The 241311-nt window shown below is 42.0% G+C and overlaps 11 protein-coding genes, 1 long non-coding RNA gene and 3 pseudogenes across 22 annotated transcripts in view; 10 read left to right on the forward strand and 5 right to left on the reverse strand.

Moving 5' to 3' along the window:
* LOC115137286 (double C2-like domain-containing protein beta) overlaps positions 1-25123 on the forward strand; it is a 46737-nt gene extending 21614 nt beyond the window's left edge. Inside the window, exons 6-11 of the mRNA XM_029673514.2 lie at positions 5481-5607; positions 5850-5906; positions 6302-6426; positions 20145-20226; positions 20971-21067; positions 23590-25123. Coding sequence (XP_029529374.1) covers positions 5481-5607; positions 5850-5906; positions 6302-6426; positions 20145-20226; positions 20971-21067; positions 23590-23729 — 628 coding nt within the window. The 3' untranslated portion in view covers positions 23730-25123. The remainder of the gene's footprint in view (positions 1-5480; positions 5608-5849; positions 5907-6301; positions 6427-20144; positions 20227-20970; positions 21068-23589) is intronic.
* A 6599-nt stretch (positions 25124-31722) lies between these two features.
* LOC115137532 (plasma protease C1 inhibitor-like) lies at positions 31723-35141 on the reverse strand. The gene is made up of 6 exons (XM_065024097.1): positions 34920-35141; positions 34753-34760; positions 33731-33907; positions 32405-32544; positions 32143-32301; positions 31723-31968 (listed from the first exon to the last, which is right to left on the reverse strand). The coding sequence occupies exons 1-6, from the start codon at positions 35105-35107 to the stop codon at positions 31723-31725; spliced, it is 918 nt and encodes a 305-aa protein (XP_064880169.1). The 5' UTR covers positions 35108-35141.
* A 15151-nt stretch (positions 35142-50292) lies between these two features.
* LOC115137287 (plasma protease C1 inhibitor-like) lies at positions 50293-55045 on the reverse strand. Its single transcript, XM_029673517.2, has 10 exons — positions 54874-55045; positions 54469-54516; positions 53787-54075; positions 53002-53325; positions 52622-52837; positions 52233-52376; positions 51880-52083; positions 51589-51728; positions 51263-51485; positions 50293-50854 (listed from the first exon to the last, which is right to left on the reverse strand). The coding sequence occupies exons 2-10, from the start codon at positions 54514-54516 to the stop codon at positions 50607-50609; spliced, it is 1836 nt and encodes a 611-aa protein (XP_029529377.2). The 5' UTR covers positions 54874-55045; the 3' UTR covers positions 50293-50606.
* A 3976-nt stretch (positions 55046-59021) lies between these two features.
* Positions 59022-62097, forward strand: LOC115137289 (transmembrane protein 134-like). Of its 2 annotated transcripts, none has more exons than XM_029673521.2 (8): positions 59022-59189; positions 59834-60097; positions 60184-60251; positions 60415-60474; positions 60624-60700; positions 61140-61184; positions 61297-61350; positions 61734-62097. In XM_029673521.2, the coding sequence occupies exons 2-8, from the start codon at positions 59885-59887 to the stop codon at positions 61814-61816; spliced, it is 600 nt and encodes a 199-aa protein (XP_029529381.2). In that variant the 5' UTR covers positions 59022-59189; positions 59834-59884; the 3' UTR covers positions 61817-62097. The 2 variants fall into 2 exon arrangements, with proteins under 2 accessions (XP_029529381.2, XP_029529380.2); XM_029673520.2 differs by having other exon boundaries at positions 59023-59189; positions 60388-60474.
* Positions 62098-62522: 425 nt separating this feature from the next.
* On the forward strand, positions 62523-69697 carry LOC115137288 (AH receptor-interacting protein-like). Its single transcript, XM_029673518.2, has 7 exons — positions 62523-62688; positions 65383-65565; positions 65783-65971; positions 66430-66606; positions 66847-66988; positions 67799-68031; positions 68422-69697. The coding sequence occupies exons 1-7, from the start codon at positions 62590-62592 to the stop codon at positions 68425-68427; spliced, it is 1029 nt and encodes a 342-aa protein (XP_029529378.1). The 5' UTR covers positions 62523-62589; the 3' UTR covers positions 68428-69697.
* Positions 69698-71460: 1763 nt separating this feature from the next.
* LOC115137291 (cyclin-dependent kinase 2-associated protein 2-like) lies at positions 71461-78220 on the reverse strand. 2 transcript variants are annotated; one of them, XM_029673528.2, is made up of 5 exons: positions 78153-78220; positions 77207-77364; positions 74432-74520; positions 73955-74075; positions 71461-72866 (listed from the first exon to the last, which is right to left on the reverse strand). In XM_029673528.2, the coding sequence occupies exons 2-5, from the start codon at positions 77259-77261 to the stop codon at positions 72799-72801; spliced, it is 333 nt and encodes a 110-aa protein (XP_029529388.1). In that variant the 5' UTR covers positions 77262-77364; positions 78153-78220; the 3' UTR covers positions 71461-72798. The 2 variants fall into 2 exon arrangements, with proteins under 2 accessions (XP_029529388.1, XP_029529387.1); XM_029673527.2 differs by lacking the exon at positions 78153-78220 and adding an exon at positions 78057-78146.
* Positions 78221-78603: 383 nt separating this feature from the next.
* Positions 78604-90907, forward strand: LOC115137290 (butyrophilin subfamily 3 member A1-like). 4 transcript variants are annotated; one of them, XM_065024725.1, is made up of 20 exons: positions 78604-78862; positions 79896-79958; positions 80087-80440; positions 81027-81191; positions 83040-83174; positions 83350-83439; positions 83603-83644; positions 83747-83776; positions 84547-84567; positions 84671-84730; positions 84976-85041; positions 85299-85364; positions 85609-85674; positions 85932-85997; positions 86242-86307; positions 86565-86630; positions 86809-86835; positions 87461-87639; positions 89029-89115; positions 90635-90907. In XM_065024725.1, exons 1-20 carry the CDS (start codon positions 78823-78825, stop codon positions 90890-90892), a joined length of 1947 nt encoding a protein of 648 aa, XP_064880797.1. In that variant the 5' UTR covers positions 78604-78822; the 3' UTR covers positions 90893-90907. The 4 variants fall into 4 exon arrangements, with proteins under 4 accessions (XP_064880797.1, XP_064880798.1, XP_029529384.1 ...); XM_065024726.1 differs by having other exon boundaries at positions 78606-78862; positions 87470-87639; XM_029673524.2 differs by lacking the exons at positions 89029-89115; positions 90635-90907 and adding an exon at positions 87733-88747 and having other exon boundaries at positions 78612-78862.
* Positions 90908-105114: 14207 nt separating this feature from the next.
* On the forward strand, positions 105115-135508 carry LOC115137533 (butyrophilin subfamily 1 member A1-like; annotated as a pseudogene).
* Positions 119294-123176, forward strand: LOC135574070 (E3 ubiquitin-protein ligase TRIM39-like; annotated as a pseudogene).
* A 103-nt stretch (positions 135509-135611) lies between the features above and the next one.
* On the forward strand, positions 135612-137001 carry LOC135573891 (butyrophilin subfamily 2 member A2-like; annotated as a pseudogene).
* A 6191-nt stretch (positions 137002-143192) lies between these two features.
* On the forward strand, positions 143193-167109 carry LOC115137292 (butyrophilin subfamily 1 member A1-like). 5 transcript variants are annotated; one of them, XM_029673532.2, is made up of 13 exons: positions 143193-143379; positions 152594-152656; positions 152953-153300; positions 155296-155460; positions 155562-155696; positions 159008-159103; positions 159408-159452; positions 161103-161132; positions 161235-161255; positions 161553-161603; positions 161807-161833; positions 161945-162108; positions 162606-167109. In XM_029673532.2, exons 1-13 carry the CDS (start codon positions 143337-143339, stop codon positions 162684-162686), a joined length of 1269 nt encoding a protein of 422 aa, XP_029529392.2. In that variant the 5' UTR covers positions 143193-143336; the 3' UTR covers positions 162687-167109. The 5 variants fall into 5 exon arrangements, with proteins under 5 accessions (XP_029529392.2, XP_029529390.2, XP_064880800.1 ...); XM_029673530.2 differs by lacking the exon at positions 162606-167109 and having other exon boundaries at positions 161945-162599; XM_065024728.1 differs by lacking the exons at positions 161235-161255; positions 162606-167109 and having other exon boundaries at positions 161945-162599.
* On the forward strand, positions 143386-147810 carry LOC135574017 (uncharacterized). Of its 2 annotated transcripts, none has more exons than XR_010465131.1 (3): positions 143386-146567; positions 147258-147578; positions 147730-147810. It is a non-coding gene; the product is annotated as an uncharacterized LOC135574017 (long non-coding RNA). The 2 variants fall into 2 exon arrangements; XR_010465132.1 differs by having other exon boundaries at positions 147258-147393; positions 147499-147786.
* Positions 147821-148963, reverse strand: LOC135574071 (piggyBac transposable element-derived protein 4-like). The gene is made up of 2 exons (XM_065024944.1): positions 148073-148963; positions 147821-147924 (listed from the first exon to the last, which is right to left on the reverse strand). The coding sequence occupies exons 1-2, from the start codon at positions 148944-148946 to the stop codon at positions 147821-147823; spliced, it is 978 nt and encodes a 325-aa protein (XP_064881016.1). The 5' UTR covers positions 148947-148963.
* Positions 167110-173846: 6737 nt separating the features above from the next.
* LOC115137701 (butyrophilin subfamily 3 member A1-like) lies at positions 173847-189445 on the forward strand. Its single transcript, XM_029674029.2, has 12 exons — positions 173847-174029; positions 179426-179488; positions 179648-179995; positions 180587-180748; positions 180938-181069; positions 181904-181999; positions 182775-182819; positions 182931-182960; positions 183065-183085; positions 183368-183421; positions 183594-183635; positions 186560-189445. Exons 1-12 carry the CDS (start codon positions 174020-174022, stop codon positions 187051-187053), a joined length of 1497 nt encoding a protein of 498 aa, XP_029529889.1. The 5' UTR covers positions 173847-174019; the 3' UTR covers positions 187054-189445.
* A 30634-nt stretch (positions 189446-220079) lies between these two features.
* On the reverse strand, positions 220080-225999 carry LOC115137702 (G-protein coupled receptor 83-like). The gene is given in 5 exon segments (XM_029674030.2): positions 220080-223674; positions 224157-224290; positions 225013-225138; positions 225501-225962; positions 225964-225999. Coding segments are annotated over 5 exon segments (1461 nt in total). The 3' UTR covers positions 220080-222971.
* Positions 226000-241311: the final 15312 nt, after the last annotated feature.

Consider the following 241311-nt stretch of genomic DNA (forward strand, 5'->3'; position numbering starts at 1 on the left):
AGATCTGTACCCAGGGTAAACTTGACCCCGGAGCTTCCTGCTGTCAGTCAATGGAGAGCTCCATAGCGGTGTAGGGAAAGTATGTCGGCTCTGTGTGACAAAATCACGGCTACCGTCAACACCTTGCCATAGCCCAGACAAGACCGACAGAGTGCCAGTCTGATGGCAGAACTTTTCCACCTCTCTGTCTCTCGACGGTAGAACCTCAAAGATACAAACCTCAGAGTTACAGTCAACTGAACAGGCTAAATCAAACCAGTCCAGTACACATATTAAATGAAGAATAAAAATGAACTTTATGGTGTCTGGCTAAATGATTCGAAAACACATGTAACTACTCAATAAATATTTTCTATAACGCTTTGATGCACCGTGAAGTTACAGACAATTCAGTTCAGACCTCCATCGAACATGTTCGTATCACGGAGGTCCTACTGTATCTCTCTACACTGAGTATGCAAAACATTGCTCTTTCCATGACATAGACTTATGACATAAACTTACCAGGTGAATCCAGGTGACAGCTTTGATCCCATATTGATGTTACGTGTTAAATCCACTTCAAATCAGTGTAGATGAAGGGGAAGAGACCGGTTAAAGAAGGATGTTTAAGCCTTAAGACAATTGAGACATGTAATTGTGCCAGGATGAATGGGCAAGACAAAGTATTTAAGTGCTGTTGAACGGGGTTTGGTAGCAGGTGCCGGGCGCACCGGTTTGTGTCAAGAACTGCTGGGGTTTTCACGCTCAAGAATGGCCCACCACCCAAAGGACATCCAGCCAACTTGACACAACTGTGGGAAGCTTGAGAGTCAACATGGGCCAGAATCCCTGTGGAACAATTTCGACACCTTGTAGAGTCTATGCCCCGACGAATTGAGGTTGTTCCGAGGGTAAGGGAAGGGGGGGTCCAACTCAATATTAGGAAGGTGTTCCTAATGTTTGGTATACTTAGTGTATCTCTACCTGTCTCTCTCCACTACTTCTTCACGACTGCTGAGGTGCAATGCAGACATACCACCATCATGTCATATAGAATGACACATACAATGGTTACTGATCCGTTATATAAGAATTGGTCAAATGCATGTTCCTGTGACCCTGCTGTATATCTGCATCCCATATGGCACCCTATTCCCTATATGGTGCACTACTTTTGACCAGAGCCCTATGCATTATATAAGTTGTAGGGTGCCATTTTGGATGCAGTGCATGCCTCACACTGATTAGGATGTAGAGAACACGGTTGGGGTGAAATTGTGGGAGTATCATGAAGACCCTTCTGGTCCTGACTCGCACACACACACGCACGGCAGGTATGACTAACACGCTGGAACCAACAGGAACCACTGTCACAGGGGGGATAAAAAGAGAGAGAGGGAGAGAGAGAGAGAGAGAGCACAATTACCCAGGCGACAGCCCAGAGGGATATGCAGGAAGGTGAGAGAACATCTGAGAGCAGTAGAGTAGTAGTAGTTGAAAGAGTAAACACGACCAGCCTTGTGAAATGACTAGCATGCCGCAGTTGTCATAGTTACATGAGAAAAAACTCAAGGCCATTCTCAGTTCTTAATAAAACATCTCAAGTGCACTATAGAGGCACAAACGTACTCTCAAATGTTGTTTTTTTGCAGACCATATTTCTTCAACACAAGATTTGCTTAATGCCGGCTTATTCTACTCCTCACTTCAAAACTAAGGTTCCGATCAGAGCTGTTCCGCAACACACAGAGACATGTCTATCTGTCTGTCTGCTGCAGTGGCGGTCAGTGCCGTTTATGATGAGGGAGGACAATTGTTTTTTCATTAGGCCTTATTTCTATTATAGCATTTTGGATGGCTGTCATTCATATTCCATTCACCCAGTTCAATGTAACAGCAATAGGTTTAGACTGCTACGTGATACTCAAATTTTTCCTATACCCATCATGGGGTTGTTACAACCTAGCCTATGAATGAACGTTTACAACGTAGATGCACACAGGTCGAGAGAAAATGTTGAGGTGACAGACAGTGACACATGGACAGACAGCAACACATTCAATACACCCCTGATCACGTGTAAACACAGTTCACTTTCATAGCAGCCACGTTGTATTCCTTCTCTCATCTATGCGCTCTCCTCCTCTCACCTTTTCACTTCATTTGTGGACTTCAATGCACAACACATCAACAGTATGTGACCAGGCAAAAAAACAAAAAAAACAACAAGCCAAGCCAAACCATATCCAAACCACACATCATTGTCACCATATTAACTAAAGTAACATCCTAGTCAACATAGCTAACAGAACTGCGTTAGTAAACCCCCTACAATTATGCAGTAATGTTACAGTCACTAAGCAGTAGAGCAGTTATACCAGTAGGCCCCGGTGGAAATAAATGAGTAAAACCAAAAGCTTTTACCTTGATATGGAAGAGTTCTAATGTTGTGTTGGATAGTCATAGCCAGCTATCTAACATGGCATCCCTGTGTTTGAGCTGGGTGTTTTGAGTAGGCCAAACTAGCTAGCTGCATTCACTAGCTAAGTGAAACTGAAAAAACACATTTGAAATCTCTCTCTTTCTCTTGCTTCTCCTTCATTTTTGAAGAAATTGCTTTGTTCACTCACCACATTTTATGGACTGCAGTGCTAGCTAGCTGTAGCTTATGCTTTCAGCACTAGATTCATTCACTGATGCTTTGATTGGGTGGACAACATGTCAATTAATGCTCCAAGAGCTCTGACAGGTTGACGCATGTCCTCTGGAAGTTGTCATAATTGCTGTGTAAGTCTATGAAAGGGGGTGAGAACCAAGAGCCTCCCAGGTTTTGTAATGAAGTCAATATACCAAGAGGAGGAAGGAAGTTAGCTGTCCTCCGGCTACACCATGGTGTTACCCTACAGAGTGCTGTTGAGGCTACTGTAGAGATGTCATTGCAAAACAGTGTGTCTAATAAATTATTTGTTGACGTAAATATATTTAGTATAGGTTTATCTATAAAGGATAACTTTTCAATGTTTTACAATTGTTATTTGTATTGAATTCACTGAAGAGGATGGTCCTCCCCTTCCTCCTCTGAGGAGCCTCCACTGGTCTGCTGTCATTGAGGACAGACAGACAGACAGACAGACAGACAGACAGACAGACAGACAGACAGACAGACAGACAGACAGATAAAGCAGACAGACAGATGTACAGAGGCAGACATACCAACATGTACAGCACAGCATGCACAGACAGACAGACATGTACAGCATAGAGTATAGCTACAGGTAACTGCCAAAATTACTGATACACCAACATAATTTGTCTTAATAGGGCCACCACGAACCAGAACAGCTTCAATACACCTTGCCAAAGATTCTAAAAGTGTCTGGAACTCTACTGGAGGAATGCAACACCATTCTTCCACAATAAATGTAATAATTTGGGTTGCGATCTGGTCACATGACAATGGTATATGGTTGATATCATTTTCATGCTAATCAAACCATTCAATGGCCACTCCTGCCCTGTGGATGGGGAATTGTCATCCTATGGGAGCATAGCCATGGTAGCCAAAATAATGGCCTGCCCACCATTTTTACACATGAGCCTAAACATGACGGGATGTTAATTTCTTAATTACTTCAAATCAAACTTTATTTGTCATTTGCGCCGAATACAACAAGTGTACACCTTACCATGAATTGCTTACTTACAAGCCCTTAACTCTTCTTTAACTTCATTGTTGGTTAAGAATATATTTACCAAATAAACAAAAAAATTCTAAAAAATTAACACAATAAAATAACAATAATGATGCTATATACAGGGGGTACCAGTACCCAGTCAATGTGCGGGGGCACATAGATAGACAGCAAGTAACAGCAACCCCCTGGGGGCGGCCCGTCAGGAAGTCCAGGATCCAGTTGCAGAGGGAGGTGTTTAGTCCCAGGGTCCTTAGCTTAGTGATGAGCTTAGTGGGCACTGTGGTGTTGAACGCTGAGCTGTAGTTAATGAACAGCATTCTCAAATAGGTGTTCCTTTTGTCCAGGTAGGAAAGGGCAGTGTGAAGTGCGACAGAAATTGCATCATCTGTGGATCTGTTGGGGCAGTATTCGAATTGGAGTGGGTCTAGGGCGTCTGGGAGGATGCTTTTGATGTGAGCCATGACCAGCCTTTCAAAGCACTTAATGGCTACTGATGTGAGTGCTACGGCACGGTAATCATTTAGGCAGGTTACCTTCGCTTCCTTGGGCACAGGGACTGTTATGGTGGTAATACTCGGTTGAAAATGTCAGTGAATACACTTGCCAGTTTGTCTGCGCATGCTTTGAGTACATGTCCTGGTAATCCATCTGGCCCCACAGCTTTGTGAATGTTGACCTGTTAAAGGTCTTGCTCACATCGGCTACCGAGTGCGTTATCACAGTCCTCCAGAACAGCTGGTGCTTTCGTGCATGCTTCAGTGTTGCTTGCCTCAAAGCGAGCATAGGAGGTATTTAGCTCGTCTGGTAGGCTCGGTGCACTGTGCAGCTTGCATCTGGGTTTCCCTTTGTAGTCCGTAATAGTCTTCAAGCCCTGCCACATCCGATGAGCATCAGAGCCGGTGTAGTAGGATTCAATCTTAATCCTGTATTGACGCTTTGTTTGTTTGATGGTTCGTCTGAGGGCATGTCAGGATTTCTTATAAGCGTCCATATTAGTGTTCCGCTCCTTGAAACCGACAGCTTTAGCCTTTAGCTCGATGTGGATGTTGCCTGTAATCAATGGCTTCTGGTTGGGATTTGAATGTAAGGTCACTGTGGGGACGATGTCGTCGATGCACTTATTGATGAAGCCGATGACTGAGGTGATATACTCCTCAATACCATTTGTTGTATCCCGGAACATATTCCAGTCTATGCTAGCAAAACAGTCCTGTAGCGTAGCATCCGCGTCATCTGACCACTTCCGTATTGAGCGAGTCACTGATACTTCCTTCTTTAGTTTCTGCATGTAAGCAGCAATCAGGAGGATAGAATTATGGTCGGATTTGCCAAATGGAGGGTGGGGGAGAGCTTTGTATGCATTTCTGTGTGTGGAGTAAAGGTGGTCACTAGGAGCGCCGTTTCTGGATGAGCGTTTTGTGGTTTGCTTATGGCGTTATAGAGTTGGTTGAGTGCAGTCTTGGTGCCAGCATTGGTCTGTGGTGGTAAGTAGACAGCTATGAATGATATAGATGAGAACTCTCTTGTTAGAGAAGCACCTGATTTTAATATCCTTTGCATCCCTCATTTACTCAGGTATTTCCATTATATTGGCAGTTACTTGTAGATCAGTGGGGTTTCTTTCTGCAGCTTAGAGTCTCCACTGCTAGCTCTTGAGAGGATATGTTTCTATTGCTCACTGTCTGTCTGTCTGTCTGTCTGTCTGTCTGTCTGTCTGTCTGTCTGTCTGTCTGTCTGTCTGTCTGTCTGTCTGTCTGTCTGTCTGTCTGTCTGTCTGTCTGTCTGATTCCTGTCTGTGTGTAGGCTGTGTGTGTGCGACATGGACAGGCTCGGTCGTAACGAGTTTATCGGAGAGGTCCGTGTCGCCTTGAAGAAACTGAGCAAGGGCGAGAGCAAAAGATTCAAAATGGGTCTGGAGAGAATCACACAGGTATGTAGTGTGTGTGTGTGTGCATGCGAGAGAGAGAAAGAGAGAGTGTGTGCGTATGCATGTGTGTTTTTGTGTGTGTGTGTGTGTGCGTGTGCGTGTGAGGGAGTGATGTGTGTTTTTGTGTGCGTGTGAGTGAGTGAGTGAGTGTGTGTGCACATGTGCGTGTGTATGCGTCAGTTCGCCAATGGACTCTAATGATTTATAAACTGTGTATTGAATTCAATCTCCCTTCTCACACTCAGAACAAAGACATCAACAAAGAAACCGTGGAGCAAGGAACACCTGTGGCTGAGGAAGAGGTAAGAAGATTACCATCATTGTCATAAATAGTAGAGATTGTCATATAGATATAGTATTGGCCGTAGCAGGAGTAGTAACATTAGTTGTGCTACTACTATTACAGTAGTAATGGTGCCACTATGATAGCAGTAGTACTAATCCCACTGTTAGTGACAGTCCTGTCACTGATTTCCCAACATGCAATTCATCTTATTATTTTCATTCATTTTGTAACTTTTTTGTTCCATGAATTTTAAGTTACCCTATTTGTAGTATGTTTTTACTGCCTGTTTTACATGTGTTGGTCTTAATTCATGAACAGTCAGTCCATTGACATACATTAAGGGAACTATCAATACAGTTTAGTTCAAATTTGTAGTGGTGTCATGGCTAACTGTGTGTCCCCCTCCCCCAGCGTGGTCGTATCCTGGTGTCGCTGTGCTACAGTCCAGAAAAGAGCTGTCTACTGGTTGGCATCGTACGCTGTGCCCACCTCGCTGCTATGGACTCCAATGGGTACTCTGACCCCTTCGTCAAGATGTAAGTCTTGAGCTGCGCACACACACGCACTCACGCACACACACACACACACGCACGCACGCACGCACGCACGCACACACACACACACACACACGCACGCACGCACGCACGCACACACACACACACACACACACAAAGGACGGAATGAAGATGGGTTGATGGATGGAACGAATGGAGGAACGAATGGAGGAGAGGTTGTTGTGGTTGTCCCTTGTCATTTCACATTACTTGTTGTTATACATTAGTAGGTCCTGTGGTGTTCTGTTGCTAGATGCCAGTCAGCAGTCCTCCCTGTTGTGCCGGCTGGCACATATAGGGCAGCAACAAAGGCTCTCTAGCATTGCTGCAAAAAAGGAAGTGGAAGAGGGAGAAAGTAAGGAACTTGTTATGTCGGCCCTGCATTAAAGACCAAAATTGGTTAAAGAAAATTGTAATAACTAAAAAAAGTATACCAGTTTCATTTAAGGACCAAAAATGTACAGCCTTGCCATATAGATTGCAAAAATAGTTTCCATAAAACGATGGCAGATTCAAAACTTTTAGTATTTCAATTTAAATTATTAAACAAAATTATTGCAACCAATAGAATGTTATATATAGTATATACAGTGGGGCAAAAAAGTATTTAGTCAGCCACCAATTGTGCAAGTTCTCCCACTTAAAAAGATGAGAGAGGCCTGTAATTTTCATCATAGGTACACTTCAACTATGACGGGCAAAATTAGAGGATTTTTGTAGGATTTTTAATGAAGTTATTTGCAAATTATGGTGGAAAATAAGTATTTGGTCAATAACAAAAGTTTATCTCAATACTTTGTTATATACCCTTTGTTGGCAATGACAGAGGTCAAACGTTTTCTGTAAGTCTTCATAAGGTTTTCACACACTGTTGGGATCCTTGTCATGCTGAAAGACCCAGCCACGTTTCATCTTCAATGCCCTTGCTGATGGAAGGAGGTTTTCACTCAAAATCTCACAATACATGGCCCCATTCATTCTTTCTTTACACGGATCAGTCGTCCTGGTCCCTTTGCAGAACAACAGCCCCAAAGCATAATGTTTCCACCCCCATGCTTCATAGTAGGTATGGTGTTCTTTGGATGCAACTCAGCATTCGTTGTCCTCCAAACACGACGAGTTGAGTTTTTACCAAAAAGTTCTATTTTGGTTTCATCTGACCATATGACATTCTCCCAATCTTCTTCTGGATCATCCAAATGTTCTCTAGCAAACTTCAGACGGGCCTGGACATGTACTGGCTTAAGCAGGGGGACACATCTTGCACTGCAGGATTTGAGTCCCTGGCGGCGTAGTGTGTTACTGATGGTAGGCTTTGTTACTTTGGTCCCAGCTCTCTGCAGGTCATTCACTAGGTCCCCCCGTGTGGTTCTGGGATTTTTGCTCGCCGTCCTTGTGATCATTTTGACCCCACGGGGTGAGATCTTGCGTGGAGCCCCAGATCGAGGGAGATTATCAGTGGTCTTGTATGTTTTCCATTTCCTAATAATTGCTCCCACAGTTGATTTCTTCAAACCAAGCTGCTTACCTAGTGCAATTTTGTTTCTGGTGTCCTTTGACAGCTCTTTGGTCTTGGCCATAGTGGAGTTTGGAGTGTGCCTTTTTGAGGTTGTGGACAGGTGTCTTTTATACTGATAACAAGTTCAAACAGGTGCCATTAATACAGGTAACGAGTGGAGGACAGAGGAGCCTCTTAAAGACGAAGTTACAGGTCTGTGAGAGCCAGAAATCGTGCTTGTTTGTAGGTGACCAAATACTTATTTTCCACCAAATAAATTCATTACAAATCCTACAATGTGATTTTCTGGATTTTTATTTCTCATTTTGTCTGTCATTGTTGAAGTGTACATATGATGAAAATTACAGGCCTCTCTCATCTTTTTAAGTGGGAGAACTTGCACAATTGATGGCTGACTAAATACTGTATATATATATATATATATAGGGGATTGGAAATTATGCATACAATTACATTGATGGAAGCTAAAAATCTATATGTAATAATAAAGCTGATCTACCCCATAAAAATGTATATTTTTTTATTATAAGGCACATTATTAGATGAAGGGAAAGGCCGTAAGCTTACTTACTTACTAACTTTTTTGACCCCATGGGGAAATTTTGTTGCAGTGTCATGTAAATACAAAACAAAATTGACAATACAACTTTCATAACAGTTACATCCCAATAATTTTTTTTTTTTTTTTTTTTTTTTAAAGACTAGCCTGCTGGCCTCGATAGGAACATTAGCCCGAGCTATTTAGGAGGGATATCACACCTGGCACAAATGATTGTCGAGTTCACTCTTTCCTGCTGAGGGGGAGCTAGCTTGAAATCTCACCAGTGTTGCTATTGAATTGGATCCTTTTCTATAGCTCAACTGGTTTCTATGTTGTCAGGTGTGTTGATGAGGTAGAGGACCCTGGTTCAAACCCAGTCACAGGCAGCGTTATATGCTAAGCTAGCACACTGATGCTGGTTATATCTATTGTAACGACTACAAATATCCCATTGACAGTCTCTACCACAACCTTGTTGTAGTGCATGAGTCATGACACGTTGAAAGCTTATTTATGCTCCATACAAATTGATAGGGAGACTAACTGGCATAAATAAAGACATGTAACATAAATAAATAATCAACTGCTATTCCTCTCTCGAGTCTAAACCGTCACTAGTCAATGTTTGCCAATCTGGTCCTACAATACCCACTGGACTGCATATTTTCTCTTCCAGTTTGGGAAAATAGCACACCTGATTCAACTAATCAGCCACTCGTCAAGCCTTTGATTAAAATGTGCAGTCGTGGTGAGGTTTCCTAGGAGCACATTGGGAATCACTGTGCTGGCATTATGTAAGCTATAGCAGGATCGTTGTTATTCATATGACAACCTGCACTGTACATATACTGTCGGCATCATGTCTTGACAGAGCATTCGGGCTGAGCCGGAGTCCCAAGTGGCACCATATTTCCTATGGGCCCTTGTCAAAGGTAGCGCACTCTAGGGAATAGGGATGTCATTTGGGACGCTTCCTCGGTGTAAACAGATAATCATTATTGGTACACTTCACACCTGAATACGAAAATCCCCAACAGTCATTAGATTCAGTTTCCACTCCTACATGGTTTCATCAAAAAAACTGCCTTTTGTCTATTTGCTTGTAGTGTTGATTTTGATAAGATGGTGCTCTAAAGGGCATAATCTGTAACTTTTGATTGAAACAGAGTGGTATATCTACTCAGGATTTTATAATGTGTCCCTGCTGCGAGTTGAGAACCAACAAAATCAGATTCCCTCCCTCTCGCTAAGGTTGCGTCATCATCCCCTTCATTTGAGGTAGATGACTGATTGAATATTTGAATTAAATGTTTTTTTGGGGGGGGGATGTGTTAAAAAAGTCATGTTAAAACACCTAACACGTTACACATTCAATAATGACAGAGTGCATTTAAAACTTTGCCCACAATAAAACCTTTGGAGTACGTAATACAATTATTTTATTGATAGGGGGGGGACACACCAAAACCACACCAAAGACGTCATTCACGATAAGTAATCAAATAAAGACAACACTTCTAAAAGCCTATTTCACACAACATAGCCAGCTGAATTTGCAAGATAACTTTTCTTTCATTTAGATTTTGGCACAAATGTAAATGTGGCACTGACTCTCCCGTGGATTGATGTTTCAGCCTCGTCTCAATGAAGAGTTTGGCGTTCGACTATCCCACGTGCAGTTACAAGCCTGCTGGCAGCAAGGCAGATGAGCAATACCCACCGTCGTAGTACGGATGAAGCCTGAGCTGGAATGTGAAGCTAAATGAAGCTGGCTAGCTTTTTTGTATAATCACTGCGTCATAGTATACCCCTCTGATTCGTAGTATAGGGCTCTGGGGTTCCCCCTGCACTTGTTGGTAAACTGTGGTGAGGAGGGGTGGGACTTGAATGTAAATTATGTTGGGAATTCCCATGTTCAGGGGTGTATGAAATGTATGAATCCAAGATGAGATTGGAACAACGGTACAAAGAATAAGAAATGTATAATCAATCAAATGTTTTTATGAAGCCCTTTTTACATCAGCAGATGTCACAAAGTGATTATACAAAAATCGGAAAGAGAGAGAGATGTTGAGAGAGAGAGGTGCATTGGAGCGATATAGATATGTTTAATGCATCACCAGTCCACATATGAGGGATTGAGTTTATGGAATCACACAATATCTGTGACTGTATCTGGGAAGTCAGCGGGCCTAAGGATGGAGAGATGGTGTTAGTCGAGAGGAAAATAGGTTTATAAATGACGACACATATCCTCATTCTCATTCATGGCTCCCTCATATACATTCCTCCCCCATCCCTTTTGAGATGTAGGGAAATATGTAGGAAGTAGGAGCTCAATCTAAACCCCGAAAGATGAAGAGAAGAGGTTAGTCAATGGGACAAAGAGGTCTATCGCTAACTACATATAATCTCATTCACGACTCCCTGAAACTCATGCCACTCCTCCACCTTCCCCATTGAGATTATTGAGCTGTGAAGCAAACTTTTTTCAGTCAAGGCTAGATTCAGATAAAGAAACGGAGCAGGGAGGCTGTAAGCAGACCCGTGACAGACAGAGCGAGCTGCTTTTGGTGATTTGTTTTCTCTCCCTTTCCTCGTTTTTTTTCTCCACTTTTTGCTGTTCATTGATTTGTTCCTGCTCTTTTGAGCCGGAGCTGGGTGTCTTATCTGCCTCTCTATTTTGATGTATGGCGCAATAGAGTTCTGGAGCCAAGAGATTGTTTTTCTCTCATTTTCCCCGCTTTTTTATTTGATCTTTAATCTCTTTTTTTTATTTTTTATTTAAAATCTTTGACATGCAGTATCTGTTGTTTATTATGTCAGAACTCTCTCATTTTACAGTCACAAATCTTATTTTAGGCACTCTATTATTTGAGAGTTTCTCATATTTTTTGCTGTCTTTGACGTGCAGTTTAGTATCTGTGTTACGTTCGATGCACTCTCTTATTTCACAGTCACAAATCAAATTGTTTGTTTACGACACCCACTCCATGTGAGTAAGTAGTATTCTGTCTGAGTTGCGTTCAAGTCTCTTTTCTCTTCTAGTCTCTCATTTCTGTCTTTGAAACGCCTTGCGTCTGAGCTGCGATGGAGACGCTCTTCTTTCACAGTCTCAAATCTCTGACATTCAACACCTGCTGTTTAGTTAGTAGCCTATTATGTCTGAGCTGTGTTCGAGACGCAGTCTCTCTTCTGTTACTGTGGGGAGTTGTCCTGTGTGTTTGAAGTGTGTTCAGTCAAGCTGGCCGGTAGAATCAGAAGCAGCGGAGTGTTTCAACAGCGGCTGCTGTTATCGTTGTATTGCCTCAGAGCGAGGTGTTCTGTTTGATCCTATTTTGGCGAATTCCGTCGCGCTCGTCTCTGTTCTTTTGTTGTTCCTCAAAGAGAGTAACTATTTGCCTGTACTGTTAGTGATGGTGGTTTAAAGGCATACTCGAACCTGAGTATGTAGGGTAAGACTCAACACCGAGTGGAGGTGCAGCTGAAATGTACGGTTTACACAGGAGGGGAAAGGCGCAGCTCTCACTCAAGTAAAGAAAATATGTTTTAGGTTAAAAGCGTTTCATCATCATTTTCCCCTCATGGCAATGTGTAACTTTTAGTTAGAAGTGCTGCCCCTGCACTTGCAAACTGTGACCCTGACTAGTTGGCTATGTTTGAGAGCATCAATCTAGATATGACTGATTTACGAATTACAGTAGTTATTTAGGAGGCAAAAGTGATTTGTAGATCAGTCAGTCTGCTCAGGGAGTCAGTGATCAGCAACTGAGCAGAATTGATGCTCTGAAACAAACAAGAAGTGCATCCCAAATGGCACCCTATTCCCTAAACAGTGCACTACTTTTCACCAGGGCCCATATGGCTCGGGACAAAAGTAGTGCTTTAGGGAATAGAATGCTATTTGGGATGCGGACTGGGTGAATCTCACCTGTCAGACGTATTGTCACTGTCTGTAGGAGAGTAACTGCAGTGAGCGTGGATGCCTCTTTCTCAGTGTGTGTGTCACTGAACCTACTTTTATGGAAGCTATGAAGTTAAGATCCGCTTATGCCCCCAACATCCCAGAATGCATTGCTTCGGTCAGTATGACACACCTGCACAGCAGTAGTTGTCTGGAGTGTATCAATTAAATGTACTTATAAAGCCCTTTTTACATCAGCCGATGTCAGAAAGGTCTACAGAGAGAAACCCAGCCTAAAACCCAAACAGCAAGCAATGCAGATGTAGAAGCACGGTGGCTAGGAAAAACTCCCTAGAAAAGGTAGGAACCTAGGAAGAAACCTAGAGGAAGCAGGCTCCGAGGGGTGGCCGGTCCTCTTCTGGCTGTGCTGGGTGGAGATTAAAATAATGTATCTTTATTTTTTATTTAACTAGAATAGTCAGTTAAGAACAAATTCTTATTTACAATGAAGGCCTATACCGGCCAAAACCGGACGACGCTGGGCCAATTGTGCGCGATGCCCTATGGGACTCCCAATCATGTCCGGTTGTGATACAGCCTGGATTCAAACCAGGGTGCCTGCAGTGATGCCTCTAGCACTGAGATGCAGTGCCTTAGACCACTACGCCACTCGGGAGCCCTTTAATAACAGTACATGGCCAAGATGTTCAAACATTCATAGAAGACCAGCATGGTCAAATAATAATAATCACAGTGGTTGTAGAGGACGCAACAGGTCAGCCTCTCAGGAGTGAATGTCAGTTGGCTTTTCATAGCCGAGCGTTCAAAGTTCGAGACAGCAGGTCCGGGACACGGTAGCATGTCCGGTGAACAGGTCAGTGTTTCATAGCCACAGGCAGAACAATTGAAACTGGAGCAGCAGCACGAGCAGGTGGACTGGAAACAGAAAGGAGTCATCTGGCCAGGTAGTCTTGAGGCATGGTCCCAGGGCTCAGGTCCTCCGGGAGGGGAGGGAGAGAGAATTAGAGGGAGCATACTTAAATTCACACAGGACACAGGGTAAGACAGGAGAAATACTCCAGATATAACAGACTGACCCTCGTCCCCCGACAAACTATTGCAGCATAAATACTGGAGGCTGACGATATCCCCGGACAGGGCCAACCAGGCAGGATACAACCCCACCCACTTTGCCAAGGCACAGCCCCCACACCACTCGAGGGATATCTTCAAACCACCAACTTACTACCCTGAGACAAGGCTGAGTATAGCCCCTGAAGATCTCCCCCACGACACAAACCCGAGAGGGGCGTCAACCCGTACAGGAAGATCACGTCAGTGACTCAACCCACTCAAGTGACACACCCCTCCTGGGGACAGCATGGAAGAGCACCAGTAAGCCAGTGACTCAGCCACCGTAATAGGGTTAGAGGCAGAGAATCCCAGTGGAGAGAGGGGAACTGGCCAGGCAGAGACAGCAAAGGCGCTTCGTCGCTCCGGTGCCATTCCATTGACCTTCACACCCCTGGGCCAGACTACACTCAATCATAGGACCTACTAAAGAAATTAGTCTTCAATGAAGACTTAAAGGTTGAGACCGAGTCTGCGTCTCTCACATGGATAGGCAGACCATTCCATAAAAATGGAGCTGTATAGCAGAAAACCCTGCCTCCAGCTGTTTGCTTAGAAATTGTAGAGAGAGTAAGGAGGCCTGCGTCTTGTGACCGTAGCGTACGTGTAGGTATGTACGGCAGGACCAAATCAGAGAGATAGGTAGGAGCAAGCCCATATAATGCTTTGTAGGTTTGCAGTAAAACCTTGAAATCAGCCCTAGCCTTAACAGGAAGCCAGTGTAGAGAGGCTAGCACTGAACTAATGTGGTCCAATTGTTTGGAGTCAAGATTTGAGCAGTCGTGTTTAGCACTAACTGAAGTTTATTTAGTGCTTTATTCGGGTAGCCGGAAAGTAGAGCATTGCAGTAGTCTAATCTAGAAGTGACAAAAGCATGGATGAACTTTTCTGCACCATTTTTGGACAGAAAGTTCCTGATTTTGCAATGTTTCTACGATGGAAAACAGCTGTCCTTGAAACAGTCTTGATATGTTCGTCAAAAGAGAGATCAGGGTCCAGAATAACGCCGGGGTCCTTCACAGTTTTATTTGGGACGACTGTACAACCATCAATATTAAATTGTCAGATCCAACAGAAGATCTTTGTTTCTTGGGACCTAGAACTAGCATCTCTGTTATGTCCGAGTTTAAAAGCAAAACATTTGCCGCCATCCACTTCCTTATGTCTGAAACAGGCTTCAGGGAGGGCAATTTTGGGGCTTCACCATGTTGCATCGAAATGTACAGCTGTGTATCGTCTGCGTAGCAGTGAAAGTTAACATTATGTTTCCTGAATGACATCACCGAGAGTGAAAATATATAGTGAAAACAATAATGGTCCTAAAACGGTACCTTGAGGAACACTGAAACTCACAGGACAAACCGTCCACAGAGACAATCTGATATATTTTCAACAGATAAGATCTAAACCAGACCAAAACTTGTCCATGTAGACCAGTTTAGGTTTCCAATCTCTCCAAAACAATGTGGTGATCGATGGTGTCAAAAGCAGCACTAAGGTCTAGGAGCACAAAGGACAGATGCAGAGCCTTGGTCTGACGCCATTAAAAGGTCATTTGCCACCTTCACAAGTGCAGTCTCAGCGCTATGATGGGGTCTAAATCCTGGCTGAAGCGTTTTGTATACATTGCATACATTGCCGGACATGCCTACACGTACACTACGGTCACAAGATGTATACATTGTCTTCAGGAAGGCAGTGAGTTGCTGCTCTCAAAATTTGAGAGAAATGAATTTGAATTTGGCGCTCTGCAATTCAGCGGATGTTGACGAAAATGATCCGGCTAAAGGGATCGGTGCGCCAAGATCGGACCCCTTTTTTTTCCTTAAATTTTTGCCTAAAATGACATACCTCAGTCTAACTGCCTATAGCAAGGATATGCATATTCTTGCTACCATTTGAAAGGAAACACTTTGAAGTTTGTGGAAATGTGAAAGGAATATAGGATAATTTAACACATTAGATCTGGTAAAAGATAATACAAAGAAAAAAGTGAACTATTTAATGAGGATTTATTAACAAAGTCAATTAATCAGGCTTAAGCCATGTTTCAGTCAGGCCAATCACATCAAGATTATGAACAGCGATGACTTAATTGACTATAACTGCCTAGAAAGTGAGGGATCTAACATTAAGTAGCCCTATTTTGAGATGTTAGAGATCACAATCTTTCAATAATGACAGGGATGGAGGACGAACACAGCCATGTTTAGTTTTGCCCAACCTAGATCGAGGCACGGACTCGATCTAATGGGGATAGCTGAGCTGACTACACTGACTGTGCTAGTGGCAGACTCCACTAAGCTGGTCGGCTGGCCAACAGCCTGCATCCTATCTCAGTGTGGAGCAAGAGGAGTTAGAGCCCTGCATATGTTCATAGATAAGATGAAAGCACCCCTCCAGCTAGGATGGAGTCCAGGTCAGGGACTTAGCATGTGTGTATGTAAACTCAGCAAAAAAAAGAAACGTCCTCACTGTCAACTGGGTTTATTTTCAGCAAACTTAACATGTGTAAATATTTGTATGAACATAACAAGATTCAACAACTCAGCCATTAAACTGAATGGGATGGCCCTAGCCCTCACCCTCCGATCCAACAGGTCCCAGACTTGCTCAATGGGATTGAGATCCGGGCTCTTCACTGGTCATGGCAGAACATTGACATTCCTGTCTTGCAGGAAATCTCGCACAGAATGAGCAGTATGGCTGGTGGCATTGTCATGCTGGAGGGTCATGTCAGGATGAGCCTGCAGGAAGGGTACCACATGAGGGAGGAGGATGTCTTCCTTGTAACGCACAGCGTTGCGATTGCCTGCAATGGCAACAAGCACAGTCCGATGATGCTGTGACACACCGCCCCAGAACTTTTTGCCAGTCCTGTCTGGTCCAGCGATGGTGGGTTTGTGCCCATAGGCGACGTTGTTGCCGGTGATGTCTGGTGAGGACCTGTCTTACAAGCCCTCAGTCCAGCCTGTCTCAGCCTATTGCGGACAGTCTGCGCACTGATAGAGGGATTGTGCGTTCCTGGTGTAACTCGGGCAGTTGTTGTTGCCATCCTGTACCTGTCCCGCAGGTGTGATGTCCAGATTTATCGATCCTGTGTACGTGTTGTTACACGTGGTCTGCCACTGTGAGGACGATCAGCTGTCCGTCCTGTCTCCCTGTAGCGCTATCTTAGGCGTCTCACAGTGCGGACATTGCAATTTATTGCCCTGGCCACATCTGCAGTCCTCTTGCATCATTGCAGCATGCCTAAGGCACGTTCATGCAGATGAGCAGGGACTCTGGGCATCTTTCTTTTGGTGTTTTGAGTCAGTATAAAGGCCTCTTTAGTGTCCTAAATTTTCGTAACTGTGACCTTAATTGCCTACCATCTGTAAGCTGTTAATGTCTTAACGAACGTTCCACAGGTGCATGTTCATGAATGATTTATGGTTCATTGAACAAGCATGGGAAACAGTGTTTAAACCCTTTACAATGAAGAAGTTATATTACACTAAGCTGGAAGTTGATTTGTGTGCTGGCTGCAATTTGAGATGCAGCACAACTTATGGCTGCGGGTCTCCAACTCTGGTCCTGGAAAGCTATTGGGTGTGCAAGCTTTTGCTCCAACCCAGCACTAACACATCTACAACGAGGAAAGAGAACAAGAGACAGCATTGTCAAAATGATCAATGCATGACACTATTTCAGAGCAAAAACATTGTTAAGGGGGGATAGGGGAGACAAAAAAAAAATGCTAATCATCAATGAGCGAGTCTAAAGCTGGAGGCAAGAGAAAGACAAATGGCTTCTCGGAGTCAGACTCTTAATAACCTTCTCATTACAAAATGTCCAGGGGCCTTCAACCAGAGCCCCCCAAAAAAGACGAAGCAGAGCTGTGTGAAACAAGGATGTCAGTTTCAAACAAATCAACATTCGCTCCAAAAAAAACATTCCTTACCCCAGGATACATCAACTGTTGACTATACGGGAGAATAAAGAAAAGGGAGCACTATGTGTGATGTGGTAAGGTTGGACCCAGGTGCAGAGAAGAGACCAGGCAAGGAATCAGTGGTTTAAGGATAAAAAAAAACACTTTACTGAGAACAGGTAGCCGCAGGATCACAGTACACTTGAAAAGCAACAAACACTAAGTCTCAAACTCACTCAGGAAACAAACACACGAAGGACCACAGACAATACACCTCTTTTAACAGGGACACAATCATGAAATAACAAGACATACCCGAGTCCGATAAAAGTCTCTAGGGCGGTCTATGCCGCCCTCTGGTGCCAGGAGGAACCATGACACTCTGTTGCTGGGTAAATTGAATAGATATATTGATGAGAGAAACAACCAATAGTCTTACGTTTCGGCATGAATCGCCTTTGTTAGAGCCTTAAGTAGGAACAATGTGGTAGGCGCCTATATACCCTCACAGGGTAGGGTCCCACTCGTCATGTCATGTCAATCAAGCATGTCAATACTGTCAGTAGCATTAGCAACGACACAGGTTATTTTAACAAGAGTATGATCATCATTGATCCTGCACACCCAGTAGCTCATCCAAGATTTGATGGCTGGAGATCTTGGACTAGGAGGTTCCTGACTCCGGCACTCTTATAATAACCACAGATATGCATATGTATATTATGTTGCACTTAATTCTGTGCTGATTAACTTCTCATTACAAATGTCCAGGGGGCCTTTTCCTATCTTTCCGACATACGATTGGCTCCTATGGTTTGAGCCGCCTACTACTGGCCTTTACAATTCACTTAAGCATGTATCAAAATCACAATCACCCGCACAACCCCCTCAACCCTGTTTCGAGCGACCAAGAGGCTATTCCATCACTGCCTTGAAGATCAATATTGACCTCTGGGTCAGTTGCTCTAGGTGGGTTGCCTCCCTTTCCTCTATTTTCCCTCTCTTCTTGGATACAGATAAACAGAAATGTTAGAGCAACGTTCCATCAACATTTTAAAGACCAATATGAACCTCTTCAGTAGTGCTGGTGTGTTGCCTACTCGCCTTTCCTCTATTTTCCTCTCTCCGTTAATACAGATGAACTAAGATATTAGAGCGTTTAGTAATCGCTTCAAACCAGAGACCATGAAGGGACATTATATATTGGAAACAAGGGTTTCAGTTTCTCTACATGCCAAATGGCAGCATATTCCCTGTATAGTGCACCATGGCCCATAGGGTTCTGTTCAAAGGTAGTACACTATGTAGGGAATAGGATGCTATTTGGGATGCCGCCAGTCCCTCTGGTGCTGAGTGAGCAAACTGTCATCTCGGCCTGTGCTGTGTGGATGTGTGAGTCTCGAAACTGGGCGGTTTGTTTTGCTCCTTTCTCTCCCCGCTTTCCACCTGTCACTCTGTTTTTCTATCCTCTGTCTCTGTGTGAAATCGGCTGTTTTTCTCGTTTTTTCACTCTTCTGTCTCTCTCCCTCCATCCCTCTCTGCCTTCATTTTTCTCCTAGCTTGTATTTTCTCGAACCCAATTTCTTTCTCTCTTTCACTGCGTTGGTTGAGGACTCTCTTTCTCTATCTCAATCAATCAAATTCCAATTTGTTTTATGAAGTCCTTTTTACATCAAAAGTTGTCACAAAGTGCTTGTACAGATACTCAGCCGACAAACCCAAAGAGCAAGCAATGCAGATGTAGAAGCACAGTGGCTAGGAAAAACTCACCAGAAAAAGGCAGGAACCTAGGAGGAAACCTAGAGAGGAACCAGGCTCCGAGGGGTGGCCAGTCCTCTTCCATCTTTCTATATATTTCTTTCAATAAACCACCCTTTATCCCTCTTTTCCAACAAATCCAATTTGTTTGTTTCTTTCACTGGGTTGGTTGAGAACTCTCTGCTACGACCTCTTTCTCTCTCTCATCCCTCTCTCCCTCCCGCCTGTCTTGTTGATGTGAACAAACCCCAACCCTAGCAGCACATCTGTTGGCTTGTCATTGAGTATGTGTTATTGACGTTGTGCTGAAGGTGGGTGGCGTTGGAGAGTGAGATATCTCTCCCCCGCTAGAACATCATGACTTCGCTGCTTGAATTTATGCTGATGACTTCTCCAATAAAAACCAATGGCCTTCTGGGAAGCCGTCTGTCCCCCTCTTGGCTTGAGCTTTTGAGTCTCTGACTCTCTCATCACCGATTTCTCTCGCCCTCTCCCCAAAAAAATGAAATGAAAGTTTTCGGCTCTGAATTTGTTTCTCTTTTCTTTGTCTCTCTTTGTTCTATTTTCCTCCCTCGTTCTGGTGGGGTTTAATGTCATGCTGGGGCCGAAGACTAAATGGAAGATAATTTGCTTTGATGTTTCAGAAACAATAAAAGACCTGTGTCAGAAATATAGGGGAAAAGCGGCATTTTCAGTCGTCATGCTGTGTCAACTGTCCAATTAAGATTCCATATTTTTCTCATTCTCCTGCTCTCCCTTCATATCTCTCTCTCCCTCTCCCTCTCGATCTCGCTTTTGCTTGCTCTCTTTCTCCTCTGTGCTCTCCCTTGCCCTCTAACTCTCTCGCTGTGCCTCCTTCTCTTTCACACTCTCATCCCCTCCTTCCCTTTCTCTCGATATCTCCCTCGCTCTTTTCTCCCCCTCTCTCTCCCAGTGTGCTGCAGCCTGATATGGGGAAAAAGTCCAAGTACAAAACCACAGTGAAGAAGAAAACGCTCAATCCCGAGTTTAATGAGGTACTTCCACCCGCTCCAAGCACTACAAATCACTCTCCCTAATACATAAACCAATACCTGGCAAACTTCCAGTGAAGCAATATCTATCATTCTTCCCATAAACACATAAAGATGTAGGTTCTTAATTTTGGCCGTTTGCTACTGCAGGAAAATAATCCTTAGCAACAATAAACGTGAATTATTTGGTGGATTATAATTCATGAACATTTTTGTATGGGTTGAGACGTTGTTCGTTAGGGCAAATCAACTGTGACATTTCAAAGTGGAAATCACAAACTTTAGAAGCATTTTTAAAACTCAAATACACTACAAGTTTGCAGGAAAATCCTCAGCGATCAAATGTAGATCCTACATCTGTACCTGGCAACCCATTTCTCTGACTCACATGTAGCAACCAGATGAGCAAGATATATAATATATCATATTAATGTTGTTTGTTGAAGTTGAATTCTATGCCCTTGGAAGTGATGGAGAGCTATAGCTTACCCATTCTCATGCATTTGTGTAAGAATATTGTCCCATGCATTTAAATCCATAATTTGATTCCAGTACTTTATACAGTATGTGCAATAATTTGAATACATTTTCCATCTCCTTCAATACTACTTACCTACCTACCATACCATCAACGTGAATTTAAGTCAATGCATGTTTCACAATCAATATTAAACATCATCTGAATGACTTTCCACTAAGTGTCAGTACATGAATACCTTTCTCTCTTTCTACCTCTGTTCATTACAGGAGTTTGTGTATGAAGTTCCGCACGACCAGCTGGCGAAGAAAACCCTGGAGATCTCCGTATGGGACTACGATCTGGGGATGAGCAACGACTTCATAGGTAAGAGAAAGGGGGAGTGAGGGAAAGGAGGAGAGTTAGCGAGAGAGAAATATAGCTACAGAAAATAATGTAATAGAATTTGTGGGTGCGAGGAGGAAAGCAACGCGGGCCGCAGTGTGATGAGCAATGACGTCATAGGTAAAAGAGAGGGAGGGAGCGATGACATCATAGGTAAAAGAGAGGGAGGGAGCGATGACGTCATAGGTAAAAGAGAGGGAGGGAGCGATGACGTCATAGGTAAAAGAGAGGGAGGGAGCGATGACGTCATAGGTAAAAGAGAGGGAGGGAGCGAAGACGTCATAGGTAAAAGAGAGGGAGGGAGCGATGACATCATAGGTAAAAGAGAGGGAGGGAGCGATGACGTCATAAGTAAAAGAGAGGGAGGGAGCGATGACGTCATAGGTAAAAGAGAGGGAGGGAGCGATGACGTCATAGGTAAAAGAGAGGGAGGGAGTGAAAGGAGGAGAATAAATAGTGAAAGGATGGAAGAACTGAAAAGGGGAATGAAATGAAAATGAGCAGAAAAGAGGGAAAGGACTGCGGGGGCCGTATGTGAAGAAGCAAGAGCATTGGGAAATGAAAACGAGAGCGACAGAAAGTTGTCCTCAATCCCTCAACGGGGTGACACGTCAGATTCACACTGCTTTGTGAGGCACTAAACAGCTCTGGCCCGACGTGTAACGTATATCACAGGGAGAACCGGTGGGGAGGCAGCTGGGGCAGAATGGATTGTCTCCCAGGGAGCTCGAAGGCCTTGAGATCAATGTGTTTTACTCCAATCTGGAGGTTCCCTGTAGCAGGCTGAGTCTCTCTCTCTCTTTCTCCAACTCACCCTTTCTATTTATCTCAAACCCACTCTCTCTTTCACACTGACACCCACTCATTCTCCTTCATTCTCTCTCTCTCTCTCTCCCTCTCTCTCTCTCTCTCTTCCCCCCCCCTCTCTCTCTCTCTTTCTCTCTCTCCCTACATCTCTCTTTCTCTCTCTCAAGCTGGGGACATAACGTTTGTGAGTTATTACCCGTGCCAGAAGAAAAGAGGAAAAAGGCCATCGCTCTAACACACTGCTCTGGCTAACCTCTCCCATGACTGTTATCGTTATGGTGTAATGGCCAACATACACGATGGCCTAGATCTGTTATCACTGCGGAAAATGACTGTGATACTGGGAGAGACAGAGCGAGAGACAGAGAGAGAGACAGAGTGAGACAGGAGGAAGATGGGGAAGAGAAAGTGGGGAGTGACCGAGAGGAAAAAAGACGGATAGAGCAGAGGGAGAAGCAAATGTGCTGTCAAATACTCTCTGTAAAGGCCAGGAAGAATGATGGAGGAAGAAGATGAGAAGCCAGGGACAGAAAAATGAAAAAGAAATAGAGTAATTATGGAAGGCAGAGAGAGAGAGGAGGAGAGACGGAGAGAGAGTAGCAGTGTCCCCCCTGATTTGTAAGAGCAATTGATGGGTGGACTGGACCTCTCATTTTGCACAAAGACAGAGGTGTGGAGGAAGGAGGAGAATGGGGAGGAATAGAAGAGGAGGAAAAGAGAAAGGGAGTGGAACAGCCCCCATCAGGTTCTCCCTCATCCATCACGCCGGGTCACACAATCACCCTCCATTTGTCACCCACACCCCCCCGGGCTCATGAAGTATGGTATAGAAGGTCATTAGGTGGGCCTAGACAAACTGGGCAAACAGGTCAGGTGTGTGTACCACTGTGTGTGTGTGTCAGTGTTCATTGGTGGCAAAAATGAGAAGGGGTCATTAGGAAGGTACGTGAGACGACTATCCAAACACACTTGCTCTCTGAAACTTGGGCGCGAGGTGTGTTTGCGCACATACAATTACACACATCCTGCTGGACACGCGCTGGTTGAGTCAACGTTGTTTCCACATTATTTCTATGAAATTACGTTGAAGCATCGTGGAATAGATGTTGAATTAACGTCTGTGCCCAGTGGGATCTGTGTGTGTTCGTGTTACTGTACTTGTGAGGACTGTGTGTTGATGTGTATATGTCTGGTTCCGAGGGAGTGCGAGTTATGTAAGAGAACAGTATTAACCTGCCCCATACCTCTCACTGTATCTGAGTTTAATACCAAGGCTTAGTGGGGCCACACATGAGCTATTGAGCGTGTTTGAGGGGTTGTGAAAGCCGGCGTCTGTTAAATACTGTGTTAAAAACTTCACACTCCATCAACTATGCAATCACAGCCAGGAAAACCTCTACCCCCCGCAGTGATGACTCTGTATTTCTCTCTCTCCTTTTTCTTGCTGTTCTCTCTCCCCGTGTCTCTCTGTGTGATTCTCTTTGGGTCTGTCTGTATGTCTGTCTATCTGTCTGTCTGAATGTCTGTCGCCTAGTTGTTCATGTAAAATATATGTTTTTCTTGATGACTCACCTACCTGACTAAAGATTTCCTTTCTCTTTCTCTTCTCTCCTTCTTCCTCTCCCTTTGTTTCTCTTTTTATCTCTCTCTCTCTGTCTGTCTCTCTCCCTTCCACCTTCTCCCTCCCTCTCTCACAGGCGGAGTTGAACTGGGCATAAATGCCAAGGGAGTGAGGCTGAAACATTGGTTTGAGTGTCTCAAACACATCGGCAAGAAAGTTGAGTACTGGCACACGCTCACGCAGCAAGGAGCCCCTCCGGAGGCCCCCCCGCAGTGACTGACATACACACACACTTTATCGCAATTATTAAATGATAATCAGTGAATGGTGAAGAAATAAATCAATAATAATGTAATAAAGTAATAAGTGATAAAACATGCAATAATGATACGGATAATGATGATATAATAATAATATTAATTATAATACAAAATCACAATAGTAGGTAATTATCCCAATGTAGCTTTTTTTCTAAGTAAGTACATTTGTGAAAATGTCCCTCATTGAAATGTTTAATGTGAAGGTGCGAACAAATTTGACCTTAGCCCTCAATATTGTGAAGTCACTTGCATTTCAGTCATTCAGATGTACACATTAATAGTGTAGAATCTCTTACCTGCACTGTAACTACAATACTGGAACAGTCTGTAAGCACCTTTGCCCAACAAGGTCTTGTTACGAACGTTGTAGTCACCAGGTTGTTTCTACTCGGGATGCAGTTGAAAAAGGTGCCGAACGTCGGTTGAGATGACTGGCGTCTAGCAACGCTAATGCTAACTGCTATAACAGTCTTAGGAAGTATGGGAAACTGCATACTTGGCGTGTCTCTGAAAGTGGCTGCGGCGAATAAAGTGGGTGTAACATCAGCTCTCTCTTATTGGTTAGATGGTTTTGACTGAGCGGTGTTGTTTTTAGTTTCTTACCATGCAACTACCATACCGCAGGTGTTTGGAATTCAGTTTTGAAGCCAGAAGATGAGCGCAAATGGTATTTCACTGCTACAAATAATTTTATATTTTCAGTGAATAAAACTGACAACTTTGAATTTTTTATTAAAAGTACTAATGATGTGACTGTCAACCTGATGCTGGCTACACTAGGTAGCTACTTCACACGCCATTGCGGGACAAAAGTGCTTAGCAAGCGGAAGCGACAGACCCGGTATTGTTGCCGTTCATGCCGTCCCTATTGAGTAGGTTGTATCAAGGTGACATCTAGATAGTTATCAATATTAGTTATTTATTGTGTAGGCTGCTATCGCACTTGTAATAAAATAATGGGAGGGCAAAAAATTGCCACTTTAGCTACTGCTAGCAACACGGCTGCCCAGTGGGAAGCACCTCAGGTTGGCAGACACCTCGATACAACAACAACGCATAAGCACTGGCTTACACACTCCTCGTGCAGCCCAGTCAGCCACGCAAAACGGTCTTTAGCAGCAACAAATCTGCCCAATTGAATGATTTTCTTTCCATATACCCACTTGTGTTGATCAACCCACTTCTTTCGCCACGTCCACTTTCAGACACATTCCACATGTGTTGTTACCCACGACTGTTTCGAGCATTAACTACGCTAACAATACCAACAGCGCTAACAATGCTAACAGTACAAACAATGGTACCAGTGCTAACAGTACTAACAATGGTACCAGTGCCAACAGTACTAACAGTTCTAACAGCTACCAATAGTGCTAACAGTTCTAACAGCTCTAATAGTGCTAACAGTACTAACAGCTCTAATAGTGCTAACAGTACAAACAATGGTACCAGTACCAACAGCGCTACCAGTACTAATAGCCCTAATAGTGCTAACAGTACTAACAATGGTACCAGTACCAACAACGCTACCAGTACTAATAGCCCTAATAGTGCTAACAGTACTAACAATGGTACCAGTACCAACAGTTCTAACAGTACTAACAGCCCTAATAGTGCTAACAGTACCAGCAGCGCTAACAGTACTAACAGCCCTAATAGTGAGTATTAACAGCGCTAATTTAGCGTAATAGGTGTGAAAACAGTATTCACCAAAGTGCGTTAACAGTGTTAGCATGTGTTTACCCTCCTCTGCATCCCTGATTTCCTATACAAAGTACCCAAATGACAAGGACAAGTTGGGTAAGTCACCTGCTATAGATTTTTATAATGGTGGTTGTTGCTCTGATGCAAACTGGCACACCATGACGTTAAAGCACAAAAGGATCCATCTTGACGGTCTTTCTCTGTGTACTTGTCCGATGTCTGTAGGTGATGACAGTGGGTGTCTGTACCTCCCCTTATCCTCCTGTGTGTATTTGTATTTGTGTGTGAGCGAGTGTTCGTGTGTGCATACATTTTGCATACAAATACGTGTGTGCACGTGTGCTTTTGTGTGTTTGTCTGTAAGCGTGTCTCCAAATGTCTCCATCCATGAACCCCAAAGCATGGAGCTGTGAAGAAAGACTGAAAAAAAGAGACAAGACTCACTCCTACAGTACGACACTCACTCCTATGTTCCCTGGATGTCTCTCTGGTCTAACAAACTGATGTCCTGTCACATGTGCAAAAGTATGGCTGGCAGTCAAGTGAGTCACTTTTCCTTGGTGACAGTCACACAAGATAACCATCCGTCTGGATTATTCTCTAAACCCTGCTCTGTGCCCTTTGACCTTTGACTTTGAGTGACTTGAAAGCTACACAGAGAGATTTCTGCGGCACAGTCTCAAACAAACTATAGCCCCTACTCTAAAGAGTGGTTATCAGGGGTTATCAAATACCAACTACTGGGTGTGCGGGCTTTTGCTCCAGCTCCAGCCTAATGCAGTCTGGACGACAATAAGTGTCATCGGGTGTGTTCGTGCTGGAACAAAGACATGCACATCCCAGTAGCTCTCGAGGACATAGAGAGTTTCCTCCTTCTTTTCGGGGTGCCCTTACACTAAGGTTTTATTTATGAATGCCAGAATTTTTTCAATTTAATTTCATAATATTCAAATGTTCCATCATGGAGATGAAAAAAACTATTAGTGTGAGAAATATGGCAAAAACTCCAATTGTAGCAAAAGGAATAGGTTAATTTGAGATTGTATCACTTTACTCATCTATTCAAGTCTAAGTCGAGCATATCAAGCAGTGTCTAGGTCTAGGAGTTAGGGTTTGTTTAGGGAACTTTGAGAGAGAGACTACCCAGGCTGTTTTTATGACAGAGAACTGCCCATAGAGCTTAAAAGACTACCATGGGATGCCAGACTTGCAGGGATGGACAGCAGAGATTTCCCTGGAGGAAAGAGAGATTGGCTGTGATGAGTTATACTCAGCATGGCAACAATCCCTCCCTGAAGCTCTACCACTGGACTGTGTGGACAATCATGGACTGTTCTGCATGCAGGATCAACGGATACTGACAAGACGTGTCTGTGTGTGCATGCTTGCAAGCGTGTGTGCATTGTGTACATTTCTGTGTGTGTGTGTGTGTGTGTGTTCATGCATTGAATCTAAACACACTCATGGACACCTCACTCCCCCACCATCCCTCGCAACATCAAAAAACACTAGCATAAAGTAGACAGTGACTTCTCACCATGGATTCCTTCACCAGAGACAGACCTCGAGGGGTTAACCACATTAAGGACAGAGGCCCAACCCTGTGGCCCCTGGCTACAGTTTGGACACCTTATAGTTCCAACGTTGGTCCACTAAAGCACACTATTACCCTTTTCACACTACTGAGACAAACATAGCCAAGTCAAGCCAAGCTGTATCACACTGGCCTGGTTACCGATCTACTGTAGTTGCTGGAATGAAAAAAGGACAATGTGAAAATAAAATATCCTGGCCAGCACAGTATGGTTTGGGTTGGCCCTGTAGTGTGAATTAGACATCTCAGTCAGTCAAGAGTCTCCTGGACTTTTTCTTACTTTCTAATCGTTGTCTGGGATCTCTGTGTTCGTTATTCTGTACTTGGACAAAGGTGTGAATGAAGGCGTCACCGTGGATAGCAAAAAAACAACGACGATTCAGCACGGCTAGGGGTCAAATGTAGAGGGACTGTGACATGGATCATGGATCGTCAAAGCTAGGGAACTCTGAAACGACGAGGGAGAAGTTGACCTCGTCTAAGTCTAGTCTTTCACGGTCACCAAGATCGTACGTTGATTGACCTTGACAACGATGGCGTTGGAGTGGAGAGGGCGGAATCTGTTCTTCTCTATGCACACCATTGACGACACAGGAAGCCTCTCCACGCGCAGCAACAACAGTGAAATGAATAATCAAATGATAAACATCTCCGATGTCACTATGTGATAAGTTGTCAAAGATGCATTCAAGGTTTTTTATGTATGTAATACTGCATATGTATACAACGGGTGGGTCTAATCCTGAAAGATGATTGGTTAAAACCGCATTCCGGCCGGTGTCTATTCCACAAGTTACTTCGTATGTATGTACTTCCCTCTCATATTTCTCATCATGGGAAGCCAGGCTTGAAGTTCTGATGTAACAACGGGAGATGTTTCTTCTCTTGTTCAGGTGATCTGGTGGTTTATTTTCACTCAGATTCTCTCTATCTCTGCCTTTTATTTTGATATGTTGTCGGTCTAGCGAACTTGACTTTGTTCATCATGTGACAACAAAAAAAACGTATGCATCTTAACATTTTAATAAAGAAATGCATGTGTAACGATTGTCATATATATGCATATGTAACTAACATTGTAACTAACATTGAGCAATGCCAATGTCTTTCTGGTTGATATCTTTGACATGGTATCATCAATCAAATCTGTTACAGCTATCATCGCTGTTGTGTACTCGTTGGTTTGTAATTTACTGTTTGTAAGAAAAAAATAAGGGATTATTCAGGGTAACTTGCTCGATTTGATGCTTTTCTCGGTTCTGCCGTTGCTTTAAAACCTTTATCGTCATAGATATTGACATTGTCTTCCTTTAATGACATTAATGGAATGGGGAGACAAGGTGGAGGGGGAGGACTATTGTTACAGCATCCCCGTGTACTCACGGACATCCTGTACTGTCCATCTCTATGTGGAACATACGGTGTGATTGCCATTCTGTGGTGACTTTGTGGAACTACTTCTCAAAATAAACTGAACCCGTTTGAGTGGCTTACTGTGTATGTATGTTGTTGGACAGAAGAGTGATTTAAATGGCACATTTGTCCAAATAAGATTTCCATACCACGTGGAGAGATGTTACCTTTTATTCTTTGATAAGTCATGCATTTTGCGACAACCTACAGCGAGCCCTCGCAAGCATTTTGTTTAAAACACTTTGATTGTCATTCTACGAAGTTACAATGAATATGTCATTAGAACGAGTCTGTATCGATTTCAATTGTGATGAAACGTACTGATGATTAACCGTACGTTAATCGTCAAAAAGCACAATCTCTCAATTAAGTCATACTGTAAGCCTTATGATTAACAAGACTTGGTGTGATCATAACAACATACAGGAACTTAAGTCCTTTTGTTCACCTGACCTAGAATTCCTTACAATCAAATGCCGACCGCATTATCTACCAATAGAATTCTCTTCGATTATAATCACAGTCGTGTATATTCCCCCCCAAGCAGACACATCGACGGCCCTGAAAGAACTTCATTGGACTCTATGTAAACTGGAAACCACATATCCTGAGGCTGCATTTATTGTAGCTGGGGACTTTAACAAGGCTAATCTGAAAACAAGGCTCCCTAAATTTGATCAGCATATCAAATGCACGACCCAGGCTGGCAAAACCCTGGATCATTGTTATTCTAACTTCAGCGATGCATATAACGCCCTCCCCCGCCCTCCTTTCGGAAAATCTGACCACGACTCCATTTTGTTGCTCCCAGCCTATAGACAGACAATAAAACAGGAACCGCCCCTGCTCAGGTCTGTTCAACGCTGGTCCGACCAATCCGATTCCACGCTTCAAGATTGCGTCGATCTTGTACACTGGGATATGTTCCACATAGCGTCGGACAACAACATTGATGAATACGCTGATTCGGTGAGCGTGTTTATTAGCAAGTGCCTTGGTGATGTTGTACCCACAGCGACTATCAAAATCTTCCCCAACGAGAAACAGTGGATTGATGGCAGCATTCGCGCAAAACTGAAAGTGCGAACCACTGCTTTTAATCAGGGCAAGGAGATTTGAAACACGACCGAAGACAAACAGTGTAGCTATTCCCTCCGCAAGGCAATCAAACAAGCTAAGCGTCATTATAGAGACAAAGTAGAGTCGCAATTCAACAGCTCAGACATGAGAGATATGTGTCAGGGTCTACAGTCAATCACGGACTACAAAAAGAAAACCAGCCCCGTCACGGACCACGATGTCTTGCTCCCAGACAAACTAAACAACTTCTTTGCTCGCTTTGAGGACAATACAGTGCCACTGACACGGCCCGCGATCAAAACCTGTGGGCTCTCCTTCACCGCAGCCAACGTGAGTAAAACATTTAAACATGTTAACCCTCGCAAGGCTGCCGGCCCAGACGACATCCCTAGCCCCGTCCTCAGAGCATGCGCATACCAGCTGGTGGGTGTGTTTACGGACAATTTCAAACAATCCTTATCCCAGTCTGCTGTTCCCACATGCTTCTAGAGGGCCACCATTGTTCCTGTCCCCAAGAAAGCTAAGGTAACTGAGATAAATGACTATCGCCCCGTAGCACTCACCTCCGTCATCATGAAGTGCTTTGAGAGACTAGTCAAGGATCATATCACCTCCAACCTACATGTCACCCTAGACCGACTCCAATTTGCTTACCACCCCAATAGGTCCACAGACGACACAATCGCAACCACATTGCACACTGCCCTAACCCATCTGGACAAGAGGAATACCTATGTAAGAATGCTGTTCACCGACTACAGTTCAGGATTTAACACCATAATACCCTCCAAACTCGTCATTAAGCTCGAGACCCTGGTTCTGAACTCCGCCCTTTGCAACTGGGTTCTGGACTTCCTGACAGGCCGCCCCAGGTGGTGAGGGTAGGAAACAACATCTCCACCCCGCTGATACTCAACACTAGGGCCCTACAAGGGTGCGTTCTCAGCCCTCGCCTGTACTCCCTGTTCACCCATGACTGCGTGGCCATGCACACCTCCAACTCAATCATTACGTTTGCAGACAACGCTACAGTGGTATGCTTGATTACCAACAACGGCGAGACGGCCTACGGGGAGAAGGTGAGGGCCCTCGGAGTGTGGTGTAAAAAAAATAACCTCACACTCAACGTCAACAAAACAAAGGAGATGATCGTGGACTTCAGGAAACAGCAGAGGGAGCAGCCCCCTATCCACATCGACGGGACAGTAGTCGAGAAGGTGGAAAGTGTTAAGATCCTCGGCATACACATCACGGACAAACTGAAATGGTCCACCCACAAAGACAGCGTGGTGAAGGCGGCGCAACAGCACCTCTTCAACCTCAGGAGGCTGAAGAAATTTGGCTTGTCACCAAAACACTCAAACTTTTACAGATGCACAATCAAGAGCATCCTGTCGGGCTGTATCACCGCCTCGAACGGCAACTGCTCCGCCCACAACCGTAAGGATCTCCAGAGGGTAGTGACGTCTGCACAACGCGTCAACGGGGGCAAACTACCTGCCCTCCAGGACACCTACACCACCCGATGCCACAGGAAGGCCAAAAAGATCCTGAAGGACAACAACCACCCGAGCCACTGCCTGTTCACCCCGCTATCATCCAGAAGGTGAGGTCAGTACAGGTGCATTAAAGCAGGGACCGAGAGAATGAAAAACAGCTTCTATCTCAAGGCCATCAGACTGTTAAACAGCCATCACTAACATTGAGTGGCTGCTGCCAACATACTGACTCAAATCTCTAGCCACTTTAATATTGAAAAATTGGATGTAAAAAAAATAAATGTATCATGTTTACATACCCTACATTACTCATCTCATATGTATATACGGTACTCTATACCATCTACTGCATCTTGCCTATGCCGTTCGGCCATCGCTCATCCATGTATTTTTATGTACATATAATTATCTATTCCTTTACACTTGTTTGTATGAGGTAGTTGTTGTGAAATTGTTAGATTACTTGTTAGATTTTACTGCATGGTCGGAACTAGAAGCACAAGCATTTCGCTACACTCGCATTAACATCTGCTAACCATGTGTATGTGACAAATAAAATTTCATTTGATTTTAATATTATTGCAAATGTCCTTGTCCTTTGCAAACATGTCTTTTTCTATATGCATACTACTCTCACTCCCTCTCTCTTCCTCCTTCACTCACGGCTCGGTCACTCGGCCCACGAACAGTGGTGCCTTGGCCTGGTCGCTCCACAATATCATCAGGAAGGGCCTGGGCGCTGGGAAGGAAGAGAAAGAGAGGGAAGTGGCCCCACCAGCCTCCACACCTTGCTCCGTCAGGGAGAGGAAGGCCCAGTGGTGGGCGTCCGTCAGCAGCAACTCGTTGTCGGGGTAGAGGCCACACAGGTTGGCGCTGTCGAACAGCTCCGACAAACCTAAGGGAAGAAAGAGGTGGGGGATTAAGAGGAGGCGGACATGGAGAAGGAGAGTGAAGAGGGCCAGAAGGGAAAAGGGAAGGATAGAGGGAGATCGAAGAAAGGGAGGGAGAGAAGTGAGAGAGGCAAATCAAGAAAAGCCAGAGTTATATAAATTATTGGATTAAATGATTGGGAAAGTGACCTCGGTGGCCTGGGGAGACACCTGATTCATCTGCTCCACCATCTGGCTCACTGCCTTGTCCGTCATCTTCCCCTCCACCAATTGCAGGTCAGAGAGCTTGGCAGTGGGCGGGAGCAGGATGAACAGGCTACTTTCACCAGAGAGAGGGAACATCGCCACCTATGGGTGACGACAAGGTCAGACCGTTATGTAGATTGTGTGTGTGACTGCCTATAGTGTATCTATGCATGTAGGTGTGGGTGTGTGTAATCAAAATGGTTACCTGTGCCATCAGTGCTGGGACGTATTGCATAGCCAATTTGTATTTGGCACTGTAGAGGACAGGCACCAACACAGTATCACCATTCAGTTTCACAAATGGAAACATCTTGGATTTTGCATCAAATTTCATCTTCCATTGACCTCAAACAGATATGTTTTTAACCTGAGTGTAGGGGGTAGTATTTTGATGTTTGGATGAAAAACGTCCCCAAATGAAACTGCCTATTTCTCAGGCCCAGAAGCTAGAATATGCATATAATTGCCAGATTAGAATAGAAAACACTCCAAAGTTTCCTAAACTGTCAAAATACTGTCTGTGAGTATAACAGAACTGATATTGCAGTTCCAACTAGGAAGTGCTTCCAATTAGGAAGTGCCTCTTATTTTGAAACCTCCCTGATCCATTGCATGCCTTCCCTCCATTTAAAGGGATATCAACCAAATTCCTTTCTCTATGGCTTCCACATGGTTGGAACAGTCTTTAGACATAGTTTCAGCCTTTTATTCTGAAAAATGAGCGAGAATGGTCACATCGCGTCAGTGGATGGCTGTGTGTCCCTAGAGTTTTGCATGCGCCAACAGCTTGGAGCAGACATTTTCTCTCTCTCTCTCCTATTGAAAAAGCTACCGTCTGGTTGAAATATTATCAATTATTTATTGTAAAAACAACATGAGGATTGATTATAAAAAACGTTTGACAAGTTTCTACGAACTTTAAGGATACTTTTTGGAATTTGTCTGCCCCGTCTTTAGCGCTCGAGCCTGTGGATTACTGAAAAAGCACGAACCAAAAGGAGGTTTTTGGATATAAAAATAATCTTTATCGAACAAAAGGAACATTTATTGTGTAACTGGAAGTCTCGTGAGTGCAAACATCTGAAGATCATCAAAGGTAAGCGATTCATTTTATTGCTTTTTTGTTTTTCGTGACCAATCTACTTTGCTGCTAGCTGTTTGTAATGTTTTGTCTGCTGAGAGAGATGTCCTTCGTCAACACTTGGTTTGCTTTCGCTGTAAAGCATTTTTGAAATATGACACCGCCAGGTGGATTAACAACAAGCTAAGCTGTGTTTTTCTATATTGCACTTGTGATTTCATGAAAATTAAATATTTGTAGTAATTTATATTGAATTTGGAGCTCTGCAATTCAACGGATGTTGACGAAAATGATCCCGCTAACGGGATGGGTGCGCCAAGAAGTTAATCCACCACCTCCATATCTGCTAAGATAAGATGAAGTCTATCAGATAGATAGAGCATCGGTGCTTACCAAGAGCTTACTTTGAGCACACACAAACACACACACACACACACACACAATACTGACCATTGAAATACACAGCATTGAGGAGTACCAGTTCGGTGTGGGCAGGAACAGAGTCGACCAGCTCTTTTATTTTATTATTTCTCTGCTTCGCCACCCAACTGTTGATCATTTCCACGTTTACCTCACTACTATTGGTGAATTTGACTGGATCCGCATCGTAGAATTGCATGGATTGGACTCACTCAACTTCTTGTCTGAGGTGGGAGAGAGAGGGAATGTCAGAGAGATGGACAGACAGACACTGAGTTAATGGGTGTCTGCGACTCATGATTAAATTGACAATATACGACGAGAATTCAAAATTATAGCTGGAGAATAAATTATAATGAGTACTAATTGTGCTCTGGTAGTACTGGGGTTGTAATAGATCTGAGAGGCCATCTTCAGTGTGTCCTGATGAAGCGTCAGAGAGAGAGAGAGAGAGAGAGAGAGAGAGAGAGAGAGAGAATGATACAGTATAGAAAACACTCTAACGTTTCCAAAACTGTAAAGATATTGTCTGTGAGTATAACAGAACTGATGTTGCAGGCGAAAGCCTGAGAAAATCCAATCCGGAAGTGCCCCATATTTTGAAAGCGCTGCGTTCCAATGAGTCCCCATTGAGCTGTGAATGCCCTATCAATCAGCTTACGCTTTCTACGTATTCCCCAAGGTGTCTACAGCATCGGGACGTAGTTTTACACATTTATGTTGAAGAATAGCCGTAGGCGGCTACATTGCGTAAGTGGTCACATGATGGCTCCCAGGGTGACTCTCGCGTAAAATACAGAGGTAGCCATTACTCCAATCGGTCCTACTGAAAAATGAATTGTCCTGACGGATATATTATCGAATAGATATTAGAAAAACACCTTGAGGATTGATTATAAACAACGTTTGCCATGTTTCTGTCGATATTATGGAGCTAATTTGGAATATTTTTCGCCGTTTTCGTGACTGCAATTTCCAGGCGTGAAGAACAAATGGAGCTATTTCGCCTACAAAAATAATATTTTGGGAAAAAATGAACTTTGGCTATGTACCTGGGAGTCTCGTGAGTGAAAACATCCGAAGTTCATCAAAGAATTAACACAATAAGAGTTAATATCAAGAATGTTGCTTTATTTAAAAAAAAATTAAAAAGGAGAGATCTAGAGTATGAGTGCACTTGGACAACCCCTCCCCATGTTCCCTTTTAAAGAAACCTCACCCTCTCTTACCTAGTAACAAGTGGGTTAACACCACGCTGATACTGATTGGAGAGAAGAGCAGGTTTTTCATGGGCTGGGATTGGCTGAGGTAGGCATAAAGGTTCATGGAGAACTCATTGAGGGATTCTTCTAGTATGGCCTCCCATGACCTGCTGGTCTCGTCTTGACACGATTCCCAGGGGGTCATGAACCCAACGCAGGAGTAAGGAAGAATGGAAGGCACGGCTAAAAGGAATAACGAACTACTATGATAATTTCAACACATCAAGAGCGTAACAGTGTCTTGAGCATTGCAGGTGAGAGTCTAACATTTGGGCATTATGGCTATTCGGAACCAAATGATGTTACATTTGTTAATTACACCAATATAACAAACATGTGTGTGTATATACAGTTGAAGTCGGAAGTTTACATACACTTAGATTGGAGTCGGTAAAACTCGTTTTTCAACCACTCCACAAATGTTTTGTTAACAAACTATAGTTTTGGCAAGTCGGTTACGACATCTACTTTGTGCATGACACAATACATTTTTCCAACAATTGTTTACAGACAGATTATTTCACTTATAATTCACTGCATCACAATTCCAGTGGGTCAGAGGTTTACATACACTAAGTTGACTGTGCCTTTAAACAGCTTGGAAAATTCCAGAAAATTATGTCATGGCCTTAGAAGCTTCTAATAGGAAATGTATATAATTTGAGTCAATTGGAGGTGTACCTGTGGATGTATTGCAAGGCCTACCTTCAAACTCAGTTCCTCTTTGCTTGACATCATGGGAAAATCAAAATAAATCAGCAACAACAAAACAATTGTAGACCTCCACTAGTCTGGTTCATCCTTGGGAGCAATTTCCAAACGCCTGAAGGTACCACGTTCATCAGTACAAACAATAGTATGCAAGTACAACACCATGGGACCACACAGCCGGCATACCGCTCAGGAAGGAGACGTGTTCTGTGTTCTAGAGATGAACGTACTTTGGTGAGAAAAGTGCAATTCAATCCCAGAACAACAGCAAAGGACCTTGTGAAGATTCTGTAGGAAACGGGTACAAAAGTATCTATATCCACAGTAAAACGAGTCCTATGTCGACATAATCTGAAAGGCTGCTCAGCAAGGAAGAATCCACTGCTCCAAAACCGCCATAAAAATGACAGACTACGGTTTGCAACTGCACATGGGAACAAATTTAGTCCTTTTTGGAGAAATGTACTCTGGTCTGATGACACAAAAGTAGAACTGTTTGGCCATAATGACCATCATTATGTTTGGAGGAAAAAGGGGAAGGTTTGCCAGCCGACGAACACCATCCCAACCGTGAAGAACGGGGGTGGCAGCATCATCTTTTCGGGGTGCTTTGCACTTCACAAAATAGATGGCATAATAAGAAAGGAAAATTATGTGGATATATTGAAGCAATATCTCAAGACATCAGTCAGGAAATTAATGCTTGGTCGCAAATGTGTCTTCCAAATGGACAATGACCCCAAGCATACTTCCAAAGTTGTGACAAAATGGCTGAAGGACAACAAAGTCAAGGTATTAGAGTGGCCATCACAAAACCCTGACCTCAATCCTTTAGAAAATGTGTGAGCAGAACTGAAAAAGCGTGTGCGAGCAAGGAGGCCTACAAACCTGACTCAGTTAAACCAGCTCTGTCAGGAGGAATGGGCCAACATTCACCCAACTTATTGTGGGAAGCTTGTGAAAGGCTCCCTGAAACGTTTGACCCAAGTTAAACAATGTAAAGACAATATGTAACGGCCGTCGTCGGTGGAAGAAGGTGAGGACCAATGCGCAGCGTGGTACGAGTTCATCTTATTTAATGAAAACTGAATAACAAAACAACAATGAAAACAACCGAAACAGTTCTATCTGGTGCAGACACACAAAGACAGAAAACAAACACCCACGAAACACAGGTGGAAAAAGGCTACCTAAGTATGATTCTCAATCAGAGACAACTAACGACACCTGCCTCTGATTGAGAACCATACCAGGCCAAACTCAAAAACCAACATAGGAAAAAAAACAGACTCCCCACCCCAACTCACGCCCTGGCCATACTAAAACAAAGACAAAACAAAGGAACGAAGGTCAGAACGTGACAAAATACTAATTGAGTGTATGTAAACTTCCTACCCACTCGGAATGTGATGAAATATATCAAATCTGAAATTAATCATTCTCTCTACTATTATTCTGACATTTCACATTCCTAAAATAAAGTGATGATCCTAACTGACCTAAGACAGGGAATTCTTACTAGGCTTAAATGTCAGGAATTGTGAAAAATTGAGTTTAAATGTATTTAGCTAAGGTGTACGTAAACTTCCTACTTCAACTGTATAGGAAAAAGTTTGAGCGCATAATAGAAGGTTAGCTAAATGTACCTTCCACAATTAATGTAAATGTAAATTAGCTCAATTGTATTCAAGTTGCTGCGGTCTCTGCCCTCCTCAGCTGTCTCACAGTAGTACATGCCGGCATCCTCCATTTTGACCGCATAAAGTGTTATTGTCACATCTTTTTCAAAGGGGCCAAAAAGCCATTCTAGTCTGTCCACCATCCTCCATTTCTCCAGTGTTTGCAGGATTCAACTGCTTCCGTGTGCCGCTCCTCATCACTTTATCATATCTGTACCAATGGACCTGGTCATTGCTGCATGGTGGGCGTTCACAAGGTAAATTCACAGTGGACCCTTCGTTTACCTTGAGAATGTAGCTGCTGGACACTAGAGGGATAGACACCAAGATGAAAGACAGCACAACAGTAGAGTTGATTTCTGGAGCCAACCTCAAAATGCATGCAATGTTTGCTGACCTGCAGTTTGCTAAACTGCAAAAAAAATGGCCCTATATTTCACCAGTTTGAACAATTACAATCTATGAACAGAGTGAAATTCTGGGGCTGTATGTTTAAATCTACTAAATGCCTTACTCATTGTGATCTAAACCCTCTGCTCAAGTTGTCGTCCTGTTTTTTTCTCCTCAACATGGACTCAAAGACTCATTCCTAAGTATAAAAATGTAGGCACACTTTACACGGTGATTGAGTTTTAACTTGTACATTTTTTTTAAAGTCGGGTGTAGAAACCACAAGCCGAGAGTATCTATTTCAAGAAAAGCCTACATCACGTCACAGGCAGTTGTGATGAAAATAGGAGGTGGCAGTATGTGTCCTCACTATCAACCTGGATTATGTGCACTTTTTGACACTCCATATCATTCAGCTTGATCACACATTCATATTCCCCCTCGTTGGCTACACTGACAGGAGATGGATGTCATAAGGTGAACGCACCAATTTGTAAGTCGCTCTGGATAAGAGCATCTGCTAAATGACTTAAATGTAAATGTAAATGATGAGAGATTTCCAGAAAGAAGCCATCCGGGGAGAGCTTGAGTTGCTCTGAGGATTCTGGGTAGTCTGGAACCAGGGAGTCATTGTATTTCCAGGTGATCTTAGCCCCAGCAAAGCTTTGTTGTTTTTGGCCAGGGAGATATGGGATGACCAGGGTGGAGCCAGGTACACCATGCAGGACCCCAACCGAGGAAGAGAAAAGCTGGATCGAGAGACAGATGTACAACCAAACAAGAAGGTGGAGGCTGTAAGGTACATGAGGTGTCTGTGTTACATTAGCATTTGTCCTAAAAAAACAGGGATTAATATTACAATTCAAAATGGGCCAGTTTTCCCAGAACCAGATTTACGTCTACACTCCTGGGACCGAATTCAAAAAGTGTCTTAGAGTAGAACTGCTGATCTAGCGACAGGTCTGCCCTGTCCATATGATCATATTCAGTATGATCTAAAAGCTAAAGCCGAACAGCAATCCTACTCTTTGTAGAGGCAACGGACCCAGGACTAAAAAAGCATTTAACAGATATTCTCCATTTAGCATGCTTTTCAGACCAAGAGTGTGTTTAATCATTCTCCAGGAAAATGGCTCTTTGTGTTTACCTCAGCAAGTTTATTACTTATATAATTTGCTAGATGTTAGTTAGTGGAGCAGTGCAACTAAACAATGTAGACATAACAGTGCTAAAGTAGCTATTTAGAGTTGCTTTTAATGTTTCCAGTTTATCTCAGAGCTTCAGATAATAAAACTCATTTGTGTTTATTAGTTAGCAACGTTATTTGTTTGTTATTTCTACCACTTTTTTTTAAATTTATTTTTCTCCCAGTATTGTCTCATTGCAGCAAGAGGGCATGGTCGAGAGCCACGCGTCCTCCAAAACACAACCCAACCCAACCAAGCCGCACTGCTAATAGACACAACCCGGAAGCCAGCCGCACCAATGTGTCGGAGGAAACACAGAAAACCTGGCGACTTGGTCAGCGTGCACTGAGCCCGGCCCGCCACAGGAGTTGCTACTGTGTAACCCTCCGCCACGGCCAAACCCTCCCTAAGCCGGACGACGCTGGGCCAATTGTGTGGCGCCCCTTGGGCCTACCAATCGGCTGAGACAGAGCCTGGGCTCGAACCCAGAATCTCTGGTGGCACAGCTAGCACTGCCTTAGACCACTGCGCCACCCAGGAGGCCCTGAAAAGCTGTATTTTCAGTCGTCATGCTGTGTCAACTGTCCAATTAAGATTCCATATTTTCCTCATTCTCCTGCTCTCCCTTCATATCTCTCTCTCCCTCTCCCTCTCGATCTCGCTTTTGCTTGCTCTCTTTCTCCTCTGTGCTCTCCCTTGCCCTCTAACTCTCTCGCTGTGCCTCCTTCTCTTTCACACTCTCATCCCCTCCTTCCCTTTCTCTCGATATCTCCCTCGCTCTTTTCTCCCCCTCTCTCTCTCAGTGTGCTGCAGCCTGATATGGGGAAAAAGTCCAAGTTCAAAACCACAATGAAGAAGAAAATTCTCAATACCGAGTTTAATGAGGTACTTCCACCCACTCTGAGCAAAGTGGAAATCACAAACGTTAGAAGCATTTTTTAAACTCAAATACTCTACAAGTTTGTAAGAAAATCCTCAGCAACAAAATGGTGATCAAATGTAGATCCTACATCTGTACCTGGCAACCCATTTCTCTGACTCACATTTGGCAACCAGATGTGCAAGATATATAATATATCATATTAATGTTGTTTGTTGAAGTTGAATTCTATGCCCTTGGAAGTGATGGAGAGCTATAGCTTACCCATTCTCATGCATTTGTGTTAGAATATTTTCCCATGCATTTAAATCCATAATTTGATTCCAGTACCATCATTTGAATACATTTTCCATCTCCTTCAATACTGCATACCATCTACCTACCATAACATCAATGTGAATTTAAGTCAATACATGTTTCACATTCAATGTTAAACATAATCTGAATAAAATTCCGCTAAGTGTGAGTACATGAATACCTTTCTCTCTCTCTACCTCTGTTCATTACAGGAGTTTGTGTATGAAGTTCCGCACGACCAGCTGGTGAATAAAACCCTGGAGATCTCCGTATGGGACTACGATCTGGGGATGAGCAACGACTTCATAGGTAAGAGAAAGGGGGAGTGAGGGAAAGGAGGAGAGTTAGCGAGAGAGAAATATAGCTACAGAAAATAATGTAATAGAATTTGTGAGTGCGAGGAGGAAAGCAACGCGGGCCGCAGTGTGATGAGCAATGACGTCATAGGTAAAAGAGAGGGAGGGAGCGATGACGTCATACGTAAAAGAGAGGGAGGGAGCGATGACGTCATACGTAAAAGAAAGGGAGGGAGCGATGACGTCATAGGTAAATGAGAGGGAGGGAGCGAAGACATCATAGGTAAAAGAGAGGGAGGGAGCGATGACGTCATAGGTAAACCAGAGGGAGGGAGCGAAGACGTCATAGGTAAACCAGAGGGAGGGAGCGAAGACGTCATAGGTAAAAGAGAGGGAGGGAGCGAAGACGTCATAGGTAAAAGAGAGGGAGGGAGCGAAGACGTCATAGGTAAAAGAGAGGGAGGGAGCGATGACGTCATAGGTAAACTAGAGGGAGGGAGCGACGACGTCATAGGTAAAAGAGAGGGAGGGAGCGATGACGTCATAGGTAAAAGAGGGAGGGAGCGATGACGTCATAGGTAAACTAGAGGGAGGGAGCGACGACGTCATAGGTAAAAGAGAGGGAGGGAGCGATGACGTCATAGGTAAAAGAGAGGGAGGGAGCGATGACGTCATAGGTAAACTAGAGGGAGGGAGCGAAGACGTCATAGGGAAAAGAGAGGGAGGGAGCGATGACGTCATAGGTAAACTAGAGGGAGGGAGCGATGACGTCATAGGTAAAAGAGAGGGAGGGAGCGATGACGTCATAGGTAAACTAGAGGGAGGGAGCGAAGACGTCATAGGTAAAAGAGAGGGAGGGAGCGATGACGTCATAGGTAAACTAGAGGGAGGGAGCGAAGATGTCATAGGTAAAAGAGAGGGAGGGAGCGATGACGTCATAGGTAAACTAGAGGGAGGGAGCGAAGACGTCATAGGTAAAAGAGAGGGAGGGAGCGAAGACGTCATAGGTAAAAGAGAGGGAGGGAGCGATGACGTCATAGGTAAACTAGAGGGAGGGAGCGAAGACGTCATAGGTAAAAGAGAGGGAGGGAGCGAAGACGTCATAGGTAAACTAGAGGGAGGGAGCGAAGACGTCATAGGTAAAAGAGAGGGAGGGAGCGATGACGTCATAGGTAAACTAGAGGGAGGGAGAGAAGACGTCATAGGTAAAAGAGAGGGAGGGAGCGAAGACGTCATAGGTAAAAGAGAGGGAGGGAGCGAAGACGTCATAGGTAAAAGAGAGGGAGGGAGCGATGACGTCATAGGTAAAAGAGAGGGAGGGAGCGATGACGTCATAGGTAAAAGAGAGGGAGGGAGCGAAGACGTCATAGGTAAAAGAGAGGGAGGGAGCGAAGACGTCATAGGTAAAAGAGAGGGAGGGAGTGAAAGGAGGAGAATAAATAGTGAAAGGATGGAAGAACTGAAAAGTGGAATGAAATGAAAATGAGCAGAAAAGAGGGAAAGGACTGCGGGGGCCGTATGTGAAGAAGCAAGAGCATTGGGAAATGAAAACGAGAGCGACAGAAAGTTGTCCTCAATCCCTCAACGGGGTGACACGTCAGATTCACACTGCTTTGTGAGGCAGGGAGAACCGGTGGGGAGGCAGCTGGGGCAGAATGGAAGGCCTTGAGATCAATGCGTTTTACTCCAATCTGGAGGTTCCCTGTAACAGGCTGAGTCTCTCTCTCTCTTTCCGACTGTCTCTCTAGTGCCCTCGCTCTCTCTCCCTTGCTCTCTCCCTCTCTTTCTCCAACTCACCCTTTCTATTTATCTCAAGCCCACTCTCTCTTTCACACAGACATTCTCTCTCTCTCTCTCTCTCTCTCTCTCTCTCTCCCCCCTCTCTCTTTCTCCCTACATCTCTCTTTCTCTCTCTCAAGCTGGGGACATAACGTTTGTGAGTTATTACCCGCACCAGAAGAGAAGGGGAAAAAGGCCATCGCTCTAACACACTGCTCTGGCTAACCTCTCCCATGACTGTTATCGTTATGGTGTAATGGCCAACATACACGATGGCCTAGATCTGTTAGCACTGCGGAAAATGACTGTGATACTGGGAGAGACAGAGCGAGAGACAGAGAGAGAGACAGAGTGAGAAGGGAGGAAGATGGGGAAGAGAAAGTGGGGAGTGACCGAGAGGAAAAAAGACGGATAGAGCAGAGGGAGAAGCAAATGTGCTGTCAAATACTCTCTGTAAAGGCCAGGAAGAATGATGGAGGAAGAAGATGAGAGGCCAGGGACAGAAAAATGAAAAAGAAATAGAGTAATTATGGAAGGCAGAGAGCGAGGAGGAGAGACGGAGAGAGAGTAGCAGTGTCCCCCCTGATTTGTAAGAGCAATTGATGGGTGGACTGGACCTCTCATTTTGCACAAAGACAGAGGTGTGGAGGAAGGAGGAGAAGGGGAGGAATAGAAGAGGAGGAAAAGAGAAAGGGAGTGGAACAGCCCCCATCAGGTTCTCCCTCATCCATCACGCCGGGTCACACAATCGCCCTCCATTTGTCACCCACACCCCTCCGGGCTCAGGGAACATGGTATCGATCTGTTTGTTTGTTTGTGTGTGTGTGTGGGGGGGGGTCAGCAAAGGGAGAGGGGGGATTGGAAGGTCATTAGGCGGTACGTGAGTGGCCTAGGAAAACAGGGCAAATGTGTGTACCACTGTGTGTGTGTCTGTGTTTGTTGGTGGCAAAAATGAGAAGGGGTCATTGGGAAGGTACGTGAGACGACTATCCAAACATACTTGCTCTCTGAAACTTGGGCGCGAGGTGTGTTTGCGCACATACAATTACACACATCCTGCTGGGCACACGCTGGTTGAATCAACGTCGTTTCCACATTATTTCAATGAAATTACGTTGAAGCATCGTGGAATAGATGTTGAATTAACGTCTGTGCCCAGTGGGATCTGTGTGTGTTTGTGTTACTGTAATTGTGAGGACTGTGTGTTGATGTGTGTATGTCTGGTTCCGAGGGAGTGCGAGTTATGTAAGAGAACAGTATTAACCTGCCCCATACCTCTCACTGTATCTGAGTTTAATACCAGGCTTAGTGGGGCCACACATGAGCTATTGAGCGTGTTTGAGGGGTTGTGAAAGCCGACGTCTGTTAAATACTGTGTTAAAAACTTCACACTCCATCAACTATGCAATCACAGCCAGGAAAACCTCTACCCCCCGCAGTGATGACTCTGTATTTCTCTCTCTCCTTTTTCTTGCTGTTCTCTCTCCCCGTGTCTCTCTGTGTGATTCTCTTTGGGTCTGTCTAAATGTCTGTCGCCTAGTTGTTCATGTAAAATACATGTTTTTCTTGATGACTCACCTACCTGACTAAAGATTTCCTTTCTCTTTCTCTTCTCTCCTTCTTCCTCTCCCTCTGTTTCTCTTTTTATCTCTCTCTCTGTCTGTCTCTCTCTCCCTTCCACCTTCTCCCTCCCTCTCTCACAGGCAGAGTTGAACTGGGCATAAATGCCAAGGGAGTGATGCTGAAACATTGGTTTGAGTGTCTCAAACACATCGGCAAGAAAGTTGAGTACTGGCACACGCTCACGCAGCAAGGAGCCCCTCCGGAGGCCCCCCCGCAGTGACTGACATACACACACACACTCAATGAATGGTGAAATAATCAACTAATAAAGTGATAAAACATGCAATAATGATACGGATAATGATTATATAATAATAATAGTACTAATATTTATAATGCAAATCACAATAGTAGGTAATTATCCCAATGAAGCTTTTTTCTAAGTAAATACATTTGTGAAAATGTCCCTCATTGAAATGTTTAATGTGAAGGTGTGAACAAATTTGACCTTAGCCCTCAATATTGTGAAGTCACTTGCATTTCAGTCATTCAGATGTACACATTAATAGTGTAGAATCTCTTACCTGCACTGTAACTACAATACTGGAACAGTCTGTAAGCACCTTTGGGCCCATTGCCCAAAAAGGTCTTGTTACGAACGTTGTAGTCAACAGGTTGTTTCTACTAGGAATGTAGTTGAAAAAGGTGGGTAAGAGTGCCGAACGTCCGGTTGAGATGACTGGCGTCTAGCAACGCTAATGCTAACTGCTATAACAGTTCTAGGAAGTATGGGTAACTGCATACTTGGCGTGTCTCTGAAAGTGGCTGCGGCGAATAAAGTGGGTGGATCAACAGCGATGGGTGTAACATCAGCTCTCTGTTATTGGTTAGACGGTTTTGACTGGGCGGTGTTGTTTTTAGTGTCTTACCATGCAACTACCATACCGCAAGTGTTTGGACTTCAGTTTTGAAGCCAGAAGATGAGCGCAAATTGTATTTCACTGCTACAAATCATTTAATATTTTCAGTGAATAAAACTGACAAACTAGAATTTTTATTAAAAGTAATAATTATGGGTGTACTGTTGCCTGTATGTGTGTGCTTACTGTGACTGTCACCCTGATGCTGGCTACACTAGGTAGCTACTTCCCACGCCGTTGTGGGACAAAAGTGCTTAGCAGCGAAAGTGTCACGGCTGGCTGAAGGACTGGACCAAGGTGCAGCATGGTAAGCGTACATTTTTAACTCTATTTTAAAATGACGCCGACAAAAACGAAGAACAAAAAAAACAACCGTGAAGCTTTGGGCTATGTGCCCTGAACAACTACAAAGTTAACTTCCCACAAAACAGGTGGGGAAAAAGGGTACCTAAGAATGGTTCTCAATCAGAGACAACGATAGACAGCTGTCCCTAATTGAGAACCATACCAGGCCAAGACATAGAAATACAAAACATAGAAAAAAGGACATAGAATGCCCACCCTAGTCACACCCTGGCCTAACCAAGAAAGAGAATAAAAAACCTCTCTATGGCCAGGGAGTGACAGACAGACCCGGTGTTGTTGCCGTTCATGCCCTCCCTATCGAGTAGGTTGTATCAAGGTGACATCTAGATAGTTATCAATATTAGTTATTTATTGTGTAGGCTGCTATCCCACTTGAAATAAAATAAAGGGAGGGCAAACAATTGCCACTTTAGCTACTGCTAGTGACACGGCTGCCCAGTGGGAAGCACCTCAGGTTGGCAGACACCTCGATACAACAACAATGGCACATTAGTCATTCGCACTGGCTTACACACTCCTCGTGCAGCCCAGTCAGCCACGCAAAACGGTCTTTAGCACCAACAAATCTGCCCAATTTAATGATTTGCTTTCCATATACCCACTTGTGTTGATCAACCCACTTCTTTCGCCACGTCCACTTTCAGACACACTCCACATGTGTTGTTACCCACGACTCAGTTCGAGCATTAACTACGCTAACCAAACAAACAGCGCTAACAATGCTAACAGTACTAACAATGGTACCAGTACCAACAGCGCTCCCAGTACTAATAGCCCTAATAGTGCTAACAGTACTAACAATGGTACCAGTGCTAACAGTACTAACAATGGTACCAGTACCAACAGCGCTAACAGTACCAACAGCCCTAATAGTACTAACAGCGCTAATTTAGCGTAATAGGTGTGAAAACAGTATTCACCAAAGTGCGTTAACAGCGTTAGCATGTGTTTGCCCTCCTCTCTGCATCCTTGATTTACTATACAAAGTACCCAAATGACGAGGACAAGCTGGGTAAGTCACCTGCTATAGATTTTTATTATGGTGGTTGTCGCTCTGATGCAAACTGGCACACCATGACGTTAAAGCACAAAAGGATCCATCTGACGGTCTTTCTCTGTGTACTTGTCCGATGTCTGTAGGTGATGACAGTGGGTGTCTGTATCTCCCCTTATCCTCCTGTGTGTATGTGTCTTTGTGTGTGAGCGAGTGTTCGTGTGTGCATACATTTTGCATACAAATATGTGTGTGCACGTGTGTTTTTGTGTGTTTGTCTGTAAGCGTGTCTCCAAATGTCTCCATCCATGAACCCCAAAGCATGGAGCTGTGAAGAAAGACTGAAAAAAAGAGACAAGACTCACTCCTACAGTACGACACTCACTCCTATGTTCCCTGGATGTCTCCCTGGTCTAACAAACTGATGTCCTGTCACATGTGCAAAAGTATGGCTGGCAGTCAAGTGAGTCACTTTTCCTTGGTGACAGTCACACAAGATAACCATTCATCTGGATTATTTTCTAAACCCTGCTCTGTGCCCTTTGACCTTTGACTTTGAGTGACTTGAAAGCTACACAGAGAGATTTCTGCGGCACAGTCTCAAACAAACTATAGCCCCCTAGTCTAAAGAGTGGTTATCAGGGGTTATCAAATACTAACTACTGGGTGTGCAGGCTTTTGCTCCAGCTCCAGCCTAATGCAGTCTGGACGACAATAAGTGTCATCGTGTTCGTGCTGGAACAAAGGCATGCACATCCCAGTAGCTCTCGAGGATGTAGAGAGTTTCCTCCTTCTTTTCGGGGTGCCCTTACACTAAGGTTTTATTTATAAATGCCAGAATGTTTTCAATTTCGGTGAGTCTCTTATGACATTCAAATGTTCCATCATGGAGATAAAAAAAACTATTAGTGTGAGAAATATGGAAAAAACTACTCACCTATTCATGTCTAAGTCGAGCATATCAAGCAGTGTCTAGGTCTAGGAGTTAGGGTTTGTTTAGGGAACTATGTGAGAGAGACTACCCAGGCTGTTTTTATGACAGAGAACTGCCCATAGAGCTTAAAAGACTACCATGGGTTGCCAGACTTGCAGGGATGGACAGCAGAGATTTCCCTGGAGGAAAGAGAGATTGGCTGTGATGAATTATTCTCAGCATGGCAACAATCCCTCCCTGAGCTCTACCACTGGACTGTGTGGACAATCATGGACTGTTCTGCATGCAGGATCAAAGGATACTGACAAGACGTGTGTGTGTGTGTGTGCATGCTTGCAAGTGTGTGTGCATTGTGTACATGTCTTTGTGTGTGTGTGTGTTCATGCATTGAATCTAAACACACTCATGGACACCTCACTCCCCCACCATCCCTCGCAACAACAAAAAACACTGGCATAAAGTAGACAGTGACTTCTCACCATGGATTCCTTCACCAGAGACAGACCTCGAGGGGTTAACCACATTAAGGACAGAGGCCCAACCCTGTGGCCCCTGGCTACAGTTTGGACACCTTATAGTTCCAACGTTGGCCCACTAAAGCACACTATTACCCTTTTCACACTACTGAGACAAACATAGCAAAAAAACAACGACGATTCAGCATGGCTAGGGGTCAAATATAGAGGGACTGTGACATGGATCATGGATCGTCAAAGCTAGGGACTGAACTCTGAAACGACGAGTGAGATGTTGAGCTCGTCTAAGTCTTTCACGGTCACCAAGAACACACGTTGATTGACCTTGACAAATATGGCGGTGCAGTGGAGAGGGCAGAATCTGTTCTTCTCTATGCACACCATTGACATTTACATTACATTTAAGTCATTTCCAGAGCGCTCTTATCCAGAGCGACTTACAAATTGACGACACAGGAAGCCTCTCCACGCACAGCAACAACAGTGAAATGAATAATCAAATGATAAACATCTCCGATGTCACTATGTGATATGTTGTCAAAGATGCATTCAAGGTTTTTTATGTATGTAATACTGCATATGTATACAACGGTCGGGTCTAATCCTGAAAGATGATTGGTTAAAACCGCTTGAAGTTCTGATGTAACAGCGGGAGATGTTTCTTCTCTTGTTCAGGTGATCTGGTGGTTTATTTTCACTCAGATTCTCTCTATCTCTGCCTTTTATTTTGATATGTTGTTGGTCTAGCGAACTTGACTTTGTTCATCATGTGACAACAAAAAAACGTATGCATTTTAACATTCTAATATAAATTGCATGTGTAAAGATTGTCTTATACAGTGGGGAGAACAAGTATTTGATACACTGCAGATTTGACAGGTTTTCCTACTTACAAAGCATGTAGAGGTCTGTAGCTTTTATCATAGGTACACTTCAACGGTGAGAGACGGAATCTAAAACAAAAATCCAGAAAATCACATTGTATGATTTCTAAATAATTCATTTGCATTTTATTGCATGACATAAGTATTTGATACATCAGAAAAGCAGAACTTAATATTTGGTACAGAAACCTTTGTTTGCAAATACGGAGATCATACATTTCCTGTAGTTCTTGACCAGGTTTGCACACACTGCAGCAGGGATTTTTGCCCACTCCTCCATACAGACCTTCTCCAGATCCTTCAGGTTTCAGGGCTATCGCTGGGCAAAACGGACTTTCAGCTCCCTCCAAAGATTTTCTATTCGGTTCAGGTCTGGAGACTGGCTAGGCCACTCTAGGACCTTGAGATGCTTCTTACGGAGCCACTCCTTAGTTGCCCTGGCTGTGTGTTTCGAGTCGTTGTCATGCTGGAAGACCCAGCTATTACCCATCTTCAATGCTCTTACTGAGGGAAGGAGGTTGTTGGCCAAGATCTCGCGATACATGGCCCCATCCATCCTCCCCTCAATACGGTGCAGTCGTCCTGTCCCCTTTTTAGAAAAGCATCCCCAAAGAATGATGTTTCCACCTCCATGCTTCATGGTTGGGATTGTGTTCTTGGGGTTGTACTCATCCTTCTTCTTCCTCCAAACACGGCGAGTGGAGTTTAGACCAAAAAGCTCTATTTTTGTCTCATCAGACCACATGACCTTCTCCCATTCCTCCTCTGGATCATTCAGATGGCCATTGGAAAACTTCAGACGGGCCTGGACATGCGCTGGCTTGAGCAGGGGGACATTGCGTGCGCTGCAAGATTTTAATCCATCGCGGCGCAGTGTGTTACTAATGGTTTTCTTTGAGACTGTGGTCCCAGCTCTCTTCAGGTCATTGACCAGGTCCTGCTGTGTAGATCTGGGCTGATCCCTCACCTTCCTCATGATCATTGATGCCCCACATGGTGTGATCTTGCATGGAGCCCCAGACCGAGGGTGATTGACCGTCATCTTGAACTTCTTCCATTTTCGAATAATTGCGCCAACAGTTGTTGCCTTCTCACCAAGCTGCTTGCCTATTGTCCTATAGCCCATCCCAGGCTTGTGCGGGTCTACAATTTTATTCCTGATGTCCTTACACAGCTCTCTGGTCTTGGCCATTGTGGAGAGGTTGGAGTCTGTTTGAGTGTGTGGACAGGTGTCTTTTATACAGGTAACGAGTTCAAACAGGTGCAGTTAATACAGGTAATGAGTGGAGAACAGGAGGGATTCTATAAAAAAAACTAACAGGTCTGTGAGAGCCGGAATTGTTACTGGTTGGTATGTGATCAAATACTTATGTCATGCAATAAAATGCAAATTAATTACTTAAAAATCATACAATGTGATTTTCTGTATTTTTGTTTTAGATTCCGTCTCTCTCACAGTTGAAGTGTACCAATGATAAAAAGTACAGACCTCTCCATGCTTTGTAAGTGGGAAAACCTGCAAAATCGGCAGTGTATCAAATACGTGTTCTCCCCACTGTATATGCATATGTAACTAACATTGTAACTAAGATTACTCAATGCCAATTTCTTTATGGTTGATATCATTGATATGGTATCATCAATCAAATCTGGTACAGCTATCATCGCTGTTGCTTTAAAACCTTTATCGTCATAGATATTGACATTGTCTTCCTTTAATGACATTAATGGAATGGATAGACAGGGTGGAGGGGGAGGACTATTGTTACAGCATCCCCGTGTACTCACGGACATCCTGTACTGTCCATCTCTATGTGGAACATACGGTGTGATTGCCATTCTGTGGTGACTTTGTGGAACTACTTCTCAAAATAAACTGAACCCATTTGAGTGGCTTACTGTGTATGTTTTTGGACAGAAGAGGGATTTAAATGGCACATTTGTCCAAAAAAAGATTTACATACCACACGTGGAGAGATGTCACCTTTTATTCTTTGATAAGTCATGCATTTTGTGACAACCTACAGCGAGCCCTCGCAAGCATTTCTATTAAAACACTTTGATAGTCATTCTACGAAGTTACAATGAACATGTCATTAGAACGAGTCTGTATCGATTTATATTATATGATGAAACGTACTGATGATTAAATGTACAGTATCGTCAAAAAGCACAATCTCTCAATGAAGTAATACAGCTAATATTATTGCAAATGTCCTTGTCCTTTGCAAACATGGCTTTTTCTATATGCATGCTACTTTCGCTCCATCTCTCTCTTCCTCCTCCTCTCACGGCTCGGTCACTCGGCCCACGAACAGTGGGGCCTTGGCCTGGTCGCTCCACAGTATCATCAGGAAGGGCCTGAGGGCTGAGAAGGAAGAGAAGGAGCGGGAGAAAGAGAGGGAAGTGGCCGCACCAGCCTCCACACCTTGCTCCGTCAGGGAGAGGAAGGCCCGGTGGTGGGCGTCCGTCAGGAGCAACTCGTTGTCGGGGTAGAGGCCACACAGGTTGGCGCTGTCGAACAGCTCCGACAAACCTAAGGGAAGAAAGAGGTGGGGGATTAAGAGGAGGGGGACATGGAGAAGGAGAATGAAGAGTGAAGAGGGCCAGAAGGGAAAAGGGGAAGGATAGAGGGAGATCGAAGAAAGGGAGGGAAAGAAGTGAGAGAGGCAAATCAAAAAAAAAGCCAGAGTTATATAAATGATTTGAATTTGTTTTGTTGGTTTAGGTTGACTTAGAACGACCTGGGGAAATCCATTCCTGCATCTGGTCGTGCACATGTTTGTAGTAGCCAAGCACAAACACCTAGTTCAACCAATCAAGGGCTTGGTGATGAATTGAATCAGGTGGATACAACAAAAGGCAACAAAAGTGTTGCAGTCAGGCAGCAGGTAAGCTAAAAGACAGACAGATAGACATAGACATGACATCCATACAGACAGACCTATTTTCCTTAGCAGGGTGTTCATCTCGGTCCGGACGTCCAGTTTGATTTTGGGCAGAGTGACCTCGGTGGCCTGGGGAGACACCTGATTCATCTGCTCCACCATCTGGCTCACTGCCCTGTCCGTCATCTTCCCCTCCACCAATTGCAGGTCAGAGAGCTTGGCAGTGGGCGGGAGCAGGATGAACAGGCTACTTTCGCCAGAGAGAGGGAACATCGCCACCTATGGGTGACGACAAGGTCAGAACGTTATGTAGATTGTGTGTGTGACTGCCTATAGTGTATCTATGCATGTAGGTGTGGGAATATGTAATCAAAATGGTTACCTGTGCCATCAGTGCTGGGACGTATTGCATAGCCAATTTGTATTTGGCACTGTAGAGGACAGGCACCTTCACAGTATCACCATTCAGTTTCACAAATGGAGACTTCTTGGATTTTGCATCAAATTTCATCTTCCATTGACCTAAAACAGATATGTTTTCAATCCACAAACTCCAAATCCGCTAAGATAGGATGAAGTCTATCAGATAGATAGAGCATCGGTGCTTACCAAGAGCTTACTTTGATCACACACACCACACACACACACACACACACATACACACAATACTGACCATTGAAATACACAGCATTGAGGAGTACCAGTTCGGTGTGGGCAGGAACAGAGTTGACCAGCTCTTTTATTTTATTATTTGTCTGCTTCGCCACCCAACTGTTGATCATTTCCACGTTTACCTCACTACTATTGGTCAATTTGACTGGATCCGCACCATAGAACTGCATGGATTGGTTGGTAAAGGACTCACTCAACTTCATGTCTGAGGTGGGAGAGAGAGGGAATGTGGGAGAGTGAGTTAAGGGGTGTCGGCGACTCATGGTTAAATTGACAATGTACGATGAGAATTCGAAGTTATAGCTGGAGAATAAGTTATAATTATCATGAGTACTAATTGTGCTCTGGTAGTACTGGGGTTGTAATAGATCTGAGAGGCCATCTTCAGTGTGTCCTGAAGTTTCAGCTTCAGTTTCTTCATTTCGGAATGAACGCAGAAGAAGTCGAGAGACAGACAGAGAGCTGTCTCCATGTCTCTCCTTGTCTTGCCACGAGCACCTAATGAGAGAGAGAGAGAGAGAGGGGAGAGAGAGAGAGAGAGGAGAGAGAGAGAGAGGGAGAGATAGAATGATACAGTATGTATTTTACTTGGCGCCATATGAGTCTATTATTCACACAGTAAGAGTTTATATCAAGAATGTTGCTTTATTTTATTTTTTTAAACAGAGGTCTAGAGTATGAGTGCACTTGGACAACCCCTCCCCATGTTCCCTTTTAAAGAAACCCCACCCTCTCTTTCTTACCTAGTAACAGGTGGGTTAACACCCCGCTGATACTGATTGGAGAGAAGAGCAGGTTTGTCATGGGCTGCGATTGGCTGAGATGAGCATAAAGCTTCATGGAGAACTCATTGAGGGATTCTTCTAGTATGGCCTCCCACGACCTGCTGGTCTCGTCTTGACACGATTCCCAGGGGGTCATGAACCCAACGCAGGAGTAAGGAAGAACGGTGGGCACGGCTAAAAAAAATAAAATAAAAAAATGTCAAACTAATATTATAATTTATGGCTATCCGTAACCAATTGATGTTACATTTGTGAATTACACCAATTTAACAAACGTGTGTGTGTGTATATACATAGGAAAAAGTTTGAGCGCGTAATAGAAGGTTAGCTAAACGTACCTTCCACAATTAGCTCAATTGTATTCAAGTTGCTGCGGTCTCTGCCCTCCTCAGCTGTCTCACAGTAGTACATGCCGGCATCCTCCATTTTGACCGCATAAAGTGTTATTGTCACATCTTTTTCAAAGGGGCCAAAAAGCCATTCTAGTCTGTCACCATCCTCCATTTCTCCAGTGTCTGCAGGATTCAACTGCTTCCGTGTGCAGTTCCTCATCACTTTATCATATCTGTACCAATGGACCTGGTCATTGCTGGATGGTGGGCGTTCACAAGGTAAATTCACAGTGGACCCTTCGTTTACCTTGAGAATGTAGCTGCTGGACACTGGAGGAATAGACACCAAGATGAAAGACAGCACAACAGTAGAGTTGATTTCTGGAGCCAACCTCAAAATGAATGCAATGTTTGCTGACCTGAAAAGTTTGCTCAACTGCAACAAAAACAATTGCCCCATATTTCACCAGTTTTTAACAATTGCAATCTTTGAATAGAGTGAAATTCTGGGGCTGTATGTTTAAATTGACTAAATGCCTTACTCATTGTGATCTAAACCCTCTGCTCAAGTTGTCGTCCTGTTTCTCTCCTCAACATGGACTCAAAGATTCATTCCTAAGTATAAAAATGTATGCACACTTTACACAAATAATGCAAAGTGAATCACTTGTAACATGATTTTTTTTATAAAGTTGGGTGTAAAAACCACAAGCCGAGTGTCTATTTCAAGAAAGGCCTACATCACGTCACAGGCAGTTGTGATGAAAATAGGTGGCAGTATGTGTCCTCACCATCAACCTGGACTATGTGCACTTTTTGCCACTCTATATCATTCTGCTTGATCACACATTCATATTCCCCCTCGTTGGCTACACTGACAGGAGAGATTTCCAGAAAGAAGCCATCCGGGGAGAGCTTGAGTTGCTCTGAGGATTCTGGGTAGTCTGGAACCAGGGAGTCATTGTATTTCCAGGAGATCTTAGCCCCAGCAAAGCTTTGTTGTTTTTGGCCAGGGAGACATGGGATGACCAGGGTGGAGCCAGGTACACCATGCAGGACCCCAACCGAGGAAGAGAAAAGCTGGATCGAGAGACAGAAATGGGCAACCAAACAAGAAGGTGGAGGCTGTAAGGTACATGAGGTGTCTGTGCTACATTAGCATTTGTCCATTTGTCCTAAAAAAAATAGGGATTAATATTACAATTCAAAATGGGCCAGTTTTTCCAGAACCAGATTTACGCCTACACTCCTGGGCCCGAATTCAAAAAGTGTCTTAGAGTAGAACTGCTGATCTAGCGACAGGTCTGCCCTGTCCATATTATCATAGCATATGCATTATGATGTAAAACAGAAATCCTACTCTTTGTAACCCGGGAGTAAAAAGCATTTTCAACAGAGATTCTCTATTTAGCATGCTTTTCAGACCAAGAGTGTGTTTAATCATTCTCCAGGAAACTGGCTCTTTGTGTTTACCTCAAAGACGAGCAGGAGGGAGACGCACGACAGGACTGAAATCTTCATCTAGGGAAGATGAAGAAAGATAGAGGGGGAGAGAAGAGGTAGGAAGGGATGGCGGGACATAGCGGGCAAAGGGGCAGTGGAAATGGAAAAAATCAATAGAACACAAAAGCAAGCTTCGTTTGGCACATATTCACATATTCTTTCCTAATCCGGTGGGCCATTCACCCCTATGCCTTATTTCTCAGTGCAACAAGCAAAGTATTAGACATAGCATTTGCAGTTATAACAATATAGACAAACAATATCAGAAATATTATTTCTAGAGTAACTAACCATGACATCCTTATAACAGTAGGCCTATCATGATTGAGTCATCGGTAGATCTTTAGAAAGGCATCTAAAAAAAAGTGTACTCACACTGCAGGTCACTTGCAAATATTACAGCATCAGAAATAGGCTAAGGAGGACGATATATTTTCTCTACTGGGGGAAAAAAATGGTTCACGTCCTAATTGCGTGGGTTCATCTACTGCTTGTATTCAGCATGTGTGTGTCCTTCCCTTCCCTGCTCTCTCCAAAACGAATGACTTATCTGTTTATTGTTTGATTAGTGGTCTTGTGTGTTTGCACTTTGTACGGGTTGATGTACCCGAAAATCACATGGTTATTTGGCAAAAGCTCCCATACACACTGAACAAAAATATAAACGCATGTTTCACAAGCTGAAATAAAAGAAAATGAAATGTTCCATATGCAGAGGCTTATTTCTCTTAAATGTTTTGTAGAAATTTGTTTACATCCCTCTTAGTGAACATTTCTCCTTTGCCAAGATAATCCATCCACCTGACAGATGTGGCATATCAAGAGGCTGATTAAACAGCATGATCTTTACACAGGTGCACCTTGTGCTGGGGATAATAAAAGGACACTCTAAAATGTGCAGTTTTGTCACACAACACAATGCCACAGATGTCAAGTATTGATGTCCACCAGAGCTGTTGCCATAATTTTATTTGCATTTCTCTTTCATAAGCCACCTCCAATATTATTTAAACGATTTTGGCAGTACATCCAACCGGCCTCAACCGCAGACCGCACTTAGGTTGGAGTCATTAAAACTTGTTTTTCAACCACTCCACAAATTTCTTGTTAACAAACTAAAGTTTTGGCAAGTCGGTTAGGACATCTACTTTGTGAATGACACAAGTAATTTTTCCAACAATTAATTACTGACATATTATGTCAGTTATAATTCACTGTATCACAATTCCAGTGGGTCAGAAGTTTACATACACTAAGTTGACTAAGCCTTTAAACAGCTTGGAAAAGTCCAGAAAATGACGCCATGGCTTTAGAAGCTTCTGGCTAATTGACAACATATGAGTCAATTGGAGGTGTACCTGTGGATGTATTTCTAGGCCTACCTTCAAACTAAGTGCCTCTTTGCTTGACATCATTGGAAAATCAAACAAAAATGAGCCAAGACTTAAGACAAAATATTGCAGACCTCCTCAAGTCTGGTTCATCATTGGGAGCTATTTCCAAACACCTGAAGGTACCACGTTCATCTGTACAAACAATAGTTCGTAAGTATAAACACCATGGGACCACGCAGCCGTCATACCACTCTGGAACGAGAGGCGTTCTGTCTCCTAGAGATTAATGTGCTTTTGTGAGAAAAGTGCAATTCAATCCCAGAACAACAGCAAAGGACCTTGTGAAGATTCTGGACGAAACAGGTACAAAGTATCTATATCCACAGTAAAACGAGACCTATATCGACACAACCTGAAAGGCCACTCAGCAAGGAAGAGCCACTGCTCCAAAACCGCTGTAAAAAAACGACAGATTATGCTTTGCAACTGCACATGGGGACAAAGATCATACTTTTTAGAGAAATGTCCTCTGGTCTGATGAAACAAAAATAGAACTGTTTGGCTATAATGGCCATCGTTATGTTTGGAGGAAAAACGCTTGCAAGCCGAAGAACACCATCCCAACAGTGAAGCACGGGGTTGGCAGCATCATGTTTTGGGGGTGCTTTGCTGCAGGCGGGACTGGTGCACTTCACAAAATAGATGGCATCATGAGGCACGAAAATTATGTGGATATATTGAAGCAACATCTCAAGACATCAGTCAGGAAGTTAACGCTTGGTCGCAAATGGGTCTTCCAAATGGACAATGACCCCAAGCATACTTCCAAAGTTGTGGCAAAATGGCTCAAGGACAACAAAGCTAAGGTATTGGAGTGGCCATCACAAAGCCCTGACCACAAATCCTGTAGACAATGTGTTCAGAACTTAAAAAGCATGTGCTCTGTCAGGAGGACTGAGCCAAAATACACCCAACGTATTGTGGGAAGCTAGTGGAAGGCAATCCAAAACGTTTGACTCAAGTTAAACAATTTAAAGGCAATCCTACCAAATACTAATTGAGTGTGTGTAAACTTCTGACCCACTGGGAATGTGACGAAAGAAACAAAAGCTGAAATAAATCATTATCTCTACTTTTATTCTGACATTTCACATTCTTAAAATAAAGTGGTGATCCTAACTGACCTTAAACAGGGATTTTTTTACTGGGATTAAATGTCAGGAATTGTGAAAAACTGAGTTTGAACTTTTTAGTGATCCCTTCGCGCGCCAATCCCGTTAACGGGATTGATTTGACAACACCCAGTGAAATAGCAGAGCGCCAAATTCAAAAACAGAAATACTCAAAACAATAATTCATGAATCATACAAGTGTTTTACATCACATCGGTTTAAAGATTAACTTCTTGTTAATCCAGCCACAGTCAGAAATAACGATATAATTCATGCCTTACCTTTGAAGATCTTCTAATGTTGGCACTCATATGTCCATTAAACATCACAAATGGTCCTTTTGTTGTTTGATTCAGAAAATACACCGGTTCCAACTCGCGCAACATGACTACAAAGTATCTAATACCTGTGAACTTGATCCAAACATTTCAAACAACTTTCCTAATCCAACTTGAGGTATTTTTAAATGGAAATAATGAATCAAATTTAAGACGAGATAAACTGTGTTCAATACAGGACGAAAACAAAGTGGAGCGAGCTTTCAGGTCGCGCCCCCCAACCACATCAGTACACTAGACTCGACCCTCGTTTTGAACTGGGCTACTTCTTCATTACTCAAAATAAAAACATCAACCGATTTTTAAAGACTGTTGACATCCAGTGGAAGAGATAGGAACTGCAAGCAAGTGACTTAGAAATCTAGATCCACATAGAAATCCCATTGAAAAGAGAGTGACCTCAAAATAATTCCTGGATGGTTTGTCCTCTGGGTTTCGCCTGCCAAATAAGTTCTGTTTGACTCACAGACATAATGTTAACAGTTTTAGAAACTTTAGAGTGTTTTCTATCCAAATTTACCAATTATATGCATATCCTAGCTTCTGGGCCTGAGTAGGAGGCAGTTTACTTTGGGCACACTTTTCATCTTGACGTGAAAATAGTGCCCCGTAACCTTGTATTTGGATAAGGTGTATGTAAACTTCTGACTTCAACTGTATGTGGCGTCATGTGGGTGAGCGGCTTTCTGATGTGAACATTGTGAACAGAGTGCCCCGTGGTGGTGGGGTTATGGTATGGGCAGACATAAGCTACGGACATCGAATACAACTGCATTTTATCAATGATAACTTTAATGCACAGAGATACCGTGACGAGATCCATCCCAGCCCATTGTCGTTCATCCACCGCCATCGCCTCATGTGTCAGCATGATAATGCACGGCCCCATGTAGCAAGGATCTGTACAGCATTCCTTAAAGCTGAAAATTTCATTTCTAGAGTAACTTTCTAGTTCTTCCATGGCCTGCATACTCAACAGACATGTCACCCATTGAGCATGTTTGGGATGCTCTGGACCGACACGTACGACAGTGTGTTCCCGCCAACATCCAGCAACTTCGCACAGACATTGAAGAGGAATGGGACAACATTCCACAGGCCACAATCAACAGCCTGATCAACTCTATGCAAAGGAGATGCACGAGGCAAGTTGTTGTCACACCAAATACTGATCCACGCCCCTACCTTTTTTGAAGGTATCTATGACCATCAGATTCATATCTGTATTCCCAGTCATGTGAAATCCATAGACTAGGTCAAAATGAATTTATTTAAATTAACTGATTTCCTTATGTGAACTGTAACTCTGTAAAATCTGTGAAATTGTTTCATGTTGCATCTATTTTTTTGTTCAGTATATTTTTCCAGTATTATTACTGTTTATGATTTAAAGTTTATCTTCGTATTTTTTTGTATAGTTATGTATATTTATCTTGACTAGCATTGATAAAGTTATTATATTATTATTTTTTACAAATATGCATCAATCTAACATTTCCGTGTGCCGCTTGTTGTTATGCTATAAACATAACATGAACGAATGAAAATACACATTCATGTGTTATTTTGTGGATAATACTTTTTTTTACCCTAAGTTCATGATATATCGACATTGCAAGTCAGTGATCGATTAGTAGAGTCTTTTCATTTTGGGCGTATTAGAATCCCAATACTTTTCACTCAGTCATGTTCAATCCGGAACCGGATGCAAATACGAAGCCTAAAGTTTTGGGAAGTTTTTCCTGTCCGTATGCTGTGATTTGTATGACATATTGCAAACAAAAGCTTACAGTAAATAATGTAATTATTTGAAAGTGGAAAGTCAAAGTAAAATCGCCTGAAAAAGAGTAAGTTTTTGCCAGCCGTTAGCGGAGCAGTGCAACCAAACAATGTAGACAAAGCAACAGTGCTAAAGTAGCTATTAAAAGTTGCTTTTAAATGTTTCCAATAATTTATTTCAGAGCTTCAGATAATGTACGTTAACGACAAACGCATTTGTGATTATTAGTCAGCAACTTTTTTTGTTTATGTTATTTCTACCACTTATAACGTTTTTCAAACGAATAACGTTACTAGTAACGTATGCCGCTTAATGACCTTATATACGAAAAACGAGTTTGCAAATCACAGGGTTGGCGGGTACAGTGAATGGAGTTGTAAACAATTTGGTTTATCAAAGATTTACGCAAGATCTGTTTAGTTCAGATGAACGTTACAAATACGAATGGAAAAAAAAATCAAATAAATATCGCAGAATTTTCTATGTTGAAAACGACAGCCTAAACTTCAATGTGGCTAATCATTAATCCAAAGTCTGTATGATGTCTATTTCACACATGTCGAACAGATAACACAAGACGAATCCACTTAACCCATAACTTTAGTTTAGCCTAGATCAGAGCCCTATGTTGACGTCCACATATATGGCCCTTGAGTAGAAAATCTGCTTTTGTACATTGATTGTTTGCTGAATTTCCCCCTCAACCCACAGTGTATATCAACCAAAGCAGCAGCAAGGTGTGAGTACTGGCAACCGCCAGCTATGGCAACGCAGTTCAGTATCGATGATGCGTTTGTGCTGGAGGGAGAGGACGAAGGGGTGTCCGATGGAGAGAAAGAAGGATGGAAGGGCCGAGAGAAAGACAGAGAGGGGGGAGAGATGACGTTCGGTACCCTGTCCTTTGCCAAACCCCAGACTCACCCGGCCTCTGCTGTGGTTGGCTCCCCCGACCACAGCAGCAGTCTGAAGTACCAGGTGATGCCCCATCTTACACACACAAAGTGATACCAGGGTGTAATGTGTGGTGGTGACCTAACATTTTACTCTCTCTGCTCGCACAGAATCTGGAAAATGAAGAAGTCTTAGGCAGCAATGGCAATTCCTCTTTCAATAACTTATTCAAAATCAGGTGTGTCTTCATTGGCGTGTTGTGATTGCATCTGGTATTACCTAGATGAGGATGGCATACTCAAATGTTAATGTGTGTTCCTTGTTTTCTATGTTATCAATAAAGATGTACAACATTCCATTTTTTTCCCCCTCAGTGATCCTGCTACTCTGTCTTACTGCAGCTCCCAGTGGTCGTTCAGCACCTTGAGTTCTGTCACCCAGCTCTCTGCACAGTGCTGCGGGTATTTAATTACGCACACAAACAGTAATTCACAAGAAGGCATTTACACTGAACCATGCCCACAATAATGCATAAGATCAAGGATGTACTCTCACACCAACACTCTCAATCACCCACAACGACTGACAAAAACCCTGACGTTTTCCTCAGATGGACGTCTCATCCTCTGGTGAAGAAGAACAGAAGAGTGGTCCTCGCTTCATTCCTTCTCCTCGTCACTGGAGTCGGTAAGTCACACCGCCTCTGCTGAAAGAAATGACACCTCCCATGATTCTCCTGCAACAGTGTTTTTCACCAATCTATTTCTGGGGGAACGCGCAAGTTGTGCACACTTTTGTATCAGCCCAGCACTAACACACTTGATTCAACTAACCAAAGGTTTGCTGATACATTGAATTGTGTGTGTTATTACTAGGCTACAAAAAAAAATTGCGCGGAGCCCAGGAATGGGTTGGGGAACACTGCAGTCGAACATTTAGTTTGTGTACGGCGCTTTATATTTTATAGATATGTCTTGTTTTTTTTACCACCGATTGTCAGCCATTGTAATGTATTCATGGCCCCAAATATTTCCTCAGATTAATTCCTTATTGTCTTCTCATATCTGTTGTTAGTTATCATGAGATATTGCCTTTTCATTCAATTTCCATGTTTTCTTTCTCTCAGCTCTCATTTTCACTGGTGTCGTAATACAATTGAATCCGGATGCAGGTAAGAGACTCAGTTAATGTGGGGTGTGTTGTCACAAATCAGTGAAGATGTCTGTTGGTTGGTTGTCTTTTACTGTGGGCTTTGACAACTATATCTTTGACCTTTTCCACAGGGGTCTCAAGTGCCATTTTCTTCGTCCCTGGATTTCTTCTCTTCATTCCTGGGGGTATATAGCTACTTTACCTTGACTTGGTTGTGTTGTCCAATGTATTTTATGTTTCACACGTCTTTCATGCTTTTCTCCTGTCTTTTTAATCATAATGTCTGGACAGTGCATTTGGGAGGAATGTTAACTTAAACATTCCTGTAATGGTCTGTAGGAGTCCCCACTGTCACATACTTGTCACTGTATGTTGATACAAGTAATCTGCAGATTAAATAACGTACAGGCAACATGTGCATTACTATTTTCATTTGACCTTTATTTAACTAGGCAAGTCAGTTAAGAACACATTATTATTTTACAATGACGGCCTACTATACCTTCATATATTTACTACAGAAATTATTAAAACAGTGTGGTTATTGTTTTCTCTCCTTCTCCCTCAGTGTACCATGTGATTTACATCAGCTGTGCGGTTCGGGGAAGAAGAGGCTTCAAGTTCTTCTACTTGCCCTATTTTGAAAAATGACCTATTGCACTACACCTTTTTTTTGTCTAATTTCCAGAATCATACTTTTTTCAATTATGTAACAGAAAGATATTGTTCCATGGATGTTTTTTCTTATTTTGTAAAACCTTTTTACCCTGTCTTTATACTGACCACTACTACGGACTCAACCACTACTTTGTGCCTCAATAAGCTTCCTGCACATCCTGTATGGAAGAGAAGGGAGTCTGATTTGCCCTGTTTGTCATGTCTCATGAGTAAATAATGACTGTGAAACTACAATAAATGTTTTTTTTGTATATTACTTTTAGAAGGTCTCCATGAGTCTGTTTGTTAGTAGCGCTGGTGTTGCAGTAATGCAATGCGAATAGTATGGGCATTTTAGGATGGCTGTTATGCACTTGGTGCCAAACTTATCGATCAAGTATTAGGTATTTTTCTGATGTAGTTGTGGGGCAGCATATCCCAGATTTTAATGAATGGGATGAGTATTTGCACTTGTGTGTAGCTCATCAATTCTGAGTGCAAGAGTATCCAATAATCAGATTTTTGGCTACAATAAGCTTTTGAAAAGCATTATGTTCATATGTAGGAAAAATTTAACAACATCAATGTTGGAGAAGAGTGGTGAAAAATAATCCATGGACAATCACGTTCAACTGGTAGAAGGTAATCTAATCACAAAACTGCTTGAAGTCCCTAGCCGTCAGCAGTGACGTCAATGTATGTGTTGGTTTCTCTCGAGCTCCCGAAGATAGGCAATCGGCTGCTATTTGACACTCGGGGAAACAAGGATGGAGGAACTGGCTACCAAGCTACTCGCAGAAGGCATTCAGAAGAAAGTGATCAGTCCTGGCAAAGGAGATCTGTCAACGTTTCCCGATGGGACCAAGGTGAGTTATAAAATACTGCATTTAATCCGCGTTCAAAGAGTAGCTTTGTATGCGTATGGCTGGCTAAATTGGTTAGCATTATTAGCTAGCTGCTAACGTTAGCATGGAGCGTAATTATCGAGGTTTTACATGTTCAGAGGTGACGCATACATTACCTTATATTAGTTAATTCTGGTAGACAGAGTTATAGTTTGTTATTTACAGAAATTATCAGCTAACAAGTCATTGTTGGAGCAAAAACGATAATTGTCTTGGTGAAACTGTAAGAGGGCGGGGCTTTTACAGGATGGACACATTTTCATTGATGTTCGTCTCTTATTGGTCGGTAAACATTAGTTATACGTTTTAATTGGATATTCGGCATGATCGACAGTATTGTTGGATAATCAGTGTGAATTTATGCCTCTTTTCCTGTTGATAAAATCGCGAATTTCTTTTTATGTGGAGTTTTTTAATCTGTGAAAGACATGCATTATAAACCTTTCACCAGCTCACTCTTATCAGCATTTATTGTCCAACGTTTGTATATAATAATGTTCGGCCTGCTGGGAAGTGATTATGTAGAGACACATTTTACTGTTACAAAACAGAAAAAACCCCGTTTCATCAATACAATGCATGTCATGTACACTGAACAAAAAATGTCATGTTCATATAAGGAAATCCAGTCAATTGAAATACATGAATTTGGCCTGAATCTATGGATTTCACATGACTGGGAATATAGATTTGCGTATGTTGGGCACTGATAACATTACTTTATTTTTTATTTTTTTAAACCATTTAGTATTTGGTGTGACCACCATTTGCCTCATGCAGCACGACACATCTCCTTTGCATATAGGCTGTTGATTGTGGCCTGTGGAATATTGACCCACTCTTCAATGGCTGTGCGAAGTTGCTGGATATTGGTGGGAACTGGAAAACGCTGTCGTACACATCAATCCAGAGCATCCAAAACATGCTCAATGAGTGAAATGTCTGGTGAGTATGCAGGCCATGGAAGAACTGGGACATCGTGGACTACGGGAAAAGGCAGGGCGAACAGGCCCCCATTAACATTGACGGGGCTGTAGTGGAGTGGGTCACGAGTTTCAAATTCCTTCGTGTCCACATCACCAACAAACTATCATGGTCCAAACACACCAAGACAGTCGTGAAGAGGGCACGACAACACCTTTTCCTCAGGAGACTGAAAAGATTTGGCATGGGTCCCCAGATCCTCAATTTCTACAGCTGCACCATCGAGAGCATCCTGACCGGTTGCATCACGGCCTGGTATGGCAACTGCTCGGCATCTGACTGTAAGGCACTACAGAGGGTAGTGCGTACGGCCCAGTACATCACTGGGGCCACGCTACCTACCATCCAGGACCTATATACTAGGCGTGTCAGAGAAAAGCCCCAAAAATTGTCACCCAAGTCATACACTGTTCTCTCTGCTACCGCATGGCAAGCATCTAGGACCAAGAGGCTCCTTAACAGCTTCTACCCCCAAGCCATAAGACTGCTGAACAATTAATCAAATGGCAACCCGGACTAGTTGCATCTGTTGTATTCGGCGCATGTGACAAATAAAGTTTAATTTGATTTTCAACTTCCAGGAATTGTGTACAGATCCTTGGTACATGGGCCTGTACATTATCATGCTGAAACATGAGGTGAATGCGGTGGATGAATGGCATGACAATGGGCATCAGGATCTTGTCACTGTATCTCTGTGTATTCAAATTGCCATCAATAAAATGCAATTGTATTCAATGTCTGTAGCTTATGCCTGCCCCATACCATAACCCCACCACCACTATGGGCCCCTGTGTTCACATCGTTGACATCAGCAATCCGCTCGCCCACACGACAGCATACACGCTGTCTGCCATCTGCACGCTACAGTTGAAACTGGGATTCAGCTGCGAAGAGCTCGCTTCTCTAGCGTGCCAGTGGACATCGAAGGTGAGCATTTGCCCACTGAAGTCTGTTACGAAGCTGAACTGCAGTACGGTCAAGACCTTGGTGAGGACCACAAGCATGTAGATCCACTTGGTGAGGACATTTGTGCAGAAATTCATCGGTTGTGCAAACCCACAGTTTCATCAGCTGTCCGGATGGCTGGTCTCGGACGATCCCGCAGGTGAAGAAGCCAGATGTGGAGGTCCTTGGCTGGTGTGGTTACACGTGGTCTGCAGTTGAGGCCGGTTGGACGTACTTCCAAATTCTCTAAAACAACGTTGGAGGCGGCTTATGGTAGAGAAATTAACATTCAACTCTCTGGCAACAGCTCCAGAGGATATTCCTACAGTCAGCATGCCAATATCATGCTCACTCAGAACTTGACATCTTTGTCATTGTGTTGTGTGACAAAACTGCACATTTTAGTGTCCTTGTATTGTCCCCAGCACAAGGTGCACCTGTATAATGATCATGCTGTTTAATCAGCTCTTTGATATGCCACACCTCAGGGGGATGGATTATCTTGACAAAGGAGAAATGTTCACTAACAGGGATGTAAACACATTTGTACTTAACTTTTTAGAGAAAAACACTTTTTGTGCATATGGACAATTTCTGGGATCTTTTATTTCAGCTCATGAAACATGGGACACTTTACATGTTGCACTTTTGTTCAGTGTATTACATGATTTATCCACTTGTGTAATACCCGTTCTCCATTCTATCCCCTCAATTTTCCAACAGGTGATATTTCACTACCGCTCCAGCTTGTGCGATGGCACAGTGCTGGATGACTCCAGGACCATGGGGGGCCGGAGCAAGCCCATGGAACTCATCTTGGGGAAGAAGTTCAAGCTGGCCGTGTGGGAGCGAGTCATTGCCACCATGAGGGAGGGAGAGGTGGCAGATTTCACATGTGACGTCAAGGTGGGTCGCCCAACTTAACATGGTTGACTTGGATGGATTACAGACACATACAAATGTGTGGCAAAAACATTGACCGTTATGGAATTTGACAGTCAATATGTTTTGTTAATTGTTTTAGAGAACTGCGTTAATTGTACTTTCATAACCACCAGACCCTCAATTTGTCCCAGTGAATGTAATGTAACCATCCTCTTTCCTTCTCTTTCTCTCCCTGCAGCACACAGCCCTGTACCCGCTGGTGTCCCAGTCCCTGAGGAACATCAGTGCAGGGAAGGACCCCCTGGAGGGCCAGAGACACTGCTGTGGCATTGCTCAGATCCACTCACACCACTCCCTGGGCCACTGTGACCTCGACAAGCTCCAGGCCAACCCTCAGCCCCTGGTCTTCACCCTGGAGCTCATGGAGGTGAGGGGGGGGGGGCTTATTTTGTCTCCATGTGCTGAGTCTGGTTCCTCTCAAGGTTTCTATATTTCCATCCAGGGAATTTTCCTTTGCCACGGTGCTACTGCGTATTTCTTAGAGCAAAGCATCTTCCTTGCTTGGGGCATTAAGTAAATGGACATCTGTCTCACCTAGATGTTTAAATGAACTCTGACCTTCGACCACGACATCGAGGAGGATGGCACCCTTCCTTTCAACGTTTATGTCCTTGAGAGTTTTTCCTTTGCCACTGTGCTTCTGCTTGCTCTTTGGGGCTCGAAGCCTGGTTACTGTAAAAGCATTTTGTGACAACAGTTTTTGTTAAAAGCACAACATCAAAATGTTTTCTAACCCTTTTATCACCCAAGTAGCACTCATGCCTCTGTCAGTTCACTGCATAAATACATGTTGATGGAATAATACGACTGACGCCTCTCTCCCAGGTTTTGACGCCCGGCTCGTTCAGACTGGACATCTGGGCGATGACGGACGACGAGAAGCTGGAGGTGGTGCCTCAGATCCACGTGGAGGGTAACGCCCTGTACAAGAAGGGCGACGTGAAGGAGGCGGCTGAGAAGTACCACAACGCCATCGCCTGTCTAAAGAACCTGCAGATGAAGGTAAACTTTTCTGACTTCAAACCTGGTCCCCATGCTTTTTGGGGGTATTTTTATTTAATAGGGTAACATTTAGAGCACTTCAGACAAATGCTTTTCATTTAGTTGAGATAACTAGCCATTCTCATTTGACATGACAAGCAGATCTATGCATTCCCTGTCTATAGAACATTCCCTGTCTTAACCCCACTAAATAAGTGGCTAGTCTAACTCCTCCCAATCCTTGGCCCCTCCTCCAATTAGGAGCGTCCAGGTGATGAGGGGTGGATCAAGCTGGACCTCATGATCACGCCCCTGATGCTGAACTACTGCCAGTGTCAGCTGATCCAGGGTCAGTACTACGAGGTGCTGGACCACTGCTCCTCCATCCTCTCCAAATACGAGGGTGAGTCACAAACTTATGAATACATTCAAGGTGTAGCCCTGCCCTAGGATCAAGTGAATATGCTGAATTCACATAACAATAAGCTATGCTCTGAAAGCGAATGTTTAATTTGTTGCCGCACTGTCATTACTTAAGGCAATCCCTTTAAAAATAAACATTTGGGGGCCTCCCGGGTGGTGCAGTGGTTAGGGTGCTGATGGCACAGTGCCAGCTGTGCCATCAGAGTCCCTGGGTTCGCGCCCAGGGTCTGTCGTAACCGGCCGCGACCGGGAGGTCCGTGGGGCGACGCACAATTGGCCTAGCGTCGTCCGGGTTAGGGAGGTCTTGGTCGGTAGGGATATCCTTGTCTCATCGCGCACCAGCGACTCCTGTGGCGGGCCGGGCGCAGTGCGCGCTAACCAAGGTTGCCGGGTGCACGGTGTAGCCTCCGACACATTGGTGCGGCTGCCTTCCGGGTTGGATGCGCGCTGTCGAACCAGCCGTACTGCTTCTTAACACAGCGCGCATCCAACCCGGAAGGCAGCCGCACCAATGTGTCGGAGGCTACACCGTGCACCCGGCAACCTTCGTGGATACCACGAAATTGGGGAGAAAAAGGGGTAACATTTAAAAAATATATTTAAAAAAATTAAAAATAAACATTTGTTACTTTTGCTGTTCTGTTTTATCGGTCTACAGCAGGCTTGTTGCTAGTGAATGACAAGTCCTTTTGATCTGTTATTGCTTACTACCAGCTGCTCAACTGTGTGTAAACATTTGAACACACCCGTCTCTTTCCCATTGACACACTCTTGCCTCCCACCCCCACAGACAACGTGAAGGCCTTCTTCAAGCGGGCCAAGGCCCATGCGGCGGTGTGGAACGAGACGGAGGCGCGGGCCGACTTTGCCAAGGTGGTGGAGCTGGACCCGTCGCTGGGGCCCTCGGTGGCTAAGGAGCTGAGGGCCATGGAGGAGAGGATCCGCTCCAAGGAGAAGGAGGAGAAGGGCCGCTACAAGAGTCTGTTCAGCTACGACAGCAACGCCCCGGCCACCGCTACCACGGTGAGTAGCCGAGTACCTTCTAGAAGTTTCTCTTAGAATCTGGGCCCATATTAAAACAGCATCTTAGAGTAGGAGTGCTAACGTAGGATCAGGCCCCCCCCCCCCCGTCCATATAATCTATATTGATTTTAATCTAAAAGGCCAAACTAATCTATATCAGCAGTCCTACATGAACGCTATTTGAGTGCTTTTCCCAGATCTAGAATCAGATTACCCGGTGTGAGGAAAATATCTACCCTTTCTTTTACTAGTGAAATTAACAATCCATCTTTCTTTACACTAATTGATGTATTTTTAAATTGCCACTATTTCATCCCTTATTAGTGTTGAATTACTAATTATGTAATGTTGTACTTTTTGAATGTCTAAAACTGTTATGCCCTCTTTTAGGGTTGAATTAAGAAGATGTTTATTTTTGTTATAAAGAAGAGAGGAGGAGCATTTGTGGACACATTGCTGACACGTTTAGTTTTATCCACACATCAAAGCCATATTCAGTTTCCCCATGAAACATCACTTTCGGGATGCCCTCACAAAACCCACACGCCACTCGCATGGCACATATTCTCCATCTAGATTCACTTATCATTCGTAGAATGACATTACACACCCACACAAATGTATCCTCCACACCAACAGACTTTCAATGTTCAGCTTTCCCCCCTACTGCAAACAGCCATTTACATCACACACAGGAAAGCACAGGAATACGCAGGAGATCCTCCACTTCTGGCAGTATGACTGGGACATCAACTTCGGAGACAATCATAAGATATATGATATGTATGGACACTAGAGCAGTCTCCACCATATCCCTCTTGTTCACCCCTTTCTCATTTACCCTTATTAATGTTCTATATATGACTATCCAAGTTATTTACTCCTTATCTTCACTTGTATCTATTATTGTTATGTTATTATTACTGTATTACATTTCATTTGCTAATCTGTCTTTGGAGTCCTGTATATTTTAAGCTAGGACATTTTGTAATGGACGGTTTTGCCCTTAACTCAACCATCACCCCAACGCCACTTGCCTTTTGGTCAGTCGAACAGAGCTAATGATTTGCCCAAGTCATTGGCATCAGTGAGTGTAGTTGGGATAGTGGCCATCATTTTGGCCCCTAGCTCATTCCTGTGTTCAATGAACTGAAACGACTGTATAGACGAAGGCAATATAGATAGGTGAAAGCGGAGGCTTGATTTTAGACTATTCCTTCCAGGCCTCCAATAGTCACTGAAGGGTTAGATATGGTAATGAAACCGGGGCGATATCTCACTGGCAAGCATCAACTAGAAGGTCGAGAGCCTCTTCTGTAGGGCCCATTTTCATAGGCTTGCACATCAAACGAATGACACAGCTCGTCATATCAGCATTTAACTAATTTGTCCCTTGTATTTGTGAAAATTGCATCTAAGGGTCACCATGACTTGACTCAAGTGTCAGTTGTATGAAATGGGTGTTCTTATCTAGCCTGGTTGAAGCAGAGTAAATGCTACACTCAACATTGTTTTCATTGGTGAGCAGTGTTCAATCTGATTTAACCAGGCTACTTATCATGCCTTCTATATAATGTCTACGCCGGGACAGCCAGGAGTGCTTTTTGCAGCCGTCTTTTGCTGTTATGTTATGACTGAGAAGCCAAATAAAGAGGTGCAACTCTTACTCGTGTGTTTGTAGTGGTAACCACCCGTGACCCCATGCTTGCGTGTGAGCACGCTCACCCCCTTCATCAAGATCTCACACACACACACACACACAGTCCCTATAGAAAGTCTACATCCTCTTTTAAAATGTTCACCTTTTGTTGCTTTATAGCCTGGAATTAAAATTATTTTTTTTAAATCCACTGATCTTCAACATCCTTCCCCACAACTTCCAAGTGGAAATTGTGAACTGATAGCTTGGTTGGACAAGTGTCCACCTGCCTTGTACTAGCGATCCTAAATCACCTTCAAAATCACACACCAAATTAATTGGCCTCCACCTGTGTTAAATTGTAGTGATTCACATGATTTCAGGATACATTTTGTCGTTCCTCTGATGGGTGGTGAATTGCAAAGCAAACACCCAACCGTGAGCTTTCAAATGAACTCCGGGACAGAACAGAGGATGGATATAAAAAGATTTCAACGGCCTTGAATATCCCTTGGCGCACGGTCAAGACGATTATTAATAAATGAAAGGTGTATGGCACCACCAAGACCCTGCCTAGATCTGGCTGCCCTCCAATCTGGATGGCAGCGTAGCCTAGTGGTTAGAGCGTTGAACTAGTAACCGAAAGGTTGCAAGATCGAATCCCCGAGCTGACAAGGTACAAATATGTTGTTCTGCCCCTGAACAAGGCAGTTAACCCACTAGGCCGTCATTGAAAATAAGAATTTGTTCTTGCCTAGTTAATAAATAAGAGACTGATCAGCGAGGCTACCTAGAGTCCGATGGAAACTTTTAAAGAGCAACAGGCTTTTATGGCCAAGACTGGTCAGTGTGCATGTGACAATATCCCAAGCACCCCACAAATATGTCATGAAGGGTGGCAAGAAGGAAGCCATTACTCAAAGAAGCCCACCTTGAATCAGGTTTGAAGTATGCCAAAAAAACACTTGGGAAATTGAAGCTGTGGCAAAGGTTTTTGTGGTCTGACTAAAATGTCACTTTTAGGTCTAAATGCAGTGTTACATTTGTCGCAGACCAAACACATATGGTGGTGGCAGCATCATGTCATGGGGATGTTTCTCATCGTCAGGGACTTATCGGGACAGAACAGAAAATAAAAGCACAGAAAAGTCCTTGAGGAAAAACTGCTGCCCTCTGCCAGAAAGCTAAAACTGGGACCGAAGAATAAAAAGGTCAAGTCCTTAAGTGGCCCAGTCAGACCCCAATCCAATCAAAAATGTGTGGCATGACTAAGAGTTCTGTCCAACGCTCCCCAGAGAACTTGACAGAGCTTGTACAGTTTTGTAAAGAATGGCCAGACATTGTCAAATTTAGGTGTGCAAAGTTGGTAGAGACCTATTCCAACTGACTCACAGCTGTAATTGCTTCCAAAGGTGCTTCCATCAAGTTAACTCAGGGGTGGCGACTTAACCAATTATATTTTACGAAACACAAAATTCTTCCTTAAAAATGTGTGGAATATGGGGTGTAGATATGTGGGGAAAATCCTTATTTTAAATGCATGAAACTGAGGCACTGTCAACAAAATGTGAAATGTTCAAGGGCGTGTAGACTTTCTACAGGCACTACATCACAGGTGGCTGCTGAGGGGAGGACGGGTCATAATAATGGCTGGAACAGAGCAAACGACAGAGCAAGCATCAAACATGTTAATCATGTGTTTACCATCCCACGCATTGCACTCCAGACATTACCTCCCCAATTAAGGTGCCACCAACCTCCTGGTGCACTGCATACAAATGAAACACTCGTTTTTTTAATTGGAAAACTTTATTTTATTCAATTTTTGAAGTACAGAACTGCAAAAATTGGGTTTACAAAATTGCCATACTAACAAAACTGATTTCAGGTGTGTAGTGAGGTAATAGTTCATTGGGAGGAGGATGGAGCAGAAATGACAGTAGAAAATGTAAGCATTTCACGGTAAGGTCTACACTTGTTGTATTCAGCGCATGTGACAAAGTTTGATTTGATGTGTGTACTGTGTAGGGTGGTAGCATGTGGAACAGAGCACTGGGTATTTCAAGATGCTGGTAAGCCTTGTTCACATCAAATCCATTTTTTTTTGCATATCCGATTCAAAACTTATTTTTCCTGCAGTCTGAACAGTCAAATAGTACATGGAATAGGATATTTTAAGCCACCTTCGTAGGTGGTTTGAAGTCCGATACAAATCTGATTCCTGGCCATGCGACTTGTCTGATTGATTTGCCGTCAAGTGTTTTTATAAACGTATTTAGCATATCTTGTTGCTTGCTAGCTACACTTGACAGTTTGACAAGAATGTGCCAACTAACTAGCTTATTAATCGTTTACAAATAAGAGTGAATGTGCTAGAAAGAAACAGCTACCTAGTTAGTTGACTGCTGTGTCTAGCCAAACACTTGTTTTGAAAGTTGGAGTATCTTATCCTGAGGCTTTTAAAGTGTTCTTAAACTATGATTTTGAACATTCAAAGCAACTGGGAAATGTCCATTGCAGACATTGTCACCTTTGCTTGCTACATGACTTCTGAGTGATAGGAAGCACAAGCACAAACACCAATGCGCCCCCTCGTTACTATGACAACTAGCATAGCCATGTCAGTAAATGACTGCTGTCTGAACACACACATCTGATATGGTCACTTAACTTGCAGTGTGAACAAGGCTTAAATGTTTCTTACTGTAAAACAATGTGTAATTGAACCTTTGGTTGTTGAGTGGTGTCAGTATAGCAGCTAAGAGAAAGATTCAGAGTATCAAACTCATCAGATAAACATTCATTATGGCCTAGTTTTCCATAATCTATCAGAAATATTTTACATCACCATCACCCCCCCACTGAATTGGACAACCAGGATCAGACAATATTTACCAGGTCCTTGTGGTGCCTATGAAACCGATAAGTTACAGAATGTTCTGAGAGCAAACTGTCCCTACAACTGCAAAATGTGTTATACACTCTGAACACACCCCATAGGCGATGTGAGAGACTACATGGAAGAGGGAATGGAACAAGGGAAGGTTATAAGTTCAGTCAGGATAACGAAGACGTGACACATAGATGAGGCCTGTACAGAGACGAGGGACGGGGGATTCTGCAAAGGGTTATGTGCGAGCGCTCCTCTCCGTCTCTGCCAGACACTCCCTGACCAGCGCCCTCGTGTGAATGATACCTAGAAGACAGATCAACAACATCACAAGTTGGGATTTATAACTTTTACTTCATGTGTGGAGATTTCCACATTTAACCTGAATGTGAATTGAGATGCAGGTATTTCCAGGTAAACATATGGACTAAGTATTGGTATTAACTGTCACCTCATTGAAGTTGAAATGTGTTAAGGTTAGGGTTTAGGGTTGGGACGTCCCAAGGAGCCCAGATAACCATGTGAGTAGAGAACAAAATGGCCGTCGGGTGAGAAGCATAGGTGAAATGTTTGTTTCATTGAAAAGTATTTCCTTCAGTAATTATTCATAAGATAAACATTTTCCTTGGGATTACAAGCCTTGGTCAGTCCAGAAATCCCCATTCCATCTCAAATACTATGACTACCTTTCATCACCAAATAGTGGTTAATTCATTATTTTTGACGTGTCCTGCATTTGGGCAATTCCACGGTAACGGAATTACGACGAGATTCCGATATTTCACTTTAAAATGTATGCCAAACAAAAAACACTGATTTCAAAGTTTAACAAACCTTACAAAACGATGGTTTTTGTTTGGTATCCATGTTAAAGGGAATCCTATTCACAGCGTAATCCATTACCATGTAATTTCCCATTTTGATTTTGTGCATAACATTTACGTTTCATGAATTGAACATAATTTAGGCATCTTTGGATTTAAAAGGACAATGTCAGATTGGACTGGCTATTTTGCTAATTGAACTTGGTGGATTGAAACTGATGATTGATTGACTGGATGACTGAGCTTGTTGGTTTTATTGAATGCAGGAAGCCTTGGAACATACTATTTGGCTTATTTCAATTATTTAGGTGTGCTGCTGCTGCCATGCAATGTTGCTGATTGCTTTCACCCACTCACTGCCTTATGTTAATTTCTTATGGCTGTGTTTATGCCAATAATATTAATGTGCTTACTGTCTGCTTGCTGGGTATGTGCACTGTGGTTAGGGAAAAGGAAAGTAACCTCTATGGAGTACTGATAAACACCCTATGTCAATACAACCACAACCTTTGCTCCAAGCTTCGGGAGGATATTTGTGGCCTAGGTGTTTAGCGGGGCAGGCTGCAGTACCTCTCTTTAGCCTCTCCATGGCGCTCTTGCTCCCGGCGTAGGTGGGGCGGATCTCGCGACTCATCTCCTCGATGACTGACAGCAGCTCGCTGTAGGTTGAGCCCTGAGACACTTTCACTGGCTGTGTGAGAGAGCGCGAGAGAGAAAAGGGGGGGGGGGGGATACGAGACAAAGGTCATATGCTGGTAGAGAGCGAAACCAACTAGAACTCCGAATTGACCCTGAGCAAGATAAAATCATTTTATACTGAGTAGAGATACGGGGATAATTACCATGACGAATTGACAGAAATGCAAATAAACACACAATTAAATTGACCAGTAATGACCATCTGCTTTGTGTTTGTTGTTAGTGATACCTGGACCCTATTGATATAATACCCTGAATAACATCACATGATATTTAACATGACTTTCTAAAATAGCATAGGCACTAGTTAAAGCAGTTGGAGATGAGGATCAGGCTGTTCAGTCCTACCTGAACGAAGCCCATCGACGGCGGGCCGAAATCACTGAACGCCGGTCTGAAATTGGAGGAGGGGAGTGAGGGGGAAGGCACACTGGAGCCTAGGCAGAGGAAAGAGAGAATTCAGACGCACTGAAGCGCCCTATGACTGGTTAACATCTTTAAAATGGGAGGCAGGGGCAGAAAGGCTGGGTGGCATCGTGGTGCATTCATTCTCAGGTGAGAGGGATTGTTACATATTGGTTGGTAGTAAACTCAGCAAAAAAAGAAACGTCCACTCACTGTCAACTGCGTTTATTTTCAGCAAACTTAACATGTAAATATTTGTATGAAAATAACAAGATTCAACAACGGAGGCAAACTGAACAAGTTCCACAGACATGTGACTAACAGAAATGGAATAATGTGTCCCAGGACAATAGATCCGGGCTCTTCACTAGCCATGACAGTATTGCAGGAAATCACGCACAGAGCGAGCAGTATCGCTGGTGGCATTGTCATGCTGGAGGGTCATGTCAGGATGAGCCTGCCAGAAGGGTACCACATCTTCCCTGTAACACACAGAGATTGCCTGCAATGACAACAAGCTCAGTCCGATGATGCTGAGACACACCGTCCCAGACCACCTCGATCCCGCTCCAGAGAACAGGCCTCGGTGTAAAGCTCATTCCTTCGACGATAAACGTGAATCCGACCGGTTAGACAAAACTGCGACTCGTCAGTGAAGAGCACTTTTTGCCAGTCCTGTCTGGTCCAGCGACGGTGAGTTTGTGCCCATAGGCAACGTTGTTGCCGGTGATGTCTGGTGAGGACCTGCTTCCGGCCTCTCAGCCCATTGTGGACAGTCTGAGCACTGATGGAAGAATTGTGCGTTCCTGGTGTAACTCGGGCAGTTGTTGCCATCCTGTACCTGTCCCACAGGTGTCATGTTCGAATGTACCGATCCTATGCAGGTGTTGTTACACGTGGTCCGTCACTGCGAGGACCATCAGCTGTCCGTCCTGTCACCCTGTAGTGCTATCTTAGGCGTCTCACAGTACGGACATTGCAATTTATTGCACTGGCCACATCTGCAGTCCTCATGTCTCCTTGCATCATGCCTAAGGCACGTTCACGCAAATGAGCAGGGACCCTGGGCATCTTTCTTTGTGTTTTTCAGAGTCAGTAGAAAGGCCTCTAGTGTCCAAAGTCTTCATAACTGTGACCTTAATTGCCTTCCGTCTGTAATCTGTTAGTGTCTTAATGACCATTCCACAGGTGCATGTTCATTAATTGTTTATGGTTCATTAAACAAGCATGGGAAACAGTGTTTAAACCATTTACAATGAAGATCTGTGAAGGTATGTTTTTTTACAAATTATCTTTGAAAGACAGGGTCCTGAAAAAGGGACATTTCTTTTTTGCTGAGTTCATATGACACTCAGGTTTGCCGTTGATGTGCAGTGTGTTCCCTGGGCAGGTGCAGGTATAGGACCACTCGTCTTATCTATTGAATGGAATCCACTGCACTGTGGTAGGGTAGAGAGTTCAGTGAGATGGGTGGAGACCAAACCAAAGATGGTAGTGTAGAGGGTGCATCTATAGAAATATATTTTTATTTCACCTTTATTTAACCAGGTAGGCTAGTTGAGAACAAGTTCTCATTTGCAACTGCGACCTGGCCAAGATAAAGCATAGCAGTGTGAACAGACAACACAGAGTTACACATGGAGTAAACAATTAACAAGTCAATAATGGTGGAACAAACTCCCTCACGACGCCAGGACAGCGGAGTCAATCACCACCTTCCGGAGACACCTGAAACCCCACCTCTTTAAGGAATACCTAGGATAGGATAAAGTAATCCCTCACACCCCCCTTAAAAGATTTAGATGCACTACTGTTCCACTGGATGTCATAAGGTGAATGCACCAATTTGTATGTCGCTCTGGATAAGAGCGTCTGCTAAATGACTTAAATGTAAATGTAATAACACAGTAGAAAAAAAGAGTCTATATACATTGTGTGCAAAAGGCATGAGGAGGTAGGCGAATAATTACAATTTTGCAGATTAACACTGGAGTGATAAATGATCAGATGGTCATGTACAGGTAGAGATATTGGTGTGCAAAAGAGCAGAAAAGTAAATAAATACAATGTACAAATACAGTATAGGGATGAGGTAGGTAAAATTGGGTGGGCTATTTACCGATAGACTATGTACAGCTGCAGCGATCGGTTAGCTGCTCAGATAGCAGATGTTTGAAGTTGGTGAGGGAGATAAAAGTCTCCAACTTCAGAGCGATTTTTGCAATTTGTTCCAGTCACAGGCAGCAGAGAACTGGAACGAAAGGCGGCCAAATGAGGTGTTGGCTTTAGGGATGATCAGTGAGATACACCTGCTGGAGCGCGTGCTACGGGTGGGTGTTGCCATCGTGACCAGTGAACTGAGATGAGGCGGAGCTTTACCTAGCATGGACTTGTAGATGACCTGGAGCCAGTGGGTCTGGCGACGAATATGTAGCGAGGGCCAGCCGACTAGAGCATACAGGTCGCAGTGGTGGGTGGTATAAGGTGCTTTAGTGACAAAACGGATGGCACTGTGATAAACTGCATCCAGTTTGCTGAGTAGAGTGTTGGAAGCTATTTTGTAGATGACATCGCCGAAGTCGAGGATCGGTAGGATAGTCAGTTTTACTAGGGTAAGTTTGGCGGCGTGAGTGAAGGAGGCTTTGTTGCGGAATAGAAAGCCGACTCTAATATGAATTATAGTGGATACAAAATAACAGATTGACAGTCGGTAGAAACCTGGCGGGGTGTGGTTGGAGCCGGACGGGGCAGGGGCGATGGGTTTGTAGCTCATCGTGATGTCACTGCGGACCTCCCCGTACGACGATGCGCCGCTTCCGTCTGTCCCGTCGACCCGGTGCTGATACAGCTTTACTGGTGGGCTGGGCCCCTGGGAGCTAGGAAGAGAAAGTCGTGGTCTTATGTTCATGTATGACATTCATTAACTATACTGTCAGTCTAGCCTGGTCCAGAATAAACTGTGTGCTATGCAAGTATTGTTGAATGTTCTGTATGGCATGACAATGATTGAGGAATGCTGTTTAATTCATACAGATTTGGACCAGGCTGTCATGACGTTGTCAGTGGATTATTGACGTTTGCAAACAGACCCAGACCCAGACCTTAGGTTACCTAGCTAGCGAGTAATCCAACAACCCCAACTGGTTTCAAACATTTGACACAACAGTGCCCGTTTCCTCTCGCTACATCAGCTTAGCGGGCAACTTTTCACAGCAAGTCAGTACCTCATCTGGTCGTAGCCTATTGCACTAACTAACGTTGGCTAGGTAGCCAAGCTAACTTTAGCTCGCTAACAAGTTACCGGACCAAAGGTCGTAGAGATGACATCTTGCTTCATATAAAGTTAAATGAATAGAAACAAAACTGGTTATGGGGTGATCTAACTTGTAATTGAAATTACTTTGTTCACCACTGCGCATGTCATAGCTAGTTACTTAGCAAGGAAGCTAGCTAGTTACATTAACTAGCTGTTTGCTGACAGGTTCGCATTCGGTATGAAACAGGCTTGCTAGCTAACATTATCTAGCTAGGTGCACAACAAGGTACATAGTTATAACGTTCTAGTTACCGAATGAATTGGCGTTCCATATGTTTAAGTATCTAAGTTGCCATTCAAAATGTAATCGAAAACAAAACTCAAAGGGGAAAGGCTTTCGAAATGTACCTTTCTAGGGGAAGATTTTCAGCCAGGTCGAAAAAGCAGCTTCCTTTCTCCTGCTGAAAGGGGCGTGGCTGTTGATGCAAAGATAAATTGAATATTCATAAGGTGGCGCGTTGTCATTGGCTGAATGAGGCTGAAAAAAATCAAAGGCACTGTCTATTTATCAGCGTATTCCCTTCTATTTATTTAGAGTTTTCTCCATTGGTGTGTATTTTTTCATAATCTCTTTGGTATTCACAGTTTGAGTGTAAAGAAAAAAATCTGGAATGGGGATTATGTGATGGGGCACACCCCAATTATTTATTTCCCCTGTGGTTACATGATTTGATGGCTTTCCAGGTCGTCTTTTCACAGTCACCCTACACATATTATCAGATCTCACAACACCTGGATAAGGGTTTAACATTTCCGGAATCACATCAATATGGTATAGTAATCTTCTGAGATGCGTAGTGTCAAAATCACCTTTTGTTAACCCATGTTACTGCAAGAAACGGGAAAGTGAAAGCAAAATTAAATATATAGGGAGTGGGCAAGAAAAATGACTTTCGCGCTTACTAACTATTCGATTTGCTTTCTCATTTTATGGTAGAATTTAAAAGCACGGGATGTATGTTGGATGGTCATGAATCTATAGGATCATCGGAGGATCCCTAAAGTGAGGATACATTTGATGTTTACGACCTTTGGAAATCGAGGCACCATGCACTTAGGTACAAATCCATTTTCTATGACTTCTCTAGTAAAAGATTAGTTAACATTTAAATGAAAGGTTATCAGTTACCTCTTAATTGAAAAAAGTTATGCTTCTTCTATTCCCCCGTCTCACAACTCTTCACTTGCTTTTGTCTATTAAGAAATGTTATTTATGTAACATAAATGTAACATAAATGCCCCTTGGATTTGTGGCATTTGTTGTTTTCCTTTCACAGTAACAGGATAATTTGTTCGATTTATTCTCAATGTATTATTTCTAGTAATTACTATTAGGAATCGATTCTGTATTCTTCCAATCAACTTCGTTAAAATGACTACTGTGCGTGTACTTTCCTAAAATGGCTGCTAGTGCTAGTGTGGCTATTTAACCAATATACTGTAGCAGTAGTAAAAAGATAAAACCAATGTCTGAAAGTCCAAAGTTCAGCCTCACATGCTCCATCTGATCATTCACCTTCACGTGGTTGCCAATTAACCCAATAGCTACACTTCTGAGACAAAAGGCGGGATCTGATTTTACCATGAGTGTACAAAACATTAGGAACATCTGCTCTTTTCATGATAGACTGACCAAGGGAATCCAGGTGAAAGTTATGATATTTTATTGATGTCAGTATAGATGAAGTAAATGAGATTGATTTTTACACCTTGAGACATGGATTGTGTATGTGTGCCATTCAGAGGGTGAATGGGCAAGACAAAATATTTTAGGTGCCTTTGAACGGGGTATGGTAGTCGGTGCCAGCCGGTTTAAGTGTGTCAAGAACTGCAACGCTGCTGTTTTTTTCACGCTCAACCGTTTCCTGTATGTATGAAGAATGGTCCACCACCCAAAAGACATACAGCCAACTTGACACAACTGTGGGAAGCATTGGAGTCAACATGGGCATAATCATTATGACAATTTTTGTAACTTTATTGGTAAAGTATTTTGATTCTTTGTATGTACCTACAATGTTTCTCTCTCTCAGGCTACCAAACACCTAAATCGTGATAATGTCATTCTGATGTCCTTTATCTTTTATGCAGGGTTGTGTCTGAGGGTGCTGATACTGGCTACTCTCACAGTTCCCATCAGAGCAGTTCAACCTGGTGAGAATGTTTACACTGTTAATTTCATCAGTAACTCAAATAAATGGTTTCCTGGACACAAATTAATCTTAGTCTGGGATTAAAGTAATTTAATCCCCCCCCCTCCCCTCCCGTCTCTCATTCTTCAGCCCAGGAGACATTCACCTTAACTGTCCCTAATGGTCCAACCTCGACCCTGTCTGGCTCCTCTGTCTCTCTACTCTGTCAAGTTTCACCTCTCTTCAATGCTGAGCCATTGGAGGTGCGCTGGTATCGTTCCAGTAACATTCACAGTCCTGCCTTGTTGTACAAAGATCACAAGATCCAGGAGACCCCTGTGGACCCCCGGTACAGGGGCCGGGTGTCTCTAACTGGGGGGATGGAGAGAGGGAACGTTTCCCTGACACTGGAGAGGGTCACACTGGAAGACAGGGGGGAGTATGTGTGTCAAGTCAGCAGTGAACAGTGGTATGAAAAGGCCAGTGTCTTCCTCACAGTGAATGGTAAGGGTTATCTCTCAAATTGATGGTGAAACTGTGTATTGTGGTGTCACCCCCAAAGCACCTGATCCTAGATCAGCACTCATACTCTGATATACTTCTGAATAGAGGCCTAGTAGTCTTTGGTACCACCGAGTAAAAACAAAATAGCAGTTACATTTGCCACCTCTCAGTTTACAATTGCATTAGGGGTACAGCCACTACAAACTTCAGCTGACTTTAGCCTTATATAACCCCCCAGAAAATATATATGGAAGTCATAGGGGCATCCGTGTAATGTAAAATAATGGGCAAACCATCCTTTAAGTGATTTGAGTTGTTTGGCCATGACTTTTAGAAAAATGCATTGATGCCCCTATCACTCCCATTGCATTTGAGCTAGCAGTGGCTAAATTTAGCTGGAGTTTGAAATGGTTGTTTAAAAGAAAACCAAACCATAGAATACAGTTTCTCCTGACCCATAGACTACCTTGCGAAGAACCATCTAACAATACATTGTAAAATACATATCTTGCATTCTTCCAATTTATTCTGTCATTCAATCTGTGTCCTAATAGTTGTGGCGTATCCCCTTTCATCTGTCCATTAGTAACAGGTAGTGAACCAGTTCTCTCTGTTGCTGAAGCAAGAGGAGGAGGAGGTCAGGTGAACGTTACCTGTTCATCAGAGGGATGGTCACCACAACCTAAACTCACCTGGAGAAACAAAGAGGGGGCAGAGATCAGAAATGAACAAGAAGTACTCAACACTTCTGGTAATTACATTTGGGTACTTCCTCACACTGTCTCTGCTCTGCTGACACAAATGTTCTAGTACCTGTGGTTTGGGTTAAAAATCTGACCTGGGTTGTGGTGTACTTTCAGTTACACTACTTTGTGTAAGTTGATGGGTTCGGATTTCTGAACTTTGAATATTAATAATCATGCTAGAGAAATGTGGGGTTCCATAGTCTTGGGTCAGTTAAGAACAAATTCTTATTTATGATGACGGGCTAGGAACCGTGGATTAACTGCCTTGTTCAGGGACAGAACACAGATTTTTACCTTGTCAGCTCGGGGATCTAGCAACCTTTCGGTTACTGGCCCAACACTCTAACCACTAGGCTACCTACCACCCCCAAATAAACGTTTTAAAAAATGTAAAAAGCGGGACAACAGTCGACAACATCCGGTGAAGTTGGAGGGCGCGCAATTCAAATAAAAGTTGTAATATTAAACATTCATGAAAATACAAGTGTCTTACATCATTCAAAAGCTTAGAATCTTGTTAATCAAACTTTGTTTTCCGATTCATAATAGGCTTTACAGCGAAAGCATAGCATGTGATTGTCTGCTGATAGCACCCCACATGAACATATTTTTCAACCAGCACAGGCGTCACAAAATCACAAATAGCGATAAAATAAATCAGTTACTTTTGAAGATCTTCCTCTGTTTGCAATCCCAAGGGTCCCAGCTACACAATGAATGGTCATTTTGTTAAAGTCCTTCATTTTATCCTAAAAGGTCTGTTTAATTGGCGCCATTGATTTCAGTAATCTACTCGTTCAACATGCAGACAAAGGAATCCCAAAAGCTACAGGTAAACTTTGTCGAAACCAGTCAAACAACGTTTCTAATTAATCCTCAGATACTCTCATATCTAAATAAATGATATTTCATACGGAAAGTAGTATGTTAAATTGGGAAGGAAAATAACGAAGAGCACGCCCTCATTCACGCTCGCCAAAACACTACTTTTTTTTGGAGCTCTCTTCAGAAAAACTACAATTTCTTGTTCTTTTTTCAAAAAACAAGCCTGATGTCTTGCATAAAGACTGTTGACATCTAGTGGAAGCCATAGGTACTGCACTCTCGGAGACTGAAATACATATGAGCAATAGGTTTGCATTGGAAGAGCCTGGGAGCTAAAAACAGAAAAATGTTGGCTTTTCACCTGCTATATTAATTTCGTTATACTCACACACATTATTTTAACAGTTTTAGAAATGTCAAAGTGTTTTCTATCCAATGCTACTAATTACATGCATACCCTATCCCAGAGTTTAAGAACCTATTCTTATTAACAATGACGGCCTAGGAACAGTGGGTTAACAACATATTTTTACCTTGTCAGCTCAGGGATTTGATCAAGCAACCTTTCGGTTACTGGCCCAACGCTCTAACCACTAGGCTACCTGTCACCCCAAAATGGTAGATGATGTTAAGCTTGGAATGTACTGAGTACAGGGACAGATGATCATATGTTGGCAGGCACTGATAATGGTGGAGAGCTGTGCATTACTGAGGAAGGGGGTTGAGGTCAGTTCAGGTCACAATAAGGGAGAAGGAACAGTTTATTGCCCGTATCCCTTAACTTCCTGCCTAGCAATAAAAATGTAATGTTTAGAGAGAAGCAGGAGACTCCACCTAAATTGGGGTGTAATGCAGTATATTACCACTGGTGGAAATATGTTTTTCTCTGTTCAGATGTTCGATCCTTTGGGCTGAATCAACTTGGTTGGAGCTTTCATAGAGTCCGTCATTTTCTTACTCTTGATATTTAGAACCCAACAAAGTCAATGTGAATATTTTGATTTCCCCTCCCTATCTTTCTGTATCAGATCCCCATGGCTTGGTGAGTGTCAGTAGTTGGCTGCTGTATGCTTCCTCATACTCCGATTGGCTCGCCTGTACAGTCTCTCTGTCTGAGGAGGCGAAGAGAGAGGGCAGAATTCTGCCACATACAGCTGTACCTGGTGAGTTAGTCTCCTACACAAACATCCTACCAATGATCAGATCCCTCTCTCCCCACCCCACAGACACTAGTTTAGAGGAGGATGAACATGTTGAAGAGGTGTTTCACTTAATTTCACTGTAATGATGTTCTGTCTTGAGAGCTTTAGAGGCATTTGATCCATGTTATATGTGCAGGAGTCTACAAAGAGGCCTTCATTGTGACTCTGATCCTGTCTCTGGTCATCATCTGTGCTCTGTGCTCTGTCATCCTGTGCAAACGAAGAGGTATCTGGAATTCAGTCATATTAGTGTTTGTGATTTAATTATAAGAGCAAGTTATATCAGTAATAATGACCCTATAGAGAAATGATTTTGACAAAAGTCATTATTGAAACAATAATTTTAAAAAGTCAATATTGAAACAATAATATTTTTAAAAATCTTTTAGGGTCCATGTGGTCTTCATCCCAAAAGTCCAGAAACCGTTCAGGTAGTGTATTTCATCTGATAAATAAACTAAGAATGAAATTATGAGTTATGAGTTATGACGTAATTTTGACAATATTTTGACAAATGTGTCTCTATATTTCAGATCAAACTGAGCTGGGACAGAGGCCGGCAGGTAATTGTTTCATTTTGATATCTGGGTGAAGGCTTTCATAAGATACATGTAACTAACTTATTTTTGAGAAAACCTTTCCATTGAAACAAAGCCTGATATGCACATATCTCAATAGGATTTGACTGTACTTGTTCCACAATTGACCTTTTTACAGTAACTTTTACCTTTTCCATTCAATAGAGAAAAATAAAACTATTGCCGGGTTGTTCACTATCATGATGATAGAATTGTCTAACTTTGATAATCATTTAGTAGCCTAGTTTTGCATGAATTAAATATTTACGATTAGTAAATTGCAGGATAATGACCTAAATGCGCTCTGGTAGTGGCAGAAAGCAAAGAACACATACCGACTTCTGAAGAGATAGCAGCTGGTTTTGAAATTAATCTGGAAGGTATTAAGTAATAGGGGAAAACATGTCTTTACTCTCTAAAATGTGTCATGCCAAAAGTGCAGAAACAGTATCTCATCTGATCTGTGTGATATATAAACTAAGTGTGAGATGAGTTATGACAACATAAACCCTGATGGATTTCATGTTGACATGATTGTGCCTCTATGTTTCAAATCAAACTGAGCTCGGACAGGGGCCGGCAGGTAACTGTTTTATTCTGATCTCTCTGTGAAATGCTAATACGTGCTAATAACTTAGTTTTGAGGAAACATTCCATTGACACCAAGCATAATATGCACATATCTCAATAGGGATTGACTCTCCCTATTCCACAATTCACCTTTTTACAATAACTTTCACCTTTCCATTCAACAGAGACAGAACACCTAATTGAAGGTAATGTTCACTCATGATATACTGTATATGAGATTACATAACTTTAATAATGTAGTAAACTGACGAATACCAATATTACCTAAATGTGCTCCGTTATGGGCAGAAAACACAGTGCAGAACCCTACTGAACAGAGAGCAGCTGGTGAAGAATTCAATCTGAAAGGTAAAGTAACAGGATAAGAAATTGTAATTTCCTTCATAATTGTATAATTTGATGATCATTTGTCATTATCACAATTGGATTTGACTGTCCCAGTTCCACATTCACCTTTTTACAACCACTTTCACCTTTTCCATTCAACAGAGACAAAGAACCTAATTGAATGTAATGTTCACTCATGATATACTGTATATAAAATAATGTAGTAACCTAATGAATTTCAATATCACCTAAATGTGCTCCGTTAGGGGCAGAAAACACAGTGCAGACACCTACTGAACAGAGTGCAGCTGGAAAAGAATTCAATCTGGAAGGTAAAGTAATAGGATAACAAATATATGTCCCTTTTAATTGTATAATTTCATGATAATTTGACATAATCCCAATAGGATTTGACTGTCCCAGTTCCACATTCACCTTTTTAAAATAGCTTTCACCTTTTCCATTCAACAGAAGAAAAAAACCTAATTGAAATTAATGTTCACTCATGATATACTGTATATGATATAATCTAACTTTGATAATGTAGTAAACTGATGAATTTTTACATTACCTACATGTGCTCCGTTAGGGGCAGAAAACACAGTGCAGACACCTACTGACCAGAGAGCAGCTGGAAAAGATGTTCATCTGAAAGGTAAAGTAATAGGATAACAAATATATGTCCCTTTTAATTATATAATTTCATGATAATTTTACATAATCGCAATAGGATTTGACTGTCCCAGTTCCACATTCACCTTTTTCCAATAACTTTCACCTTTTCCATTCAATAGAGACAAAGAACCTAATTTGAATGTAATGTTCACTCATGATATTCTGTATATAAAATAATGTAGTAACCTAATGAATTTCAATATCACCTAAATGTGCTCCGTTAGCGGCAGAAAACACAGTGCAGACACCTACTGACCAGAGTGCAGCTGGAAATGGTGTTCATCTGGAAGGTAAAGTAATAGGATAACAAATATATGTCACTTTTAATTGTATAATTTGATGATCATTTGTCATTATCACAATAGGATTTGACTGTCCCAGTTCCACATTCACCTTTTTAAAATAGCTTTCACCTTTTCCATTCAACAGGAGCAAAAAACCTAATTAAATGTATTGTTCATTGATGATATTCTGTATATGATATAATATAACTTTGATAATGTAGTAAACTGATGAATTCTTACATTACCTACATGTGCTCTGTTAGGGGCAGAAAACACAGTGCAGACACCTACTGAACAGAGTGCAGCTGGAAATGGTGTTCATCTGGAAGGTAAAGTAATAGGAGAAGAAATATATTTCCCTTTTTAGTTGTATATTTTGATGATAATTTGACATAATCCCAATAGGATTTGACTGTCCCAGTTCCACATTCACCTTTTTAAAATAGCTTTCACCTTTTCCATTCAACAGGAGCAAAAAACCTAATTGAATGTATTGTTCATTGATGATATTCTGTATATAAAATAATGTTGTAACCTAATGAATTTCAATATCACCTAAATGTGCTCCGTTAGCGGCAGAAAACACAGTGCAGACACCTACTGACCAGAGTGCAGCTGGAAAAGGTGTTCATCCGGAAGGTAAAGTAATAGGATAACAAATATATGTCCCTTTTAATTGTATAATTTCATGATAATTTGACATAATCGCAATAGGATTTGACTGTCCCAGTTCCACATTCACCTTTTTCCAATAACTTTCACCTTTTCCATTCAACAGAAGAAAAAAAACTAATTGAAATTAATGTTCACTCATGATATACTGTATATGATATAATATAACGTTGATAATGTCGTAACCTGATGAATACCAATATTACCAACATGTGCTCCGTTAGGGGCAGAAAACACAGTGCTGACACCTACTGAACAGAGAGCAGCTGGTGAAGAACTTAATCTGAACGGTAAAGTTATACTGGGGGAGAAAATGCTTTACCCTCTATATTGTATAATTGAGTGTTTACATTGTTCATAAAACTAAGTCTGCTGACATGTTGGAGTGCGTTAAACAATTTATAATTTATATAATTTTTGGAAGAATTGTTATACAGGACACTCACAATTTACTTTTTTTAAATGCAGATTGGCACCAGGTGAAAGGATTCAAAGGTAAATAAAATCACAGTAGGACAGGAAAATTGTGTGTTCATTAGATTATTACGATATACAGGTAAGAGCCTAAAACAGGAAATAATCAGTGTCTTAATAGGGTGTTGGGCCTCCACCAGCTACCAGGACAGCTTCATTACGCATTGGCATAGATTCTATAAGTGTCTGGAGCTCTTGTTGATGGTTGAAAACGCTGTCTCAGGCACCGCTCCAGAATCACCCATTCGTGTTCAATTGAGTTGAGATCTGGTGACTGAGATGGCCATGGCATCTGCTTTACATTGTGTTCATGATCATCAAACCATTGTGACCACTCGTGCCCTGTGGGGGAAGTGTCATTCTGTAAGAGACTCCTCCCATCAGGATAGAAATGCTTCAGCATAGGTTGAAGGTGATCACTCAGAATGGATGTGTAGTTATTGGCATATACCTGTCCCTCTAAGGGGTTGAGTGGACCTAAACCATGCCAGGAAAAAGTACCCCACACCATAACAGATCCACCTGAAACCTAATTTCCTCAAGTGTTTCCTTTATTTTGGCAGTTACCTGTAGGTCCACATGATCTGAAATCCTCACCAATCCATCCCATCATATTGTGTGAATGAAAGAAATCTTGTCTTTCTATTTCCCCCAGAGAACATCATTCTGGATGAAAAGACTGCGCACCCTGCTATTAGATTCAATCAAGGAAAGCAGCGTGCTTGTTACATTGAAGAAAAAGATACAGAGAAACCCTCTAGAACGCATCTCCATGTGTTTTCTAAAGAGAGTTTCAGTTCAGGACAACACTATTGGGAAGTGAAGGTAAAGGAACAATCAACAGAAAAACTGTCATGGTATGTTGGTGTGGCCAGAGAAAATGTTGAGAGAAGACTTACTGTTCCTTTAACTCCACAGAATGGATTTTGGATTCTTTCTTATGATAAAGAAAAAGGTTTCCATGTCAATACCGACCCTCAACCACCAATAACTGTGGCAAAGCTCACTATTTTGGGAGTGTTTCTAGACTGTGACAGACACACTCTGTCTTTTTATAATGTTGATACAGAGTCACTTCTTTACACTTTTACTGATGTGAAGACATCCAACTACTTTCCTCTGTTCAGCCCGGGACGATGTGACAAAATCCCAATTAAAATAAATTGAATGCGTACCAAAACCCCTTTCACCCCAGTGAGCCAAGTCGAGCTGTACTGCGTTGGCCTGGTTAGTATAGGTTGGGTCAGCACGATAGTGTGAAAAGGGTCTGAGATGCAGGTGAAATTCATGTCAAATGAGACATGCATTATACACATTTTGTGTTATTCAGTGATACCAAGTTGAGTGTCTTTTTCCCAAAACGTTTTCAGACGCCACAAGATAAAGAGGGCACTAGTAATGGTTTCTTTTGGTAGGCAGTAACTCCGCCATGGTTTGTTGAACAAACCTTATGGGAAATGAATGGCGTTTTGGTTGGGTTTTTGGATAAATGTTGAAAATAAGGCCTGTGGTAAATGCAGGTTTAGGAGCTAATCTTCATCAGCTATTCAGAAAAAACACAAAGGCTTAATTCATAACATCTAATAGGAACGTTATCTCAGATCAAAATGTATAACATCTCCTAAGCCTGTGTTAACCTCAGATGTTATTTTCTGCATTTATCCCAAAACTCTATTCTTTCCCCCTAAGAATGGTTGAACGGACCAAAACTTACACATACAAATCTTTTAGGACTACAAGCTGGCGAGTTTTATAAAACTTTTACTTTTTTTCTAACTGTATAAAACTTTTACTTTTTTTCTAACTGTAGCTAGATTATGAATATATATATACTGTGAAGCTACTGTTGTGCAAGTTAGCAATATACTTTGCATCCTTGAATTCTGTTCAAATGTTGTCCCAATTAATAAATTACTGTAATCTGTTGATAAAATGTTGTTTTTGAATGTACTGAACAAAAATATAAATGTAACAATTTCAAAGATTTGACTTAGTTACAGTTAATTTAAGGAAATAAATCAATTGAAATACATTCATTAGGCCCTAATCTAGGTATTTAGGTCAGATACCTAGGGGCGTGATTCAGAAAATCTGTCAATATCTGGGGTGACCACCATTTGCCTCATGCAGCGCGACATATCTTCTTTGCATAGAGTTGATCAGACTGTTGATTGTGGCTTGTTGTCCCCCTCCTCTTCAATGGCACAATGGCAGTACAAAGTTGCTGGATATTGGCGGGAACTGGAACACGCTGTCGTCGATCCAGAGCATCCCAAACAGGCTCAATGGGTCACATGTCTGGTATGTAAACCATGGAAGAACTGGGACAAGATCCTGAGGCACATTGTAGTGCAATTCGTTCAATTCAGTACTATTCATCCCCCTCCATCACCTTGTTTCAGCATGATAATGCACGTCGTAAATATCTACACAATTCTTGGAAGCTGAAAATGTCCCACTTCTTCCATATCGCTTTGGATAAAAGCATCTGCTAAATGGCATACATATTACTCTAATATGCACAGCCAATATTGAACCTGACTTCAACTTTCCTCAAAATGCTATGCTGCAGGATAACACATACTCGAAAGTGCTTTTTAATATCTGTTAAAAAAAATACAAATATGTTATTCATTTTTCTCAGTTTTGTTTTTCCATGTTCCTCAAGTGTTTTCACACTTTTTTAATAGAAAATAAATATATTTGATTTTCTATGTTCACAACAATGCTTAAACCGTATCAGGGGACCACTTTTGAAATCTGGGAAAAATCTAAGAAACATAGATTGTTTACTGTAGTTATCCTTTATTTCCCTTTAATGCCCCTTTCATGCATGTTCAGCTGAAGGTAAGAACAGCTCCTGCTTTCTTTTGAGACCTTTTAAATCATAATCACACACCTCATGTGGCCTGGTCCATAGAAACTTTATCAAAACATATATGCCGATCACAACTAAAGTGACCAAATAACTTCTTAAAATAAGAACATTAATCCGCTTTACAACAGCATACATAAAACTCACGTGTTGCTTATAAGTTTGGGGAACATACTTTTCACCAAAAAACTGAGCCACCCAGTTATCACCTTTGCAAGGTGCTCCGTCATGCTGGAAAAGGCATTGTTCTTCTTCAAACTGTTCCTGGATGGTTGGGAGAAGTTGCTCTCTGAGGATGTGTTGGTACCATTCTTTATTCATGGCTGTGTTCTCAGGCAAAATTGTGAGTGAGCCCACTCCCTTGGCTGAGAGGCAACCCCACACACGAACGGTCTCAGGATGTTTTAATGTTGGAATGACACAGGACTGATGGTAGCGCTCACCTTGTCTTCTCCGGACAAGCTTTTTTCCGGATGCCCCAAACAATCGGAAAGGGGAATCATCAGAGAAAATGACTTTACCCATCAGCGGTCCAATACCTGTACCATTTGCAGAATATCAGTCTGTCCCTGATGTTTTTCCTGGAGAGAAGTGGCTTCTTTGCTGCCCTTCTTGACACCAGGCCATCCTCCAGAAGTCTTCGCCTCACTGTGCATGCAGATGCACTCACACCTGCCTTCTGCCATTCCTGAGCAAGCTCTGTACTGGTGGTGCCCTTATCTCGCAGCTGTATTAACTTTAGGAGATGGTCCTGGTGCTTGCTGGACTTTCTTGAGCGCCCTGAGGCCTTCTTCACAACAATTGACTCGCTCTCCTTGAAGTTCTTGATGACGCGATAAATGGTTGGTTTAGGTTGATTTAGGTGCAATCTTACTGGCAGCAATATCCTTGCCTGTGAAGCCCTTTTTGTGCAAAGCAATGATAACGACACGTGTTTCCTTGCAGGTAACCATGATTGACAGAGGAAGAACAATGATTCCAAGCACCACCCTCCTTTTGAAGCTTCCAGTCTGTTATTCGAACTCAATCAGCATGACAGAGATCTCCAGAATTGTCCTCGTCAACACTCAACCCTGTGTTAACGAGAGAATCACTGACATGATGTCAGCTGGTCCATTTGTGGCAGGGCTGAAACGCAGTGGAAATGTTTTTGGGGGATTCAGTTCATTTGCATGGCAACAAGGGGCTTTGACATTCATCTGATCACTCTTCATAACATTCTGGAGTATCTGCAAATTGGCATCATACAAACTGAGGCAGCAGACTTTGTGAAAATGTATATTTGTGTCATTCTCAAAACTTTTAGCGACAACTGTTGATGTTTCGAAGGTCTGCATCAGTGGCTTGTAGGCAATGAATGGAAGCCAGGAGATGCTAAATGAGTTTGTTAGTTAAAGGTCAATTACCGTGTGACTGGCAGTGATATGCTTGACAATCACAGGCTGACAAAATGTCATTATTGCCACAGCCCTAGTTGTGCATCAGTAGTAATCAGCAATGTATTATGCTCAAAAGCGGACAAAGAAGGTGTTCAGTTTGTCTGGAAGCAAGACGTCAGTGTCTGTGATGTGGCTGGTTTTCTTTTTGTAGTCCGTGATTGTCTGTTGTTGAATTGCGACTCCACTTTGTCTCTATAGTGACATTTCGCTTGTTTGATTTCCTTGTGGAGGGAATAACTACACTGTTGGTATTTGGCCATATTTCCAGTCAACTTTCCATGGTTAAATGTGGTGGTTCGTGCTTTCAGTTTTGCGCGAATGCCATCATCTATCCACGGTTTCTGGTTAGGGTAGGTTTTAATAGTCACATTGAGTTCAACATCTCCTATGCACTTCTTCATAAACTCTCTCACCGAATCAGCGTATAAATCAATATTTTTCTCTGAGGCTACCCGGAACATGTCCCAGTCCACGTGATCAAAACTATCTTGAAGCGTGGATTCCAATTGGTCAGATCAGTGTTGAATAGTCCTTGTCATGGGTACACCCTGTTTGAGTAACTGCCTATAGGAAGGAAAGAGCAGTGATTACTGCTGTGAGTCTTCTTGGGCAAGACGTATAAGAGCTTTGCACACCTGTATTGTGCAATATTTGACAATTCTTCAAGCTCTGTCAAGGTGTTGGGGCTCATGGCTAGATAGAACTTTTTAAGTCTTGCCATAGATTGTCAAGCAGATTTAAGTCGAAACTGTAACTTAGCCTCTCAGGAACATTCACTGTCTTCTTGACTTTCAAGTCAGCTCAGTTGGGAGAGTGGGAACGAAAAGCAGAGATGCAACATTTATTTGATGCCAACCGCCGTTAAACCTCATCGAATAAGAAGAAATTGGTTGACAGATTTTTTGAGTTATCTTAGATTAATTCTGACTATTTAGAGGAAGTGTATACTGGCTACCACGTCTCAAAATCGTTTTTATGGGAAGATACGAGGACACTCATTTGTTTCGAACATGCCTTAAGACATGGAAACCTAAGACATTCGAAGAGCGCTTTGTACACCAAAATGTCAGTCGGAACCCGTCCAGAACCACTCAATGTCGCCCAATTTTGTTCTTAACTGACTTGCCTAGTTAAATAAAGGTTAAATAAAGGTTAAATAAAAAAATGGGTTACATAACATCTAAGCGATATTAATGTCGAAACCAAATCATTTAATTTATTTTAGTTGATTTGGCCATTAATCAATCATGTTGATTTCTTCCCTTTTAAAGGGATAGTTCGTGATTTTGGCAATGAGGCCCTTTATCGACTTTCCCAGAGTCAGATGAACATGTGGATACCATTTTAATGTCTCCTTCCAGTATGAAGGAAGTTTGAGGTAGTTTTGCGATCTAATGCTAAGTAGCGTTAGGGCAACGACTGAAAGTGTACAGGAACAGCTAGATAAATGGCCTCATTGCCAAAATCCCAAACTTTCCCTTTAAGATAATTATTATATCTTCCTAGATCACACTACTTACACATCTTAATATTGGATGTCAATGAATAAAAGCATATTCTCTTCCCTCAGAGAACATTACTATGGATGAAAATACTGCTCACAGTGCTATTAGTGTGACTCGAGAAGGAAAGACAGCTCAGCACAGCAAAGAAAAAAAACAATGAAACAATGTTTAATGAGACCTAAGAGATAATGAGAACACCTACAGGTTTAAACTTATGAAAAAGGAAAGGGTTTACATGAGACAACATGTCCAACAATAGACTGTGCTCATCAATACACTGCATCATACAAGTTTCTTCCTGTGTTCAGCCCTGGACAACATGACCCACAACCAATAACAATGTTTAATGAGACCTAAGAGATGAGGGTTTAAACAGACAGAGACACATGTCCAACACGTGGTGAAGACAGAGATATAATTTTAGACCTGAGTTTTATCCAGTGATGCCCAGAGGTATATGGGTTGTCGTCTGAGGCACAAGGGTAATCAAAACATCTACAGTTGTTTAACTTGTTGGTACTTGTAGTGAGATTATTGATGTAAACTGTCATTTAACTGTAATAAAAGCTAGCAGTATCATATTTTCTTTAATTCTGTTGAAAGGTATTTAGATAATGATGTCCTCTTGTTAAAAATGTAATATGTTTAAATGAATTAATATCAAGACTACATGACTGACTGCAAAATAGTTTCCATTGACCATGGTGTCCTGCAAGCTGCCACAATACAGCTTTTGTTTCAGATTCCAATGCGACATCTCCTTGTGGTCTAGTTATTGCACTGTACCGCGTGCATTGCACAGCAGCATGTCCCAATCAAATGGAGAAAATAAGCTGGTTGTGCTCTCAGGACAGCTCTCCTTTCTAAAGCTCATACACATTTGCCTGTTGGATAATACAAGCAAAGTAATAGCCTCGACGGTTTTGAATTTGTTGTATGTTATTGATGTCATTTTTATCAATTACATAAAATAGTTGTGTTATGTAAGACAATTTGAAAAACAACAGAGGATAGGATTACTCAATACAATGACAAAATAGAAAAATCAAGACTCCTTTTAACCAACATGCAACATGTCTACGGGCTGCAGAATTGAGACCTGTCCTTAGCTAGTATGATCTAAGAAGCACAACTGTTACATTTTGTTGTAAAAAAATATATAATTTTTCATTCATTGTTAGCTATTGGTGATTAAAGTTTGTAATGGTTGTATAAAGAGAACTGAACCATGGATTACAGTTTCTCCTGGTCCATAGACTACTTTCAGGGAAAGGAACCATCTAACATCAAGTTGTAAAATAGTGAACTACTCCTTTAAGATGAATGCACTAACAATAAGTCACTCTGGATAAAAGCATCTGATAAATGACTAAACTGTCAATGTAGATGTACATGATTTGATATTCTACTGTTTGTCTGAGTTACGACAACGTACTGGGTTTAAATATATTATTTTTTAAACAAATAAATAATACTAACACAAAAAATGTACTTCTGACATTATGATTCAAATAATTTAAATGGAGGATACATACAATGCCGAGTGAAATTATTCACATTCTGCTGCATTAAAATTAAAAAAGGAATTAAATACACAACCTACTCCACATTTTCAAAGTGAAAGAAAATTATATAAACATTTCTAAATGAATATAAAAACTCAAACCAATAACATGTCTTGATTGTGTATGTCTTCATGCATACTTTGTGGAAGCATTCAGCTGTGAATCATTTAGAATACAATTCTACTCTGCACAACTCTTAGGGAAACATATATCCATTGTTTTTGTCAAAATTGCTCAAGATCAGTAAATTTGGTTGGGAGTCTTTGATGGTCAGCAATATTTAAACATTGATTTCTACGCAAATTTAAGTCAGGACTGAGACTTGACCGCTGAGGAACACTCAACACCTCTTGGAAAGTCACTATGGATGGTCTTTGGCATTAACCTTTGTGTAATTGTCCCGCTGAATAATACAACTATCCCAGGGTCAGGTTGTCACTGTTGCCTTTGGAGTGGATTTTGTAACACAGGCTTCCTTTTCACTGTGTTATACAGGCCAGTAATGTGGAGTAAATGGTGGCAGCATCATGTTATGGCTATGATTGTCACCGGCAGGGACTGGAGATGTTGTCATTCCCGACTTAATGCTTGACAATAAGAGACTAAGTTTGAATATTGCTGTTATCAATAATTCTCAACCAAATTGACTGAGCTTGAGGATTACATTTGTCATTATAGTAGACGCTCTTATCCAGAGCGACTAACAGGAGAAATTAGGGTTAAGTACCTTGCTGAAGGGCACATCGCTAGATTTTTCACCTGGTCGGCTTAGGATACGAACCAGCAACCTTTCGGGTTACTGGCCCAACTCCCAATTTTGACAAAAGCAATGGATATACTGTATTTTGCCCTAAGAGTTGTGCAAGGTTAGGAACACCTTATTCAAAATGATTCACAGATGTAATGGCTGCCTAAAGGGCTTCCACCAAGGATTAACTCTGGGTGTCAATACATTATCATTTTTCATTAATTAGGAACATTTTCTATAGTATTTCTTCACTTTGAAAATGTGGAGTAGGTTGTGTAAATGGGTAGGAAAACATCTAATTCAATCCCTTTTTACATTGAATTTTAAGGCCGAAAAATGTGAAGATTCTCAGTTGTAAATGTGTGTATTTTTTTCCCATGGTTTGTTGAACAAACCCTATTGGAAAATGAATGAAGTTTTGATATATTTTTGGAATAAACGTTGAAAATAGGGTCTGTGGTAAACACAGGCTTAGGAGCTAATCGTCATCAGCTAACGTCACTGATTTTTTTAAAGCATTTATGTAATCAGAAAAAACACAAAAGGCTAAATTCATAATGTTCCTATTAACTGTTGGATATTATCTCAGATCAAAATGTATAACATCCCCTAAGCCTGTGTTAACCTCAGATGCTATTTTGCATTTATCCTTAAACCCTATTCTTTCCCCCTAAGAATGGCTGAATGAACCAAAAACTTACTCAAACAAATCTTTTACGACTACAAATTGCAGAGTTTTATCAAATCAACCGAATATCTTTGACTTTTTTCTACCTGTAGCTAGATTATGAATGTATACTGTGAAGCTACTGTAATACAAGTTAGCAAGATCTTTTGCATTCTTCAGTTCTGTTAAAATGTTGTCCCAATTAATAAATTACTTTGTTGAACGTTTGAATGTACTGAGCAAAAATATAAAATGCAACAATTTAAGATTTTACTTAGTTACAGTTCATATAAGGAAATAGTCAATTGAAATACATTCATTGGGCCCTAATATATGGATTTCACATGACTGGAATATATATATGCATCTGTTAGTCAGATACCTTTAAAAAAGGTAGGGGCGTGTAAACCTGTCAATATCTGGTGTGACCACCATTTGCCTCACGCAGCGCGACACATCTCCTTTGCATAAAGTTGATCAGGCTGTTGATTGTGGCCTGTAGAATGTTGTCCCACTCCTCTTCAATGGCAGTGTGGAGTTTCTGGATATTGGCGGGAACTGGAACACATTGTCGTCGATCCAGACCATCCCAAACTTGCTCAATGGGTGACATGTCTGGTGAGTATCTAGGCCATGGAAGAACTGAGACAAGATCCTGAGGCGCATTGTGCCATTCATCCGCTGCCATCACCTTGTTTCAGCATGATCATGCACGTCGAAAGGATCTGTACACAATGGAAGCTGAAAATATCCCAGGTCTTCCATATCGCTTTGAATAAAAGCATCTGCTAAATGGCATACATATTACTCTAAAACATTTTAAGGATGGCCCAACCTCAGAGTCTCGCAGAGTTGCAAAGAAAAAGCCATATCTCAGACTGGCCAATAAAAATAAAAGATTAAAATGGGCAAAAGATTACAGACACTGGACAGAGGAACTCTGCCTAGAATGCCAGCATCCCGGAGTCGCCTCTTCACTGTTGACGTTAAGACTGGTATTTTGCGGGTACTATTTAATGAAGCTGCTAGTTGAGGACTTGCCATTAGAACACAGGTGTGGTGGTTGCTGATAATGGGCCTCTGTACGGCTATGTAGATATTCCATTAAAAATCATCCGTTTCCAGCTACAATAGTCATTTACAACATTAACAATGTCTACACTGTATTTCTGATCAATTTGATGTTATTTTAATGGACAAAAAAATTGCTTTTCTTTCTAAAACAAGGACATTTCTAAGTGACCCCAAACTTTTCAACAACAGTGTACGCATATTATTCATTTTCCTCGGTTTTGTTTTTTCATGTTCCCCAGTTTTTTCACACTTTTTTTAACAGGAAAAACAACAATTTGATTTCCTGTGTTCACAACCATGCTTAAACCATATCAGGGGACCACTTTTGAGGTCTGTGAAAAATCTAAGAAATTTAGATTGTTTAGTGTAGCTTTCCTTTAATTCCCCTTTAACACATGCATGCTCAGCTGAAGGCAAGAAACAGAGCCTTCTTTATTTTGACTTTTTCAATCATAATCACACACCTCATGTAGCCAAGCCAATAGGCCTATATGTTTTGATAAAGCTTCTATCACAACTAAAGTGACCAAATAACTTAATCAGCACATTAATCCGCTGTACAACAGGTGTAGAGACTAACTGGCATACATAAACTCGGCAAAAAAAAAGAAATGTCCTCTCACTGTCAACTGCGTTTATTTTCAGCAAACTCAACGTGTAAATATTTGAATGAACATAAGATTCAACAACTGAGACGTAAACTGAGCAAGTTCCACAGACGTGACTAACAGAAATGGAATAGTATGTCCCTGATCAAAGGGGGTGTGAAAATCAAAATTAACAGTCAGTATCTGGTGTGGCCACCAGCTGCATTAAGTACTGCAGTGCATCTCATGGACTGCACCAAATTTGCCAGTTCTTGCTGTAAAATGTTTCCCCACTCTTCCACCAAGGCACCTGCAAGTTCCCGGATCTTTCTGGGGGAAATGGCCCTAGCCCTCACTCTCTGATCCAACAGGTCCCAGACGTGCTCAATGGGATTGAGATCCGGGCTCTTTGATGGCCATGGCAGAACACTGACATTCCTGCCTTGCAGGAAATCATGCACAGAATGAGCAGTATGGCTGGTGGCATTGTCATGCTGGAGGGTCATGTCAAGATGAGCCTGCATGAAGTGTACCACATGAGGGAGGAGGATGTCTTCCCTGTAACACACAGCGTTGAGATTGCCTGCAATGACAACAAGCTCAGTCCGATGATGCTGTGACACACCGCCCCAGACCCTGATGGACCCTCCACCTCCAAATCGATCCCACTCCAGAGTACAGGCCTCGGTGTAATGCTCATTCCTTCGACGATAAACCCAAATCCGATCATCATCCCTGGTGAGACAAAATCGCAACTTGTCAGAGAAGAGCACTTTTTTCCAGTCTTGTCTGGTCCATCGACGGTGGGTTTGTGCCCATAGGCGACGTTGTTGCCTGTGATGTCTGGTGAGGACCTGCCTTACCACAGGCCTACAAGCCCTCAGTCCAGCCTCTCTCAGCCTATTGCGGAACGTATGAGCACTGATGGAGGGATTGTGCATTCCTGGTGTAACTCGGGCAGTTGTTGCCATCCTGTACCTGTCCCGCAGGTGTGATGTTCGGATGTACCGATCCTGTCCAGGTGTTGTTACACGAGGACGATCAGCTGTCTGTGCTGTCACCTTGTAGCGCTGTCTTAGGCGTCTCATGTTGCAATATATTGCCCTGGCCACATCTGCAGTCCTCATGCCTCCTTGCAGCATGCCTAAGGTACGTTCACGCAGATGAGCAGGGACCCTGGGCATCTTTCTTTTTGTGTTTTTCAGATTCAGAAGAAAGTTTTGATAACTGTGACCTTAGTTTCCTACCGTTTGTAAGGTATTAGTGTCTTAACGACCGTTCCACAGTTGCACGTTCATTAATTGTGTATGGTTCATTGAACAAGCATGTGAAACAGTGCTTAACCTTTACAATGAAGATCTGTGAAGTTATTTGTATTTTTACGAATTTGAGGGACAGGGACCTGAAAAAATGATATTTTTTGCTGAGTGTCTAAGCAAGACGTGAGTTTCAAGTTTGAGGAAGATCATTTTCACCATAAAAATTCAGCATTATAATTAAAGTGTCATTACACTGGCCCGGGGTAGGTTTATGACAGTCATAAATACCTTTTCCCTTTTTTCCTCTCTCTACCCTACTGATGTGTCTATTGAAAATCCCTTGGTTAACATAGAGATTCTGGGAACATCAGAAGGTTGGTGGAAATTAACCATATTTTGGTAATCCAACCAGTTGAACATATGCGTTGGTAGTTAACCTCTTGAAACTAGGGGGCACTATTTTTATTTTTGGAAAAATAACGTTCCCAAAGTAAACCGCCTATTTCTCAGGACCAAATGCTAGAATATGCATATAATTGACAGCTTAGGATAGAAAACACAAGTTTCCAAAACTGTAAAAATATTGTCTGTGAGTATAACAGAACTGATATTGCAGGCGAAATCCTGAGAAAAATCCAATCAGGAAGTGACTCTTATTTTGAAACCCCCGTCTTTCTATGCATCCCTATTGCCCATTGAATCTGCCCATATCAACCAAATTCCTTTTTCTGTGGCTTCCCTAAGTGTCTACGGCCTTTAGACGTAGTTTCATGCCTTTATTTTGAAGAATGAGCGTAAACGAGCATAAGCGGAATTTTTTTTTACCGTTGCGCTATGCTAATTAGTGTAGTTGATGACAATTCTCCCGGATCCGGGATGGGTAGTTCCCAGAGGTTAATGAATATGATGTCAATTAGGTTGTCATCTGAGACATTCTCATCAATGATAGGATGACATAAACGGTAGAGTGGAAAGTCTACACATTATCAGATTATCAGATTCACATGGAATTGTTGTGCAATTTAAATGTTTGAATATGAAATTATTTGTGAGGGGATGAAATGTGATTTAAGCTTCTAAAATGTGAGGATTGGGTTTTCATTAACCTGTTACTCCTACCCCCTACTTTTTCGAACATTCTGTTAAAAATCGCGCAACATTTCAGCGCCCTGCTACTCATGCCAGGAATATAGTATATGCATATGATTAGTATGTGTGGATAGAAAACACTCAGACGTTTATAAAACTGGTTAAATCACGGCTGTGACTATAACAGAACGTGCGTTTCATCGAAAAGCGCAGGAAAATCTGATCACTGAAAATGGGAAAATATATCCATGCGCCACTAGAACCCATTGTTGAATGTGGACCACATTAAATGGGGCCGAGGTTGCAATACCTTCAGCTTCCACACGATGTCAACAGTCTTGTCATTGCCTACGATTTGTTTCTTGGTCAAACGGACACGAGGCAGCGCATTTCTTCCGGTCTCCGACCGGATATTTTGGTTGAGATTTACCCGGACATTATTTCAAGATGTACAGCTATAGAATATACATCGCCTCGTGATCAATTTGATCGATTATTAACGTTTACTAATACCTAAAGTTGCATTACAAAAGTATTTCGAAGTGTTTTGTGAAAGTTTATCGTCGACTTTTTTAATTTAAAAAAATGACGTCGCGTTATAAAACAATGTTTTTTTCCTTGATTACAGTCTCCATAGATCGATATCTAGGCTATATATGGACCGATTTAAATGAAAAAAAGACCCAATAGTGATGTTTATGGGACATCTAGGAGTGCCAACAAAGAAGATTGTCAAAGGTAATGAATGTTTTATATTTTATTTGTGCGTTTTGTGTAGCGCCGACTATGCTAATTATTTTGTTTACGTCCCCTGCGGGTCTTTTGGGGTGTTACATGCTATCAGATAATAGCTTCTCATGCTTTCGCCGAAAAGCATTTTAAAAATCTGACTTGTTGGCTGGATTCACAACGAGTGTAGCTTTAATTCAGTACCCTGCATGTGTATTTTAATGAACGTTTGAGTTTTAACGAGTGCTATTAGCATTTAGCGTAGCGCATTTGCATTTCCAGATGTCTAGATGGGAAGCCTGCGTGTCGGGTAGGAGCAAGAGGTTTCATTAATGAATTAGGCCCGACTCAGTGGCCCGCCCAAGTGAAGAGACATTGGTTATAAACTATGAAACACGCCCTCCTCTCCCTTCCTATATAAAGCCTTGACGACAATATAACTTTCTGTTCCGAGGACGATAGGACGACGGTCCATACGTTGAAAAGGACTAACATGTCAACTACAGAACTAAGCCAACCTCAGCGTGAGCTTTGGTTGCGAATGGTATGAACTTTGAACTCTTATTCACTACAGAAGTGATCCCGCCTAGCCGTTGAGTTAGCCACAGCAGCTGCAAACACGGGCTAGGAAAGAACAGACAGAGTATATACCGTCTACCACCCAATGATGACACTACAACGTATCCCATTCACCACCAGAGACACTCTTCAAAGGACTCTGTTGGGCAACACGGCCTTCCATCTACCACCAACCTATTGAAGCGCAGCTCAGAGTAAATATTTATTGCATTTTCCTTTTCCAAATGGGCGGTAATTTAGAATGCATAAGATTCTGTATTTACGATAGAGACTGCCTATGGCCCGATAGAGACATCGCTTCTCCCTTTGTTCTTCAGTCTTCCCGCTCTTTCACTCAAACCCAGACCCCATTTCTTTGTGTAACCAGCTGTCATATCTGTTCCGTCCTCTTGGGACATTTTCCTTTATGACATCATTTGTAATCAAGGTATGATTAATTCTGTGTATATGTAATTCTGAGTGATTAGTTAAGTATTTAGTAAATAAATAATTATACCCAATTTTGTATTGCTGATTCAACTTGTTAGCCAGGGTTTGTGAAGATAACCACAAATTTACAACTTTTAGATGAGACTGAATTAAGGTGACGATTAATATTGACTGCTATTGATGTAAAATATTACTAGGTCTTTAAGAGTTCATTCGGAAGGTAACAGCTCTATAAATATTATTTTGTGGTGCCCCGACTTTCTAGTTAATTACATTTGCATGATTAGCTCAATCAGGTCATATTAATTACAGAGAAAGGATTTTATTGAATAGCATGTCATATCACTTAATCCGGCATAGCCAAAGACACGACAAAAGCATTACATGTATATTGGCATTTATGGTGACTTTTGAGAATAGTATTTGCCTGCTAATGGAACATTAGTGTGTATAGTGCCTTGTGCACATTACTGCGCTCATAATGTGAAGAAATAGCCTTATAGTTTATCAAAAATTTCAGCTAAACATTCTCATCTGTTGTGTCAGGCTCACAGCTAAAAACACTTTTTTTTAATGCTAGTGGTTGTATTAATTTGGCAACTAGCGCGTCCCACAACTGTCCCAGACTATGTTTGGAATATTTATTTATTGAATAGGACAACTTTTGTACTATGAGTTATAGTAGATTGACATAGGCCAGTGCTTTTGCTGTTTGTTAGGTGTACTCATCTTGTTGGCTGACGAAAAGTATATGTGGACAGTTTTTCCCCAAATCTTCAATGTGCGTTTCAGAATTGGATAAGCACTCGTGCAGTGAAGTCCGAGATGTGTCTGTCTTCACTTGTAGCCTGTGAGAAAGACCCGATCATGTGACAGAGCCATGGGAGTGAGAGGTGCTTCGGGAATGATCATTTTTATATTCAGCCCAAGGGCAGAACTGACTCTGGCCGCAAAAGGCATGGATTATTTTAGGGGTGATTACGGCCACACGAAGGGGATGCAGCCGGGAATCCCCTCCCATTTGGAATTAGAGACTAATGAAATGTGTACAAGCTGAGGAAAAAACAAAGCAGAGCTCATGCCTTTCATCATTAGAGTGGCATCATGCAGCCTTAGAATGTATTAAAAATCAAAACATATAGTCCAACATTTGTATCACAACTAAAGTTACATAAATAACTCTAATTAACACCTGTTTCTTTGTTAAGCGTTCAACACAGAATAGCCACATGTGCACTTCCTCAAATCATTTGGAGAAAATATAAATTCTATTTTATTCAGCTTTATTTAATTGTATTCTATATACTATAAAATCATGTAAAATAATGCCACGGAATTCTATGCAAATTTTGTCTACTAAATGAACTAGTGTTGCCCACAGCCATATGGCATAGCCAGGTCAGGGCCTAACATAAGGACAATTTAGAGTATGCTATTTTGTTATTCTGAAATAGTCTACATTTTCTTCATATCATGTTTCTTCAGACCTGTGTAAAATAAATAATAGATCTATTGTGATGGTGTAGGCTATAATAAATGTATTTCTTGGACATCTTAAAATGTAGATGATCCAAAAGTCTACTTGTTGGCAATGAGTGGAAGCCAAGAGATGCTAAATGTGTTTATGTTAATTAAATGTAAATTAGCGTGCGACTGGCAGATATTTGCTTGACAATCACAGGCTGACAAAATGTCATTACCGCCACAGCCTTAGTTGTGCATCAGTAGTAATCAAGGCCGAATACTGAACGTGCCTAGGGACCTTGACCTCTAGGGGGACCATTGATTTTTGTTACTAACTCTCACTCAGATATCATTAACATGGCATACAGTGCATTCGGAAAGTCTTCAGACACCTAGACATTTTCCAAATTACATTACAGTCTTATTCTACAAAGGATTAAATTGTACTTTTTCCCTCATCAGTCTACGCACAATACCCAATAATGACAAAGCAAAAACATTTTTTTCAAATGTATTAAAATTACAAAACTGAAATATCACATTTACATAAGTATTCAGACCCTTTACTCAGCACTTGGTTGAATCACCTTTGGCAGAAATTACAGTCTTGAGTCTTTTTGCTTCAAGCTGTACTTTGCTCCATTCATTTTTCCTCGATCCAGACCAGTCTACCAGTCCCTGCTGCTGAAAAACATTCCCACAGCATGAGGCTGCCACCACCATGCTTCATCGTAGGGATGGTGCCAGTTTCCTCCAGATGCGACACTTGGCATTCAGGCCAGAGAATCTTGATTCTCATGGTCTGAGAGTCCTTTGGTGCCTTTTGGCAAACTCCAAGCGGGCTGTCTTGTGCCTTTTACTGAGGGGTGGCTTCCGTTTGGCCACCCTACCATAAAGGCCTGATTGGTGAGTGCTGCAGAGATGGTGGTCCTCCTGAAAGGTTCTCCCTTCTCCACAGAGGAACTCTGAAGCGCTGATAGAATGACCATCAGGTTCTTGGTCACCACCCTGACCAAGGCCCTTTTCCCCCGATTGCTCAGTTTGGCCGGGCTGCCAGCTCTAGGAATAGTCTTGGTGGTTCCAGACTTCTTCCATTTAGAATGATGGAGGCCACTGTGTTTTTGGGAACATTCAATGCTGCAGAAATAGTTTTGTACTCTTCCCCAGATATGTGTCTCGACACAATCCTGTCTCTGAGCTCTATGGACAATTCCTTCAACCTCATGGCTTGGTTTTTTCTCTGACATGCACGGTCAAGTGTGGGACGTTATATAGACAAGTGTGTGCTTTTCCAAATAATGTCCAATCAATTGCATTGATCACAGGTGGACGCAATCAAGTTGTATAAACATCTCAAGGATGATAAATGGAAACAGGATGCGCTTGAGCTCAATTTCGAGTCATATAACAACGGGTCTGAATACTTATAATTACGTAAATCATTTCTGGTTTTAGATTTGTAATAAATGTTCAAAAATGTCTGTTTTCACTTTGTCATTATGGGGTATTGTGTGTAGTATGATGAGGATTTAAATATATATATATATTTTAGAATAAGGCTGTAACGTAACAAAATGTGGAAAAAGTCAATGGGTCTGAATACTTTCCGAATGCACTGCACTTTACCATTCAATGAATGGGTCCCCTTTCATAATGAGCACAAACTGTGGTAGAAAGCTAACTTGGAAATCAATAAACCAATAAATGTGAAGATAATGACTCACTTTAAAGGAGGGAGAGGACAGACTCCCTCTTTTTCTCACTGGTCTATTACCACTCTTGTCTACAATGTATAAGAATAATTAGTTGAATAATTATGTAAATATACTATGAAATTCAGATTCAGCTATTAATCTACCGGATTGCCAGAAGATCCCGTTCATTTTCAACCGCATAATAACAGGAAATGATGGTGGAGGGACCATGCAATCAGGATCACAAGCATTTAATAATGTTGTGTGATTACCACCCTTCCTGTTAACGTTGAATAAGAGTGTTCTTATTTGTCTCCCTCCACTTACAGAAAATCACATTATTTCACGTGATATCATGTGAAAACTTGCTTTTGAAACACTTCACGTTATCATGTTTTCACATGTGTAGTTTTATGTTATTACATACTGCTTTACATGGTATCACATTAACTTCACATCAGTCAGCTTCTATTACTATGGTTTTCTACAGTGCATGTTCTATGTAGGATCAGTGAAAGTCCGATGTTCATTGCTATATTGACCAACCTTTTTTTATGACTTGGCTTGATAACAAAAACAAAATAATAAAGCTAGACTATGTCTGAAAGTAAAAAATTCAGCCTCTCAATCATTATTCATTAGTCTCTGTAGCTGATCATAGGACTGTTTGATTTATTAATCCATTTAGCTGGGTAATGTAACAGTGTTGTCCTCATTAACAGGGGTTTGCCTCAGGGTACTGATACTGACTGCTTTCACCGTTACCATCTCAGCTCAGACACGAGAGTTATGTGGCAGGGTCTACAGTCAATCACGGACAACAAAAAGAAAACCATGCCTGTCGCGGACCACGATGTCTTGCTCCCAGACAAACTAAACAACTTCTTTGCTTGCCTTGAGGACAATACAGTGCCACCGACACGGCCCGCTACCAAAACCTGTGGGCTCTCTATCACTGCAGCCAAAGTGAGTAAAACATTTAAACGTGTTAACCCTCGTAAGGCTGCCGGCCCAGACGGCATCCCTAGCCGCGTCCTCAGAGCATGCGCAGACAGGCTGGCTGGTGTGTTTACAGACATATTCAATCAATTCTTATCCGTCTGCTGTTCCCACATGCTTCAAGAGGGCCGCCATCGTTCCTGTCCCCAAGAAAGCTAAGGTAACTGAGCTTAATGACTATCGCCCGGTAGCACTCACTTCCGTCATCATGAAGTGCTTTGAGACTAGTCAAGGACCATATCTCCTCCACCCTACCTGACACCCTAGACCCACTCCAATTTGCTTATCACCCCAATAGGTCCACAGACGAAGCAATCTCAATCACACTGCACACTGCCCTAACCCATCTGGACAAGAGGAATACCTATGTAAGAATGCTGTACATCGACTACAGCTCAGCATTTAACACCATAGTACCCTCCAAACTCGTCATTAAGCTCGAGACCCTGTGTCTCGACCCAGTCTTGTGAAACTGGGTCCTGGACTTCCTGAAGGGCCGCCCCCAAGTGGTGAGGATAGGAAACAACATCTGGGGCCCCACAAGGGTGCGCTCTCAGCCCTCTGCTGAAGCCATGACTGCGTGGCCATGCATGCCTCCAACTCAATCATCAAGTTTGCAGACGACACTACAGTGGTAGGCTTGATTTCCAGCAACGACGAGACGGCCTAAAGGGATGAGGTGAGGGCCCTTAAACTGTGGTGTCAGGAAAATATGTCAACATAACAAAGGAGATGATCGTGGACTTCAGGAAACAGCAGAGGGAGCAGCCCCCTATCCACATCGACGGGACAGTAGTGGAGAAGGTGGAAAGTTTTAAGTTCCTCGGTGTACACATCACGGACAAACTGAAATGGTCCACACACACAGACAGCGTGGTGAAGAAGGTGCAGCAGCGCCTCTTCAACCTCAGGAGGCTGAAGAAATTTGGCTTGTCACCAAAAACACTCACTAACTTTTATAGATGCACAATTGAGAGCATCCTGTCAGCCTGTATCACCGCCTGGTACGGCAACTGCTCCGCCCACAACCGTAAGGCTCTCCAGGGGGTAGTGAGGTCTGCACAACGCATCACCGGGGGCAAACTACCTGCCCTCCATGACACCTACACCACCCGATGTCACAGGAAGGCCAAAAAGATCATCAAGAACAACAACCACCCTAGCCACTGCCTGTTTACCCCGCTATCATCCAGAAGGCGAGGTCAGCACAGGTGCATCAAAGCTGGGACTGAGAGACTGAAAAACAGCTTCTATCTCAAGGCCATCAGACCGTTAAACAGCCATCGCTAACATTTTGTGGCTGCTGCCAACATACTGACTCATCTCTAGCCACTTTAATAATAAAACATTTGATGTGATAAATGCATCACTAGCCACTTTAAACAATGCCACTATATAATGGTTACATACCCTACATTACTCATCTCATATGTATATACTGTACTCTATACCATTTACTGCATCTTGCCTATGCCGTTCGGCCATCGCTCATCCATATATTTTTTATGTTCTTATTCATTCCTTAAACTTGTGTGTATAAGGTAATTGTTGTGAAATTGTTGATTTATTGTTAGATATTACTATAGTCGGAACTAGAAGCACAAACATTTCGCTACACTCGCATTAACATCTGCTAACCATGTGTATGTGACAAATAAAATTCGATTTGATTTCAGGTCAAAAACCTTGTGAGAATATTTACTCTGTTCATTACATTCGTTCCCATTTACCCCAAAAAACAATCTCTTGGTTATTAATAAAGATCTAAATAGGACTTGAATGAGTATTCTTCATCACATGTTCTTATTTCTTTCCTCCTATCGCCAGCACCAGAGGTCTTCACCTTGACGGTCCCTAAAGGTCCCATTTTGACCCGGTTGAATGCCTCTGTCACTCTACCTTGTGAACTCTCACCTCTCTTCAATGTTGAGCGATCGGAGGTGCGCTGGTACCGGTCCGAGAACTCCTACAGCCCTGCCTTGTTGTACAAGGACCACAAGATCCAGGAGACCCCTGTGGACCCCTGGTACAGGGGCAGGGTTTCTCTAACTGGGGGGCTGGAGAGAGGGAACGTGTCCCTGACACTGGAGAGGGAGAGGTGGAAGACAGAGGGAAGTATGTGTGCCATGTCATTAATGAAAGGTAGTATGAAAAGGCCAATGTGTATCTCTCAATGAATGGTAAGAGGCTTATGGCTGAAACAGTTTCAACATGATTTTACATCTGCAACACTGCACAGAACTCTACATAAAATATAGAACTCACAATAAGGTGGCAGTAATTTTTACAACTTTAAGAGGGCTGGTCACCACAACCTAAACTCACATGGGAAAAACAACCCAGTGAACCCAATGGTCACTCTGACAGAGCTCCAGAGTTTCTCTGCGAAGATGGGAGAACCTTCCAGAAGGACCACCATCTCTGCAGCACTCCACCAATCAGGCCTTTATGGTAGAGTGGCCAGATGGAAGCCACTCCTCAGTAAAAATCACTTGACAGCTCACTTTGTGTTTGCCAAAAGAAACCTCAAGACTCTCAGACCATGAGTAACAAGATTCTCTCGTCTGATGAAAACAAGATGGAACTCTTTGGCCTGAATGCCAAGGATCACGTCTAGAGGAAACCTGGCAACATCCCTACGGTGAAGCTTTGTGGTGGCAGCATCATGCTGTGGGGACGTTTTTCAGTGGCAGGGAGACTAGTCAGATTCGAGGGAATGCTAAACGGAGCATAGTTCAGAGATCTTTGATGAAAACCTGCTCCAGAGCGCTCAGGACCTCAGACTGGGGGCGAAGGTTCACATTCCAACAGGACAACGATACTAAGCACACAGCCAAGACAATGCATGAGTGACTTCGGGACAAGTTTCTGAATATCCTTTCGTGGCCCAGCCAGAGCCAAGACTTGAACCTGATCAAACATCTCTGGAGAGACCTGCAAATAGCTGTGCAGCAACGCTCCCCATCCAACCTGACAGAGCTTGAGAGGATCTGCAGAGAAGAATGGGAGAAACTCCCCAAATACAGGTGTGGCAAGCTTGTAGTGCCATGCCCAAGAAGACTGTTCTTCAACAAAGTGCAGAGTAAAGGGTCTGAATACTGATGTAAATGTGGTATTTTAGTTTTTGGTCTACTAACTAATTGTCTAATAACCTTTTTGCTTTGTCTTAGTCGGGTATTGTGTGCAGGTTTATGAGGGGAAAAACAATTTAATACATTTTAGAATAAGGCTGTAATGTAACAAAATGTGGAAAAAGTCAAGAAGTCTGACTACTTTCCAAATTTATAATATTTTTTTATTATAATTGTTTTATTATTTCTTTTTCCTGCTGATTCTTGGGCCCCCGACGGTATGCCCCGACATTAATATGCCCTGGTTTTCTGATCAACTCCCCTAGATTTTTTAAAGGTATCTGTGACCAACAGATGCATATCTGTATTCCAAGTCAAATCCATAGATTTTGGCCTTATTAATTAATTTACTCCAACTGACTGATTTCCTCACATGACCTGTTGCATGTTATGTTCATATGTTTGTTCAGTGTACAATAAAAGTGACTCCAAAATGACACTACATGATTTACCATTTGTCGAGTCACAAGCTTGATATAATCATTGCATGCTATTAATATGGGAGCAAATACTTAACTTCTTACTACATTAATACATATAAGTGAATTTGACCCAATACTTTTAGATTCCTCAAAATGGGGCGACAATGTACAGAAAGTGCTGTAATTTCTAAACGCTTCAACCAATATGAATGGCAATACACTCAAATTAAAGCTGACAGTCTGCACTTCAACCTCATATTCATTGTATCATTTGTCCCTGTTAGTCAAGGGCTAAAACAACAACAAACGTGTCACTTTCCCTTTTGAGCTCATGGTATAATAATAATGTTGTTACACAAAATGAAATATATTGAGGTAAAAATCACTTTAGCATGCAATAACAAAATAGAACTCAATTGATTGAACATACCATATGAATCTAGGACAATGCAGTCTATGCCTATTTACTTTACAATGCATTAAAAAAATATGTATCCTTCACTTGTTTGTAACAATTGCAAAGATTTTGTGAACTCTGTATTTGAGTTCAGTTGTGTTCTGAAGTTAGAGGTTACAGAGGTGATTTGTGGGAGGGAAAAACCTCATCTAAAGACTCACTTACCTGTTCTACGTGAGGTCTGGGTCAGTTGTTAACTTACGAGTGTTTTCAAGTGCAACTTAATTAAGCAACGATGGTTTTAGGAAACAGCTCAGATATATAACAATGCTCCTACAAGGGTTTTAACGATGAACTTAGACTCAACACTAGAACCGCCATAGGCTTGATTTTGTAATAAAACATCTGCCATTTTGAAAGCAATTTTCAACATTGCTCGGTTGTCAAAATGTTTAAATCACAAACAGAAAACTATATAGAAGCTGTTTACTTTTTCACACCGATTCCTAACTTAAGGAGCCAAGACAAATGCGCTGGCGTTGGTACCTAGGCGTTAATATGCCTCACTCCTCACTGAATGAATGCGGTCAATAGGTGAATCAGTAAGGATAGATTGTGCACGTGACTTTACAATTACATTTGAATGAACTGAATGATGAGGAGGGTGAAGAGGTTGATTGAATTTAGAACAATAGTGTAATGATGATGAAGAATTGTGAACACCAAGAAAGCAAGCAACCGCGCATCCTCCTCAGCATTGTGCACTAAATAACTAAACTAGCTAGTTTAAGGAAGAGAAGGGCATTGATCCTGCTCATCTAATTGGATAGAGTGAATCACTCTATTTCACTCAATCACTTCTAATCGCATGTTTCGGTCTGATCATTTAGATTGTTGCTGCCTCCTGTTAGCCTGCTACTATGATAAATCAAATCAGATGTATTCATAAATCCCTTCTTACATCAGGTGATATCTCAAAGTGCTGCACAGAAACCCAGCCTAAAACCCCAAACAGAAAGCAATGCAGGTGTAGAAGCACGGTGGCTAGGAAAAACTCCCTAGAAAGGCCAGAACCTAGGAAGAAACCTAGAGAGGAACCAGGCTATGAGGGGTGGCAAGGCCTCTTCTGGCTGTGCTGGGTGGAGATTATAACAGAACATGGCCAAGATGTTAAAATGTTCATAGATGACCAGCAGGGTCAAATAATAATAATCACAATGGATGTCGAGGGTGCAACAGGTCAGCACCTCAGGAGTAAATGTCAGTTGGCTTTTCATAGCCGATCATTCAGAGTATCTCTACCGCTCCTGCTGTCTCTAGAGAGTTGAAAACAGCAGGTCTGGGACAGGTAGCACGTCCGGTGAACAGGTCAGGGTTCCATAGCCGCAGGCAGAGCAGTTGAAACTGGAGCAGCAGCACGGCCAGGTGAACTGGGGACAGCAATGAGTCATCAGGCCTACTAGTCCTGAGGCATGGTCCTAGGGCTCAGGTACTCCGAGAGAGAGAAAGAAAGAAAGCAAGAAAGAAAGAGAGAATTAGAGAGAGCATACTTAAATTCACACAGGACACCAGATAAGACAGGAGAAGTACTCCAGATATAACAGACTGACCCTAACCCCCCAACACATAAACTACTGCAGCATAAATACTGGAGACTGAGACAGGAGGGGTCGGGAGACACTGTGGCCCCATCCGATTATACCCCCGAAAAGTGCCAAACAGGCAGGATATAACCCCACCCACTTTGCCAAAGCACAGCCCCCACACCACTAGAGGGATATCTTCAACCACCAACTTACCATCCTGAGACAAGGCCGAGTATAGCCCACAAAGATCTCCACCACGGCACAACCCAAGGGGGAGGCACCAACCCAGACAGGAAGATCGCGTCAGTGACACAACCCACTCAAGTGACGCACCCCTCCTAGGGACAGCAAGGAAGAGCACCAGTAAGCCAGTGACTCATCCCCTTTAATAAGGTTAGAATCCGAGTGGAGAGAGGGGAACCGGCCAGGCAGAGACAGCAAGGGCGGTTCGTTGCTCCAGTGCCTTTACGTTCACCTTCACACTCCTGGGCCAGACTACACTCAATCATAGGACCTACTGAAGCGATGAGTCTTCAACAAAGACTCAAAGGTTGAGACTGAGTCTGGGTCTCTCACATGGGTAGGCAGACCATTACATAAAAATGGAGCTCTATATGAGAAAGCCCTGTCTCCAGCTGTTTGCTTAGAAATTGTAGGGACAGTTAGGAGGCCTGTGTCTTGTGACCGCAGGACAAAATCAGAGAGATAGGTAGGAGCAAGCCCATGTAATGCTTTGTAAGTTAGCAGTAAAACCTTGAAATTAGCCCTTGCCTTAACAGGAAGCCAGTGTAGAGAGGCTAGCACTGGAGTAATATGATCAGATTTGTTGGTTCTGGTCAAGATTCTAGCAGCCGTGTTTAGCACTAACTGAAGTTTATTTAGTGCTTTATCCGAATACCCGGAAAGTAGAGCATTGCAATAGTCTAACCTAGAGGTGACAAAAGCATGGATACATTTTTCTGCAACATTTTTGGACAGAAAGGTTCTGATTTTTGCAATGCTACGTAGATGGAAAGAAGCTGTCCTTGAAACAGTCTTGATATGTTCGTCAAAAGAGACATCAGGGTCCAGTGTAACGCCGAGGTCCTTCACAGTTTTATTTGAGACAACTGTACAACCATCAAGATTAATTGTCAGATTCAAGAGAAGATCTCTTTGTTTCTTGGGACCTAGAACAAACATCTCTGTTTTCTCCGAGTTTAAAAGTAGAACATTTGCAGCCATCCACTTCCTTATGTCTGAAACACAGGCTTCCAGCGAGGGCAATTTTGGGGCTTCAACCATGTTTCATCGAAATGTACAGGTGTGTGTCATCCATATAGAAGTGAAGGTTAACATTATGTTTCCCGAATACCATCACCAAGAGGTAAAATATATAGTGAAAACAATAGTGGTCCTAAAACAGTACATTGAGGAACACCAATACTTAGTTGATTTGTCAGAGGACAAACCATCCACAGAGACAAACTGATATCTTTCCAACAGATACGATCTAAACCAGGCCAGAACTTTGGGGTTCCAATCTTTCCAAAAGAATGTGGTGATCGATGGTATCAAAAGCAGCACTAAGGTCTAGGAGCATGAGGACAGATGCAGAGCCTCGGTCTGACGCCATTAAAAAGGTAATTTACCACCTTGTGGGTGAGTCCCAGAAAGAGGGCCAATTATCTACAAATTCTATGTTTTGGGAGGGGCAGAAAACAATTTTCAACCAGCGATTGAGATGTGAGATTCTGCTGTAGAGCTCATCCCTCCCCCTAACTGGGAGGGGGCCAGAGACAATTACTTGATGCCGACACATCTTTCCAACTGATTTACATGCTGAAGCTATGTTGTGCTTGGTGACCTCTGACTGTTTCATCCTAACATCGTTGGTGCCGACGTGGATAACAATATCCCTATACTCTCTACACTCGCCAGTTTTAGCTTTAGCCAGCACCATCTTCAGATTAGCCTTAACGTCAGTAGCCCTACCCCCTAGTAAACAGTGTATGATCAATGGATGATTCATTTTAAGTCTAATACTGTGGGTAATGGAGTCGCCAATGTCTAGGATTTTCAATTTGTCAGAGCTAATGGTGGGAGGCTTCGGTGTCTCAGACCCCGTAACGGGAGGAGCAGAGATCAGAGAAGGCTCGGCCTCTGACCCGCTCCTTAATGGGGAGAACCGGTTTAAAGTTTGTCGGCTGAATGAGCGACACCGGTTGAGCATTCCTACAGCATTTCCCTCCAGAAGCCATGAGAAAGTTGTCCGGCTGCGGGGACTGTGCGAGGGGATTTATACTACTATCTGTACATACTGGTGGCACAGACGCTGTTTCATCCTTTCCTACACTGAAATTAACCTTGTCTAATGATTGCGTCTGATGCTGGGCTTGCAGCACAGCTATCCTCGCTGTAAGGCGATCGTTCTCCTGTATATTATGAGTACAGCGACTGCAATTAGAAGGCATCATGTTAATGTTTCTAGTTAGCTTCGGCTGGTGGAGGTCCTGACGAACCATGTCCAGATAAAGCGTCGGAGTGAAATAGTTGAATGAAAAAAAGTAATTAAATTAAAAAGTAAAAACCGTCAAGTTGTCAGGTAGCTAAGGATGTTTTCTAGCAAGTGATCAATGTGCAATAATATCAAACAAGTGAAGCGAGAGTAGGGAAAGATTAAAAGACTCTGACAGACTCTGACAGCAAACTTGTCTGCTTGCTGCAAGGACAGGACACACAGACAGAGTCACACACCTCAGCGTGCTGCTCCTAGCCTGCAGCTTTTTAGGTCTATAAGCCTTCAGAGAGAGATGAGATATTTTGCCAACATCTAGATAGGCATAAAAAACACTGAAGTTTTTTCCGATCACAAGTAACTATCAATATAAGGCTACGTTTACGAATATGAGCCATAATGACACAGTATATGAATCTGATACATAGGATAAAGAGGGCACCCGACAGCACGTTCTCTAATGCGTATTTAGAGGCTGAGAATACCAGTAATTTTAGTCTTATGAAACCAGGCACTGTGCAATTTTTATGCATCACAAAAATGTATCTATGTGTGAATCTCTCTCATAATAAATGGTTGTGTATGTTCTCTCTGTATCAGATCCTCAGGGCTTGTTGAGTTTCAGTAGTTGGCTGCTGTATTCTCCCTCAGACTCAGATTGGCTCTCCTGTACAATCTCTCTGTCTGAGGAAGAGAAGAGAGAGAGTAGAGTCCTTCCTCACAAACCTGGTAAGTGTGTCTTTTACACAAACAGCATATCAAATCAAATGTATTCATCACACACAGTTTACGGCAGGTATAAAAGGTGCAGTGAAAATCTGATGTGCTAGTTCCCTCAACAATGCAGTACATGAATCAATATTGAATAATAACAAGTAAAAGAGTAGTGTGAAATATCCACATACAGTGCCTGTCGAAAGACTACACCCCCTTGGATATCTTTACATTTTACTGTCTTACAAAGTGGGATTAGAGTGGATTTAAATTCCTTTTTTATGTCAATGATCGACAGAAAATACTTGAATGTTAAAGTGGAAGGAAAATGCTCTTGTTTTTTAAAAAGATGAATGAAAAATAAAACACTAATATACAATAACTTTATTAGATAAGTCTTCAGCCCCCTGAGTCAATCAATACATGTTAGAAACACATAGATGTAGATGTACATGATTTGATATTCTACTGTTTGTCTGAGTTATGACAACGTACTGGGTTTAAATATATTTCTTAATAATAATAATACTAATACATTTTTTAAAACTTCTGACAGTATGATTAGAATCATTTCAATGGAGGATACATTCAATGCCTAGTGAAAGTATTCACATTCTGCAGCCTTAAAATTAAATATAAATAGGAATTAAATATTTATTTTATTTTATTTATCCGTTATTTTACCAGGTAAATTGACTGCGAACACGTTCTCATTTGCAGCAATGACCTGGGGAATAGTTACAGGGGAGAGGAGGGAGATGAATGAGCCAATTGTAAACTGGGGATTATTAGGTGACAATGATGGTTTGAGGGCCAGATTGGGAATTTAGCCAGGACACCGGGGTTATCACCCCTACTCTTACAATAAGTGCCATGGGATCTTTAATGACCTCAAAGTCAGACTACTCCACATTTTAAAAGGGAAAGAAAATTATATAAACATTTCTAAATGAATAAAAAAACTCAAACCAATAACATGTCTTGATTGTGTATGTCTTCATAAATACTTGGTGGAAGCACCATTGACAGCCATCACAGCAGTGAATAATTTAGAATAAAATTATACTCAGCATAACTCTCAGGGAAACATATATCCTTCGTTTTAGTCAAAATTGCTCAAGCTCAGTAAATTTGGTTGGGAGTCATTGATGGACAGCAATATTTAAAAGTGGATTTTTAAGCAAATTTATGTCAGGACTGAGACTAGAAAATAAAAGAGCCGCACACTGTAGGACCTCAGATGCAAAAATGTAATTATCAACGTTTCGACAGCCAAGTCAGGGTATACAAACACTGCGGGATGACTCGTTTATATAGTGTCAAAAGACACAGGTGTCTGTAATCATGGCCAAGAATGGCCTAATATCATTGGTTAATTCTCAAATATTAAAATGGCATACAAAGAACAGCATACAAACAATAAATGGATAGCATATGATCATAAATTCATTTTAGACTACACAAGCTTACAAACAATTACAATGGCAAAGTCACAATAATCACAAGAATGGCTGCAGATCAAAGTCTACGTTGAGACCGAAGGGAGCAAGGGTCTTCAAGTTAAAGATCCAGGCAGCCTCTCGTTTTAACTATAAATTATCAAGGTCACCCCCTCTCCTAGGGAGGGCATATCGATAGATGTTTTAACTTGTCAGCTCAGGATTCGAACCAGCCACCTTTAGGGTTACTGGCCCAATGACCAATTTTGATAAAAACAATGGATATACTGTATTTTGCCCTAAGAGTTTTGCAAGGTTAGTAACTTCTTATTCAAAATGATTCACAGCTGTAATGGCTGCCTAAAGTCCTTCCACCAAGGATTAACTCTGGGTGTCAATACATTTTCCTTTTTCATTAATTAGGAACATTTTCTATAACTTTTCTTCACTTTAAAAATCTGGAGTAGGATGTGTAGATAGGTAGGAAAACATCTAATTCAATCACTTTGTACGTAGAATTTTAAGGCAGAAAAATGTGAAGACTGTTGTCATAAATACCTCTTCCCCCCTTTTTCCTCTCTCTACCCTATTGATGTGACATTTGCAAACCCCTTGGTTAACATAGAGATTCTGGGAACATCAGAAGGTGGGGGGAAATGAACTATATTCTGGTAATCCGACCAATTGAACGTATGCAGTGGTACTTAATGAATATGATGTCAGTTCGGTTGTCATCTGAGACATTCTCATCAATGATAAGATGACAAACTCTACAGTGGAAAGTCTACACATCAGAGTTATCGGATTCACATGGAATTGTTGTTCAATTTAAACGTTTGAATATGAAATTATTCGCGATGGGATGAAATGTGATTTTAGCTTCTAATATGTTAGAATTGGGTTTTCATAAGGTTAGGGCTCTGCTCAATCAGTGGCCTGCCCCTGTGAAGAGACATGGGTTATAAAACTTTTCAGACACACCCTTCTCGCTCAACTATATAAAGCCTTGACGAAAATGTAACCTCCTGTTCCGAGGATGTGAGGACTAACGGTGAGGACGACGGTCCGATGTCAGAATGGTTCAGATAATAACTACAGAACGAAGCCAACATCAGCGTGAGCTTTGGTTTCGAATGGTATGAACTTTGAACACTTTTTCACTACAGAAGTGATACCTCCTAGCCGTTGAGTTAGCAACAGCAGCTGCAAACGAGGGTCAGGAAGGAACAGACAGAGTATCCCATCTATCACACAACGACGTTACTACAACGTATCAAATTGACCACCAGAGACATTCTTCAAAGGGCAAAGGACTCGGTTTGGCAACACGGCCTTCCATCTACCATCAACCTACCGAAGTGCAGCTCAGAGTAAATATTTATTGCATTTTCCTTTTCCAAATGGGCGGTAATTTAGAATGCATAAAATACTGTATTTACGATAGCACAGCTTCTTCCTTTGGTCCTCAGTCTTCCTGCTCTTTCACTCAAACCCAGCCCTTTTCTTTTGTGTAACAAGCTGTCATATCTGTTCGTTTTCCTTTATGACGTAATTTGTAATCAAGGTATGATTAATTATATGTATGTGTAATTCTGTGTTTAGTTAAGTATTTAGTAAATAAATAATTAAACACAATTTTGTATTGCTGATTCAACTTGTAAGCCAGGGTTTGTGAAGAATGCACTACTTTCAGATGAGACTGAATTAATCGATTAATATTGACTGCTATTGATGTAAAATATTACTAGGTCTTTAAGAGTTTATTCGGAAGATAACATCTCTATAAATAATCTTTCGTGGTACCCCGACTCTCTAGTTAATTACATTTACATGATTAGCTCAATCAGGAAATATTAATTACGGAGAAAATCTTTTATAGAATAGCATGTCCTATTACTTAATCCGGCATAGCCAAAGACACGACACTGTGCAAGGGGTGTGTAGACTTTCACTATCGACTGTATATTTCCACAATGACCCCCGTTGTGTACGTTTTTATAGCAGTAATAAGCAGTTAAATAGATAAAAGATAAAAACTTATCCAACAGCCCGAGGTCCAAAGTTCAGTATAACACAGTCTAATTGTTCAAGGGTTCCTACACATTGGTTGTATGACCTACTGGTTTTAGCTTTGAGACACAATGTAGAATTAAATTAAATGACCATTGTCACATTTAGGGATGTGCAACATAGTGAAAATCGCACCCTGTGTTTAATGACACAATAGATTAAACTTCTAATACCTGCAATTTTGAAGATATTGTCATCACAGTGATGTTCTGATCTTTACGACAGGAGTGTGGCTGAGTTTGATACAGGCAGCTCTCACAGTCCTCATGGCAGCTCAAAGTCCTGGTGAGCATATCAACTGTTTGCTAGTTTCAAAAGCTCCTGTTTCTTTTGTTTAGTAACACTTATCCTCTTCATAATCCATAAAAAAACATGTATTTCTTATGAGCAATACAAAATGAATTGCAATGCACCACACAGGTACTAATAACTGCTCATCAACATCTATAACAATAGTCATAGAGGATTCAGACCAGGCTTTATAAAGCCTTGTGAAGCAATGTGTTATAATGCCCTAATGAATTGATTTGCACATCCTCTTACAAGCAATACATCTCCCTCCTACCCCAGCCATCTTCACCTTGTGGTTCCCTCATGTTCCGGTCTTGACGCAGTGGCACTCCTCTATCTCTATCCTCTCTTTAATGCGGAGAGATTGGAGGTGCACTGGTACTGGTCCGGTGACTTCAACTGACCTGCCTTACTGTAAACTCAGCAAAAAAGAAACGTCCTCACTGTCAACTGCGTTAATTTTCAGCAAACTTAACATGTGTAAATATTTGTATGAACATAAGATTCAACAACTGAGACTTAAACTGAACATGAAATAACATGGAATAATGTGTCCCTGAACAATGGAGGGGGGGGGGGGGGTCAAAAGCAACAGTCAGTGGCTGGTGTATTAAGTACTGCAGTGCATCTCCTTCTCATGGACTGCACCAGATTTTCCAGTTCTTGCTGTGAACTGTGACCCCACTCTTCCACCAAGGCACCTGCAAGTTCCCAGACATTTCTGGGGGGAATGGCCCTAGCCTTCACCCTCCGATCCAACAGGTCCCAGACATGCTCAATGGGATTGAGATCCGGGCTCCTCGCTAGCCATGGCAGAACACTGACGTTCCTGTCTTGCAGGAAATCAGGCACAGAATTAGCAGTATGGCTGGTGACATTGTCATGCTGGAGGGTCATGTCAGGATGAGCCTGCAGGAAGGGTACCACATGAAGGAGGAAGATGTCTTTCCTGTAACGCACAGCGTTGAGATTGCCTGCAATGACTATAAGCTCAGTCCGATGATGCTGTGACACACCGCCCCAGACCATTACGGACCCTCCACCTCCAAATTAATACCGCTCCAGAGTACAGGCCTCGGTGTAACGCTCATTCCTTCAACGATAAACGCGAATCCAACCATCACCGCTAGTGAGACAAATCCGTGACTCGTTAGTGAAGAGCACTTTTTCTCAGTCCTGTCTGGTAAAGCGACGTTGGGTTTGTGCCCATAGGCGATCTTGTTACCGGAGATGTCTGGTGAGGATCTGCCTTCCAACTGGCCTACAAGCCCTCAGTCCAGCCTCTCTCAGCCTATTGCAGACAGTCGGAGCACTATTTCTCATGGTCTGAGAGTCTTTTGGCAAACTCCAAGTATGCTGTTATGTGCCTTTTACTGAGGTGTGGCTTCCGTCTGGCCACTCTATCATAAAGGCCTGATTGGTGGAGTGCTGCAGAGATGGTTGTCCTTCTGGAAGGTTCTCCTATCTCCACAGAAGAGCTCTGTCAGAGGGACCATCGGGATCTCGGTCACCTCCCTCACCAAAGCCTTATCCCCCGATTGCTCAGTTTGGCTGACCGGCCAGCTCCAGGAAGAGTCTTGGTGGTTCCAAACTTCTTCCATTTAAGAATGATGGAGGCCACTGTGTTCTTGGGGACCCTTCCCCAGATCTGTGCCTTGAAACAATCCTGTCTAGGACCTCTATGGACAATTCCTTCTACCTCATGGCTTGCTTTTTGCTCGGACATGCACTGTCAACTGTGGAACCTCATATAGACAGTCCAAATCATATCCAATCAATTGAATTTATGACAGGTGGAGTCCAATCAAGTTGTAGAAACATCTCAAGGATGATCAATTTCCAAGATGGCGTAGCAGTCGGACGTGTGATTTGTCTTGTCCCGTCCTGTATAGTGTAAATATAGTTTTTCCTCGTTTTTTTCTGTATATATTTCGTACATATTTTAATCTCACTTTCCAACTACAGGCTGAATATACTCTCCTGCAACCCGCATCACCCAATGTGGTACGGATCTGCTTTTTCTATACTTTAGAACCGGAACCCTCATCAGAAGCTAGCCAGCTAACTAGCTACTAGCTAGTAGCTAGCCACTGCTAGCGGTCTTCAAAGCTAACTAGGACACCAGCGCGACATCAACCCAAAGCATATCAGACTGCTTTTTCTTTTTTCACATCTCCGGATTCCTACCGCAAGCTCTGAACCTTTACACCGGATCATCGCAACTAGCTAGCTGCAATCCGAGTGGCTACTCCTGGCTAACGTCTCTGTCCCAGAGCAAGCACCAGTTAGCCTTGAGCTAGTCTCGAGCTCGCCAAGGCTTTCGACTCTGTCAATCACCATATTCTTATCGGCAGACTCAATAGCCTCGGTTTTTCGGATGACTGCCTTGCCTGGTTCACCAATTACTTTGCAGACAGAGTTCAGTGTGTCAAATCGGAGGGCATGCTGTCCGGTCCTCTGGCAGTCTCTATGGGGGTGCCACAGGGTTCAATTCTCGGGCCGACTCTTTTCTCTGTATATATCAATGATGTTGCTCTTGCTGCGGGCGATTCCCTGATCCACCTCTACGCAGACGACACCATTCTATATACTTTCGGCCCGTCATTGGACACTGTGCTATCTAACCTCCAAACGAGCTTCAATGCCATACAGCACTCCTTCCGTTGCCTCCAACTGCTCTTAAACGCGAGTAAAACCAAATGCATGCTTTTCAACCGATCGCTGCCTGCACCCGCATGCCCGACTAGCATCACCACCCTGGATGGTTCCGACCTTGAATATGTGGACATCTATAAGTACCTAGGTGTCTGGCTAGACTGCAAACTCTCCTTCCAGACTCACATCAAACATCTCCAATCGAAAATCAAATCAAGAGTCGGCTTTCTATTCCGCAACAAAGCCTCCTTCACTCACGCCGCCAAGCTTACCGTAGTAAAACTGACTATCCTACCGATCCTCGACTTCGGCGATGTCATCTACAAAATGGCTTCCAACACTCTACTCAGCAAACTGGATGCAGTCTATCACAGTGCCATCCGTTTTGTCACCAAAGCACCTTATACCACCCACCACTGCGACTTGTATGCTCTAGTCGGCTGGCCCTCGCTACATATTCGTCGCCAGACCCACTGGCTCCAGGTCATCTACAAGTCCATGCTAGGTAAAGCTCCGCCTTATCTCAGTTCACTGGTCACGATGGCAACACCCATCCGTAGCACGCGCTCCAGCAGGTGTATCTCACTGATCATCCCTAAAGCCAACACCTCTTTTGGCCGCCTTTCGTTCCAGTACTCTGCTGCCTGTGACTGGAACGAACTGCAAAAATCGCTGAAGTTGGAGACTTTTATCTCCCTCACCAACTTCAAACATCAGCTATCCGAGCAGCTAACCGATCGCTGCAGCTGTACATAGTCTATTGGTAAATAAGCCCACCCATTTTCACCTACCTCATTCCCATACTGTTTTTATACTGTTTTTTTTTTTATTTACTTTTCTGCTCTTTTGCACACCAATATCTCTACCTGTACATGACCATCTGATCATTTATCACTCCAGTGTTAATCTGCAAAATTGTATTATTCGCCTACCTCCTCATGCCTTTTGCACACATTGTACATAGACTGCCCATTTTTTTTCTACTGTGTTATTGACTTGTTAATTGTTTACTCAATGTGTAACTCTGTGTTGTCTGTTCACACTGCTATGCTTTATCTTGGCCAGGTCGCAGTTGCAAATGAGAACTTGTTCTCAACTAGCCTACCTGGTTAAATAAAGGTGAAATAAAAAAATAAAATAAAAATGGAAACATGATGCACCTGAGCTTATGGAAATACGTTTAGAGTTTTTTAAATTTTTAATACATTTGCCAAAATGTCAGAAAACCTGTTTAAGCTTTATCATTATGGCGTATTGTGTGAAGAATTAGGGGGAAAAAGTATTTAATACATTTTAGGATAAGTCTGTAACGTAACTAAATGTGGAAAAAGGGAAGGGATCTGAATACTTTCCGAATGCGCTGTATATCATTAATTTATATGTACAAAGTTGATGTAGAAGCTAAGGATTCTCTTTAACTCGATTAGTAATTTATCATGCATTGAACATATAGATAGATCAATATGGTTGATTTATTATGAATACATAATATGTCAATAATCACATGTTTATCTCATGCAGAATGTGGTATGCAAACTGCCAAGGATACAACTACACAGAAGAAATGTGTCCCTAATGGTACATTTATATTGACATACCTTTTCATTATTATTATAATGTTTTTTTTAGATCTTATTCACCCCACAAGAACAGTCATTCAGGGTTATTAGCATTTATTGAAGAACACCCATAAGAAGAAAATATGATACAACCCTAAATTTATTTTCTGTTGATAATATTAATGGTTAAATGTTTCTCTGATGTGATTTGTTCATTTGCAGCATGGGGTGAAGTGAAGAGATTCAAAGGTAGGACACATTAACAAAGAACTAACATGGTATCATTACATGGCTGTACCTTCAAGTTACATCCATATCAGAAAACCATGTGAGTGAATGAATTCACCAAATCTTGTTCCCTTTTTTTGTGGACATCACTCTAGACCCAACGTCTGCTCACCCTAACCTAGACGTGTATGGAGGGAGAAGGTTTTTTGTAGGGACTCAAAAGTAACTGATGTTTCCACAGCTCTTAATGTCTTTAGTGAGGACAGATTCAGCTCCAGACAGTTAAACTGGGAAGTGAAGGTGAGGGAAGATTCAATTTTTAGCAAAGAGAAACGGTCATGGTATGTTATTGTTGCCACAGACATAGCCACTCTGACAAGGGCTCTTAACCCCTATTAATGGTTTTGGGTTTTTTACATATGAAATAGGAAAAGGTTATTATGTCCCTGATGATCCTCAAATACCAGAATTGGGAAATGAAAGCCCTTTATTTATTTCTAAGCCTACAAGAATCTGGAAAAGCATTTCTTACAACACTTGAAGTGTTCTTAGATTGTGAGATGATTTCCTTTTATGATGCTGAATCAAATGTACATCTTTACAGTTTGTTTAACGTTGTGTCATCTAACACATTCTTCGCTGTATTCAGCCCTGGGTTATGTGGCAAATGACTCTGGATGACAAAGGTGGAAATACATATTAAATCAAATACCATTGTAACACTATGAGACACTAACAGGAAATTAAACTGCGTCGACACATACTTTAAATGTATATTTATTACTTTTAGCAAGATCATTGATGTAAATCTGTAATAAATGTTTTGAATATCAACACTGTTGATTTCTGTATTGAGTATTGACATAACCTGATATTTAATTAATATATTAGTAATTTGAAAAACTCCTGTGCAACACCTCCACTCAGTGGTCTTTTCAGTGCATTGAACATACTGGACCAGGATGCCACACATGCAACAGACTGACATACCCTTACAATTGTGCATTGTGATAGAAAAAGTATGTATTCACCTTATTTGTTGATATGTAACAATTGTTTACTTAACAAACAGTAAGATATCTGTCTATAGCTGTGTTTTATGGTCTCCACTCTAGTACCCTGTCGCTCTTCTGGGTGTTGAGGACATGGGTTTTACTTGAGATAGCGTGAAGCTGACAATTGATTGATGTTGGTGATAAAAACCTAAGAGAGGGAGTTTACAGGAGAGGGAGACAGCTGGGGTTCAAACTGTAGAACCCAGTTCCTACATTTGAATATAAAAATAGATTTTATCAAACAAAACTATGCTACATTTTATCTCAGGGTCCCTCAGGATGACAAATCAGAGCAAGATTACTGAATGTTAGTACATTATTTACCTTCAGAGGTGAATGTATCAAACCAGTTGCAGTGAAAAGTGTTTTGTTGTTGTGCACTCTCTTCAAACAATAGCATGGTATTTGTATCACTGTAAAAGCTATTGTAAATTTGACACGAGTTAGATTAACAAGAATTTAAGCTTTTTGCCCATATAAGACATGTCTATGTCCTGGAAAGTTGGCTGTTACTTACATCATTCTAATCACATTAGTGGACGTTAGCAACAACCATCCCGGTTTAGGGACACCAATCCCGTAGAGGTTAATAGAAAATCCTAGTCAATGCACTCTGCCTGCAAGAAAAACTCTTTCATAGTTTGTTTTATTTCGGTGTGTTACATTGAAAGTGAAAACTCTAGAAAGTTGAGTGAAGCTCAATCTTGTGCCTCTCTGCGCGTGCTGATATTTGTTCTTCACACAGTATAGAGGGAACATTGGTCGTAATTCCATACACAATACCCAATATTGACAAACTAAAAACAGGTAAAAAACGGAAATATCACATTTACATAAGTATTCAGTGTTCAGACCCTTTACTCAGTACTTTGTTGAAGCACCTTTGGCAGCGATTACAGCCTTGAGTCTTCTTGGGTATGACGCTACAAGCTTGGCATGCCTTTATTTAGGAAGTGTCTCCCATTCTTCTCTGCAGATCCTGGCAAGCTCTGTCAGGTTGTATTAGGAGCGTCGCTGCACAGCTATTTTCAGGTCTCTCCAGAGATATTCAATCGGTTTCAAGTCTGGGCTCTGGCTGGGCCACTCAAGGACATTCAGAGACTTGTCCCGAAGCCACTCCTGAATTGTCTGTGTGCTTAGGGTTGTTGTCCTGTTGGATGGTGAACCTTCGCTCCAGTCTGAGGTCCTGAGCACCCTGCTGCCACCACCATGCTTTTCCTCCCGACATGACTCTTGACATTTAGGCCAAAGAGTTCAATCTTGGTTTCATCAGACCAGAGAATGTTGTTTCTCATGGTCTGAAAGTCGTTTACATGCCTTTTGGCAAACTCCAAGTGGGCTGTCATGTGCTTTTAACTGAGGAGTGGCTTCTGGGAAGAAGGCGCCGGGCGCAGAAGGCAAACATTTTACGTGCCCCCAATCGATTGTGTTTTTTTGTTCGTTTATCTGCATTGTTTGTTATTATTTTTTTACTAATTTTGTACATAAGGTTTCCGCTACCCTCTCTTATGAACGAAAATAACTTCTAGACATCAGGACTGCGATTACTCAGCACGGACTAGCATAATCCTTTTTCTTCTTTCACGACTCTGATGAACCCGATGTGGAGGATATACGGCTCCCTCGGGAACAGGCCCTGACCCCCCTGATTTGCGTGAAGAGGAGGCGGAGAAAGAGAGGCTGGAGAGCGGGCTGCCTTCTGAGAAGTAGGAGGCGATTGAATACTTCCCTCAATTCTGCTAGCAAACATGCAATCTTTGGACAATAAAATTGACGAGTTATGGGGAAGATTAAACTACCAACGGGACATTAAAAACGGTAACATCTTATGATTCACGGAGTTGTGGCTGAACGACGACAATATCAACATACAGCTGGCTGGTTTTACGATGTACCGGCAGGATAGAACAGCAGCGTCTGGTAAGACAAGGGGCGGCAGACTATGTATTTTTGTAAATAACAGCTGGTGCCTGAGGTAGAGTATCTCATGATAAGCTGTAGACCACACTACCTACCGAGAGAGTTCTCATCTGTATTCTTCGTAGCTGTTTACATACCACCTCAGCCAGAGTTTGGCACTAAGATAGCATTGAATGAGCTGTATTCCGCCGTAAGCAAACAAGAAAACGGTCACCCAGAGGCGGCGCTCCTAGTAGCCGGGGACTTTAATGCAGGGAAACTTAAATCAGTTTTACCAAATTTGTATCAGCATGTTAAATGAGCAACCAGAGGGAAAAGAACTGTAACACCTATATTCCACACACAGAGATGCATACAAAGCTCTCCATCATGCTCCGTTTGGCAAATCTGACCATAATTCCATCCTCCTGCTTACAAGCAAAAATTAAAGCAGGAAGCACCAGTGAAAAGATCAATAAAAAAGTAGTCAGATGAAGCAGATGCTAAGCTACAAGACTGTTTTGCTAGCACAGACTGGAATCTGTTCCGGGATTCCTCCAATGGCATTGAGGAGTACTCCACATCTGTCATTGGCTAAATCAATGTGCATCAATTATATCGTCCCCACAGTGACCGTATGTACATACCCCAACCAGAAACCATGGATTACAAAAGCATCCGCACTGAGCTAAAGGCTAGAGCTGCCGCTTTCAAGGAGCGGGACTCTAACCCGGAAGCTTATAAGAAATCCCACTATGCCCTCCGGCAAACCATCAAACAGGCGTTAATACAGGACTAAGGATGTGGCAGGGCTTGCAGGATGTGGCAGGGCTTGCAAACTATTACAGCCTACAAAGGAAGCACAGCCGAGAGCTGCCCAGTGACACAAGCCTACCAGACAAGCTAAACTACTTCTATGCTCGCTTCGAGGCAAATAACACTGAAACATGCATGAGAGCACCAGCTGTACTGAAAGACTGTGTGATCACGCTCTCCGAGGCCAATGTGAGTAAGACCTTTAGACAGGTCAACATTCACAAGGCCGCAGAGCCAGACAGATTACCAGGATGTGTACTGCGAGCATGCGCTGACCAACTAGCAATTGTCTTCACTGACATTTTCAACCTCTCCCTGTCCAAGTCTGTAATCCCAACATGTTTAAAGCAGACCACCATAATACCTGTGCCCAAGAACACTTAGGTAACCTGCCTAAATGACTACGGACCGGTAGCACTCTGTCGCCATGAAGTGCTTTGAAATGCTGGTCATGGCTCACATCAACACCATCATCCCAGAAACGCTAGACCCACTCCAATTTGCATACCGGCCTAACAGATACACAGATGACACATTCTCTATTGCACTCCACACTGCCCTTACCCACCTGGACAAATGGAAAACCTATGTGAGAATGCTATTCATTGACTACAGCTGCCCCCAGGTGGTAAGGGTAGGTAACAACACATTCCCCACGCTGATCCTCAACACAGGGGCCCCTTAGGGGTGCATGCTCAGCCCCCTCCTGTATTCCCTGTTCACTCATGACTGCATGGCCAGTCATGACTCCAACACCATCATTACATTTCCCGATGACACAACAGTGGTAGGCCTGATCACCGACAACAACGAGACGGCCTACATGGAGGAGGTCAGAGACCTGGTCAGAGCTGCAGTAGGCCTATAGGACAACAACCTCTCCCTCAACATGATCAATACAAAGGAAATTATTGTGGACTACAGGGGACCGAGCACGCCCCAATTCTCATCGACGGTGCTGCAGGTTGAGAGCTTCGATTTCCTTGGTGTCCACATCACCAACAAACTAACATGGTCCAAGCACACCAAGACAGTGGTGAAGCGGGCACGAAAAAACCTATTCTCTCTCAGGAGACTGAAAAGATGTGGCATGGGTCCTCAGATATGCAAAAATTTCTACAGCTGCACCATCGAGAGCATGACTGGTTGCATCACTGCCTGGTATGGAAAATGCTCGGCCTCTGACTGCAAGGCACTACAGTGGGTAGTGCGAATGGCCCAGTACATCACTGGGGCCAAGCTTCCTGCCACCCAGGACCTCTATATCAGGCGGTGTCAGAGGAAGGCCCTAAACATTGTCAAAGACTCCAGCCACCCTAGTCATAGACTGTTCTCTCTGCTACCGGCAAACGGTACCGAAGCACCAGGTCTAGGTCCAAGAGGCTTCTAAACAGCTTCTACCCCAAGCCATAAGACTACTGAACATCTAGTCAAATGGCTACCCATACTATTTGCATTGACCCCCCCCCCCACCTCATCTATGCATAGCCACGTTAATAACTCTACCTGCATGTACATACTACCTCAACTAACCGGTGCCCCCACACATGGACTCTTACCGGCAACCCCCTATTTTTTGTGTTATTTTTTACTGCTGGTCTTTAATTACTTGTTACATTTAACTCTTAATCTTATTCATATGTTTTTTTGAAACTGCACTGTTGGTTAGGGGTTCATAAGTAATCATTTCACTGTTGTATTTTGAGCATTTGACTAATACATTTTGATTTGTCTGGCCACTCTACCAGAAAGGCTTAATTGGTTGAGTGCTGAGTCAGGTGAGTCAGGTGCAGGAGAGCAGAGAGTTGTGAACAGGCGCACACTTTATTTAGGCAGAGGCAATAAAACAGACAGACGCCACTGCGTCAAAACCTCCAGTCAAAGGTAAAAAGTGCAAGGCGCGAAATAGTCAAAAAAAATAACTAGATGTTTAACAATTTAAACATCTTTCATGAAATACCACGGAAATACAGGGGGAAACCCAGCCTGGCGCATAACACGACAACATGTTCCCCCCCACACAAAGACATGGGGGGGAACAGAGGGATAAATACATGCAGTGTGATTAGGGAATGTAAACCAGGTGTGCAGGGAACAAGACAAAACAAATGGAACAATGAAAAAATGGATCCTACGATGGCTAAAAACCGCCGAACGACGCCCAACAAGGAGAGGAGACGACTTCGGGCGGAAGTCGTGACACCACTGTGTTCTTGTGGACCTTCAATGTTGCGGTTGTTTTGGTACCCTTCCTCAGACCTCAACACAATCCTGTCTCGGAGCTCTATGTACTATTCCTTTGACCTCTTCGTTTGGTTTTTACTCACATGCACTGTGAACTGTGGGACCTTGCATTGTACAAGCCTTACATGGATTTGCTCCTACCCATTTCTCTTCGATTTGGTCCTGCCATACATACCTACATGTACACTACGATCACAAGATGCAGGCCTCCTTATTGTCCCTAAAATCTCTAAGCAATCAGCTGGAGGCAGGGATTTCTCCTATAAAGCTCAATTTTTTATGTAATGATCTGCCTATCCATGTGAGAGACTCAGATTCGGCCTCGACCTTTGAGTATACCGAAGACTCATATCTTCAGTAGGTCCTATGTTTGAGTGTAGTCTGGCCCAGGGGTGCGAAGGTGAATGGCAAGGCACTGGAGCACCCCCTCGGGCTCTTGCGGTGGAGGAGATCTTCACGGGTTATACTCAGCCTTGTCTCAGGGTAGTAAGTTGGTGGTCTGTTGATATCCCTCTAGTTGTGTGGGGACTGTCCTTTGGCAAAGTGGGTGGAGTTATACCCTGCCTGGTTGGCCCTGTACGAGGGTATCGTAGGACATGACCACAGTGTCCCCTGAACCCCCCTTATCTCAGTCTCCAGTGTCTATGATGCAATAGTCTATATGCCGGGGGGCTAGGGTCAGTCTGTTATTTCTGGTGTAATTCTCCTGTCTTATATGGTGTCCTGTATGAATTTAAGTATGCTCCCTCTAATTCTCTCTCTCTCCCTCTTGGAGGACATGAGCCCTAGGACAGTGCCTCAGGACTTCCTGGCAGATGACTCCTGGCTGTCCAGAGTCCACCTGGTCGTGTTGCTGCTCTATTTCAACTGTTCTGCCTGCGGCTATGGAACCCTGACGTGCTACCTTGTCCCTCGACCTGCTGTTTTCGACTCTCTCTCTACCACACCTTTTGTCTCAACCTCTGAATGCTCAGCTATGAAAGCCAACTGACATTTACTCCTGACCTGTTGCATCCTCGACAACCACTGTTGACCCTGCTGGTCAACTATGAGCGTTTTAATGTGTTGAAGAACAATCTGGCTTTATTGGCCATGTAATAATCTCCACCCAGCACAGCCAGAAGACGACTGGCCACTCAGAGCCTGGTTCCTCTCTAGGTTTCTGCCTTTCTAGGGAGTTTTTACTAGCCACTGTGCTTCTGCATCTGCATTGCTTGCTGTTTGGGGTTTTAGGCTTAGTTTCTGTAAGCACTTTGTGACACCTGCTGATGTAAAAAGGGATGTATAAATACATTTGATTTAGTTAAGCGTTGAGTTAGATAACATAACACCTCAATTGTTAATTCAAACAATTTAATGTAACGTAGACGCTGGGAGTCTTGAAGCAGGTGGTAAGTTTAATATAACATGTAACAATGCAACGTAGGAGTAGAGTCTAGACAACAGAAACAATACTGCCTGGGGAAAACACCCAAGGGAGTGCCAGATAAAGGGGAGGTAATGAGTGAGGTAATGGACTCCAGGTGTGCCTAATGATGAATTTGTAAATGAAAGAGGAATTTAATAGTACAAATTAAAAGGAGTTTCCCATCTCCCCATTAAGAGTATTTCTGGAGCAGCACAGAAATGCCCTTATCCAGATGGTGTGACAAAGGCATTTCCTAACAGGCCTGATAACATTCTTTGTTGTTACTTGTAAGGTTAGAACCAACTTGCAGTACCTACAGCGGGCAGAGACGTGAGAAACCTTTTGTCGGCCAGCTCAGGGACAAGCTACACTATTCGCATCCCTCGTTAACAATCAAACTGCAGAATGACCGGTGTTGGGCATAGCTTTATAGTGCACCACGGAGAATGTGAAAGGTAAGTCCACGACCTTAAAAGGCAGGGAGTGGACAGACAGGAGAGGGAGAACTGAGTATTTTCTTTTCTATTATAATTTTGGGCTCCGAAGGAGAACTTTAATACACCGCGGTCATACGTTTTGCCACAGCATTCCAATTACCTACAGAAGGTTTTGATGTCACGACAGCTGGAAAAGCGAAGGAGAGGGACCATGCACTCAGGTACATACAAACTTCACTCTATGATTAACAACTCTGCCCTATTTAAAGAATGGGATTCTCACTTTCCTTTTTCTCTCCTCCCCTTGTGTCTTTTTAATTTTTTTTTTTACAAATGCATATTTTTCTGGATTGTCTCCTTATTACCGCTGGGGTTTTGATTAAGTCATAGAGCTGGTAATTTGATGTATTATTTATTCATAAAACAAACGTTGTACTGTTTGTTATACACTGTATGGATGGTATCAAATAAGCATGGTCAGTCAAGGCAATGGGTCTCCACAATGGGTCCCCTTCATGCTTCGTAGAAACTGTAGGCAGCTAACTTGTAAATCAGTTACCCTTGGTGGTGAAAGTGAACGCACAGATGATGTCATGCAAGTGGACAGGCTGTAGAGGCAAAAACCTACGTCTTATGCTTACTGGTCTATTCTGTCATTTACGAAGTGGAACTCAAAGTATCATTCAAATACATTGTGATATTCGGATTGTCTTGAATCTACAGGATTACCAGAAAATCCCAGGCGTTTTGGTTTTGCAATAACAGGAAATCAAAGGAGAGGAACTATGCACTCGGGTACAAATTAATTCCATTACACTGCATGAGTTGCAGCCTTCCTATATAAAATATATAGTAATATGATGGCTCTCTAGAATTGAGAGTTCACGTATCTGTAACGCTTCTCGTTGGTGGAAGGAGAGGAGGACCCAAATGCAGCGTGGTAAGTGTTCGTCATGTTTTAATTGAACAAACTGAACACTACACAAAATAATAACGAAGAGAAAATGAAACAGTTCTACCGGGCGAACAGACACTAAACAGAAATTAAACACCCACAACCAAAATGGGGGAAAACAGGCTACCTAAGTATGATTCTCAATCAGAGACAATGAACGACACCTGCCTCTGATTGAGAACCATACTTAGGTAGCCTGTTTTCCCACTCTTGTTTGTGGGTGGTTATTTTCTGTTTAGTGTATGTCACCTTGCCGAAATATTTCGTTTCTTCTATTTCACTTTGTGATTTTGTTTTGTGCGTTCAGTCAATAGATTATGACGGACACTTACCACGCTGCATATTGGTCCGATCCTTCTTACTCTTCCTCAGACGAAGAGGAGGACGAGAACCGTTACAGTATCATGAAAGAATGTTGTCCTACTCCCCTCTTTCCTTGTTTCAATCTTGTCATTATGATTGTTTTTGCTTTTTCCCAGTTTCAGGTTGGTTTCTGATCAAAGATCATGTGCGTAGAGATGGTGTTTAAATTAGTAGTTTATTAACCAATTTAACAAAATAAGGATTACGTTCGTACAGCATTTTATGTTTTGTTCAAGACTTTTAGTCCGTTTCAATCTCTACTGTGATCAGTGAAAGTCACATGATCGTTGCAACATTGTCCGGTAGTCATTTCATTGCCTTTTATGTGGGTTGAAGTTGGCATGTAAATGGCAATAAATACATAACACTGTCAGACACACTGTCCCTTTGTCTGAAATTCCAAAGTGCATAATGTAAATGCCCTGTTTTTTTAAAAGATATTTTCCCAACACACATGAAGCTGTGTTCACATGATCGTTTGATTGATTTATACATGTAGCTGGGTAATGTAACAGTGTTGTTGTCCTGTCTCTTCAACACAGGGGTATTTATGAGGGTGCTGATACTGTCAGTTGTCACTGATCCTATCCCAGCTCAAAACCCTGGTAAGAATGTTAACAAAGTATTTTTGAGTAAATAACTACTCTTCCTTGTCCAATGTAACAACACCGAGTGCATAAACAGGGCAAAGTGTATGATCATTCTTCACTGTACATTCTCCTTTCTGTTACCCATTACCCCAGAGGTCTTCACTTTGGTGGTCCCTCATGGTCCGATCTTGACCCGGATAAACGACCTCCATCTCCCTACCTTGTGAACTCTCACCTCTCTTCAGTGCAGAGCCGTTGGAGGTGCGTTGGTACCGGCCTGGTAACTTCAACCGACCTGCCTTGTTATACAAGGACCACAGCATCCAGGCATCTATGGACCCCCGTTACAGGAGCAGGGTGTCTCTAACTGGGGGGCTGGAGAGAGGGAACGTGTCCCTGACACTGGAGAGGGTCACACTGGAAGACAGGGGGGAGTATGTGTGCCATGTCAGCAGCGAACAGTGCCTCTTCCATCCTATCATCTCTTCCCTCTGCTCAAACCTTCTCCAACCTATCTCCTGATTCTGCCTCCTCAACCCTCCTCTCCTCCCTTTCTGCATCCTTTGACTCTCTATGTCCCCTATCCTCCAGGCCGGATCGGTCCTCCCCTCCCGCTCCGTGGCTCGACGACTCATTGCGAGCTCACAGAACAGGGCTCCGGGCAGCCGAGCGGAAATAGAGGAAAACTCGCCTCCCTGCGGACCTGGCATCCTTTCACTCCCTCCTCTCTACATTTTCCTCCTCTGTCTCTGCTGCTAAAGCCACTTTCTACCACTCTAAATTCCAAGCATCTGCCTCTAACCCTAGGAAGCTCTTTGCCACCTTCTCCTCCCTCTTGAATCCTCCTCCCCCTCCCCCCCCCTCCTCCATCTCTGCAGATGACTTCGTCAACCATTTTGAAACGAAGGTCGACGACATCCGATCCTCGTTTGCTAAGTCAAACGACACCGCTGGTTCTGCTCACACTGCCCTACCCTGTGCTCTGACCTCTTTCTCCCCTCTCTCTCCAGATGACATCTCGCGTCTTGTGACGGCCGGCCGCCCAACAACCTGCCCGCTTGACCCTATCCCCTCCTCTCTTCTCCAGACCATCTCCGGTGACCTTCTCCCTTACCTCACCTCGCTCATCAACTCATCCCTGACCGCTGGCTACGTCCCTCCCGTCTTCAAGAGAGCGAGAGTTGCACCCCTTCTGAAAAAACCTACACTCGATCCCTCCGATGTCAACAACTACAGACCAGTATCCCTTCTTTCTTTTCTCTCCAAAACTCTTGAACGTGCCGTCCTTGGCCAGCTCTCCCGCTATCTCTCTCAGAATGACCTTCTTGATCCAAATCAGTCAGGTTTCAAGACTAGTCATTCAACTGAGACTGCTCTTCTCTGTATCACGGAGGCGCTCCGCACTGCTAAAGCTAACTCTCTCTCCTCTGCTCTCATCCTTCTAGACCTATCGGCTGCCTTCGATACTGTGAACCATCAGATCCTCCTCTCCACCCTCTCCGAGTTGGGCATCTCCGGCGCGGCCCACGCTTGGATTGCGTCCTACCTGACAGGTCGCTCCTACCAGGTGGCGTGGCGAGAATCCGTCTCCTCACCACGTGCTCTCACCACTGGTGTCCCCAGGGCTCTGTTCTAGGCCCTCTCCTATTCTCGCTATACACCAAGTCACTTGGCTCTGTCATAACCTCACATGGTCTCTCCTATCATTGCTATGCAGACGACACACAATTAATCTTCTCCTTTCCCCCTTCTGACGACCAGGTGGCGAATCGCATCTCTGCATGTCTGGCAGACATATCAGTGTGGATGACGGATCATCACCTCAAGCTGAACCTCGGCAAGACGGAGCTGCTCTTCCTCCCGGGGAAGGACTGCCCGTTCCATGATCTCGCCATCACGGTTGACAACTCCATTGTGCCCTCCTCCCAGAGCGCTAAGAACCTTGGCGTGATCCTGGACAACACCCTGTCGTTCTCAAATAACATCAAGGCGGTGGCCCGTTCCTGTAGGTTCATGCTCTACAACATCCGCAGAGTACGACCCTGCCTCACACAGGAAGCGGCGCAGGTCCTAATCCAGGCACTTGTCATCTCCCGTCCGGATTACTGCAACTCGCTGTTGGCTGGGCTCCCTGCCTGTGCCATTAAACCCCTACAACTCATCCAGAACGCCGCAGCCCGTCTGGTGTTCAACCTTCCCAAGTTCTCTCACGTCACCCCGCTCCTCCGCTCTCTCCACTGGCTTCCAGTTGAAGCTCGCATCCGCTACAAGACCATGGTGCTTGCCTACGGAGCTGTGAGGGGAACGGCACCTCAGTACCTCCAGGCTCTGATCAGGCCCTACACCCAAACAAGGGCACTGCGTTCATCCACCTCTGGCCTGCTCGCCTCCCTACCACTGAGGAAGTACAGTTCCCGCTCAGCCCAGTCAAAACTGTTCGCTGCTCTGGCCCCCAATGGTGGAACAAACTCCCTCACGACGCCAGGACAGCGGAGTCAATCACCACCTTCCGGAGACACCTGAAACCCCACCTCTTTAAGGAATACCTAGGATAGGATAAAGTAATCCTTCTCACTCCCCCCTTAAAAGACCTAGATGCACTATTGTAAAGTGGCTGTTCCACTGGATGTCATAAGGTGAAAGCACCAATTTGTAAGTCGCTCTGGATAAGAGCGTCTGCTAAATGACTTAAATGTAAATGTATGAAAAGGCCAGTGTGTCCCTCATACTGATTGGTAAGGAGCAGAGGACTATGTTTCTGCAATGAATGAACCTGTAAACAAACATAACACGTGATGTAAACTTATTTAGGAGAGATACTGTGCTTTTGGTGGGAATCTAGTTCAGAATCAAACTACTATTGCTCCTGCTGTATTCTCCCTCGTACTCCGATTGTACAGGAGAGCCAATCTGAGAGCCAATCTCCCTGTCTGAGGAGGAGAGAGAGAGCAGAATACTGCCACAGATATGCCAGCCTGGTGAATGAGTGTCCTACAAACAGCATTCACACATTCAGATCCCACTTACTTCCCATCCCAGAAATGATCTGCTGTAAGAGGACTATGAACATACTGAAGATGTGTCTATCGTTCTATCTTTCCGCCTTATGAGCGCTTGTGAATTTGATTTTCCTGTGTGCAGAAGCCTGGAGAGAAGCATTTATTCCATATTTGGTCCTGTCTCTGCTCATCCTCTCTGCTCTCGCATCTGTGGTCATCATGCTGGGCAAACAATGAAGTATATACTGTAAATTGTTACTATCAATATTTATCAATAACTTTTTTTTTTATCTTAGAAAGCATATTCAACAATCATTGTTTTATTTTTAGAGTTTCTGGCATGGCTGTCATCACAAAAAAAAAAGGCAAAGGCAGCCTAGGTAATGTACATTGTTATGTGATCTGTGTGACATTCAATAAATAGAAATATGATGAGTATCTAATGAGATATCAGATATGTTGTGTCATCAAATAGGATGTGTGGTTTTTCTCTGCATTTCAGCAGAAGTTGAGCTCGAGCAGAGGCCAGGTAATGTTGTCATTCTTAATCCATTGTATTTGGTTGATATAACAGATACCGTTCATTTGACTAAGTCAAATGTTTGTGCAAATACACACACATCGCAAGTAAATATCACCGTTTTATACTGCCTTCCACCTTCTCCATTCAACCGATACAAGGCACCTAATTTGAAGGTAATCAATGAATGGCCATGATTATGATGTATAACATTCCTATGTTTGATAACCACGCTTCATATCCAAAAGTCTGCCTTGAGTCACTAATATTCTTATACATTTCAGTAGAATTACCTGAGTGTGTTCATGGTATTTGTGCTTGTAGAGGCAGGACACGTCGATGAGAAACAACCTGTTGAAAAAGTTAATCATCGAAAGTTAAGTCAAGTTTACTTGAATCTAATGTTCCTACCAATGTGAATCTAAATTGTATCATCTCAGTGTTTTCCATTGACTTCGTATTTGCTTTTATGCAGACTGGCTCCAGGTGAAAGGATTCAAAGGTAGGATTTTTTTTTACCAGATGTTTATTAGATGATAATTATTATTGTATTAGCCTAAATTGCGAGACTATCCCATGTCAACATTGTGTCTGAGTTCATGAAACCATATTCTCTTCCCTCAGAGAACGTCACCATGGATGTCCAGACTGCTTCCCTTGCTTTTAAAGTGAGTGAAAAAGGGGGGGGGGGAAAGGCTCAGTACAGCGCAGGAGAAGAGAAAGATTACTCAAACAGGCATCCCCATGTGTTGGGTAAAGAGCATTTTGACTCTGGACAGCACTACTGGGAAGTGAAGGTGGGGGGGGGGGTCATTTTACAAAAACGATGTCATGGTATATCGGTGTGGCCAGAGAAAATGCTGAGAGAACATTCTGTCATTCCTTTAACTCCTCAGTATGGTTTCTGGATTTTATTGTCTGAAAAAGGAAAAGGTTTCCATGTAAAAAAAACAACTAACCCTCCCAAAACAAGTAGCTGTGGCAGAATATCTTTCCATAGTAGGAGTGTTTCTAGACGGTGACAGACAGACTGTCTTTTTATCATGTTGAGACACAGTCACATCTCTACATGTTTGCTGATGTGGTATCAAATGACTTTCTCCCTGTGTTCAGCCCTGGAAAAAGTGATAAACGTGTTATGTTGAATAAATACCAAGAGATGAAGGTTAAAACACATCAAATGAGGCATACTGTACACAATGTGTTTTAAATTAGGCCAACACTACAGCTACGGTATGTTTAACATGAGGCAGACGTAGAAAAACCATGACTAGGGTATCATATTGACTGAAATGTTATTCAGGGATGCTCAGTTCAACACACACATACGATGCATTCGAAAAGTACTCAGACCACTTGGCTTTTTTCATATTTTGCTACTGAAATTGATTAAATTGTTTCCCTCCCTCATCAATGTACAGACAATGCCCCATGATGACGAAGCAAAAACAGGTTTTTGGACATTTTAGCATCAAAACATACATTTTTTAAACAAAAATATCACTTTTACATTTAGTATTCAGGCCCTTTACTCAGTACTTTGTTGAAGCACCTTTGGCAGCGATTAGAGTCGTCTTGGGTATGACGCTACAAGCTTGGGCTCCCAGTGCAAGAGGCTGCAACACATCAGGCCGGGATTGGGAGTCCCATAGGGCGGCGTACAATTGGCCCAGCATCGTCCGGGTTTTGCCGGGGTAGGCTGTCATTGTAAATAAGAATTTGTTCTTAATTAACTGATTTGCCTAGTTAAATAAATAGAAAAGCCTGCTACACCTCTATGTGGGGAGTTTCTCTCATTCATCTCTGCAGATCCTCTCTGTCAGGTTGGATGGGGAGCGTCACTGCACAGCTATTTTCATGTCTCTCCAGAGATGTTCGATCAGGTTCAAGTCCTGGCTTGGAAAGTATTCAGACCCCTTCACTTTTCCCAAATTGTATTATGTTACAGCCTTATTCTAAAACAGATTAAATGACCAACAAATCTCATCAATCTACACAGAATAACCCAGAATGACAAAGCAAAAACAGGTTGATATTTTTGAAAATGTATGGAAAAAAACAACAGAAATACCTTATTTACATAAGTATCATTTGCTATGAGACTCGAAATTGAGCTCAAGTGCATTCTGTTTCCATTGATCATCCATGAGATGTTTCTACAACTCGATTAGAGTCCACGTGTGGTAAATTCAATTGATCGGACAGGATTTGGAAAGGCACATACCTGTCTATATAAGGTCCCACAGTTGACAGGGCATGTCAGAGCAAAAACCAAGCCATGAGGTCGAAGGAAATGTCCGCAGAGCCCCGAGACAGCATTGTGTCGAGGCACAGATCTGGGGAGGCGTAGCAAAAAATGTCTGCTGCATCGAAGGTCCCCAAGAACACAGTGGCCTCCATCATTCTTAAATGGAAGAAGTTTGGAACCACCAAGACTCTTCCTAGAGCTGAGCAATCGGTGGAGAAAGGCCTTGGTCAGGGAGGTGACCTAGAAACCGATGGTCACTCTGACAGAGCTCCAACGTTCCTCTGTGGAGATGGGAGATCTTTACAGAAGGACAAACATCTCTGGAGCACTCCACCAATCAGGCCTTTATTGTAGAGTAGCCAGAAGGAAGCCACTCCTCAATAAAAAGCACATGACAGCCCACTTGGAGTTTGCCAAAAGGCACCTAAAGGACTCTCAGATCATGAGAAACAAGATTCTCTGGTCTGATGAAACCAAGATTGAATTCTTAGGCCTGAATGGCAAGCGTCATGTCTAGAGGAAACCTGGCACCATCCTTACAGTGAAGCATGGTGATGGCAGCATCATGCTGTGGGAATGTTTTTCAGCGGCAGGGACTAGGAGACTAGTCAAGATCGAGGGAAAGATGAACGGATCACAGTATAGAGAGATCCATGATGAAAACCTGCTCCAGAGTGCTCAGGACCTCAGACTGGGGGGAAAGTTTCACCTTCCAACAGGACAGTGATCCTTAGCACACAGCCGAGACAATGCAGGAGTAGCTTCGGGACAAGTCTCTGAATGTCCTTGAGTGGCCCAACGAGAGCCCAGACATGAACCCGATCGAACCTGACAGAGCTTGAGAGGATCTGCAGAGAAGAATGGAAGAAACTCCCCAAATACAGGTGTGCCAAGCTTGTAGAGTCATACCCAAGAAGACTAGATGCTGTAATCAGTAATACAATGTAATATTTCAGGGTGTTTTTCATAAATTAGCAAAAATTAAATAAATAAAAAACACCCAAAAAATGGAATTTGCTTTGTCATTCTGTCATCATTTCTTAGAATAAGGCTGAAACGTAACAAAATGTGAAAAAGGTAAAGGGGTCTAAATACTTTCCGAACGCACTGTACTACACCTTCTTTGATAAATATAGCACACCCAACACCCGCACCCTCTATTCTACCACTTCTCACAGAGATGAAACCAGGAATAATATAATCCAATTGAGGTTTAAACCATGTTGTATACCATCTAGTATACCATCACGTCTGGTAAAATATCTAAATAATGTATAATCATGTAATTCTTGTCCAATGGCTATCAAACTCCTTGCATTCCATTTAAGTGGTAATGCTGAGAAGCTGGTGTTTGGAGAATACGGGAGTTAGAAGTCGAGGGCTGGCGAACCGTGCCACTATATTCTCCAAACACCGATTTCGAGGGCATTATCACTTTTATACAACGGGTTACCAACATGTTATTTTGATGAATTTTTTTCATAGTATTTCATCCTTCCACAATATATAGTCCCCACACAAATCTAGGGTTGATACCCAAGCCGGCTGGTCATTCGGTTGCTGGAGACGTGACCCAGTCGTTCGAATGACAGCAAAGTAGACACATTTTCATCTGTTTAAGCTGTTCTAGTGACATTTTTTTGGATACATCCATAATAACCATCGTGTATGTGAGAGTCAAACCATAGGACAAACCGTTCGGGCGCTACAGACAATTTTGTGAAAAGATTGATTTTCAGGATGCGTCATGGTCTGACAAACACCAGTCTAGCTCTGTCACCTTTCACTGCAGATGCAGAAGTGCGACATAGGCCGGATGCGGTGGACGGAGACATATCCAATGGTAAAAAACACATATCTCTAGCTTAAACTGACAGATTTGTTAAGGGGCTTTTTAAATTATTATGCTAATTCGATTTTTGCGATAGCATGGACATCGACCAACGCTAAAGTGTCAAAGCATTACAGCTCTGAAGTTCACAAACAATGTTATTCAAATGAAAATGTATTGGCTAGATTTTTCAACTGTATGGCAGGGGTCTCCATGAGAGCTACTTTTTTTTAAACGTTGCGAGCTACATACTTCTCTTCTCTCCCATGCAACGCTTACCCAGGTCCTTAGTGGACAAGAGAAATTAGTGCACTGTATTTCCTTTCATTATATTATATTCCTTTCATGTTGCATGTTCTAAGTCCACGTCAATGTTTACGATAAAATACAAGGTTTCCATGTGGTTACGGACCCTTCAACACCACTAACTGTAAGAGAAGAGCTATAAGATCATCAAGGACAACAACCACCCGAGCCCCTGCCTGTTCACCCCGTTACCATCCAGAAGGCGAGGTCAGTACAGGTGCATCAAAGCTGGGATCGATAGACTGAAAAACAGCTTCTATCTCAAGTCCATCAGACTGATAAACAGTCACCAAATCAAATCAAATCAAATTTATTTATATAGCCCTTCGTACATCAGCTGATATCTCAAAGTGCTGTACAGAAACCCAGCCTAAAACCCCAAACAGCAAGCAATGCAGGTGTAAAAGCACGGTGGCTAGGAAAAACTCCCTAGAAAGGCCAAAACCTAGGAAGAAACCTAGAGAGGAACCAGGCTATGTGGGGTGGCCAGTCCTCTTCTGGCTGTGCCGGGTAGAGATTATAACAGAACATGGCCAAGATGTTCAAATGTTCATAAATGACCAGCATGGTCGAATAATAATAAGGCAGAACAGTTGAAACTGGAGCAGCAGCGCAGTCAGGTGGACTGGGGACAGCAAGGAGTCATCATGTCAGGTAGTCCTGGGGCACGGTCCTAGGGCTCAGGATCCCCGAGAGAGAGAAAGAAAGAGAGAATTAGAGAGAGCATATGTGGGGTGGCCAGTCCTCTTCTGGCTGTGCCGGGTGGAGATTATAACAGAACATGGCCAAGATGTTCAAATGTTCATAAATGACCAGCATGGTCGAATAATAGTAAGGCAGAACAGTTGAAACTGGAGCAGCAGCATAGCCAGGTGGACTGGGGACAGCAAGGAGTCATCATGTCAGGTAGTCCTGGGACATGGTCCTAGGGCTCAGGGTAGTTGAAACTGGAGCAGCAGCACGGCCAGGTGGACTGGGGACAGCAAGGAGTCATCATGTCAGGTAGTCCTGGGGCATGGTCCTAGGGCTCAGGTCCTCCGAGAGAGAGAAAGAAAGAGAGAAGGAGAGAATTAGAGAACGCACACTTAGATTCACACAGGACACTGAATAGGACAGGAGAAGTACTCCAGATATAACAAACTGACCCTAGCCCCCCGACACAAACTACTGCAGCATAAATACTGGAGGCTGAGACAGGAGGGGTCAGGGATGGCCCCATCCGAGGACACCCCGGACAGGGCCAAACAGGAAGGATATAACCCCACCTACTTTGCCAAAGCACAGCCCCCACACCACTAGAGGGATATCTTCAACCACCAACTTACCATCCTGAGACAAGGCTGAGTATAGCCCACAAAGATCTCCGCCACGGCACAACCCAAGGGGGGGGCGCCAACCCAGACAGGATGACCACAACAGTGAATCAACCCACTCAGGTGACGCACCCCCTCCAGGGACGGCATGAGAGAGCCCCAGTAAGCCAGTGACTCAGCCCCTGTAATAGGGTTAGAGGCAGAGAATCACACTAGCATATTAGAGGCTGATGCCTATAGGCATAGCCTAGAAATCACTTTAAGGAATTAAGGAACGGAACACTAGTCACTTTAATAATGTTTCCATATCTGGCATTACTCACCTCATATGTATATACTGTATGTCTATACTATTCTACTGTATCTTAGTCTGTCCCGCTCTGACATCGCTCGCCATATGTGTATGGTCTTAATTAATTCCCTCTTAGATTTGTGTGTATTGGGTGTATGTTGCACACTTTGTTGGATATTACTTGTTAGATATTACTGCACTGTCGGAGCTAGAAGGACAAGCATTTTGCTACACCCGCAATAACATCTGCTAATCACGTGTATGTGACCACTAAAATGTGATTTTATTTATTTACAGTAGGAGTGTTTCTACCAGACGCACTCTGTCTGTTTATAATTTTTACTACACTTTTACTGACGTGAAAGCATCACTCTTTCTTCCTGTGTTCAGTTCTGGACAACGTGACTCAAGGAAAAAAAGAATATGTTGATTGAGTCCTAGGAGATGACGGTGAAAAGCTGTCAAATGAGACATACTGTAATTACACATGTATTTTAAATTGTATTTTAAATTAGGCCAATACTACAGCTATGACTCTATGTATATATATATTTTTTAAAGGTGGTTCTGACCCCTTTTCATGTTTGTGTATGGCTTTAGTCTGTACAGCGGGAAGGTAGTGATGGAATACAGATAGCAGAGGCATTAGCCTTTGCAGAGTTGCCAAAAAACGGAAATTCTGTTTTTCAGGGGAGAAGAGAGAGCCTGTGACATGACTTCTGCTTTTGGAGGTTAAAAGAGGAATTTCACTCAAAAACTATATTTTTTCCTTTGTCCACTGTTGATACAGTCCCAACATATTTTGCATGTCAGCAGTCAAGTTGTCAAGATATTGGACTTTTAAGAAGAAGAGTGTCTCCAGCCACATTAACATGACAATGCAACATTTTGTATCAACAGTGGTGTAACGGTTTTCGTAGATGGAAGAAGGTGTGGATCAAAGCACAGCGTGGTACGTGTTCATGATTTTATTAACTGAACACTGAAATACAAAACAACAATGTAAATAAACGAGAAAAAAATGAAACAGTCCTGGTAAGGTGCAGAAAACACTAAACAGAACATTAAACACCCATAACCAAAATGGGGAAAACAGGCTACCTAAGTATGATTCTCAATCAGAGACAACGAACGACACCTGGCTCTGATTGAGAACCATACCAGGCCAAACACATAAATACTACATAGAAAAAAGAACATAGACAACCCACCCCAACTCACGCCATGACCAAACTAACACAAAGACATAATAAAGGAACTAAGGTCAGAACGTGACAAGTGGACTAATGAAAAAAAATACCAGGAGAGTTTTTGAGTGATATTTCCCTTTAACAAGGAGACACTCCACCTTAACTCCTCCTACACATTTCCTGAAGAGAACCTACCACAAACGTTTTTTTTTATAGGGGAATATAATGAGATAAGGAGAGGGAGTGGACATACAGGAGAGAAGAGAAGCTGCTCTATCTCCATTTTTGATTAGAAAGTAGAATTAAAATATACTGTGGATATGTCACATTGCCATCTGAGGATTCCATAGCCGAAGATAACTTTGATGTTACAACAGCTGGAAATTGAAGGAGGGATCATGCATTCAGGTAGAAATTAATTTCACTAGATAAACTGCTGCCATTGTTTGAAGAATGTTGTATCTCCCTTCACTTTCTCTCATCTCCTCCCCTTGTTTAGTTGTATTTAGAAAAAGATGCTGCTTTATTGGTTTAAAGATGCACTATGAAGAAATCGCTCTGCCATTTCCTGGTTGCTAAAATTCTAACAGTTTGCCAAATTTCAAATTATGTGGCAAACAAGCAATTATAGTGTATATAATCATTGTACCATCTAAAAAGCTGTGAATAATCTTTTCCATAACCAAAAATATTGTATTTTCAGCTGTTTGAAATAGCTGCATAGAAATAGCGCACATAGAAGATATCTACTGTTTCTAGGCTGTGTATGTCCACTCCCTCTCCTTATCTCATTATATATCCCTATATCCCTATTTCTGTATAGTCATGTGACAGGGCTATGTTTTGGAAAACTGCACAGCCCTATTTCCAAATAAAACGCCAACCCTGGCTTAACTGCAGTGACATAATTACGCCATGTGGTGCCGTATCTTGGCTGTCAGTCAAACGCCGCAAAAATTGAACTAAAGTTTAAGTTAAGGCATTCATTCCAAATGGTTCAATTTAGGTTTGGGAAAGGCTTAAAAAAACACACACAAAAACAAGTGCCTAGCACTGGGATTGAACACATAAGCCTCGAAACTCGACTGCAGTTGAAATACCCATCCACCATCCCCATCGACCTAGCAAGCCGCCAGCTGCTAGAAGGTAATAGGCGCTTACATTGCACCTAGTGAGTGGATGGTATGGCTTCCACATTTCGCAAGGTCCAAATAAAATAAGATCAAGCTTTATTTATACAGCACAGTTCAGACTTGGAATGCAATGCAATGTGCTTCACTGAAGATGTTTTTATTTTTTATCAAGCAGAATAAAAATGGAAATATTTACTACACAACAGATGCATGACGCGTTCGGAGTTCCATGAACAGAACTCTATGATCAGAATACTAAATCTGCATGAACTGTCAAGTCTAAACACGACCTAGAAACCCTAGATCTGTTCTATGTGCGCTATTTCTATGCGTCTCATTCTTAAGATGAGTTTTTGCCTCTTTTACTTTTGGTTTTGTAAACCAGTCTCAGCGACTTCACTGTGCCCCTACAAACCTAATGTAGCCAGGCGTAAAATAAATGTCTGAAACTAGATCTGTTCTATGTGTGCTATTTCTATGAGTCTTATTCTTAAGGTTTTGTAAACCAGTCTCAACCACTTCTCTGTGCCCCTACAAACCTAATGTTGCCAGGCGTAAAATAAATGCCTGAAACTAGATCATCCACATTCTGGTCTTGATGAGAATGTAAAAAACTGTCGTGGGAGGTTCTCTTCAGTAAACGTGATGTTAGGAATTAAGACGGAGCGTCTCCTTGTTAAAGGGAAATATCACTCAAAAACTATCTTTTGGTATTTTTTTCCTTTAGTCCACTATTGATACAAAATGTTGCATCGTCATGTTCATGTGGCTGGAGACACTCTTCTTCTTAAAAGGCATATATCTTGACAACTTGACTGCTGACATGCAAAGTATGTTGGGGCTGTATCAACAGTGGACTAAGGAAAAAATATAGTTTGAGTGAAATTCCTCTTTTAACGTCCAAAAGCAGAAGTCATGTCACAGGCTCTCTTCTCCTCTGAAAACCGGAATTTCCAGTTGTTGGCAACTCTGCAAAGGCTAATGCCCCTGCTATCTGTAATCCATCTCTACCTTCCCGCGGTACAGACTAAAGCCATAAAGAAATATGAAAGGGGGTCGGAACTTCCTTTCAAAAAAATAAAAAATACGTACAGAGTCATAGCTGTAGCATTGGCCTACAATCTTCATATTCTGATAGCAGAAGTCGCATGTAAGTGTAAAAACAACCTAGACTTGCTTTCAATGAGAATGACAGACCAAAAACACATTTCTATGTGAATTTGGTCGGGGAGCCCAACAAGTTACTTATTGGATCATTGAAGCATTATGCTTTATAAGACATAGCTGCTTTATTGATGAAAGGTCGTACTATGTGGTTGTTTTACCCAGCTATTTTAAGATGATTGCACTAACTGTAAGACGCTTTAGCTAAGAGCGTCTCCTAAATGACTAAAATGTAAATGTATTAAAATTTGATATTTTATTGCTTGTCTCCTTTAATTAAGTTTTACCAAAGGATTTAGTTCAAATACATTTTTTTGACATTATTATCTACCAAAAAATAATACTAATACAAAAAAATGTACTTCCTGTATAATTAAAATAATTTCTATGGAGGAAACATATATTTCAACAATGGCTGCCATTGTGTATGTTTTTATAGCAGTTATGACAGCAGTCATTAAGTACAGTGCATTTGGATCATATTCCAACCCCATTCTCTTTTTCCACATTTTGTTAGGTTGCAGCCTTATTCTAAAACGAATTAACCCTTTCATGCGTGAGTTCCAAATATCTCTAACGGTCGCCCCAGCGTGAGTTTTTTTATGCACGTGATGTTAGAATGTTCTCTCCATTCCAGAATGTGATTGATACGTAACAGTACATTTTATCCGCGCTGCCCTCAAACTAAAGCACGCAGCCTGTTTATATTTATAAGTTGTTTTAACTTCAATTTAAAATGATTTTCAAACAAGTTTTTATTTTCTAAAAACAGTTTGAATTTAGGTGTGTTCCGCCTCCTCATTCATTCACATAAAAATAGTCATTTTTACTTTTGCGGATAATTACATTTTTGGGACATTTCTGACAGGGACAAAATTCCCCAAGCACTTCCCAATTGTTTGTGCAGTTCACGTCTGCAGACATTTGCTCATCTCCCGTCAGAACAGGATCTGCACACGTGTTCACATTTTCTATTCCACATTTCTATTGTAGCGTACTGTATGTATAGAGCATAATATATTTGTGTATATTCTTTATCACCGCGGAAACGTGAGGTAACGTTACTCATTTTATAACCTTTATGATGTTATAGTCAATCGTGCTTATGTAGCCACATTCTTCTATTAGCTCTGTAAAACAATGCTAAATGCGTCAGAGAAGTATTATCTTGTGTTGCATTTTGAAGCTACCATGGCCTTATGACTCTCAAGTGGTGCAGCGGTCAAAGGCACAGCACATCAGTACTAGAGGTGTCACTACAGACTCCCTGGTTCAAATCCAGGCTGCGTTTCCATCAAAGTAAGTGCCTTATTACGTTATAATAGTTATAATAATAGTTTCCGTATGCCGTTTCTGCTGTAGCTGTAGATCATAATATATTCCTTATAACTGCGGACACGTGAGGTAACGTTACACATTTTATAACCTTTATGGTGTTATTGTCAATCATGCTTACCTAGCTACATTATTCTATTAGCTCTGTAAAACAATGCTAGTTGCGTCAGAAAACTATTAGCTTGTGTTGTATTTTGAAGCTACCCTGGCCTTATGACTCCCAAGTGGCGCAGCGGTCTATGGCACTACAGACACCCTGGTTCAAATCCAGGCTGTATCACACCTGGCTGTGATTGGGAGTCCCATAGTGCAGCGCACAATTGGCCCAGCGTTGTCCGAGTTTGGCCGGTGTAGGCCATCATTGTAAATAATAATTTGTTCTTACATTACTTGCCTAGTTAAATAAATAAAAAATATGACCATGGTTTGTTTATTTGGTCTATTCAGCATAGCTCTGTTCTGCCCTGCCTTGCCCCCTTGTGGAGCTCAAAAGTTAGTTTCTTACTGTTATAACTCAAATCTGTGATTTTGTCAATGCAATAAACTATTTTTTTATAGCAGTGTTTATTATGTTACTTCTTTGTAGTATTGTTTTATTGCTATATCCTTATATTGTATTCTAATGAATAATTCCTCTTTATTCTGTACTTTCAGAAACATTATTTGCCAATATCATAACTGAAGCTGGACATCTTTGGAGCATAAGAATGAGGACAGCTTTTGTATGCTAACGTACACTCCTTAACAGTTGTACTGGATGAAAACACAGCAAGAAAACGCATGCCAATATGTAATATTCATCTATTTTATTGCAGTACTGGTAGTTATTTCAACAACTTGTTTTACTAGAGGACAAAAACTGAATATGCGTAACCCATATTTAATATCCATGCAGTGACTGAACAACAACTGCATTTCCACCCCCATCTCTAAGGCATAGTATCATGGCTGGTCACCTGTCAAGTCACATGTCAGGTCAGTCAGTCACCTATTGCTGCAGATGTGCTCAATAATGCTTGAGTATGTGATACTCCTCAAAGCATGGTGAAATACATAGAGGTGTATCACAAGCTAGACACATGTATTTTGTCATCTTCCTCTGCTTACTTCTCCTGGCGCCAGACAGGCAGACTTTGCAATGCCTCCGTGTGCGACTACCTTGAGAAGCAGTTTGAGGGACTTTGCAGGAAAATGTCGTGCAGTGAGGCGTAGATTGTCTACAGCAGGACGACCCCCAGTGGATGGGCGCCGAGGGTGTGGTGCTCCTCCAGCAGCTCTCTCATGAGGTTCTCTCTGTATTTTTGGTAGGTAATTACTTTACCTATGAGGGAGTGGGGAGGATGAGGAAAGTTAGAGGATGATGAGGCAGTGGGGAGGTGGGTGAGATATTGTCACTATAATTGCATAATGGATTTGTATGTGAACTGTACATCCAATTACAAAAATACCTTGTTCAGTAATCATCTCACCTGTTAGTTGGCGGTGAACTATGCTGCCGTTGAGGACAGCAGTGTCGATCAGATGGAAAAATATCTTCTTATACCACTTGTTCGTTTTCCGTGTGCATTCCACAAAGCTGTTTATCATGTCTGCCTTATCCACGGCCCCCATTTTGAGGTTATAATCAAGCACACAATCTGGTTTGATCTTTCTCTCTCCGGTCAGGTGGTCCACCTTCCCTGTGGCCGACATGGTTGCTGTATGGACAGTGGAGAGGACATGGACGTCTCGCTTGTCATGCCACTTTACTGCCAGCTGTTGACCGTTCTCTTGGAACTCCACCTCCCCTCTCTGCATCTTCCTGCATCCGAATGCCGGCATCCCCTTCCTGTTCGACCTGACTGTGCCACATGCCCCTGTGCTGTTGGAGAGCAGATGCTGGAAGAGTGTGGGACTGCTGTACCAATTGTCCACGTACAAAGTGTGTCCCTTGCCGAGATGAGGAGCCAGCATGGTCATCACCACGGACCCTGACACCCCAAGCCCATCATAATGTTTGATGTCAGTGGTGGACCCTGTGTAAACTATAATATCCTGGACAAATCCTGTCTTCACGTCGCACATGACAAAGAACTTGACTCCAAACCTGTGCCTTTTGGAGGGAATATATTGACGGAACGCCAGCCTACCTTTCCATAACATCAGGGACTCATCAATGCATAGGTCCTTGTATGGCACAAAGACCCGACCAAATGCTGATGTCAGGCTGATAAGAACATTTCTTATTTTGTATAACGGGTCACTTAGGATGGCAGTAGCATTGTTGACAAAATGCAGGCATCGCAGAAGAACTAGGAAGCGATCTTGGGAAAAGAGGGAGGCAAAGAAGGGAGTTGCAAACATAGGATCTGTGCTCCAGTATTCTCTTAGGAGTTCTTCTTTACTATTCCCATGAGAAGGACTGTCACCAGGAAGGTATACATTTCACTAATTGTGGTTGTCACCCATTTAGCGAGTTTCCCCCTCACTCCTGGCTCTCTCTTCTCCTGTAGCTCTAAGGCATAGCGATTGGTCTCCTCAACTATCTCTCCCACCAGCTCCTCTGTGAGAAACAACTTGAAGCACTCTGCCTCAGTTGGAAATGGCAAGGGGCGTTGCACTCCAGACTGGGACTCGTCAAAGCAGACAGCAGGGCCAGGTGGGGTGAAATGACTGGTGGCCTTCCAGCTACCACAGAACTCCTGTACTTCATCCACTGTCGGCCTGCCTCCATCACCACCAGCATCTTCAAAGGGACCTGGTACTTCCTCAGTTGACAAGGGAAATTTAGATTCAGGGTTCTCAATGGCTACAAGGTTGAGGGGCAGCTCCTCACTGTCACTGTCAGAATCTGATTCCTGACTTTCATACTCAGACTCATTGTCAGAATTTAAAAAATCTCCAGAATTTCCACATTTGTGAGTTGTCTCCTTTTGAAAGACATTGTTAAATGCTACAGTTTAGCTCACTAGCTACATACATAAACAACAACACTGAATGGCGCAGAGTGGGAGGTTACGTGGTTGACTGCCGGCACGCGCCACTTGTATCAATAAATCACTATCAGAAAATGTTTTGTGTGGTAATTATTTGTGTATTTACGATTTTATTCACGTGTTTTCAATTCTAGGTGACAACTCATGCATTCCGATTCTTGCACAGATTGTAATGGGCACATATTGTGTGTAAAATACTTTTTGAAGGTTGTACTGATTATGATGAGCTAAGCTAATTCCAGCTGTGTAGCCATGTTTGTTGACATACAATGCATTCTGGGATTCACGTCTGTTTGACCAAAGATGTTACAACAAAATGAGGTGAGTAAGAGTTCACAAATTTTTTGAGGACTTCCGGAAGTTAATGGTGGGATGTGAACGACGGTAGATGACACACCCCTTCAACATGCATACTACAAACAGACCAAACTCATCTCGTCTTCTCTTATTATCTTCGGTTTCTGTGAGGAAAAAATGCATGGCTGCACGCTGAAACTAATCGTCGGATTACTTTCGATTTCTATGAAGTGTTTTACCTAGTTATTTCGATCAATGGTGAGCTCACCCGTGATGTGATTAATTATATATAGTAATTGCTATTAGCTCATTCATATTGTAGTTTACGTCAGCCGAGAGTTAGAAAATATGACTGCTTGTGTTGGGTCAATCTTTCGTCAGCGCTAGGACAAATGTAGCCTACATTTTTCCGGTTAGGATGATTGTTTTATGCTATATTTACTTCTGTGAATATCTGAACAATGCATCCAAAAATAAACTGCTGACATTCTGGACATAACTTTGTAAGGACTGTGTTTGTGTAAATAGTTTCTGAAAAAGTGTGGCCAGCTCAAACGCTGATTGTTGCGTCATTCGAAACTGCCGTTCTAAAGGAGCATTCTAAATGAGTGTTCTAAACACACGGGTGTGATCGTACGCTTCAGGGACCACTGTAGAACGATCACACCCGTGTGATGGTACGTGTGAAAGGGTTAATATATTTTTTCACATAAATCTACACACAATACCCCATAATGCGAAACAAAAACATGTATTTTGATATTTTTGCAAATGTATTAAAAATACATAACAGAAATACCGTATTTACATAAGTATTCAGACCCTTTGCTATGATAATCAAAATTGAGCTCAGGTGAATCCTGTTTCCATTGATCATCCTTGAGATGTTTTTAGAACTTGATTGGATTGGTAAATTAAATTGATTGGACATGATTTGGAAAGGCACACACATGCATATATAAGGTCCCACAGATGACAATGCATGTTAGCGCAAAAACCAAGCCATGAGGTTGAAGGGATTGTCCTTAGAGCTCAGAGACAGGGTTGTGTCGAGGCACAGATCTGGGGAATTTTACCAAAACAAAATTGAAGGTCCCCAAGAACACAGTGGCCTCCATCATTCTTAAATGGAAGAAGTTTGGACCTACCAAGATTCTTCCTAGAGCTGGCTGCTCAGGGAGATGGTCATTTTGACAGAGCTCCAGAATTCCTCTGTGGAGATGGGAAAACCTTCCAGAAAGACAACAGTCTCTGCAGCACTCCACCAATCAGGCCTTTATGGTAGAGTGGTCAGATGGAAGCCACTTCTCAGTAAAAGGTAAATGAAAGCCCGCTTGCCAAAAGGCACCTTAAGGACTCTCAGACCATGAGAAACAAGATTCAAGATGGAAATCTTTGGCCTGAATGCCAAGCGTCACGTCTGGAAGAAACCAGGCACCATCCCTACGGTGAAGCATGGTGGTGGCAGCATCATGCTGTGGGGATGTTTTCAGCGGCAGGGAGACTAGTCAGGATCGAGGGAAAGATGAATTGAGCAAAGTACAGAGAGATCATTGATGAAAACCTGCTCCAGCGCACTCGGGACCTCAGACTGGGGGCAAAGGTACACCTTCCAACAGGACAACGACCCTAACCACACAGCCAAGACAATGCCGGGATGGCTTCTGGACATGTATTTGAATGTCCTTGAGTGGCCCAGCCACTTTAGCAAAAATACATTTGCAAAAACTGTTTTGATTTGTTATTATGGGGTATTGTGTGTAGATTGATGAGGGGGGGGGAACTATCTAATACATTTTCTAGTATGGCTGTAACATAACAAAATGTGGAAAAAGTCAAGGGGTCTAAATACTTTCCGAATGCACTGTAATTTAACTTGTCGTACGCCTTGATGGGTTCGGATTTCAAAACTTGAAATATTGTTAATCATCAGTTATACTAGAGACATGAGGGGTGCCATAGTCTAGAGTCTACACCCGAAGTTAATGATTATCTGTAGGAGGAATGTACATATATGGTGGATGCAATTAAGCTTGGAATGTACTGAGTGCAGGGAAAACGATCACATGTTGGCAGGCACTGATAAGAGTGGATGGAGAGTTGTGATTAGATTAGTGAGGAAAGGGGCCGAGGTCATGTCAGGGCACATTAAGGGAGAAGGTACAGTTTATTGCCCGTATCACTTAAGGTCCTGCCCATCAATAAAGATGTAATGTTTAGAGAGGAGGAGGAGACTCCACCAAAATTGAGGTATATATATGTTGGAAATATGTTTTTGTCTGTTCAGTTGTTCGATCCTTTGGGTGAATACATTTGGTTAGAGCTTTTATAGAGTCCGTCAATTTCTTACTCTGATATTTAGAACCTAACAGTCTCATGGTCCAACGTTCAGTATAACACAGCCTATTTGTTCAATGGTTCCTGCACATTGACTGTATGACCTGATGGTTTTAGCTTTGAGACAGAACGTGACATTTGATCAAATGACCAGGGTCATATTCAGGAGGGTGCAATGTACTGAACATTGCAGAACGAAATTCCACTATACTCTACCAAGAGGCATGTCTGTTTTACTCAATATATTTTTTTTATCTGAACATACCAGTGTTGTACCCTACTACTGTACGTGTTTATTGATGCAATAGATTCAACTTTTTATAGTAACTGCAGTTATGATGATATTGTCATCAATAGGATGTCCTCTATCTTTAAACACAGGTGTGTGGCTGAGGTTGATGACACTGACGGCTCTGACAGTTCTCATGGCAGCTCAAAGACCTGGTGAGCACGTCAACTTTCTGCTAGTTGCAAAAACATTGATTTCTTCCATATAACTGTCTTAGCTTTTTAAATTAACACTTATGAATGCCCTCTTCATAATACATTATAAACACATGTAAGCCTTATGAGCTGTACTTAATGCATTACAACTGCTCGTCTAAATCTATAACAACATTCATAGAGGATTAAGACCAGGCGGTAAAGTTCCTTATGAAGCAAAATGTTGTAATGCCCTATATAAATGGCTAATTTTGCACACCCTCTTACAAGAACTCTACATCTCACTCTTATCCCAGAGGTTTTCACTTTGATGGTTCATCATGGTCGGATCTTGACCGCGTTGAACTCCTCAGTCTCTCTGGCTTGTGAACTCTCACCTCTCTTCAATGCTGAGCCATTGGAGGTGCGCTGGTACCGGTCCGGTGACTTCGACAAACCTGCCTTATTGTACAAAGATCACAAGATCCAGGAGGCCCCTGTGGACCCCCGGTACAGGGGCAGGGTGTCTCTAACTGGGGGGCTGGAGAGAGGGAACGTGTCCCTGACACTGGAGAGGGTCACACTGGAAGACGGGGGGGAGTATGTGTGCCGTATCAGCAACGCACAGTGGTATGAAAAGGCCAGTGTCTTCCTCACCGTAAAGGGTAAGGGACTGAAGACCGCACTCCACTTGTGTAGACAATGTGGAATGGGTAGCTACAGTGCCTTCAGACAGTATTCATACCCGTTGACTTTTTGCACATTTTGTTGTGTAACAGTCTGAATTTTAAATGGTTTAAATGTAGATTTTGTGTCGCTGATCTACACACAATAACCCATAATGTCAAAGTGGAATTATGTTTTTAGAAATCTTTACAAATGAATTAAAAATGAAAAGCTCAAATGTCTTGAGTCAATAAGTATTCAACTCTTTTGTCATGACAAGTCTAAATAAGTTCAGGAGGAAATCATTGGCTAAATAAGTCACATAATAAGTTGCATGGACTCACTCTGTGTGCGATAATAATAGTGTTTAACTTGATTTTTGAACCACCACCCCATCTCTGTAAGTCTTTTCTAACTTAGTTGCCGGAAAGGAAGGAAACCGCTCAGGGATTTCATGAGGCTAACGGGTGACTTTAAAACAGTTACAGGGTTTAATGGCTGTGAAAGGAGATAACTGAGGATGGATCAACAACATTGTAGATGATCCACAATATGAAAAGAAGGAAGCCTGTACATAATACAAATATTCCAAAACATGCATCCTGTTTGCAATAAGGCACTAAAGTAACACTGCAAACACTGTGGTAAAGACACTAACTTTTTGTCCTGAATAGTGTTATATTTTGGGCAAATCCAACAACACTGAGCACCACTCTTCATATTTTCAAGCATGGTGGTGGCTGTGTCATGTTATGTTTATGCTTGTCATTTTGGGGGATAAAAAGAAACAGAATAGAGCTAAGCACAGGCAAAATCCTAGAGCAATACTTGGTTTAGTCTGCTTTCTAACAGACTGGGAGACAAATCCACCTTACAGCAGGACAATTACCTAAAACACAAGGGCAAATGTAAATTTGAATGTTCTTGAGTGGTCTAGTTACAGTTTTGCCTTATATCGTCTAGAAAATCTATTGCAAGACTTGAAAATGGCTGTCTAGCAATGATCAACAACCAACTTGACAGAGCTTGAAGAATAAAAAAAAAAGAATAATTGTCAAATATTGTACAATCCAGGTGTGCAAAGCTCTTGGAGGCTTACCCAGAAAGTCTCACAGCTGTAATTGCTGCCAAAGGTGATTCTAGCATGTATTGACTCAGGGGATTGAATACTTCTCTAATCAAGATATTAGTGTTTTATTTTCCATAAGAAAAATATATAAGAATCTTTCTTCCACTAACATTACAGAGTATTTTGTGCAGATCGCTGAAAAAAAAAGACAATTAAATACATTTAAATCGCACTTTGTAACAACTAAATGTGTAAAAAGTCCAGGGCTGTTAATGCTTTCTGAAGGCACTGTATTTAGCTGTATGTGAGGGACAGACAGAACAGTTGCACTGCAATTATACTGTAATATTGGTATCCTAGTGGTTAGAGTGTTGGACTAGTAACCAGAAGGTTGCAAGTTCAAACCCCCGAGCTGACAAGGTACAAATCTGTCGTTCTGCCCCTGAACAGGCAGTTAACCCACTGTTCCTAGGCCGTCATTGAAAATAAGAATTTGTTCTTAACTGACTTGCCTGGTTAAATAAAGGTAAAATAAAAATAAATTAAAAAAGAGCGTTGGATCAGTAACCAAAAGGTTGCTAGATCAAATCCCTGAGTTCCCTGTTCTTAGGCTGTCATTGTAAATAAGAATTTGTTCTTAAATGGCTTGCCTGGTTAAATAAATATTCCGGATATTGAAACTTATTTTAAAGGAATAGTTAAAAAAATTACATTGGTTTCCTTACTCTGTAAGCAGTATATGGACACGTGGCGGTCTAACATTGCTCACAGGGTAAGGAAACCAATATGCTATTTTGCAATTTGGGTGAACTCTCCCTTTGAAATGTATAGAGAAAGTGGCAACTCTTTATGTAGATTTACAATTAAATACATTCTCACAATCATTGTCTTCTTGGTTGTACTTTGCCCCACCTCTGTCTATTAGTACTAGGTGGTACCCCGGTGGTCTCTGTTGCTGAAGCAAGAGGAGGAGGTGGTCGGGTGAACGTTACCTGTTCATCAGAGGGCTGGTCACCATATCCTACACTCACCTGGAGAAACAAAGAGGGGACAGAGATCAGAAATGGACGAGAAGTACTGAACACTCCAGGTTATTGTAGACACTTTTTTGGAACATCACTGCAACTATGTACAGCTGTGTGTGTCTGTCTGTCAGTAAGTCTGTATATCCCCTTTTCCTCTCTGTTTCAGATCCTCAGGGCTTGGTGAGAATCAGTAGTTGGATGCTGTATGCTCCCTCAGACACCGATTGGCTCTCCTGTACAGTCTCTCTGTCTGAGGAGGAGAAGAAGGAGAGTAGAATCCTGCCTAGAGCTCCAACGGAGGGTGAGAATCTCAGAAATCTTAAAGAGTATCTTATCATTTAATATTTGAGTCAAAGTAACAATAAGTTCATTATACCCACAAACCAGTCAACACAACTTGGACCTGTTGTGAAATGGACCTTGTGCTTTCCTAAACGGGCCCCTATCTGAATAAATTAGTTCTTAAAGATAAAGTGCCGGTCTGAACAGACCCAAGGACAACCAGACCCAAGGACAACCAAACCCGGTCCGATTCAATCCGTGGGAAGCAGCAAAAAAAGCACAAAAAAAATATTTTATTAACTGGAGCTGTTAAGGCGCGATGGAGAGAGAAACGGAGCCGCTCTAGCAGGTGGAGGGACTGTGCAGTGTGTGTGTGCAGTGTGTGTTTGAGTGAGTGAGTGAGTGAGTGAGTGAGTGAGTGAGTGAGTGAGTGAGTGAGTGAGTGAGTGAGTGAGTGAGTGAGTGAGTGAGTGAGTGAGTGAGTGAGTGAGTGAGTGAGTGAGTGAGTGAGTGAGTGAGTGAGTGAGTGGTGCCGGGTGTAGGCAGGGAGAGAGAAAGAAACAGCTACAAAGCCGACTCGCACAAGATAGAATACAGTAACTTCTTGCTGCCACAGATCTTGGTAACTGTAACCTTTTTCCTTCTCATTTACCTTTTAATTCCTTCATTTTAATTCCATATTCCATTGATTCACAGGTAACTGACAAAATAAAGAAAACACTTCAGTAAATGAGAGATACAAAGTATATTGAAAGCAGGTGCTTCCACATGTGTGGTTCCTGAGGTAATTAGAGTTGATTGACGCAACTTAATAAAACATCCCCTTCAAAATCGGTCTGTTTAAGCTAGAGAGATCCGTTTTTGGGGGGGATGGGTAGCGTCTCAATCCCCCACGTCCACATACATGGTGGAAAGTGGCAGAGCTCCTGCATTGTTTGTCAGACCAGGAAACACCCTGAAATTCCGGCTTCTCATGAAAACGTCTGTAGTGTTTGAATGGTTTGGCCTACAAACTAATACTCCGTGGAAAGATGAGACTCTCACGAACAGGATGTTGTTCTCCGTCTCACTGGTCACCATAGCAACACCCACCCGTAGCCAGCAGGAATATTTCACTGGTCATCCCCAAAGCCAACACCTCCTTTGGCCACCTTTCCTTCCAGTTCTCTGCTGCCAATGACTGTAACAAATTGCAGAAAAATCACTTAAGTTGGAGACTTATATCTCCCTCACTAACTTCAAGCATCAGCTGTCAGAGCAGCTTACCGATCGCTGTAGTTGTACACAGCCCATCTGTGAATAGCCAATCCAAACCAACTACCTACCTCATCCCCATGTTTGTTTGTTTTCTGCTCTTTTGCACACCAGTATTTCTACTACCTCATCTGCACATCTATCACTCCAGTGTTAATTGCTAAATTGTAATTACTTCTCCACTATGACCTATTTATTGCCTTACCTCCTTACTTCATTTGTACACTGTATACAGATTTTCTATTGTGTTATTGACTGTTTATCCCATGTGTAACTCTCTGTTGTTGTTTTTGTCGCACTGCTTTGCTTTATCATGCCCAGGTCGCAGTTGTAAATGAGAACTTGTTCTCAACTGGCCTACCTGGTTAAATTAAGGTGAAATATATATATATATATATATATTTAAATACTCAGTGACAATGTTCTTATACCTTATTTACTGCTACCTCTGCAGCCAGAATAACAGCAAAATGTATTCTGTCTCGTTTGTTTAAGCTGTTTATCCCGGCCAAACTGTTCACAGTTGCCAAAGAAAACAATACTATAAGCACACATTTACAGGTAGAAATACAGTTTTCTCATTGATATTTTCATTTATATAAGAACATTCCTACTTTCTGATCTTTTGGTTGCTAAAGACACAACCCAGGCATTTGTCCGATTAGTTCGATATTTATGGACGAGACCCAGTCACTTGCTTGCTTGCTAGCTAGCTAGCTAGCTAGCTACGGCTAACACAGTTACAACCTCAGCAGACAGAATAAAAGCAAAGTAGCTGTTTTCTATTAACCTTCATTTGGATACATCCGTAACAATGAGCTGATAATGCCCTATTTTGCCTTTGCCTTGACACTGTTCATTACAAGGAAATCACATTGCACATCAAACATTAGTTTAGAAGCTAGCTAAATAGGTTGTTGCTAGCAAGCCTGCCAATATGACAACCAAATAAAAAAATATCAGTTGCTGAAAACACCTGGTCAAACTAGCAACGACGGAGGATTTGACATCATAGCACCACTTGCGTCATGACTGCAACAGTAGCGAGTACCAGAGAAATTCATGGTCATCACTCACCATGTTAGGTCATCAGATGCTCCAAAAAAACATGTCTCTGCAAAAACAAATGAGTGCTAGCTAGCTACATTTTTTCCCCTCGTTGGACCTGCATTTACAATGTATCCAATTTTGGTTTGTGTGGTTGTTGGTTTAGCTTTCGATAACTTTGTAGCAAGTAGGGTATGCATGTGTAGGTGCTTAATTGTGTCATGATTGCAAGGTGTCCCTATATCTTTCCCTACTGTCCCGCTATTTGGTATAAATGTACATTCTAGAATGCTCTTCTAGCCAATCAGGAACAAATATTCAACAATGCTGTTTCATATATGTCCTAGATACAGTACATGTCTATAGTAGTAAATGGCAAGTTCAATATTTCATCAAATCTTTATTTTTTTGCTAACTAAAGGGTCTAAAATAAAAAAATCAAATAGCAAAATGATCCATAACCCTGTGACATAGCGTTCACTCTAGCTCTACCTTGCTGAGTGAGAGAGGTCCGCACTTTGACAGACAGTCCAACAACAAGGGTTTAGGAACTTAGACACATTTTTGAAATTTAACGTAAACCCCCTTTAAGACACTTTATGTCAGTGTTTTCTTTATTTTTGCAGCTACCTGTATCTCCTAACTTGCTTGCCACACAGGGAGACTACTTTTACTATAGTGTTGCTTTGATGACTTGTGATTGGCCGGAAACAACAGCAAGCTTCACGCACCACTTTGGTGAAAAGCAAGAGCAGCAGCATAAATTGTACAATTTTCACTCTCTCCACAGCACCAGTCGCATTCGAGGCTGTACGGGTCCTTACGGCCAAATTGGTTATAATTACAAATACCCAAGACCCATGACAATTAGGTCCAACCTGGCTTTTCGGGTACAGGTGAAACGGTGAAGTCCTCTAATATGTTGTCTTGAGTTACTGTATCTACCAAAAGACAACATCATAAACCTGGGAAATAAGACTCATTTTTTTATAGTAATATTTTAAGTGGTTTGATAAATTCTTTGTACAGGACATTGGGGTCTTGAAGCCTTCATCACGACTCTGATTATTTTACTGCTTGTTGTCTCTACTGTTATTGGGCTCTTCATCTGGATCAAAAAAACTGGTATGTCAACAAGCTAATGCAAATTAATTTAAATGTGAACAGCATGTGACCTATCATTAGTAGAACTGATCTTCATAGTGTGGCTCGACTATTCTACTCCACAAACATATATACTGTACATATTTACATTGTGTTTATATGTAATGTTGTCAATGCTTAAAGTGTATGCTTTTCATTCAACAAATTGTTGCATACATTTTTTTCAAGTACTACTGCATTGATTGATCACTCACACCCATCCCTATCATTTACAATGGGTTATGTGGTTTTACATTGACAATATCTACTTCTCTTCCTCCTGCAGGGTTTGTCAGAGTCTCAACATTGAAGAAAATGGCAAATGGAAACGGTATTAAGCACTGTCTAATCATTTCGTTTTATATAAAAGTTCAGTTCCAAAGATTTCCAAAACCCCATCGCAAGTGAGGTGCATTTGCGTTTAGACAAGAGTGTTGGGAATGAACAAGAGCGTCGGGACCTTTGTTTAACTAAGCAAATCAGTTAAAGAATTGTTATTTACAATGACGATCTACCAAAAGGCAAAAGGCCTCCTGCGGGACGGTCATGCATAGATGTCATTTCGAAAATTAAGTTAGGAATTGCACCTTAATATAATATTAGGTTTGATGATGACATTGAAAAATCTCACTGATACAATACATAAAAAAAAGTAATATTGTATGACCTAGCTACCTATATTAATATTACTGTCATTGCATTTCGGATAAAACAGTCTACAGAGAGGCCAGAATTGACTTCTATAGTTTTTCAAGACTATTTTGTGTATTTCTATATTATATTATAACATGATTTTTTTTAAACATAGTTTTTAATTTAATCGAGAAAGCCACTTTTGTCAGATGTACATTATTTTTATTTTTTTACTGATATTTTATTTAACATTTCAAAGGTTGAATGAGCATTTTACGCGTTTTGTATTGAAGATTAGGTGTTTGTTGATTATTTTATGTGAACATTATATTGAATATTTATTTTGTGTATACACTCCCTCTGTATTTATTTGGACAGTGAAGCTAAATTTGGCTCTATGCTACAGGATTTTGGATTTGAGATCAAATATTTCACATGAGGTGACAGTATAGAGTGACACCTTTTATTTGAGGGTATTTTCATGAATATCTGTTGTACTGTTTAGAAATGAAAATACTTTATGTATCTAGTCCACCCATTTGAAGAAGTCATAAATATTTGGACAAATTAAATTATAGTGTATTAAAGTGTTGAACGGTGTTTCCTCCGACACATTGGTGCAGCTGGCTTCCGGGTTGAGGGGGGCGGTTAGGAAGCACGGTTTGGCAGGTCATGTTTCGGAGGACCCGACTTTCGCCTCTCCCGAGCTCGTTGGGGAGTTTCAGCGTTGAGACAAGATCGTAATCACGAAATTGGAGAGAAAAAGGGTGTGAAATATATTATTTTTAAAAAATGTAAAATTTACAATAAAAGTGACTCCAAAATGACACCGTAGATTATTCTTCAAATGGAGGGACTAGATACACAAAGTTCTTTCATATCTAAACGGTAAAACAGATACTTATGAAAATTAAATTAAATATTTGATCTCCAATCCAAAATGCTGGCATATAGAGACAACTTTAAACATTGTAGCTTTACTAAATAGAGGAGAGTGTATCTATATTATCTAAGAAACATGTCTTATTTGATTAGAAATTGAAAAAACATTTTTTCAATAAAACTCAGTAAGGTGGTGTTCAAATGAAAGATTGAAAGATTGATTTTCTATTTTCAAAACGTTGTTTCTTTAGTATGGCACACAACTTCTAACACATCTCCAGATGAAGGAGATCAAATTCAAGTGTCAAATAGAGTTTACTGTTCTATTAACTAAATGAGTAATTTATCAAGCGTTGAACATACTGTATAGCTAGATAGATTAATATGGTTAATTATATTGTGTCAATAATCTATATGTCAACAATATTGTATGACCTGTAGTGATATTAGTGTCAATCTATTTCAGATAAAACAGAGTCGACTGAGAGGCCTGAAGGTATTACATATATCTTTTTTCAAGACTACTTTGTGAATTTCTACACATTATATGATTTTCTATATATTTGGTATCTTACTTTTAACCGTTTTCGTTTAATAGAAGAAACAGCTCTTGTCGGAGGTAAATCTGAACATTTCATTTAGCATTGCAAAAGCAACTTTACTGAGCATTTTGTGTTTTGTATAGAATATTATGTATTTATGTGTGTTGTTGATTATTTAATGTATATATCTACATTTGCTATGAAATACCTGTCTCATTTCATCAGAAATTGACAAGCGTCAATTTACGGGTAAAGGAAATCAAATTCAAGCATCAAACTAGTCATTTATCATCCATTGAACAGATAAATATGGTTGATTATTTGATGCATCGACAATCAACTTTTTGTCAATACTAATATGTTCATTTGTGCAGATTGTGGTACGCAAACTGCCAATGAAACAACTACACAGTGTGTCCCGAAAGGTACATTTACATTGACATACGTTTTTATTATTTAACATTTTCTCCTAAGTTAGATAACCCACAAACAAAGTCATTCCCAGGTTTATTCACATTCATTGAACAACACCCATTAAAAAAAAGTGGTGCAACCCAATATTTATTTTCTGTTGATAAGCTTAGTGGTTAGAAAATGTCTCTGATTTTGATTTGTTAATCATTTGCAGAATGGGGTGAAGTAAAAAGATTCAAAGGTAGGACAAAAAAACATCAAACATAATATTATTACGTGGCTGTACCTACTACATCCATCTCAGCAACCACGTGACTGAATAAATTCACCAAATATTTTTTGCTTTTCTTAGTGGACATCACTCTGGACCCAAAGCCTGGTCATCCGTATCTACACGTGTCTCCAAATCGAAAGAAGGTCTACTCTAAGACATCAAAAGAACCTAATGTTTCCACAGCCCCTCATGTCCTAAGTGAGGACAAACTCAGCTCCGGACAGATATACTGGGAAGTGGTGGTGAGGAATGTTGGAATTTTCGATTCATTTCTTGGAGAGAAACAGTCATGGTACGTCGGGGTAGCCACAGACACAGCCACTCTGACAACTGGTGTTGTACCTTTAACCCCACAGAATGGTTTCTGGGTTTTTACATTTAAAAAAGAAAAAGGGTATTGTGTCTCTGATGACCCTCAAATGCCAGTATCTGGAAATGAAAGCCCTTCAGTGTTGAGTGACATGTCAGCAGTAATTCTTACAACACTGGGAGTGTTCTTAGATTGTGACAGACAGATGCTTTCCTTTTATGATGCTGATACAAAGGTACATCTTTACAGTTTGTTTAACGTTGTGTCATCTAACACATTCTTCGCTGTATTCAGCCCTGGGTTACGTGACACCTGTCCCTTAACCGTAAAATGACTCTGTATGACAAAGTGTTATGGAATAGGCCAGGTAGTTTAGTTCTTAGGAACACAATTATACACTACACTACCACTTCGACATTTCATCCCCAGGTAGCAGCAACAGAGGCAGGTGCTGTCCTCTGCCAGGAAGTCTTGAACAGGTGTGGGCAATCGGGGTGTGGCAGCTTGTAGCGCCGTGAGGCTGTTGTCGTTTGGTGGCCATGTGGGCTTTCGGTTTGGTTTTAAATCTTCCGTTTTTGAGATGACATTTTTCTGTCATTTTTCTATACACAAATATTTGTTGATCACTGTGGCGACACATCATTCAGGGCAGGTGGAGCATTTTTACAAACAATGTAAAAAAAATGTTTCAATGAGTTAATAAAGCTGCATACAAACATGCATACAATCTCTGTATTGATTTCTTGAGTAAGGCAGCTCCAAAATGCAGATGTTTCAGCCTAGCTCAGTGCTTTCTGCGGTGGTGGGGCAGCCGGTAGACAATACGGAGCTTAAGGGTTGGTAGTGTTCTCTAGTTGCGCCGTGATTGGCTCAGTGTTCTGTCACTCATGGGGATGCTACATCACCGCAAAATCTACAGGGAGAAATTTGAAAATTCAAGCCCCTTGGATGCTGCCATAGACTTACATTAGATGTGCCCATCCAAGAAGGCTCAAGGTCATTGGCCAAATCACATTATATCTACCGTAGCTATTGGACTGATTTTATCAACATCATACTTTCACAATCTTAGCGAGCAAACTAGACAAGCGGTCATCCTCATGAATCAAGTCGACAATCTACTGGGAAATACTTTTCAATCCTTGTCATATGAAGATAAATTATAGGTAAAACGTATCGGTGCTCATTGGCCATTGGACATAAACATTACACAAAAAGTTGTAAATCGGAAATTTAACAATGAGTGCTGAGGTGCCACTGCAGCTTTGGGCTCAATCCCAGGCTGTGTCACAGCCGGCCGTGACTGGCCCAGCGTCATCCGGGTTAGGGGAAGGTTTGGCCGGCCGGGATTTCCTTGTCTCATCATACTCTTGTGTTTCCTCCAACACATTGGTGCGGCTGGCTTCCGGGTTACGCGAGCAGTATGTCAAGAAGCAGTGTGTCTTGGCTCTCAACCTACGCCGAGTCCGCAGGGGAGATTTAGCGATGAGACAAGATCATACTGTAACTTCTGATGTGAATGTCACATCCTTCTTCAGTCTTTTCTTCAGACCTTCAAACCGTTTCTTGGCGATTCTATAGTTGTCTTGGAGTGCTGGCATTTCTCGTTTCCATGACAACTTCACGAGATATCGTTGAAGGTGGTTGTTTTCTCGAACCTCTGTAGAGCCTCGTTTTCATCTGGGTTCTGTTTTCTTGCTTATAATACCCAGAGACTCAAGCTCCCAGAATGCATGCAGTTGTTTGGAGACTCGTGTGTCTTCATCAAGTGGGATGAACATGCATGTTGCCTCGGCGACACTTGACATGGACACTGGTTCCTGCACCGAACATCCAAAGGTGCTCTCTAAAGCAACCGGCGTCTCCGTCAGTCACTTCACTCTGCCTGATTGTCACGTTCTGACCATAGTTCTGTTATTTTATTCTTTGTTTTAGTGTGGTCAGGGCGTGAGTTGGGGTGGGCAGTCTATGTTTGTTTTTCTATGTTGGTTTTTATGTTCGGCCTAGTATGGTTCTCAATCAGAGGCAGGTGTCGTTAGTTGTCTCTGATTGAGAATCATACTTAGATAGCCTGGGTTTCACTTTTAGTTTGTGGGTGTTTGTTTCCGTCTGTGTGTTTGGGCCACACGGTACTGTTTCGGTTTTGTAAATTCACTTTATTGTTTTGATTCAGTGTTCAGTGCTTTCTTTAATTAAAATCATCATGAACACTTACCACGCTGTGCTTTGGTCCGATACTTACTCCTCCTCAGCCAAAGAGGACGATATCCGTTACACTGATACTATCTGCCAGTAGTAGTCTGCTCCTATCAGGACAGAGTGTTCAGGATAATTGTCATCTCCTGGAAAGTCTGCGAGCTGCAGTCCCTTTCTGTTGAGCTCATGTTGAATCTGTTCACCAGGAACCTTCATCACAGCTGTGCACACTTGTGGGGTTTCAATTGCCTCTATCTCTATTCTCTGCTGTTTGTCCCAGACATTCTCCAAGATGACTTTCACTGTGTTGCGTTGGGACGTTGCTGGAGCAGAGAAGCCAAACGTGTGAAGAGTAAGTGCCTCTTGTCTGATTACTGGTAGCTTCAAGCCCTTCACAAGGTTTTCATGTACGAAGCTTCTCTGACTGCCTCCATCTAGTAAGCAAAGAGCTATCTTCCTGCCCGATGGGCCTTCTACCCATGCCTTTGCCATTTGTAGCAACAGTGTTCTGTCCATCTGGTTTAATCTTCAATGAATGGGGAAAAACTGAGGAAACAGCATCTATAGAAACAGTAGGGGTTGCACCTCACTCCTCTTACCAGTACACACAGCAATGTGATGTCTGCTTCCACTTGACACATCTTTGACTTTACAGAATTTTGCTGTGTTTCTGTCCTAAACATACAAAACATCTTCCCATTTTCTTTAGTTTTTCTCTTTGCGGTCAGGGCAGTTTTCTGATTTGTGGTCTGCACTGTCACAGAATAGACCGTTTTTGTTCCTTCTGGCTGGCTTTTTGTTTTCATTTCATTGGAGGAGCATGACTTGTTCCATGGTTTGCTCTATTTCTGTTGGTTCCATGATCGTGTCATTTGTAGTGCTCTTTCCCTGCTCTGAACCTCCTCTAGGAAACTGACGATCTCAGACACTTTCTATTCATCATCTACTCCCCTCTAACGACTATAGTCAAGAGCTATGTGCTCTGGAATCATCTGCAGTAAGATTGGGCATAGTAGGCTTCCATAGGTTTCTGACACTACACCCAGTGATTCCAAGCTCCTAATCTGAATTTCACATTCATCAATGCATTTAGGTCAGAGGATTTCTTCACAGGAGTGAGATTCAGCAGCTTTGACATGTGAGCACTAATCTGTCTGCTAACATCAATCCTGCTACTGCCTTTGAAGCTGGTCCAGTGAGATATGTTTTCAGATAGGTAAACCTCTCTTTATTACACAGTGAATCATTGTTGTGAATAGCGGTCTCATACTGGCTCCAAAACTCCTACCACAAATTGACATCTCCATAGAATTTCTCAATAATCAACTTTGGTAGCCTTACTGATTGTCTCTGTGATCTGTTTTAGTTAGAGTCACTCACCAGTGCTGGTAGTGGATTGAGGTCCTGTTTTTTGTAATCCTCCGTGCATTCATCCTCCGCCTCCAATCCATCCAATGGCGTTAACTGTTCAAGTTCAAACAAGCTGTCCTGCTTAGCTGATAGCAATTCCAACAATGTACTCAAGTGATCGGTCTCCGAATTTGACTGGGTTATTTCCACGTCAATCTGATTCAAAATCCGTTTTGTGGCACCTCGAATGGTACCCCGCTTTCGTGTCATTCTTTCTGCTTCATGCCGACGTTCCTGCTCAGCCATTTCAGCCGCTTCATCCCTACGATCTTCATCGCAGCTCATACTTTTCCTGGATTTCGACGCCAAAATATAGTAGTAATGACTCGGGATGTCGGGTTTGAAATGAAAGCTTATTTTAGTAATACTACTTGTTCACCTTACATTGAACAACTTTAGATTCTACAAAACAATAAAAGAAAGTTGCTAGCGAAAGTCAGGATAGTCACTTGAACATAACTGGCGAGTTCTCTCTCTACTTCGTGTCGCAAGGCATTCTGGAACTTGCAGTCAAAAGCGTGATCCAATACTAACCAATAAAACAAAAATATGTATGTAGTTCTCTCGATCTCCAAAACACAAATTCTAATACAATTACAGATGTAAATAACTGTAAAGAAAATATATTTAGATACAGCTCAATGAATTAACTGTAAACAATAACTCTGTAACCCATTAAAGTTACAACAGCATGCATCAAAACATTATTTTTGTTTGCCCCACCAAGATGAATATGCCAAAACCGCCTCTGGTTGATCACCATTTTGAACATCAATAACTTGCTTGAGCTGGTTGACCAAAGAGTCAAGACAGAGCTGGCCCTGAACTCTGTAAGCTTGCCTCTCCTGGGGCACACGCATTCAACACCCTGTCCATACATTAAACTGTATGCTTACTCCTCACAATGCACACATTAAATCAGGTCACAAACTCTTTAGCTCGGCCTAGTACCCCTAGACTTAGCGAGTGTAGCAAAATCAGTAGGCTAGCTAGGTGGTTACGTGACAAAAGCTAAAAACATGCTACAACAATGGACAATTTTACTGAATATAAAACAGGTACACTGTCTATATAAGCCAATTATAACTGAATTATAAGACTTACTGTATATTTAAATATAAAACCACAGTTGAATACATGAAATTCTACAGTGTTGGTGAGTTCACACAAAGTTTTTTTTTTTTTAGGAACAGCCGGGTTGTGGCGTGCCTAATACATGATACCTTGCTGGTTAAACAGTTTGAAACAAAGTAATAACTTTTTGGGAAAGTTTCCTCTCAAAACCTCTACAAGTCAGAATGTTGAATAAAATTACATTTGAACTAAATCTACTGATTGTCTGGATTGTTGGTCCTTATGTCTTAGGAAAGTATTATTAACCTGACTGTTGAACGCTGGTCTGTATTTTCTATCTCCTGATACATTCACCCATGATGCACTCTATGGGGTCGTTCCATTTGATTCCAATCACTTTTTGACCTGAACAAATTTGATTTGAACAAAACTTTCTATAAATATTTGCCCATCGTAAAAGTGGTCAGAAAGGTACTTTTTGGACCTGAATGACAAAACATTTAGGAGATTGAGGTGCTCAAAGTTGACCCATTTTGCAAACCTCACCCTACCATGAGACATCCATGTCTTCGTCACTTTAAAAGATAAACGGTTGAGTTTGATATCATTTAAAAGCTTACAAACAGGGTTGTCAAACTTTCAGCTAACCCTACGCCAATGATGGTGGTTGATCTCAAAACTGAACTTGGATCCAGGTTAAGTAGCAATGATATCCTTTGCCACCATCATCTTATGATAGATATCTCGAACCAGTCATGTGTTTGGTGACCATTCTGCCCATTTTACCCAGAATGACAGATTTTTCCACCTTGCCCCGCTTGGGGAGTTTCGAAACAGTGAACTTTCGGTTATAGTCCCAACGCTCTTAACCGCTAGGATGGAAGCAAAACGTTTGATTAAACAATTCAGAGACTGAAACAAATAAATCGGATGACTGATATTTAAGGAAAGCAAGTGAGTAAAACAATGTTTCAGTGAACTCTGAAATACAGAAAATGAATGGTACATTTGCTTATCAAGTCACTGGCAGATGGCAACGTGTGCTTTCGTGCCGTTTTTTTTTTTTACAACATTCTCACTATATTTATTACCGGAGTGTGAGTCTCTCTGGCAGTGTTTCCATAGTGAATCATGTTACAAAACAGGTCGCGGGGGTCACAAGATGCTGGAAAATGAGTTTTGGAATATTGACAAGTTGCAGTTGGGATACAAGTGCGCTCTGATTGTCTCAATTTTAATTTTGCTCAAAAAAAGTGGCAGACTCGAGTGATCACTATCAAACACATCAGCAAGTGGCCTCTCCATAAATGGTTTATAGCAAAGTGTTATTTCAACATAACATTGTGGAGTGTTGTCTCATGTAAACATGTCCGAGGCGCTGCGTAATGGCCAGATCAGTCTCACTGTCTGGATGTTCTGGCTTCTCTCGGGTTAGTTGGCACTGGTCTAGTTTTTCATTAGTTACATTCTTATTTGCCACAATCAAAGCTTATCAATAGTTGTGTCATTTGCTGTCTTATCACATCCTCTATCCCCTTCTTACTCTCTGGTGTTACATGGCCAGCACAACGCTTCGCGAATGCACGCAGCATTTACATCGATGGGTCGAACACTAGGATGCTGTAGATTTTCTGGTGCACCTTTTGTAGCCTGGAGATCAGTGCTGTGGCTGCGATGGTGCCTCTATCCACATTGTTGGTATGGAAAGCCACAGACATGGTGCAGACCTTCTTGGAGTGAGTTCTTCAGGATGTTATGGTACCTGCAGATCACCTCTTCTGGACCTTTGACTGCACATAAGAAAGTGTGTGTGTGTGTGTGTGTGTGTGTGTGTGTGTGTGTGTGTGTGTGTGTGTGTGTAAACTAACAATAAATAGATAACTAAATGGATAGTTCGGGATTTGGCAATTCTGTACAGGCTTCCTTCTTTTCACTGTGTCAATTACTTTAATATTGTGGAGTAACTACAATGTTGTTGATCCATCCTCAGTTTTCTCCTTTCACAGCCATTAAACTCTGTAACTGTTTTAAAGTCACCATTAGCCTCATGAAATCCCTGAGCGGTTTCCTTCCTTTCCGGCAACTGAGAAAAGACGCCTGTGTCTATTGTAGTGACTGGGTGTATTGATACACCATCAAATGTGTCATTAATAACTTCACCATGTTCAAAGTAATATTCAATGTCATAGTTTTTTCTGCCTTCTTTGCGAGGCATTGGAAAACCTCTCTGGTCTTTGTGGTTGAATCAGTGTTCGAAATGTATTGCTCGACTGATGGACCTTACAGATAATTATATGTGTGGGGTACAGAGATGAAGTAGTCATTCAAAAATCATGTTAAACACTTATTACACACAGAGTGAGTCCACGCAAGTTATTATGTGATTTGTGACGCAAATGTTTACTCCTGAACTGATTTAAGCCTGCCATAACAAATGGGTTGAATATTTATTGACTCAAAACGTTTCAATGTTCCTTTTTTTATTAATTTGTACAAAAATTAATTCCACATTGAAATTTTGTGAGTATTGTCTGTAGGCCAGTGACACATCTCAATTTAATACATGTTCAATTCAGGCTGTAACAACAAAATGTGGAAAAGACAAGGGGTGTGAATACTTTCTGAAGACACAGTATACAATAAAAGTAAAGTAAATATATTAGGCGACATGCTGCTAAGCAATCTTACCAATGGCAAATGCATCTGTTTAATCATTAGGCCTGCGTTTTAAATGTTTTTATTAGCCAACCATTATTATAATTCCTGTGCATAAAATAACAATATTTGCTTGCAATACAGTTGATTAACCACTAGAATGTGTAGGTACGCATGGTCTGAGATTAGCGTGGAAACATGCACACTTTCCCATCAAATTCAACATTTAAAATTACCTTTGTGGGACATTGGACGCATGCAAGGTTTAGGGTATTTTTTTGTGCATACGCACCTTTGATAAATGAGCCCCCTGGAGTGGTTAAGATCTAAGTGGTTGGGGAGACTCAAACTGAAAAAACAGTGCCAATTCATAGGAAGGGTACTACACTGAAAATGGATTAAGATCATGTTGTCCTTCAGTGCAACACCCTCACCTAGTGGTCTGGTTAGTGCACTGTACAGCAACCGTATGACATTTTTTTTGTAACGGTTTTGACTTGAGGTTATTGTTTGTCAGGGTGCCAGATAGATCATGTCTACCAGAGAAAATATTGATTTCAATCCTGTATGCCCTAATCTTACAAAACATAACCTCATCCCTTCTGTTCCCATTACATGACACTATCTCCTGTACAGATTTCCTGGTACTATAAAACATTTCCTATTGCCACAGATGGCCCTATAACGATATCTCTGACTCCATATTCATCAACCCTTTTTCCAATCTCTGTGCCAAAACTCCTGTTTTGATAGTGTTCATATTCTCAACAATCTTGTCAGTGTAGGATGATCTACCGTACTACCCTTCAGTCTTGCCAAGTATGCCATGGCTAGCTTAACTCTTCTATGAGATAGTGGCATTTCCCCATTATCTACTTGTAAAGCCTCAACTGGTGTAGTTTTAAATGCACCATCGCACATCCTGAGTGCCCTCGCTTGCAATAACGAGGTAAAGGCCACAGAACCATATACAAAGCACTCGTAATCTATGGACGATCTCATCAAATTACGATAAATATTCAGTCAAATTTGCCCCTCAATCATGACCAACTATTGTCTTCATAAGATGTACTACTTACTGTACTTACATTTAGTCTCAATACATGTACCATGTCTCCATGTAAGCTTTTCATCGATCCAAAGCCACAAATGGTTTAATTATGTTACCCTTTCCATTAGTTCTCCATGTAATTGAACACTGACATCTTCCTTAGTCTTTTTGTTAGCGAACAACATACAGTATGGCAAGATTTAGGCAAAGATAACTTGAAAACCATGATAAGGACCATTCCTCTACTGCTACAACAGCACCACGCATTTTCTCCATTATACAAGGAATATTCCTTCCCCTTTTCCAAATTACACCATCATCTGCATATAATGCCACCGCTATACCCTGTCCAATAAGATATTGTCAATCGTCAACATGAATCAGATAGGACTAACAGCACTACCCCGTAGAGTTCCATTTTCCACCTCATATTTTCGAATCCCTCCCTGACATGGAATGTCACCTTTCTTTGCGTTCTTAATGACTTTCCTAGCCAACGCTTTCTTTCTCTGAAAGACTATCATGCTATCAAAATGTAAAATTGTTCTTCAAAGTTTTAAAAGCATTATCACGATCATTGCTGGCCTCATTCCCACCTCCTATTGGAGTAGCCAATAAAGCAGAATCCAATTTGACTGAATTCACAGATCCAGTACAGTCTTCTACCAACCCTTCAATTGACAATTTCTGACAGAAAGTGTTTAAAAAAAGTTTCCAGTTTGTTTTGTCAAAGCACCAATTTAAAACCAGTTCCCGTTTCTGAAAACATGCGTCAAGATCGACGTTGCACATGACTGGGAAATGATCACTACCTATTGTGGATTCTGTCTTCACATCCCACTCACATACTGTATGCCAGCAATAGAGAAAGACACCAAAGTAAGATCTAAACATTACGATGTACAGTACCTCTAGTCGCATTTACCCGTGTCCCATGACCATCATTTATACAAACTAGTCCCCTCCGCTAAACCATTGGCAGCTGTGGTATTGCTGCGAAACAAGCTGTTATGCGCTTTGAAATCCCCACCCCATATCTCCTTATCACCTTTACTGTGTTTTACAACTATATCTAATACAGATACAGAGATGGGTTTACAAGGATTATAGTAGTTAAACAATGTGATATTAACCCCTTCTCTACAAATCTCCACTGCCACACATTTATATTATTTGAAACCTTTAATCGCTCTTTGTGAACCCTCCGTTCTATCACTTCCCACAAAGATAAAACAAGGAGTAATATAATCCAATTGAGGTTAAAACCATGTTTATGTTTCACGCCACGTCCTGTCAAACATCTAAATCATACGTAGTCTTCTTCAATTCCTGTCCGTTGGCGATCAAACCCCTATCGTTCCATTGAACAATAAGGAACACCACAATACTGTGTATTATCCGGATCATCACTTGAACTTTGGCTCAGCATCCAATGTATCATTTCTACGGTAACTTTCAGAAATCCCCAGAATGTCTTTGGCTGCCTTCACTACTTCTTTTATTCGTGCAGTCCTGCCCTTATGTGGAGCAGTCGAATTGATCGCCCTGCACACGAAGGACAGGAAGTCTTCCTCTGTGATCGAGCATTTATGCTCGCATATCTCATTAACAATCGGCTGAGGTTCTACTGGCGTTCTCGGAGCGGCTACTTATGTTGTATCTGGAGTATTTTCAACGCTAACTTTATTACTTTCCAAACAGCCTCAGTTAGGATACATTGTTTGTAATGTTGTACCTCTCCGCTTCCATTACTTTTTGTTGTATTTCACATCCTCCATATGCTGCACTGTGTTCTCCGTCACAGTCACAACATTTAACTTTAGTATCAAGCCCACATTTCCCATACTCGTGATCCTCACCACACTTTGCACGTCTCATTTTACCGTTGCAGACATTAGCAACATGCCCCATCCGTTGGCACATGGAAGTGGCACGTACTGTCTAACAGGATGACCGAGTGATCCTAGATGCATCCTATGCGACAGATTCCCTTCAAATGGTAACAATACAGTTGTAGGGTCCACTGGACTGCCATTCTTTTTGCTTTTCATCCGTTTTGCGTCAATAACTTTTCCTCCTTTCAGGGAAGACTTAACTTCTTTCATGGTAATTTCCAATGGCATCCCAGTGGCATCCTCTCAGTTTAGGTAATGTGACATTTCACCAAACCCCCATTTAGTGAGTTCAATTTCAAGACTTTCTCCTACTGAATTTTTGTATTTGCAAAGATCAGAACCTTCCCACAAACTATCGGTTTGGCCTCCTTAATCACCCCACTCAGAATGGCAGATTCTTTACCTTGTCAGCTCGGGGATTCGATCCAGCAACCTTTTGGTTACTGGCCCAACGCTCTAACCACTTTTAGTCATGTAGCAGACCCTCTTATCCACAGTGACTTACAGTAGTGAGTGCATACATTTTCATAATATATATATATATATATATATATATATATATATATATATATTATATATATATATATATATATATATAATATATATATATATATATATATATATATATATATATATATATATATATAATATATAATATATATATATATATATATATATATATATATATATATATATATATATATATATATATAATATATATATATATATATATATATATATATATATATATATATATATATATATATATATATATATATATATATATATATATAATATATATATATATATATATATATATATATATATATATATATATATATATATATATATATATATATATATATATAAATATATATATATATATATATATATATATATATATATATATATATATATATATAAATCATACTGTTCCCCATGGGAATCAAACCCACAACCCTGGCTTTGCAAGCACCATGCTCTACCAACTGCTCCACAGGACCAAAAAGGTTCTTCACTTGTCCCCATAGCATAAACATTTTCTTGCTCCAGGTAGACCCATTTTTGGTTCCAGGTAGAACTTTTTGGGGTTTCATGTAGAACCCTCTGTGTAAAGGGTTCTACATGGAAATAAAAGGGTTCTACTTGCAAGCCAAAAAAAAGGATCTTCAATAACCCTTTCAGGTTTTAGATGGCACCTTAGTGTAGTTCACTATTCCTAACATAAGTTCACTAGATGGATGACCTAAGAAGTAGGTGTTACTTGTTGTTTTTACAAACAACATAACTTCCATAGTGTTTCTACGATCAATTCAAAGCCTTTGCCCTGCCACATGACTATATGTTAAGACAATACAATAAACAGAGGGAGTAGACAGATGGGAGTGGATAAACTGTTCTATCTTCATTCTCTCCTACAGAGCAGAACACAAAATACGGTGTGATATGCTAGCTGGTCATGAATCTATAGGAATATCAGTGCATTCCAAAGCCACAGAGGTTTGACGTCGCAACACCTGGAAATGTATGTTACTACAACGACTTGAAATTGAAGAAGAGTGATGTGTTCAGGTAGAAATGAATTTCACCATATAGCAACTGCCTTTGATTGAAGCATGTTGTATCTTCTGTACTTCACCATCCTTTTCCTCCTCTCCTCCCCTTGGCTTAATGTTATTTACAAAGACATGTATGTATTTGATATTCTATTGATTGACTTAGTGAGTTATTTGAATATTTAAAAAAAAAAAAGAGGCTGAACTTCCTACTGTGGAATAAGAATCATTTTTATGGAGGTTTAATCAGCATTTACTTGAGCATTCATCCAAGCAGGATCAGTCAAGGCTAGATGTATTTTTCTGCAATATCTTTCATTGTGTACTTTTTTAAATGTCCCTTCACAGGGTACAGTAGCAGTAGTACAATTTAATGACACTGTCACAAGTGCTGAACTGAAGGTGCAAAGTTCAGCATCACATGTGATCTACAGTTGAAGTCGGACGTTTTACATACACTTAGGTTGGAGTCATTAAAACTAGTTTCTCAACCGCTCCACAAATGTCTTGTTAACAAACTATAGTTTTGGCAAGTCGGTTAGGACATCTATTCTGTGCATGACACATGTCTTTTTCCAACAATTGTTTACAGACAGATTATTTAACTTATAATTCACTGTATTACAATTCCAGTGGGTCAGAAGTTTACATACACTAAGTTGACTGTGCCTTTAAACAGCTTGGAAAATTTCAGAAAATGATGTCATGGCTTTAGAAGCATCTGATAGGCTAATTGACGTCATTCGAGTCAATTGGAGGTGTACCTGTGGATGTATTTCAAGGCCTACATTGAAACTCAGTGCCTCTTTGCTTGACGTCAATGGAAAATCTAAATAAATCAGCCAAGACCTCAGACAAAATATTGCAGACCTCCACAAGTCTGGTTCATCCTTGGGAGCATTTTCCAAATGCCTGAAGGTACCACGTTCATCTGCACAAACAATAGTATGCAAGTATAAACACCATGGGACCATGCAGCCGTCATACCCCTCTGGAAGGAGAGACGTTCTGTCTCCTAGAGATGATCGTGCTTTGGTGCTTAAAGTGCAATTAAATCCCAGAACAACAGCAAAGGACTTTGTGAAGATTCTGGAGGATACAGGTACAAAAGTATCTATATCCACAGTAAAACAAGTCCTATATCGACAACTTGAAAGGTCGCTCAGCAAGGAAGAAGCCACTGCTCCAAAACCGTCATAAAAAAGCCAGACTACGGTTTGCAACTGCACATGGGGACAAAGATTGTACTTTTTGGAGAAATGCCTCTGGTCTGATGAAACAAAAATAGAACTGTTTGGCCATAATGACTATCGTTATGTTTGGAGGAAAAAGGGGGAGGCTTGCAAGCCGATGAACACCATCCCAACCGTGAAGCACTGGGGTGGCAGCATCATGTTGTGGGAGTGCTTTGCTACAGGAGGGATTGGTGCACTTCACAAAATAGATGGCTACATGAGGGAGGAAAATTATGTGGATATATTGAAGCAACATCTCAAGACATCAGTCAGGAAGTTAAAGCTTGGTTGCAAATGGGTCTTCCAAATGTACAATGACCCCAAGCATACTTCCAAAGTTGTGGCAAAATGGCTTAAGGACAACAAAGTCAAGGTATTGGAGTGGCCATCAGAAAGCCCTGACCTCAAATCCTATACATAATTTGTTGGCAGAACTGGAAAAGCGTGTGCGAGCAAGGAGGTCCACGAACCTGACTCAGTTACTCCAGCTCTGTCAGGAGGAATGGGCCGAAATTCATCCAACTTATTGTGGGAAGCTTGTGGAAGGCTACCTGAAACGTTTGACCCAAGTTAAACCATTTAAAGGCAATGCTACCAAATACTAATTGAGTGTATGTAAACTTCTGACCCACTGGGAATGTGATGAAAGAAATAAAAGCTGAAATAAATCATTCTCTCTACTATTATTCTGACATTGTCACGATCATCGTATGGAATGGACCAAGGCGCAGCGTGGTATGGGTACATTCTCTTTTAATGAATGAACACTGAACAAAAAAACAAAATCAACAAATAAACCATTAAGCTATAAAAAAATAGTGCTGACAGGCAACTAAACATAGACAAGATCCCACACCAGAAAGTGGGAACAAGGCCTGCCTAAATATGATCCCCAATCATCGACAACGATAAACAGCTGTCTCTGATTGGGAACCATATCAGGCCAACATAGACATACAAAAAGCCTAGACATACAAAAAACTAGAGTACCCACCCTAGTCACACCCTGACCTAACCAAAATATATAGAAAACAGAAATATCTAAGGTCAGGCAGGGCGTGACAGACATCTCACATTCTTAAAATAAGGTGGTGATCCTAACTGACCTAAAACAGGGAATTAATACTAGGATTAAATGTCAGGAATTGTAAAAAACTGAGTTTAAATGTAGTTAGCTAAGGTGAATGTAAACTTCCGACTTCAACTGTACGGTATTAACGGTATGTTAATTGTTGTCTTTGCTGTACATTGGCTGGATGAATATGATGTTTTGGCTGAACCAACAGTTTTCATTTTGAGACACAATGTGGATAGGAATGTATCCCCAATTTACCAGTCACATACTTTCAGGGTGCAACAAATCAAATTGTAATGGTCACATACACATATTTAGCATATGTTGTTGCGGGTGTAGCGAAATGCTTGTGTTTCTAGCTCCAACAGTGCAGTAGTATCTAAATATTCACAACAATATACGGTACCAGTCAAAAGTTTGGGCAGGTTTCTCTTTGTTTTTTTCCTCAATTTTCTACATTGTATAATAATAGTGAATACATAAAAACTATGAAATAACACATATGGATTCATGTAGTAACCAAAAAAGTGTTAAACAAATCAAATATATATTTGAGATTCTTCAAAGTAGCCTCCTTTTGCCTGACAGTTTTGCACAATCTTGGCATTCTCTCAGCCAGCTTCATGAGATAGTCACCTGGAATGCATTTAAATTAACATGTGTGCCTTGTTAAAAGTTAATTTGTGGAATTGTGATATACAGAATATAGCCCTATTTGGTAAAAGAACATGTCCATATTATGGAAAGAACAGGAACATTTCAATGGAACATTTCAAGAACTTTGAAGTGCAGTCACAAAAACTATGATGAAACTGGCAGGGGTTAAGTTCATTAGAGTTACCAGCCTCAGAAATTGCAGCCCAAATAAATGCTTCAGAGTTCAAGTAACAGACACATCTCAACATCAACTGTTCAGAGGAGACTGAGTGAATCAGGCCTTCATGGTCAAATTGCTCCAAAGAAACCACTACTAAAGTACACCAATAAGAAGAAGAGACATACTTGGGCCTAGAAACACGGGAAATGGACATAAGGTCCATTTGGTCTGATGAGTCCAAATTTGAGATTTGAAATTTGAGATTTCTGGTTCCAACCACCGTGTCTTTGTGAGATGCAGAGTAGGTGAATGGATGAACTCTGCATGTTTGGTTCCCACTGTGAAGCATGGAGGAGGAGGTGTGATGGTGTGGGGGAGCTTTGCTGGTGGCACTGTCAGTGATTTATTTCAAATTCAAGACACACTTAACCAGCATGGCTACCACAGCATTCTGCAGCAATTCACTATCCCACCTGGTTTGCGCTTACTGGGATTATTATTAGTTTTTTAACAGGACAATGACCTAACACACCTCCAGGCTGTGTAAGGGCTATTTTACCAAGAAGGAGAGTGATGAGTGCTTCATCAGATGACCTGGCCTCCACAATCACCCGACCTCAACCCAATTGAGATGGTTTGGGATGAGTTGGACCGCAGAGTGAAGGAAAAGCAGCAAACAAGTTCTCAACATATGTGGGAACTCCTTCAAGACTGTTGGAAAAGCATTCCAGGTGAAGCTGGTTGAGAAAATTCTGAGTGTGCAAAGCTGTCATCAAGGCAAATGCTGGCTACTTGTAAGAATATAAAAATGCATATTTTGATTTGTTTAACACATTTTTTGATTACTACATGATTCAATATGTGTTATTTCATAGTTTTTATGTATTCACTATTATGATACAATGTAGAAAATAGTAAAAATAAAGAAAAACCCTGGAATGAGTAGGCGTGTCCAAACTTTTGACTGGTACTTTACATAAAAGTAAAATAATATATAAAATATAAATGTGGCATTGACTAAAATACAGAAGAATAGAATAGAGTATATACATATGAGATGAGTAAAGCAGTATGTAAACATTATTTAAACATTGTTAAAGTGACTAGTTTTCCATTATTAAAGTGGCCAGTGATTTCAAGTCTATGGATATAGGGCAGCAGCCTCTTAAGGTGCAGGGTTGTGTAACCGGATGGAAGCCGGCTAGTGATGGCTATTTAACAGTCTGATGGCTTTGAGATAGAAGCTGTTTTTCAGTCTCTCTGTCCAAGCTTTGATGCACCTGTCCTGACCTCGCCTTCTGGATGATAGGGGGGTGAACAGGCCATGGCTCAGGTGGTTGATGTCCTTGATTTGATCTTTTTGGTCTTTTTGTGACATCTGGTGCTGTAGGTGTCCTGGAGGGCAGGTAGTTTGCCCCTGTTTTGTTGACGTTGAGTGAGAGGTTATTTTCCTGGCACCACTCTCCCAGGGCCCTCACCTCCTCCCTGTAGTCTCATCATTGTTGGTAATCAGGCCTATTACTGTTGTGTCATCTGCAAACTTGATGATTGAGTTGGAGGCGAGCATGGCCATGCAGTCATGGGTGAAAAAAAGAGTACAGGAGAGGGCTGAGCACCCACCCTTGTGAGACACCTGTGTTGAGCATCAGCAAAGTTTTGTTTCCTACCTTCACCATCTGGGGGGCGGCCCGTCAGGAAAGCCAGGATGCAGTTGCACAGGGCGGGGTTCAAACCCAGGGCCCCGAGCTTAATGATGAGGTTGGAGAGTACTGTGGTGTTGAATTCTGAGCTATAGTCAATGAACATCATTCTTACATAGGTATTCCTCTTGTCCAGATGGGATAGGGCAGTGTGCAGTGCGATGGCAATTGAATCGTCTGTAGATCTATTGGGGCGGTAAGCAAATTGAAGTGGTTCTAGGGTGTCCGGTAAGGTTGAGGTGATATGATCCTTAACTATCCTCTCAAAGCACTTCATGATGACAGAAGTGAGTGCTAAGGGGCAATAGTTATTTAGTTCAGTTACCTTTGCTTTCTTGGGTACAGGAACAATGGTGGACATCTTGAAGCAAGTGGGGACAGCAGACTGGGATAGAGAGAGATTGAATATGTCGGTAAACTCTCCAGCCAGTTGGTCTGCGCATGCTCTGAGGACGCGGCTAGGGATGCCGTCTGGGCCAGCAGATAGAAATTCCATGAATAGAGAGGACATGATTTCTTACTCCACTCCTTACTCCAGCATACCCTGTTATGATTATAATGTCATCACACTGATCTTCAACACAGGTTTGTCTTTGAGGGTGATGATACTGGCAGCTCTCACCGTTCCCATCATAGTCCAAAGTCCTGGTGAGCATATGCTATTAGTTTTCTGCAAAATATCCTATTTTTTCTACATAACTGTCTCAACTTCATAAATAGAAAAATATTATCCTTCAATTTCCTTGAGTAAGAAAATTAGTCTCTCTCTCTCTCTCTCGCTCACACTCTCTCTCTCTCTTACCCCAGAAATCTTCACCTTGTCGGTCCCACACGGTCCAATCACGACCTGGTTGAACTCCTCCGTTTCTTTATCTTGTGAACTTTCACCTCTCTTCAATGCGGAGCCATTGGAGGTGCGCTGGTACAGGGCCAAAGACTTTGACTCAACTGCCTTGTTGTACAAAGATCGCAAGATCCACGAGGCCCCTGTGGACCCCCGGTACAGGGGCAGGGTGTCTCTAACTGGGGGGCTGGAGAGAGGGAGCGTGTCCCTGACACTGGAGAGGGTCACACTGGTAGACAGGGGGGAGTATGTGTGCTATGTTAGCAGTGAACAGTGGTATGAAAAGGCCATTGTACTCCTCACAGTGAATGGTAAGTAATTGGGGACAGTCCTACTTAATGGATAGTTCACCCAAATTACAGATTGGTTTCCTTCACTTGCATTGGTTAATAGGCCATAATTGCTAAAGAGTTTGCATTTGGTGACAGTGGCCAGGTATACAAAACCAAAGCATGGATTGCTGTCTTAGTTTGTCCATAGACAGATTTCAGGGTAAGGGAACCAATGTGTAATTTTGTAATTTGGGTGAACTACCACTTCAACACGGGATGACATTTTTGATCTGTCCACAAAACTAAAACTTTCCCCAAAATACTGTAATACCAGGGTTTGGGTCAATTCCAATTCATTTCCAGAAAGTAAACCTAAGTCCAATTCCAAATGTTCCTAATTGAAAATCATTGGAGAGAATAGGAATGTCACTGTACTTCCTGAATTGACTGAAATGCCAATGCAATTCACTCAATCCTGCGTAATACTCACAATATTGTAGCAGAAATGATCTTGTGTCTTTTTTTAAAATGGTAATTCACAGGAAAATGTGATGCATGAGATACAGTAGTCTATTCCAATCATCTATGATCATAGCTTGTCCTCACCCTCCCCTTTTATCTGTCCATTAGTAACAGGTAGTGAACCAGTTCTCTCTGTAGCTAAAGCAAGAGGAGGCGGAGGTCAGGTGAACGTCACCTGTTCATCAGAGGGCTGGTCACCACAACCTAAACTCACCTGGAGAAACAAAGAGGGGACAGAGATCAGATATGAACAAGTACTCAACACCACTGGTAATTACTTGTAGAATCACTACACATGCCAAATCAGTCTGAAGAAGGCTGTGTGTGTGTGTGTGTGTGTGTGTGTGTGTGTGTGTGTGTGTGTGTGTGTGTGTGTGTGTGTGTGTCTGTATCTGATCATGTGTATCTTTCCCATATAATAAATGGCTGTGGGTATACCTGCCTCTCTTTCTGTTTCAGATCCTCAGGGCTTGGTGAGTGTCAGTAGCTGGCTGCTGTATTCTCCATCAGACTCAGATTGGCTCTCCTGTACAGTCTCTCTGTCTGGGGAGAGGCGAGAGAGCAGAGTCATGCCAAGAGCTCCAATGGAAGGTGAATGTCTCAGCAAAGGTTATCAATACCTTAACATTTAATATCTCAATATTGAACTCTTTCAGTCGGTTCACTCATGTAAATTCAAGTTCAAATGTACTTTTACCTTGGCTGGCTGACGGAGTCGGTGCTTTTCCAGATGAACTTGTACCAACATGGCAGTATGCAAATCAAAATGTATGAAATGATAAAGGGTAAGACAGACAAGGGTTAAACAATGAAAATCTGTGTTTAATGAAAGATGTACAACATTTCAACTCTACAAGGGTCTTCGTCAGTGTAACGGGTTTTCTTTAGGTGAAGTAGAGGAGGACCAAAATGCAATGACTAACACCTGCCTCTGATTGAGAACCATATCAGGCCAGACATAGAAATAGACAAACAAGACATCCAACATAGAATGCCCACTCAGATAACACCCTGACCAACCAAAACATAGAAACATACAAAGCAAACTATGGTCAGGGTGTGACAGTCAGGACAGGTATAACACCGTTGCAATAGGGTTTCTGAAGTCATTATTACAAATACTGCTTAGATAGTCTGTTTTTTGGACTTCTTCCTAATGTAATCCTTCCCACCTGAACACTTAAAATATTAAAGCTGATATACCCCCTAAAAAAAAATTTTTTTTAAGTACAAACGTTTTCACCCCCCTCAGACATTACAGTGTATTTTTTGTAGATGGTAACATTTACAAATGTTTATTTGTATTACTTTTTTTTTTTTTACAATTAAATCAAATGTTGAATAAAAAGTGTAAGGGTGTAAATACTTATGCAAGGCGCTGAATGTTCTCTTAAAGTAGAAGTGGTTTATCCATCCTTTCTACAGGACATTGGAGCCTTGGTGCCTTCATGACATTACTGTTCATCAATCTACTAGTAATCTTCACTCTAATTGGACTCTACGTCTGGAACAAAAAAACAGGTATATTAACAAGATGGTATTATTTCATTCCATGGCAGACTTCAACTTCAAAACCATGCCATTGAGCTACACAATCTCTGTCATCAGATTGATTTGGGCATGAAATTGAAAGAATCCAGCTAACTTTAGCCATCACTAGCTAACAAACAAGTGCAATGTACTTTTTTTTTTAAAGTCTAATGATCTTATATTAACATCAAAACAATATAGTTGATTTCAGTTGATTTGGCCATTAAAAAATATTTCACAATTGCCCTTTCACATCCATTGATTGTTAGCTAGCGGTGGATAAAGTTAGCTGAAATTTGTAGTGGCTGTTTACCGAAAACTGAACTATGGAATACAGTTTCTCCAGGCACACAGACAATTTTCAGGTTGATGAACCATCTCACATCAAGCTGGAAAATCCAGAGCTTCCCCAATGCCAATATTCAAAATTAGGGACTAGGCCTGGGCATATTTCCGAGTACACGTGTAAGGAGACATTTTGTACTCCCAATATTTAACGGTGTGCACAACTGATTTGTTTAAATGAATTCAAGTCATGAAAATTCCAGCTGTGATACTAATTAGTGATCGGAGAACTCAAAAACATAACGTGTGAATGATAGTATTTGCGCTTGGCATTTAGGCTCTGCTTTTCAGGGTGCTTTCATCCACAAGTGTTGCATTTAAACCTTTCAAATACTATTGTAGGGACCAAGCATTCACTACCCATCTCTATTGTATTCTTTTGGTTTTATTTGACAGTATCTCCTTTTTCCCCTTCTCACAGGGTTCATCAGGTTGTCAACGTCAGAGAAAAATGACAATGCAGAGGGTACTGTGTGTTGTCTATCCGTGTAATGATGGTTATGTCTAACACTGGAAACATGAGAACACTGTTTTATTACGTACAATATCTTGATATTCGCGTGTCATTGGATTTCAGGTGAAACCGAGTCTAATGAGAGGCCAGCAGGTATGAATTCATTATTCCTCCAAGTCTATTTGTTGTATTTCTACACATCATAATAACAGAACTTTCAAATCTTTTTATGTTTGTTGACGGTCACCATTAAATAGAAGAGGCAAATCTTCTTGAAGGTAAGTAGAGTTGAAATGCATTCATATTAAACCTTGAAAGGGGGCAGCAGGGTAGCATCGTGGTTAGAGCGTTGGGCTAGTAACCGAAAGGTTGCAAGTTCAAATCCTCGAGCTGACAATGTACAAACTTGTCATTCTGCCCCTGAACAAGGCAGTTAACCCACTGTTCCTAGGCTGTCATTGAAAATAAGAATTTGTTCTTAACTGACTAGTAAAATAAAATAAATACTACATTTGCAGTAAATACATTTTATTAAACATCTGTTTCATTTTGGATGGAAGGTGTAAAGAAAACTGATATGGAAAAAGCAACACAGACAGAATTTTTCCTGAAAGGTAATTTTTATTTTTTTACAAAATGTGTTTTTCTCTCTTCTTTTGAAAATGTATTAATCAAACATACATGCAAAATCATTCACAGTTTTTTAGTATCATTAATTGAACAACACTCAGGAATAAAATAATGGTACATCCCAATAAAGTCCAAAATATGTTTCACTCTGGGCAGAAAGTGCTACGCAAACTGCACTGAGAGAATCATTCCCAAAAGGTAAATGGAAAATCTTTACAAACCTTAAATTAATGAATGTAGTATTATTTATATACTTATAATGATGTAATATTGTGATGATGTTGATGTTAATTGTATTTATTTAGCAGAAACTCTTATCCAGAGCGACTTACAATTAGTGCATTCATCTTAAGATAGCTAGGTGAGACAACAACATAGTACAATCATATCAAGTCCATTTTCCCTCAAAGTCTTTATTAGCTAAATCAGAGGTATTCGGAAATAACAAGTCTTTCACCTTATATACACAGTCATTCAGGTTTGTTTCTTTGTTACTTTGGTTTTAGAAGTGAGGAGACATAAATACTCATTCCTTTATTCCACATTTTGTTGTGTTACAGCATGAATTTAAAATGGATTACATATATGTTTTTCTTACCCATCTACACACATTACCCCATTATGACAAAGTGAAAACCTGTTTTCAAATGTCTTTGCAAATGTATTGAAAATGAAATACAAAAATATGTCATTTAGTACATACACTACATGATCAAAAGTATGTGGACACCAACTCGTCAAACACCTCAATCCAAACACATGGGCATTATAATGGAGTTGGTCCACCCCTTTGCTGCTATAACAGCCTCCACTCTTCTGGGAAGGATTTCCACTAGATATTGGAACATTGCTGTGGCGGCCTATTTCCTTTTAGCAACATTTGTGAGGTCGGGCACTGATGTTGGACAATTAGGCCTTGCTCGCATTCGGAATTCCAATTAATCCCAAAGGTGTTCAATGGGGTTGAGGTCAGAGCTCTGTGCAAGCCAGTCAAGTTCTTCCACACCGATCTCGACAAACCTTTTCTGTATAGACATCGCTTTGTGAACTGGGACATTGTCATGCTGAAACAGGAAAGAGCCTTCCCCAAACTGTTGCCACAAAATTAGAAGCACAGAATCGTCTAGAATGTCATTGTATATTGAAGCGTTTAGTTTACCCTTCACTGGATCTAAGCGGCCTAGCCCGAACCATGAAAATCAGCCACAGACCATTATTCCTCCTCCACCAAACTACAGTTGGCAATATGCATTGGGAAAGGTAGCGTTGTCATGGCATCCGCCAAACACAGATTTGTCCGTCGGACTGCCAGATGGTGAAGCGTGATTCATCACTCCAGAGAATTAATTTCCACAGCTCTAGAGTCCAATTGGCTGTGAGCTTTACACCACTCCAGCCGACGCTTGGCATTGCGCGTGGTGATCTTAGCCTTCATTTCACGCTTCAGCACTCGGCTGTCCTTTTCTGTGAGCTTGTGTGGCCTACCACTTCGCGGCTGAGCCGGTGTTGCTCCTAGTCACTTCACAGTAACAGCACTTGCAGTTGACAAGGGCAGCTCTCGTAGGGCAGAAATTGTACAAACTGACTTGTTGGAAAGGTGGCATCCTACAACGGTGCCACGTTGAAAGTGACTGAGCTCGTCACCATGGCCATTCTACTACCAGTGTTTGTCTATGGATATTGCATGGCTGTGTGCTCGATTTTATACACCTGTCAACAACGAACATGGCTGAAATAGCTGAATCCACTCATTTGAAGGGGTGTCTACCTACTTTTATATATATAGTGTAAGTATTCACAGCCCTGAGTCAACACATGTTAGAATCACCTTTGGCAGCGATTACAGTTGTAAGTCTTACTGGGTAAGTCTCTAAGAGCTTTGCACATCTGGATTGTACAATATTTTCACATTACTCTCTTCAAAATTCTTCAACCTCTGTCAAATGTGTTGTTGTTCCTTGCTAGACAACCATTGTCAAGTCTTGCCATCGGTTTTCAGGCAGATTTAAGTCAAAACCACTTACTCGGCCAGTCACTGTCTTCTTGGTAAGCAACTCCAGTGTAGATTTGGCCTTGTGTTTTAGCTTATTGTCCTGCTGAAAGGTGAATTCATCTCCCAGTGTCTGGTGGAAAGCAGACCCAGGTTTTCCTCTAGGATTTTTCTTGTGCTTAGCTCCATTCTGTTTCTTTTTTATCCTGAAAAATCCCAGTCCTTAATGATTACGACAGTCCCTATAACATGATGCATCGACCACTATGCTTGAAAATATGAAGTGGTACTCAGCAAATGTATTGGATTTGTCTCAAATCTAACACTTTGTATTAATGAAAAAAAAAGTGAATTGCTTTGTCTTATTCTTTTTGCAGTATTACTTCAGTGCATTGTTGCAAACATGATGGATGTTTTGGAATATTTTATATTGTGTACAGGTTTCACTCTGTCAATCCGGTTAGTATTGTGGAGTAACTATAATGTTGTTGCTCCATCCCCAGTTTTCTCCTATCACAGCCATTAAACTTTAACTGCTTTAAAGTAACCATGGGCCTCATGGTGACATCCATGAGCTGTTTCCTTCCTCCTAGGAAACTGAGTTAGGAAGGACGCCTGTACAGGTGAATGGGAAAGCCGCCGTGGTCTTTGTGGTTGAATCTGTGTGTGAAATCCACTGCTTGACTGAGGGACCTTACAGATAATTGTGTGTGTGTGGGGTACAGAGATGAGGTAGTCATTAAAAAATCCATGCAACTTATGTGACTTGTTAAGCAAATGTTTACTCCTGAACTTTATTCAGGCTTTGCCATATAACAAAGGGGTTGAATACTCATTGACTCAAGACAGATCAGCTTTTCATTTAAAAAATCAATTGTAAACATGTCAAAAAAACATAATTCTACTGCGACATTATGGGGTGTTGTGTGTAAACTAGTGACAAAACATTTAAATTGAATCTATTTGACATAGGCTGTAACACATGTGGAAAAAGTCATGGGGTGTGAACACTTTCTGAAGGCACTGCATATAGTGTTAGCATACTACACATAGCAGGTGTAGTAATATAACACAATCCAATGAGTAACCATGTATGTGAATGTATGAATTAAATCCTGTTCTCTTCTCTTAGTGGACATCACATTGGACCCACTGACTGCTCACTCTTCGCAATTTGTGTCTTGCAGTAAAAAGATGGTTCATTGTAAAAAAGAAAGAGATCAAGCTTCCACAACTCACTTTGTCCTTAGTGAGAACAAATTCAGCTCAGGACAGATATACTGGGAAGTGGTGGTGGATTCAAAGTGTAAACAGCCATGGTATGTTGGGGTAACCACCATTAACAAGGCTATTGTCCCCTTAAACCCTGGGAATGGTTTCTGGGTGCTTCGCTATAAAAAGGGAAACGGTTATTGTGTCTCTACAGACCCTCCAACACAATTCTCTGGAAATGAAAACCTGGAAACACTAGGAGTGTTCTTAGATTGTGACAGACAGAGTCTTTCCTTTTATGATGCTGATTCAGGAGTACATCTGTACAGTTTTGCTGACGTGTCATCTTGCTCTAACACATTCTTTGCTGCATTTAGCCCTGGATTCGACCAAGTTCCCTTCACAATTAAATGATTGTAGATGACAAAGGTGCAAACTTCCCACAATAATAATCATGTTGGACATGTTGGACATGAATAAAAAATCCAAATCCAATTTTATTTGTTACGTGTCGAACACAACAGGTGTGGACTTTACCATGATTTTTTTTACTCATGAGCCCTTTGCCAACAAAGCAGAGTTAAAAAGAAAACAATTAGCAAAGAAAATAATGAAATATTTACATAGTAAAACAACAATAATGAGACTATATACAAGAAGTACCGGTATCGAGTCAATGTGCAGGAGTTTAGGTAATTGAGGTAATACAGTGTACATGTATATATGTAATACAGTGTACATGTATATATGTACATGTAGGCCGGGGTAAAAATTACTAGGCAATCAGGATAAATGAACATAGTAGCAGCAGTATATTTGATACCTCTCAAGCTTAGCCTTTTGTTAACAACACTGTCATCTCAGATTTTCAAAATATGCTTCTCAACCATAGCAAAACAAGCATTTGTGTAACAGTATTGATAGCTAGCATAGCATTTAGCGTTAGCATTCAGCAGGCAACATTTTCACAAAAAACAGAAAAGCATTCAAATAACATCATTTACATTTGAAGAACTTCGGATGTTTTCAATGGGGAGACTCTCAGTTAGATAGCAAATGTTCAGTTTTTCCTGAAAGATTATTTGTTTAGGAGAAATCGCTCCGTTTTGTTCATCACGTTTAGCTACGAAAAAAACCTGTATCCAGGAGTGTAATCCTATTCGCAAGCTCATTAGCATAACACAACGTTAACTATTCATGAAAATCGCAAATGAAATGAAATCAATATGCTAGCTCTCAAGCTTAGCCTTTTGTTAACAACACTGTCATCTCAGATTTTCAAAATATGCTTCTCAACCATAGCAAAACAAGCATTTGTGTAACAGTATTGATACCTAGCGTAGCATTTAGCGTAGCATTTAGCGTTAGCATTCAGCAGGCAACATTTTCACAAAAACCAGAAAAGCATTCCAAAAAAATTATTTACCTTTGAAGAACTTCGGATGTTTTCAATGAGGAGACTCTCAGTTAGATAGCAAATGTTCAGTTTGTCCCAAAATATTCTTTGTATAGGAGAAATTGCTCCGTTTGGAACATCACGTTTGGCTACCAAAAAAAAACGAAAATTCAGTCATCAAAACGCCAAACTTTTTTCCAAATTAACTCCATAATATCGACTGAAACATGGCAAACGTTGTTTAGAATCAATCCTCAAGGTGTTTTTCACTTATCTCTTCGATGATATATCGTTCGTGGAAGTGTGCTTTCCCCTCTGAATCCCTTGGGAAAATGCCTGCAGCTGAAGATTACGCACCAATTTAGACAAAGGACACCGGGCGGACACCTGGTAAATGTAGTCTCTTATGGCCAATCTTCCAATGATATGCCTACAAACACGTCACAATGCTGCAGACATCTTGGGGAAACGACAGAAAGGGCAGGCTCATTCCTGGCACATTCACAGCCATATAAGGAGACAATGGAAAACAGAGCCTCAAAAATTCTGCTCATTTCCTGTTTGAAGTTTCATCTTGGTTTCGCCTGTAGCATCAGTTCTGTGGCACTCACAGATAATATCTTTGCAGTTTTGGAAACGTCAGAGTGTTTTCTTTCCAAAGCTGTCAATTATATTCATAGTCGAGCATTTTTTTGTGACAAAATATTGCGCTTAAAACGGGTACGTTTTTTTAATCCAATAATGAAATAGCGCCCCCATAGGTTGAAGAGGTTAAAGCTCTCGTGAAGGCCGTGAGGCCGATACGTAAAGCTTATTAAAGACCAGTGATACTAGCTAGAGCAGTGTGCGGGTCTTTCTTTTTCTTCTCTACTTGTTTGTATTGACATAGTGTTCTTATTCTGTTTTTTCACTTTATTTTTTATTGAACATTTCATAAATATTGTGCTGTTTGAAAGGAGAGCTTGTAAATAAGCATTCTGTTGTGCTGTGTACATTACGCTGTATCGTGTGCACATTAAAAAATTTACTTTGATATGATTTGATTTCACAACAATGTATAGTGTTCTACATGCAGTAAGATTATTGATGTAAAATAAAGTGTCTGTCTACAAAATTATTCAATTCTGAATGGTTGACATTGTGTACATAAAACATTCGTTAAACATCCTGATATTGCATACAGTAATGACTTTATAAAAACCACAGTGCTGTTGCCATAGTCTACAGGTACACATTGACTTTGAAGATACTGCAAATTGTGGACATAATTTTACAGGTCAGCTGACACAACAAACTTTGAAAAAATCCAGAGCAACACCTCAACTCATTAGTCTATTGTTTGATGATGGCCAAACAGCTTTAAAACATTTGTTATATACTTGTTTCCTTGTGAATGATTAAATAAGCATAACAAAACTTGTATCTATTTTTTGGGTGTGTACACTACAGCAGAGTTAGGTAACCATGACCCTGGTGTCCTGAAATTACTAGTATTAGTATTTTCCCATTACTAATTTTGTGTGAGAAATATCCTGATATTGTCTTCATTCTAACATTTGGTGCAATGCTAAACGGGTCCCTACTACCCCCTAAGGTCGATGTCCGCGCCCCCGTGAGAATCTAATTAGCATAATTTTAAAAATCCCCATAAAAATCTGTTAGTTTAAAACTTCTTAGGGCTAGGCCCCCTTTTTTTCTCAATTTCCACCTGAATGACGTGCCCAAAGTAAACCGCCTGTTGCTCAGGCCCTGAAGCTAGGATATGCATATAATTGGTACCATTGGAAAGAAAACATTTTGAAGCTTGTAGAAATGTTAAAACGATGTAGGAGAATATAACACAACAGATATGGTAGGAGAAAATCCAAAGAAAAACCAACCAGAGTTTTTTGTTGTTGTTGAGAGAGACCATCCTCTTAGAATGGCAAGTATAAGGTCATACTGACAATTAACTCCCTGAATGCAATTCCTATGGCTTCCACAGGGTGTCAACAGTCTATATTCAAGGTTTCAGGCTTGTAACTTCCAAAACAAATTATACATATCTGTTTTAGTACAGGGACACAGTCTTGGAAATTCGTGTTTGCTGGCGCCATGAAGACAGGACTCACCTGCTAAAATCATACTTCTTTCCGTAAGAAATATTATAATTTGATTACATGTTGTTGAGAGAGACCATCCTCTTAGAATGGCAAGTATAAGGTCATACTGACAATTAACTCCCTGAATGCAATTCCTATGGCTTCCACAGGGTGTCAACAGTCTATATTCAAGGTTTCAGGCTTGTAACTTCCAAAACAAATTATACATATCTGTTTTAGTACAGGGACACAGTCTTGGAAATTCGTGTTTGCTGGCGCCATGAAGACAGGACGCACCTGCTAAAATCATACTTCTTTCCGTAAGAAATATTATAATTTGATTACATTTTAGGGTATCTGAGGAGTTTATAGAAATGTATTTTGACTTGTTGAAACAAAGTTTAGGGGTAGATTTCGCATTCCTTTCTCCGCATGTTGAACGAGTGGATTACTCAAATCGATGGCGCCAACTAAACAGACTTTTTGGGATATAAAGAAGGATTTTATCTAACAAAACAACACTACATGTTATAGCTGGAACCCTTTAGATGACAAATCAGAGGAAGATTTTCAAAAAGCAAGTGAATATTTCATTGCTATTTGTGAATTTATGAAACCTGTGCCGGTGGAAAAATATTTTGATGTGGGGAGCCGTCCTCAAACAATAGCATGGCATGTTTCCACTGTAATAGCTACTGTAAATTGGACAGTGCAGTTAGATTAACACGAATTTAAGCTTTCAACCGATAAAATACACCTATATGTACATTTGAAATTGGTAGTTTACATGCACCTTAGCCAAATATATTTAAACAAATTTTACAATTCCTGACATTTAATCCAAGTAAAAATTCCCTGTTTTAGGTCAGTTAGGATCACCACTTTATTTTAAGAATGTGAAATGTCAGAATAATAGTAGAGAGAAGGATTTATTTCAGCATTTATTTCTTTCATCACATTCCCAGTGGGTCAGAAGTTTACGTACACACAATTAGTATTTGGTAGCATTGCCTTTAAATTGTTTAACTTGGGTCAAATGTTTTGGACAGCCTTCCACAAGCTTCCCACAATAAGGTGGGTGAATGTTGGCCCATTCCTCCTGACAGAGCTGGTGTAACTGAGTCAGGATTGTAGGCATCCTTGCTCGCACACGCTTTTTCAGTTCTACCTTTTTTATGGCGGTTTTGGAGCAGTGGCTTCTTCCTTGCTGGGCGGCCTTTCAGCTTATGTCGATATAGAACTTGTTTTACTGTGGATATAGATACGTTTGTACCTGTTTCCTCCAGCATCTTCATAGCGTCCTTTGCTGTTGTTCTGGGATTGAAATGCACCTTTCGCACCAAAGTACGTTCATCTCTAGGAGACAGAACGTGTCTCCTTCCTGAGCGGCATGACGGCTGCGTCGTCCCATAGTGTTTATACTTGCGTACTATTGTTTGTACTGATGAATGTGGTACCTTCAGGCATTTGGAAATTGCTCCCAAAGATGAACCAGACTTGTGGAGGTCTACAATTTGTTTTCTGAGGTCTTGGCTGATTTATTTAGATTTTTCCATGATGTCAAGCAAAGAGGCACTGAGTTTGAAGGTAGGCCTTGAAATACATCCACAGGGACACCTCCAATTGACTCAAGTTATTTAAATTGGCCTATCAGAAGCTTCTAAAGCCATGACATCATTTTCTGGAATTTTCCAAGCTGTTTAAAGGCACAGTCAATTTAATGTATGTAAACTTCTGACCCACTAGAATTGTGATACAGTGAATTATAAGTGAAATAATATGTCTGTAAACAATTGTTGGAAAAATTACTTGTGTCGTGCACAAACTAGATGTCCTAACCGACTTGCCAAAACTATAGTTTGTTAACAAGAAATTTGTGTGGTGGTTGAAAAACGAGTTTTAATGACTCCAACCTAGGTGTATGTAAACTTCCGACTTCAACTGTACCTAAATGTATAATATCCATAATATTTATGATTATTTATTTGAATTGCGTGCCCTCCATTTTCACCGGCTAGGGACGCCTAGCCCTAAATTAAGCTAGAGAGATATATTTTTGCATTGGATGCATCTCAATCCACCTCCTCCGCCTGTGTCACACTTCCGAATCTGCGGTGAAAGGTGACAGAGCTAGACCAGCGTTTGTCAGACCATGAGACATCCTGAAAATCGGTCTTCTCACTAAATCGTCTATAGCTTCCTAACGGTTTGGCCTAAAAACTCCCTTTTGCTCTACGACCCCCACAAGCGTATTGGGACTTGACTGAAGTCAGTACGGCCGATTTCCAAACTTTTGTCTGTAGCATCTGAGCAGTTTGGGATACACAATAATATGACCCATCTGTGCAAATGACTTTCAGGAACATGTACATGTCGGTTGTGGTACACTAGCATGCCCACAGGCCTTACAAGACTCACCTGAAGGTCCCCCAGTACCAGTTGAAAAAATGTATGGAAGTACAGTATATATGGAGAATGTTTACTGCCAAAAATGTGTCGTTAAATACAAGTAAAAAAATAAGTATATATATATTTTTAAATAACACATTTTTCCTGATCTTTTTCATATCTCAGATATAGGACAGACACTGTTAGATTTTTGTTGGGGACTATCTATTGTTCCACGTTGTGAATCTCTTATTCAATGCATTTTTTAACGGTATCAGTAAAGCCACACTTTTTTTTCATCAACAATTTTTTTGGGGTGGGGGGTGAGTCAAGGGGTCTTAAAAATTAAAAATCAAACAGCTAAATTATCCTTGATAATTAAAACAATTAAAACAATTAAAACAATTCCATATAGCTTAGTAGAACCCCCCCGCCGGAGACAGAGACGTTTTGTTTGTGAGGAGAATATGAAATTACTGACTGTGAGGAAAAATAGAGGGAGAACAAAGTTATTCTCACTATCACGTTATCGTTCATAAAGTACAAATAGAGTAGAGTATACAAATATAAAGCCAAAGAGGATTTTGATTTCACAATCTCAGAATTGAAGGAGACCATGCACTCAGGAACAAATGTATTTTACTTCTGTATATAACTATCATCTCTGTTCACATACACCAATACTGGTGCCTAGCCCACATGGGCTTATAAAACTTAATTTCTTGAAGTATTATGTGAACAAAACAACATTTAATTTAGCAATTTATACACATAAATAATAATCATGGTAAGTACAGCTATCATTTTGTTATATTATACAAACAATACATGCATCCTTCTCCCCCAGGCTTTGAAAATAATTTGAGCAATGTTAAATAAGATGATTAATGCATGATATGACTAATATAATTCATAAAGTAGCTCTCAACCACCCACTCAGATTGCATTTGCATATTTCTACAATATCTGTATTTTCTGGTGGGGAATATACCTACCTATATACCTATAATATACCTAATAGACCTATCGGCTGCCTTCGATACTGTGAACCATCAGATCCTCCTCTCCACCCTCTCCGAGTTGGGCATCTCCGGCGCGGCCCACGCTTGGATTGCGTCCTACCTGACAGGTCGCTCCTACCAGGTGGCGTGGCGAGAATCTGTCTCCTCACCACGCGCTCTCACCACTGGCGTCCCCCAGGGCTCTGTTCTAGGCCCTCTCCTATTCTCGCTATACACCAAGTCACTTGGCTCTGTCATAACCTCACATGGTCTCTCCTATCATTGCTATGCAGACGACACACAATTAATCTTCTCCTTTCCCCCTTCTGATGACCAGGTGGCGAATCGCATCTCTGCATGTCTGGCAGACATATCAGTGTGGATGACGGATCACCACCTCAAGCTGAACCTCGGCAAGACGGAGCTGCTCTCTCTCCCGGGGAAGGACTGCCCATTCCATGATCTCGCCATCACGGTTGACAACTCCATTGTGTCCTCCTCCCAGAGCGCTAAGAACCTTGGCGTGATCCTGGACAACACCCTGTCGTTCTCAACTAACATCAAGGCGGTGGCCCGTTCTTGTAGGTTCATGCTCTACAACATCCGCAGAGTACGACCCTGCCTCACACAGGAAGCAGCGCAGGTCCTAATCCAGGCACTTGTCATCTCCCGTCTGGATTACTGCAACTCGCTGTTGGCTGGGCTCCCTGCCTGTGCCATTAAACCCCTACAACTCATCCAGAACGCCGCAGCCCGTCTGGTGTTCAACCTTCCCAAGTTCTCTCACGTCACCCCGCTCCTCCGCTCTCTCCACTGGCTTCCAGTTGAAGCTCGCATCCGCTACAAGACCATGGTGCTTGCCTACGGAGCTGTGAGGGGAACGGCACCTCAGTACCTCCAGGCTCTGATCAGGCCCTACACCCAAACAAGGGCACTGCGTTCATCCACCTCTGGCCTGCTCGCCTCCCTACCACTGAGGAAGTACAGTTCCTGCGCAGCCCAGTCAAAACTGTTCGCTGCTCTGGCCCCCCAATGTTGGAACAAACTCCCTCACGACGCCAGGACAGCGGAGTCAATCACCACCTTCCGGAGACACCTGAAACCCCACCTCTTTCAGGAATACCTAGGATAGGATAAAGTAATCCTTCTCACCCCCTTAAAAGATTTAGATGCACTATTGTAAAGTGGCTGTTCCACTGGATGTCTTAAGGTGAACGCACCAATTTGTAAGTCGCTCTGGATAAGAGCGTCTGCTAAATGACTTAAATGTAATGTAAATGTAAATATATTGTAGTACTAAAATAATCAAACTGCTCCGACGTAGGTTCAAAGTTCACTGTTCTTTCTTTACTGCCACTTTACAGTGCCTATAGAAAGTCTACACCTCCCTTGGATTTCTTCACATTTGATGGTGTTACAAAGTGGGATTAAAATGGATTTGTCTTTTTTGCCAACGATCTACACAAAATACTCTAATGTCAAAGTGGATTTTTTTTCCATGTATTTTTTTGACTAATGACAAATAAAACACTAATATATATTGGTTAGATAAGTACTCACCTCTTCAGTCAATACATATTTCGCAGCGATTACAGCTGTGTCTTCTTGGGTAAACCTCATAAGAGCTTTGCACACCTGGATTGTGCAATATTTGCCTATTATTCTTTTCAAAATTCTTCAAGCTCTGTCAAGGTGTTGGGGATCATGGCTAGACAACCATTTTCATGTCTTGCCATAGATTTTTAAGCAGATTTAAGTCAAAACTATAATTTGACCAATCAGATTATTTTTTTATGCTGCATCAGGACATTAAAATAAGCCTTGTGAGTCCCTGAAAAAGAGTAGTTCTCTTTCTTTCCATGTTTAGTTAATTTAACGATTATTTTTTACAGTGAAGACATATGGAGACGTAGGTCTCTTGTCACGACTACCGCCAAAGTCGGCTCCTCTTCTTGTTCGGGCGGCGTTCGGCGTCACCGGCTTTCTAGCTATCGCCGCTCTATTTTTTCATATGTCCATTTGTTTTGTCTTGTTCCATACACACCTGGTTTTCATTCCATAATCACACTGCATGTATTTTAGTCCTCTGTTCCCCTCCATGTCTTTGTCTGTAATTGTTCATTGTTATGTGGATATTGTCAGGTGCCATACTTTTGTTATGTTCCGTGTTTTTGGCACGTTTATGTTTTTACGTGCTGTCGTTTTTGAACCACAATTAACGTGTGCCTGTTTACTACACTCTGCTCTCCTGCACCTGACTTCGCCTCACGTACACACCCCTAACATCTCTTTTCCAATTTAAAATACATATTAAATGCTAAATATATGTACTATATTTACAAACATATGTGGACACCCCTTCAAATTAGTGGATTTGGCTATTTCAGCCACAACAGGTGTATAAAATCAAGGGCACACAGCCATGTGCCCCGGTCAACTGTAGGTTTTACTTTTATTGTGAAGTGGAAACGTCTAGGAGCAACAATGGCTCAGCCACGAAGTGGTAGGCTACACAAGCTCACAGAACTTGACTGCCGAGTGCTGAAGCGCCTAACGAGTAAAGATTGGCTGTCTTCGGTTGCAGCACGCACTACCGAGTTCCAAACTGCCCCTGAAAGCAATGTCAGCACAATAACTGTTTGCCGGGAGCTTCAGGAAATGCGTTTCCATGGCTGAGCAGTCAGACAGAAGCCTAAAATCACCATGCACAATACTATGGAAACAGATGATGCGTGGGCATGTCATATTTTGTTATTTTGTTTTAAACCTTCCCCAAATCATGGCCCTAACCTAAACCACTCAGAATTCATTACTAAACTATTATCCTTTGAATTGTTTCTGTTTTAACCCTGCAACCACGCATAATTAATGCATAAAAAATTAGACATTCCTCCCTGAGTCAAAAAGCAGTGTGCCCGATTCAAACTCAATGCCGACCCTGGCATACTGTATGTGTGCAAGGTTGTGCTGAGCGATTCGTGCTTTTTGAGGTTGGTTCGGTTTTGTTAAGATTTCGTTTTTGAACATTTTTAATAAATGTGACCCGTTTCAGGAAACTAGGCGTATGTTGCAAGTCATGAGTACACCGGAGAGCCATTTTAACACCTTTTAAACATTTTCTAAATGAGTCTTTTGACAGAAATGGGACCTTCTGTCTATTTTAGCTGGTCAGTCTGTGTTGGTAATCCTGTCGAATGTGGCTTAATGTTAAATGTATCGTGTAGTGTAGCTGCATAAGTGTTGCTCTCCACTTTCTGGAGGATCGTGTTTTGAAATCAGTGGAATTAGAGTATGATAGCTGAAGAGATGGAGAAAACACCTGTCTCCAGATTAAATATTCTAACTAAGGGCAACCATGGCATACATCATCATGCATGATGGACTCGTCTCCCTGTCGCAGATGCCATGCCATTCATGCCATTCAAGAGAAGACAGGCTATGTGCTCACTGCCCACAAAATGAGGTGGAAACTGAGCTGCACTTCCTAACCTCCTGCCCAATGTATGACCATATTAGAGATACATATTTCCCCCAGATCACACAGATCCACAAAGAATTCGAAAACAAATCCAATTTTGAAAAACTCCCATATCTACTGGGTGAAATTCCACAGTGTGCCATCACAGCAGCAAGATTTGTGACCTGTTGCCACGAGAAAAGGGCAACCAGTGAAGAACAAACACCATTGTAAATACAACCCATATTTATGCTTATTTATTTTATCTTGTGTCCTTTAACTATTTGTACATTGTATATATATATATAATATGACATTTGTAATGTCTTTACTGTTTTGAAACTTCTGTATGTGTAATGTTTACTGTTCATTTTTGTTGTTTTTCACCTTATATATTCACTTTGTATGTTGTCTACCTCACTTGCTTTGGCAATGTTAACACATGTTTCCCATGCCAATAAAGCCCTTGAATTGAATTGAATTGAATTGAATTGAATTGAGAGAGAGAGAGAGAGAGAGAGAGAGAGAGAGAGAGAGAGAGAGAGAGAGAGAGAGAGAGAGAGAGAACTTCAATTCACACAGGACACCGGATAAGACAGGATAAATACTCCAGATATAACAGACTGCATACAAACAACAAGTGGATAGCATACGATCATAGATTAATTTGACTACACAGGCTTACAAACAATTACAAACAGAGGTACAAACAGAGGTATAGAACTCCATAATATTAGTGTTTATGAATCATAGCAGCAACACATGACAGTAATACCAACCATATACAGAAAAGTGTCGACATATTTAAACAATAACATATTTTAGATTTTAGTCCAGAAACAGTTCAGGTAGTGTATTTCATCTGATCTGTGTGATAAATAAACTGAGCGTAAAATATGCGTTATGAAATGACATGAACCATCAGTGATTTTATTTTGACATGATTGTGTCTCCATATTTCAGATCAAACTGAATCGGAAAGATGCCAGCAGGTAACGGTTTCATTCTGATCTCTGGGTGAAATGGTAACATAAGATACATGTGACGCATTTCTTTTAGGAAACCTTCCATTAACACAAATAATGATATACACACATATCAATAGTATTTGACTCTCCCTGTTACTTAATTCCCTTTTTACAATAACCTTCACCTTTTCCATTCTACAGAGACAAAACAATGACTAGAAGCCAATGTTCACTATCATGATAAAAGGCAATCATATAACTTGTTAAGCTCTTAACTTGATACGCTATTATGACCTAGTTCGTGTCAGTCACTTATATATGATAATGAATGGCAAGATAATGACCTAAATGTATTCTGTTGGGGGCAAAACACACAGTGCAGACACCTAATTGAACAGATAACAGCTGGTAAAGAAAGGTAATGGGGAGAAAACATCTCATTTCTCAGTCTAAATTGGAGCTGTAATTGACAGTGTTTGCAGTGTTCATAAAAAAATGTTTCCTGACATTTCAGAGTGAATTAAATCGTAAACTATGTACTTTAAATATTAATAAACCATACAAAGTTTGAAAAACAAGTCACTTACAGCTTACTAAAAATTACACTTTGGTTTCTACACCCTGCAAGCAGTCTATGGACAAGATATGACATTAATACATTCGTTGGCTTAGTTTCCCTGGCACTGTTTCCACATGCTCCCCCAAATGATCTCGAATTGATTATAAAGCTCGACAAAGTCACTTATAGATGATTTGAAAATGATAACATAAAATGCTGATATCAGTATCAGTCCCATGACTTGAATGGGATTTGTGCCACAGAATGTTAGCATATGGAAACTGTGCCAGGGAAACTAAACCAAAGAATGTATTCATGTCATACCTTGTCCATAGACTGCTACAGGGTAAGGACACTAATATGTAATTTTGTCATTTGGATGAGTTATCCCTTATCTTTAATATTTTTTCATGCAGACGTACACCAGGTGAAAGGATTTAAAGGTAAGAAAAAACACTGTAGGATAGGATAATAAGTATGTATTAGTTTATAACATATATATATATATATATATATATATATATATATATATATATACACACAACGGGTGGGTCTAATCATGAATGCTGATTGGTTAAAACTGAGTACCAGCCTGGTGTCTATTCCATATTCCACAAGTTACCACCCGCTAAGACTATGAAGTTGAAATGCCCATTCACTATTCCATCTGACTGTGCAATCCACTGTCTCATTAGCCCAGCCAGGCAATTTATAAGCTCGATCTGTACTGTAAAAAGCATCTAGCCATTATCACCCATGTCTTCTAGACTAGCATTTGTATTATCCTGGCTGTCTGTCTCTCTGACATTTGCAACATTGTTTCAGTATTCAAATTTGATCTCCAGTTGTCCCATAATAACAGACATACAGGCTGTCAACTTTTCCCAGCCAATCGAAATCATGAATCAGCATCATTTTTATGGATATGTACAAAGAAATGTCAAAATAAAATCCCAGAATGCAGCTACTTTGCTGTCATTCCAGCTTCAGTTTGAAGTGATTGTGTTAGCTGTGTAGTTGGCTAGCTCCCCTGAACATTGTCCTGACGAGAGAGCACATTTTCTATGCCAGGTGAAATCCCCTATCATTAGTTCATTGTTAAAACAAAATTCACGAGAAAACAGCTTAAGCAAACCCAAATAAATTGTTGTGGAAATACCAATCCATTTTTAGGAGAGACGAGGTCAATCACAAATCAGGATATTACTTCATTGAAACGTATTAATAACATGAACTAATTGTTGCAATAATGAAGATGGTCGACGACCCACCCCTAGATGATTCGTTGAGAGCCCAACGAGCGGATTTGAGCCACAGCATTTTATAACAAAGGACATCCACCTAAATGTTCATGACAACCAACAGATGTATGGAATGGGTCACAAGGTAAGGATTTGCATAAAAGATACTAATAATTTACATCAGACAGTATTTGCTGTAAAGACTGTTCTTATTGTGTAGAAACCCATAATCGAGCGATCTCTCCCTGGTACCTTCCAGCACACAAACATCAACTCATGCTATAGAATGCAGTCTTTAGGTTTTTATCACCAAAGGCATCATAAACCTCCAGATGAGCTTCAATACCAAACAACTCTCCTTCCGTGGCCTCCAACTGCTCTTAAATGCAAGTAAAACTAAATGCATGCTCTTCAACCGATCGCTGCCCGCACGTGCCCGCCCGTCTAGCGTCACTACTCTGGACGGTTCTGACTTAGAATATGTGGGCAACTACAAATACCTAGGTGTCTGGTTAGACTGTAAACTCTCCTTCCAGACTCACATTAAGCATCTCCAGTCCAAAATGAAATCTAGAATCAGCTTCCTATTTCGCAACAAAGCATCCTTCACTCATGCTGCCAAACATACCCTCGTAAAACTGACTAGCATACCAATCCTTGACTTCGGCAATGTCATTCACAAAATAGCCTCCAACACTCGACTCAGCAAGTTGGATGCATTCTATCACAGTGCCATCCGTTATGTCACCAAAGCCCCATATACTACCCACCACTGTGACCTGTATGCTCTCGTTGGCTGGCCCTCGCTTCATATTCGTCCCCTAACCCACTGGCTCCAGGTCATCTATAAGTCTTTGCTAGGTAAAGCCCCGCCTTATCTCAGCTCACTGGTCACCATAGCAGCACCCACCCGTAGCACACGTTCCAGCAGGTATATTTCACTGGTCACCCCAAAGCCAATTCCGCATTTGGCCACCTTTCCTTCCATTTCTCTGCTGCCAATGACTGGAAAAATCACTGAAGCTGGAGACTCATATCCCCCTCACTAACTTTAAGCATCAGCTCTCAGAGCAGCTTACAGATCATTGCACCTGTACAGAGCTCATCTGTAAATAGCCCACCCAACTACCGCATCCTCATACTGTTATTTATTTTGCTCCTTTGCACCCCAGTATCTCTACTTGCACATTCATCTTCTGCACATCTATCACTCCAGTGTTTAATTGCTAAATTGTCATTATTTCGCCACTATGGACTATTTATTGTCTTACCTCCCTAATCTTACTTCATTTGCACACACTGTATATAGACTTCTATTGTGTTATTGACTGTACATTTGTTTATTCCATGTGTTGTTTGTGTCACACTGCTTTGCTTTATCTCGGCCAGGTTGCAGTTGTAAATGACAACTTGTTCTCATCCGGCCTACCTGGTTAAATAAAGGTGAAATAAAATGTTTAATTTTTTTTTACTGTCAACTCCGAAGAACACAGACACAATATAGCTCTAAGAACCCCCTATTCTGTTCCATAGAACAACCATTTGATGCAATAACAGTATTATAACAATCTTGTAATTTCACCCACACCAAAAAGCTACTTTGCTGTTATTCTGGCTGCACTGTTTGGCCTGACAGTATTAGCCGAAATTGGCTAGCTAGCAAGCAATGGATAATAAGAACATTGCCAGCCATCATGGCAACAGAACATTTAGAACGAACGTATGGGTCGTGTCCATAGATTTAGAACAAAAAGACAAAAAAAGGTGCATTCATAAATTCGCTTTGGCTATCTACTACGATTTCAGAGCACTCTCATCTGAGTGCCCAGAGCGCAGAATAACTGATGCATTTACAAACGCTCCACATCCGTTGAATATGTAAGTAAACGGCGACAAAAAGGCGTAATTAAAATTATTGTCAGCAGCACAGCTGGTCACCAAAGCTCTGGATAGCAGAGCTGGTTAGGCTGTTTTCATGTTTTCCAGAGCGTTGGTGACAGGAACTGTGCTGCTGGCAACAATTTAATGATGCCTTTTTTTTTTGTTTAAAATGCAATTTTGTACTGCTAGAAGGGGTGTTCGTTTAATTTCCAAATTAAACGAACACCCCTTCCTGGGTTGATGACAGTTCATCTTCTCTGTCTGTCTTTAGCTTTTGCAAGCAAACTTGCAACATTGTTTCAACTGGTCCCTCGCCGAGTTTCCTGCGCTGACGAGCTCAGGATAGACACCTGTATTTGTGTCCAGTATTTCAGCCCCTTTTCAGGTGTTCCGGTTTTTCTTTTTACAAAAGAGATACAATTGTGAGCAAGAAGCATCAATTCATTCAGGCTACAGGAGTGTTGGCCTGATGAGAATCGCTGAATGCCATTACACTTTTTGGTGTTTTGTAACAGACGATCGTGTCTCTTTCCCTTCATCAAATGGCGGGTGCACGGGGTACTGTTTAGAGGTGATTTGTTTGACAAACAGAAGAAAACATCAAGACTGGTTGTGTTCATGCCACATTGAAAGGTATTAGATGTTTACCGTTAAAATACGTCTTTACTATTAGTCGCATAAAAATGTTTAGCACATAGGAAGTCCCATGAAAGTGATATAGATCGCAAATGTCACGGTATAATTTGCACTCCGCTGTATGCTCTGTTACGTTATATAATCGGTTGACTAAAAACCGTCCGTCCAAATCCTAATGAAGAGAAGACAAAACAAATTAAAGTTGCCAGTGCAATCAATACCCGTCACCTAGTGGTAAAGATGGTGACCAGTGGTGCTGCGTGGGTAAAATCACTGGGGAAGCCAGGAAAAATTGTCATATTGCAACCTATGAGTGATAATTGCGTTGTTTTCTCTATAACCTGTTATTTCACATTCATTGCTCGCGTGATATATAGGCCTAAGGCAGAGACAATAGGAAGACAGTGGTAGAATATATTCAACCACACCTTTGTTTCATCACAAAACCGGAGAGCAACGTCTGTCCGGTGGAGTCCACAAAGCATATTGAATGTAACAAACAATTACATGACCTACAGCATGGTCAATCAAGTTAATGTTTCTGACATTTTTGGAATACTAAACAAGTATTGATTTAGAAACCAGGAGAGTTACCACAAGTCGCAAAGAAAATGATTTCAGCACCATTTGAACTTCGACGTTTCAACATCATCAAATCACCTATGCTTAGTCTAATGCAGTGACAACTAGAACATTCCAAAAACTATTTAGTCCAATCAGCGTGAGCTAAATATCATGTGCCTGTGTGTGTGTGTGTGTGTGTGTGTGTGTGTGTGTGTGTGTGTGTGTGTGTGTGTGTGTGTGTGTGTGTGTGCGTGCGTGTGTGTGTGTGTGTGTGTGTGTGTGTGTGTGTGACTCACCCTACTTGTAGAAAAACGCCAATGCCATTGTCTTCTCTTTCATGTTGCTGAAACGGTCTATGACTCTGTCATACAGTACACACTTTGAGTTTTTGTTGTGCAAGGCTACCTGGCTAAAATGATTGCTTGTTAGCATTTCATGGGCAACGATTAGCCTACTACATCTAGCCACATATTGAACTTCTATTCTCTGTGGTCAGAAGCACAATGTATACATTTATGGTTGGATCAGAATCACCGTTATAATCATTGGCCATTAAGGAGAGTTAAGTAAAACCACAAGTCTATATCCCTATCTCCGTCCATGGCTAATTTAGGAAATGGCCAATTTTAGCTATCCAGCCACCAGAGAACAACAACACAACGAGATTCAACAATTCAAGATTTCTTCTGACAATGATATTTGGCTTGATGTGATGTGATTGGTGTGACGCCAAATCCAAACTAGCTTCCCTTGACACTTTCTTTTAGTGGGCCAGGACCATTCACAGTTGAGCTCACTCAGTTTAGCTCAATACTGACAGGTTATTATGCTTATTTTTTTTATCAAGGGAGGCCAAATGCTCGCTGGCTTCCCTTGCATTCAATGCTGCGGGCGGCAACAATGTCATACTCTTTTTGACCAGACAGCATCAGATAGATGGGCTACACATAGAGAGACAGAGGGGCGCTGTTTCGCTCACTCGGATGCTTTCTCCAGTGAGATACATTCAGTCTCTTGTGAATTGAAGGACAATTATGAAACACTGAGAGATGTATTTTGTTGTTGGTACAAAGCCTGGCTTCCCTTGGCATCTATGAATACGTACCACTGATGGTGACTGAACAACATGGGAAGTAAAAGAAGAAGAATCAGACTACAGGAATACATGACAAACTATTAGTGTAGCTATTTGTGGGGCACAATCACATTCAAGGTTGACCCGCCGTTGAGGGCAGCAAGATATGTTGGCTGGATTACAGTGCCGGCCAGGGCCCCTGGGGCCGGTCTACCCTGACGATGAGTTTGAAGGCAAACCCCCAAACTGAAAGTGAAGCTACCTGTGAGACTTTCAGTGTTCTGGGCTGGCGGTTGTGTTCCGTTAAAATGTCACCAGGTATGTCGTTAAAATGCCACCAAATTGGTTGCCTGTGGCAACAGTTAGGCACATTCAAAATATGCAGTGCACAGAACGTAAAGCGACATCATTTGGCTGACATTGCCGCAGGCCCGCAACAGTACTGTTCGTCTAATTCCAAGCTTCAGTTTGTAATGAGATATTGGATCAAAATCCAGTATGCATGAGATGGCTCAGCAGCATCTCTCCACATAAGCCTTCAAGCTTGTTTTTGAATTTGATCTTTTAGAAAAAAGAAAAAAAAATGAGGACTGGGAGCCAGTTAACCCTGTCTCTCACTTCAACCGAAGCATATGTCAAAGATGGCTGTAAGGATGCTGTGGTTATGTCCCAATTATCTCTCCTTCCTCCCAAAGTGTGCACTTGATCACTTCACTGAACATAAATGACTGATATAAGAAATAGGATGGGAAGTAGTGAACAAGTGTTCACTTCAGGAGAACTTGTTGGGACTCACACTGTGGTCTGACTGGAGCATGCTGTGACTGAGAATGTTACCGAGGATGGGCTGGTTAAAGGAGGGAGGGAATATTCTGGAGTGAATATTCAGCCTAAAGGGTCAGCTGCCCTACTATCGTTGGGGATATTGAAATGCAGAAAAAAGCAAAGAAGCCATACTTGCATGTCCACAGTTGGGATTTGACACCTATTTTACTCAGCCAACTTTGCAAATGTAGGAGATTGTTTCAGCTGGCCCGAAAAAAACGTGTTACAACTTGCCATGCATTCGACTTTGCTTTACAAGCCATCATGTTGGTATGGATACAGTTAGGGCAGGGAAAGCTGATCCTAGATCTGTACCTAAGGGACAACCCTGGAGCTGCCTGGTCACTCCCCTCTCTACTACAGTAACACCCTAAACCACTTCCTGGTTTGTGAAATAGGTATTGGGGCGTGGCAGGTGGGGAGAAAACAGTCAAATAAAAACTGATTTGTTTGAGGCTGGGAAACTTTCAATAACATGAATCAAGTTCTTGTGGACTACCATTGTAGATTACATACTTTTTCTATGGCCTATTGGATGGCAATTTCCTTTCTATGGCTGACTTTTGTTTGGAATACTTGTTTAGTTTTGATTTTTTTTTTACCATTTAACCAGGCAAGTCAGTTAAGAACAAATTCTTATTGACAGTGACGACCTAGCAAAAGGCCTCCTGCGGGGATGGGGGCTGGGATTAAAAATAAATTAAAATATAGGACAAAACACACATTTACATTTACATCACGACAGAGTAATCTGAAATGACGTGGTAAGAGCAATTATTGTTCTTCCTTTGCTCGGCTGGTTGTATTTGCTCGCTGTCTACATTGATTGGGCATTGCCTCTGGATTTCTTTTGGGGGGGCTTGGATTTTAACTTAATTTTACTGTTGGGGGATTGTGGTTGATTGACATAAAATCTCTTTGTTTCTGAATACACTTCACTTTCATGAGCTTCCTGCTATTCTTTGTATTTATATTAGTGGCATTTGGGAATAGTGCTAACAAACCATTATACCATCCTTTCTGCTTTGTAGCACAACTCCAAACCTAAAGCATTGAAGAAGGGTTTCTTTTTGCCACGTGGAAAGACCTTATACTTTTTACCAGAGGTGTTTTCACCATATTTCATATGAGTCAGTCCATGATTGAACACTTTAGAGGGAGGAGAAGGACAGAGGAATGGACACCAACAGTTGCTGGCCAGAGGATGCTGGCTTTCAAACTTCTGATTGGTGCAGTTTTTGAGGCAGGCTATTATATCTGTTATGTGATTGCTCAATACCCTGAATCTGGGTGATTGCACTACCAAGTGCCTTCAGATGCTGTGGTACGGAGTGGTTCGGAAGCTGTCCAAGGTCCTGTAGAGAGGGTCCAAAAAGTTGGACCCATTCCCGAAATGGACCTGGAACTTTCCCACCCGGACATGATATGCATTAATCTATTTTAAAATAGAGAGCCCTGTCCCAGGCGAACCCAAGGATAACTAGACTGGTTCTGTATAGACCTGGTCAGATCCAGCCCCGATCCGAATGAGGGAAGCAGCAGAAAAGTCACGTTTTTAATCTACTTTATTAACCGGAGCTGATAAAGCGCAAGGTAGAGGAGGGGGAGAGAAGTGCCACTCTAGCAGGTGGCAGAGGGGGCGTGCTACTTTTAGCTAGTGACACAGGGAGCAGGGAGAACAGAGGGAGAGACGAGAGATGGCAACCAACCAAGACAACTCGTGCTATAGTAGACTAATAGCTGCCAGAGAGAGGTTATTTATCATGTAATATGATTCAGTAGTACCTGTCGTGACTGCATCAAACTGGGAGAAGTTAGTTCTGCTACTGTGGCTAGCTAGGCTAATTGAGGCTGCATGTGCTTTCTCATCCTACAGTTACAAACAACAACTCCATTCAGGATATTAAGTAGCAGCCTACCTGCTGGCTCTTGTCAGTTTGTACCCAGTCCTTCTCCTTTAACTTTTAATTCTGTCATTTAAAATGTTTAATCCCATCTTCCATTGACTAGATTTCTTAACTTTTGCCACACAAGGATGCTCTATGACGCTTTAATGACTTATGATTGGCCAACAACGAGCTACACTTGCCACTCTCGTGAAAAGAGCAGCAGCAATTATTACATGTCTCTCTCTACTGCAGCTGTCGCATTTGGATATGTACAGGTCATTCTGGATAAGTCAGTAAAGTTACACATACCCTAGACCTGTGACAATCATATCAGATCCGACCCAGACCTGTGACATTATACGGAATTTCTGGACCCGGACTCGCTCAAGTCCTGGATCTGGTCTCTGGTATTAGGATACGTGTGGATCCTGGAAGACCTCTAGAGTGGAGTGGTTAGCTGCTGCCCAAGGTCCTGCGAGGGTGGAGGGTAGTGCTGTAAAACTGCCTCGTCAGGAGGACGCTGTCCAGGGTCCTGTAGAGTGCAGAATTGTCATGGTCCTGTGGAGTAGAGCAGAGTGCAGGAGTTGTCACGGTCTTGTAGAGTACAACAGAGTGCGGGATTTCTCATGGTCCTGTAGAGTAAAGTGGAATATTAAGGTGCTGTCCAAGGTCCTGTAGAGTAAATCCGAATATTAAGGAGCTGTCCACAGTCCTGTAGAGTAAAGCAGAATGTTACGGAGCTGTCCAAGGTCCTGTAGAGTAAAGCAGAATATTAAGGAGCTGGATGTTGACAGTTGTCATTCTGTCCCGTGAAAAGTCATCCAGAACTACAGCACCAAAACTACGCTTTCACTTTTTTTATTAATTAACCTTTCTGGTGCAGGCATTCCGCAAGCGACTCACATCCGGTGAAATTGCAGAGCGTGAAATTCAAATGACAGAAATTGAAATATTTAACATACATGAAAATACAAGTGTCATACATCAAAATAAAACTTAACTTCTTGTTATTCCAGCCGCTGTCTCAGATTTCAAAAAGGCTTTACGGCGAAAGGACACCAAGCGATTATCTGAGGACAGCGTCCCGCATACAAAAGCATGAAAAACATTTTTCAAACAGGCAGGTGCGCCACGACAGTCAGAAATAGCCATATAATAATACCTTTGAAGATCTTCTTCTGTTGGCACTCCAAAAGGTCCCAGCTACATCACAAATTGTCCTTTTGTTTGATAAAGTCCTTCTTTATAACCTCAAACTCACTTTAGCTGGCGCGCTAAATTCAATAATCCACCGGTTTCCCTCCTCCAAAATTCATACAAAATTAATCCCAAACGTTACCAATAAACTTCTCCAAACAAGTCAAACAACGTTTATAATCAAACATCAGGTACCCTAATATGTAAATAAACAATACAATTTAAGATGGAGAATCGTTATTGTTTTTACCGGAGATTAACAACAAAGAACGCACTCTCATCCACGCACATGAAAACACGACAGACAAAATGGGAGCCACCTCGAAAAACTACAAATTCTAGCAAATTTTTCCAAAAACAAGCCTGAAACTCTTTCTTTCTTTCTAAGACTGTTGACATTTAGTGGAAGCCCTACGAACTGCAATCTCTGAGGATTTTGCCTGATAATAAACATGACAGCCATATGAAACAGTGGTAGGCTGAAAAACATTTTTGGGGGATGGTTTGTCCTCTGGGTTTCGCCTGTCATATCAGTTCTGTTTTACTCACAGACATTAGTTTAACAGTTTTATTAACAGAAACTGTAGAGTGTTTCCTATCCAAATCTACCAATTATATGCATATCCTAGCTTCTGGGCCTGAGTAACAGGCAGTTTACTTTGGGCATGCTTTCCATCCAGACGTCAAAATACTGCCCCCTAGCCCAGGGGTGGGCAAACTTTTTGACTCGCGGGCCACAATGGGTTCTAAAATTTGACAGAGGGGCCGGGCCAGGAGCATTTGGAGGGAGTGTTTGGGCCGGATATACTAAAGCATTAAATGTAGTGTGTGCAAACCTCATAGCACAGTAAGAACACTACAACCCAATTTATTAACTGTCTTTCAAATGTGAAAAATAGCCCTTATCAGTTAATAAATTTGTCTCAAGGAATATGCAAGATATGGCATTTACATACTATTTCGCAGATACTGGGAGGAGGAAATGTAAATAGATTAAAATAACATACGCACTGTGATTTATCAAGATTGCATCTGTTTTTAATAAGTTTCAATCGAAGGTGCAAAGTTAAAGAAATCAACATTTATTGAAAAATGGAATCAATTTCAACATTCAAAACATATTATTACACAACGAAATACTCAAGCTCAATAATATCTACTTGTGTTAAACTCCGCAAAATAATGGATGGATTGTCCTGACCGCGCGCTCTACAAACTCGCCACGGACGCCCTCGCCTTCACGCGCAAACAGTACACGTGTATCGTTGCCAAGCACACAGACATAGGCTGTATTAAATATCCTACCTGCAGCTGAAAATTTAAATTTAAATTAAGAGCGATGTGCGGCGTGTTAAAAAGGCTTGCTAGCCTTTGCTAATTTGAATGCCAGCAAATAACTTGCCTTGGTACTTGACTCTTGAATTGCAGTTTGTCGGTGAAAAAAGTTCTGTTGACTCTGTAAATTAGCTGCCAACCTCTGAGCAGTAGCCGCCCGTTCTTGTGTTGACTGCTTGCTAGCATAGTTTGCATGCTTCGTGGCAAAGTGACGGCTGATATTGTACTCTTTGAAAACCGCAACAGCTTCTTGGCATATCAGACATACAGCCGTTGATCGGACTTCAGTGAAGAAGTATTTTGTTGTCCACTCCTTATTAAACACTCGGCATTCGCTGTCCACTTTCCTTCTCTTTGGTCCGCTCATTTTCACAGAAGGGCTTAATGGTGACGTGAAACGAAGTGAAAATTAAAGTGAAATAAAGAGAAATACGCGCCACTCCAACAACGGTCAATGTGTTTTGAGTGCGCCATCTATTGGGGAAACGTGGGCATTGCAGGGAAAGGGGAAAAAAGGAGGTTTTTACTATAATTTGGACAAGTTCGGCGGGCCGGATTAAAAAGCCTAACGGGCCGTATGTGGCCCGCGGGCCGTAGTTTGCCCATGTCTGCCCTAGCCCAAAGAGGTTTTAACAGTGTCAGTTACAAACTAATATTTCATCAATATCGAAAGGGGATACTCACTCCTATAACATCCACAAGCTTTACAGCAGTTGTCTTAACTCTCTGTCGCGAACGTCTTCATTTCGAAGAGGTCTTCTCACAAAACCTATTGTCCAGACTGAACCGTTGGAGCTACGAATTAATGTGTAACCAGTATCAAAAGGGGAGACTCACAAACATGAAGGTTCTGCTCTATGACGCACACAAGCTTCAGGGGAGTCGTCTGAAGGTAACCCAGTTCCAGAATGTAAAAACTGTGTAAGAGGTCCAATGTCCCAAAAATAATGTGACCAAACATGAGTTTACATTTTTTTTCTTCTTATATCTCTTAGATTATTGTAGGACATACACTTTAAAACCTTGTTACTTATGATTTAATTTTTGACTCTGTTTTGCCATTCAGGAATGTGTTATTCAATGTGTTTCTATGGGCTATAGCAGTAAAGACAAATTCACTGTGTCAATGTCCCAATACTTTTGGAGCTCACTTTACTGCGTTTCATCATACTGACGCAGAGGAGAGTTCTCTTAGTGAATCAGATGCTTGTGAACTGTAAATTATTAATGAAAAACAGCAGTTCCAATAAGCATGTTTGAAAAATTAAAGGAGAGCCGCACACTCTAGGAGCTCAGACGCAATCATTTAATTACCAACGTTTCGACAGACAAGCTGTTTTCATCAGGGTATAATGACAAACACTGCGGGTCACTAGTTTATATTAGTGTCAAAGGACACACACAGGTGTATCTAATCATGGCCGTGTGTGGCCTGATATCATTGATTAATCTTCAGATATAAAAATAACATACAAAAAACATGGATAGTGTTAGGGTTCGTTCCTCTGCCCTTGTCAATCATTGGTTCATTGGTGAAATTAGCATTATGACAATATCTTTAATTAAATCATTCAAAAACCTTTATTAACGCAATTGCCGATAGAATTTGACAATCAGGAACATAGCACGCATGTTTCCGAGTAAGTTCTGCATCAAAGAAAAGGTGCCATGTTATTTTATCAAACCCGAAGTGATGTCACTGCCTACGTCATTATCTTTTACTCATGAGACCAAAACAATGCTTACACAGCTATTATAAACAAGGCTTTTAGTGTGTTATCTAAAAGCTTAGCAGTAAATGTCCAAGTTGATTAATAGTGGAATGTCTGACCTGTCTTATCTCCTACACTCCCCTGCAGAGTTCTGTCTCAGTCACACATTTCTCAGAGGGGTCTCTTTATAAGAGGCAGAGCGAGAACTAGAAAACAACTGTGGAACAATTTTAAAACCTCATCATGTATATATATTGCTAATCTGTAGTCTAAGACCCTAGAAATGTAAGGAGGGAGGGGTCTTATAACTCCTCCCCTTCTATTAATACAACATAAGCGTAATCAATTATTCTAATATGTCCATCATTTGGTACAGCCCCAATCATGACCCCTAGGTGAACCTCTAACAATAGCATACGATCATAGATACAACTTGGCTGCAATAAGCTTGTTCACCACTTCATCTCAAAACAAGATATAGGAAAATGGTTTGATAATGTGCTAAATAATGTGCTGGATGATTGACGTCCCACCCTCTCTGAGGGAAGTAATCGATAGAAGATGTTAGTGTGATGGCATACCATAAAGATAAACATCCTTAGCATCCTTGCTCATCTCTGTCAACCGTTGCCATGGCAATGGGGGCCACAGTGATTGAAAGCTTGGATACTTAAACGTCCTATTTCTACATGAAATTACCTCTGATCAATCACACACAGGAACCTTTTGTTCCTCTGGTGGAAATGCGATGGAATTGACCCCAATCTGAGCTGTAACTTTGCACAAAAGAAGAGTAGATAATTATCCACATCTTAAAGTTGTTAGTTTAGAGGGTTGTTGCTTTACACATTTATTTCTATTTAAATAACAGAGAAAAGCAGGGTTGGGTAGGTTACTTTCTAAATGTAATCCGTTACAGTTACTAGTTACCTGTCCCAAAATTGTAATCAGTAATGTCATTTTTGGATTACTCAAACTCAGTAATGTAATCTGACATTCAGTTACTTTTTGATTACTTTCCTCTTAAGAGGCGCAGGTTAGTAGCTGGCACATCCACAGTCATAAAGTCTGATTTTAAACCTAACCCTAACCCCAAATCAAATCCAATGTTATTGGTCACATACACATATTAGCAGATGTTATTGCGGGTGTAGCAAAATGCTTGTGTTTCTAGCTCCAACAGTGCAGTAGTGGTAGTAATTCACAACAAAACACACAAATCTAAAAGTAAAAGAATGGAACTAAGAAATATATAAATATTAAGACGAGCAATGCCAGAGTGGCATTAACTAGAATACGGTATATACTTATGAGATGAGTAAAGCAGTATGTAAACATTATTAAAGTGAATAGTGTTCCATTATCATAGCGGCCAATGATTCCATGTCTATAATATATGGGGCATCAGCATTTAAAGTGCAGGCTTGGTGGTAGCCGGGTGGTAGCCGACTAGTGATGGCTATTTAACAGTCTGATGGCCTTGAGATAGAAGCTATTTTTCAGTCTCTTGGTCCCAGCTTTGATGCACCTGTACTGACCTCGCCTTCTGGAAGATAGCAGGGTGAACAGGCCTTGGCTCGGGTGGTTGATGTCCTTGATGGCCTTTGCTGTAGGTCCTGAAGAGCAGGCAGTGTGCGTTGGGCAGACAGCACCACCATCTGGAGTGCCCTGCGGTTGCTAACGGTGCAGTTGCCGTACCAGGAGGTGATTCAGCCCAATAGGATGCTTTCTATTGTGCATCTGTAAAAGTTTAAGGGTCTTAGGGGCATATCCAAATTTCTTCAGCCTCCTGAGGTTGAAGAGGCGCTATTGCGCCTTCTTCATCATACTGTCTGCGTGGGTGGACCATTTCAGATTGTCAGTGATGTATATTCTGATAACTTTAAGCTTTTCACCTTCTCCACAGTGGTCCTGTCGATGTGGATAGGGGCGCGCTCCCTCTGCTGTCCCCTGGCTATATACTATCTCCACCCGGCACAGCCAGAAGAGGACAGGCCACCCCTCAGAGTCTGGTTCCTCTCTAGGTTTCCTACTAGGTTCCTGCCTTTCTAGGGAGTTTTTCCTAGCAGAAATTGCTCAGTTCTGCCTTCAGGACAGACAAGACTCATCCCAATAAACATCAACCTACTGAAGGGGCATTAGAAGAAGACAAAGATGTATATTACCAATTGAACGACATCTATTGCATGATGAATCAATGTTGCATTTTACTTTATGGGTTGGTTATGTAGGCTTGTTCTAACCCATTGCTATCTACTATGATTAGGCAATATATTTACATTTCTGTGAGATTTCCAGTCATTCCAATTCATTTAATACCCCCTGATCTTTAAGAATAGGAAATATGGAAATATACCTTGAGTGTACAAAACATTAGGAACACCGTCCTAATATTGAGTTTCATCCTCTTTTTCCATAAAACAGCATAAATTCGTCAGGGCAGTACTCTACAGGGACGCTGGCCCATGTTGACTCCAGTGCTTCCCACAGTTGTGTCAAGTTGGCTGGATGGCCTTTGGGTGGTGGGCCATTCTTGATACACATGGGAAACTGTTGAGCTTGAAAAACCCAGCAGCGTTGCAGTTCTTGACACAAACCGGTGCACCTGGCAACTACTACCATAGCCCGTTTAATAGTACTTAGATTTTATGTCTTGCCCATTGTCCCTCTGAATGGCACACATCCATGTCTCAAGGTTTAACAATCCTTCTTTAACCAGTCTTCTCCCTTCACTACACTGATTCAAGTTGACATCAATACGGGATCATAGCTTTCATCTGGATTCACCTGGTCAGTCTATGCCATGGAAAGAGCAGGTATTCCTAATGTTTTGTGCACTCACTGTGGATTAGCGAAATTGTTTGACCTGAGCATAACCCAAAAACTAAGGACAAATTAGCCTACTCTGTTTTTTGTTAATTTTTTGGGGGTCATGAAGGGTTGATTGGGCTCATTGCTTAGAGTTTAAAAGGAATTTGCTCTCGGAATGGCTTGCTTGGAGCACTACCGAAAAGTAAAAAACTAGATGGATTGCATTAAGAAAATAAAAGCCCCACTCGTGGTCTTCTGAAATTGAACTTGTATTTGATAGTATGGAGCACAATACCACAAGGGAGTTTAGAAGGGAGGAACTCAAACTTGTATTCCATAGGCTGGGATCCACACGATGCAGCTGTTGAAATACCGCATTTGTCACTGGCGGGCCACTGGGGCGTATTCATTACTCCGAATCTGTTGCAAAACATTTCTTAAACGGAATGAAACAGGGACCTATACGGGGACCTCTCCAATAGAAATTCTCATTTTGCTTTGTTTGCTTCAGTTTGGTTCTTAAATGGTAACCACAATCTGTATGGCGCAAATAAATGAGAGCAGCAGTTTGAGTCACATCAATGCGCTACTGTCGTGGCCAAAAGTTTTGAGAATGACACAAATATAAATTTTCACAAAGTTTGCTGCTTCAGTGTCAGATGTTACTATGGAATACTGAAGTATAATTACAAGCAATTCATACGGTCAAAGGCTTTTATTGACAATTGCATGAAGTTGATGCAAAGAGTCAATATTTGCAGTGTTGACCCTTCTTTTTCAAGACCTCTGCAATCCGCCCTGGCATGCTGTCAATTAATTTCTGGGCCACATCCTGACTGATGGCAGCCCATTCTTGCATAATCAATGCTTGGAGTTTGTCAGAATTTGTTGGTTTTTGTTTGTCCACCTGCCTCTTGAGGATTGACCATGTGTTCGTAATGGGATTAAGGTCTGGGGAGTTTCCTGGCCATGGACCCAAAATATTGATGTTTTGTTCCCCGAGCCACTTAGTTATCACTTTTGCCTTATGGTAAGGTGCTCCATCATGCTGGAAAAGGCATTGTTCGTCACCAAACTGTCCCTGATGTTTTTCCTGGAGAGAAGTGGCTTCTTTGCTGCCCTTCTTGACACCAGGCCATCCTCCAAAAGTCTTCGCCTCACTGTGCATGCAGATGCACTCACACCTGCCTGCTGCCATTCCTGAGCAAGCTATGTACTGGTGGTGCCCCGATCTCGCAGCTGAATCAACTTTAGGAGACGGTCCTGGCGCTTGCTGGACTTTCTTGGGTGCCCTGAAGCCTTCTTCATAACAATTGAACTCTCCTTGAAGTTCTTCAGGATCCGATAAATGGTTGATTTAGGTGCAATCTTACTGGCAGCAATATCATTGCCTGTGAAGCCCTTTTTGTGCAAAGCAAAAATGACCGCACATGTTTCCTTGAAGGTAACCATGACTAATAGCCTCCTTTGAAGCCTCCAGTCTGTTATTCGAACTCAATCAGCACGACAGAGTGATCTCCAGCCTTGTCCTTGGAATTAATTGCAATTCATCTGATCACTCTTCATAACATTCTGGAGTATATGCAAATTGCCATCATACAAACTGAGGCCACAGACTTTGAAAATTAATTTGTCATTCTCAAAACTTTTGGCCACGACTGTAGATAGGCCTATCAATAATAAGTGATATATATATTTGCAAACATGTCTAGAAACCTGTTTTCGCTTTGTCATTATGGGGTATCTTGTGTAGAGTTATGAAGTTTTTTATTTTTATTGAATCTATTCTAGAATATGCCTGTAATGAAACAAAATGTGGAAAAAGTAAAGGTGTCTGAATACTTTCCGAATGCACTGTAGCTGCAGGAAGGTGTTTTGGGGATGGGAGTGCGGCTTTTTTTGTTGTTGTGTGAGGGGCAGAATTTTGTTTTTTCGCCCGCACCACAGACGGCTAAAGCGGTCAGCGAATACAGGACTAGTAAAAGCTCAGGGCACTTTTTTAAATTCAGATTTTTCAAGGGTTGTGCTGCAGTACCCATACCTCCCGTGGCTATGATGGGACAAGCTAACCGCTGGTCTCGCTCTCTCAGTGGCAGTAGATGTTACAGAGCAGCACAAGAAAGACCCCAAGTCACCGTGTTAGTGCTTCTTTTTTTTGTCGACACATTTCCAATGACATCTTTCAGCGCTGTGCATTGAATTACCTGTGCTCAATCGTGTATAACTGACCTAGTACACCTTGTTCCCTGGACACAATGACTCCCACTCGCATGAATCGTAGCAGAGTGGGAATTCAGAAACATTGACTGACACACACACTTAATGGAGGAAGTGCATAAAGTCATATCATTATCTATGAATCACACCAGCACATCCTTGTCATGTGGCTTTTGAAAAGAGACATAGTTCAAACCAACAATGGGTTGGATAATGAATGTATTGACCAATTGCTCAGTTAACAATCAGCCAGTCGTAAGAGCAAAACCAGAACAGAACCTTTATTCAAACCCTTTGGCTATATCAACCCACACATACAAGCATGTGCACATAGTTGCACACACACACACACACACACACACACACACACACACACACACACACACTACCTCGACTAACCTGTACCCCCGCACACTGACTCGGTGCCGGTACCCCGCGTATATAACCTCGTTATTATCTAAATGTATTTTGTTCATTTTTGATTTTATTATATTTTTCTACTTCCGTTTATTTAGTAAATATTTTCTTAACTCTATTTCTTGAACTGCATTGTTGGTTAAGGGCTTGTAAGTAAGCATTTCATGGTAGGGTCTACAAAAATATGCGCACCATGAATTAAGGCAATGGATCAAGAGATACACCTTTCACAGTCTTCACATTTTGTTGCCTTAAAATGTCATCTAAAAAAGGATTACTTTGCAATTTTTTTTACACCAATTGGTTTTGGTTTCCCTTATATAACCTGATCGTTAAAACGGAACGAAACGTTATGAGAGCGATAAGTGAACATTTTAACTCTTCTGGTAATGCTCATTTTTTAGTTTGCCTGGAGGTTCTGAGAACGTTTCTCTATGGTTACCTGAAAGTTTTGATAATGGAAATGATAGGTTATTTGAAGGTAATTAAATAACATTCAATAATACTTTTAATAACACTTCTGGCTTAGTTTGGGCTTAGTACATTGTTTTGAACTCCAAGCACATATAGGACACATGGACATTCATTTGCTTAGGCATTAATCATGAAAAACATGTATTTTTTATGGTGGCATGTTGTCAGTGAGATTCAAACCTTCTGGTCTCTTTCATTGGAATTAGTCCACCGCGCCATAGAACAACCACGATTTGACCTTGCTCCGAGAAACATCTGGTTCTCAGAACCACTGGGTAGGGACCGTAACTGCATTTTGATGAGGACTTGTTCAGAATACAATTCAAACAGAAACTGAAATTGTCTCCGACAAGCACAATGTGTGAATATAAAATTGGAATAGATTGTGAATAGCAGCTTAGCGGGCATGTTAAATGTCACACACTTGTTCGCAACAGCAGGACAGAAATGACATTTTTTCGTATATACTTCCGTATCCTGAAAGTGTCATTTGATTACGAAGGGGCAGAGAAGGTTAATCAACATTCCTTTGGGACTTGCTTGAGGTCATCAGACAGACGTCACCTTATTTGTGCTTCTTGATGCCACATTTCCATCTTTCAGGTGTTTCATGTGCCGTAGGTGAAATGCCCCCCCCCCCCCCCCACACACACACACACTCTCATGAATAGTAGCAGAGTTGGAGTTCAGAATGATTGGCTACACACACACACACACACACACACACACACACACACACACACACACACACACACACACACGCAAACGCACAGAAAGACTCATAATGGAAGAAGAAAGGGAGTTCAGAAATAACAGTGCGCAAAACCATACAGTTGTCTATGAGTCACACCAACCCATCGTTGTCGCATACTTTAATGGCTTTTGAAAAAGAGAAAAAGTTAAAGGGGTTGGACAATAACATATTGGCCAAATGCTAACAGAGCAATCAGCCAGTCACAATCCATGACTAAGGAGCTAAACCAGAGCAGAAACTTAACTCAAACCCTTTGGCAATACCGTCTCACACATGCAAGCATCTGCACACATTCACGCACACACATGCATCTGCACACACTCACGCACACACATGCATCTGCACACACTCACGCACACACATGCATGCGCACACACAAACACAATCTTGCTGGTGCACAGCTGACCATGTAAAGTAGAAATATATATTTTACACTTTTGTAAAGAAGAACAGGGCTTTGAATCACTTATGTGGAACTATGAACACAGACACATGAATAACACAATAATTGGTGGAGAATCACAATTCATGAACAAATTGCTACATATCTCAAAAGGAAAGTGCAGTATTTTATGAGAAAGGCGTGTACACGACAAAAATATGTGAACTATGAGTTCTAAGGCAATGGATCTCAGAAAGCACAGACCGAGAGAGGGAAGAATTCACAATTCAGATCCCACATCACATTTACATCATATTACAGATGCTCATGTCTGATGCTAGCATCAACTCACACAATACCCTAGCGTCAACGTTCAAAACAAGAACAACTTCCATGAAACCAAACATTAACATAAGCATGTTCAAATGCTCACACTTCACCCTGTCCGCTCAACATTCAAATGAATTAAGAACGAAACGACACAAACATATACAAATCTGTAATTCAAATTACCATCAGGTCTTGGGGGAAACGCTACTTGTTTTCTTTCACATACATTGGGTGTTCTTGATTTCGTTGCCCTACAATAGAATTGTCAAAAAGTGCAAACCCCACCCACCTGGTGCTCCTGTTCAGCTAAATAAAATAGATACAAAGTATTTTAAAGAAAACAAATAAAATTGTATCCAAGGTCTGGTTACCAGTACCATCAACAGTATTTCAGAACCCTTTGAGTGACTCATCTTGTCCACCAGCCGGCTCTCTCTGTAATTGAGCCTGCGAACGAGGATACTCGGTGCCTTATTGCCAACAAGTGAACGCATAATGTAGCATATAACCAGTAGCCTTCTCGTGGACAGTTTCCCAAATGGCACCCTGTTCTACTTTAGTGCACTGCTTTAGACCAGGCCTATAGGGTACCTTCCGTCAAGTATAGTTTACCACTTTCTTCTTTCCCCACAGTCCTGAACTCAAATCAGTTCTTAAAGGCAGTGCACAGCAACCAAATGAATGCTTGAGATTGTATTTTGAGAAGCAGCTGGATTTAGGCATTCATCATGATAACACTTTTTATTTTTTATTGCAGCATGTTCTCAGTGAGATTTGAACCTATGAACTTCTCCTTTCTACCCATGGAATTAGTCAACTGTGGGACCAGGATGGAGCTACCATGCCATGTTTTTGTAACTCATACAGAGCTTGTCATTTTAGTCTATTCAAACGTACCCTATTTCAAAGGAAACAAGCACTCATTAAGTTTAGATGTGGCCAATGAGTGGGCACAGCCAACACACCTAACAAGATAGAGGCTGGAGAGAGTTTTGTTGATGCTAAGAACGGAATGTACATGGTTTTCAGTAATATACTTAGAATGTTACTAATGTTTTGTTGTGGTATTAATGGTAAGTTTTCATAACGTTCCGAGAACATGACTTTAAATAGAACCATGAGGAAACTGGACAAAAAGGTTATGCTGAAGTACCAAAATTCCCACAGAAGAATATTTTGTTTCTTAACGTTCTCTGAACATTTTGAGAACATTACTTTAAGTAGATCCACGAGGAAACCTGTAGGAAAGGTTATGGGAAGGTTGTATCCATAACAACCATAGAACAACCACGCTCCTACCAAGCTCGAAGAAACATCTGCTTCTCAGAACCACTGGGTAGGCACTGTAACTGCATTTGGATGAGGACTCATTCAGAATACAATTCAAACAGAAACTGAAATTAACCCCGCAACCACAATGTGTGAATCCCAATTTGGAATAGATTGTGCATAGCAGCCTAGCCTACATTATAAATGTCAGTACACTTGTTCGTCACGGCAGGACTAAGATCAAATTTTTCGTAAATACCTCCGTATCCTGAGTGTCATTTGATTGCAAAGGGGCAGAGGAGGTTAATCAACATTCCTTTGGGAGCCCACATTTCATGTGCCGTACGTGAAATGCTCTGCACTCATTCATGTAACTGACCTTGGACCTCACATTCCCTCGACACAATGACCCCCCCCCCCCACTCTCATGAATAGTAGCAGAGTTGGAGTTCAGAAAGATTAGCTACACACACACACACACACACACACACACACAGAGACTCTTAATGGAAGAAGAAAGGGAGCTCAGAAATAATAGTGCACAAAACCATACCGTTGTCTATGAGTCACACCAACCCATCGTTGTCGCATACTTTAATGGCTTTTGAAAAGAGAATCACATATCTAATTCTACAAACACATCTATAACACAATATTTGGTGGAGAATCCTAATTCATTAACAAATTGATAAATATCGCAAAAGGAGAGTACAGCCTTTTATGAGAAAGGTGTGTACACAAAGATATGTGCACTATGAGTTAAGGCAATGGATCTCAGAAAGCACAGAGAGACGGAAGAATTCACAATTCAGACGCCACATCACATTTACATCACAAAACCATCATATTACAGATGCTCATGCCTGACGTTACCACCAACTCGCACAATACCCTAGCGTCAACATTCAAAACATTCAAAACGAGAACAACTTCCATGAAACCAAACATTAACACAAGCATGTTCGAATGTCAGGTTTACACCACCATCGTTATCATCTGTACACGTGAACATCATGTCACAGATGCTCACACTTTTACCCGGTTCGCTCAACATTCAAATGAATTAAGAAGTAAACATTGACACAGACGTGCAAATCTGTCATTCATATCACTGTCAGGTCTTGGTGAAAATAGCTGCTTGTTTTCTTTCACATACTTTAGATGCACTTGATTTCGCTTAACTTACAATAGAATAGTCCCAAATGTGCAAACCTCACCCACCCGGCACTCCTTGGTCAGCTAAATAAAATGGATACAAAGTATTTTAAAGAAAACAAATAAAATGTTATCCAAGGTCTGGTTACCAGTTCCATCAACAATATTACAGAACCCTTTGATGACTCATCTTGTCCACCAGCCGGCTCTCTCTGTAATTGAGCCTGCAAACTTTAGTGCATTACTTTTGACCAGGCCTATAGGGTTCCTTCCGTAAAGTATAGTTTACCACGTTTTTCTTTAATATATTTATCCAACTGAAAAAAATATAGATATATTTAATATTGATTTAATTAGGCAAGTCAGTTAAAAGAACACATTTTTATTTACAATGACGGCCTACCCCGGCCAAACCCAGACGGGCCAATTGTGCGCCGCCCTATGTGACTCCCAATCACAGCCAGATCTGATCCAGCCTGGATTCAAACCAGGGACTGTAATGATGCCTCTTGCATTGAGCTGCAGTGCCTTAGACCACTGCACTACTCGGGAGCCCATTTATATATTTATGCTCTGGTACTTTGGCAACTAGTATTTTTTAAAGTTTTTTTTTTTTACCTCCCGCTTTGGGCTGGATGTGTCAATATGTATACATACAGTACATAAATCTATAAGCAGAATTACGATTTTATGTCAATTAGCCACGAAATCCCTACATTTACCCCCACGTGGGCCAGCCCTCTAGCAGTTTCCGGCCAATGAGCTTCAGCCCCTCGCCATTTGAGTGACAGCTAGCAAGAATCACACACAGCAGAGCGAGAGACCGCAATGACGTGGTGCACATATCTGCTCATTTTCGGGGACCACAAAAGCTTACCCCTTTCCTCTTTCCCACGGTCCTGAACTCTTATCAGATCTTAAAGGTTCGGTCTGTTACTTTCGTGTACAGTCAATGGTTAAAAGCGCTGTCCCTCCACATGTTTGTAAACATTAGGAGTGGATCTTGGCAAATGCACAGAACCTGCTACAGAGTTACTGAAATTCTGTGGGTCACCTTCAGCTACATTTGCCGAGCGAGACCCAACGCCACAGTGTACAAAACGTGCAGGGATAGCACTTCCGACGTGAAGTGAAAGTTACAGATTGTTCCTTCAAACTCTAGCTCCATCAGCCCCTCGCCTTCCTGCAACTCCGCGACAGCAGCAGTGAAACTCGGAATATTGCGCTCACAGTCTTCACCCCCACTGGTTAGATAGTTCTGTCTTCAACAAAAATGAAATGAGAAGCTGTCAGGGACCTACCACAACACTTAATAATCTGTGCAGTGGGCGATCAGTGGGAATGAAGACAATATTATTTTTGGGGAATGAACAGCAGCTGGTGAAATGACAAAATTCCACCGCATTTTGATGTCCAATAACGGATAGAATTGTCCGTGATTTATTCGGAAAGCGAGACAAAATAACTAGACAGAGCCAGAACATAAAGAGAGGCAGAGAAGTTTCGCAGGTGGTGGTGCAATGCGGTCCCGAGACAAAGCAGAACTGTCTATGCCCCGACAATACTGTTCTGCTAATGTATACTGAGTGTACGAAACATTGAGGACACCTGCTCTTTCCATGGAATAGACTGACCAGGTGAAAGCTTTGATCCCTTATTTATGTCACTTGTTAAATCCACTTCATTCATTGTCGATGAAAGGGAGGAGACAAGTTAAAGAAGGATGTTTAAGCCATGAGACAACTGAGAAATGGATTGTGTGTGTGTTCCATTCAGTGCCTTTGAACAGGGTATGGTAGTACACACAGTTTCCTGTTTGTATCAAGAATGTCCCACCACCCAAAGGACATCCAGCCAACTTGACACAACTGTGGGAAGCATTAGAGTCAACTTGGGCTAGCATCCCTGACACCTTGTAGAGTCCATGCCCCCACGAACTGAGGCTCGTGGGGGAAGGGGAAAAGGGTGGGGTGGGGGGGTGTAAACTCAATATTAGGAAGGTGTCCTTAAATGTTTTGTACACTCAGTGTATACAGTATGTGCTAACAGAGTAGTTGCTGGTTTGGGTGTTGCATTTGTTGCTAGACCTCCCCAACCCCTACTCCTATCCATGTGAGACATTTCTTCCTGAAGGTGGTGCTGTCATGAAAGTTTAAAGACCTCACATTTCCTGTCAAAGAGCCCCCACTGTCTTTGGCTAACAACGTAGTCCTTCAACAGGACTCACCACCTAATGCAGCAACTTTGCACGTCTTTAATTGTCAAATAAACTCAATCATTCACTCAATCCCAACCCAAATGCATTCTGGTAGTCGAAGTTAACTGACAGCTACTATAGGCTCCACTGATAGGATGTCTGTTTTACTGGCATGTCTAGCGGAGAAAAGGACATGCCTGTCTTTAGGGGGCTGGTGAGAGGACGAGGAGTGGCTTGGTCGAGAAGAGGCGTGGCTCGGGTGTGAAGATGCGTGACTCGGCCGAGAACCAGTGCGGCTCTCCGGCCAGGCGGCTCTGTGGCAGGGTGCGCAGGAGGGCGGAGCCACCAGCACCGGCCCCACCCCTCCACGCCCCCTCCTCTGGCACATGCCCAATAGCAGCCTTAGCTCCTGGCGGAAGGCGGGGTTCAGACAACAGTAGATGAAGGGATTGTAACACGTTGAGCTCATCGCCAGCCAATGAAAACAGAAATACAAGGCATTGGATGACTGAATGGCCTGGCTGGAGAGAAGCACCACGTAGCAGTTCAGAGGGAACCAGCATACCGCGAACACCCCAACAACCGCCAACAACATAGCCAGGGTGCGCCGCCGCTTCCGCCGCTGCACAGCGAACTGCGCAGTGGTGGTGTCCCCGATAGCATTACGGCGCCACAGGCGGCGAGCCACGGTTGAGTAGGCGGCAGTGATGATGAGGAGGGGTAGGACGTAGAGGAGGATGAAGGTGAGGAGGTCGATGCACTGCCAGTAGACGTCAGAGGGCTCGGGGAAGTCGGGGACGCAAAGGCTGCGCACCTTCTCCTTACTGAGAGAGAGAGGGGTGGGGGGGTGGGGGTGGGGGTGGAGAAAGAAGGGAGTGGGAGTGAGAAGGAGGGGAAGATGGGGGAGAGTGAGAAGGAGAATGAAAGGAGGGAGAGAGAGGAAAACGAGAGAGACCCCATAACCAGCTATGAGTATTGCACAGGGAAGAAAACACTCGTGAAAAGTGAACAATATTGGAACAATATTGGAAACCCCAAAACAAAATGTCTAATGAGAAATGTAGTGAGAGGGAGAGTGAGAGAGGCTGGAGGGAAGAGAGACGTGTGAGAGAATAATACCTTGTGGGTATTGTGTACACAAAGGTGGTGTTTGGTTGATCAATATAGTGTGTGTGTGTGTGTGTGTGTGTGTGTGTGTACCTGTGCATGAAAGTGAAGTGTTTGTTCCATCGATTTATGTGTGTGTGTGTGTGTGGGGGGGGGGGGGGGGGGTACCTGTACACGAAGGTAAAGTGTGTGTGTGTACCTGTACACGAAGGTTAGGAGCTTCTGGTAGATAGCATGAGGCAAAGAGAAGCAGCTGGCCATGACCCAGATGAGAATCACACACACAACGCCGCGAGTCGGGGACATGCGGGGCCTCAGAGGGTGGAGAATGACCTGCACACACACAAACAAAGTGTTTTTATCAGGCCGCATTATACACACCAGACCGCACACATTCTCCCAGACACACACTCCATTACACACACCTGCTGCTATTCTCTGTTACACACTCCTCCCTTACAAGCCACACTTTTGGTTTGAATGAAGAAAAAAAATCGGTACTCAAACTCAGCTTGAGCTCTGTAGCTCATTGATACATAGTAGACTCATATCCAATACAACTCTATGAAAAACAACTTAATGCGAAAACCATCAAGTATGAATTATATTGAAAGGATACGACTACAGCAGACGCCAGAAAATAACACACTTGTCCCTATAGCTTGGGAGCTGTCTTGTCCCTCAAACTATGACCATAAACCAATACATGTATGTTACATCTATTGTCATGCAACATTGAAATAGACCTATCCCTAAAAATCTATTTCTATGTGGACACAACAACATAATAGTTGGCTTTATCGAACGGTCAGCCTGGTGATTCACTAGTAACAAGCTGACAATTAGCGAGTCTATTTGATTCACCGCTTGAGCTAAGGCAGAATTGCCGCGTGGACAGCTCCCCTTTGCGCTTTCGCGTGCTGACGCTTGACCCACTTACCTAACAGCTTTCCTTTACAGATGTTATTTTGCGAGACTAAGCAAACTGCAACACTTTAATTAGACGAAGCACATACCCGACATTCACCAATTGTATGCATGACTGTTGGCCTTACCTGTCGTCTGTCCAGCGCGATTGCCGTGAGAGTGAGTGTGGATACGTGCAGGGAGCAGTACTGGACGAACCGGCTGATGTGGCACATACCCTTCCCGAACCCCCAGCTGCTGTTCACAAAGCGAACCTGAGGGAGACCACACATGCATGTTGTCGAGGGCGTTTTTTACTGGAATGATGGAGTGATGAAAGGCTGGAGCTTTCCTATCCATACGCGTAATAGATCGATTTAACACTGACAGATAACCCCTCACACATCATCCAAACCATCTGTGAATAATTGGTTCAAATGGATTTGAAATCCTATTCGTTCTTTCCCTTCCTGAGATAACCACTGATCTACCATGATGCAAAAGGTAGCAGTCAAATATTACATTTTTATACCGCAAGAATCTCAGACGCTCTTAAAACAACAAAACATCGAAGTGGTGTGTGTGTGTGTGTGTGTAATCATCTGTGATGTGTGTTGTGCCTGTGTGCGAATCGCACCAAAGTAAAGGGCATGTTGAGCAGCGTGATGAGAATGTCTGCCACCGCAAGGTTAATGATGAACAGGCTCGTGGCGGAGTGCATCCGCTTGTTCTTGATCACCACATGGCACACCAGCGTGTTTCCGAACAGCGAGATGACAATGATGAAAGAGTAAGCCACGACCAGTAGGGATTTCACGGTCGCGTTCTGGGACTCTCCCCCGTAGCGCTTTTTACCCGCCATGGAGTGCCAGTCCGCGAGCGTGCCCTCGTCCAGGTCCAGCGAGAAGACATTTGTCCGGTTGGACGTGTACGGGTCTGAGAGGTTCAACAGCCCTTCTGCATCCACAAATAGAACCCCGCCGATAACGGTTGAGTTGCTGTATTCCCGTGCCCCCAACCCGTCGGGGCTGGCGGCCAAATAGGTGAGGGACAGCCATAGACACGCACCTCGCATGTCTGCGGGTGATTGGGACTTCCAATTGGGACTTCCAATCACCGGACTTCCTCGAGCGCATCAGTAGCGGCGCGAGGAGAGGGGGACATTGCTTTCTCTGTGCAGATACTGGGGGAGATGTAATGCGCGCGATGTGTTTGGCAGCACTTTTAAACCGGTGCTGCAGGCGCGCGCAGTGTGTGTGTGTGTGTGTGTGTGCGCGCGCGTGTGTGTGTGTGTGTGTGTGTGTGTGTGTGTGTGTTTGTGTCAGATATTGGCGGCTCAATGCTTGTTTGTTCACGCTGAGAGAGAAGAGAAGCGAAGCATTGAGATAGAGTGAGAGAGGTCAAAGTATGAACGCTTACATGTTTACTTTTACAATGATCGATGAGGTACAGCAGTGTTCTGTGGCTCTGTGTTGCTCATGGTCTGATAAAACAGCTCTAGCTATTTCACCTTTCACCGCCGATCCGGAAGTGTGGGCGATTGAGAGACATCCAATGCAACAACAAAAATATATCTAGTTCAAACTGACAGATTTATATGGCGATTTTTTTATTATTCTAATTCAACTTCCGCGGTCCGCGGATATCGAGTCTAGGGTTTAAGCTGGTTGTGGAATCTCTGCCCTCCTCTCCTGATTGTGTAAATTGATTACTAAAGGGCGGAGAAGGTTACTTTCCTTTCCTTGCAGTGACTGAAGAGCCAGGTTAGTCTCTGCCTCTCTCTCTCTCGCTCTCAATTCAATTTCAATTCAAAGGGATGTATTGGCATGGGAAACATAGATAAACAAAAGTGAAATAAACAATCAAAAATGAACAGTAAACATTAAACTTACAAAAGTTTCAAAGGAATAGAGACAAATGTCATAAAATTGCTATGTATAGTGTTATAACAATGTGTAAATAGTTCAAGTACAAAAGGGAAAATAAATAAACATAAATATAAGTTGTATTTACAATGGTGTTTGTTCTTCACTGGTTGCCCTTTTCTTGCAGCAACAGGTCCTAATATTGCTGCTGCGATGGCTCACTGTGGTATTTCACCCAATATATATGGGACTTTATCAACATTTGATTAGTTTTCGAATTCTTTGTGGGTCTGTGTAATCTGAGGGAAATGTGTCTAATATAGTCATACATTTGGCAGGAGGTTTGGAAGTGCAGCTCAGTTTCCACCTCTCTCTCTCGCTTGTTAGAAAGATTCTGAATTATTAAAATGCAATTTCATTAAAATTCAAAGCACCCCTTGGCAGAGAACTTGATAGCTAATCGCAATTAAATCAGCAAGATTTATTGGCCAACCATTTATTATGATTGAGACAGCCCACCCACACACGCACGTAAAGTGTTAAACATAGTCTGTCAGAGAGCCGGATTCTATGGCAGGGATCATCAATTAGATTCAGCCACGGGAGGATTTTTTTCTCGAGCAGATGGTCGGGGAACCGGAACATAATTACAAATAATTTGGAGACTGCAAATTGACCGCAAGAAACCCAAACAGATTAGACTAAAACATAATGGTGTCACACCTTGCTTATGTAACCGATGTGAAATGGCTAGTAGTTAGCGGTGGTTCGCGCTAATAGCGCTTCGATCGGTGACGTCACTCGCTCTGAGACCTTGAAGTAGTCGTTCCCCTTGCTCTTCAAGGGCCGCGGCTTTTGTGGCGTGATGGGTAACGAATGCTTCGTGAGTGAGGTTCGAGCTCACGAATGCTTCCCTGGTTCGAGCCCAGGTTGGGGCGAGGAGAAGGACGGAAGCTATACTGTCACACTTACACGTGCAGTATACGATCACGTACACTGAGTGCACAAAACATTAGGAACACCTTCTTAATATTGATTTGCACCCCCCTTTGCCGTCAGAACAGCCCCAATTTGTTGAGACATGGACTCTACAATGTGTACAAAGCATTCCACAGGGATGCTGGCCCATGTTAATTCCAATGCTTCACCCATTTGTGTCTTTGGATGGTGGATCATTCTTGAAACACACAGGAAACTGTTGAGCATGAAAAACCCAGCACCGTTACAGTTAAACAATCCTTATTTATCCGGGTCCTACCGTTCATCTACACGGATTGAAGTGGATTCAACAAGTAAGTGATAAGGAATCATAGTAAATTCCATGTACCGAATACAAAATACAAGTTAAATGAAACATCACATGTTCAACTCTACTGATAGTTTTCTTATATATTTTTTGCGTTATATAGGTAGTGTGCCCACTCTGGTATTGGCACGTGCGCTCTAGCCAACAGCTCGCAGATACAGTGCAGGTGTAGCCGACATCAGGGTTGGGCAACTGGTGACTCCCCTTTTGAAGGCCCCCTGGCGACTTCCCTTTAGAAGTGCCATTTGAGATGCACAAATTGACATGAATCACCTAAAGGGTAAAGACATGGAGAAAAAGCTGAGGATGACTGAAAACGCCTTTCCAAGTGCCGGGAAAATTGAAAAAGTAGGCTATGCGAAGGTGTGACGCACAAATGCACGGCATTCAATTCACGCTCAGAAAAGCAAAGGCTCAATTAGACCTGGAATAAATGTTAACCTAATTATGTAAATTATACGACTGACAGCAGGAGTCATAATAAGTGTGTGCGTGCGTATGCGTGCTAAGAGAGAGTATGTGTGCGTGTGTGTGTGTGTGTGTGTGTGTGTTTATCGAGGGGACTGAGGTGAGCTGCGTCACTTGCAATTTTCTCCTGCTCTGAGAAATGTAATTTCAGCCAGAGATACTTAATTAGAGAACCAGAGATAGACATAATAACCACAGCAGCTCACCCCGGGGTGGACTGGGATCAGCCCTGGAATGTCAGCCACACCAGCCTTTTACCAGGTACTGCAGGAATATCTACCCAAGGGAGGCTGTGCACTTCAGTTGTGGGTGGAATATTATTTGTTTTCGTTCAATACATTTTTTGTGCTTGTTTTGGCTTATCTTATGTGCTGGGTGGGCACGCTTTGCTCTTTTTTTGGGCTTGTCAATGTGTTGCTTTACACCAGGCAGTCTAAGATAAGCTCGACAAAATGTATTTAGACGAAAGCAACCAGTGATTTCTGTACTTCCTATGTTTAAAAAAAAAAGTGTTCTATTGCTGTCTTTTGGCCTCTTGGCCAGGCTGCTGTAATCAAGAACAGGTAAAGAATGGTAGGGGAGAGTGAGGTGAGTTGTGCCATTTTGTTTTTTTTACATTCACCATCACTCCGTCAAGGGAAATATAGTATTCTTTCAAAAAATATACCAACAAATATTTCAGGATGTTGTGTATGCCTGGAAATAGTCAGAACTCATTTAAACATTGCAGTTTTGAAAACATAGCTTGTCCAAAAAAAAGTGGTCTCTTGGGGTAAGTTGAGCCACAGCCAGACAGTGGAAGTTACTCTGCCCAGGGGTGGACTGGGAAACAAATTCAGCCACACGTACCTTTTGTCTACCAATGAATGGCATGCCCATCTTTTTTTGTGAGAGATTAGACAGGTGACTCAAAACACTTCAAAGGTATACATAAAGTATAAATAGCACTCACTTTAGATTAGGGACTGCAAAATGACTTTGCTAATGATTAGTAAATGGTTTATTAATGTGGGAGTAATGGTTAAAGAAAGGTATTATATGAGCCTATGGGCATCTATAACAGCCTAACTACAAATTTCAAATGAGTACATGTCAAGTGTTCCCCCCTGTCCATTTAGCTAAGTGTTTAAATATTAAGCTACATATAATTCAATACAAGAAAACAGTGAGAGACAGTGCATGCTGGGAATTATTTGTGTGAGTTTGGGTGTTTGCTGTGTAGGGCTCTGTCCTAACTTATTTTCTTGATTCTCTCCTTGGTCTTTTCTTTCAATTTTAATTTCTGTGGTGGAGGGTTAATGCACTGTTTGTTTTAGCGGTACCCACTGTTTTTTCAAAGGGTGGAAGAGGACAGAGTTTTAGTTTCCTGGGGTTTGGAAAGTGTGGTGTGCGTGATGACTTCTCAGCCTAGCACGGAGGAGACTCTGTCGACACGGCATGGATTCAGGTGTGTTCCTGAGTATGGAGTTAAGGTGGAGGAGGTTCTGCTCGCTGTCGGTGAGCAGGTAGGAGCTGAATTTATACATTCTGCTTCCAGAATGAACAAAGTTGTGGTTGTGTTCATGAAAATAGCAAATTTGGTGCGTAGGCTCATTGCTAGTGGAATGTTTGTAAGGGGTGTGTTGGTGCCAATTTCGCCTCTTTCTACCCCTTCGACCAGGGTGGTAGTTGCAAATGTGCCTCTGTTTATTGTGGATGATCAAATCAGGAAAGAGCTGAGTCTTTTTGGTAAGTTTGCTAGTGGTTTTCGTGTACTGTTGGCAGGTTTTCAGGCAGATGCCGTTAAGCATGTTGTTTTGTTCCGGAGGCAAGTGTTCATGTTTCTGAATAACAATGAGCAACAGCTAAATGTGCATTTGAAAGTGAGGCATGGGGAGAGGCTCTACACAGGGTTTGCCAGCACAGATAGTCTATGGTGTTTTGAGTGAGGGGATTTAGGTCATAAGAGCTTTGTGTGCCCACATAAAGGCCGTAGACAAGGTGAGGGTACAGGCGCCAGTGGGGGAAATCGAGGTCAACGTGCAGGGGGCAATGAGACGCAGGCAGGATAAGCTGGGCCTAGTCATGCCAGGGATGGTGGTGTAGATGAGGCTGGGCCAAGTCAGGCTAGAGATGGTGGGGTAGCTGAGGCTGGGCCTAGTCTTGCTATGGAGGGTGGTGTAGATGAGGCGGAGTCTAATCAGGCTACTGATGGTGGTGTAGATGAGGCTGGGACTAGTCAGGCTAAAGATGGCGCTGTAGATGGATGAGGAGTGTATAGTGGGGATGTGTAAGAGACTAGGGAGGAGGCAAGCGGAAGAGGAAATAGGGGGAGAAGAAAGGAGGTGGGAGGGGAGAGGCCGGGGTGGTCTAAGGTACCAAGGAACCTTGAGAGAGAAAGGGCAGGTGGTCAGGATGTGAGATGGAGATGAGGAAGGTGAGTCTGAGGACGAGGATGACGATAGCCAGTCAAGCAGAAGGGTCAAAGTACACCGTGAGGGAACTGACAAGGTTCCTGAATGGGAACAAGGGGGAAAAAAGTTCATCTTTTTTTTCTGATCTGAGAAAGTTTGTAAGATCAGTACAACATGCTATGACAAATGAGGGGCATGGTGTCCTCTCACCCAGGAAACGGTTTAGGTTGAGGAAGTCTACCTTCAGATGTTGTTTAGATTCATATGTTTTTTCTGGCACTGGGGATTTTTGAGTTTTGCTATTGGTGTCTTTCTTTGCCGGCTTTTTTCCCCACTTCTTATCAAGACTCTTCGGGTAGGCTCGTTCAATATAAATGGCGCCAGAGATGCGGGAAAGAGGAGTGTGTTGGGCGAATATGTAAAACAAAAAAAAAGAGTACAGGGTTGTTTCTGCAGGAGACATAGTGATGTGGTGAATGAAGTCGACTGGGAGCTCTGGTGGAAAGGGACACTGTCTGTTAGTGCAGGGGTGGCAGTCCTTTTTGTACCGGGTCTGTCTGTACAAATGTGCTCCTCAAAGGAGGTGTGTAAGGCTAGGCTGCTTATTGTGAAAGCAGAAATGAACAACATGGGTTTTGTCTTTATAAATGTGTATGCGCTTAACACAGGGAGAACGAGTGGGGGTTCTATTTGAGTGTCTTAGACAGGAACTCTCACAGGTAGCGCATGAGGAGACGCTGGTGGTCGGCGGGGACTGGAACTGTACAGTTGATTTTGAGAAAGACAGAAATGGGGAAGAGCCTCATTCAGGGTCAGAGGGAGTGTTAAGGGACATCATTAATCAGTTCGACCTCGTGGATGTTTGGAGAACTCGACATCCTGACACAAGACAGTATACAAGGGTGAAGGTCTTTGGGGCTAGGGTGAGTGCAGCCCGACTTGATCGTTTTTACATGTTCAGGAATCAGGGCAATATGCTGTTGGGCGCTACCATTCTCCCGGTGGGGTTTACGGATCGCCACATAACCTTGGCTAGGCTGTCTATTTCACCAGGGCCTCAGCATGAATCCTATTGGAAGTTTAATGTAAAGCTCTTACAAGATGACACTTTTTTCTCAGATTTCCAGATTTTTGGGGGAAAGGTTGGGGCAGCAAAGAGAGGAGTATAAGTCTCTGAGTCAATGGTGGGATGTGGGAAAAGTCCAAATTTGGCATTTCTGTCAACAGTCTACAGCTCTCTCATCCTCAGAGGGTAGGAAAGTATTGAGGGAACTCGAGCGTAGTATTAGTGAGATGGAGGGGCAAGGAAATTTAGTCCTCCAGGCTAATTTAGCTTAATTACGTCGAGACCTGGGAAGTTTTTTCCAAGTTAAAGCAAAGGGAGCACTTGTAAGAGCTATGTTCTCCATGCTCAAGGAGATGGATGCTCCCAGCTCCTTCTTCTTTGGTTTGGAAAGACAGAGCGGTGAAGCCAAGGGCATGCATTGTCTACGGCTGTCTGATGGGCGTGTGACCTCTGTGGTGGGGGAGATGCGGGAGCGGACTGTGGAGTTTTATACTGAGTTGTATAGGGCAGAGTTGTGTGATCCTATGTGTGCTCAGGTCTTGTTTGCAGAACTCCCTAAGCTCTCTCTGGCACCGAGGGATGAAATGGACATTCCTCTGTTATCCCATGAACTGGCAGAGGCCGTAACCCAGATGTCCCCCAGCCATGCACCGGGGGAAGATGGACTCCCAGTGGAGTTTTAAACAAAATTCTGGGGAATAGTTGGACTAGACTTCTTTTGCGTGAATGCGTCTGGGTAGGAGAGTTGCTAATGAGCTACCGTCGGGCGGCTCTGACTCTTCTGCCCAAAAAAGGGGACTTGTGTGAACTTAAGAACTGGGGGCCTTTGGCATTGCTCTATGCGGACTACAATATATTTGCCTAGGTCCTCTCTAACAGACTGAAGTCCCATCTGAACTCTACAGTACACAAGGACCAGACACATTGTATACCGGGACACTCAAGCACGGACAACTTGTTCTTAATCAGGGACATGTTGGACTTGTCAAGAGGTTCTAAGGTGAACTTTGGACTGGTCTCTTTAGATCAAGAGAAGGCATTTGATAGAGTGGACCATGATTATTTGTTTAATGTGATATCTGTGTTTGGGTTTGTGGAAAGGTTTTTGACCTGTGTGAAGATGTTGTATGCTGGGGCGTCATATATGGTCAAGGTGGGAGGGGGGCTCGGTAGGCCAGTCTGGGTGAGACGGGGCATCAGACAAGGATGCCTTCTATCTTCTATATACACTGGCTATTGAGCCTTTTTTGGGCCTGCTACACAGGAGACTGCAGGGGAGTGTGCTGAACAGGCATGGGTGTGTTGACAGGCATAGCAGTGTCAGTGTATGCAAATGGCGTATCTGGGATGTTCAGGATATGCAGGCACTAGAGACTAGTCTGAAGGTGTACGAGGGAGATTGTAGGGTAAGGTAAACTGTGGAAAGAGCAAAGCTCTGTTATGTGGTGCATGGGGGGATAGGGCCCCTCTACTGCTTCCAGGGAGTTTGCAGTGGGGTTGTGAAGGGCTTAACATGTTGGGGGTACCTGGGCTCCGAGAGGTGGGTCAGGAAGAACTGGGAGGGGCTGTCACAAGCAGTGGTGTTAAGACTGGACAGGTGGAGGTGTCTTCTGTCCCAAGTGTCATATAGAGGGAGGGTACTGATAATCAACAACCTGGTATCATCTTCCCTTTGGCATAAACTGACTGTCCTCAATCCTCCCTGCTCGCAGACCTGCAATGCAAGCTGGTGGACTTTTTATGGTCGGTCCATCCCCGCCATCAGCGGCTAGCGGATTAGGGCTGTTCCTCATAAAGCTGGAGAGGTTGAGGACAGCAGGTCTCTCAGACTTTTACTCGGCGATGCTGAGAGCCACCAATGTTTCCGCCACTGCAGGTGACGGCAGAGACTGGGGACTGGCAAGGGGGTCGGGAGGACTTGTTAGATTTTAACAGTTTGAGGGGGTGGGAGGTAAAGCCGTCTACAACCTCTGCATTAAGGTGAGGAATATTAGGAGCCTAAAATGAGTGAAGGCATATCAGTGGCGGGGGGTATGTGGGGCGGAGAATATGGTGGGTTTTAGATGGAGGGGGCTCTACATACCCCCAGTACCAAAGAGGACAGGGGACCTCCAGTGGAGGGTTCTACATGGAGCCCTGGCCACTAACAGTTGGTTGGCCCGGGTTGAACCGGGAGTCGGACAGGGGTGTCCTTTCTGTGTTTTGAGTGAAACTGTGATTCGTGTGTTTTCTGTGTGCGTCAGGTTAATGCCATTAAAATCATCCTCTTTGGGCTAGGTGTCCCACTAGCGGGAAAATGATAAAAAGTGTGGAGATGTTTCAGGAGGTATGGTGTGTTGGGGGGGCTGTCTGTACAGCTGGGGAAGATGGGTTGGATATATGGCTGTAGAAGTGGTGAGGTTTTGGTTATTGTGATGTGTGGTGTTGTTTTTGTATCATGGTGTAGAGGGCAAGGTGAGTATGGTACATGTATGCAGGATACTTTTGGGTGTTTTGTTTGATTTAGGGGGGGGGGGGGGGTAAATTAAATAGAAAGTTTCATTCAAGAAAGACAAAGAGTCAAAAGTCCCCCCCTTCTATTGAATTCAATATACAACCTTTTGTGTTTTGCCAAAGAACGGCGCCAGGACTAGTTTATTTGGATGCAGATAGATTTCCAGCATTGCACTTAATTTGACAATGCTGCGCCTTTCAGTGACTATGCAATGTAATCCGACACCAGAGTCACTTGTTACTTCAGCTCATAAACCCACTCACTGGGCTGAAGAGACTGATATTCAAAAGCAAATAAGCATTGATTAAACAATTAAAATACACACTGTCCTCGAATTGACCTGTATCGAAATACATTCGACTCATCTGTCGTCAAAAACTATAGACCTGTATCCCTTCTCTCTTTTCTTTCCAAAACACTTGAGTGCGCTGCCTCTTATCAACTCTTTTTTTTATCTCTCTCAGAACGATCCTTTTGACCCTGACCAATCCGGCTTCAAGACTGGTCACTCAACCGAGACTGCTCTTCTCTGTGTCACGAAGGCTCTCCAAACTGCCAAAGCTGACTCATCCTCCTAGATCTATCCGATCTGCCTTGTACACCGTGAACCATCAGACTCTCCTCTCCACCCTCTCAGGGATGGGTATCTCAGCCTCTGCACACTCTTGGATTGCATCCTACCTGCCAGGCCGCTCCTACCACGTACTCTCACTGATTGGTTCTAGGCGCCTCTCCTATTCTCTCTATACACCAAGTCACTCGGCTCTATCTTATCCTCACGTGGTCTCGCCTATCATTGCTATGTGGATGACACTCGACTACTTTCCTCCTTCTGCCCTTCTGACACCCAGGTGGCAGCACGCAGCTAAGCGTGCCTGGCAGATATCTCAGCTTGGATGTCGGCCCACCACCTCCAGCTCAACCTCAACAAGAAAGAGCTACTCTTCCTCCCGGGGAAGGCCTGCCTGCTCAAATACCCATCTATCATGGTTGACAACTCCAGTGTCGCCCTCCCAGATTGAAAATAACCTTGTCTGGACAACAACCTGTCGTTCTCTGCAAACATCAAAACAGTGACTCGCTCCGGCAGGTTCATGCTCTGCATCATCCGTAGAGTACGACCCCACCTCAAACAGGAAGTTGTGCAGGTCCTAATCCAGGCACTTGTCATCTCCCGTGTAAACTACTGCAACTCGCTGTTGCCTGAGCTCCCTGCTTGTGCCATCAAACCCCTGCAACTTACCCATAATACTGCAGCCCGCCTGGTTTTCATTCTTCCCAAGTTCTCCCATGTCACCCCTCTCCTCTGAAAACTCCACTGGCATTCAGTCGAAGCTCGAATCCACTAGCAGACCATAGTGCTTGCCTACAGAGCAGCAAGAGGAACTGCCCCTCCCTACCTTCAGGCTATGCTAAAACCTTACACCCCATCACGAGCACTCCGTTCTCCCACCTCTGGTCTGAACTCTTCTCTGTCCTGGTACCCGAATGGTGGAACCAGCTTCCTTCTGAAGCTAGGACAGCAGAGTCCCTGCCCATCTTCTGAAAGCACCTGAATCCCTACATCTTGAAAGAGTATCTTAAGTAATCCTCCTCCTCCTCTCGACCCCCCCCCCACCCCATTTTTTATATTTTTTATTAATACTTTTCTGAACCACCACTTCCACTTGACCCCCTCGCCCGCCCCCAGCTCAGACATGGCTGATAACTACTTTATGTAGGAAAAGTGTACTTGCAATGCCTGTGATATGTGGCTGTCCCACCTAGCTAATTTAACATTAATGCACTCGAAAGCAAGTAAGTCACTCTAGATAAGAGCTTCTGCTAAATGACTAAAATGTCAAATTTAAATAATGACTTGTGTTTAGTAAAAAGCACTATATAAATGTCTAGTAGGTGGCTATTGCTTTACCCATGTGTAATACAGTGCATTCGGTAGGTATTCAGACCCCTTCCCTTTTTACAAATTTTGTTACTTTACAGCATTATTCTAAAATGGATTACGTTAAAAAAAATCATCATCAATCTACACAGAATACCCCATAATGATAAAGCGAAAACAGGTTTTTTGAAATGTTTGCAAATGTATTAAAAATAAAAAACAGAAATACCTTATTTACATAAGTAAATGAGACTCGAAAATTGAGCTCAGGTGCAGCCTGTTGTAATTGATCATCCTTGAGATGTTTCTACAACTTGATTGGAGTCAACCTGTGGTAAATTCAATTGATTGGACATGATTTGGAAAGGCACACCCCTTTATATATAAGGTCCCACAGTTGACAGTGCATGTCAGAGCAAAAACCAAGCCACGAGGTCGAAGGAATTGTCCGTAGAGCTCCGAGACAAGATTGTGTCAAGGCACAGATCTGGGGAACGGTATCAAAACATTCTACAGCATTGACGGTCCCCATGAACACATTGGCCTTCATCATTCTTAAATGGAAGACGTTTGGAACCACCAAGACTCTTCTTAGACCTGGCCTGCCCAGCCAAACTGAGCAATCGGGGAGAAGGGCCTTGGTCAGGGAGGTGACCAAGAACCTGATGGTCACTCTGACAGAGCTCCAGAGTTCCTCTGTGAAGATGGGAGAACCTTCCAGAAGGACCACCATCTTTGCAACACTCCACCAATTAGGCTTTATGGTAGAGTGGCCAGACGGAAGCCACTCCTTGGTTAAAGGCACATGACAGCTTGGAGTTTGCCAAAATGCACCCAAAGCACTCTCTGACCATGAGAAACGAGATTCTCTGGTCTGATGAAACCAAGATTGAACTCTTTGGCCTGAATGCCAAGCTTCACATCTGGAGGAAACCTGGCACCATCCCTACGGTGAAACATGGTGGTGGCAGAATCACGCTGTGGGGATGTTTTTCAGAGGCAGGGACTGGGAGATTAGTCAGGATTGAGGCAAAGATGAACGGAGCAAAGTACACAGAGATACTTGATTAAAACCTGTTCCAGAGTGCTCAGGACCTCAGACTGGGGTGAATGTTCACTTTCCAACATGACAACAACCCTAAGCACACACCAGGAGTGGCTTCGGGACAAGTCTCTGAATGTCCTTGAGTGGCCCAGCCAGCCCTGACTTGAACCCTATCGAACATCTCTGGAGAGACCTGAAAATAGCGGTGCAGCGACGCTCCCCATCCAACCTGACAGAGCTTAGGAGGATCTCTGGAAAAGAATGTGAGAAACTCCCCAAGTACAGGTGTGCTAAGCTTGTAGCGTCATACCCAATAAGACTGGAGGCTGTAATCGCTGCCAAAGGTGCTTCAACAAAGTCCTGAGTAAAGAGTCTGAATACTTTTGTAAATGTAAATTGTCCGTTTTTTAAATTCATATAAATTCAAAAACGTGTTTTTTTGCTTTGTGATTATGGGGTATTGTGTGTAGATGAATATATGGGGGTATTATGTCTAGATTAATCCATTTTAGAATAAGGTTGTAACGTAACAAAATTAAACGTAATAAAATGTGGAAAAAGTCAAGGGGTCTGAATACTTTCCGAATCCACTGTAAACAATCTAATGACCTTAGGCTATATCGTAAGTAGCCCAGTGTCTAAATGTTCCCCCGAATCCCCATTCCCTAATTAGCCTACTAAATTAAGTATGAATATATTTCCTACAATATGCAGCCAAAATATTAGCTCTAAATGAGCTGTGTCAGTGTGCGTGAGTGTGTCATTCTCTGTTTTCTTCCTACCTTGACTGCACAACAGCTGATCTGTCATTTCTCAGAGACACAGATACAGCACTCGGACCAGCGAACCAGAACTTTCAGCAAATAAGTTGGTTGACTTCACACATTTAGCAGCATTGTCCTCGAGATACCTGTATTGGTCTCTTTAACTTTTTCTGCACCACCTTCCCGTTTATCTATTTTGTCTGAGTGACTGACAGAGTCAGAGCGGGTCTCGCACTCGTCGATGATTTGCGTTTGACATTGAATGTGAATTTACGCCACATCAGCTCAGCCAATCAGAAACCCGGCTAGTCCATCTTGGTAGAGGGGCCAGTCACTGCCCATTGGTCAGCCAAATGCTAAATATAGATGATGATTACAAAGACAAATGTGGCAAATGTCTTTGAAAAAAAAACAGGCCCATGGGCCGCCGGTCATGTCCATTTTTTATATATACAGTACCAGTCAAAAGTTTGGACGCACCTAATCATTCAAGGGTTTTTCTTTATTTTGACTATTTTCTACAATGTAGAATAATAGTGAAGACATCAAAATGAAATATTAAATAACACATATAGAATCATGCCTGTGCCTTGTTAAAAGTTAATTTGTGGAATTTCTTTCCTTCTTAATGCGTTCGAGCCAATCAGTTGTGTTGTGACAAGGTAGGGGGGTATACATAAGATAGCCCAATTTGGTAAAAGATCAGGTCCATATTATGGCAGGGACAGCTCAAATAAACAAAGAGAAAAGATAATCCATCATTACTTTAAGACATGAAGGTCAGCCAATCCAGAACATTTCAAGATCTTTGAAAGTTTCTTCAAGTGAAGTCACAAAAACCATCAAGCGCTATGATGAAACTGGTTCTCATGAGGACTGCCACAAGAATGGAAAACCCAGGGTTACCTCTGCTGCAGAGGATAAGTACATTAATATTACCTGTCACAGAAACTGTAGTAGCTTTTTGGACTCTTTCCCGCACTGAAGCCTGTGTGCTCTCATACCTGTTGTGGAATATGTGATTTTGAAAGGGTTTTCCTGCTTGGAATTGTGTACATTGGATTTAGACTATTGCTATAATTTCTAAAACCTCTGTCCTCCACGATCGAAAATAGCTGGAAATCGGTGGCAATCATTGTAGCCAATGCAATATCAATTTGGCCTTGTTTTGCTACAGACATAGACTTTGGCATAAACAGGTCCATAGAAGACTGTGTTGCTGTGGGTCGCGGAGTAGGCCTACTTGACTGAGTGGATATATGTGTGGAGATGCTGGCTCCACCACTATCACTAGCAGACCCACTAGTTTCTCCAAGCTCCACTACAGCTAGCTTCACAGTTGGGTGCACAGTTCGCATATGCCAGTGTAGGTTGTGCGTAGAACCGGCTTTATATAAGATTTTGTTTTGGCAAATTCTACACTGTGCTCTAACATTGTTTATCTACATTATTAAAATGCATCCAAATGCTACTGCGCTTCCGACTCATTTTCCAGCTGTTGTTTTCACAGCTGTCCTTCCTCTCTCTCCTCAGCTGCTAAGTGTGTGACTGTGAATGAGTTGGCTCGGCCCTCCCTCACGCATCTTTGGTTCATTGGTTGACACTGCGTGTCTGATTGACAGGAACAACAGGTGAGGCTGTTAGTCTGATCAGACAGTCAGAAGGAATGTGTGTGCACTTGAGCATTTAAGCCTATATTATTTTTTATTTTTTTCATTCTTTAAATGAGTTAATTATATTGATTTAAATCTTTTGATTATTCATATCTTAATTTTTGTATATTTTTATAAACAGATTTGTCTCTTCTGATATGCGAGTCGGCTCCCAACGTTCACCTACAAGAGCCGGCTCTTCGCAAACGACCCATCACTACAAGACTTCTATTCTACTGAATGGAAACTGCAAGTGTTATTGCTGTGCTCAATGTCATGGCATTTACAAACGCAGATCCTTCTAACACCCTCAAACAGGGAAACAGATCCCAATCAAAGGTGTTATCATGCTCCACCAAGGCAGTTATTTATCTTATAACTTGTCCTTGTGGTAAAAATGATGTGGGTGGCACTAAGAGCGAATTAACTCGATGTACCCAGTTGCGGCCCACTTTTTGGAAGCGGACCACTCTATTTCGTCCCTTCGCTATATCAGCATCTAACACCTCTAGGAGAGGGGGAGACCTTGACAATTTATTGTTAAAAGGAGAGGCTGCCTGGATATTTAATTTAAAGACACTTGCTCCCTTTGGTCTCAACATAGACTTTGACCTGAAGCCATTCTTGTGATTATTGTGATTTTTCTATTAATTGTAAATGTTTTGTAGGCCTAGCCACATTGTATTTATGATCGTATATCCATTCATGCTTTTTATATGTTCTATTTATATCTGTATATCAACCAGTGACATCAAGCCACGCCCGGCCATGATTACAGACACCTGTGTGTCCTTCCAAATTATATAAATTAGTAACCCGCAGTGTTTGTCATTATACCCTGATGAAGACAGCTTGTCTGGTGAAACGTTGGTTATTAAATTGTTGCATCTGCGCTCTTAGAGTGTGAGGCTCTCATTTTCTTTATCGGGTAGTCATGGTTACCATGAATCTGAAGATGTTCAAGTATGTAAAACGTTTGTCTGTCTGTCTGACTGTGTGAAGCCTGTGCGTGCATGCATCCGGGGAAAGGGAAGTTCACTGCAAACTGTAACTCTATGGGTTGGATCGGGAGGGTGTAATGTTAGGCTGCAGAACGTTCACCTGTAAATGTGTATAACCGACAAGATTGTCTGTCATGTACATTAGGGAAAATTACATTTATTTCTGAACATTTCTCCTCACTGAATACACCCTTTGACTAATAGGTATATCCAGCCTCTGTGCCAGCTTTGAAAGACACGGAATGCAAACACTGGGTTTTTAGCACATTGACCCAGCTTTAGCAAATAGACACACAAACCCACCCACACACTCAATGCAGGCTACTTAGTATTGTTACATTTAATTACTATTTATGTTAAATGAAATATTTCTATGTATTTTATTTCCATTAAACTATGATCATTATAAGGGTAATGATATAAAGTATACAACAACAACTTACTCAAAATAGTCTACATGTCTGATATGCTGGTACAGTGTTCTGCATTTGGTTGTAGTTTGTTTTATACGA

Source organism: Oncorhynchus nerka, linkage group LG11 (genome assembly GCF_034236695.1).
Source record: "Oncorhynchus nerka isolate Pitt River linkage group LG11, Oner_Uvic_2.0, whole genome shotgun sequence".
Classification (NCBI taxonomy): domain Eukaryota; kingdom Metazoa; phylum Chordata; class Actinopteri; order Salmoniformes; family Salmonidae; genus Oncorhynchus; species Oncorhynchus nerka.

Excerpts from the sequence above, each read along its gene's own strand:
- LOC115137532 (XM_065024097.1), bottom strand. The coding sequence starts at position 35,107 with ATGACCCCCTGGGAATCGTGTCAAGACGAGACCAGCAGGTCATGGGAG. Across the intron at positions 32,545-33,730 it reads CAATGCTGTGTATTTCAATG|GTCAATGGAAGATGAAATTT; the intron begins GTCAGTATTGTG and ends TATCTGTTTGAG. Across the intron at positions 32,302-32,404 it reads TCCCAGCACTGATGGCACAG|GTGGCGATGTTCCCTCTCTC; the intron begins GTAACCATTTTG and ends CGTCACCCATAG.
- LOC115137287 (XM_029673517.2), bottom strand. The coding sequence starts at position 54,516 with ATGAAGATTTCAGTCCTGTCGTGCGTCTCCCTCCTGCTCGTCTTTGAG. Across the intron at positions 52,377-52,621 it reads GTTAACCCACCTGTTACTAG|GTGCTCGTGGCAAGACAAGG; the intron begins GTAAGAAAGAGA and ends CTCTCTCATTAG. Across the intron at positions 50,855-51,262 it reads CACCCTGCTAAGGAAAATAG|GTTTGTCGGAGCTGTTCGAC; the intron begins GTCTGTCTGTAT and ends TTCTTCCCTTAG.
- LOC115137289 (XM_029673520.2), top strand. The coding sequence starts at position 59,885 with ATGGCAACGCAGTTCAGTATCGATGATGCGTTTGTGCTGGAGGGAGAG. Across the intron at positions 60,098-60,183 it reads GCAGCAGTCTGAAGTACCAG|AATCTGGAAAATGAAGAAGT; the intron begins GTGATGCCCCAT and ends CTGCTCGCACAG. Across the intron at positions 61,351-61,733 it reads TCTTCTCTTCATTCCTGGGG|TGTACCATGTGATTTACATC; the intron begins GTATATAGCTAC and ends CTTCTCCCTCAG.
- LOC115137288 (XM_029673518.2), top strand. The coding sequence starts at position 62,590 with ATGGAGGAACTGGCTACCAAGCTACTCGCAGAAGGCATTCAGAAGAAA. Across the intron at positions 66,607-66,846 it reads TAAAGAACCTGCAGATGAAG|GAGCGTCCAGGTGATGAGGG; the intron begins GTAAACTTTTCT and ends TCCTCCAATTAG. Across the intron at positions 66,989-67,798 it reads CATCCTCTCCAAATACGAGG|ACAACGTGAAGGCCTTCTTC; the intron begins GTGAGTCACAAA and ends CCACCCCCACAG.
- LOC115137291 (XM_029673527.2), bottom strand. The coding sequence starts at position 78,076 with ATGGAACGCCAATTCATTCG. Across the intron at positions 77,365-78,056 it reads ATGGAACGCCAATTCATTCG|CTCCCAGGGGCCCAGCCCAC; the intron begins GTAACTAGAACG and ends TTCTCTTCCTAG. Across the intron at positions 74,521-77,206 it reads CTCCAACCACACCCCGCCAG|GCTCCAGTGTGCCTTCCCCC; the intron begins GTTTCTACCGAC and ends TCCTCTGCCTAG.
- LOC115137290 (XM_065024725.1), top strand. The coding sequence starts at position 78,823 with ATGTTTACGACCTTTGGAAATCGAGGCACCATGCACTTAG. Across the intron at positions 86,308-86,564 it reads AAAAGGTGTTCATCCGGAAG|GGGCAGAAAACACAGTGCTG; the intron begins GTAAAGTAATAG and ends GTGCTCCGTTAG. Across the intron at positions 86,631-86,808 it reads TGAAGAACTTAATCTGAACG|ATTGGCACCAGGTGAAAGGA; the intron begins GTAAAGTTATAC and ends TTTTAAATGCAG.
- LOC115137292 (XM_029673530.2), top strand. The coding sequence starts at position 143,337 with ATGTTACAACAGCTGGAAATTGAAGGAGGGATCATGCATTCAG. Across the intron at positions 155,697-159,007 it reads GCCTAGAGCTCCAACGGAGG|GACATTGGGGTCTTGAAGCC; the intron begins GTGAGAATCTCA and ends TTCTTTGTACAG. Across the intron at positions 159,453-161,102 it reads GAAAATGGCAAATGGAAACG|ATAAAACAGAGTCGACTGAG; the intron begins GTATTAAGCACT and ends AATCTATTTCAG.
- LOC135574071 (XM_065024944.1), bottom strand. The coding sequence starts at position 148,946 with ATGTTTGCAACTCCCTTCTTTGCCTCCCTCTTTTCCCAAGATCGCTTC. Across the intron at positions 147,925-148,072 it reads AGTTCACCGCCAACTAACAG|GTAAAGTAATTACCTACCAA; the intron begins GTGAGATGATTA and ends ACTCCCTCATAG.
- LOC115137701 (XM_029674029.2), top strand. Across the intron at positions 179,996-180,586 it reads TGTACTCCTCACAGTGAATG|TAACAGGTAGTGAACCAGTT; the intron begins GTAAGTAATTGG and ends TCTGTCCATTAG. Across the intron at positions 183,636-186,559 it reads GAGAGAATCATTCCCAAAAG|TGGACATCACATTGGACCCA; the intron begins GTAAATGGAAAA and ends CTCTTCTCTTAG.